At 36.3% G+C, this 267,256-nt stretch overlaps 3 protein-coding genes across 7 annotated transcripts; all 3 read right to left on the reverse strand.

Annotated features, from left to right (window-relative positions):
• Positions 1-14,633: 14,633 nt before the first annotated feature.
• Positions 14,634-22,603, reverse strand: LOC150105868 (uncharacterized). Its single transcript, XM_090394378.1, has 2 exons — positions 21,451-22,603; positions 14,634-15,215 (listed from the first exon to the last, which is right to left on the reverse strand). The coding sequence occupies exons 1-2, from the start codon at positions 22,150-22,152 to the stop codon at positions 14,898-14,900; spliced, it is 1,020 nt and encodes a 339-aa protein (XP_090250504.1). The 5' UTR covers positions 22,153-22,603; the 3' UTR covers positions 14,634-14,897.
• Positions 22,604-42,760: 20,157 nt separating this feature from the next.
• Positions 42,761-57,362, reverse strand: LOC150105869 (uncharacterized). Of its 3 annotated transcripts, none has more exons than XM_090394377.1 (2): positions 47,382-48,344; positions 42,761-43,351 (listed from the first exon to the last, which is right to left on the reverse strand). In XM_090394377.1, exons 1-2 carry the CDS (start codon positions 48,093-48,095, stop codon positions 43,025-43,027), a joined length of 1,041 nt encoding a protein of 346 aa, XP_090250503.1. In that variant the 5' UTR covers positions 48,096-48,344; the 3' UTR covers positions 42,761-43,024. The 3 variants fall into 3 exon arrangements, 1 of the variants encoding a protein (XP_090250503.1); XR_016548458.1 differs by lacking the exon at positions 47,382-48,344 and adding an exon at positions 57,203-57,362 and having other exon boundaries at positions 43,212-43,351; XR_016548457.1 differs by lacking the exon at positions 47,382-48,344 and adding an exon at positions 57,196-57,362 and having other exon boundaries at positions 43,214-43,351.
• A 31,817-nt stretch (positions 57,363-89,179) lies between these two features.
• LOC150105870 (CD151 antigen-like) lies at positions 89,180-222,841 on the reverse strand. Of its 3 annotated transcripts, XR_016548459.1 has the most exons (6): positions 222,739-222,841; positions 202,167-202,241; positions 179,540-179,644; positions 160,094-160,282; positions 158,733-158,804; positions 92,191-92,212 (listed from the first exon to the last, which is right to left on the reverse strand). XR_016548459.1 is itself a non-coding variant. In XM_090394380.1 (5 exons), the coding sequence occupies exons 1-5, from the start codon at positions 222,820-222,822 to the stop codon at positions 92,192-92,194; spliced, it is 474 nt and encodes a 157-aa protein (XP_090250506.1). In that variant the 5' UTR covers positions 222,823-222,841; the 3' UTR covers positions 89,180-92,191. The 3 variants fall into 3 exon arrangements, 2 of the variants coding, with proteins under 2 accessions (XP_090250506.1, XP_090250505.1); XM_090394380.1 differs by lacking the exon at positions 158,733-158,804 and having other exon boundaries at positions 89,180-92,212; XM_090394379.1 differs by lacking the exons at positions 92,191-92,212; positions 158,733-158,804 and adding an exon at positions 146,019-146,654.
• Between the last annotated feature and the right edge of the window lie 44,415 nt (positions 222,842-267,256).

The following is a 267,256-nucleotide window of genomic DNA, read 5'->3' on the forward strand; positions in this document are numbered from 1 at the left end:
TTTAAAACATTCCATAAGATTTTACAATGACTATCACAATCGTTTGAATAAATTGGAAGATCATCCTATAAACATGACTCCATTTCCCAACATATCTGATAACACAAAATTTCATTAAAGATTGAAATGACATGGCAGAATTTCTGGCACCTTCCTGCAATCTACATAGCTGATATTTCTGCCATCTAGTAGTAATTGCAAAGCATTTTCTGTCTTCTTTCTTCGAAGATCAGAAATTAATCAGAATTTAAATCAAGTTTTATAAAATATTGTGCGCCTTCCAAACATATCCATAATTCCGCAGGCTTACACAGGTAGTAATCAATAGTCTTTTTAATCTTATTGATTGATCTCAAGTCTAAGACAAACCTTAGGCTTCTATTTCGTTTTTCAATTAAGATGAATGGGCTATTCCATTTAGAATTTGACTTCTCAATTATTCCTGCCTTTTCTTATTCTTGAAGTAGTTTCTGAAAACACTCCATATATTTCAGTGGAGTCTGGTATTAGCTAATGTAAATAAGAGATTGAGTAAAAATCTGTACTGAGTGTTCTACTGCGTTAGTGCAAGATATAGAAACAACATCCTCTATGAAAACACCAGAGAAAAATCCAAAGGCAGATTTGAAGAATTTTAGAATTCTTTTCCGTTCTTTACAAGTTGCTAATTTCGTTGAATTCTACACTAAGTTTTCTTTTATTTCCTCCATGTTTTCTCTCAGATCTTTCTTTCGAGTTCTCAATATTAAATACTTGCCATTATCGTTAGTGTGTTTAAAAACTTCAGGAGACCGCTGTAATTTTCGTTTGTAACCTGATGTCCTGTTTGGACAGGACATCAGGTTACAAACGAAACTTTTTGTAAAAGTTTCGTTTGTACAAAAGTTTCTTGTTGGTACAGTGTCCACACAAGGACACTGTACCAACAAGAAAATTACATGCAAAAGAATGACGGTTCAGAAACTCAATTCCAAATATTACTTGTATATTTGGATTAGAAGATTCTGTGAAAATTATTAATGGATGACAAATCTTCAAAGGAAAACAAGAAATTGAAACAAAAACATTGATTTGCTTATCTTGCTGAAATTTGATTTAAATATACCCTTCAGCTTAATCGGATAACTTTAAACTGAAATGTCAGTTGGAATTAGAGTTTTAATTGTGTTAAACTATAAGAAAGGAGTGAAATGTATGCACCTCGGTGAAGTAATATTTCACAAGCCACATTTTCAATAAATTCTTGTAGATCTGTCAAAGGATTATCTCCATTAGCATAAGGATCTAATGATATATAAACTCTTTCTTTTAGGGTTCGAGCTGCCTTTAGCTTTAGCCATTCCTAATGAGTAGTTTTCCATTTCTGTCCTAGCCAATATTATATTGGAATAATATTTATTTTCAAAATTTCCTTTATTTTCAGATTTCTTATGTTGAAAGCAGAATTTATCCCTAACACGTCTTTAACAAAACGACCAAGTTTATTGCATTTAAACCATTTTGGAATATATCTCCTTTGAGATGTTTTATTCGTGTCAATAACATTAGATTTACAAGAGGAAGATTGATTACCTGCAGGATTGTTGGACATTGTTAAATCCGATATCATCTTAAACATTAGTATCTGTCACTTCACTATTGGTCTCTGCTGTCTTTCTATTTCTTCACTAAGAAATGTTTCCATTCCTATGTTTTTCCCAAATCATGTGATTGTACCTTGGAATGAGATTCTGGTGTTGTTTGTGGAATGAAATATATATTGTTAACTTTTTTGTATTTTTTTTTTCAAATTATGTTTTAGGCCATGCCTAAACTGATTAAAGAGCAACCATTCTAAATGCGATCCCTCTGTGGATGAAAGATTAAATTTATGAGCACTGCTTCAAAGTCTGTGGTACTACTCTTAATAATGAGTCTATTTTAGTGATAAACTGTTCACTGATAAACTTTCCAAATTGAAAATTCTGATTTCTGTATTAGCAAACTTTTAAATATTGCATAACTCTCAGTGTCTCTCAATAAAGGGAATGCGCTTAAAATCGTTTGGCTTTACTCAATAATTTATTACAAAGTATAATGAACAAATGGAATTCTGACCATTTTAATAAATCAGTAATTTTTTTTCGTATTTAAAAAATGTTTCTAGGCTTTCATGACTATCATCTGAGAATGCATGTATCACAAAGTTTAAATTAACTAACTTAAAAAAAATTCTTCATCTTTAATTGAAGAAATGCATGATGTACTGAAGCTAATGAGACGAAACTTGAATAACAGCAGCTTTGGTGTGACCTAAGGGAGAGGGCAAAGGATATTTGAATACCTTACTTTGTTACAAGACAAATATGGGAACATAGTCCAGTAGGACGTTTTTGAAATAGCCGTTTAAACTTGAGTTGAAATGAAAGAGAAAATGGAATCCTAAGCACAGGAATGTACGCGCGGTTAGCCTAGTGGCTTTGCGAAGCGCAAAGATAGATCTTTTCCACGATTCCTACTCTGAAGTGTGTGTGACTTGTTGCTTTTCAGAAAATGATCTTTATAATAGAACGAGATTTCAATTTTGTTGACTTTCCTCCCGTGATATTCGTAAAGAGAAATCTCTTCATTTATTGCCGAATTCTAGTTGATTCTAATTAATACATCAACAAAAAACACTTTCCAAAATGTATCGAGTGTGCACATAAAGTGACATTTTGTAACTTGATGCTGAAAATTTTTCTCTTATCAATTCCCTTATCGAAGTAACGGCCAAGTTATTTATAAACAGGTCTAGTTCCTTTCTGTGAATTGTCAAGGTTGCCATAAGCAGATCACGTGTTTTTATAGAAGGTGCTATTGAGCTACACTACGCTCTGAATGCATCACGTTTTGATGAACATAGATATGAGTAGATGCCCTAACAAGAAGGTCGAGGTAGTCGGTGAATCTGCTTCATATTCAGACACAGAAACATTCTGGAAGGATTTAAGGGGAATATACGCAGGTCAAATTACGAATGAGAAGTGTTGATCTGATTTATCGCTGGCATTGAAAGAATTTGATTATTTAAAAAATAAAATTATGTTCTATATATCAGTAAGCAATATTCCTTTATTATGGTTGGGACTATCTGTCAGCGAAAAATATATTGGGACCGATTCTTCTGGTTCCCCAAAACTAATTCAGATTGATATATGGCTGCTCGTTTACTTTCACCTGAAAGTGTGCATGAAGAGGACGTAGTTTTGTTAGAATTATACTGTATTCTTCCTGAAAATATTCTTAAGTCATAGAAGTCGTCTCTTATGATTAATTACCAGATAATATTAGTTTCAGTTTAAACGAATAAGGATTTTGTTCAGACGTGTTTGGTAGTTGAAGTTTCCTTAGCGTTAATTATTTTTCTTGGTTTAGGATTACAAGATGTACTTTTTTATTTTTTATTTTATCAAGATGTATTTTTTATTTTTTATTTAATTAATTTATTTATTTGGCATGCAGAAAATGAAATAATAGATTATTACTGTCTATTAATTTATGCACAGACAACCACGTTGAATACTAAGACGTTTTATATACACATATAATAAAATACGAATACGATTATGTTAATTGAACTCAGTAGCGCACCCAGGGAGGGCGTCAAGGGCCCCTGCCCCCCCCCACCAAAAAAAAAAAAAAAAGAAAAAGGAAAAAACACTAGAAAATTGTCCAAAAATCTTTTTCTAATTAAAATTCATTTTTTTTTTATTTATGTTATGTCGTGTCTTCCATTTCTATACTACTGATGAATTAGCGATTTATCAAATATGTCCCCACCCCAACAATAAATCCTGAGTGCGTTATTGATTGGTCATAAGTAGTGATGAGCTATGGAAATTTTAACAAAGGGCTCGCATCGTCGAGCAGAAAAAAAAAAAGGGCGAAAGGTAAAAATAGCGTATGTGCTTATTTTATTTTCAAACTTGGGCGCATTCGTTATAGAGGAGTTGAAACAATAATTCCAAATAATTCCAAATAATCTGAATAGACTAATTTTTGTTAAGTTACCGTATGAGTTTATCGCTTAATATGTTTCAAAAAAAATTTTTTTTTGTAAAAATAAAAAAATAAACAAGTAGAACATGGGGCTTGCAAATTTGAGAAAAATTTAACAAAGGGCTCGCGCGAGCCCCTTATAGCTCACTACTGGTCATAAGGAATAAATACTGGACACGGTGAACTGTATTTTGAATTACTATTGTCTCATTATCTTCCTAGCGTTAGTAGATTTTTCATCCACCAAACACAGTAAAGGCTAGATTCATTTATATTTCTATTACTGACAGAATGGTGGAAGTATTCTGTCTATCACTTATTCCTTTGTTTCTTAGTACTGTCGTTACTGCTTCCACCTGCAAAGTTACAAAGAAAATACCGAACTTCAGGAATTATCCGGATACATTTTTTTTTGTTCCTAATTTTAACATAAATAGGTATTCAGCGATGTTAATATAACTTTAATATCTGCTATTTATTGTGGAAATGTTGAGGTCATAAAATGTTCGAATACCGTTTATTGTGTGCTAGTTACTTCCTTATGCGAATATTAAAATACTGCGTTGTGGTTAACACAATTTTGCAAAAAAAAAAAAAAAAAAAACGATAAAGTTATGCATACATGTCATTACTAAACAAGAACTTTTAAATACTCCCCTAAAATTTATTTTATGGAAAAATAAGACCTGTCCATTATTTATTTTCTAATGTTAGTTTTGACACCCATCGGCACTACTTTTCAATGCGCCTTTATTCATTAAGTATAATAACACAGTATTAAGTACGATATGTTCAACATAATATTTAATAATGTGTATTATTGTAGTGCTATTAAAATGAAATATTTGAACAGTTACAGATCGAAAGCGAAGTATTGTGTTAAATTAATTACAGTACTATAAATTAAAAGATAACGCAAGCATACTTTGAAGTGCTTGGTGATCAAAGAATTACTAACAAAATAACAAGCTTTTCGAACTATGATCGACCTGCATTTATTTCAAACCGCACCTTTTTCTACACCAGTTTGGAAAATAGCTTGCAAAATGTTACCTTGTATAATTGAACGATGTATTTTATATCTAATTGCTGAAGTAATGATAAAGTAAATAGCTGTTTCCGAAATGAATTTCCAAAGTATCAATTTTATTGCTCGTTCCATGACTCATCTCCCACTGACAATTTTCCTCCAAATCAATCTGTTATCTATCAAGACACCAGTATTCTCATCTTATATTTCGATCCTTCAAGACACTTCTTGTATCAGCCCACCTAGTTCTTGCTCTTCCACTAGACCTTTTGACTTCCATATCGGCAATCAAACCCCTGTTTTGCTAAACTTTTCCTCTTCCATTCTGTTTAAGTGAAGAATCTGAGATCAGCTCAGCTAACACATTCCTGAATGCTAATTATCGTAAGTTCTTTCCTAATACCGCCATTTATGCCACCTGTTTAGTCCCTAGTTTATTTTTTTTTTCAGAATTCATGTCTGTGGTCTTCAGTCTTTGACCAAGTGCTTTCCTTCCACTCGTGATATAAGTTAAGCCTGATTTGATATCCGTCTTGTATACTTCTAGTTTAGAGTTTTGACTAATTTCTCTATTTCAGAAAAATTATTGAGTTTTACCATTTTTCCAAATGTGTTCGTTATGTTAGACTAGAATCAATTGCAACACCAAAGTAAGAAAGATTACTTTCATGGATCTTGTTGCAGAAGTTTACTTTTAGTTTTCTATGAATCTCGTTGTTATTTAGGTGGAAAGCAGAGAAAAAAAAAACAGTTTTGCTGGGGTTAGGAAATAGACCCCCCAGCATTCAAAGTAATTTTTTAGTAAGCTCAGATCTTTGCTCAGTTTTCCCTCAAGGCCTTGGAAAGTACTGTCTTGTGTGACAATAGCTATGTCATCAACATAGATAAACTTTCAGTTAGCTGTTGGAGGAGTACTGCTTGTATAAAGCTGGGGCGAGGGCTGATCATTATTGCAATCCATCCTGCTGTAAGATAAATGTTTTTTTGTTTTTTGTGAATTCAGATGAACCTTTATTTTCCAACTGGAGACCATGTTTTTTGGCAGTTGATTATTTTTGCTGCTTTATACAACAAACCTTTCTTCTATACGGTGTCATAAACTGATGCTAGGTCTACGAAAGCAGTGGCTGTTTTTTAACTCTTCTGGCATCCAACTTCTATGTGGGTTATGAGAACTGAGATCTGGTCACAACAGCTTCTGCCAGGTTTTAATGCAGCCTCTTCACTGTTTAAGATGTAATATAATACAGTAAAATGATTGCACGGTTGACGGTAGCAAATTAAAACCAATCACATTATGTTAGACATCGCCGTGTTTTTAATATTCTGGTCCATTCTCTGTCGCTTTAGCCTAAATAGTATTGCAAATGAAAAAAGCTCAAATTCTGGACGGATATGCGCACTTAAACTTCTTTTCTTATTCCAAGATCATTATAAATTGCTATAGGACAGCAATACGAAATTACGAAATTTCATAAAATGGCTTCTTGAAAGCCAATAAATAAACATAAATGAAGTTTCAAAACTCTTCGAAGTCATTATCTTATAAAGTAAGAAATGGAGAGAATTTGATACAGAGCTTTGTGATCTGTATTCATACGAATTAAACTCAAATTTCTCTAGAAGATACATAGGAATAAGTACCCTATGTATCTTCTAGTATTTGAGATATTTTGAAACTATTAGGACACTTCAAGAATCAGATATAACAGGACTGACCAAATTTCATGTCACAATGAGCCCACATACAAGAATTTGAAAAGACCTGAAAACACCATCACGTTTTTTTTTATTTGGATAATCGTAACCAATGATTTCAAAAATTGATAAGTATATATATTTCAAATACATTTATTTTCTACAGAGGCACTGAAATAATTATGAATAATTGCTCTTCAATGGTCTAATTGCCTAATCTCTCTGATGCGGCATATGGAGGAAATCCTTTTCAGGCACAAAAGTAATGAACTTAAATCCCTTTTCATTAAACACAGTCAAAGCAACATTATACTCATACAGGTAATACCTAAATATACGCTCATGAGCTAAAATATTATGACTATCCACTAGCAGCGTGTTGATCTTCCTTTGGCCAAGATAACGTACATCCATCTCGGCATTGACTCATCTTTACTTCAGACTTCGCTCCGTATTTCAGAATACCAAAGTACTTCGTTCCGTATCTGACTTCCGAGATAGAGAGGTTGGATAACTCTTAATCCCCCTCAGATAAAAAAAATTCCTAAAATAAGGATTAACCAACCCATTCCTAACGATGATTTCGCTTTCGAACGCCTACACGGTGAAGTGTGAGTCTACGCGTGAGCACAAATCATCAACAATAAAGTTATTAAGCACACTTTCTTTACATGGATCTCACAGGTATGTTTCATATACTTAATATTCACCTCCCTCCATTGCATTTTGGGTATTCTACAGTGGTATATACATCCCCGAATTCTCTATTCAAAATAGACCTAAATATTATACTCTTAATAAAGATTTTAAAATATAAAATAATTTAAATAACATATTTACCAAACCTATGGGGGGCGGAATATAAAAGTAAAATGAGAATGGAAAAGAGAAGTGGGGGGGGATTGCATTGAGAGGCATACAAAATCAAATTTTAGTTTAAAAAAATTTAAAGAATAATATTTGTAATAATATCAAAGATAGTCAGTGTACAAGAGAAGTGAAGCGATTATAAAGCTTGATAAAAAAATGTAAATATTCATCCGAAATTAATGACAAAAACAACTTGAAAAAGTGACAGTTTTGGATTGTCATTCCTTCTCATTTTTTCCCTAATAAATGGTGATAAAACCAGAACTGAGAGATTTCTGTCAAGGGAAATTATACAAACTATTCAAAATCAAAGAAAGCAAATTTAGTAGAATTTACAAAGCCTAAAAAATACGCTGAAATAACATATAAACTTGAAAATATGAGTACTGAAACATTATTAATGTACTTTGCTAGGGATCTGAGTGTCGATGAATGAATAAAAGGATTTAACCCAAATTCTGAAAACAGTACGGATTTTCCATCTGACTCCCGTTAAACTGATCATTTTAATATTATATTACATAATTATATCTCTGTGATATAAATATGTAATTGTTAATAGTATAAACCTCTCTCTCTTCACGAGAGCTGATGTAATAATAATAATAATAATAATAATAATAATAATAATAATAATAAAATATCAAAGTTAACTTACTTTCTGATTAATTTTTATTTCAAGTTCTCATTCTAAAAAAATGTATCTGGAATTCCACCAAGGACGACACAATCTTTATAAAGACGATTCAAATTTGAACTATGAAATTCGAAGGTGGCGGTTTGATAGTATAGACCTGTTTTTCGGGATTTCGCCTCGGACCTCTGTTTGTAGCATCGCGAACACCGAACTCAGAGAGGTACGTGAACATTCTGGACAATGCGATGGTGCCTACTTTGTGTAGGTAGCATCGCATTGTCCAGAATGCATTTCTACGGAATTGACCATTGTGTCATTTCAGCAAGACCCTGTGTCATTAGACTGCTACTGTAGCTGCATGGTTTCTGGACATAAACATCACCACACTTGACTAGCCTCGACAAAGTCCTGATCTCAACCTCATTCAATAATTTTCGATTAACTGGATCGTTGGATGAAGTCAAGGGTCATCTGCTCCACAACAGTCTAGGACCTCATTATATGCCTACTGGAAGAATGGTCCAAAATTCCCTCTGGTGGAAAGTATGCCCGGTAGAATTGCTGCAGTCGTCACAGCGATAGGAGGTCCTACATCCTATTAACGCGGCTGCTATGTTATGCTGTTTGTTCTTTACACTATGGTGTCCGTTGACATTAAAAATAATTTTTTTGAAACATTGGTTTAAGCATCACAAGCTTGCATTTATTGTCTAATGTTGAATAAGTTAAATGGATTAAATTTATTATTATTTTTTGTTAAAATCACGTTAGAGCCAAAGTAAGGAGAAATTTATATTTAATACTTCCTTCAAATGATGAGTCTTGCGTTCTATCTGGGAGGGGGGGGGGAGTAAAACCAAGGTCTTTTCCAGTCGAATGACAAATGTCTTCACATCCTTGTGACTGCATCCATATGTAGAACTCATTTGCTATAATTAAAAGTAGTGTTTCCATAATGCAGTGGGAAGACCGAGGTAATATTTATGCTTTGGTTGGTAATCAGATCTGAGTTAGAAGATTTGATCCAGAGATTATAGAGATCTACTCTTAGAAATTCGCGGTTTTATCTTGCAAAGCAGACAAAAAGACCTGTGCTCATTCGGGAGATGTTGCTGTCAGGGATGCAATTAACACTCAAAACCCCCGAATTATTTTCAAAAGACGAAGAATAAAAAATTGCTTAAGTCCTGGGTTTTGGTATTATCTGAATAAATATGTGTATTGTGTGAAAAAGTGTTACGAAGGTCCTATCTATAAAAGCGATCTTGAAGACTGTTCGCTCATTCAAAATCGTGGTTTCTCACATAAAATAAATTCTAACATCGGAAATAATTCTACAGTAAAATACTAAAAAAAAAAAAAAAAATTATATACGATTTAAGTTTTTGTTGTAAATCTAATAACTGAAATGCTAAAATATTTTTCTCACTTATATTAAAAGTAAACTTTGTTATGTGAAAGAACGCTGAAAGGAAGGAAAAACTAATATTGTACGCTGCTTGGAAAGAAGCCAACGGACACCATAGTGTGAAGAACAAACAGCCATGGCATCCACCATACTAACTGCAGCAATCCTAAGAGCATACTTTCACAAGAACATGATAACGATCAATGAGAATTTTTCTTCCTGTAGGCATGTAAGGAGGTCCTGGAATTTGTCGCGGTCGTCTCTTGACCTCACCTGATGCTCCATTTCATCCTACAGATGTTCAACAGGGTTGAGTGAGGGCTTGTAGAGGCCAGCCAAGTGTGGTAACATTCATGTCCACAAACCGCGCAGTTACAGCAGCGGCCTTATGATACGGTATATTGTCTTGCTAAAAAAGACAATAATCAGTTCTGTAAAAACGCCACACAATAGGAAGCATTACATTGTCCAGAATCTTTAGAGTCCTCTCAGAGTTCAATGTTCGCGATAACACAAGCAGAGGTCCCGAGACAAAGTAAGTCGGAAAAATCAGGACCATACAATCACACTGCCTCCTTCGAATTTCAGTTACGCATTCTGGTAAGAGACGTTAACAGGGCATCCTCCACACCCACAACCGTTCATTAGTTCGGTAGAGAATGCCGCGTGATTTCTAACTTCATAACACAACTTTCCAAGCTTCTCCGTCCCATCTACATGCTCTTTGTTCCACTGAAGACAATGCAGCATGTTGGTTTGTGTAATGTGTTCCTTGCATATTGCGGTCCTACTATGGAAACCCATGTTGTGAGCCTAGATTCTGAATGCTTCTGTTCAAATTCGTGTTCCAGTCGATGTCCAGAATTTTGCATTCAACGTGTCCGCAGACGAATGGAGGTCACGTTCGGTGAGTCTTCCACTGCGGATAGCATTTACAGTTGACTCCTGCACTTCAACCTCAACATGGTATCACTGATCTCTGACCTGAAATCGCCTAATGTGTCAACAATTTGCCGAACAGATAGGCCTGCAAAGTTGCACTGACTTGGGAGCATCATATTCTCTGAATTTATACTGGCTACAAACACGTGATTCTTTACATGCCACGATACACCTTGCTCATGAGGGGGGGGGGGAATGTCCGTTGACTTCTTTCCAAGCAGTGCATATGTCATACAACCACTGATTATATAAGGTTAGTTGAGTAATGAATGAACCTACTCATAAAAATATACACCAGGCGCTACACTTTGATGTGTTGGTATATTTATGTGCCTTCTTTTTCGAAATAATAATAATAATATTTTTGTTGATTTCTAAAATATTTACACATATACAATAATCATCCTGAGTATAAACTTAGACAATAAACTTATAATTTTACAAAATTCAGCACTAAGTGTTGCATATATGATGCATTTTCTACATTGGTTTCCGATTTTAAATATTTAATAATACATATTTGCATCTATATTATGTATTTACAACACATGTTCTTCTAATATTAAAAATGAAAATTATACATATGATTATTATTATTATTATTTTGACAATGACAAGGTTCATATAGAGTATTTCATCATCTCTCATCTCATCCGATTGGTAACGGGTTGAGTCCACTAAGAATAAAGGTTTTCCAATTATCGCGAACTTTAGCCATCTCAATCATGACTCTATAGCTGGGTAGATGTGAATGTTTTTCCAGCAACTTTATCCAAGTACTTCTTGGTCTGCCTCTAGGTCTTTTTCTTCCGATATAACCATTCAGAGCTAAATATGGGGGGTCTATGAGGAGCCATTCTCTGAATATGACCAAACCATCTCAGTTGATGCTTAATGATTGTGTCTATTATATTATCTGGGAAGTCTAAATCTGTTCTGACTTGATCATTAGTCTTGTGTTGCATCCAGTGGGTGTTATTAATTTTTATGAGGCATTTCATTTCAAATGCTTGAAGTTTCTTGATTGGTTGTTGAGTTAATAAAAGCTTCTGAAGCATAAGTAGTCGTTGGGATAATAATTGTTTTATATAATTTTAATTTTAGACTCGTTGGGATTTTTTTATTTTTCCATATTTTGTTTAGTTTATTCATGTTGGTCCAACCTAGGTTTAGCCTGTGATTTACTGTTTCCATATTATTGAGGTTACTAGATATAAGACTGCCAAGATAAACATATTTATTAAGTTGTTCCAGCAGGTGATTTTCAAGATTTATAGAAATATTTTCTTCTTCTCTACTTATCTTCATTATTTTTGTTTTATGAAGATTTATTTTCATACCATAAGTTTTACAAGAGTCATTTAAAATATTAAGTTTTTTTCTAGCTGTGGTTTAGAATCTGCTAAAATAATGATATCAACCGCGTATTTTATGTGATTAATGTTGGTACCATTGATTTTTACACCTGGCTATGGTTTTGCAGACTTCTTCTAGGAAGAGGATAAAGAGTTGAGGTGAGAGAGGGCATCCCTGCATTATACCTTTCTCGACTCTGAAATTCTCGGTTTTAATGTTGTTTGTTTTAACAAAAGCTTTGGTGTCTACATAATAATTTGTAATGAATGTTAAAATATCAGAATCCATTTTTACGTTTTTTAGGACAGTAGTCAATTTGTTTCTATTAACTGAATCAAAGGCTTGCTTAAAATCTATAAAACAACAGTATATGGGCAGGTTGTATTCCCAATATTTTTCTGCTACATTATTAATGGTGCAGATATGGTCTATAGTGGATCTATGTGGCCTGAATCCTGCTTGGTTTTCCTCTATGATTTTTTCTGTAAGCACCCGTGTTCTCTTTTGTATAATTCTAATGAGTAGTTTATAACTATGACTCATGAGTGTTATGGGTCTATAATTTTCACATATTCTTTTGTCTCCTTTTTGTGAATTGGTATAATAATTCCTGTTTTCCAGTCAGTTGGAATTACTCCAGTATTAAGAATTTGATAAAATAAATTCATTAAGAAATTAATGGCTTCTTTGCCACCATATTTCCATAGTTCTATAGATATTCATCTTTACCCGTAGCTTTTGAAAGTTTCATTGGGTTTATTGCATTTATAATTTCTGCTGAGGTTATGGGTGGTGCCTTTTCATATATCATCTTTTCTGTTATACTTTCCTCCTCCTGTTCTTTTTGAAATAATGTTTGATAGTAGTCCAAATTATTTTAATATTTTGTATTGACCCAGTTTCTAGATTGTTTTTATCTTTCATTGTTAATGGTTTATCTTTATAGATCTTAGTTAGTTCTTTGGTAATTGTGTATACCGTTGTATTATCATTTCTTTTATTAGCTTCTTCTCAGAGTTTTGTTTTTTCCTCCAACCAGTTGTTTTTGGCAGATGTACACATTTTATCAATTTTGTTTTTAAGATTCTTATAATGTTGTTTATTTTCTTCTGTATTTTTTATATTTAATATATGCTTTGCTGTTCTTTTTTCTTCTAAAGAGTTAGAATTTCAAGGGTTATCCATTCATGATTTGGTCTTGATGTTGTACCAAGTATGTTTCTTGCAGTACTTGTAACAATTTTTTTACCTTGATTCCATGTATTTTCTATATTGTTATAGGATAATCTTCTAAACTAATTTCCTATTAGTGTCTGATAATTATCTTGCATAGATTTCTCTTTCAGTTTTGACAGGTCCATTTGTTGATAGGAGCTCGTGATTTACGATACTTGAATTTTAATTTTTGCTGCTAGCAGTTCGCGGTCAGTGTCGAAGTCTGGAGTTTTTAAAGTTCTAACATTTTGCACCTGATGATTTCCAATTGCGTTTGATTAGAATGTAATCAATACAGTTCTTTGTTGTACCATATGATGAGGTCCATGTGTATTTGTGGGAAGGTCTATGGAAAAAAAGGGTGCAACAGATAAATAGATTATTTGCTTTACAAAATTCTAAAATTCTTTCACCTCTTTCATTTCTGTTATGAACTCCGAACCTGCCCATAACATCCTCCATGCCTGGGGTGAACTGCCCAATCTTGGCATTAAAATATCCCATCACTATTAGATCTTGCAACTTATCATAAAAGGTATCGATTTCTTCATCTTCATGTGACTGGTCGGGCGCGTAGATTTGAATTATTGTGAAGTGAACATTTTCCCCTTACCTTTTAATCCGATTGCGATCATTCTTGGGTCATGTGGTTCTAGGCCATGACTGCATTTTGTAGACTATTATTCACACAACGGCGACTCCTTCTCTATGTATATTGTCCTCTCTGCCCGAGTAGAATAGTTTTCCTGAATTTAGATTTATAACTCCTTCTGCTATCCAATGGGTTTCAGCCAAACCTAAAATGTCCCATTTAATCCTAGGAAGTTTTTTTTTTCCATCAAATTTATTTTCCCAAGTTTTAACAGTGTCGTCGTTATATTTAAGGTTAAGAGATGCGAAATTCTATTGGCAGACAACATACTAAACTTCTCAACTGCTCCCTGTGATCTAGGATCAGTCGCGTCGGTTTCCTCGGACGCAGTAACATTCTCTTGACACAGTGGAGACTCCTGATTCATAGGGTTGAATGGCAGAATAATGCAGCCGGCTTGCCACTCCTCTGCTGCATCCTTTGGTTCACGACTCCTTATTCTTTATTCGGAGCAACCCGTTGGGGTTTCCCTCATTCGCCACCCGAGGGACGCGCCTGGTAGGAGTCAGGTCTCCCCTAGGAGAGAGTATTTACATGTATATATATACAATGAGACATTTGTATTCTTGCGTTCTTGTAGTCATGCGTTCTTTCTGAACAATTTCCTATTAAGCCGAAAGAAAACTTCCTTGGGTATCTATCTACCTTCCTTGCCAAGAATTCATGTTTAATCACTCAGGGACAGAATAGGATTTTAAATTTTCATCTATAAAGAGACTAAACCATTCATTTAGCGTAAAATAATAGCTTTTTTTATTTCATTCTTTCTTCTATGAAAAAAAAAGAAAAAGAAAGAGACCAAATGTAAATGAAAAATTATTTTAATAAATCATCAATACAAAATGCGTAATATTAGTTAACATTGAATTTTAATTAGCAGATATACTAGTACAGTAGATGGCTAAAATAATTCCTTCATGATTTTTTTTCATATCCCAAGCTGAACTTTTAAGAATAAAACTTGATAGCAGTAAAGATATCTCTGGAATGTTTTTCTACTTCCTTTGCTAGTAAAGCAAACAACATTCCCAAAATATTCTTAAAGTGAAAAAGTGAAACTCAAAATTTATTAAAAATCTTTTTTCATTTTCCGAAAAAATCCAACAGTCGAGGTGATTTCGGTTTGTGGATTGATACCATACTTATTAAACAGGCTGCTTTCGAATACTTCTTTAGTTTCTTGATCATTTCGGAATTGATATTTATACTGATTATACGGCATTGGTAGAATAGTCTGCAAGGAGGCTTTGTCGATGTCATCACAGTAGGCATTAGCTGTTTCCACAAGTAAGTCTGAGAAGTAAACTTCATAATATTTCTCAGCAGGAGCTCCGCGGTTTTCCAAAAGGAATACAACAGATCCAACTTTCATACAACAGAAGATTTCCTACAAAATGAATAAACATTTATACTACATCAAAGGCTGTCATCACACACACACACACACACACACACACACACACACACACACACACACACACACACACACACACACACACACACACACACACACACACACACACACACACACACACACACACACACACACACACACACACACACACACACACACACACACACACACACACACACACACACACACACACACACACACACACACACACACACACACACACACACACACACACACACACACACACACACACACACACACACACACACACACACACACACACACACACACACACACACACACACACACACACACACACACACACACACACACACACACACACACACACACACACACACACACACACACACACACACACACACACACACACACACACACACACACACACACACACACACACACACACACACACACACACACACACACACACACACACACACACACACACACACACACACACACACACACACACACACACACACACACACACACACACACACACACACACACACACACACACACACACACACACACACACACACACACACACACACACACACACACACACACACACACACACACACACACACACACACACACACACACACACACACACACACACACACACACACACACACACACACACACACACACACACACACACACACACACACACACACACACACACACACACACACACACACACACACACACACACACACACACACACACACACACACACACACACACACACACACACACACACACACACACACACACACACACACACACACACACACACACACACACACACACACACACACACACACACACACACACACACACACACACACACACACACACACACACACACACACACACACACACACACACACACACACACACACACACACACACACACACACACACACACACACACACACACACACACACACACACACACACACACACACACACACACACACACACACACACACACACACACACACACACACACACACACACACACACACACACACACACACACACACACACACACACACACACACACACACACACACACACACACACACACACACACACACACACACACACACACACACACACACACACACACACACACACACACACACACACACACACACACACACACACACACACACACACACACACACACACACACACACACACACACACACACACACACACACACACACACACACACACACACACACACACACACACACACACACACACACACACACACACACACACACACACACACACACACACACACACACACACACACACACACACACACACACACACACACACACACACACACACACACACACACACACACACACACACACACACACACACACACACACACACACACACACACACACACACACACACACACACACACACACACACACACACACACACACACACACACACACACACACACACACACACACACACACACACACACACACACACACACACACACACACACACACACACACACACACACACACACACACACACACACACACACACACACACACACACACACACACACACACACACACACACACACACACACACACACACACACACACACACACACACACACACACACACACACACACACACACACACACACACACACACACACACACACACACACACACACACACACACACACACACACACACACACACACACACACACACACACACACACACACACACACACACACACACACACACACACACACACACACACACACACACACACACACACACACACACACACACACACACACACACACACACACACACACACACACACACACACACACACACACACACACACACACACACACACACACACACACACACACACACACACACACACACACACACACACACACACACACACACACACACACACACACACACACACACACACACACACACACACACACACACACACACACACACACACACACACACACACACACACACACACACACACACACACACACACACACACACACACACACACACACACACACACACACACACACACACACACACACACACACACACACACACACACACACACACACACACACACACACACACACACACACACACACACACACACACACACACACACACACACACACACACACACACACACACACACACACACACACACACACACACACACACACACACACACACACACACACACACACACACACACACACACACACACACACACACACACACACACACACACACACACACACACACACACACACACACACACACACACACACACACACACACACACACACACACACACACACACACACACACACACACACACACACACACACACACACACACACACACACACACACACACACACACACACACACACACACACACACACACACACACACACACACACACACACACACACACACACACACACACACACACACACACACACACACACACACACACACACACACACACACACACACACACACACACACACACACACACACACACACACACACACACACACACACACACACACACACACACACACACACACACACACACACACACACACACACACACACACACACACACACACACACACACACACACACACACACACACACACACACACACACACACACACACACACACACACACACACACACACACACACACACACACACACACACACACACACACACACACACACACACACACACACACACACACACACACACACACACACACACACACACACACACACACACACACACACACACACACACACACACACACACACACACACACACACACACACACACACACACACACACACACACACACACACACACACACACACAATAAGAACAGTGCAGTTTACTACTTAATTGAATATTTCGTATTGGGTAATTTTTCATTTTATAGATCTGTTATAAAAACATTTCCAATATTCTCATGGAAATTTAAGTACTCTCTGTATGTGTTCATGTTGGCTTCGTTTGATTAAGAGAGGTAAACCATTAAAGATTTTTGAAATTTTTGAATACATATATATATACAGGGTGTTCGGGATAAATTTGACAGTTTCGTAAGGAAAAAGAAAATCTTCTTTGTATCTATTAAATTTAATGAATTGACAAAAAAACATTACAGGCAGAGTTAATTACAATACTATCAACAAGATTTACTCAAAATAACCACCATTAGCATCGATCACAGCTTCAATTCTGCTTCGGAACCTCGAACAAGCTGATGCTACAGTCTCCCTGGGAAGGGCCGCAAAAACTGTTTTAATTTTATCCATTAACTGGGCTTTTGTATTACTGGAAGTGCGATTGGTGTCTTTTTCAACTGCGCCCCATACAAAATAATCCATGGGGTTAAGGTCTGGGGAGTTTCGAGGCCAAACATTTGGACTGGTGAAGTCGTAGAAATTTTCAGACAACCATTTTTGACTTTTCCCAGAGGTGTGGCAAGGGGCCGAATCCTGCTGCCATACATACGGCCTACCATTGGCTACCCTTGTTATCCAGGGCTTGACTACAGTTAGCAACTCCACGAACAAAGCCCGAATTCCAATGCCAGGGTTCTTCAACACCTGTTCCTGCAGATTTGCGAGGAATTCTGCTGTACGAACGCAATCAGATCGTCTGCTAGGGATCTTTCTTCTTGCTACATCCTCGTAGTCACCATTGCAAGTCTCTAGTTCATGCCTGATTGTTTTTACTGTATTCAGGGAGCATTGGGCAGCAGTCGTAATATCCTTATTTTGATGGCGGGCACGAATCATCATGATACAAGTTATTCTCTTCCATGATTCAGGTGGGTTCCAGCTATCCATCCTTTCTGACATCTTGTATATGAATGAAGAAGGGTCCAAACTTTTAAATGAAGAGAAGTGTGTGTTAATACATGTAACTTACGGAAAAATATAATTAATTATAAATATGTCAAATTTATCCCGAACACCCTGTATATATATATTGTATGTGTGTATTATTTCTTTTTGAGCTGTTGGATTCCAGAGACTCTGGAATCCAACGAGTTGAGGTCTCGCCAGACAGAAAAATATTATACCATGTTTTCCTGTCTAGCCATTTTTATCTATAAGGTGGGGCACCTTCTGGCTGCTTGCATATGAGATATATATGATTTCTGCATTACTTCAACCTTGTTATCTCTCCCGAGTCTGATTACAATGTACACTTTTTATTAGAAAATTACTTAATTTAATTACTACTTTCATACATTTTCGTATACTCTTTCAGATTTTTTTAAAAATATTTGAATTAACAATGTCATTATTCAAATTAAACTTGAACTAGATGTTGAAAATCGTAGCAAGATACCAAACAGAGCTTCATTGTTGCAGTGCGCTGTATAAGTTCTGTAATAGTTTTATTCATGAATGTGTGTTTTCTATATGCTACCCATACTTGGTTTTAGATGAGACCTTGGATTTTATTACACTGAGTAGGACATTTGTATAACTTGCTGGTTTCTTTAAATCTGCGTACCTAACTATGAATTCAATGTATTGATGTCAGTAAAATACAGACTTCATATAGGATGGTCTAATATGAATAAATTAAGCAAAATATGGAAAATAACAGATTTTCAAAAAACGTGAAACTAAAATATATAAAACCATCTTTATACCTATGTCAACATATGGAGCTGGGACATGGATATTCAATCAGAAAGAAATACAAAAAATCAGACCATTCGACATGAAAAGCTTAAGACTTAGTAAAATAAATAAAACTCACAGATCAAAATACAAAACAAATTAAACTATACAAAAGATATCATAGATATACTTCTTAAACGACAATTGAGATAGTTTGGATACCTCCAGAGAATACCCTAAGAGATTACTAAACTATAGCCTTGAAAGAAATCATTAGAGGTGAACCAAAAAAATAACTTGGCTACAGTCTTTGAAGGAAAGATCACAATTCTCAAGCTTCAGAGAGATCACAGACACGGCCAGAGATAAAGTTAGATGCAAATATTTCTTCATCCGGGCACTGAACCCGTCAGTTGATGGATGATATAGAAAAGGAAATGACCAGGAGTGTAAAAAAGAATAATAAAGTAATAATAACTTCTGTATTTTCGATATTTGTTACGCTGTACAGACGGGTCGATCTGGAGAAATCCTCCAACAGGGAACAACGGACACATAAATCAGCAATGGCATTTCACAAGACCAGAGAAAAACATCAAGTGAATTGGGAACTGACAAAACTGCTAAATATATAATTCAAAAATTATTTGCGTAGATTTAAAGAATCGAGCGAAATAATACGATGTCCTACTCAATGTAATAAAAACAAAGGTCGGATATGAAATCGGTTATGGACTAAAACACTTGCATATTAATGAATTAGCAATGACAGAACTCTGCAACAATGAGCCACCCGTCTACCACTCACCACGAAATTAAAAAATAGAATAATAACAAAATCCATATCTGTTTTGTTATTATTCTATTTTTTAATCTGAAAAAGTATAAGAAAATGCATGAAGGTTGTAATTAAATTAAGTTGTAGATGTATAGTTTTATTTTGCCTCATTTCGTAACTAAAATGGCTCGACCACAGTGAAAATGACAACAGTTATCAAGGAGTTCTCAAATACTTTTAATTTTTGTCAATTCATTTTTGTAAGCTTCAATGAAATCCCTTCAGCCAGAATTCTGAAATAATTTGAACAAAAGGAATCGAAAAGACGATTATACATCAAAAGAAATTCCATGCCTCAGTGATGTATATGTTAAAACTGCTCTAGGTTCGATTTTGAGATAACGAATCTATAAAAGGGCACCTTTTATAAAAAATGTTCTGTAAAATGGGTAAACACGATTACAAAAATTGCTTACGCATTTTGTGTGTTTCAAATGAAGTGCGAAATCAAATAGAATGAAGTTGATTATTAAAAGTAATGTTTACTACTACTACTCTCTCTCTCTCAGTAACGAAGATAACAAAAATGCAATAATCACCTTAAAATTAATAACACAAACAGATGAAATGGAATATGAATTCCATTTAATATGAAATGAATATAAAATAAAATACCTCTAGAGCTGGCACAAATTCCCCCTGCCATATGTGGTTGGAGAAACATTTCACTCCCAAAATCACATCCGCATCTTGAACACTTTTAGTGACGTCTTCAGACCACTTTACAAGCAGGTCACCTTGGTAAAAATGGAGAATTGGTGCATTGGAGAGCTGTAAGTCATCCCGCATTACCTGAGTTAAAGAACGTTTAAAAGTATTTTTCCAAGCGCCCATCTTATCCACCCCAGTGATGTGAATTGCCTTCAGTTTGGCCAACTTATTATCAGATCCATTCAGTGCTTGTAAAAACCCAATCACATCGCACCCCGGACCTACTCCAAGGGAACAGATTTTTAATTCCTCTTTCGACTCAATATCTGCGAGCCATTGCTGAAAAAGAATGCCTTCCCTTGTATTCAGACAATCGGTTATAGTATACTCAATGGAGCATAAATGGATGGCTGCGTAGTATGCCATATAAGCACACCGACTTATAGCACTGTCGAATCCGTAATCATGGATAACATCTTGTTGTAAATGTGCGGGATTATAACTACTTTTTATTAATCGCAATTCCTCGTCAATTTTATGTCGTTCTTCGGTAATATTCTCTTCCCTAAGTTCGGTCTCTATTAGACCACTCAAAGTCGACACTGCTTTTGTTACCATCGGAGTGTCGAGAATAAACTCTGGCGTCAACATCTTCTTATTCGCCATAATAAAAAAATAAATTCTCAAGATTTACCTGAATATCACTGCAGTAACAGCGGTGACTTAACGGAGATATTGCGTATCAAAGGCAGGTGGGAGCTGCTTGTGCCAGTCTCCTTCCGTCACTATTCGAGTAGATGCACTGACGGCCAATGAAATCCACCTTCGGTGTTCAGTCGGTCGCCCCACTGCACTTACACTTCTGTATCACCGGGACAAGTTATTGTTCGTTTTATTTGTGTCCTTGAGGTCACGTGTTTTGTATGGCCACTTCATTTCCTGCTTTGTGCTCACTCGTCAGTTACGTTGAGTGAATACTAACTTTTTAAAAATTTAAAAAACCTGCAGTCTCAGCAATATTATCTTAACCCTCTTCCTATTGTTCATTTACAGATAACATCAGAGCCGCTGCCACGTCGTCAAACTGACAGTTGCGTACAAATATGACTCAACGACATCGTGCATCTTCAAAGTCAAGTGCAATTCCCAAGGCGAGAGTTATCAAGGTGAACCGTCAACGTATGTGTAGTGAAGGGCGCAGTTCGAGAGATTTGAATCTCTCAACTTGTAGCCACTTTACGTCATAGCAATGTACCTGATCCATCCTACAAAAAATATGTAGTGTCATCTAGCGTCAACTGATGGAATTTCATTGGTGTTAATTTATTAATTTATTATTATTATTTTTTATTTTTTGTCAACCAAGGACAAAAAATAAATCAGGAATTATCAACGATTTACATTATAAGTTATCGTGCATACGGGATTTTTACAAAGGGGAAAGGTGCCCGAATACTTTGGAAAATAAAATAAAAAGCAAATGTATAGAATAGGTGATACCTTAGTTAACGAATCTGGATTTATTAAGTATAGTTTTAATTATCATTACAATCGTAATAATAAAATATTTTATAATAATCACTGATAAAAAAAAGGTTGTAAAATTATAACAGATATGCAGTTTAATTATGACGTTGGAGCTAACCCTGCACACTCCAGACAAAAATGGAAATTTTTCAAGACACTTTAGGCCTCCGAGAAGCAGAATGATGGTCTCACTGGGGAGAAAATGAGAAAAACTATACAGAATATTCAAAATCAAATAAAACGAGTTTAATGGAATTTATAGAAACTAAAAAAAAAAAAAAAAACCTTGAAAGAATAACTAAACTTTAAAAATAGTTAACTTGAAAATATGAGTATTGAAACATTAATGCACTTCTAAAGATGTAGTTTTAATAGTTATTGAAAATTAAAGAAAGATGAATGTTCAAACGGTGTACATGACAATATAATGAAAGTAAGATTCTAAACAATTTGACCATTTTTCTCTTTTTCACTCACTCTCTGATGTATCAAATAATGAAGAACTTAATAAATTAGATATTATAGAAGCACGTTAATACTAATGAAGAAATAGCTAATAATTAAAGCCCTAATGAAATGGTGATTCTTATTTCATTGATAAGCTTTGCTCTGTTTATAGAATTTTTATAAACTTGATAATTCTTACCAAAAATAAGAATTAGATTATTAGATATATGAAGAGCCAAAGGCTTCAATTCGGCGACATATAACTTGTTTAAGTTAAGGGATATTACATCCCATGTAGTTGAAGGAATTGAAGCCTTTGGCTCTTCATATATCTAATAATTTATTAGGACACCTCATGGCAAAACTCGTAGAAGGGTTGTAAGTTCTGTTCGCTACAAACTTGATATTAACTAGGTCTGCCTACTCACTGATGAGACCTCAATAAAGGTTGAAACCGGTCTGGGTAGTGACCCTCTCATAATGTCGAACAATAATACAGCTCCTAGGAGCTAAGTTCACATTATGGGTAAATATCAAGAATAGTGATCGGAGCTTGCTCCACCTTTGACACGAGTTGCCTCAGCTTGCACTACCTTTAGGGTCAGTTGCTGCAGTATCCAGGTATTTGCTTACGCTTGGAATCGCCGAACTTTATATATAGTTTCTACTATATTCGGCATGAAACTCTTTGAGTTTCTTATTCGGCATGAAACTCTTTGAGTTTCTTATTCGACTAAGAAACTACATGGGATGTAATATCCCTTAACTTAAATAAGAATTAGATATTAAAAACTATGAAAGTAAATCATGTTCAGATATAAAAATTCCTAAACTTCATGATGATGGCACAGCTTGTTCAGTTACAGAAACCACAGATTTCGTTTTGCATTTATAATTTTAAATGTTCCTATCTTTTAAGGAGTCCGCGCGGTTAGCCTAGTGGCTTTGCGCTTCGCAATCATATGGCTGGGCAAGGAGCGTCCTAGGTTCGATTCCCGTCGGAGACGTGAGGAGCTGAAGGATCTTCCTCAGCCATAGCCAAGTTAGCCGGTCTTGGGCGCGGGCAGTAGGGTTTTTTCCGCCAGTTTATCTGGTGTTTTTCATCCCGCAAGCAGGCAAAATTACCAAAGAAAATTCAAGATAAAATTATATTGATAAATGATGAATTAATAAATTGATAAATGATGCAAATAAGTTTAAATTAAAATAATAATAATGAGACATTATGGAGTTTCACAATGGAATTTAATAAGCCAATGCTTGTATAGGATACACAGTTTTGAAAGCAACATCAATGTAAATTGACAAATTACCGATGAAAAGAATAATTTAAGTATTTTCATGAGATCAAATGGCATTCAGTAACAATACAAAATGGAAATCATACTCATTGAAAAATAATTTTAGTAAGTCTATTTTAGAGTAAATGATCCTCCAGTTAAGTTTGTAATTCAATCAGCAACATGTGGATTCCTAACTCTTTCAGATTAAAGTAATAAAATTGATTTATATAAGTGAACTATATACATTATTATGATTTAGCAAATAATAATAATAATAATAAACTAGAAATATTCATTTTCCAGTTCATTATTATGTACTTAATGGTACAGTGGTACTTAATACAGTTCTACTCCTGCTCATTTGTCTGGAAGCTTAATAAAAATGATCAATTAATCCAATTTTTTAAGATATACAGCAGCATTTACATCTGCATAGAGGTGTCTAATTCAGTAAACATCAACAACACATGAATTTATTATTAAAGATGTAAATTATAATGTTTTCTCTTCTAGTGGTTATCTGTGTGAAGAAATACAAATACCCAAACAAGATGCTTCTTCAGATGGAGATGGTAAAATAACATTAGGTAATACTGAAAATTTTCTTGTATGATCAGAAATGCATATTTGTTAACTTTTACTGAATGAAGTTGAATGGCGTTCGCTAGTTCATCAGAATAATAGTGATATCAATTTCACTCAAGATTAATCAACATCAAAAGATACTAATATGTTTTACTATACTTACACATCAGAATCGGCAAATAATTTTTAATATTTCATGGAGTAGAAGACCAAACACTAGAAACTAGAGAGAATGACAGTCTTTTAGTTCGAATAAAACCAAATGATGAAAGTTTCACTAAATGATGGACACTAACAAAAATAATGATGAAATTGAATTTGAAAATTTGTTTTTTAAGACAGTTATTAGGATCTTTTACCAGTCAAAAATTAAATCAAAGATTGATGTTAGGTTTGTCTTCTAGAGAAATGTCAACAACGAATGAATTTACATGGAACAAAACTGATTCAAACGATATGACAGAACACAGGTTGAGTACAACAGCATCTCTCTCTAAATCCTTCAGTAGATATCAGGCGGAACAACAACTGTAAATACAACAGATGAATTTGGAAGAATTCTAAATTCATCTATTGCGTGAGGAAAACCCCAGTTTAATGGGGTTTTCCTCCCGCAAGCAGGCAAACTAGCCTTGAGAACATAACGCTTCTACATACATAGGATACACCGGGAGGCATAGGACCAACCTCACGGCGCGGCTTAATAAGTGCCCTCGTTCAGCCATATTGTGGTAGGCGCCGTCGCCTAGCAAGTGCGGAAAGAAATTTTTCCAAGATAAAACTGATTAAAAATTATTTGCGAACAGCAATGACCCAACAAAGATTGGTGGGTCTAGCAACTATATTGACAGAGACGGACATAGCTTATAATTTAAATTTAGAACAACTTATAAACAGTTTCATTGTGCGATATCCCCGTAAAGCAAACATTTAATTATTATTATTATGTAATCGTTTTGCATTAATGTTTCTCTTGTAATAAAAACAAAATATCAATTGGAGATTTTCTTATATTCTTGTCTTATATCATCAAGGGCGATATTTAATTGTTTGCCTCAGGGGGAGATCTAGTCTGGCTACGGCCCTGCCCAAGGTACTTCGTGCAACACGGTTGCGGGCACTTGTGATTCTCAAGGGCAACCCAGTGAACCCCTTACTCCACTTGTGGATTCCATTCTTCAAGCAAAGAACGTAAGGGCTCCGGGAACATACAGTACATTAATTGGTGTGGATGTCCTATTGCTAATGTTAGATGTTGTCCAGGTGGTCGGACATGGTGTCCTCCTGGTACAACGTGTTTCATGACATTCTGGTGTCGCCGTTAAAAGATCGGACATCGACTGTCAGCAAAGAAGGATTATTTTAAATATTTGACTACATTCATACAGTTTTAATAATTTTAATAAATTATAAAAATTAATTTTGTAACTAAATTGAAAAAATAAGAAAATGAATTGTTCTGTTTTCTGAAACAAATACAAACTTTATAATTTAGTTCATTTAATTGAACACCATTATTAAAATTAAATATAAAAATATGAAAGACAGTTGATTTCATTAATTTTTATGGCTTTTATATCTATCGGTTGCAATTTATAAGTAAAACTCTTTTAGTTTTATACGACCCAAATATGCACATCAGGTCGACATGTTGATATAATATATAATATAATATGTTGATATAATATATAATATATAATAGGATATAATATATAATATATAATATAATATGTTGATATAATATATAATAGGATATAATATATAATATAATCTTCTTCTTCTCTTCCGTCTAAGACGGGTTGAGTCTTCTCTTGAGCAGGATCTTCCAGTCTTCTCTATTCCTTGCTGTTCGAAAAAGTTCTTTATATGTTCTGCATCCCGAGATGTTCTTTATTAATTTCAGCCAGGTAATTCTTGGTCTTCCAGGTCTTCTTTTTTCAGTTGGAAAAATATTGATTAGGACGTTAGGAAGTCTGTCTGCGTCCATGCGTACAGTGTGTCCAAACCATCTCAGTTGTTGTATTCTAATTTTTCTATTATTGTCTTTTTATACAATAGTTCTTGTCTGACTGTGATGTTTGTTTTCTTTTCTATCCAACTTGTTCTATTTATTTTTCTTAAGCATTTCATTTCAAATGCCAGCAGTTTTTTCTCCTCTCTTTTTTTAACTGTCTACGCTTCTGCTCCATAGATGACTGTTGGTATAATTATTGCTTCATATAATTTGATTTTGGCTTGTTTAGATATCTTGTTTGTTTTCCAGATTTTCTGTAATTTTCCCATGGTGGTCCATCCTATCGCTATTCTGTGTTTGATTGTTTTGAGTTCATCTATTGTTTCTGTTAATTTTGATCCAAGGTATATGAAGTTGTCTACTTGTTCTATTTGATCTCCGTTTAGGGTGGCTGAGATGCTAGTTTTGTTCCTCCCTACTTTCATCACTTTTGTCTTTTGTATATTTATTGTCATGTCACATGTTTTGCAGGTTTCGTTTAGCTTGTTGATCAGCTTTTGTAGTTCATTTGGGGTTCTTGCAAGAAGGACGAGATCATCTGCATATTTGATATTATTTATGTTTAAACCATTGACATTGATTCTAGGCTCATTGTCTATTGCTTTCTTTACAACTTCTTCTAGATATATGTTGAATAGGCATGGGCATCCTTGCATTACTACTTTTTGGATCTCTATGGGTTCTGTTGTGAATGTGTCCTTTTTAATTATTGCATTTGTCTTAGAGTAATATTTTATCAGAAACTGCATTATATATTTGTCTATTGCTTTTTCTAGTTGAACTTTAAGAAGGATTTCTCTGTTCATGCTATTGAAAGCTTGTTTAAAGTCCACAAAACAACAATATAGTTCTTTATTGTCTTCCCAGCTGAGCTCTGCTAGTTGGTGCAATGTGAAAATTTGGTCTGTTGTTGAATAGTTTCCTCGGAAACCAGCTTGTTCTATGCCTATCATTTCTTCGTAGGTGTTATTTAATCTATTTTGTATAATTCTTATGAATATTTTATAGGTGTGAGAGAGTAAATTGATTGGTCTGTAATTTCTGCAGTCTCTTTTGTCTCCTTTCTTGTATATTGGGATGATCTTTCCAGTTCTCCAGTCATCTGGGATCTCTCCGGTTTGTAGTATTTTATTGAATAGGGTTGTTAAATATTCTATTGATATACTGCCTCCATATGACCACAGTTCAGTAGGGATAGTATCAATGCCTGGTGCTTTATTATTTTTCATCTGTTTTATTGCGTATCTAACTTCTTCTTGTAAAATTTTTGGGTGATCATTATTTTCTTCTATTGTTGGCATTGTAGTTTTGTTTCCTTGGCGAAAGATAGTCTTAAAATGGTTTGACCAGATTTTTCTTATATGTTCAATATTCCCGGTTTCAGTCATCTTGTTGTTTATCATTGTTACTGCTTTTTCTGAGAATTCCTTTGTAATTTCTCTTACAGTATCATGGAAGACTTTTAGGTTGTTTTGTTGGTATGCTTCTTGGCATTTCTTAGCTTTTTCTTCTAACTATTTTTCTTTGGCTTTTTTGCATAGGTTGTCAACTTTATTTTTTAGTGCTCTGTATTTTTCTCTATTCTCTTCATTGTTTTGTTGGTTTACAAGTATCTTGGCCTCTCTTTTCTCTTCTATGGTAACTATGATTTCTTGGGTTATCCACTATTTGTTTATTTTGGGTTTGGAACCTAGAGTGTCTTTTGCGATTGATAACACTGTTTCTTTTCCTTCTTCCCAGTATTTTCCGCTGTTCTGTAAGATGGAGGGTTTTAATTTCAAGCACATCTGTTCTAAAAATCGGCTTCTGCTTAAGCTATCTTTTAGGTTGATGTTTTCTTCTTTTCTGATATTATTTTTGCTGTTGAATTTTATCTTTACTTTGGCAGTTAATATTTCGTGGTCAGTGTCAAAATCAAAACTTCTTAATGTTCGTACATTATTTACTGATCTTTTCCATTGTTTGTTTATGATGGATATAGTCTATGCAGTTCTTTATATTACCATCTGGGGATGTCTATGTATATTTATTATTAGGGCGTTGATAGAACAATGTGTTTGTAATCATTAGATCGTTTGCTTTACAGAAGTGGAGTAATTGTTCTCCTCTGTCGTTAAGCTCTCCGTATCCAAATTTCCCCATCACATCTTTTTTGTCTCCTGTGAACTGTCCTATTTTAGCATTAAAATCTCCAATCACTATCATGAGTTCTCTATTTTTGGGATTATCTATTTCCTGTTGTAGTTCTTCATAGAAATATTCTATTTCTTCCTCTGAATGGTTACTGTCTGGTGCATATATTTGGATTATTTTAATTGTTTGACCTTTTTCTTTTGCTTGAAGTTTGGCTGTTATTATTCTAGGAGAAACTGGGTTTATTTCAATTACTGAGTGTGTAAGTTTCTTTTCAATTAGCAATGCAACTCCTTCTCTGTGTATGTTATCTTTTCTTCCTGAGAAGTACAGTCTTCCTTCTGGTAAATCCATGAATCCATCTCCTCACTAATGTGTCTCTGATAGACCTAAAATACTCCATTTCAGTCTTTTTCAATTTTCCTGGACTAATTGTAATTTTCCAGGTCGGTATAATGATCTTATGTTGAGGGTGGCTACATGTTTCACATCCTTGGCTGACCACAATGCTGATTTCTCACCTACTCTATGTGGTCATTGAGTAGGCGCGTCGGTTGTCCCGTACGCAGTAGCACTATCTCGGTTTGTAGACTTTCTCCTGCTCATGAAAGTTACTGGCATAATAATGTAGCCAGCTTGCCATGCCTCTGCTACATCCTTTGGTCCGCGGCTCTTTATTCTTTATTCAGAGCAACCCATTTGGGTTTCCCCCATCCGCCACCCGGGGGACGCGCCTGGTAGGAGTGTGGTCTCCCCCAAGTATAATATAATATATATAATATACAGGGTGTTCGGGATAAATTTGACATATTTATAATTAATTATATTTTTCCGTAAGTTACATGTATTAACACACACTTCTCTTCATTTAAAAGTTTGGACCCTTCTTCATTCATATACAAGAAGTCAGAAAGGATGGATAGCTGGAACCCACCTGAATCATGGAAGAGAATAACTTGTATCATGATGATTCGTGCCCGCCATCAAAATAAGGATATTACGACTGCTGCCCAATGCTCCCTGAATACAGTAAAAACAATCAGGCATGAACTAGAGACTTGCAATGGTGACTACGAGGATGTAGCAAGAAGAAAGATCCCTAGCAGACGATCTGATTGCGTTCGTACAGCAGAATTCCTCGCAAATCTGCAGGAACAGGTGTTGAAGAACCCTGGCATTGGAATTCGGGCTTTGTTCGTGGAGTTGCTAACTGTAGTCAAGCCCTGGATAACAAGGGTAGCCAATGGTAGGCCGTATGTATGGCAGCAGGATTCGGCCCCTTGCCACACCTCTGGGAAAAGTCAAAAATGGTTGTCTGAAAATTTCTACGACTTCACCAGTCCAAATGTTTGGCCTCGAAACTCCCCAGACCTTAACCCCATGGATTATTTTGTATGGGGCGCAGTTGAAAAAGACACCAATCGCACTTCCAGTAATACAAAAGCCCAGTTAATGGATAAAATTAAAACAGTTTTTGCGGCCCTTCCCAGGGAGACTGTAGCATCAGCTTGTTCGAGGTTCCGAAGCAGAATTGAAGCTGTGATCGATGCTAATGGTGGTTATTTTGAGTAAATCTTGTTGATAGTATTGTAATTAACTCTGCCTGTAATGTTTTTTTGTCAATTCATTAAATTTAATAGATACAAAGAAGATTTTCTTTTTCCTTACGAAACTGTCAAATTTATCCCGAACACCCTGTATAATAGGATAGGATATGTAATACGAATGTACAAAAAATGTATATTTATATTCATTTTGCAGGAATTTTTGAGTACTTTTTATAAGGAATATACACAAAATGAATATTCGTTTTGAAATATTTCCGAGTTATTTCTTACGTATTAATTGACGAATACTGAAGTACGTGAACATTAATTATATGAAAAGTTCCAGTTATTAGAAATCATGAATAATTTGCATGTATTTATAGAACGAGATACATTCCAGCATTTCCACAATTTCAATATGTAGTTTGTGTTGAATTAGTTTATTATTATAATTGTTGATGCTATTCGAATCGTCCAGATGCTTTTTCAATTTGACTTTATTTTCTCTCTTCTTTTTTTTTTTTTTTTAATTTTAGGTGGAGTAAAAGTTTTTGTCCACTCGATGATGATGCAATTATTTTATTATAAAACAATCATGACGAGTGGGACAAGCTGTTTTTAATAACCTATTCAACTAATATAAAAGGGTTGCGATAGAAGCCAATTGTACAGTTTTTTGAAAGCTGTTCGAGGTAATTTCTATTCTGTCATAAAATAAAAACGCATCTTTATACTGTTCTTCAATGCTGCATTTTAATTCTGAGTTAGCCATTTATACTAAAAATAGAATATTATCAAACAATACACTTTGTTGTTTTTCGTATGACTACAATACAAGAAAATTGCATCCAAATATGTCCACACCTCGGGGAGTCCTGGTCCATTATACTTGGAGGGTAATGGACGGCAATGTTGTAGTCAATGACGTTCTAATTGAGGCTCGGCTATTGCTGTTACCCTCTTGCCATGATCAGAGCTTTAATAGCTCAATAACACCTTATCCCTACACTGTCCTCTACAGATAACGGGGAAGATGAAAATCATTCCTGCTTCGCCCCTTTAAGCCAGTCCTTATAAGGATAAGGATGTCCACACCTCGATGGCGGTAATGCCAACGTGGCATGAAGTTTAAGTTTCCACGAATTGAATTGTTTCAAGAGAAGCTCAAATGTGGACTATTAAATGACAATTAAATTTAACATAAAATGGAATAAAAATAAGCGCAAAAACTACTCATAATTCGCTACATATATATTTATGTGGTCTATGTAAAATAAACCAAATTTCAGAAATTTATAAAACCGTGGGTATAGGTCTGATCAAAGTTTCCCTAGGAAGCAGTCAAATATCATCAGGGGCGCGCCGACACGGTGTGCAATGTGTGCGACGCACACAGGCGCCAGGATAGTCAAGGTGGCAAAGAAGAGGAAATACTTAAAAAAAAAAAAAAGTTTTTTTTTAAAGTGATTTTTTATTGGGCGGAGGGAGATAGGGGCGCCAACTAAAGTTTTGCACACAGACGCCGGACACTACTGGAGCGCCCCCTGAATATCATTAAAATCCTCAGTGCATGACTAAGCAAAGTGGTTTATACTATCGTATACATTTCATTCGTGACCGTTTTCGGATAACTCCTTTCTATGAAGTATTTTTTAAAATACTTCGTCTTTTAAAACAAATTTCTGGATATTATATTTATATTTAAAATATAAATCGTATGTTTACGAATTCAAGAAATAAAATTATATAAGTTATAAGAATTTTACACACCATATTACATACGCAATTTGAAATTTGAAATTTGACAAAATTTCATTGAATTACTTAATTTGAAAATAAGTTATTTCATGGATAATTTAGAAATATTAATTGTATTGAACTTCCATAATATCTAGTACATTCTTTATGGGGAGAACCAGAAAACTAGATACTAATGTATTAAGTAAATTATTTTATAAATGCAGTACTTCAATATATTATAGAGTAGATGATAATTTAATGAATGATATTTATTGAGTTATATGTATTATATGTCTATAATAAAATTACTGTTCCATTAACAGTAAAGAGTTCTTTCGCAACACTTGTATTAACCTAGTTTAGCAAACAATCTAACTGGAACTACTCACTACTGAACTACTTGAACAATTGAGTCATGAGTTGCCGACGTTAAAACGCTACTAAACAAGTTTCAGTTTTCTGTGACGTCAGGCGTATTCATGATGAAAATAGAGACAACTCCAGCAGTCACGTTCTTTAGAGCTGTTCTTGACCATGAAATATTTAGAGAAGTTATCACGAGATGGCAGCACTGAAAATACAATGTCCGTAACCTGGAAAGCGTCGTGTCTTTTGGCAAATTACCAAGAATCTATAAGTTCAGTAATTTTATAAATATAAAAATTGCACTTACTTTTGAAGATTCTATTTACACAGTAAAAAAATGCTGCTGTTGGTTGGGAAATGACCGCAATTTATTTCATATTTCAGATATTATAGAAACAACCTGGGGTCTTTAGTTGAAAACTTCCCTAAAATACAAAGGTAGGGGAGGTAAAACAGGAAGTCGAGACGCTGGTTGGCTACATTAGATCCTGATAAGCGGCATTTGTTGTTCGGTTTCCGAAGGAATGGTGGCAGCCTGCTGGTGAGAACAGCGCCCATGAAAATATCTGTAGAGCAAAAGCTATCAAATAAACGTGAGGAATGCACGGTACTGTCATTGGAAAAGCTATGGGTAGGATGCGAGGTTAGTAATAGTAAGTCATTTATGAATAGGAGAAAGAGTGTCAGAGGATTTACAGAGCCCTGAGGTATTTTGGTAAAGATGAGGAAAGAACCCAGAATAAAGCCATTCACCATGACACACACACACACAGGGAAAACCGAAGATGACATCGGAAGTCCATTTGTAAATGGTGAACGCAAGACCAAAAATATGTTAGTTTGTCGAGTAAGCTTTTATTCCAGGAAAGGTTTTCTGGCACAAAGGCTTACTTTGGATTTCCAAACTTGGATCAATAGATGACGATATATCGGCAAGGAGATGGACTATGGAAAGACAGCAGAATCGGTACTAATAGTTAATAATTGACTGGTCTGCTTCCAGGTAATGTTCAGAATCAGATAACTGAGTTATGTGTGAGAAATGTATAAATATGAATAGGGCGAAGTGGCACCCGAAGGCCCTAGCAAGGACTACAAGCTTTACTGCAATTTGAACAGGAGGCAAAGCTTCTACGCTTCAAACGTTAAGAAATCGCGATAATATAACAGCGATCTCTACTAAAGTTTTGTAGATCTGGGAAAGCGAAAATCTTTTCAAAATGCTGCAATTAAATGGGATAAATGAAATATTATAAAGAACGACACATTTTATATTTAAGTTGCAAGTTAGCAGTTAGAATTGAAGGGTATACGAGTACAGGGAAATGATTTGATATAAATGAAGTGTAACACAAAGGCACACTATTTGTACTCTTATATAAAGATAAATGTCAGTCTTATTTATAAAGAATTAGAGGGAAGGAATAATGATAAAATTGACATTAGCAGTTTTATATAAATTTGATAAAATTAATTAAATTATGAGCAATTTTAATTAATTTAAATTTCTATATATTTTAGATTGTTATGAATATTTCGTATGTGGAAAACATTGCATTTGTTCATTTGTCCCAGCTTTTTCATTTCCTATACTGAGAACCTAGATCTGTTGTATATAGCATAACTTACCCATCTCCGTACGTAACTGTAAAATCAGAGAAACAGGACAGCCATTGCAAGTATCGAAGAAAATAGTGCGTTTTGTTATTGTTTACTGTATGCTTTCTGTTCTCTTTACTGTATTTCTTACTTTTAGTAAAATGGCGTAAACCTTATTTTAGCATCACCAAATACCTATTTATGTTACAATTAGAAGCAAAAAAACTTACTCGGATAATTCCTGCATTTCGGTATTTTCTTCTTACTACTTCAGACCACGGTTCTACGAGCAAAATAATGTCACTTGTTTCGTCTATACCTTCAAGAATAGGTGAGATAAATTCGCCTTCATGCAAAGAACTCACAGCATCGTCATCTGCTAAAGAAGGAGGGGGGGATCCCTTCTGAAATTGATGGGTGGGAAAGTAACGGTTACGTTGTTCTGACCCAATATCGCCTGCACTTTTCTTAAAGCGACGGTATTTTCCCAATTACGTAGATCGCTGACTACTTTAATATCAAAAACGATGTTTTCTAAATGTAAGCGTCCTGTACAGTTGTCAAGTTCTGTACTTGATATTCCTCACCTCGTTGTTCAGATTGTTCAATGTATTTTCGGTTACTTTTTTTCACAACATTCATTGAAATAAAACGAGCGTCCGCTCTTTTCAACCACATCCGCCGTACAGATTTCCCATATTTTTTACCACAGTAGTGAACAAATTAATTTGAACACTCACATTAGAAATAACAATTTCCTAATCCTCTGTTCCTAATAAGTTCGTTAATTCGCTTACGTATGGACTCTGTCAACACAGAACACATTTTTCTTATTTGTGCATCTCGAAGCCATATACTTTTATAATGGATCGTATTAGATTACCCTTTGTGTCACAGTTTAATTTTCTGAGTCTCTTTTTCACTATGACCTACAAATGTTCTGTTGGGTTATATCAGGAGAGTTGCCTGCCTACTGAAGCAAGTAGATATTGTGCTTTCTAAATCTGTGAGATACTCTTTTCTCCAATATTTTTATGTATTGGTCACTTTTCATCATACCGTCAACAGGCACAAGTGATCCTGGACCGTAATGTGTAAAACTTCCTTTTAGCGGGGTGTTTAGGAGCTTGTCATATTCTCAAATGGATCTCATCGGAGAAATCACATTCTTCCACTTCTCAAGAATCCAATCTTTGTATATACCTTTGCACACTAGAGCTTTATTTCTGCAAAGCCATGGTCAACAGTAGTTTCTTTTTCTTTTTTGGTCTGGGGGCAGTCCTCCCTGCCTCCAACACTCTTCCACAGACTGTCATGTCAGAAATATTAATCTCGTTAGCTGCCAAGTTTCTATTTAAGTCTACAGCAAACAAACTTGGATTCATCTTGCTTTTCCTAATTAGTAAACGTAAGTGTAGTTTTACTTTTTCGCCCACATGTTCCTTTTCTGTCAGCAGAAAAGGTACGTGTCTCCCTAAGCCTCATTAAAATCACATTAACAGTATCCAAACCAACACCAGGCTCGTTAGCAATTTGCCTTTGAGTCATGGATGATTACTGAGAAAAAGTACATATTTTTGAACGCTTTCTTGGAGATGTATCAGTTTTATAGCTACACAAAACGTTATTCACTACAAATGTCAACTTATTTACACTATTAAAAACACACAACACTATTAATAAACATCATAGAGACAGTAAAAACACGCAGAACTCGACCAAAATAGTGAGCTAAAACCAAAATAGAAAATAATAAACCGAAACCAAAACTATTGTGTAGTGAAATAAAAACTAAACCTAACCCTGCCGAAAATTCAGCTTGATCGGATTAATTTATTCGCTACTGCATATAATTAACTTTAGACAACATGGAAATCGAGTACTAAACTAACGGACGATGACCTCAAACTGCAGCGAGCATATACAAAAATTCAATTTTTTTTTTTTTTTTTATAAAAACTCCAGTCAGAATTTTTCTACTTGAAAACATGCGATTTCTTCAGTTTCTATTTCTAAATGCAAGACAGATTATATGGTTAATTTACTTTGCATATCTTGACTCTTACTAGAACTCTCTACAGCATGCCACATTTCGTATAAACAGATTTTTACTTTATCTGAACTGTAAAGGTCACCATTAACAGCTATTAATATATACATAAAGTTGTTACCAAACCTCACACATAACATACTCAGATCGACGCACCTTTCAAGGCCAAGTACAGGCAACTGTATAGTACACAGATTGTTTTTTTTTCCCCCGCTCAGCTTAAGAAATAAGTGATGCAAACGCCATGTGTTGTCAGACATTCACCTACTCCGAAGAAGAGTTGAATAGAATAAATGCGAAAGTAGGTCAAGTTACTCTAATATCCATGCCAGTGGCGCACTCAGGATTTAATCTTGGAAGGGGCCGAGCGCTCAGGATGTAACCTTTGGGGGGGGGGGGGGGACGAATTGTGTAGACGATTTGCGAATGCACACTACGCATCGCATACGACCTATGACTGAACATCTGCAGTGATCGCTAATTCATAAGTAGTATAGAAATAGAAGACACGACACAACATAAATAAAAAAAATGAATTTTAATCAGGAAAAGATTTGGGGAAAATTTTCTAGTGTTTTTTCCTTTTCTTTGGGGGGTGCCCGGGCAACTTGTCCCCCCCCCCCTTTGGGTGCGCCACTGATCCATGCCACAATAATTTCTTCATTTTTGAGCCATTCTTCAGTTCTCTTTATTGATTAGATTACCAAATGAAGCTGGTATGACCTCCTATATATATTTTGCTTTGCAATAGTTTTAAGCCCTATCAATAAGTTTACTTAACACGTCTTGGACGACGGTGCTGCCATATTTTCTTTATTACAAAAAGGAAGGATTGAATTGTGTTCTGATTTTTTGCTTAGCAAAGCCCAAGGAATTCTACTCTAAAAATATAAATAAAAATTATTACATACAAAAATATTCAGGTAAAATACAATAATCAGCTCTCACATTTCTTTGGAAAAAATTAATATTTTGACAAACGATAAATACAGCATCATCTCAGCAGGTGATAATACATCTTGGCTTATTTTGAATATCTACATGGGAATTTTGCACCATTCTTCCTGTAGGCATGTAGTGATGGACTGTTGTGAGAGAAGACGTCCATTGACCTCACCCGACACTCCAGTTTATCCCACAGATGTTCAATAGGTTGAGAGCACGGCTTATGCACTGTGCATTGTATTGGTGAAAGAGATAATGATGAGTTCCGTAGAAACGCCATAAAGTAGGAAGCATGATTTGTCCCGATTGTTTAGATACCTCTTGGAGTTCAGTGTTCGTGGTGCCACAAACCAGGAAACACAAGGATCATACCGTCACTTACAAATTTCATAGTTGAGGTTACGAACTTTGGTAAGAGACGTTAATCGGGTCTCCACACCCATTCATCTGCTCGGTTTAGGGTGTAGCGTGATTCGTCCCTCCATAACACAGCTTTCCACGTTCCACTGCATAAGCTCTTTGCACCGCTGAAGCGATGCTGCCAGTTGGTTCGGGTAATGTGAAGCTTGCATATTGCGGTCCACCATGGAAACTCATATTATGAGTCTCGGTTCTGAATGACTTTGTGCAAATTCGTGTTCCAGTCGATGCCCGGAATTCTGCATTCAACGTGTCGAAGAATGTCGGTTTTTACATATTTTCCTTCGTAGCATCCTACGGTCACGTTCGGTGAGTGTGGTGAGTGGTCCGCTGCGAATAGCAGCACTTGCAGTTGACTCCCTTTGCTTCCCAGTGCCCTAACGAGGGCGTGGCGAAAGAGGCACCCGTCACGGGCGCAACTAGGTTTGGGGCTCAAAAGGTAAAAAAATATAAATAAATAAATATATATAAAAGTCCGCTATTTTATATATTTTTTTTAAATTTCGGCAATACGCCGCTTTAAACACAAATTCTGTAACTCATTTTGATGGGGTTAATAGTAAGTATTTAACATATCGCATTTAGTAAAATTTAACTTGTTTCATTTAAATTTTTCAAAATTTTTGGGTTGGGGGGGGGGGGGGAGTGCAAGTTAGACACTTGCCAAGGCGCTTCATATCCTCGTTACTGTACTGTTGCTCCCATCTCAGTATGACTGGTTGCTGACGTGGGATGGTCTAATTTGTCAACAATTTGCCGAACATAAAGGCCTGCAACAAAGCTTCAATGCCTCTTTCAAACTCCGTCAGTTCCCTTCTTGCAGCCATTTTTCACTCTGACACTGATGAACTGTCTTGGGAGCATCATATTCCTCCAATTTATACCGACTACATACACGTGTCTCATTACATGGCATGATGCATCTTGCCTATCGGGGTGTCCGTAACTTTTTCCACGCAGTGTATATGCCATACAACTGCCGATTATATAAGATTAGTGGAGTAATGAATGAGACTACTCATAAAAATATACACCAGTCGCTACACTCTGAAATGCATAATCAGGGACTTCGATGCGTTGCTATAAACATTTATGTGCCTTCTTTTTCAAAATAATAATAAAAAAACAAACAAAAAAAATAAATAAATACCATAAAACGTTTTCTTTCATCGTTTGATAAATACACAAAATGTAAAACTTTAAATTTACTAATTCTGATGTTTTCAAAGAAAATTTATTCAGATTTTTTATTAGTAAATTCATTAATGTTTAGATTGAGCAGACGAAAAGTAGGACACAATAAAATGATTCTATAGGCTTAAAGAAAAGAAGAGTGAACACTTAAAAAATGGCATGACATTCAAAGGGATTCTTGAATTACAGTCTCATATGATGAAAGAGAAAACTAAAAATGAATTCTAAGCGTGGATAGAAACATACACAATAACCATCAATTAAAATAATTTTATCTTTTCGAATTCCAAAGTAGGACCTTTCTTTGTAAATAAGTTCATTTTAAATTATTTTCATAAATTCACACTAAGTATTTATAAAACATACTTTAATATAATTAGATACAAACTACATATTGCATTATCCACGTTATTATATTGATAGGTGCAACTCGTTACCATGGTGACAATTCGCATAGTGGTTGCTGCATTTATTCCAGTGCTCTGAATAATTTCTGCTGTCTTCAAGGCACTCTTGCAAGACAACTGCTGGCACTTTGTGATTGCCAGGAAAACCGACTCAAGTAATCACTTCTTTTTTTGGATTCTGCATCTAAAGTATCAAATGTGATGTTTCTAGGAAGTACAACAACTGGTGCGATGTTCCATTTCAGATGACAATTGTTGTCTTGGAGGTTTGACATGTTGTCCTGGTACAAGCTGCTTTTCGACATTTTGGTGTAGTAGCTGAGAGACCACAGAGACCGTTCTTTTGGTTCGCATGAGAAAATTTGCGCTTTCAATGACCGTTGTTTTGGTAAAACTAAGTGCCTTTTTTGTAACGGTTCTTATAAATAAATACAGAAAATATGAACCATGAATTGAATACATTTAATTTTAATTTGCAGAAATACAGAGCATTACTCCTCCTTGATTTTGTTCTAGTTTACAGACTAATAGAAAAATAAAATGAACGATAAATGAACTCCAGAATATTCCTTCCAGAATTAGCTTATTAAATAAATAAATAAATAATAATAAAGAGAACACAGAAGGTAGTTTTGTTGCATTTCAATATAAAGAAGTCTGTCTGTTTAAATTGGACAAAATATTTTTGGAATTTTCAATGAAATCTGAAGTCACATCTTCAAATTTTTCTGTTGCGTTTTTCATGCAAAAGCTTTATTCCTTATTAATAGCAATACACCTTTTTATATAAAATATTATTAATACATGTTCTCATTATTATCTTATTCTACACGAAGAATTAATAAGATATTATATCCTTCCAACATCCCTGATCTCTTTATTTCAGAAACCATTATGATCAGCATGCAAAATTTCATAGAAATCACTCTAGCAGAATGGAACCCCTTTGGACACTATAAGGAAATGTGGAATACTCATATCTTGATGATGATGATATCACTGCAGGGTTATATACCAATTTGTACGCTGTTTCGCTTTGGTTTGTTCCTCTGTTGAACGTTCCTAATAATCTTTCCTTATACACCAGTATTATTTGGAACGTTCAACAGATTTTGACCTGAACATCAAGGAATTACTTCCTTCTTCACACAGCATGAATTGTGCGTTCCAGAGGCTGCAACGGATTCTATTTTTTACTTAAACAAACTCCAAAGCAACCGGAGCAGTGAAAGATCATGTCAGGTTCCATATTGGAATGTTCAGTATGTATCATCACCGAAGAGTTTGGATTTGGTTTAAATTATACCAAGAGCCATGAGGGAAAGCGTGTATTCGTCTGGTGGGTTTGCCTATTATAATAAACAATTTCCAGGAATGAAAATAACACTTCCAAGGTTTATAAGACCCGTTCATCTTCACTTAAGAAGACTTAGAAAGGTTCATTGTAAACTTAGGATTCGAACCAAGATGCTTTCCAACCTATGGGAAAATATCATGACTTTCATCCTTCCGACTAGTGCGACAAAGACTCCTTTCACAGCAAAAAGAAAGAATTTTGTTACGAATGTTTGAATCTTTCTTTTGTTTTTAATGATCATCATTAACAAATTCCTGATATGTACCCTCACGAGTATATATCAAAAGTACAGAATAATCATGATAGTATTACATGAAAAATTTGCACCATTACAAACTTCCGATCGACAATTTTCCTCCAAATTAATATGTTATCTGTCAACATTTCAATTTTATTAACTGATCAAATTTACACAATTTTTAATAGAGTCATTGAGGTAAAAATGTTCATCTACTGTCCTGAATATCTAATTTCCATATCTAAGTTATTATAAGCTTAGTTAGAAAGACCTGAGTTCGAATCTAGTATAGGAGACGAAGTATCTTTATAAGTGCTTTCCAAATGTTAATTTTGCTGACTTGGCTTGGCTGAATCTGACTTAAACAGTGCAATGTTTGATCTCTAGAGCAGAGATGCTGCTGGATTTTATCTATTAGCCTCTACCTGGTACTAATTAGGATATTAAAAACTTGGTAAATGTATAACCTAAATATCAGATTTTATTTCATTCCATCTAATCAGATGTATTGATCTGTAAAAAGTTTGAAGAAAACATTTTTGGTTCAACAGTCTGATTGATTTTATTATTTTATAAATTTTATTATTTCAGATATTGCAATTTCAATAAAATTCGCCCTGTATGAGAAGAGTACACATTAAACCTGATACGCTATAAGAATGAATGGCGTCCTTATATTCAGATCGCTATTACAAAATGCATATTTTTTTATTATTCTCGTTGATTTTTTTTTCCAAACTTGCCATTTATGTAGTTAGGATGCATTTGAGACAAAACAGCGACAAAAATAATCAACATTTATAGAAAGTACTTATCCCATAAGGACCTTTCAATATCCTTAGGGGTACGCGTACTACATTTTGGGAAACACTGGCTTATAATAATTATTATTATTATTTGACACCTCCAGGGAGTCCAAGGACTCATCGAGGGATGGCACCTGCCCTACAACTCCATCTCCACTATCCAATCACCAACTGATCGCAACGCCATCTACCGCCGAACACTGTGTATTTCCACAGTCAATCACAAACATCCATGATGCAGCCCTTTGGCTGGTGAGAGGATACGCTAACCACTCGGCCAACCTGGCCGAAAAAATTTACCGCCCATCCTTAGCCGAACGTGATTCGAACACGAAACCTTCCGATCTGGACTCAAACGCGCTACCATTGCGCCCCCGGCCCGTTCAATACAGACAAAGAAATTAAGGTTATGGCACAAGTGTGTTCTTTCTAAACACTGAAAGAAAATTTGCTTGGGTATCTAAATTCCTTGCCGGGAATTCATGTTTAATCACTCAGCGACAAAAGAGAATTTTAAATTTTCGTCTATAAAGAGAATAAATCACACGTTTAGCGTAAATAATTCTTATTATTTCATTCCTTCCTCTATGAAATAAACAAAAAGAAAGAGACCAAATGCAAGTGAAAATTATTTTATTCAGTGAAAAATTATTTTAATAACTCATCAATACAAAATACTTAATATTAGTTAACATTGAATTTTAATTAGCAGATGTACAATACATCGCTAGAATAATTCATTTTTTTTTTCATATCCCAAGCTAAAATTTTCAGAATAAAACTTGATAGTAGTGAAGATATCTCTGCCATTTTTTCAACTTCCTTTGTTAGTAAAGCAAAGAACATTCCCAAAATATTCTTAAAGTGAACTCAAGATTTCTTAACGATCTGTTTTCATTTTGCGAAAAAATCCTACAGTCGAGGTGATTTCGGTTTGAGGATTAACACGACACTGATTATACATGCTTTCACATGCTTCCTTAATTTCTTCATCATCATTTTGGAATTTATATTTATACTGATTATACGGCATTGGTAGCATAGTCTGCACGCAGGTTTTGTTGATGTCATCATGGTAAGCATTAGCGTATTTCACAAGCAAGTCTGAGAAGTATTCTATATCGGGGTTGTCATAGCTAAGGGTCGGAGCTCCGCGGTTTTCCAAAAGGAATACAACAGATCCCACTTTCATATAGCAGAAGATTGTCTGAAAAATGAATAAACATTTATACATCAAAGACTGTCATTGCACAGAGTTTACTACTTAATTGAATATTTCGTTCGTATTGGATAATTTTCCATTTTATACACCTGTTATAAAAACATTTCCAATATTCTCATGGAAATTGAAGTACTCTTCTGTATGTGCTCATGTTGGCTTCGTTTCAGATTAAGAGAGGTAAACCATTAAAGATTTTTGAAATCAAATATATATATATATATATATATATATATATACATACATACTGTTTGTGTATTATATTTTTGAGCTGTTGGGATTAAATATTTTAAGTCCGCTTTTCTGCGTAATATATTTTTTAATGCTTACTTATCGATTATCAGACTTTAGGAAAATGTAGTATACTATAAATGCATTATCTACCAATAATTGTCCGGACACCACTGTTATTTGAAGTTATGGAATATTCCAGGTTTGTTAATAACATAAAAATCGGTGTACAAATAGTAGGAAGCAGTATTTCGGCGTAGCAGTGGAATATAGATGGGTATGGCAACACGACGTAAACTCAATGAACTCCAAGAGAGAGGTGTCATGGTGGGCTGTCAAATTGGTGGCATGTCCATACCATTTGCCGCTCAACTGGAGCATCCAAAATCAATGGTTGGAAATGCGATTAATAAATGGAGACGTTCTAGTATCACTAGTGCAGGAAAACAACCAGGACGGCCTCCAAAAATGACTGAGAGGGACAGGAGGGTGGCACGCAAAAACCGACACAGACCATCCGTGATGAATTTTAGAGCACAGTGCCACATGATGAGCACTAATACCGTACGAAAAGAACTATATTTATTGGGTTTCCATGAACGTGCAGCAGCACACAAGCTGAATATCACAACAACGAATAAGGTAGCTTGTCTGGTCTGTGAACTGGACAATTGACCAGTGGAAAACGGTACTCTGGAGCGATGAATCAGGGTTCACCTCTTTCCAGTCTGATGGCAAGGTGTGGGTGTCAGCCTGGTGAACGCTTGTAACCACAGTATGTTGTGCTTACAGTAAAGTTTGTTGCTGGAGGCGTAATGGTATGGGATGCATTGAGCTGGTTTGCAGTGGGACCACTGGTTGTTGTCCGTGGTTCCATGTAGGCAGCCCAGTACCTTGATAATCTACTTCTGCCTACACTGTGGAGTTTTTATGGAATGGATCCGTGTTACTATCAAGAAGATAATACTTCATGGCCCAAAGCTGCAGCTGTTATGGAATGGAATGAAGAGATGTGTGTTAAACGACTGCCTTGATCTGCGCAAAGTTTTGAGGCCTGACCTCAATCCCTGGTATCAATTATAAATTGCTGGTGTCCGGACAATTATTGGTAGATAGTGCATGTAACTGTCTAATTAGTAAGATAAAATATATTTAGTAATGCTAAATTTATCTACTTGACAGGCTCACAATAGTGAGTACGGACAATGATGACCTCGATGAGCCCACCTGCATCGATTCTTGATATAGTTAATAAAACCAATGGAGTTTATATAAACACCCAATATTTATTCTTAGATTTTTACGTAGTGGCAGAATTAAAATTATTCAGGCCGGTGAGGATGACCATGGAAGATTTCTGGTACTCCATCTGATCTTTCAGAATACCTTCGGTTCTACAATTTCATCTTGTTAATTTTTAACGTGATTTTTAAAACTGCAGTCAGAGACTCCGGAGTCCAACGAAGTGAGATCTCACCAGACAGAAAACATGATACATGGTTTTCTATCTGGCGAGTACTACGTACAATTTTTAATAAAAATTGATTAATTTAATTACTAATGTCATACATTTTCGTTTACATTTTCAGATAAAAAAAAAATGATATTTACATGAAGATATTTGAATTAACAATGTCATTATTCAAATTAAACGTGAACTAGATGTTTGAAATTGTAGCGAGATGTCAAACCCGAGGTTCATTGTTGCAGTGTGTTGTATAAGTTCTGTAATAGCTTAATTCATGAATATGTGTTTTCTATGTGCTACCCATACTTGATTTTAGATGAGACCTTGGATTTTATTACACTAAGTAGGACATCGTATCACTTGCTCGTTTCTTTAAATCTTCGTACCTAACTACTGAATTCGATGTATGTATGAATGTCAGTAAAATACAGACTTAATAAAGGATGGTCTAATATATATAAATTAAGCAAAATATGGAAAAATAACAGCATTTCAAAAAACCTCAAACTAAAAGTCTATAAAACCATCATTATACCTAAGTAATCATACGGAGCTGGGATATGGAAACTCAATCAGAAAGAAATATAAAAAAATCAGACCATTCGACATGAAAAGTTTAAATAAAATAAGTAAAACTCACTGGTCAAAACACAAAACGAATGAGAAAGTCAAACACAAATCAAACTATACAGAAGATATCATAGATATGCATATACTTCTTAAAAGAACAATTTAGATAGTTCAGACACTTCCAGAGAATGTACCCTCAGCGATTACTAAACTATAGCCTTGAACGAAATCATTGGAGGTAAACCAAAATTAGAACTTGGTTACAGTCTTTGAAGGAAAGATCACAATTATCAAACCCCAGAGAGATCACAGACACGGCCAGAGATAAAGATAGATGGCAAATGTTTCTTCATAGGGGGACTCAACCCGTCAGTTGAGGGGTGATATAGAAAAAGAAATGACCAGGCGTGTACAAAAAAAAAAAGAATAATAAAGTAATAAATAACTTCCGTACTTTCGGCATTTGTTACGCTGTACAGACAGGTCGATCTGGAGAAATCCTCCAACAGGGTGTATGAACAACGGACACATAAATCAGCAATGGCATTTCACAAGACCAGAGAAAAACATCAAGTGAATTGGGAACTGACAAAACTGCTAAATATATAATTCAAAAATTATTTCCGTAGATTTAAAGAAGCGAGCGAAATGATACGATGTCCTGCTCAATGTAATAAAAACAAAGGTCGGATATGAAATCAGTTATGGACTAAAACACTTGCATATTAATGAATTAGGCAGCGACAGAACTTATACATCACTCTTCAACAATGAGTCACCCGTCTACCATCTCGCAACGAAATTCAGCATTTGTTTAACTGAACAATGACAGTTGTTAAATCACTCTGTTTTGTTATTATTCTATTTTTTAATCTGCAAATGTATGAAAGTAGTAATTAAATGAACATTTTTTTGCTAATAAACTGCATGTGCTACTGGCCACTCACAAAAACATGACATCGAGCTTAGACCACATGAATTCCTTTAATTGTTGACATCTCCATTATTTTCTGGCGAACTATCTTAAAAACTTACATTACGAAAATAATTTTATGTAGTGATGACAATTTTTGTAAAAATCCGATGAACGTATCAAAATTTGTAACGCATTTATATCGTCCAGTTTTTGAGTCGACGGGCCATAAATTGCATACCGTACTGTCTTTATAAAGTGTGTAGTATTGTAGTAGCCTACTCTCTGCGTATGGCATAGTGTTGTACTGTAGATATATAATTTTAGTTTGCCTAATTTTGTAAATAAAATGGTTCGACCACAGTCAAAATGAAACGACAGCCATCAAGGAACTCTCAAATACTTCTAATCGTTTTGTCAATTCAAATTTTGTAAGCATTCAAAATTTCAATAAAATCCCTTCAGCCAGAATTCTGAAATAATTTGAAGAAAAGAAATCGAATAGCCGTTTACACATCTAAAGAAATTCCATGCCTGATGTACATGTTAAAACTGCTCTAGGCTAGATTTTGAGATAACGAATGTTGTTCCTATGCTATAAAAGGGCATTTTTTGAAATAAATATTTTTTAAAATGAGTAAGCACGATTACAAAAATTGCTTACGATTCTCGTGTTTCAAATGAAGTGGGAAATGAAATAGAACGAAAGTTGATTATAAAAGTTATCTCTCTCTCAGTAACGAAGATAATAAATTAGGCAATAATAATAACAAAAACAGTTTGAATGGAATGTGAATTCCATTCAATATGAAATAAATATAAAAGACAACACTTACTTTTAGAGCTGGCACAAATTCCCCCTTCCATATGTGGCTGGAGAAACATTTCACTCCCAAAATCACATCCGCATCTTGAACACTTTTAGTGACGTCTTCAGACCATTTTGCAAGCAGGTCGCATTGGTAAAAATGGAGAATTGGTGCATTGGAGAGCTGTAAGTCATCCCGTATTACCTGAGTTAAAGAACGTTTAAAAGTATTTTCCCAAGCGCCCATCTTATCCACCCCAGTGATGTGAATTGCCTTCAGTTTGGCCAACTTATTATCAGATCCATTCAGTGCTTGTAAAAACCCAATCACATCGCACCCCGGACCTACTCCAAGGGAACAGATTTTTAATTCCTCTTTGGACTCAATATCTGCGAACCATTGCTGAAAAAGAATGCCTTTACTTGAATTCAAACGATCGGCTACTATAGTATACTGCACGGAACATAAATGAATGGTTGCGTAATATGCCATATAAGCACACCGACTTATGGCACTGTCGAATCCGTAATCATGGATAACATCTTGTTGTAAATGTGCGGGATTATAACTACTTTTGATTAATGCCAATTCCTCGCCAATTCTATTTCGTTCTTCGGTAATATTCTCTTCCCTAAGTTCGGTCTCTATTAGGCCACTCAAAGTCGACACTGCTTTCGTTACCATCGGAGCACCCAGATCAAACACCGGCGTGTAAGTGTCTATTCTGTCTTCATCCGCCATAATAAAAACAGAAATTCTCAAGCCTTACTTGAATATCACCCACAGGAACAGTTGTGATACTTTGTATCAGAACACGGAGATACTTTGTATCAAAACACGGAGATACTTTGTATCAAAACACGGAGATACTTTGTATCAAAAACAGGTTGAAGCTACTTGAACAACTTTCTTTCCGTTACTCTTCTATCCGATGCACTGACTGTCAATGAACTTCTACCTTCGGTGACGAGCAGCTTTACTAGTTATACAAGTCCGTCTACCTTCGGTGCTGAGCAGCTGTACTATAAGTCAGACGTATCTTAAAAACGTCCGACTGGCGTCGTCCACCTACACTGGTGTATCAAACACCAGTGTAGGTGTATCCCAGACAAGTTATTCGTTGTTTTCATTTGTGTTCTTGAGGTCGTATGTTTTGTCCGTCACTTCCTTTTTCATTACTTCGCTGTTTTTCTCACTCGTCTGAAGTCATCAGTTTGGTTGAGTATTAAATCAGATTATAAGGATTTCGTGTTAATTAAAAAAAAAAAAATAGAAACATGATGTGAAGACTCTTCCTAATCAACTTAGCGACATTTTGCCATAATAATATTCACAACCATCAGTTTCTTTTTTTTTTAATCTCCCACGGAATAAATATTTGCAAACGATAAGTATAAAATTCATAAAAAGAATTCTTCTTTATCAGCAGAATACACAACTAGAGTTAAGAAATAAGCAGAAACTGTAAACATTCGGCTTCAGCAGTAGCATCGAGGATACTACTGAAGATGCTTTCGCACTGTATTAGGATACTGTTCCTAATAAAGTGGTCCTGAGAGTAGATTACAGTATTTATGTTTGCTGGGTTAGTCGAGTCATAAATAAAATAGGAAATATACTTGGTTGGAAGTAGACTCGTTTTGATACAGGAGAGTTATTACTGTACACGTTTTTATAATTTAAAAAATCTGTGTCAACATCGTGATACAATTTTGATTTTATTTTATTGATTTGTATATTTTGTATATGTATAGCCAACAGCGGAGTTGGAAAACATGGATGCACCACTGATATTCTTATTTATTATAAAAATAAAATTTAAAAAGTGAAAGAAGTGTTCTTAGTAAAAATTGTAGTAAAGAATATTAATAAAGTAAAAATATGCTAAAAACAATATGTATTGCTCAATATCTCATCCTAGAATTACAATTCTTATTCTCCACTGACCGGCATGCTTATGAGGTGAATTCCCTCTATTTGTAATTCCAGTGCTATTGAGAAGAAAATTATTTTTGGCTTGTCGACTTTTTTTTTAAAGATAAATTTTTAGAAAGTATGGTACACTTAATTTTGTTTTCCATTTAAAAAACCCAATCACCCACATTTTAAACGCACAAAGAAAATTAAGCAAGAAATTAGAACTTAGGACGCTAATGAGTTGGATAGTGCTGCCCTCTCTGTGTCACAATGTGAACTGCACCTCAATGCCAAATTACTCGAAAGCTGTATTATTATTATTGTTGTTGTCGTTGTTGTCATTATTATTATTATTATTATTATTATTATATAATGTTATGAAGATAATTAAATGTTTAAATAATTTTAATTATTTAATATAATTAATTATATATCACCATCGTCAATTCTTGGTATATATATATATATATACCCTGAAAGAGGTGTACAAACTACTATGACGTGTTAATTTATTACGTTTTTTATTTTTTATGTTTATGTAGATCCCACCCACGAAAGATTTTGTTAAACGTGTAAAACATTCGCCGTGTGAGTGGGGCATTTTATTTTATTTTATTAATGTTATACTTTTATTTAATTTTTACATAGTCCAGAATCCTGGAACATTTTTAAGTTTTCAGGCTTCCAATAAGCGGGGCTACGAAATTAATCTCTTCATTAAAACATTCACAAACGTCCATACCCACGAAGGGATTCGAACCCTGAAGCAATGTGAACTGCACTAGCCTGTGATAACTTCCTGACATTCCATGTCAAGAAGTCTAATACATAGCTAATCCTATGTACTCGTACATTTATTTTTTCAAATTAATCTGTCAAGACTAACTCCGCCTGTAGTATTCGATGGATGGATTAAGTAGCTCATCGATATTGTTGCCGGTCCCAAGGCCGGATAAAGGAGGAGGGTTTGGCAATGGGCTAACAACCCATTCCTAGAAAAAAATACTTTGTTGAGAAGGCTAAACAATATGAACCAGGACTGACTCTACGGAAATGACGTATGCAAAGGAAAAGGTTAACGAGAAATATAAAATTCAGAACATGGAACATCAACACGTTATTACAGGCTGGTAAAATGCAAAATGTAGCAGAAGAATTACTGAAGTATGGTATGGATATCATAGCCATACAGGAAATAAGATGGAAAAGACAAGGGGTAGTTAATGAAAAAAGATTATAAGTTATACTTTAGTCGTCCTATAAAACAAGGAGAACATGGAGTTGATTTTATTATAACCAAAAAAGTCTACAAATCAGTATTAGGATTCACACCAAGAAATGAGAGAATGTGTAAAATATGCATTAAAGGTAAAATTCGTAACATTCCATGTATAAATATTTATGCTCCGATTGAAAATATTATTGAACAATTTATGATGATTTACAAAAAGGATGTGAAGGCATACCAAAAATGATGCTATGATTGTATTAGGAGATTTTAATGCTAAATTAGGGAAGGAAGATATGTATAAAGAGGTGTTTGGAAGATATAGCCCACATGAATAAACTAGTGATAATGGTAATAGAGTTGCTCAGTTTACAACAACTAATAAATTAAGAGTAATGAGTACAAATTTTCTACATAAAAAGATATATTTAGGAACATGGATTATTCCAGCTACTAATGTGTGTGTGTAATCAGATAGATACTGTTTTCATTTCTAAAAGATAGGAAACATCGATTATTGATGTAAGAGCATTTAGAGGTGTAAACTGCAACTCTGCCCACATGTTGGTTGGTGCAAAATTGAGACAAAGCATATCAGTAATAAATAGAGGAAAAGCAGAAAGAATTGAGAAATGGAATACTGAAGCTATTACAAATAAAGGGACTATTAAATTATACAAAGAAAAAAAAAAGAAGACACTGAAGAATTTGAGATTCGAAATAATATAGAAGATAAATGGAAGATAATCAAAATAACAATTATAAATGCAGCGGAAGAAATAACAAGGAAGCATAAAAGTATCAAAAAGGAATGGTTCCATGATGAATGCAGGAAAGCAATAGAAATGACTAATAGAGAAAAATAGAAAGAAAAGAAAAAGGAAGAAAATAAAATATGCGATCAAAAGAAAAAAAAAGATGAAGAGGAAAATAGAGTTAATAGGTGCATATAATAAAAACAAAGAAATAAGAAAACATTATAAAGAAATTAATTCCCTAGTACAAAATTTTAAACCTCAAATAATAAGATACAGGAATACAGAAGGGGAAAATAATAACTGAAAACGAAGAAGTAATGAAGAAATGGAAAGAGTATTTTGAAGAATTGTTATGAGAAGAAGAAATTAACGATGATGAAGATAAAGGTAGGAATTGGAATGAATTTGGAATAAATGAAGAAAAAGGCAAAAGAACCAACTGATGAAGAAGTAGTTAAAATTATAAAACAGATAATAAAACTGTAAAGCGCTTGGTATAGATGGAATAACAGGGGAGCTCATCAAGAATGCTGAAAACCATTATGGAGAAAAATCTGGCAATTAATAATTGAAATAAGGAATGAAGAAAATCACCAGACGAATCGAAAATAGGGAAAATAGGAGTGATTCAACCAATATATAAAAAAGAGATAAACTGAATTGTAGTAGTTATAGAGGAATCACATTGCTAAATGTAACATATAAAATTTTATCAAGTTTAATAAATAGCAGATTAGAACCATATACCGAAGAACTTTTAAGGAGATTACCAAAGTTTTGGTAATCCGGTTTCAGAACAACGAGATCTACCACTGATAATATATTTATGTAAAGGAATATACATGAAAAATGTATGGAATATAATATAGAATTATATAATTTATATACTGATTTTAAACAGGCTTTTCATAAAATAAATAAACAAAAAAAGTTTATTATCTTAATAGATTGGGAATCCCACAAAAATTGGTCTAAGGCAAGGGTTAACATACGAGGTGAGTTAACTGAAGCATTGGCTGCAAGTTTGTTTAATTTGACACTTGAATATATAAGAAAACTCGATATAAAAGACTATATTAATAATAGCTCTGTACTGATTTGTGTATATGCAGATGATATTGCAAAAATAATAGTATCAAAAAAGATTTATAATGTAAGTTTGAAGAATTAGATTTAAATGCAAGAGAAGTTCGTTTACAAATTAATGAAAAAAAACAACAACGAAAGATGAGATTAGTTGTGCATCCTTATAAGGACTGGCTTAAAGGGGCGAAGCAAGAATGCTTTTCATCTTCCCCGTTATCTGTTGAGGACAGTGTAGGGATATGGTGTTATTGAGCGATTAAAGCTCTGATCATGGCAGGAGGGTAACAGCAATAGCCATGCCTCAGTTAAAACTTCATTGGCTACAGCATTGCCATCCATTACCCTCCAAGGGTATTAATAACCGCATCGATTTCGTAAAATTGAAGGCTAGATATGTCATGTGGGAAATAAAGTGGTGTTAGACGATATATTTATTCTATTTTTGAATAACACGTACCATTTAAATCGCATTTTTTTCACGTTCTGTTATTCTAACATACATTATCATTTAGATATTTGAAATATAAGTGAAAACATACGATATGTAGAAAAAATTGATCGAAATCAGACAAGAAAATAAAAGATAAAAGGATATTAAATAATTTCTAATCAAGCATGCGTAATTTTCAAATGCAGTTAACATTGTGAAAAAGAGAGGGCAGCACTATGCAATAATCAATTACCACGCATACACTGTAGCTAAGTTTAAAAGCTTTAAACGTTAAAAAAATATTAATATTTCTGAGACAAGAACAAAACAAAAATTCTTGGGAACTTCAGATCAAATATATCTTTAAAAATAAAATCCTCACAAATTTTCTGAAATTCTTTCTTGATCACCACCAATTATGAAAGAAATATTTTAAAAGATATTTGAATATATATATATTCAAAGTGAGTGAAAACTGTCATACTTAATAATATCAAGATCTGAAGATATTCAGAAGCGTTCAGTAAATCTTACGTATGAATATTTTGTCGTAATTAGGAATGTTAGAAATAATCATTGTTAGAAATAACGGTTTCTCAGATGTGATGAGATCTTTGCAATTAATATAGAAAAGAAAAGTGTGCTCGTGTATTTGTGTGTCTGTCCGTGTAGATGATATATAACATGCGATGTGTACTAAATATCTGAGACGATAAAGTTCAGCTAAACTAATCAATTCTAGATGGCGTTGTGTGTACCTGGAAAATTAAGTTGCAGGAGACGGTTAGATACGTGTAGTGGAGAAGAGTAAAGTGCCCTCCGGTGATGAGTCCTTGAAAGTATTACGCAATAATTGTAATAATTAATATGACTATTTCACCGGGAAAATGTACGAAAACAACATGTTTTATGCCCATAAACAATGACAGTCTCTCTCTCTCTCTCTCTTTCAACTCACTTTAAACAACCAATGATTGTCCATTTCCAATTTATTCTGAAATTACCTCGTAGAATTTTAAGCAAACACTAACAAAACTCAACAGTTTGTTAACAAAAAAAAAAAAAAATATTGGAATGAAAATATCAACTGATTAAACAAAAATCAGAACTTTTAAAAGGCTGTCTCCAGTCAGTAGTAAAATCGATATTGGAAAAAAAAATTAGAACAAATTAACCGCTTCAAATACCTTGGATGTGCTATACCATAAGAAGCAGGGATTGCTATAAAAATTTCAAACGTCCTAAAGATAACAGGGATGATCGATAATAACATATAAGAATAAGAGTTTATAAAGTTTTGGCAAGACCTTTTCTACTGTACGGAAGTGAATTATGAAACATAAAAATTGCAGGAAAAAAAAAAAAAAAAAAAAGAGTGAAACCGGAGAAATAAAATTCCTATAAAACAGCAGGTTATATTATCTGGGACAGAAAAAATCGTAGAAATTCGTAAAGACTAAAAATAGAACCAGAACTGGACAAAAATATACGAAGATCGAAAGAAGTGGATTGAAAATATTGAAAGAATGGACAGTTGAACACTATTCAAAAAAAAAAAAAAAAAAAAAAAAAGATACTTCGATGCTAACGAGTTGGAGGACGTAAAAGAAAGGGAAAACCAAGTAAACAGAATAACAACAGAACACTGGCCCTAAATCCCTGAAAGGATGATATTATATCGGAAGCAACTCGTTATCTCACTATGGTCCACATTCAAAAATTTCGTGTAAATTATTTTTTAATTGTTAAAAGGAACGTTTTGTAGTGCCCTTATAGTGCAGACACGAGAAGAAACAACAATTACTCTTTGCATGGAAAGAGACCTGAGGTTCTCAAAAGGCTGAAAAGCTCACGTTCATTTGAATAACCCACATAGAAGACTTTTCAACTAAAGGTGGCAAACTGGCTGGAAAACCAAACATAGTTAGCATCGTAACCTTAACTATTTTGGATGTCATTTCAATTAATCCGAACAAAGGGATTGATTATTACATTTTATAGAAGAGGTGGAACTCGTATGGGCAGTATAGTGACTCGTGTGGTTTTTGTTATAATTAGCTGCTGACAGACATAAACGGATTTAAATAATGCCAGAAGAAAATGCGATTTTGAGAATACAGTGAATATAGGCTTATAATGAATTAAAACAGTTTGGGGACTTAATTTAACTTATTTTTACCAGAACAATAGTTGAAATGCAGGCGCATAAAACTGAGTAAAAATGCTCCAATAATATTTGTTTAAAAAAAATACATTAGGCATCAACGGACATCTTACATGTGAGGCAGATCAAAGACTCTGGAGGATGTGTATTAAGGAGGGATGCGGATATAAGAAACAGATGGAAAACATACTTTGAAGGGCTTATGAATGAAGAAAATGTGAGGACTCACAGAGAAGATGGGCAGCCCTTATGAGGGGATGGTGCAGAACATTAGTAGAGTGGAAGTGGAGGCCATAAAGAGGATGAGGAATGGAAAATCGGTGGGCCCCGAGAGGATTCCAGTGGAGGCATGGAAGGTATTGGGGGAAGAGGGAATTGACCTGCTGTGGGACCTGTTCAAAAAAGTTTGTCAACAGGATAATATACCCGACGAATGGAGGGAAAGTACTCTTGTCCCCCATCTACAAGGATAAAGGGGATGCACAAGACTAAGAATTACAGAGGAATAAAGTTGATGTCCCACACAATGAAAATCCTAGAAAGCGTACTTGATGGAAGACTGAGGAAGGAGGTGGAGATTGCAAAGGGGCAATTTGGCTTCATGCCTGGTCGATCGACGACAGATGCTATCTTTGGGTTACGGCAGATGACGGAAACGATTCGAGAGAAACAACGGGAGCTACATCTGGTGTTTATTGATCTGGAGAAAGCGTATGATAGAGTGCTAAGGCAAAAAGTTCTGAAGTTGTCTGAGGGAGAAGATATCGGAGAAATATGTCAGACTGGTGCTGGAGATGTACAGAAATGTGAAGACAAGAGTTCGGACCTGCCTGGGAGAAAGTTTTCAAGTGACAGTTGGCTTGCATCAAGGGTCAGCATTAAGTCCATTCCTGTTTAATATTGTGATGGAGGTGGTGATGGAAGAAGTGAGAGAAACGACGCACGTTGGACTATGTCGTATGCAGATGACATCGTGCTATGTGCAGAATCAAGAGAAGAAATGGCAGCTAAACTGGAGAGTACTGGAAGAGAGAGGTATGAGGCTGAGCAGAAGCAAGACAGAGTATATGTGTTGCGAAGTGGATGGCAGCCAGGAGACAGATCTGGAGCTGGAAGGAAATATCATCAGGAAGGCGAGGGACTTTAGATACTTAGGTTCAACAGTGGAAGAGGATGGAGACGCTGAGAAGGAAGTGAGATGCATGATACAAGCTACAAGCGGGATGGAGGAATTGGAGAAAGTGAGAGATGGCTGGAGTGCTATGCGATAAGAAGATGCCGATCAATCTAAAAGGCAAAATCTACAAGACCGTAGCAACCAGCTATGACGTATGCTATGGAAACTGTGTTCCTGAGAAAAAATAACATCAGCTGGATGGAGGTAGCGGAGATGAGAATGCTTAGGTGGTTGTGCGGTGTGACCAGAAAGGATCTTCTGAGAAATGACTATATAAGAGGGAACGGCGGTGAAAGTTACGAACTTAGGAGTAAAGATACAGGAGGCAAGATTGAGATGGTTTGGGCATGTGATGTGGAGGGAGGACGAATATGTGGAAAGAAATGTCATGCAAATGGATGTGCAAGGGAGGAGGAAGTGCGGGCGGCCAAAGAAGAGATGGAAGAAGCTGGTCGAGGAAGACTTGAGGATGAAGAACTTGGATGTGGTTACATCCCAAGACAGGATAACGTGGAAGAGACTTAATACAAACAGCTACCCCACTTAAGTGGGACAAGCTGCAGAAGAAGAAGAAGAAGAAGAAATAATTTGTTTGAAAAGTTAAATATTATTTGTTTGGAGAGTTCTGAAATGTGTTACGTGACAATAAAAATGTCACGTAACACATTTCACAATTCCAAATCGTAAATTTATTTCTTGCATTTATTTTGCTAGTAGAATTAAAAAAGAACCAGTATAATCTAGAAATGGATCTTAATTTTTGTTATTTTCTTTTTTTAAAATCAACGTACATTTAATGTGACTACCGACAACTTTGACAAGAATTTAATCAACAAATTTTGAATTCAAGTATTAACTCTCAGACACAACTCCGATTAAAGATTGAGTAACTGAAAGCTGATTTTCTTAGTCGATTTCTTAGAAGATCATATGATTGAAAAAATTTCCTCGCTTCGTGGAGAAAAGAAAGAATCGTCTGCAATTTAGAGCAAATAAAAAAAGCTGATTGATGTGTGATGTTTCTTTAATCTGAATACTGAACATGATGAAATTTAAGTAAATAAAGAAATTAAGAACTTACGGCTCACCCGTTTCGAGTTGTTCAGTCGTCTTCGGAGAGACAGAAAAGAAAGAGAGAGAGGAGGAGGAGAGAAAAGTGGGGGAGCATAACGAGCATACTTCTTATGTAGACGCTAACAAAATATGTGGACATTTTTGTGTGCGTCTGCACATGCGTATTAACTAACAAATTACGATAATTTCTTTATGCATCTCCCATTTATGATGGTCTGTTGCCTTTTACAGGGACAAGATATTTCGAACGATTTTTAGCCAACTAATGAAAAAAAGATTCCCCATTTCTATGTTCAGTGCTTTTTACAAATTGAATCGTTCGAATTATCGTTCACGTGCTTGAAATTTTCCAACATGGAATAATTTCCATGCTGGAAATCCCGTGTCGATGTGCATCCAAGCAGGGAAGCGGCGAAAAGCAAGGGATAAAAAATGAAAGAAACTTTAACCCCGCTCTCCGTGTAGGCGTAAAGCGCGCGTCATATAGTTTCTTAAGAATATTTTCTGTAAACAGGGTTGGAAATGACTGTATTAGACGACATCAATACTGATAGAGTCTGTCTGAAAAGGAGACTCTCCTGTTGGCATTGTGCCAAGAGCAAAAGTTACAACAGAAAGAACGTATCAAATTTTCATGCAGCAACTATGGATGAATATTAAATCTAAAAGTGTGTATTTTGTCTATAAATTTGGGAACAGGTTTTTTTTTTTTTTTTGGATTACTGAACAGTGCTATTTTGTGCCTACAATAATATTTTAATTAGTACTGAGTAAATTTTAACATCATCATCACTATCATGAGATGCTTTACTTAAAAAAGTTTTGATCAGGATTCAGTTAGTGCAAATTTAGTATCATTAAAAAAATCACATGAAAATAATTACATGAATGATGAGTAGAACTTTCGCTGTAAAAAAAAATAATAATGAGAAGAAGAAGAAGATCATTGGTCAGATTATTAACCGTAAATCTATTAATATCTGAATATTAATCGTTGATCAGATTACTAGTAATTGATTATGTGATTATAAATATCACTGTTATTGTGCAAAAATTGGAAATAATTTCTCCTATTTTCTTCCTGTTATTTTTGGTTCTTTTTACGATGGTTTCAAAAATAAGTAAAAATTAAATATACCTTCTAATACATTTTATTCTCCGAATGAAATAAAAAGGGACTCTTTTAGTCTTATCTGTTTAGGAAAATGACAGACGACCAAACACTCTTCGATATCAGGGCAAACCGAGTGCATTTCTACTGGAGTACTGCACGAGATGTTATGAAACAGCACACAACTACCGCTATCTCGTATTCCTAATCCTAACCAGCAATATTATTAATATGTACACTAGTGTCCAAACCCTAAGGAAGAACACCATTTCTGAAGATTACAACTGCAAATTCAGACGAATCAGCTTTCAGCTTGTGGCAATTTGTATAACTAACGATTACGAGTAGAAAGCAGATACACATTCAAATTTTCGAATAACGCGCGAAGGGATCACGTGATAGCACTCACAGGATAAATGGCAAAAGGTTGCCTTAAGCGAGTTGTGTTTGAAGGAAGCTCTTTGAAGGAATAAATTTGTATTACAAACGTGTGGATGTCTTGTAATTTCAAAGACATCACAGATGATTTCACGCAGGGAAGAATTATTGAAAAGCTTGAAGAAGGCCGCAGAATTACTGATACTGCCAGAGAGTTTGGAATCTCACATAGTGTTGTATTCTGGCTCTGGGCGGCATTTCAAAACCAATGAAATGGGTTCCCGACGTTTGCTAAGTGGACGCCCTCGCTCTGCTACGGAGCATGAAGACAGATCCTTAGTAATAACAGCAAAAAGTAATTAACGCACCACGGCAGGTCAGCTCGCAAGTCGGCTCCATTCACGGATATCTAGACAAACTGTGGCAACACATCTGCGATAAGTAGGCATAAAGGCCTGAAGGTCTGTAGTGTGCATCCCTTTATCCACAGCTCACCGTAGAGCACGTTTTCAGTGGTGTAGTATCCACATTTATTTAATTTTATAGTATATAACATTAAAATATAGGTCATTATAAAAGACCTTTCCACATATGTCACTCTCTTTTCTCAGAAATCAAGACTGACCCTTCCACCAGCCCCATCCATCTCCAGCCGGGAAGTGAAAGAGACCAGATCCACTCACCTCATAGCGGGCAACAAAAAACAACTGATTTTTGTTGCCTGACATTAATGCATTGCGTAATTATTCTCCTTTCGATCTAGATATGCTTTCTAACATTCTACGAGAAGTGGATGGGTGTTGATTTATGTTATTGTTGGCCAACTGTGGCTACTGCATTCGATTCTGCATTTTATAGGAGTGCAGAAAAGAGTTATGCCTGAAACAGAAGCCTTTTTTTTCTCTAAGAGGTTATTAAGTTTATCACGGTGGATTTGGCGATGTGGAAAATATTATGTAGTTATTAAGGATACTTATATACGCTATTGACTGCTCCTATAAAGCAATCAAACATTGAATCATAAAAATTGGACAAGAAGGCTAATGTACTCTACAGATGAGAGTTGTTTTAGTCTTTACTCCGATCCTAGATGACACTTGATCTGGTGTGAAAGTGGTGCTGCGTATCATTGAATTTTCTTGAAAGGGTGCGGCGTGCTGGGGTCATGATGTGGCGAGGCTTTATGCTTAATGAACGCACAGAATTACAAAAAGCTGGAAAAAGGACTATGACTGGTGAACGATATTTCAACGAAGTTATTCAACATCATGTTCGATTGGTGCTGTAAGCAAAGAATTCATGTTTATGGATGGCAATGCCAACCCACATCGTACACGAATACTTGAGGATATTAATCGAATCAAGTGGCCAGAAGGCTCCCCAGATCTCAACCCCTTCGAACACGTTTGGGACACAATAGGAGAGACGCATTGCTGCTCGAAATTCCTCTCCAGAAAACAAACAAGGTCTTATCCTTCCTCTGAAGGAGGAGGAGGAGGAGTGGGTCAGTTTGCCTTGAGAACTCCTGAATCATTTCGTTGTAAGCATGGTAAGACGTTATGAGAACAGCATCGCAGTTCCGGGTGGACATATTCCATAATGAAATGTCTCTCGGCATAGTTTTATGTAAGTACTTGCATTAATCCTTAACTACGTCTTTTAGGAAATTTTTAACTTTTACCGAAAGCGTAATTCATTCTAATTTGCATGAAAGTTATAATACATTTTTTGTGTAATACAATTTACTAGTAAGCTGACAATAAATTTCCGTCCACATTTAGCTGTAGCCATGAAAATGTTTTCATGTAAAGGTAAAACTTGTACTCTGTCCTTAGCTTTTTGGATACTAGTATAAATTGCTTGCGTTCTGCGATCATTTTTAGAAGTTCTTCGAGGAAGTAAAATGCTGCTTGCTGCGTAAAAGACCCTACAAAAGAAAACGTTCCTTTATTCAGAGACTTGAGCCTCGGTAGCTAAGTCAGTATAGACGAAGCCCTTTGGTCCGAAAGACCTGGGTTCGAATAAAGGGTCTCTTTCGACTAAAGATGAGTGAATCGGTCTCATACGGAGGATGAGGGTTTTTTCCCGGTAACTTGGTTTTTTTTTATCCCTGAAAACAGATGGTGCCGTGAATACAAACAACTACTGTCATAAATTCTTACGGTACGGCAAGGAAAGCAATGGGAAACCACCTTGCTTCATAATCATCTCCCCAGTATAGAAAGTAGCACATTGCTACTCTACCAACCATAAGATTGAAGGGAAAATACACACATTCAGAGACTATACTGAAATTTGTAAGTCATTCTTTGCCGATGTAGCATCATCGAAGTTGGCATGTGGTTACGCAGGTCTCCAAGTGAAAACGAAAATATTCATCCGTTTAAGTATATAAGCTAACTGAAGATGGAGGTAACTCGGGATCTAGAACAAATATATATATTTTTCTTTTCTTTCCTATTCTCGATGTAACAGCGTAAATCTGTCCAAAGCAACCAAATTCTCAAATTCATTCTAGCAATTATGTTTTTCATTATCACTGAAAAAAGAAAAAAAAGAAAGAAAGAAAGAAAGAAATTCCCATAAGCTGCATTGGAAAGAAATGAATGAAAAGTGGGAATCTCTAAAGAGAGAAATAAATAGAGCTGAAAAAAAAAAACGTTGGAAAGAATAAAATATACAATATAAGTGATGGATCACCAGAGAAATATCACCACTAGTGACAAAAAGAAGAAGCACAAAATGGAAAAAAAAAAGGAATATAGAAAATATAGAAACAGGATGAACAGAGAAGCTAAAGAAAAATAGATTGAACAAACGTGCAAGGCAGTCGATATAAATATATGTAGAAGTCACACTGAAGGGGCATATAACGATATACAGAAACAGTTCAGAGAAAAGATAAAGACACTGAGTACGATGAAGAGTAAGAATGGAAAAGTGCTAACTGAAGATGATGAAATAACGCAAAGATTGGTGCAATACACTGAATAACTTTACAGAGGAGAGAAAATAGATAAATGGCACTTCTAAGAAGATAAGAAAGGACCACTTCTTTTAGAGTCAGAATTTGATAAGGCTCTTGAAGAACTGAAACAGTCTTCAAGAGCACCAGGAATTGACCAAATCCTAGGAGAAATATTACAAGCGACGAAACAAAATGTGAACTATATACAAATAAAATTTTCAGTCGTATATATATAACTGGAGAAATCCCAACAGATTTTAAGAAAAGCATTTATGTTAGCAATTCCAAAAGAAAAAAAAAAAGCTAGAGCACAAGTATGCGAAGATACGGAATGTTAACCTCTTACCCCACATTCTTAAAATCCTAACTAGAATTATCTATTGCCGTATTGAAAGAAAAATATAAGGTCATTTTCCTGATGATCAATTTGGCTTCAGAAGGAATAGAAGAACAAGAGAAGCTATTAACCATACTCATAGCATTCATCGATATAGAAAAAATTTTTGACAACATTGACTGGAATATTTAATGTTCAAAGTCCTGAAAAACCTGAAGGTAGATTCCAATGGCAGAATAATAATTTATCAACTACATAAAAATCAAACTGCAGTCATAAGAAACCAAGAGAAAGAAGCTAAAATAAGAAAGGGCGTTAGAAAAGGATGTAGACTCTCACCATTACTTTGTCGTATTTACATCAAAGATGCTCCGAAGGAATTCAAAGAAAAAATCAATAGTGGAATAAAGATCAGTGGCAGGCTTTAAAATACAGTAACATTTGTAGACAACATAGCCTAATTGCAGAAAATGAAAACGATCTACAAGAATCACTTGCAGAGATGAGTAAACTCCTGAATGAAAGATGCAAAAAAAGTCATGAAAGATATTCGGGATGGAGAGCAAATCATAAATATCACAATAGACTGGAAAAGGCTATTGCGAGTAAAATAATTTCCTACCTAGGAAGCCTAATAGCATGAGATGGGAGAAATGGAAGAGATGTGAGAACAAGAATAGCACAAGCAGAAAAGGCATTTAACAATAAAAAAATACTTAACGTCAAAGAGTATGTCGTTGAGAACAAAGAAGGCACTTGATTAAAAGTTTGGAATGTGGCCCTCTACGGATCAGAGACACTGACTCTCCAAAAAAGGATCAATGCTGCTAACATTCGGGATGTAGTGTTGGGCAGAGGTATTAAGAAAGGCTGAAGGGGGAAAAAAAAGAAACCTAATACATACGTAAGAAAAAAAAAAGGAGAAATGACATAATAAGACCTATTAAGAAATTCAGAGCGGACTACAGATTTGATTGAGGAAATAATGGAGGGGACCTGGTAGGGGGGAGGAGATCAAGAACACAGTACATGAGTGACATCAAAAATGGACGAAGCCAGCAAACAGTCAAACTAATAGCACAAGACAGAAGACCACTATCAACAGCTCACGCGACCTACCAACCAATAGGTTGAAAAGAGAGAAGCAGAAGCATCTCAGGATACTGCTTAATATCAATCTTGTAAAATTAGAATTGCAAATATTTAATATTATTCACGCTTATTTCGAGATTCACTGTTTTACATGTCAATGATTTAATTCAATAGTGAGAAAAACTGTTGAGAAATAAAATAATAATAATATTTAATAAATAACGTTAAAATATTATGCCGTTACTGTAGTAGATATACCGGCCACTAAATTAGAAACGTTTATTTAATACCGTGGTTCCGTGTAGGCTTGCGACTGCAAATACCGATCCTCCTCAATTCCCTGTACATACTCGTAGTTCGGTGAGATTATGGATCGGGCACAGCTTCGGTAAATGTTTCGGTCAATTGCTGCGCAAAGAAAGTTCTGTTTGTCCCTACAAGCATTTTCAGACGATGGAGATCTCGTTCCTGACCACAGTTACGCCTCTTGGACAAGCAATGTGGGTTTTTTTTTTCTCACGGATTAAACACCCAGGATATCTCACCTTTTGAGAAACCAGTCAGCTCTGCTATTTGCAAAATAGTGGCGCTAGAACAAACGGGCACACGCGATAAGTCTTTTATCGAACTCCGAAAGATCCTTCGTTTTTTCCGATTGGGATCAACACCGTTGACGATGACTGACCAGCAGCGTTCTTAAAAGTTGCCTACAACACGAGGTGACGCACGCAACGAAGTATTTTGCATATGCGCGCTACGTAAGTGACGGATCCGCATATCTGCATAAAGATATATGAATAAACTGTGTATTCTCTTTTCGCGAGAAAGAGGAATATCAGACGTTGATGGATTTCATATACATCACCTGTATGTTATCGATAATCAAGTTGAGCCTTTGCGTATTGGACTATTTGCTGTTTCATTAAGCATACATTTGTCGAACTGTGAGTGAGAAGAGTCGGGCAGCATTATTAACAAGACGATAGTGACGTTGTTGAAGATTACAGTTTACGTGTTGCACCATATTCATGGAACCTTATTATTTATGGTTACGAATTATAGGCTTAATCTCGACAAATTAAATTTTAGAAAGGCCATATGGTATTTTCACATCATGCTAAAGTACTACCTGAAATATAAATCCTGAGTGCACTACAAGGATTCGAAAATGTTTGCAAGTTACAAATAGCAAACGAAAATAGAATTTCTAAACAATATATTCAAAATTATAATAACAGTACTATATACTACTGTCCTAAATGTTGTTCAGCTATTTAGATGAAAGAGGATGATTTGACTTTCACCAATGTCAAAAAAGAGCATGATAAAGTAATCCAAAATCGCAAAGACATTAATTGCAATTTTAAGAGGCACACGAAAGGGCCACTATTTGATATTGACAAATCGAAGACATCGAATAACTTCATTATCCTGTAGTTGCTGCTATCCTATTCCTAATTATAATGATAAACGATGAGCTAACATGAAAGTAATGATGGACAACCAAAACGCTTGAGAACGGGTCTTCATATTGCCGCGAAGTCGTCGAGATTAGGGAAGCGAACAATACGGAGGTGATAGGTGGACTTGGAAGTGTGACGTGGACAACTCTATGTTAAGGAATTGTAAAAATCAGTACTTTAAAAATGGACAAGGTAATGGCTGCTTATCGGGATTCAGTGATACAAGAAAGAGCTTGTTTGACCTTTTCGACAAAGATGACATCATTACTGAATATCGTAAAGCAGCAGATTTTACCTAGAACTATATTTCCTACTACTGGAAAGCAATCAGTGTTTTAAAGAGGACTGCTGTAAATATGAAACGTTACAAAACAACTTAAACCGTTTTCAACAACCTAAGAGTCTCCAATTATACAAATGAAGATTCACACAACGAAAAATAATAATAGTGGCGGCAAAAAGACATCCCTTTCCTTGTTTCAGTGCAGGGTTTCGATTCAAAAATTCTCATCCATGCCAGAATTTAGAGTATGATTTTTATCGCGCTTAGTATGCAAGCTGGATATGCATATTAAATTGATATCAAAACCTTTTTTTAAACCACTCAATTAAAGAAAATGCCTTCATTAATCCGCAAATTATCGACGAAAAACCAAACTTGAAACAAATTTAACCTATGCAATTAGTCTAATTTATTCAGCTCTCTCTGGATCGTGCATCGTCACTATTCCAAACGCTGGACTGTTCGAGGAAGTCCTTATCCTTAGTACTTTAGACGTGTTTGTTAAAAACATTTTGAGACTGTGGGTCCCTACATTAAAAAAAAAAAAATTCTGTTCCGCGGAACTCCCATAAAAATTTTCATAATAAATCATCGGAAAGGAGATTATGGCGAGGAAGAGTTTACCTGAAAAATATTTTAATCGGGAAAAAAAAAAGATACCTAAGATTACAAATAATAAAGTAACACAGCTGTTCCGTAAATATGTCAATTTAATAAAAAATATTCACTCACTAAATGCACAAATCTTAATGAGAAATATGAACTTGCATCGAATTACAATAATTATCAATGTTTGATGTACTGTATGGTGAAGATACTCTAGTAGGCATCAAATTCAAATTTCAATGTTTATTTATGGTTGCATAGATTATTGAGAATCCACTTTCGCATCAGGACTGAAGGAAAACGGAGTGGGATCCCAAATGCCATTTCACTTAAAGGCAGTTACTCGCTATTAATTTTTATCCAAAATTTATCAAGTGATAAAAGAATCTTCAGTTTTTTCAACTGTTATTATGTCTGACGAAAGCTCTGCCAATATATGCGAGCGACTAGTACTTATGATATCCAGCGAATATATTTCAACTTTTTTCTTCTATTTCTTATAAGTGCCAAATACCCTCTTCTGTGTTCCCTAGAGATAAATTACGAGGGTGGTCGGAAAAGTTCTCGATCTCGACCATAAATAGCAACACTATCGGCAATATGATTTTTTTTTCTAAGTTGGTACATCTGTCGTAAGCATCCAGGTGAAATTGCAAGTCATTCTATCAAGCAGTTTCTTTTATACAGCTGTCTGAAGCAAAAGCGTTGCCTGTATCCCTTGAAATCGATAAAATTGAGTATCGTGTGGTTATAAAATTCTTTGTAAAGGAAGGTTGAACGCCAAAAGAAATTCATTCGAAGTTCATAAAAGTTTATGGGCACTTTTCTCCTTCGTTTTCGACAATTAAGAAATCGGCTGTTCAAATTTAAACGTGGCCGTACCAGCCTTGAAGGTGATCTACGTGAAGGACATCCAAAAAGTGTAACAACACAAAATTGATCAAGTGCACGATATGGTATTGAATGACGGGCGAGTTAAAGTGCGTGAAATTGCTGAGACTATAGGCATTTCAAAAGAACGTGTAGGATATATTTTGCATGAACAATTGCTGAAAAAGCTTTGCACAAGATGGGTGCCGCGCTTGCTCACAGCAGATCAAAAACACTCGTACGGAAATCTCTGAACGGTGTTTGGAGCGTTTTAACAATAATAAAACTGAATTTGTGCATCGATTTATTACTATGGATGAGACTTGGATTCACCATTACACACCAGAATCCAAAGAGCAGTCAAACACAGTGGACAGAAGCCGGTTGTTCAGCGCCAAAGAAGACAAAGTCGGTTCCATCAGCAGGAAAGATCATGGCATCGGTATTTTGGAATGCTAAAGGCATTTTGCTTATTAATTATCTTGAAAACGGTAAAACAATAACTGGGGGGGGGGGTACTATTCCGATCTTTTAACCAGACTAGACGAAAAAATTCGTGAGAAAAGACCTGGTTTGCAGAAGAAAAAAAATCATCTTAGTCAGGACAATGCACCTGCCCACAAAAGCGTTTTGGCAATGGGAAAATTAAGGGATCTGCATATGAATTGTTGGAACATCCACCCTACTCCCCAGATTTGGCTCCCACTGGCGTCTGTCTGTTCCCAAAACTAAAACTGTTCCTCGCTGGTCAGCGTTTTTCTTCAAATCAAGAGGTGATTGCAGCTGTAGAGGAGTTATTTTACAGATCTTACTGAGAACCACTACAGGGACGGGATAATGGCGCTGGAGCATCGCTGGAATAAATGTATTAGTCTTAAGGGAGATTATGTTGAAAAATAAAAATAATTTTGAAATTATAAATTCGTTTTTCATTGTTAGACCGGGAACCTTTCAGACCACCGTCGTAAATTCGTTCAAATTCGCTGGATAATATAATTTCGTGTTCCAACATATGTTTTTCAAGAACTGTACAAAGTCACATTTTTGCTTGATAGCAATATGTGACTTTGTACAGTTTATTATTTCATTAATGTCAAGATTGTTTTGATTTTGTATGGTATCTATAATGTTAAGTTCTAATTTCTGAGAGATGTTAAGTTCTAACTTCTGGAGATATTAAAGCAAACACATCATTGCAAACTTGACTATTTTAAAGCAGACCAAATGTACTCTGAAACAGCGTTATTCTATGTCGACTTTAATCAAAACTACCCCCCCCCCCCACTACGCCTTTCCAGAATTCTAGATAGAACTCCGAAGTACGTCGTAACTTTCATTGTTGAACTAAATATTTTTTTTATTCTGTGTAATACTTTTAACTTCAGAAATTTTATTAAATTTCCATTGCGCATTTGTTTTTTCGACTGAGCAATTTGTGTCTAGTTACACGTTAGAATAAAGGCATCTTCTATTATGTATTATTGTCTGTGATAGATTATAAAAAATAACCGATGTGTCTTCACTGTAAATGCGATATTCTTCCTTGTTTTGGGAGCTTTGCTTCTCATTAATGTGCATATGTTTAGGTGGGTGAGTCTGTTTACTGTAATGAAACGTAGTTTTGGATCAATGTTAGCACTATGTGTACACAGGCGACCATATGGAGCCTCCATAACTATTAGCTAACGATGTTCTTTGGCCTGTGAAAACTTCAGTTCAAATTCCACCTTGGTTTCGAAAAACTTGAAAAGCTGAGCATCGAAGTCGAAGTAGGTGAAGAATTAAATGTAAATAAAATGAAATCAAAGCTTAAGCCAATCTCACAAATGTTGTCATTACTGTCGGGTTAGTCTACCGAGTGGTTAGCATATTCGCTCTCCCACGATACGAGTTCGAATCCGACGTGGGCATGGATGTTTGTGATTGTCTTCAGATAGGGGATAAATTTTCATCGCCCGCAGTAAGACCACTGTCTCTTTTACTGGTGTGACTTGAAAAAGTTTCAAGTTTGGGCTCCAAAGTAGGGTTGTTTCTGGTTTATGAATAAATAAATAAGATATAAAAATTCATAAAAAGTAGTAAAAATCCCTAGCTCACTCACTATACTAATGTACTATTACAGGTTTTCTCATTACATTTTCTGCAATATTTTATACTTTTTTTTATACATAACAGTTTAATTGTTATTTTGTTTTAAATCGGGGAAAAAAATGAACTTTCCTATAAAATTTACGATTGAGGTTTAGCCCTAAATGAACAATATTAATCCAGCCTTATGTTGACCGATCGCCCAAAAATACAGAAAAAAAATGCAGCCCAATTTCAGATTATTAGTGCTGCCATGAAAGAGAACTGTTGCATAATTTATGAGGAACCATATTTGGTTCCAGAACCATAAATGGTTGAATGCTATCCTTTTCCGAAAAATCTAGTTACTCAAGAACATTCCCATAATATTGTCACTGTAGTGCGGATACTTATCTGCAGAATTTTATTATTTTTTTAATTCACTGTTTCATGTCCATTTGAAATCATAAACAAGCGGGCTATTTTTTTTATCTTTTCCAATTTTAAGAAGGCGAAGAACTGTTTGTCAATTTCTTGGTCGTTCCACAAACAGGAAATGGTTAAACTGTGTTTGTGTTATTTGGATTACGACGAAAACGTCATTGTTTATTTACACACGAGTATCGGTATGACCTTCGACTTCACGTAGCCTATATTCCTTTCGCCATCTCAAGCCCGATATTTTTATATACAAGAATGTAGTGTCGATACGTTATTGCATTCTTGCTTAAGTTCGTTTTTTTAAGGCTATCCTTCCTAATTTCCTGATGAACAAAATACAATTACTACGTCCAATAATCCCATGAGCGGAGAACTACTGCCATACTTCAAGTGAGAGTCTGTATCGAATGACAAACGTGACAAGGGCAACCATGAATAAGTTAAAAGCAATCAAGTCTACTACGGTGATGCGCCATTGCAAAAGCTATCACGCTAGGAACAAATACTTTTAGCAAATTAACAATATCAGACAAGGCCTAACATCAGCTGTCATCAATATATGTTGGTTGGCGCACATAGATGCAGTAAATCACAGGGGTTGTAAATTTTTTTAATTAAGCCTGCGCACACAATTTCACAATCGCGTTCGAATGGATATATTAATACTTTTTTATATGCAAGAGGTACAAAATAGAAAAATATTTTTTTTTTTTTTTGCACTGACGAAACAGACGAAGCTTAACTTCATCATTATGATATACAGAAGAAATATAAACACCGAATCATAATATTCTAAAGAAAGATTACTTTTGCAAAATATACAAAATAAAATCTAGTTACTCAAGATGTTACTCATAATAAATAAAAAATACGCATACATTTTGCATCCTCGATGAGTCTTTGATTCTAAGGTGTTTTATAATGATATTAACTCAGATCTAACGACTTTTGCTAAAATGTTATACGCAACTACATACAACAATGACGCCCTCTGGCAGTTTCAATAAAGAAACGTTCAAGATATAATATTCAAAATAATAATAAGTTTATTTATATATGTAAATATCTATTTTGCTGCATTAATTTAGCGCAAGAAATCCGCCAACTTTTTATGATATCTCAGAAACAAAACAATATTTGTTTAAAGAATAAAGACTGAGGCTGGCTAAAATTTAAATATAGGAGTTGAAAAAACTATTAAGAGAAATATCTCTAAGTTCATTTAACATATTCTCACTAATTTATTGCAAGCATATTTGACTTCTCATAAATAAAAAATAACATTTATCCATATGTAGAACAGCTTCCCGAAAAGGAAGATGTTTTTAAGTTGCTCGGAAACTCCCATCGTCAAATAATTTCTCACGTGAGTACGTTCCTTGAATATGACGTCACAAATTACCCTCTGCAAACTGTCCATTACTGGAGAACTTGTAGTGTCCATTTAGTTCGACGTGACAGTCTGAAGCTCATCCTGCTGTGACGTGCAGTAGGTGGTTTCTCCTTCGCATGTGGCCACTTAAACTCTCTTCAGGTTCCTTAAATTTCAGCTGTTAACTAATCGGCTTTCGAGGAATCGCCAAAACTTCATTGGCGTCTGACTCTCCGCCCATATCCGGTTGCGGGGATACAAGAATTGTTTTTAAGGAGGGGATCGTGATGCAGTGATGTTATACTGTCTTTAAGCATCGCGCTGAGAAGACGATTACAAAACCTGTTGCTTTCTGGAGGTGAAAATATCATAAAAAAGAAGCGAAGGAGAAATTAGTGTTGTGTGACACGTTGAAACCGAATCGAGACTGCTAGGATTCTTAAATTAAAGTAAGTAAGGATTTTTTTTATTCTTCACAATCTGAAGCAATGAAAATTGTTCAAGTTCGTTTATTTTTGATTTCGCTACAAATAGTTTATAAGCAAATTCTTGTAACAGTTGCGAAAGTACAAAATGGCCTGTACATTATGAAAATTCATATCATGCACGTTGCATTTTCCCATGATAATTGTTTTATTATGGCAGAAAGAGATGTTTGTAAAAGCTTTACCAATTATTCAGCACTTAATATCATAACGTGAATTAATGCACTGATGAAATTGAAATACTTTTTCCTGGTGGACAAAGCAATAAAGTAATAAAGCTTGAAATGACATGTCTGTGGCAGTAATTCTCTACGCATACTATTTTTAATTATTTTTCGATTGTTTCCTACATACATTAGCTGGTGTGTGTGTGTGTGTGTGTGTGTGTGTGTGTGTGTGTGTGTGTGTGTGTGTGTGTGTGTGTGTGTGTGTGTGTGTGTGTGTTATTATCATCCATCAACTACTTTAAAAAATTAACCAGAAAGTAATGTAAACGTCACACAGATAAACTGAATGTCAAGAACGGTAAAACGTAAATTACAATTATGAAATGGTTAAATACTGTTGTACTGCTTTTTTCCCGCTAACTCAAAGAATTCTTTTCCAAGAAACAGATATACCGAAAATTAATTTGGAATACTTTATTTTCCACAGAATTAATTATTGATACTTTGTTTTCAATCACAGAGTTGTTCTGGAATCAAATAATTCGTATTAATATCAGGATCAATCCAAATTCTACTACGGCACATCATCACCCATGTTATTTGGGGCTTGGCTGATAACTACATTTGATAAAGGGACGGTATAAAGTCCGATTGCGTATTGCCTGATCCAGGCATGATGTCAACACTTTAGCTGATTGGTAAAATATAAATTTATGAAAGCAACTGAAGGGAGAAATGAAACAGACATAAAGAATTCGGACGATGTTGGTTTTCCTTGCATCAAATACCCTTCTTCTAGAGCTGTGATTTCCAAACTAGATGCTGCAACCTAAATGCACTAAAAGTATCTCACACTTCTGATACAACGTTAAGAAAACTCCCGTTCAAATAAATGATAAGCTTTTGGCACATTTTAATGTAGCTGCTCGATATCATGTCTGGATAACAATAGGCAAATCATGCATCATATACGATATTATTGTATATCTTTGTGCTGCCTAGCGCAGAGGATACAAACATCACTTCCACTGAGCTGAAGTTCAAGTCTGGTTGCTGACTAGAGTAACCTTTTCTAAGTCTATTCGACTGGTTCCCGAGTTAGTCGATCACTGGCACGTGCAAGTGTTTTTTTTTTTCTCTCCGAAACTCGGGTTTCTCGTCCCGTAAACTCAAAAAAATCGACCATAGAACCTATACTATTTCAGACAATAACATATCCTGTTAATATCAAGGAGCATGAGATGCCAGCATTTGTTTGCTAGTCCCTTCATCGGTTGCTGCTTATAATTACTTACAGTTTTGAGCCAGCTATCTCTGATTGGCTACCGGTGGAGATTGAACTGCCCACTCAGTCTACAAAAAGTGAGATAGGGCTAAAACGGCATGCATATTTTTTCTAGGATTCATCATAATCTATCAACTTTTTTGACATTTTAAAACACAGACTTGGAATTTCATAAAACGATTTTTTTTTCGGTTGAAACTCTGTTATGAATATCAGCAGTATGCTTCGACTTTTGTAATTTTGATATGTTGACTAAACCCCTTAAAGATACTATGTAGCGGAGAGATGTCACTGATTACTTATTATACTAGTTTACGTAAATCTGGTTAATCACTGGTCACTAAATACTGAGTTTATTGTATGCAACATTCCTAAGTAAATATATCTCAATATCCCTTGGTCACCTTCAGTTGAAATTTTAGATGACACTTCTGGAAACATTCCGTTATAATCATTGATAAACAGACTCGTCTATTTCTGCCAGTTCCTCTACCAAAATAAGAGACAACAAGAGAGACTTTTTTTCTCCCAAAAACCGTTTCCCGAGTTATTCGATCTTTGGCACCTTTCGCCGGGAAACTCGATTTTTTAATCCCCAGCGACTCAAAAAATCCATAGAATTCACACCATTCCGAACAATCACATAATACGCAAGGACCATGAGATTACGACTGTCATCTGCCGTACGCTTTACACCAGATGCTTATGAAAATCATTGACAGCCTTAGGCCAGTTGTTATTGACGACTAAGGAAACTGCTTGCCTATCAGGCTTCAAAAAGTTAGTTAATACTCAACAGCCTCTCCTACTCCCTTTGGGGAATAAAAGACGTTCGTGGATTTATTTATTTATTTTACTAAGATAAAAAAAGAGAGGGAGGGTTCATTTTCATTCGGCTATATTTTTTTTCTTTTAAATACTAAGCATATAAGTTACATTGGAACAGAACATTTTCACTCACCAAAACTAGTTAAGTCAGATTTTCCGTTCAATTAACATCAACTTTATTTCAATCCTTGACTTTCGTTTCACACCAATGTCTATGTATCTTGTAAATAACAAATCCGCTTCTTTTCTTCCTAAATATCTGCGTTGAAGGTCATTTATTTCCTTTCCCACCCAACACCATTTCTTCATATAATGTTTATTAAAATAGAAAGAAGAAAAAAATTTCTATTATATCCTAATCACTGTGCTATTGAATTATGCTTCTTTGTAAGTCTCTTTGCTCACCTTCTGCTTCTAATAAATTCATTTTTACCAGCAAATGGCATCGTTATACTTCATACTTTTCGAGAAAGCGTCTCGACGGAAAGCCGAGCATCCTTGTACTGAGATAAGACCCTCCGAACAATCTTAATAAAGTACATCGCTGTATAGGAGGTATGTATACGGGACAGGCTCAACATTTAGTTGACTTATTAATAGGTTGCTCAACACTTCTGGTTCGCTTTTGAAATATACGATGCAAATATACAATGTCAATATAAATCGACCTATGTGTATAAGCTTGGTATTGATTTCTTGTAACTACACGCTGTAGTAGTCTTGTGAGCATTGAGGATTAACCGTCTGCATAATAAACCAAGAGAACTAGTCCCAAAACTTGCATTATGATAATTAACAGTTTTCGGTTTCATTTCGATGGTCGAATAAGTTAGCTATCTATTCTGAATATCAGGATAGTCAGATAACCCATTAGACCATAGAGGAACGAAAGTTTCATATTTTTTAAAATGGATATTTTTGCTTTTTAATAAAATTGAAGAAACACTCAAAATATATGCTTAGTTATGTTTTAATCATCTATTTTTTAAATTGCTTTTAATTATCACTGTTTTCCAAAATGTTTTAAAAAACTATTTTTAATGAAACACTGATTTTTAACAAATGCTATGTTTAGTATTACTTCAAGTTTTGTGACTGTTTTATTTTTATTATATATATATAATTAGCAAAATAATTTTGCTAATTATTAATCTTGTTCAAAATTAAGAGAGAAGACAAGAGAAAAGGGTATAATAGAAAACATATGTTGGATTTTTTTTGGGGGGGGGAGGTAGGAGGACCGAGAAGTAAGGTATGAATACCAAAGCCATGATTTTTCTATACTGTACTTTCTTTTCTTCAAGGCAACAATGCCGTATAACCGGAACTAAATAATTGTAAACTGTATTTCACTTATATAGGTATATAGGCAACTCATATAGGTCATTATGACCTCTCCACTTCTTCTGCCTTGGTGTCACTACTTCTGGGTCTGCCTCCCACTGACGAGACCTCAATGGGGGTCGAAACCAGTCTGGGTGGTGGCCCTTACCTTAATACATAACATTATACATGTCCGCAAGGAGATGTGTTTTGCATTATGGGAGATACTGAGACGGGGAGTGATGAGATCTTGATCCACCTTTGCTACGAATTGCCAACAGATGCACCACCTTTCCTCAGTCCTGAAGATATTTTCAGGCGCAAACTTTGTTTGCCCGCACTTGGATAAAGGATTAAACTAAATTTATTATAGTCTAACCAAGTGCATAATAAACTTCCAACATCTTTCTCTAAATCCAAAGTAATTTAATAATAAGGTGGTACACCGGTTGGCAACTCATATAGGGAAATATGACTTCTCCATTGTTCCTGCCTTTTTTGGTGTCACCACTTCTGGGTCTGCCTCTACTGACGAGACCTCAATAAAGGTCGAAGCCAGTGCGGGCTTGGCTCTGAAAGGCTCTGCTTGGGGGACAGGATTTTACCTGTCTCTGAGTGGGGCCACCACCACTGAGATTATGGCTCTGCTTGGTGGTGGGGTGAGCCTGCCACTGGGTAGAGCCAATGCTGAGAAGTTCTTCTCGAGGATGGGGTGAGTCTGTCACTGAGTGGAACAACGCTGAGTTGGGCGATCTTCGATGGTAGCCTTCCCTTAATGCATAGCATTATTCATGTCCACAAGGAGATGTGCTTTGCATTATGGGAGATACTGAGACAAGGCGTGATGAGAGCTTGGTCCACCTTTGCTACGAGTTGCCAACAGATGCACCACCTTTTCTCAGTCCTGAAGATATTTCCAGGCGCAAACTTTGTTTGCTCACACTTGGATAAAGGAGTAAACTAAATTTATTATTGTATTTCACTTATCTGCGTGAATGTAAAATTAAAATGTTTCGAACCGAATGAACAAACAAAAATTAAACAAATTAAATGAAATTAAACAAAAAAATATATATATATATAAAATGACAAACTGAAAAAAAAAAAAAAAAAACAGCGCAAATGATTTCAGTCGTGAAATTACTATAATACATATAATAATATGTAAACACTTTTAAGTATTTAAATATCAAATATTTATTTTATTTTATTTATTTATTTTTCGTTCTCGTTGACTAAGTATTTGGCTTGGATGAATTTCTTCGCCAGGTGTGAAGCCACGCACACCTAAATAATATTAACTGAACCAGAATAGTTGCCAACAATGGTATTTTTTCAGAATAATGTTGCAGGATTTTTAATGTTTCTTTGAATATTTTCTTCTGTATATTTACACCCAACGAAATCCTTGATAAAAGGATGGAAGTACACGTGTCACAAAGCTAATTAGAATTGTTATTTATATTTTTGGGAGAAGGGGGTGGCGTTGATCACTTGCATAAATCTACTATCCAATGTCTTACAGTCTAGAGTGTTTGAGTAATGATATATAGGTAGTCCTCGACTTACGACGGCAATAATTATTAGTAAAAATTCTCTAATTTAACTTTGCCACCAGCATATACATAAAGTAATGGGATATATAGATACATATATCACATTACTTTTGTATACGCATTGCAGCCGCCATTAGTCGAAAAGCAAAGCTGATCATCAATACGCAATAACCGCTGCTTCTAACTTATCACAGCCTTTGGCAGGTTAGTTGCTAATCAACAGTCGAAGTGTTGGTTTCTCTCGTTGCAATTTTTCTCGTAGCCTATTTGACAATTTAATGAACCAACAACAAGAAGATAAATACAGCTAGCATACATTTAACGCCAGTAAACGTGGGTTTCAAAAGCTGATTTAACTTACATAACATACGAATAACGGGAGAAGCTGCTAGTTCCGATTTTGAAACTGCGAAATTTTCAAGAAAAACCTGAAGAAAAAAAAAAATCTGAAATAAACACATATCAAAAATGGTGATTTTTGATATGTGGTTATGTATATTTTTTACTTAATTTTTTTTTCTTAATTTTGTATTTATATATTTATATGTATACGTGCTAATAAATAATTCATAAATGTTTATGTAAGTTTATACATTTTAACCGTTTTAAGTTAAATAGAAACCTAATTTATGAAAATATTACCACAGAAATCAAACAAATCAAGAATTAACAAAAGTCCTCGACTTACATCAGAATCAACTTACGACGGAGATGTTGGAAGGAACATAACCCCGTCGTAAGTCGAGGACTACCTGTACTTCTATACAGTTCAACGAAGAAGCAGTTGTTAATTAACACGACGTTCGAAGATCGTGTATTATGTTTATTAATAACGTGTGTTCTTCTTGCCATTTGTCTGCTTTGCGTGATAAAAAACTCGAGTTTCGTGAACTTTTAATTTATTCCCTTTGCAAAAGATCATGTAAGTGTACTCGCATGCCGTTATTATAAACCCTAAAATGTCATTTATGTTTCTAGTGAATAATATTTATTCTTTTATTTCTTCATCCCGATAAAGAGGTTTGGAGTTTTACTGTTAAAAAGTGTGTGGGCACAGCTTCCGGTGTTTCCTGTAGAGAGTGCTCGAAGATCTAAAGGATTCTAGCGGAAACCCAACCATGCCTCTCCTTCTAGATTACGACACTAACACTTACTGACAATAAATAAACAAAATTAAAGATAATGGCAGCATATACAGTGCAGTACTTTCAGACATAAATAAAATGGACATTATGAATATATTTTAATAGAACCTTGTATCACAAGTAAATGGTAGACGGTCTTTAAAAAGAAATAAATGATGAAATCCTAAATTTCTCTATAATATCCAGATCTGAAGAAAATTTTAGGTTTCTCTCTTTTTTTTTTTAAGCTAACTTATACCACTAGCGATTCTTGACACATATATATTGCATCTACTGCCTCCTGACCATTCAAAGGAATCTTGATACCTTTTTGCACTCAATATCTAGTAACCCACACAAATCTCAAATTGGCCATTTGTTCTCGCATTTGATGCACAAAAATTTCCCCCATCTCTCCTAGACTATACTTTTTTCATAGAAATTGTACCATCGTCTTTTTTCTAGAGACATTTCAAGGACACTGTTCTAATAGTAGCCTGCAAATGATACTATTGATTGTCACCCATTGATTGTCCATGGTTCTCTTTCATTTCATCTACTTATTTCCACCCGAGCAAATTTCTTCACCTAGTGTTCCACATTGCTTTTCCAAACATTTCAAAAAGACATAAACGGGGCGTCCTCTTAACAACTTTTTCCACACGTCACTAACGTGCCATTTTGAAACCTCTCATGTGGGTAGTTAATATAAAAATACATATAAAACTTTTCGCTGTTGTTTTATTTGACGACGTTATCATTCCAAGTTTTTGTTTTTTCCATGGAATAATGATTGTACTTGCGTATACCTGGTGGAAAAAGGAATAATTGCATGGTTCTTATTTATTTCTTATGCAAACACAAGTGGTACAGTAGTACGTAAGTGGTACAACATGATTTACAACAAATTAGGATACATTACAATGAGATCAGCTTAAATTTGGTAGGTAAATTATAGGAAAATAATAATTAAATATGAAAAAAAAGGAAACTATACATAACTTATATACAATAAAAATGATCAGATGTTCCTTTAGTATCTTGCACAATCAACTGCTCTTTCTGTGCAGGATATAAGGTCCTCTTTTGTGCAAGATGAAGTAAGAAAGGGACAAGAAAGAAGGTGTTCCTTGGACCGGTTTTTCCACACTCACAACTGTCTGGACCAGTGAGGTAGCCCCATTTGATGAGGTTTTGTTCGCAGAGTCCTATCGTTCGCAGTCTGTTGAGGCTTTTCCAAGTATTCCAGTACAAGTGGGCACCACGTGGAAGATGTTCGGCTATTAGAATACCAGTATTATTTTCAGGGTATAGTGCAAGCCACTTTTGAAGTCTCGTCTCTGGGAAGTTTTTAGGTGGTTCAACAGTTGCTAGGAAGCTAAATCGAGATCTTAGTCTTTAGGGCTCTGTGGTCTGGCCGAATAGTGGGTGGCATTCATCATCCGTTTGTCTGCTTCTTTCATCAGCTGAGAATGCAGATCTTCGAACTGAAGCGGATGCAATGCCAGCCGAAGTATGCAAGTGTTTTAGTGGTGTTGGTTTCAGGCATCCTGTAATTAAGCGGCAGCTTTCATTCAATGCTGGATCACGTTTTTCAGCATGGCAGGATCTGGACCACACCGGGCAGTCATATTCAGCAGAAGAATAGCAAAGGGCCAAGGCAGAAAAACTTAGTGTGCTCGGGTATGCACCCCATTTGGAGGATGTAAGCTTCCGTAGTATATTTTTTCTTGCATTCATTTTTGCCTTTGTTTTTTCTATGCGGGTTTTATATGAGAGGGTGCGATCGAGAGCCACACCAAGGTAGATTGGGTTCCAGGAATGTTCTATCTTAGAGCCTTCCCAAGATATCTATAGCTTCCTGTTGGCTTCCTTATTGTTAAGGTGGAAAGGCCACCTTAACAATAAGGAAGAAAAACCAAACCCCTCGAAAATCCTTCTGGGTTTTCGAGGGATTTGGTTTTAGTTTTTTGCTGGTATAGTATGTGGTTAGACTATTTAAGGCAAGTGATAGAGAGTTTCAATGGACTTGACATTTTTTTGATTGAGTAGCTATGGCATGGAATTCAGCATAGATAAAATTTCTAGTTCCTGGAAAGATGGGGAGATCATTGACGTAATGTTGAAAAGTAATGGTGATAACACACCTCCCTGGGGGAGGCCATTTTTTTTTTTTTGGAGGTGCTAGTGGCTCTTCCTACCTCCAAGGTCCACGTAAAAGCGACTGTTTTCCAAGAGTGACTGGATCAGGAGGACAAGGCGATAGTGTCTAGTTATTCTGTATATTTTATTTCTGAGTGTGAGATGGTTTATGGTATCATATGCTGCAATTAGGTCTAGAAAGACTCTCCTGTGGCTAGTTTTTGCTCATAACCATTTTATATATATTGAGTGAGGTTGAGAATTTCTGATGTGCAGGATTTGCCTGGTCTAAAGCCAGTTTGCCCAGCAATAAGGGTTCGATTAGGGGATGTAGCCTATTGAAAATTAATCGTTCATAGAGTTTAAAGAGGTTGCTGAGTAGTGATATAGGTCTGTAATTTTTTGCTTCTGTTGGAGTTTTCTCTGGTTTCAGAAAGGCCACCACTTTGGCATGCCTCCAGATAGTTGGTATCCTTAGAGTTCTGGGGCAAGCGTTGTATAGGTTTCAATAACCACTCTTTAATCTGTTCATTACAGACATCATCAAGGCTTGCAGATTTTCTAGGTTTTAATAGGTTTATGGCAGCGTTGAGTTCAGCGATGGTGAAATCTGAATTAATCACATTTTGTTCCTCAGTTGAGGTTCTAAGTATCTTCTTTTTGGTGTGGTTTTTAGGGAATGTTCCATTCAGCAGCAGAAGGTGGGCAATTTGGTTAGCTGGTACCTGCGGATGCTCATATGGCTTAGTGAAATCCTTCCTGATTCTGTTGATAAAGTTCCATTGCATGGTTCTGATGTTAGCAGATTAAGAATGATGCGACGTTATGTTTCCATGGCAACAATAAGTGCTAGGTGGCCGAACATATATATATATCGTCAATAAATGATGTTCGACATATGCAATTTCATAGCGCAGTGCGCACTTAGTATATTCATAAAAAAATTGTAAAAAAGAACGAAGAAATGGTTGATGAAGTATGCCTTTTACATGTTTGTTTACTTGACAGTGACTACACTAATTCCAATTCACTTAATTTTTTGCGATTGGTCAGGAGAGAGAGAGAGAGAGAGAGAGAGAGAGAGAGAGAGAGAGAGAGAGAGGATTGGAGGTTCTTTCCAATCTTTCATAATCTCCTGACTATATTTTAGCAGCTTTCGAGACGTTGAAATGCATTGCCGAGAATTTTCTTCTTCTCCTTTTTACGAACTTTCACCTCCGTGTAATTATCCCCCCCCCCCACCTCCATGGGAGTAACTTAGGGCCGGGTTGCTCCACATTGGAGTACAGAAATATTTTTAATTTCTTTATAACCCGTGGAAGAATTTGCTTCGTTTATTTTATTTTAGTTTTTATTTTTTTTCCTTTCTTTTTTTTTTGTTGTTAACAAGTAGTAACTGAGTGACTGACGTCATTAAGAGGTGTGGCTTTCTGTGAGACCCATGTATAAGGAAGTCGTACATCAGATACTGTATTACGAAATCATTTACTCAGTTAGCTCCATACACTCTGCACGTCCACATCGTACTCTACCAGAGAAACTAGATTTGAACACATTTTATGCATACAATGATTAATATACCTAATCAATGTTGTTATTATTATCATCTTCATCGTCAGACATAAACTACATTTATCACAGTGTTGTTTTCTTTGATCGTCATATCCATAGTAATCTGTGTTCGTTTTTCACTCCCATTTTTCATGTTCAATTTTCATAAAATTTCACTTTGATTTGCGCAAAAAAGGACATCGACATTCGCGATTCTGAAATTTGTCGCTAACACCGTCGTAATTTAATAATGGATGTATAACGGTTAATTCATAAATAAACGATATGTTTCGAACAGTTCATTATTCCACTTTCCAACAGGAGGTTGTGGATCGCCATTCTGATTAATAAATGCCTAAAGGAGTTTGAAAACATTCGATGTTTGGAACTTTATAGAGGTTCACTGGATTGTTTAACTGTTAGCTCGCCCACAGTATTAATGTACTATAGTTTACAATCGTCAGCGGATGAAATTCATATTAAAAGAAATCTTAGGTAAGGTGAGTGTAGTTTTGGGACAATCTTGCTAGTACCACAATGCTAGTCAGCCAGAAGAAAGACCTTTATAGGTTCGATTCTAGTAGTCCGCTAATGGACTTTTTCTAAGTCATTTTTTCATCAATTTCTGGCACAGGTAAGCAGAATTGTTTCCCTTCCTCAAACAAGGTTTAACTATGGATCTCAGAAAAAAAAGAGCCATTTCAAACAAAAATCAAGTGTTACGATTTAGAATCACGAGGTGGCAGTAGTTGCTCCTATGCTCTCTCTCTGATCTCTGACATAAAGCAGCCCTGAACTCAGGCGTTCGCGATCACTAAGGGCGAAGGGATATCTGTTTCCCATTGATTCTAAAAGTCAGTTAGGTCTGCATTTACGCTTTTTGGCGAACAAAAATGGGTTGGGTAATTTTTTAACGTTACCAAGAAAACTAAGCAAAAAAGAATCAACGTATCATAGTAACCCAAACCTTTTTTTTTTATTATTATCACATGGTATTATTACACCAGATCATAGAGGTCAAGTTCATGTATTTTACACAGCACCTTTTCTGGGTTACTATAGAGTTCACATTTGGAAATATTCATACATTTTATCAAATGTATTGGTGATGCTTCCTCGATGTTACAGATTTTGCAGGTGGGGAAGACTTTTATGCCATTGCTAAACTTGATTGTATGGCCGGTCTTGAGGCGAGAGATCATGGTAGTGGCACTGCGATTAAACTTGGAGTTGATGGTAGCTCCTGAATTTTCTGCTGAGTACCAATTGAGTTATGTCCTGAAGAATTGTTCTTTTTATGTTTTCATTTTGGATGGTTTTAAAAAGATCGAAATCTGTGGTATCACTTGATGTTGCGGCCATTTTTGGTACTTCATCTGCAGTTTCATTCCCCTTTAATCCCACGTGGGATGGGATCCATTGGAAGATTATTTCGGAATCCGTATGTAGTTTGTTTAAGTTTTTTGCTATGTCTCTAAGTATTTCTTGATGGCAGTGTAGCAGTTCTTAATAGCTTGAAGGGCTGCTGAGGAATCTGTGAAAAATATAAACTCCTTCGGGTTTTGTTTGTCCAAATATTGCAGTGCTATGTTAATGGCTACTAATTCTGCATGGTATGAGTTGCATTCAGTACTGTTAGTTGTTTTTAGTTCTATATTATGAGAGCCATAGATGAGTACGCCACTCCCAGAATTGCCATGTGGATTTTTGGAGCCACCTGTGTAGATCTCTATTGAGTCAGGTCCATATTCCATTATTTTTGAAAGGGCTAATGATCTCAAGATTTCAGGATATTCTAGGCTTTTTTTTCCTCATGTTTTTTTTTTCTATTTCAGAGTTGATAACTATATTTTTCCTGTCTTGATTTGGAGGAAATGCTGGGTAGTCTGCAATTTTATTTGGACAATCCAAGGGAATCTTATTTTCTATTATTTCATGCATTGTTGGTTTTTTCTTTATTGTGTTTGTGTTCACTTGTTCTATGATGTTCAAGGTTGGCTCTTTTTTCTACAAATTTGTTAAGATTTTCTTGCCACCTAATTTTAAAGGAACAAGGTTGGATTCGAATTAAGCTATTTTTCCAGGAGTTGTATTCCTTAGTCCACATATGATTTTAGCTGCATTTTTCTGAATTTTTATAAGCTTCTCTAAAGTGGTTTGTGATGTTTGCATCCAGATTGGCAAAGCATATTTTTATGGGATGGATAGAGGTATATGTGACGTTTAAGGTTTTAGCATCGGCTCCCCACTCTTTAGCTATTTTAGTCTTCTTTTTGCTCTGACTGCAACCTTATTGATATGTTTATTGAAACTTAGCGGTGGATCCAGAGTAACTCCAAGGTATTTTGGGTTTTCATTAAATGTAATTAGTTGACTGTTTAGCTTAATCTTTGGTCTTCACTTTATGAGGTGGTTATTAATAGTAAAAACACAGATTTCTGATTTAGTAGGGTTAATTTTAATTTTTTGGTTTTCACAGTATGTAGCTAAACTTTCAATGGCTTTGTTTAAGTGACCTTCCGCTGTTTCTATGTTGTTGTTGTTGTGAGCTGAGAATAGGACCAAATCATCAGCAAACATAGCTATCTTTGTTTCTTTATTTATATTTTTATCTAAGTAATTTAAGTAGATGGAAAAAAGGAGAAGGCTCAAAATGCTACCTTGAGGGAGTCTCTGTCTTGTTTTCACTTTCTTGGAAAAGGTATTATTTATTCTAACTCGAATTGTTCTATATCTTAGGAAGTCATAGATTTAGTTAAGAACTTTCCCTTCTATTCCAATATGACAAAGTTTGGAAAAGAGTTTCTGCCTCCACACCTTGTCAAAGGCATTGCTAAAATCCATAAAAGCTGTGATGGTGGATTTGATAGGTTTGGTCTGGAAGTTATCTTGAATTGTCTGGTTTAAGTAGAAAAGTTGATTAGTTATTGAGTGATTTCTTCTAAAGGCAGCCTGAAAATATGGTAGTATTCTATTTTTGTTTAGATAATAATTCAAACGTTGGAGTATCATTTTTTCCATTAATTTGCCTGGAATTGAAGTCAGTGAAATTGATCTAGAACTTCCTGGTTGGTCTTGCAGTTTGTTAGCTTTAAGATTGGTATGATTGTGGCTATCTTCCAATCTTTCGGAACTTTTCCTTGTTTTAGGCTATTGTTGTATAGGCGAAGTAGCCGATGCAGGGTTAGGGAAGGAAGATGTTTGATTATAATTCCTTGTATGTTATCTGGTCCACATGATTTATTTATATCTAGTCTCTGCAAGGCATCTCTCAATTCAGATATTGTAAATGGATCCCAGAATAGTTTATTTTTATATTTTGGGGAGTTTGCAGCAGTTTTCTGCTGTCGAGCCAAAAACGAAACAACGTATCATAGTAACCCAAACATAGATATTGCGAATGTTGACGTAAAAAAATTAAATTAAACATATTATTTAAATTAAGGGGATATTAAATCCCACAGCCTTTTGGCTCTTTTTTTCAGTTAAATTAAACGGTTTATTAAAAATGTAAATTAATTTTTTAACGTTCTTTTGTTTTTAAGTAATTTGACTAAGATTTTCTATGTACGTAGTTGTGTAGCGTTAATACTTAACCTATCTGGGGGCAAATGTCTATCTATCTGTGTTATACTCAAAAAAGAATAACAGAAGGTTGAATTGATTTGATTCATTGATTTGAAATAAGAACTGGAATGCGATCAAACAGTTAATCACTACTAGAAAAATGGAATTTAGATAAATTGTGTTTGGGGGGGGGGGAATTGATATGATCAAAGAAGCATGTGCAACCAGTAAATGAGTGAATGATAAGCAAAAGGAATGTCAAAGATATGCTAACAGAATGCCAAAGGATAAAATGAATTAGAAATAGAAAAGTAGCAACGAAATTTCAAAAGAACAGTTGGATAACTAAGGAAACGATGGAAAGATGCATTGCAATGAACCTTGTCAAGGAATCCAAGGCAAAATAGAAGAAGGAGAAGAACGAATTCATACATAATTGCTACTAATGCTATCTGGCAATACCGCCTCTTTTTTGAAACAACAGTTATTTCGTGCCGACACTCTTTATGTTAAACCATTCTTCGTGGACGTTCGTCCACGAAGAATGGTTTAGTAGCCTTGAAGGGAAAAAAAGCGATTTTTTTCATGTTAAGGAAAATTCAATCGAAAATCATAAGTTGTATTTTTTTTTAGTTTTTTTTTTTTTTTTTGGTAAATCTGGCTTCTCTGGTAACAAACTACGCTAAATTGATTTGAAAGGTACCTGTTCCTTACATTCTACGAAAACTTCGTATAAAAGCAAATTTAAGGACTCCTGTGAAATTTTGGTCAACCATCCTAATTAGAAAGTAATGATGGCCTAAAAAATTCCCAAAAATATGGATGGCATACACTTATCCCACATAATTTATGTTTCACGTTCTTCAACCAACCCTCACTTTAGGACTTTAAGCAATTATTTCAATTCTTCTTTCATGCATTGGTTACCATCAATACTGTTTCTCTTCTAATTTATTTGTGAGTAATATCTTGCCTTTTGTTCTAATTTATATATTAATAATCTCTAGCCAAACAGATAACAAGACTCTAAATTTGTGTAGACTTTTTTTTTTCCAGCGGAGGTCAGGCCAGTGGTGTTAAGGATGGACCAATTTAGTGTGACTTTAGCTTACTAGACGTCATGTAATATACCTTTACACCTTGTATATAATCCAGGTGATTAACTTCATATGAAGGCCGAAATGTCTAGTGATTATTTTGGTTTATATTAAATTGAAGTTATGTTGAAGTTATTACTCTAATACGGCAGTCATCTCCATAATTTACTATAATGAATAACCATGTAACTATGAAAGAAAACGTCGGCTAATTTTAACCTATTGAAGTAATAACTAGCCAGTTATTTGTTTATGTTCTTCTGAAAAACCAGATATAGCGATTGATTTTCCGATTTTAGTGTATCTGAATTTGTTCTTCTCAAAGGCAAAAGAGAAACAGACACTCACAGGACATATTCATGTCTGATCGAATCTCATATGATGTTTATAATGTTTCAGATATGTTTTGCACAGACTTCGGAAACCTTGAATCAAGACCGGGTTTTCTAGATGGATGAGAACGTCAACCATCGATATGAACAACATATTGGCATCAATAAATAAATAAATAATAAAGCAAAAAAAACACATTTCTTTTATGACACGACGACGTGTTACATGGTTGCAAAAAGTAATAAGAATTTTCGTAAAAGGTTCGCCAAACAAAAAATAATTTCTATGCAAAGAGCTTGTTCTCGGAATAACAAAACAACGAAATATTAATATCTAATAATGTCATATATGCTAATTATGAGAAACAGCAAAGTTCGTTGCATTTTATGGCTCTGTGGGTAGTTACATGCTTGACGTCCTTCTTTCAAAATGAAGCAGGTCCTCGATAAGAGCAATACTTCGAATTGGAGAAGTGATACATTAGTGACCACTTGAAGTGGCGCTTGCATCGTCTACGCTAGGCCCCCATAAGTTAGACTTAAGTTTAAGTCTAGTCGCCGACTAGAGGAAAACTTTTTCTAAGCCTTTCTTCGACCGGTTCTTCAGTTAGTCGATCTCTGGCAGAGCAAGCGGTTTTTTTTTTTTCTCTCCCAGAAACTCGGGTTTTTCGTCCCGTAACTTCAAGAAAAACGATCGTAGAACCTACAGTATTTCAAACAATAACACATCCTGTTACGGTTAGGTACCAAGAGATGGCAGCACTTGTTTTCCCGTTTCTTCATCGGTGGCCACCTATAATTAGCGATAGTCACGGGCCAGTTATCACTGATTGTCTACCGGTGGAGATTGAACTGCCCACTCAGTTTCCAAAAAGCTAGATAGGGTTAAAAGATCTCACCTACTCAACATAAGAGAAAGGCGTTAGCTGATTTCTTTTTCATAATAAGATTCGTCACTCGTACTAGAATGAGTTAAGGAAGTGGACAGTTTTAAAGTTGTACGAATTTTAACAAAAAAAAAAAAAACGTTTCAGTGGAAAAGCAATAACAGCAAGCAAATATCTGCAAAGTACATTGATTTGAACATTTTTTTATGATAATGTTGAAATCTATAGCAGCATGATACTATGGGTAAAGTGACGGTTAATTAGATAATCTTGGTACGTGCTCTATAGATCAAACATGGGATGTTCATCAAGCCACTTCTGGCCTCCGATAAGCAGATTGGTTTTAATGACACATCTGGACATGTAAGCAAAGTATATTATGGCTTTTTTTGTATATTTTCATCAAAGATTTGTTGTTTTCTTTTTTGTGATGATATACTATTGCTCGAAATTAGCCGGTTTTATTTCCAGTTATAAGTTCTGCATATATGCAAATAACACTGAAGTCATTTTTATAAATAATAAAAAATATATTTCATTGTATAAAAAATTAATTACTTGTTTGAATAAATATTCAAATATACACTTTGATGATCGTAGAATTATGGAGTCTGTTTAAATTAATAGTGGCATTTCTGACTTTTTTATGTTATTTTTCTCGCCATTTATCAAATCCATAAAGCAGAGTAAGTGAAATATGATTTAGAAAATTTTCGTGTGTTTATGTGTGTGTATGTAGCTATTCTCTTCATCTTATTAAATTTGAAATATTTAATATAACTCTAAATATAAAACATTTCATGGAATATTGGTTATTCTGCAAGAGCCTGAAGCACAGTTCTTAATATTATTACAACAGCAAGGAGACTGTGCTTAGATTATCTCACGGGAACTGCCAATCTTAACTTAAACTCAGTGATGTGTGGCAAGATGACACTGTAATGTATTTAGGGATCAATACTAAGGATATTGGCTTTATTATTTTTTTAAAAGAAATGCCATTTATTTAATGTCTCTTGGTTCCTTTATTACTCCACACATGCTGAAATTTTATGTACTTGTAATCCGTGAACTTCAATATTTGGGAACTTCTTTGGGAATAATTCCATCTGTGGCACAGCATTTAATTCAAGACAAGAAATTATATTCTTCTTTTAACCTTTCAACCGAGAGTAATCAAACAAAGTTTGCGTGTGTAGCTTAGTCGTGAAGATCCATCTAGGCTATTTGTTTATAGAAGCTGCTGACTTCATAAGTTGCCTCAGCATCCCATAATGCAAACTTCCTCCATGCTATGCAACATATATTGCATGTTGCATAGCATGGAGACATCAAGTAATAATAATAATAATAATAATAATATTTTTGACAAAGTTTATTATCCTCTTCATATATAGAAAATATTTACAAATATACAATTGAAGTATTACTATTACATTTTTGTTCACTACAAATATTCAGTATTTAATGTTAAGTGAATATCTTATTTAAATACATAAATATAATAACTAATAATGTATTTTCCATTTTTTCATACATATTTACAATTATTCATTTTATGTGTTAAGAGAAAGATATTTTTCATATTAACGATATTGGTTGTGGAATAATTTTTTTTAGATAAATATACATAATTTTTTTCCCAGCATTTTGTCATTTACATTTATATTTTCATCTGCAGTTCAATTAATTCTCAAATTATATTCATAGTTCAGCAGGGAATGCTGAATGGATTCATTTCACTTTATTACAGTGCTATTTTTAAATTGAAAATAATATTAATAATATTTTTTTATTAATAATAACACTGTAATTTACGTTTTTTTCACATACATATTTACAATTATTAATATAATATGCTAAGAGTGATCTCTTTCAGTTTGACAATATTGGTTATGGATTAAATTTGTATAAATATATATACTAGTTTTTTTCTACATTTTATCTGTTACATTTATATTTCAAAATTAACAACAAATAATAATAATAGTAATAATATTTTTTTAAATTTATTACATTACATACATTTGTTACAGTTCTTACATACATTAGATTACATATGATACTTACATTACATACTTTGGTTCACATGTGATACGTACATTACATACATTGGTTTTCATGTGATACGTACTTCACATGAATTTGGTTACATATGTTAAATACTTTTTTTTTTTGTCTTGGATGAGATGTAATTTCTCAGCTTTCATCCTCGAAGCTTATTTGTAAGCTTATCTGAGGATGACACCAGTTGGTTTTTATTTATTATTATTATTTTTTTTTTGCTGTGTTGGGAAGCTACGAAATCTATGATTGAGAAATTCGCGCCAGAAATAAATGCCTCAGATAAATTACATATATAGATACAGTAATAATTATATATGCACGATTAACAATTATATAACAGATACTTGCAAGTTAATAATATTCTTAAATAATGTTTTTTTATTGTCTCAGATAAATTGCATACATAGATACTGTATAATCATATATATATATATAACACATTACAATTGTGAATAACAGATACTTGCAAGTTAATAATATTCTTAAATAATGTTTTTTTTTTTGTCTCAGATAAATTGCATACATAGATACTGTATAATCATATATATATATATAACACATTACAATTGTGAATAACAGATACTTGCAAGTTAATAATATTCTTAAATAATGTTTTTTTTTTGTCTCAGATAAATTGCATACATAGATACTGTATAATCATATATATATATATAACACATTACAATTGTGAATAACAGATACTTGCAAGTTAATAATTTTCTTCCTCGAAGCTTAGCAGAGCTTATCTGAGGAAGATAATAGATAATAGATGGCGGTAGTTTTCATGGTTATGTTCCTATACTGGGTGCAAGCCAGGTGTTGATTTTACTGTTTGTTGGTACGTGCTTGGAAGACTTCGACTGCTATTACAGTTTAACTTTCTTTTTTTTTTTTTTTTTTGCAAATAGGGTTGGATTTAGACATGGTGTATTTGTTTCTTTGTGTTCTTGTAGTGATGGTTTTTGAGAGGAGGTTTGTCATAGGTTTGTGTGTGTGTGGTGGGGGGAGAAACAGGAATTGCTCTAATTTTCATTCTCTCTATAATATTTATGTAGCGCCTGTTTCAGCTCTCTGTATGTTCCAGGTTTCTGTTGTCGAACGGCAGTTTGTTTATCATGTCAGGTACATACAGTAGACGTTTCGGGTGGATTTGCCGTAGTGATTGTTGTACTTATATGTTATGTAGTTTGTTGACTGTGGTCTTGTTATTTGATATGTTGCTCTGGTTACTCTATATGTTGGGCTGTAGTAATGTTTTAACATGACTGTGCAGTGGCGTAAGTGTTTCACCTTAAATATTTTGTGTTTTGTCCGTGCTTCCTGCATAAGAGTGGGTTGTTCCCAGAATATCAGTTTTACCATTTTATCTTGCAACCATTGTAGCCTGTTAAGTCTGTAGTCTGCGCAGAATGCGTATGATGTGATTGCATATCTTAAAATGTTTTCACATAATGCTTTATAGATTAGTATTTTTATGTGGGTTGGGGCAATGTTTTTTAATCTGTATAGTTTGCTTGCTATTATCCTAAGCTTGGTATGTAGGTAGTTTGTATGGCTATTCCAACTTTGATCAGCATCGAAGTGAAGTCCGAGATAGCGTGCTGTTTTCACATGGGTGATGGTTGTGGTTTGAGGTTCTGCGCTTTGTGTATAGGAGGATAAATGTCGGATAGTGAGATATTTAGTTTCTGTGGGCAGGGTTTGGGGGTTTTTGAATACCATTAGCTTTGTTTTCCCAGGGTTTATATATATATATATACCGTTTTCGGTTAACCAGTTAATGAAATGATTTGATTGATGTCGTATTGCATATTTGTGTAAGCGATATTTGCACTGTTGTGAATGGATACTATGGCCGTGTCGTCTGCGTACTGGAAGATTTTACTTTTTAGGGGAGTTGGCTTATGTCGTGTGTGTATATGTTAAATAGAATGGGAGGTAGGACAGCTCCTTGCGGTACTCCACAGGTTACATGTACCTCTTTGCTGTATGCTGATCCTATACGTGTGATGTGCTTTCTGTTTTTAATGTATGCTTTAAACCACTGGAGTAGACGACCTCCAATTCCGATATGCGTTAGTTTCGTTAACAAGGTTTTGTGTGTTAGTGTGTCAAATGCTTTTGTTAGGTTAATGAATACCACTAATGTTATTCTGTTTTTATCCAAAGCAGCGTTTATTAGGTCTGTGAAATCTTTCCGGAGTGTTGCTGTTTCTTTATTTTTTTGAAAGCCATATTGTGTTTTCGGTATGATTTGAAATTTTTCAACGTATGTGGAGAGTTTGTGATGCACGATGCGCTCCATAATTTGGTTTGATTACACACAACGTGGCGATGGGTCTGTAATTACTTATTATGTTTCTTTTTCCATGTTTGTGTATGGGTGTGATTAATGCAGTCTTTAGTGTTTCAGGTATGTGTCCCGTTTCGAAGATTTTATTTAACAGTTTTTGTATAACTGGAAGTAGGTTGGTTGAGTGTTTCTTGATGTCTTTTGGTGTGATTCCGTCTATCCCCGGTGCTTTGTTAGGGTTAATTTGTTGAATTGCCAGTGATAGTTCTTTTGTTACTGTGGGGAACCACATCGACTGGATTGCTCGTGGACCTTGTAGAGAATGTTCGTTTGTGTGAGGAAAGGTTGTTTCTTGTAGCTTTTGGACAGAGTTCACGAAGTGCTGATTAAAGTTGTTTGCCAACTGTTTGAGGGATTTGGGGTCGCAGGCAAAGCTGTGTTTTATTGTTTCTGAGGCAGTGGTTCTGTGTATATTGTCCAGCATTTCATTAATCAGGTGCCAGGTTTCCTTTATGTCATTCTGAGCTGTTGTTAATTTGTTGCTGTGATAGTTTCTTTTTGCCGTTCTAATCTGGGTTGTTAGGAGATTCCGTTTTCTTTTGTATTCAGCTTTTAAAGCGATATTGTTCGGCGACTGTTTCCATAGGGCATCTTTTCTTTGTATATCTGTTAGTATGTTGTCTGTTATCCATGGATTTTGTTTCGTTTGGGGGCGTATTTTTATTTTTGTTAATGCTTTGTTATATATTTTGTTAATGCTTTGTTATATATTTTGTTAATGCTTTGTTATATATTTTGTTAATGCTTTGTTATATATTTTGTTAAATATTATATAATAATATAATATTAATAATATGTCGCTATCAACTGCATGCTCATTGTTATGAGAGTGCAGGTTTAAGCATGTTAAGCCATGACTAATCAGTTTGCTGTGGTGCACCCATAAAGATAAAAGCGTGTTGATTTGTAGCAATTTTTACAAATTCTAAAAATACATAGCAATGCATTCATTTTGAATTTTCTTTTAAAGTTGAACGGCAAGTGAAACATGATTTATCAAATTACAACAGATGAGTATATTGCTATGATAAGTACAAATCTTTGAATGATTATTCAAGTTAAATATGTTATTATGAGAACTTCTAGTTGTTCATATATTTCTTCTATCTTGTACTCGTCAATGTTGCTTGTTAGCATGTGATTTACTGGAATTGCTCTTAAGGTTGCTATCAGTGACCGGTTTATAATTCACATCGACATTGACAGTCCAATTAAAATGAGTGTATCTCATAATAGTAGCATTTTCATTACTCACATCTTGGATTGGTTCACCTGAATGGAGAAACAAAACATACATCGTTCAAAGGAAGGTTAACTTCGATTCTTCTGATGAAAGTTTCCTTGAATTTTTTTTTTAATCTTAAAGATTTAAAACTTATTGTACGGGTTAACACAGAATGAAAATTCTAGTATATTAAGTATTAAATATATATATATATATATATCCCTATATATTTCCCTAACGGACAATAGTTTGATATGGGCATGACTCCACTCCACAAATTTCTTGCAAAGAACTCGACTACCACAGCAGTCGATATGATCTTGCACGACGGTTACAAATACTCTTTTTTTTTTATCTCAACTCCTCAACTCTCTCTCTCTCTCTCTCTCTATATATATATATATATATGGTAAGGAAGTCACTGAATCAGTCGATATAGTGGAGTTGCTGAGCGCGCACTTTGCAAAAGTATATCATCCAGGTGGTGACATTGAAAAAATGAAGGAACCATTAGTTTATACGGGAATTGTGATGAATGAAGTGGAGGTGAATAGTCTATTACAGAACCTTAATGGATGTCAATTTAATGTGACAAAATGTAAGGTTATGCATTTGGGGTGAAAAGATTAGCAGCAGTATACCACATTGGTGGAACTGTACTCCAGGAGATTGAGGAGGCCAGGGACTTGGGAGTGTTCATGGATAGGGAGATGAAGTTTAGGGGGCACATTGCAAAAGTAGCTAAATCAGCTCATCAACTCACTTGGTTGTTGAAAAATACCTTGACGAGCAGAGACAAGCAAGTTATTGTACCTCTGTACCGAGCCTTGATAAGACCTCATCTCGACTACCGTGCCCAGATTTGGTCACCTCGGTTCCTTCTTGATGGGGGAGGAGGTGGAGAGGATCCAGAGGCGAGTGACTAAGATGATAACAGGTCTATGGAATGAACCATATGAGAACAGGTTGAAGATTTGTGGGTTGCAGAAACTGGTTGATAGGCGGAAGAGGGGAGATATGATTGAGACATTCAAGTTGCTGAAGGGTTTCTATAGGATTAATTCAGAGGATATTTTTGAGAACAGGACTGGTGGCGGGAGAACTAGGGGACACCTATGGAAGCTGGGCAAGAGTGTGGTTAGCAGGGGTGTTAGAGCTGGGTTCTTTACTTTTAGAGTGGTAAATGAGTGGAATAAGCTGTCAGAGTCTGTTGTGGGTGCTACGACGGTGAGTGAATTCAAGACAAGGTACGATAGATACTGTGAGAATGTCGTATAGTTGTGTGGACATGATGTTTAGGGCCTCCCTCGATGAGACTAAGGACCCCCTGGAGTCGCCCGAAATAATAATAATAATAATAATAATAATAATATTATTATTATTATTATTCCAGAAACTATAAAAAAAGTGAAAATTGATTAACTTAAGTATAAAGAGCTAATAAGCTTCATTTCGGCAATGAAAACATTACTTAAATTAAGGGGATATTAAATCCCGCATAGTTTTAAAACCGAATAAGAAACTCAAAGATCGGAATCAGAGAGTTTCTTGCCGAATATAGTAAAACTATAAATATCGGCGACACTAGCGTTAGCCAAAGCAAGTGATCCTAGTACGTAGTACAATACCGGCGCAACTCGTTGCAAAGGTGGAGGAAGTTCAGATCGCTATTCTTAGGTATTTTCCATAATGTAAAAACACATTTCCTAGGAAATGTATGCTGTTATTACATTATGGAGGGAGGCCACTACCCAGACCGGTTTCAGCCTTTTTTGAGGCTTCATCAGTGAGTAGCTAGACCATTAGGTCTAGCTACTCACTGATGAGTTCTAGAATTTGCTCTTATATTCTTGCTCCGTCTTTCAAAGCATACTTTAAATCATATGCCGGATTCAGTCCCTCCCACACACACAAAAAAGGACAAAACATTAATATCAGTAGCTTTCTGCTGATAATCTTATAGTTCTTTAAATTGAATAAGATCCAATGTATGTAACTACTCCAACACATGCAGAATTGATGGTTTTACATTATATCTGCAGCCGTATGCATTTGCATGAAACTACAAGTATAAGTTCAGTTACTGTAGTTGCGAACAAAGCGGATCAGAAGAGAAATTCTCTCTCTCTCTCTTTCTCGCTCGTCTCGTCTCGTCTAGACCTTTCTAGTAAGCCTTTAACGCATAAACTACATGTTAAACTTCAAATCGTGCCACCTGTTAATTAAGGATCTAACTTCAGTCTCCCATAAAGTTTAATTATGAAAGAAAAGATATCTTTGAAAGCATTCAAAGACATCTTTAAACGCTTCAATGTTCGGACTTCTAATAAGACACGATTATATTTCAGGAGCAACTTAGAGCGCTAAACGGCTTTAATTTTGCTTTTAACACACTTTTGATGTGTTAAACTTTATCCTTTACGTGAAACCGCTGTTAGTCTGGTTGGCCAAATGGATACATTATCCACTTGGCCAACTTCGCAGAGAGTTCGAAATCTACCATACGCGTGGATGTCCTTTAGGATTTAGGAAAGAGATGAATTTCATTTCCTGGTATGATTTCAATATATATATATTGAAATCATAATTTTACTGACTAGGAACACCGAGATAAGGTAATTTAAAAACTTTAATTAAAACACAACTAGTTTCTTCGGAACGCCGACTTCTTCAGGTGTATAAATTATTACAAAAACTGGAAAAAAATAGCAAGACAAAACATAGACTTCTCATATAAACAAGTTAGTTAGGAATAACAACAGTCAAATTTGAACTGGCGTCCGCGTGGCAGGTCTAGCGTGAAGCGTTAGTGAGTGGCAACTATCTCGAGAGCGCCAGAACTGAATCACTGCGCTGTGTGAGTCAGGTAAGCTATAGCTTAGATTACTGTTCATGTGTGAGGGATCCAGAAATATTTCTTTTGATTCTAAGATGCGTCTTTCTAGTTCGTCAGCCCATTTATGGATATTATTGGTAAGATTCCAATCTATCTGGTGTTGACGCTCTTCTAAATTAGAGTTGGCAGAGAAAAGGACATGACTAGAGAGGGCGCTTGCACGTGTTCTTTTGTAAGATATATCACGTTGATGCTCTTCGAGACGTAATGAGACAGACTTATCGGTTTGCCCATAATATGGTTTTCCGCAACTGCAGATGATTTTATAAACTCCTGGGAACTGAAGTTGGTTGTGTTTTGGTTTGAGTTGACTCAGGTAAGAACGAAGTTTTGGTAGGGTAGTGAAGTAATTTCTAATGTTAAATTTCTTCATAATTTTCGCCACATTGGTGATAGAGAACTTACGAACGGAAAATTTCACAAAAATAGGCGAAAATTATGGATATAGCCATCCTGCAAAATGTTAAATTTCAATAAATTTTAAGAACATTAAACGAGCTGTCATCAGATCATGATCCAGTGCTATTACAGCGTGGAACTCAACATAACCTGTCTCCCCCGCACACTCATTCATATCCTGGGAAAAATTAGCAAAAGCACTCTCATAGTTCATTGGTCCTGTTTCTCCTATAAAGTCAAAGCAAGAAATTGAAACAGCAGTCAAAATTTTTACTCAGAAAATTAATGCAGCCATAACGGCAGTTACCTCTTTGGTTACCTCTTACACAACTCGCTCTACAACAAATCGGTTACCGGAGGATATTATGATCCTGATCAGAGATAAAAATAGAGCTAGAAAAAGATTTCACAACACTCGCGCGCCTCAAGACAAAAGAATCCTTAACAGATTAAATGGAGCTGTGAGAGACGTCCTCAAAACCCACAGGGATCGGCTGTGGGAGGATAAGTTGGCTTCCTTCTCACCTGCGGATCACTCTATTTGGGGACTCTTGAGTAATGTCAGAAACACAAACAAATCCCCCCACCATCTACAATCGGACCTGGACTGGTACACACGAATGCAGAGAAGGCAGAAACCATTGCAAAAAATTTAAAAAGGCAGTGGCGACCTGCTTATGAACACTTAAATTTCAACCACTTGTATAAAATTCATCGTCATGTGAGACATGTACTAAAACTTCCTGATGCCTGTACGAATCAAATCGTCCCCACTTCACTAGCAGAAATCTACGAGATCATTAAGAACGTTAACAACAAAAAAAGCTCCTTGTCCAGATGGCATCACCAATAAAGTCATTACACTACTACCTTGCAGAGCACCTTACCAACATAATCAACGCGATTATTCGATTCCGATATTTCCCTTCCCCGTGGAAAACTGATTATATTCATAAACCAGGCAAAGATCCACATCTACCGCAAAATTAGCCATTAGTCTGATTTCAAACCTGGGAAAGATTGCCGAAAGAGTCATCCTCACCAGACTCCAATCCATAGTAAATAAGCTGAATATCCTCCCAAATGAACAATTTTGATTCCGTCAACATCACAGCACCACTCAACAGATCCATAGACTAACTGAATATATTACCACAGGCTACAATTGGCATCAACTTACCAAAGCTGTCTTTCTGGATATGGTCAAGGTCTTCGATAAGGTGTGGCATTATGGTCTGCTCCACAAGCTTATCGCCTTTCCCATCCCGCTACAGATGGTACAGTTGATCCAATCATACCTCAGCAACAGATTTATGCAGGTCAAGATAAACGGAACTATATCTACCAAGCACCCTATTATGGCTGGTGTTCTGCAAGGATCTTTACTGACCCTAATTCTGTTCTCGATATTTATGGCAGGTATTCCACACAATGCAATGTCATCTAATCTTGGCCCTCTACGCTGATGACACAGCGATAATAAATAGATCTCTTCGCCAACACCTAGTCACCAAAAAACTCCAAGAAAATCTACAAATGCTAGAAAAATGGTTCTCCAATTGGAGATCACAAGTAAACTCCTTGAAGATCATAGCCGTACTCTTCTCCAGAAGAACAGTATCTCCTACAATGGACATCTTTCTTTTTAACACCAAACTTCCTTGGAAAACAGAAGTCATATACCTTGGTGTACTGCTGGACAAAAGACTAACCTTCAACCTCCACGTCAAGGACTCATGTGCAAAGGCATCAAAACCCATCGCCAGCTCTATCCCCCTAATAAACAGAAACAGTAAATTACTCACCAGAATCAAAATCATCAGTTTGTTACTCTACAAACTGATGATTCGTCCTATAATCACATATGCTGCGCCAGCATGGAACCATACGCTGATACCAATATCCTCAAACTGCAGCGAGTACAAAACAAGTGCCTTCGTATGATTCTGAACGCTCCATGGTTTGTCAGAGATGTTCGACTTCATCGGGACACCGATATCCCTTATATCTACTCTTTCCTTCAGTCTCTTGCAGCAAATATTTCCTAAAAACGTCTACACATCCCAATCTACTGGTGCAACAAGCTGCTGACTATGATGAAACGGATCTGTACAAACACAAAAGACCCAAAGCCATCCTGATTTCAAGAAATTATGTATAATTCCCTTGTCCTCTCAGGGCGAGCATATTACTCATAAACGTTTTCATTCACTGTATCCATTCAGACAGCGGGGAATATAAAAAACATCTTACTTCACCCTTGGCGTCAGTAAAGTTGAAGTTAGTGTCACTTCTGGATGAAATCACAGCTAGTTTCGAAATTCAGCGATCTCTAGAAAAGGCAGGGAGGGATTATTTTTTCCTTACCGGTAACTGGGCTTTACAATTCCACATCTTCGACCGTAGAAATTACACTATTTCAGACAACAATGTGTCCTGCTCTACGATCGTGAGATGGCCGCAGTTCTTTGACGTACTCTCTCACTGATTCTTTGAAGATTACCAAATAACCCTAACTCGACCACTAGGAAGAGAGAAATCAGTTGTCTGCTGATTTTCAAAAGTTAGAGGTCAAAGAGTTCTGCCTACTTATGAGTGAGATTATTAATTTAAGGAGTCACCGTAGCTCAGTCGACATAGACGATTCTCTTTGGTTGAAAAGATCTCGGTTCGAATGCGAAATATCTTGTTGCCTAAAGGTGAGTTAGCCGGTTATCCCTGATAAAAAGTTTTCCATTGTAAAGAGATATACAGAGGTCAGAAAACCACACACGTCAGCTTATATAGAAGACTATGCAGACAGGTTAACCACACATTAGGTATTTTTATGAAGATAACTCGGCTGTGACCAGCCATTCAAACGAACACGGAATGAGAAGATGGCAACGATGTATTTATAGACAATTCAGTACTCAATTGATCTCTATTAAAGTTATTAATTTCATCATTAGATATTTCTTTCACATTAATATGTTATATTACCAGCGAAATGTCGTCAAGCATATTTTACATTATATGCAAATATAAAATTGACCTTAATTTTAAGATGACTTTTGGAAAATAATAGTAGAACTGAATCCTAATATATATCATTCAAAAATAAGGTGGAAGATGGTGTGAAAATAAATTAGTTTACTCTCATTTTAGTTGCGTTTCCCAAACTGGTATACATCTGTTACACCAGCAAGCATGTTACAATTAAAACTAGTGTGGATGGGCGAATTGACGTGAAATTTGATATTTGGAATCCACATAAAAATTTGCTAAGGAGTCGTGTTAATTTAAATTCCATTTATTCTTTAGCTCTGTTCTGGATAAAGAGAATTTAATAAATTTTGATCATATGGATAAAAAATAAACCTAATGAGGTGCCTGTGTAGGCTTATAGTAAAGCACATAGTACCATAACGCTAGACTGTCAGAAGACAGTCCATTATAGAACACACGCAATTGGCAGCCACATTACACGATGCAGATGATCAAAATTTATTAAATTCTCTTTATCTTTATATTCTCTTTATAGACATTCGCAATCGTACTTGAGCCATTTTTGACTGCTGCTCTATCAAAGCATTAATTAGGTTTCAAATAAGCCAAGTTGCTTGCCCGTATAACACGCAAGAGAAGACGGGAATGGGATTTCAATGTTACGTTAAACTAAATTAGACTAAACTATTATTTATATCAAATAGTCTGATTCAATCTAAAACAAAAGTTTCTAAATGGTAGAAATTAGTAACTGGCTTCTGTCTGAAAACAATTTATTTTACTATTACTACTATTATTATTATGTGACACTTCCAGGGAGTCCAAAGACTCATCGAGGGAGAGCGAGGACTTTTTTCGATGAAAAAGTACTTATAAATACGTGAAATGTTAAAATTATGTCAAAAAAGACAACAAACACAACAGTAATAAACTAATATGCACAGTGCAGCAGTCAAAAATGGCTCAAGTACGATTGCGAATGTCTCACTACATCAGAAAGTATACAAACAGCATCTTGATGATCACCTGCAGCAAATTTCATACTTGTTAGACCTATATTGATGTTCGTTCCTACACTTTTCTGCATCATCAATAATTTCGCCATTCCCTTTCTTACCAAATATGGTAGACGACGATGCTATTTATTGACCTATTTATTTATTATATTTCAAGAATTTTAATTGAAAACATTTTAACACTTATTCTTAATTTTCACGGAGAAAAAAATTCAGAATTTTTCGTGGAGCAACTTCGTTTGGCAGTATGCCACTGATGAAATCTATAAAATGAATATTTAATATGTATATTGCATTAAATAATATATCATTTGCATGAATGAATACATTCCACGCATTTGTTATGAACTATTTTGGAGTTCTGTTTTTAAACCTTCGGAAAGAAGTTCAAAATAAAACAAAGAGTCGTTTGTTTTGTATTTTCTAGGAGTGATGTTCATATTCATATTTGGATAATGATTATTTCTTATTTATTAAATGATTTAAATAAAGAATTTATTTACTATGAATATTATTTGTTATTTTCAGGATGATGAAGACTTTTCTATTCATCTTCAACTTGTATCTGTTTTTTCTGTCGAGCTGTGTAGGGAGACCAGCCTCGTCTCGCTTCGAACATATTTATAACTTGTTAGACCGTATGCGTAATCCACAAGAAAGTGAGTCCAGAATACCATCCCAAGTACCATCAGACACTCCCAACTTGCTGAATGAATTGCAAAGTGGACATAAATCATCAAACGCTATTTTTAATCTGGACAAGCGATACAAAGATGGCTTCAATCATCTGCGCATGAGACCGTTATGGTTCTCACGACCGTTTTATTCAAGTGGTGGATATTCTACTCGTTCGGACCTTGATGACACAAGAGGTAGGAGGAAATTTCCCGAGGTGGACTCCCGCGGATTTGATGAAGACATTTTTGACGAAGGATTCGGAGAATGGGAACCCATGAAGCGTTGGTGATGAACATAACAAATGCAATTAGCGAAGTCCTTCGTTCAAAAGGGGAAAAAAAAAAAAAAAGTGCTTTCTGGAGACCTCTCACAGTGAGACTGATTAACTTTGACGACATAACCGACGTTAATTAAATCCATAAAACTTATAGCGTATTTCATTTTAATATCATGTTATCTCACTTCCCTGTAAGCACAAATAATACTTATGTATGCTTTTATTATTAACGGAATAGTATTTTTTAAATACGAACATTTCTTCAGCATAGCTCATTTTCATCTGTCTGTAAAAGAAACGTAAAATTAGTTCCTGTTGCCAAAATGCATTTTTATAATGAGAAAAGCCTTAAAGATGATGTCAGTAATGAAAAAATGCTTCTCTGTTGTACGTTTCAGCTTTTGAATATGAAATAAAATTTCAATTTTCCTGTTTCTTGCAATACAATGTTGACTATGCATCAAGTATGATGCGAACATACAGCACATTAATGCAATTCAGTCCAAAAGGAACATTTTCGATATTTTTTTTAGTTGTTTTCTGAATTAGCCGATCTTTGAAGCAACTGAAACAGTGTACTCTTATATTAAATACTAGGGGAGCTCCGTCCCCCTGACGCCTACGGCGCCCAACTCCCCCTGAGTTCCGGACTGGTAGGCCGGTTCTCCTTGAATTCTGATGATCGAATTTTGAAAACTAAAAAGGGGGTTCCTCCCCCCACTGGCGCCCCCCCCGGTAGACCGGTTCTCCTTGAATTCAGATGACTCGAAAGGGGGGGGGTCCGCCCCAACCCCCTGAGTTCCGGACTGGTAGGCCTGTTCTTGAATTCTAATGACTCGAATTTTGAAGACTTGACACTCAGGGTAGCCCTGAGTTTCAAAACGTTTCAAAAAACGTGACACAAAAACCTTACAAAAAAAAAGGCTTATCATTTTATATTATAGAGTAGATAAAATTAGAATATAGGAGACGTTACGGAAATGTTCTCGGATTGACTACAAGAGGGGTGCATATGACTGGCAGTGCCACTTACCCGGACAATATGTTATATTGCTACCTTATGAGTTAATACCGTTTCGCCCATAACAAAAACAGCAGAGTTTTGCCAATTTAGAAATGTGAAAGAGCAAATACTTTGTAATATATTCATTTCTGTTTTAAGCTATGTAAAACAGCTTTAGAAATTAATGTTGGAAAAAAAATTCAGTAGGAAACGTCTCGTACCATCCCCCAAAGAAAGCTAGTTGGAACCAATCAAACATCAAAAGCATGACGGCTGTTTCTACTGTACAGTTGCACAGGGTGGCTATAATAGTAAACTTCCTCTATTCAGAGCCTTGTGTAACTAGATCTAACAATCGGAATCTTATCAAATTTGGTAAGGAGACTGATCAAGACATTGAAAGAAAGATTCCGCGAAAAAAAAAAAAATCGAAACTCGCTGATAGGAGGAATATGGCGCGTTGTATTATGTATAAAAAAAAAAAGAAAAGAAAAGAGTTAAAATGGACAAACAAATGAATAACAAATAAACCGAAATGAAAGATTATATTTATGTTTTGCACTTATAATAACACAGCAATAAAACACGGTAATTATATAGTAATTACGGTAAAAGTTAGGTTGTGACAACACTTGTCTTGAGCTTTTCGGGAACCACTGAGGCTCTTTTGCTGTAGACTACACAACCGCGACTGTCTCGAGGATACGGTGGTTGGCTCTATGCCTCCCGGTGTGTCCTATGTCTGTAGCCGAGTTCACGGGACCAGTTTGCTTGTTTTGAGGGGGTTAAAAACCCGAGTTTCCGGAAGAAAAACCCTCCACTTCCGTATGAGGCCGGATAATTCACCTTGAGTCGAAAGAGACCAGATAAAGGTTCCTCACGTAATGGTCTTTCCGACCAAAGGGCTTCGTTTATACTGACAGAGCTACGGAGGCTCCAAGTGACAACACTAACTAGAGCGTAAGTGTTGTCACAAATCTGTTGCACCACATTGAAAACTGGTTCAATGTGGCTACCATTCGTTTTGGATCAGAAATTGCATCCTGTACACAGCAGAACGTAACATGGCTGAAGAAATGTTCATCACAGTACGTGATACGCTGTTCTCTAAGGCTGCCAAGTTTGAGACACCACCTCGATATAATTTAGCATTCAGGTAACCCACAACCAAAAATCGCATGAAGTAATATCAGAGGAGCGAGGTGGTCATGCAACTGGAAAGAAGCGAATAATCACTTTCCTCTGTGAAGTGAGGTCGTAGAAGCTGCTGTACCGGTCATGCAACGTGGGGGAGGGTGCTCCATCTTGCATAAAAATGGTCATGTCCAGACATCGTCCTTGCTGAAGTTGCAGAATGATGAAACTGTGAAGCCACATCAAATGGTACTTTTCGGTAAATATAATGGGTGTTCCCAGGCCGGCCTGGTTGGCTGATTGGTCAGCGTGTCCGCTCTCCAGCCAAGAGGCTGCGGGTTCGAATCCCGCCGTGGACATGAATGTTTGTGATTGTTCTACAAACTTTGTGCGGAAATGGAATCTGCGACCCTCCCACTTATTCTAGCCGAAAACATCATTGCCAAAACCATCTGGATTACGGCAGTGACTATACGACCTCTAGGGACGTCAAATGTGAATTTTTTTTTTTCTCTAGAGCGCATGGGAAGATTCGGAAGCCAAAATCCGACAATTTTAGTATTTACAGTCCCGTTCAGATAAAAATGCGCCCAACAGAATTTTCCAAGTCCATGTATCGCTCACTTCCAATCTGACCAGAAAAGTCATAGCAAATGTCAGTGGGTAATCATAATCATCGTGCAGCAGCTGCTGTACGCCACTGATCTTGTATGAATAAAATGTAATAATTTTGCGCAAGACTTCCCATACTGTGGAATAAGGCATATTCATTTTTCTCTGTACATTATAGTTTTTATGATACCAGCAAAACAGGTGTTCAACTTTGTTTCATGAAATTTGCGCTACAACAGCGCCATATTTCCTCTATCGGCGACTTTTAGAACTTTTTTTCTAGCGGAATCCTTCTTCCCATATCTTGATTAGTCTCCTTACCAAATTTGGTGGCATTCCCATTGTTAGATCGAGCTATACAATATTGAATAGGGGAAGTTGAATTATGGCCTCCCTGTATATCAGGAATTCCTATGTCAAAATTATATCAGACGAAAGCAGGCGTTATTACGCGTTTAAGGAAGATGTTCTTTGCACTAGACAAGAAAGGTACCGCCCATCCACCCATAGACAGAAAGCTGGTTATTTCAACATGACCAGTGTAACAGCTGTAAGCAAGGCTGTAGTATAATCACATCCTTCACAGAGGATGTGATACCACAGACCTGACTCTGTGATTCATTCTGAAAAGATGGAGGTTGTAAGAGTTCACAGAAATCCGTTCAAATAATAAATGCAAATGACATTTTGTCTTTGGCAGGAGGACGATAAAAGAAATGCTGAAATGATTGTTTTCCTGCAATGAAAATTAACGAATTTCAAGTTAAATTATTAAAAACATTATTAATTATATGAAGAGCCAAAGGCTTCAATTCGGCGACATATAAACTTATTTGGTAAGGGATATACATCCCATATTGTTTCATAGCCGAATAAGAAACTCAAAGTTTCATGCTGAATATAGTAAATATATAAAGTTCGGCGAGTCCAAGAGTAAGCAAATACCTGGATAGTGTTACAACTGACCCTTTAGGGAGTGCAACACTGAGGCAACTCATGGTAAGGGTGGAGCAAGCTCCGATCATTATTCTTGATATTTCCCCATAATGTGAAACCCAGCTCCTAGGAGCTGTATTACGTTCTACATTATGAGTGAGAGAAGGTCACTACCCAGACCGGTTTCAACCTTTATTGAGGTCTATTCGGCTATATAACAATATGGGATGTATATCCCTTACCTTAAATAAGTTTATATGTCGCCGAATTGAAGCCTTTGGCTCTTCATATAATTAATAATTTATTAGGATAAGTTCTTGGCAATTCTCATAGTAGGGTATATGTAAGTTCTGTTTGCTACAAACTTGGCATTTCTAGGTCTACCTACTCACTGATGGGAGGTGGATGCTAGATATAGAGAGGCTCTGTTTGGGATAGGTTTTCGCCTGTCTCTGAGTAGGGCCACCGCTGAGATTATGGCTCTGGCTGGTGGTGGTGGGGTGAGCCTGCCACTGGGTAGAGCCAACGCTGAGTTCTTCTCGGTGACGGAGTGAGTCTGTCACTGAGTGGAACAACGCTGAGTTGGACGGTCTTTCGGCCACTATTGAGTGGTCTAGGGATCGTCCTAATTTTTAGAGAGGTCTTTACTTAAATACACCTCAATAAAGGTTGAAACCGGTCTGGGTAGTGACCTTCTCTCACTCATAATGTAGAACGTAATACAGTGACGTAATACTTCTCGGTGACGGAGTGAGTCTGTCACTGAGTGGAACAACGCTGAGTTGGACGGTCTTTCGGCCACTATTGAGTGGTCTAGGGATCGTCCTAATTTTTAGAGAGGTCTTTACTTAAATACACCTCAATAAAGGTTGAAACCGGTCTGGGTAGTGACCTTCTCTCACTCATAATGTAGAACGTAATACAGCTCCTAGGAGCTGGGTTTCACATTATGGGGAAATATCAAAAATAGTGATCGGAGCTTGCTCCACCCTTACCATGAGTTGCCTCGGTTTTGCACTCCCTAAAGGGTCAGTTGTAACACTATCTAGGTATTTGCTTATGCTTGGACTCGCCGAACTTTATATATTTACTATATTAGGCATGAAACTCTTTGAATTTCTTATTCGGCTATGAAACAATATGGGATGTATATCCCTTACCTTAAATAAATTAAAAACATATTAATGGAACATTCGCCGGATAGTTTGGTGGTACTGTTGCAAGCAGTCTATATCCCGCTGGTACTTTCAAACATACTGTTCGAGTCGGTTAATATAACGGACTCGCTGATATCGCGGATGACGTTGCTGGATGATCAGGCAAATCCCAATTACAAATAGGAATAGCATTTACAATTGTACGATTTATTATTATTATTATTCGTGCCTCCAAGGAGTCCGAAGAGTCATCGCTGGAGGACACCTACAACTGTCTCAATCACTACACCGAATCATCTCCATCGACGCCATCTACCGCCCACCTCCACCACTACCACAAGTAGTATTTTTTGTCTGTAAATTGCGTATGTTCTGAAGGGCCGATTTGTCTGTATGCGGGATGAAAAACCCGAGTTTCCGGGAGGAAAAACCCTGCTACTTCCGTATGAGATCGGCTAACTCACCTTCGATTGAAATCGTCCAGATAAAGATTCCTCCCGTCGCGACGAAAATCGAACTTAGGCCTATTCCAATCGAAGGGCGTAATGTACCATTGTTCTTCCAATTGCGCTACGGAGGCGCTAGACAAAGAAAAATGCTATTTATGAACGGAAGATGGCGTTGTGTGTTGTAGTTGGAGGATTAAGTAGGGGAGACGTGAGATGAGTGTAGTAGAGTAATGTGTCAAGTAATAATACAAGTAATCTTTTTAATCATGATGATGATGAAGTCATTAAATCATTTTCCCCTTCAGTTCAAGCTTAATTGGAAAATCCCTTCGGCCAAAGTCCGAAAATAACTTGCATACATAGGTACGGACAATGCTTAAGCATTTCGCAAATTTGCTTCAAGCTTCGATGGAAACACAACAGTTTCTGGTTTATCTGCGGTTATCGAACAAATGATTACTGAATGATATCAGTGCTATTACTAAATGTGATAATTCATACTAATTAATTAAGATGTTAACCAGTATGATTTTTGATTAGTAGTTTCTTCTGGTAGCAAAAATTGGAATAATAAGTTAATTTTCATATAACATTGATCATTAACTTATTCTAACTATTAAACGATTGTGTTACGAGATGAAGAATTAAAATTATTAATTTAACAGACCAGAAGAAATCTAGTTTGAAATGTTTTGAAAAACAGTCAAGATTATAAACAACTCAGCAATGACTACTTTTTCCACTCAGTGCTAAATCTGGGATGGTCTGTAACATAGCACTCAATATGAACGAATCTAAAGGAAGATACTTTTTCTTCAGGGAAGGTTTTACGCACAAGCTACAGCTTAGGGGAACTCTCTCAGTACAGGTAACCTAAAATGTACTGAGCAGTGGGACCTCTTAAAAGTTATAGCTTAGAAGCCACAACGACCTTAAATTATCTGAACTCAAAGAATGAGTTAGCTTTGAACTCATTCACTAACAAAACATACACAAATGATTTTGGTAATCAAGTGGAATGAATGGATTGCCAATCTACAAACAAAAAAATGTAGACCTCTTGCCATTGCCAACTACATTCTCACTCGATTTCCAAGGATAACTAATCTCTCCTACACAAACACGATTTCTTTCTACACTAGTTACTGTATTGAAAATTTTCGCTTGTATCAATTCTATAAAATACTTTAAGTAACTTATCTACGATGTTTTCACTTTTTTGTCTACCAAATAATTTCTGTAATCAACAAATATTTAATCTATCTTCTGGATTCTCGCTCTCTCTTTATTATCTTATCCCCAAGAAAACCAGGTGACCATACCTATGCACCATAGTCCAGATGAGGATGTATGAAAGCCTTATAAAGATTGACCTTGATCTTTGATTACTGATTAAAGAACAGGACTGCTTGTCAGTGTGTTCTACAACAACCAGTTAATTAACCCTATGAGTTATTTTAGCCACTTTTACAAGCCCTCTGAACGTTAACTCACAATCCAACAACACCTCCAAATTCTTCCTCAAAACTGAATGTTGCCATCACTAGATTTCTCCGTCTCTGTCACAGATTGCACTAGCGTAAAGTGTTCATCCAGCTGTTTTTAGGTCTTTCAACACAATCATCCGCTGTGCTCAGGGTCTGTTTAACTGGTCATTCACTCTCCAAATTAAGAAACAGGTTTTACAGTTCCTCATCATGTCTTCGTTCATAAGTCCTGTATTCTGATTGTAACATGACCCAAATTTTTTTCAGTACTTTTCATTCTAGTGTGATGATGTTTTCTCTTGTCTCTCTTTCTTAATATCTGTCATAGAGAGCTTAAAGAGCAGTTTTCTGGATTTTCTTAATATGCCAGATCCATTATGAGTTGTGATTGTTCATGATGATTCCAAGATAGTCAAAACTATCCACCTGCTCATGCTCAAAGATATAATTATCAACTGAACCGGATCAGTCCTAATGGATCGCTGAAACACATATATGTAGTATTTTTCCTGCTTTATGGCAAGATTCATAGGCTTATTGCCTTTAAATTAGATGTAGTTTGTATAATATCCTAATGACTCTTCAGGAATAAGATGTGCTTTTCATTCTCCTTTGTTATCCCATTTAGGTCTCCAATCTCATTTCCAATGCTACATTGAACAGGGTAAAACTAGAAGAATGTAACTGTAGAAAACATACTTTGCTAATAATGACAATTACATAGATATATATAAATATGACTCATTGCATCCCATAGTGCGTTTTGATGCATATACTGTCATACACTTGATTATAGTCCACAAATGCTATATATATTTTATCAAATTCACCGTTTTTCTAACAATTTTTGGAGTATGAAAATATGATCAGTTGTAGATAGTATGTTGTAGCTAGCGTCCATAAGATTGATAATTTTTTAGTTACTGGTAATCGTGAAAGGTGGGATGATATCTTATTTTCTATGGTTGTATTCTGCATCATATATTGCATTCCAAATGGGTTCTCATCTTTTTTTGCCATATTAGCTTGATGAGTTCATAAATCCCAGTTGTTAAGGATGGATGTGTTCCTTCAAATTTGTTTTCACCAGCTGCCTTATTCATTTCAAATTACTTCCTAATTTCTAGCCTCCTTTCCTGTAGCTTACACCCCAAAATGTGTAACATTACATTTGCCACATTCTACTTTACCCATGCTGTTGATCTACTTAAATCTTCCTGCAAGATCTCTACATCTTTTGCATCATCAGCAAAACAAACTCGTATCTCCTCGTATCATTAGTGTGCAAATTAAATACTGTCGCACACATAGTAGAACAGCTCTCACTCTATATACAGGGTGATCAAAATTAAAATATCCCTGTTTAAAGCCGGCGATCCAAATGCTGCGAAACTTTACAGGAATACATTGTGCGTCATGCGGAAGCGATAGAGAACAAAAGTTCCAAAATTCACCACCAGGAGCGTTCTGCAAGTGTGATATGCAAATTATATTTGTATATTACCCAAATCGGCAGACGCGAGGAGAGTTTGAAAAGATGGACACGGATTTTTCCCATCATTCTGGTTGTTAATAACATCTACAGTGATGGCACTGATCTTTCCCAACATGCTTTACTCCTAAAGTTGTACTACCTAAATAACTACAATGCTGTTGCAACACTCTGTGAATTTCGTCACCTTAATAAATGTCGACGAGTTTCACTATCTCCATGTGCTCTGCACATAATGATAAGTCGTTCTGAAGAAACGGGAGCGTTGGGAATAAGACCTGGCAGAGGTCGCAAACCAATCAGTTCATAACAAATGTTGCTACTGCCGTTGTGGAGAAGTTAAAAGCGTTGGTTCCTGCAGTACACGTGTTGTATCAAGACACATGGATGTGCCTTACACAATTGCCTGAAAAATTCTATGGAAGATTCTGCATTTCTACCCATTCAAGATAACCCTGACACAGGAGTTGCGCCTGCGAGACTTTGAAAGGAGACTGACATTCGCTTTAACATTCCTTGATCGATTGAGTAGGACGCTGAGTGGCCGTGGATGATTTTGTAGGGAGACGAGACTCACTTTCACCTGGACGGAGCTGTGAATACCCACAACTACCAGGTATGGGCTACGCAAAACCCGCATGCAATCCAACTAATTTCTTTGCATTCACCCAAGGTTACTGTCTGGTGCTACAGCTTTGTTTATCATTGAACTAGTCTTCTTTGCGGACATTCGTCAGTCGGGTCCTGTGACGTGCTTAATTACTCCCAATAGTTATCGTGATATGATAAACAATTTTATTGTTCCACAGCGACAGCAGCGCTTGTGCATAGATTCAATCATTTTCATGCAGGGTAGGATTCCCCCCCCCCCCTCCACACATCAGTTTGACCCATACAGGAGGTTCTTTGAGAATTTCAGGAAAGCTAGAGTGATCATCAGTGCATTTCCCACTGCATAGTCTCCTTGTTCACCTGATTTGTTCTCCTGTGACTTCTGAATCTGGGGATTTCTCAAAGGATGTATCGTCCTGATAACTTGCCAGTGCTGAAAGATGGCATGTGCGCAACGTCAATCCCGACCAGCTGCGCTCCTGCCGTTGAACACGCTGTGCAAAGTATTCAGTTTGTGGCATACCGGGAAGTACAGCATATTGAACAGTACAACCCGTGAATGTATAATAGAAGTGAATAAAAATGTGTTATTTATATTTGTGTTCGCTTTTCTTCTCCTTACACACACAGAAAAATTATTACATCATAATCGTCACTGATGGTGAATTTTGGAACTCCCCCCCCCCCCCCGCTCAGATATCGCTTCCGCATGATGCAAAATATATTCCTGCAAAGTTTCGCAGCCTTTGCATCATTGCAGATGATTTTAATGATGTGGGTGGCGCTCCACAAGGCTTTAGACAGGGAAACTTTAATTTTGATCACCCTATATATAGACAGAGACACACACACACATACTATACAGTATTTTAAAAATACTATATATATATATATATATATATATATATATATATATATATATCATATATTTTTGAAATAGATTAAATTACTATAATCTGAGAGATAAAAAAATAATAACATTATTTTAATTTAAGCAAACTGTAGAACTAGTTTCGTCTTATTTATAAGACTTCTTCAGGAGCATAACACGAGGGAGCTACCAGCAAACATTGCGATGGGAGGGGGGGGGGGAATCTATACATTAAAGTGTTAACGTTTGAAGCTGTTCATGTATCTCTTCATTGTTAGGCGTGCGCAGGGTTCAAGGTCTAGTGAACGTCAAAGTTGGATATCAGCACAATAACAATGAGAGATTATAACTGAGGTCAGTGTTGAGATGTGCTGGATGGAGGATGATTTCTTTAGATTCTCCAATTTTTCTTTCCAGTTCATCATTACATCGAAAGATATTTTCCGATTTGTCTCATATGACTGGATGAATGATAGCTTTAAATTTCTTCAAAGGACGAAAACTCTATTTTCGTCCTTTGCAGAATTCAGGAAGTGGTTCAACAGGCCATTTGCTATGGTTCTATCATATGTAATATGATATGTTCCTTTTATGTTCCTCTAGACGAATTTCGATGGATTTTTCCGATGACCAAAATAAAGCATGTTGCAGTTGCGCCAAATACTGTAAACGCCGGGATATTTCGGGTTGTTACGTTTTTGCTTGGGCGTACTAAGCAAGGAACGGAGTTTAAGTAGAGTAGTGAAAGAAGTCCGGATGTTATATTTTTTAAGAATTTTGGCTACCTGTTTTGGCTAACGGAACTGATATGGTACAGATATGTAGTCTTTTCACTCACATATGACCGGTGGCATAGCCAAAAACTTTTGCCGCCTGGGGCGGTCCCTGAGTTTGTCGTCCTTCTAATACACACCAAAAATACTACAAAAAGTCAAAACGACGTTTAGGGAAATAACAGAAAAGCAAGAAAAATGTTATTTTTCTTGCTTTTCTGTTAGCAATAGCGATGGCATTTGCGAAGATTATTTCATAGTAATGTAGGAAATTCTTAATCAATTTTATTTAGAAAAACTCCTCTCACAACTAGCAACACTTACAGCAATTGTGAGGAAAATTCGCAGTAGTATTACAATATTTGGAACTGAGTTCTCGAGATTGTATTTTAGAATGAACTGCAAAAGTTCAAAAAGGTTCAAAGTGCTGTCCCACTCCCTCCGCATTCCACTGCATATGGCAGAATCAGAGCAAGTGCTCTGTCGAACCACTTTTTTAATGATTTTTTAAAATATTTCTAATTGTCTACACACACACACACAAAATGGTGGTCTGAAAAGTCATCGGCCTAACAATGAAAACACGAATTTATAATTTCAAAATTATTTTTATTTTTCAACATAATCTCTCTTAAGACACATTTATTCCAGCGATGTTCCAGCGCCATTATCCCGTCCCTGTAGTGGTTCTCAGTAAGATCTGCAAAATACCCCTCTACAGCTGCAATCACCTATTCATTCGAAGAAAAACGCTGACCAGTGAGGAAGAGTTTTAGTTTTGGGAAAAGATAGAAGTCAGAGGGAACCCAATCTGGAGAATAAGGTGGATGTTCCAACAATTCATAGTGCAGATCCCTTAATTTTCCCATTGCCAAAACACCTTTGTGGGCAGGTGCATTGTCCTGATGAAAGATGATTTTTTTCTTCTGCAAACTGGGTCTTTTCTCACGAATTCTAATCTGGTTAAAAGATCGGAATAATATTATTTCCCGGTTATTGTTTTACCCTTTTCAAGATAATTAATAAACAAAATGCCTTCAGCATTCAAAAACATCGATGTCATATTTCCTGCTGATGGAACCGACTTTGGAGCTGAACAACCGGCTTCTGACCACTGTTTGGATTCTTGTGTGCAATGGTGAATCCAAGTTTCATCCATTGTAATAAATCGACGCATAAAATCACTTTTATTGTTGTTAAAACGTTCCAAGCACTGTCCAGAGATTTTCATGCGGGTGCGTTTTTGATCTGCTGTGAGCAAGCAAGGAGCATCTTGCGCAAAGCTTTTTCATTTGCAATTCTTCATGCAAAATATTTCCCGCACTTTGACTCGCCGGTCAATCAATACCCTACCGTGCACTTGATCAATGATTTCTGGTGTTGTTACACTTTTTGGACGTCCTTCACGTGGATCATCTTCTAGGCTGGTACGGCCACGTTTAAACGCGGCAGTCCATTTCTTGATTGTCGAAAACGAATGAGAAGAATGCCCATAAACTTTTATGAACTTCTTTTGGCGTTAAATCTTCTTTTACAAAGAATTTTATAACCGCACAATACTCAATTTTATTCATTTCAAGGGATACAGACAACACTTTTGCTTCAGACAGCTGTGTATATATATATATATATATATATATATATATATATATATAAAAGAACTATTTGAATGACTTGCAATTTCACATGGATGCTTATGACAGATGTACCAACTTATAAAAAACAGGAAGCAGACAGTGTTGCCATCTATGGTCAAGGCCAAGAACTTTTCAGACCACCCATGAATATTTAATTAAAATTTATAATGTAGAACACAGGAATAAGTTAATATTTATTTACTTAGTAACATGATGTTTCTCTCTCTCACACACATGTGTGAAAGAGAAACTTCTCTATATATATTATCATCACATATATAGTCTTTTAAATCAAATGTAAACAAGTTCCTCCTTTCCCAACCTACTACCCATATATGGTAGTGGGTTGGGAAAGGTATAGTAAAACCTAATGTACCATAGGTTGATCAACCATCCTCTCATGTATGAGCCCAACAGAAAATGTCAGAACCAATGTTTCTTAGAAACCTAATTCATGCTGTGATTGGGCAGTTCATCTTACTTTCATAGTATATTACTGGAATTAATTGCATGTATCCTCCAAGCTACACTGCCTGTTTTACAGGGAAAAAAACAAAAAACAGAATTTCCAGGGTGAAAACCCTGCTGCTATCTCTGTATAAGACCTGCTACTCATATTCAACTGAAAAGCCTTGATAAGGTTTTGCATCCTAAATGGGATTCAAACCCAGGTCTTTCGAACCAAAGACATTGTTGAAATTGAGTGACCTACAGAGACTCTTGTCTAGTACTAGTGGTTGATGGTAGATTGGCATTGGTGTAGTTGCGGTTCATTGTAGTTGGTGAATTGAGTGGTGCAGACAGAGAGTTATTGAGTGGGTACCCCTCCCTCAATGAATCATTGGACTCCCTGGATGTCATGTAATAATAATAATAATAATATAATTAATAAAATTATATTGATTCTCCTCAAGCATCAGTAACTTCAAAAATGCACTTTATTACAGATTCACTTTTTTGTTTACTCATTTGTTCCTTATGCATTATGAAATTAAATTAATGTTTATTAGTGGTTTCAACAACAACATTGATTTTGTTTCTTTCTTAATGCGGCATACTTCATAAAGCAACTTTAATTGCTTAGCATGAATGTCCCAGAATATAAAAATCACTTAAATGAGAAAATCACCTGTAGATCAAAGATATGCATGATAGACAGTATGTACTATTTTTCACTTTCAGCTCATATTTGTTCTTGTATTCGTTTTATGTTTATGTTTGGATAACTAATATAAGGATTGTAAACTTGGTTGAATGATATGCTATCAGAACTAGAAATGGTAGGATAAGAATTTTCCTGAAAGGATAGGAAGATGAAGAGAGGAGCAGAAGTATTGTTAATGAAAGCAGAGAAATTTAGTTAATCAAAAGTGGAAGTAGAAATTAGTAGTATGTGTGAAAATTGTGAAGTTGAAATCAACAGAATACTATATCTAACAGGATGTTGTTGTAGGCCAGGAAATGTGGAGAGCAGAGCACTGATTGTGAAATGTTGAGACAAATTAATTGGGCAAATAAAAGAAAGGTGATCCTAATGGGAGATTTTAATTACAGGAATGTGGACTAGAAAGAAGAGACAGCGTATGGTAACAAGGAGAATGAATTTGTTGTTGGCACTGTTGATACCTCGATGTAATCGAGGTATCAACAGTGCCACCTGTCGGTGAGAGTGATAATGAGGCATTGGTTTGGATGGTCTAGTCCATTGAGTTGAAGAATCTACTTTTGGGAAACTGTCCCCCAAAACTGGAGAGAGTCCCTTAAAAGTAAAATTAAATAGAAAAATCCTATATGATCTATAATTATTCAACCCCCCAATCTCCTTCAGGACAGACCACTCACTTCATCTTTCCTATCTTCTTCTCTCTTAAGGCCATAGCTTCATAAGAGACTGTCAACCCTGCCACAAGAGCAACAGACCTGTTCTTGTAAGAGTTGATTACAACCTGAAAAACATGCAGACAATGTCAGTACTCAAGAAACAAGATGGCAAGCAATTAAGGTACAAGTGATAGCTAGAGTGGTGGAAAGATACTTAAACCGCTCTAATTATTACCGTAATGAATACAACCTTCTCTGGTTTTGGTGGACGAAAGTCCAATACCACTAACAAGAAGGCACTAATTACATAATTAGTAAAACAAAGATCTGGTATTCAAACAAGTTGGTTTGGATGGTAGTAAAACAAGGAAAGATGTTATCAAGAAGGTATATATATATATATATATATATATATATATATATATGGAAAGGAGGAAAACGAAGGCCACAGGAAATTTGCAGCAAGTGCGGTATTTGAATGCAGAGTTTCAACGACAAGCCAGAAGAGACAAGGAAAAATACTTTAACCAGGAATGCCAACAAATAGAAGACCAAAACAGGAAAGGAAAAACAAGAGATCTTTTCAAAAAGATCAGGAAAGTTTAGTGCCAAGGTGACAATTTTGAAAAGTAAACACAAAGGATATTTTACAGAAGCTGCAGACATCAAAGAAAAATGGAAAGAGTATACAGAAGCCTTTTTACAGAAAGGACTCCAAAATCACAAAGAAATTTGAAGAGCAGGATTATACACAGGAGCCAGTAGCACTGGAGAGTGAAGTGAGGGGGGGGGGCACTGCAACAGCTATCCAGTAAGAAAGCACCAGGAGGGGATGGAATACCTATTGAGTTGGTCAAAGCCCTGGGAGAAGAGGCAGTTAAAATTTAACAGCTCTATGTCAGTGAATTTGGATCACTGCAACAAACTTCCCTGTAGGGAATGGAAAAAAATCACTTTATATACCTTTATTGAAGAAAGGCAATGCAAGAGTGTGCGAAAATTACAGAACTGTAGCACTGATTTCTCATGCAAGTAAAGTCTTACTTAAGATCATTCAGAAAAGACTGGGGCCATTCATGAAGAAAGAAATGCCAGATGAACAGCAGGATTTCAAAAAGGCAGAGGAACAAGAGATCAGATCGCCAATGTGAGATGGATAATAGAAAGAGCACAGGAATATCAAAAGAATATCTACCTTTGTTTCCTTGACTATTGTAAGGCTTTTGACTCTGTAGATTGTGTGAAACTGCAGAATGTGTTAAGAACAATGGGAGTACCAGAGAACTTCGTTATCCTTCTGAGGAATCTTTATTATGAACAAGAAGCTACTGTCCGAAAAGATCTTGTAGAAATTGAATATTTCACAATAGGTAAAGGGGTGTGAGGAGGATGTATTTTATCTCCATACCTGTTTAACTTGTAGAGCAAATAAATTTTAAGAATGGCAGGGCTGGAGGAGTCTTCATTTGGAATTAAAATTGGTGGAAGAAATATTAATAATTTGAGGTATGCAGAATTGCAGATGATACCACCTTGCTAGCAGAATGCAAAGAAGATTTGGAAGAACTTATTATGAAAGTTAAAAAAGAAAGTGCTAAATATGGCCTTAAACTTAATCTCAAAAAAGACAAAAGTTATGGCAACATGTGAACTTAAGGATTTTGAAGTAGATGGGGAGAATAATGGAAGTGGTTAACAATTTTGTGCTCCTAGAATCCTGAATTGATAAAGATGGGTATTGTACTGAAGAAGTTAGAAGATGATTATTACTCAGAAAGAAAGCAATGACAAATTTAAGCAAGATCTTTAAAGATAAAGATATTAGCCTCGAAACAAAAATCAGAATCGTGAAAGTAATGGTGTTCCCTGTGGTACTCTATGGATGTTAAAGTTGGACCCTGAGAAACAATGAAAGAAGGAAGATCGATGTATTTGAATTATGGGTTTGGAGATGCTTATTAAGAATACCATGGACTGCAAAGCAAACCAATAAATCAGTGATAGACAGAATAAAGCCAGATTGCTCCCTTGAAGCTATGATCATCAAGCAAAAATTGTCATGCTTTGGACATATTATACGAGCAAATAACACTCTGGAGAAGATGATGGTGCTTGCTAAAGTTGATGGAAGTAGGAAAAGAGGAAGACCAAGAATTAGATGCATAGATGGGGTTAAAGTAGCAACTGGAATGTGCCTGGAAATTCTGAAAGATATGATGAGTGACAGATCTGAATGGAGAGTGTATGTTCATAGAATTACCAGGAGTCGAATACGACTTGATGGAATATAACAACAACAAATATATATGGAGCTATAAGGTGGATGATTATGAGAAGCTCCATAGTCAACTAGCATTAATACACTGAGTTAATGAATTGTGCAGAAAAGATGTTGACAGTACATGGGAAATGATAAGGTAGTATCTAACATAAGCAATGCATAACTGCATACCAAGAATTAAGTGAATAGAGTAAGAGCAAGATGGGCGAACAGTGAAATCAAGCAAGCAGTGTGTCAAAAAAAGTTACGAGACAGTTTGTAGTGAACAGATGCATGAGAATATAAATTGCAGGCTTTGATTCTTGTCGATAGTTCTGATAGCAAAGTAATCCTAGCAAATGATATTGGCATTATTTAATGAAAATTTTGTCAATGTACATCATACTGGAGTGAATGATGCTGTGCAGTGTGTAGAAGGGAGGAAAGTATTAGGAGAATTAAAGGTGAAAGCATCAGAGGTATATCAAGAGTTGCTTGTGTTAAATGTTAATAAAGCTGTGGGAATGGATGACATATCACCATGGATTTTTATAGAATGCAAAATAGTTAGCCATGCCCCTCACCTAGTTATTTAAGTAGTCATGTGGGGAAGGTTCCTAAGGAATTGAAAGAAGACAAAATAGTACCTCTCCACAAGCATGGTTCTAGGACAGGAATTTCCAATTATAGACCACCAGGGTATTGGAGAAATAAGATTCTCTATGATGGTCAGCATGGGTTTGTAAAGGGTAGGTCTTGTTTTAGCAATCTGCATACATTTCATGATAAGGGAGATTTGTATACAGTAATTTTCTTGGACTTGCAAAGGCATTTGACAGATTACCACATGACATTGGTATGCATAAGCTGCAGAAGATGGAATTGGATAACAGATTGGTTAGATGGAATGAAGATTGGCATCTGGTATCTTTCAGATATTCCAGAAAAGAAAGGTGACCAGTGGCATGCATAAGGATTCTGTTCTTGGGTGCCTACTGCTTAACTAATTCATTAATGATACGTCATGTGGATTGAATGGGATTTTCAAATGTTTGCTGATGATGCAAAGTTAGATAGAATTACCAGGAGTACTGCTGATGATGTTAAATCTCTACAGGAAGATCTGAATAGACTTAACTTGGTCAGATGAGGGGAGTTCTAGTTTTAATATTAATAAATGCAAGGTGCTACACTTTGGGGTACAAAGATATGAGGCTATGTATTGTATTGGTGGATCAGTACTTCAGGAAATTGATGAGATTCAGGATCTTGAGGTGATAGCAGACTGTAGACTAAAGTTCCGAGGGCACATTGCAACTGTTGCAAAGACTGCACATAGTACTGCTCCTAAGATATAAAGTAAATTGGCAAGTAGGGATAAGAAGGTGTTGGTGCCTCTACATAAAGCATTGGCCTGACCATACATGGACTATTGTGCTCAAATTTGATCAATTAGTTTTCATTGTCATGTGGAAACACTAGAGAGGATTTGAAGATGAATGACCAAAGTGATATCAGGATTCTGGTGTTGGTTATGCAGCAGATAGAAGGAAAAGAGAAGATATGACAGAGACATTCAAGTTAGTTAAGGGATTCTATCAAATTAATACAGAAGGAATTATAAAAAGCGTGGACATTAAGAGGGGAAGAACAAGAGGCCATCCCTGGAAGTTATATAAAGGTGTAGTGAAGAAGGGTATGAGGAGTAAATTTTTTACATGGAGATTTGTTGGTAAGTTGAATGCATTGCCAGAGTGCATTGCAAATGCAGGGAGTATAAATAACTTTGAAGTTCATTATGATAGATGTTACTGGTTACATGATTCGCCTGCTGATTCCATGGAGTTACTGTAATAATAATTTGTTTTGTTTTAACACTAACCAATCTAGCTACACTGCATCTGATAGTAGAAAGTGATCATGTACTCTTAACCTGGGAGACTGCCAGACATGCAGAATTTTCTATTAAGAAGGGATATATCTGGAATTACAGAGCAGGTGATTGTGTGACAAACTGAGGAGTCAGCTTTCGCCAGAACGATGGCATAAAAATTTGGAGGGGAGAGATGGTGGTGCATGGGAGGTGGTCAAGGAATGTTTAAAGAAATCTGAATGCATACCTGAAGTCAGAAGGATAAATTAGAGGTAGGAGTTAGATGGATGAGCAGCATCATTAATCAGGAATTGCACACAGAGAAAAGGCTGTGGAGAGATTATAAAGAAAAACGTGATCAGCATACCCATGAGCAGTATCAGATGTTATTGACAAAAGTAGCAAATTATAGGCCAATCAGCATCTCAGGCAAGAAGGGTGACTGGTATGGTAAGGAAGGCTACAGCTAATTATGAGAGAAAAGCAACAGAACAATACAACACAGTTGAATCACTGAAGGAGCATTTTGCAGGAATATACCATCTAGGTGGTGACATTGCAATGCCAGATGTAACAATGACTGATAGGAGAACAGAGGTTGAAGAAATGGAAGAGAGATTAAAATATTGCAGAACCCCAATATGAATGGAGCCATAGGATTACAGGTATATTGGCCTATGTATTACAAGAATGTGTAAGGGAATTATCAGCCTCCTCTGACCAAGTTGTTTAACCTCCCTACCAGCCGAGGTGGATGAAATAGTGAGACTAAATTGCACTTCTTATCCATGTTATTCAGGTGTTACAGAATCTTATTCAGATTTAGCTGGAAGTCTATAGACATCATGGCAGGTTGTGAGGTTAATTTCAGCCTCAAAGGAAGGTGCCAATGGAATGGAAAGAGGGTAAAATCATTCCATTGCATAAAGAAGGCTCCAAGACAAAAGTAGCAAATTATATGCCAATCAGCATCTCAGGAGTGGTGGTTAAGGTACTGGAGAAATTGGTGAAAGAATTCAAGACTGAGTGGATAGGAATATGATACTGTATAATGGAAAATGTGGTTTTGCAAATCAGATTACTTAGTCTTGCCTTAGTAATCAGTTTACCTTTTAAAATCAAGTGACAATGGAGTTGGATAAGGGAAATGTATACTTGGTGATATTGCTACACTTTGCAAAAGCATTTGACAAGATTTCACATAGAACTCTATTGCATAAACTGAAACAAATGGGGCTGGATATGAAACTGGTGATTTTGGTTAGAGGATGAATGATGGACAGATATCAAAGAGTGGTTTATGGAGGAGTTGAGTCTGGGAGAAGGCAAGTGACCAGTGGTGTACCACAGGGCCTAGTACTTGGTCCTCTGTTGTTTAATTTGTGTAATAATGATGTAGGAAATGATTTGACGGGAATTATTTAGTTGTTTGCTGATGATGCTAAACTGGGAAGAGCAATAGTAAATGAAGGTGATGCAGAGATCCTGCAGTAAGACTTAGACTAGAGATAAATGGCTACCAGTTTAATGTGGCCAAGTGTAAACATAGTTGTTGAAGAACATACTAACAAGCAGGGATAGAGGTTAATGTTCACCTATATAATGCGGCTTTAGTAAAGCCACATCTGGACTACTGTACACAGATCTTGACTCCCAGATTCTGTGTGAATGAAGAAGTGGAGGAGAGGATCAAGAGGCAAGTGACAAACATTGTGGCAGGTTTCTGGAATGCTCCCTATGATAATAGATTGATGGTCTGCAGACTTCAAAAATTAGCTGACAGGCAAGAAAGAGGAGACATAACAGAAGCTAAGTTATTAAAGGGATTTTATAAGATTGACACTGAAGACTTTTTTTCAGTACATGGCAAGTAGGGAGAAAACAAGGGATCTCTGGTGGAAGTTGCACAAGAGTGTGGTTAGGGTGTTAGGACTAGATTTTTTGCTTGGAGGATGGTGAATGGGCGAAATGGGTTACCGGTTGTGGGTGTTTCATTAGTGAATGAGTTTAAGGAGAGGTATAATAGGTATTGTGTGAATAATGGATCTCCCATGACAAGTCCTCTGACTCCATGGAGATATCTGTATAAAAATAAAAATAATAATTTGTTCTTTTGATACTATTTCTTCCATTTTTAATAATAACTCAATAAGATATGCCCAGTTATTCTCAGTTCACGTAATTGATTTTATTTTGTGAATTCTCATATGGAAGTGACAGGGTTTTCCTCTCAGAAACTTGAGTTTTTCCATAATGCAAAACAGGCAAACAAGCCAGAAGAACAAATACAATTAACAAACAAGTCATAGGTTTCGCAGACTTAGTTGCTTCAGACATGACTCTAAATAACATCTTTTGCAAATCAAGTGTAAATTGTAAGATATATAAGCCATTTAATTTAACAAAAATATTGTGGTATATATATTGTAATCTGAATATATGGTAATTACTGTATTTGATATGTTTACCTTTCCAGATGTTTTAATAGATTATTATAATGATTTCTGAAGGGAGGATGATTAGAGCTTTTAGATACTAAGAGTAAGCAAGCAAGACAGCTAGTAGTCGTAAGAGGAACAAAGTATTTGGTTGTTTAGAAGGAGAATGTGTAAATGGATATCAGGAGACTATTGAATACATTAAACAATAGTAGGATGGTAGCAGAGGTGGTCAGTGTGTAGCATGGGTATGATAGCAATGAGCTGAGATAGTAAGTAAAGATCATGAATGATATGTTTGACAAAGCTTTGCAAGAAGAAAGGAGTTGAGTTTGTGGGATGAATGGAATGGTACAAGAATAATGGACTGAATTTGAATGTATATGATGAGGGTCAACTTGAGAAACTGTTGCTGGAGGGGAGAGAGAGAGAGAGAAATGACAAAGATGGCAAGTGATCTGAAGAAGTGACAGATGGTGTGGAAGAGCAAAAGAATAAGATAGGACAGAGAGAGAGAGACTGAGGAATTTCTTGCAAATGGATTAATAGAGTAGGAAGAGAATGGGAGAAAAAGTGAAAGACAGACAGGAAAATGGAAGGCTATGAATAGGAAGACCAAAGTTACCATGAAAGTTACTATTCATAGTAACTTTCATGGTAACTTTGGTCTCTTTACATGTAGTAGTTAACAGACAATACACACTAAATATTTGAATCTCACAGCCAGTTGAAAGGATGAAAAAACTGGAGTTTCTTGCAGGGAAACCCTGACACTTTGGTATGAGAACAGCTAACTCATCTTCAGCTGAAAAGGCCCTTATTAAGATTCTCTGCAAATTATATGGGATTTTAATCCAGCTCTTTTCGACCAAAAGGCACTGACAATACTGACTGCGTTATGAGGACTGCATGCATTTAGGTAGTTAACAAAGGAATGGAATCACTGGAGATATAAAGGAGTAACATTTTAATATAGGAAAATGCATGGGGATAGGTGGTTATATAGTGGAAGAGCCAAGGTCAGGTGTGGAGAAGTCAGGTGGCATGAGTAGGACTGGATATAGACAGAAATGAATATAATTGTTTATGAATACCAGATTCAGAAATAAGAGAGATGAAAGTATTGCATTGATAAAGTTTATTTGCCCAAAAAGTCATTGGAATAAGTAAAGTATTATTGGATTAGAATGATACTTGGTGAAAATAGAGATTTGGTGTCATGATGTTTTTATGAAGAGCAAAAAGGGAGTTGGGGGGGGGGGCTGTTGATGACAGTTTTGCCTGTGCAAGGGGAAACTAGTGGTAGTTGTTTTGAGGCAGTAAGGTGCAAGATGGAGGTGGACAGGATGATATATTTAGTTGAAATGTTGCTACAGGCTTGAAAATATAGAGGAAAATTGAGTGCAAATAAGAAAAGGTTGATGAGATGATCACTGCAGGAAGTTTTAATTGTGATAATATAGACTGAGATGCAGAGATGGTATCTGAGGGAAATCATATTTTAGCAATCTACTTACATATCATAAACAAAGTAACAAGGCAGTGGACAAGGAGGGGCGGGATACTTATATTATTATTAATATTATTATTATTATTACATGACACCTCCAGGGAGTCCAAAGACTCATCGAGGGAAGGCACCTACTCTATGTTTCGACCACTCAATCCACCAACGAACAGCAACTACACCAATTCCATCTACCGCTCACCACCACCAATTAGTATTTTCACAGACAATCACAAACATCCACGCCCACGAAAGGATTCGAACCCACAGCCTTTTGGCTGGAGAGCGAGTATGCTAACCACTTGGCCAGCCCAGCAAACAGAGTGGAGTATTTACATTTTACACAAGCCTTTGCTACATTATTACATGAGAATTTAGTAATTAAATTGATACAGATAGGGATTACACAATAGATTAGTTGGATAAAAGACCAGCTACCTAATATGGTATCAGCAAGCTGTGCATAGAAGAACAGTGTCATGGATAAAGAAAATCATCAGTGGAGTGCTGCAGGATTATTTCAATTTAACATGCATGTTATTAGGAGGTTATGATCAAACTAATCGAGGAGTTGTGTACTAAAAATGCAGAACTAACATATGAAAATGTTATTATTATTAACATTTGACCTCTATGGAGTCAGAGACTCGTCGTGAGAGGTACTCACACAGTATTGCACACAATGCTCATCCAACCTGCTTTAAACTGATTCAATGTGTCTACACCCACAACACACTCAGGCAATGCATTCCACTCACCAATTACTCTCCATGCAAAGAACTTACTCCTCACTCCTCTGTTAACACCCTCCTTATACAGTTCCAGTAATGGCCTCTTGTTCTACTCCCCTCTCTCCCATTCTATGAATAATCTCTTCCATGTCAACCCGATAACAACCCCCTGACTAGCTTATGTCTCAATCATACCCCCCACTCTCCGTTCCTCCTATTCACAACACTCCGCAACTTACATTCTCTCAATCTGTCCTCGTACTCCACACAAATCTCACCACAGTTTGGTGAGATTTGCTTACCAAATCTCAAAACTTTACACTTTGCAACATTGAACTGACAGTTCACTTACTTGTCCATTCATGCAATCTATTTCAAGTACTTTTGTAAGGCAATAACATCCACTCGACTCTGCATTGCTCTCCCCAGTTTTGCATAATCTGTAAACAGCTGGATATCACTAATTAAACCCAATCCAATATCATTAACATACAAATTGAACAGCAATGGCCCCAAAACTGACCCCTGCAGCACACTGCTAGTGACCTTTCTCTTTCAGGATACCGCACCTTCCATATACAACTTTCTGATACCTATCCAACAGCCAGTCACTGACCCAACTCAGAAGTCTGTTATCCAATCCCATCTGTTTCAATTTATTTAAGAGCTTGTCGTGTGGCAGTCTATCAAAGGCCTTTGAAAAATCCAAGTACATCACTGTATATATTCATCTTCCTGTCCAAGGTGACCACCTTGTTATAGTACATAAACTAGTGAAACATGATCTTCCCTTAACAAGCCCATGCTGATAACCATAGAGAATACTGCTGTTATCAACCCATTTCTGTATCCTTCTTCTCACTAATCTCTCCAGGACCTTCACCGCAACTCCAGATATACAGACTGGCCTATAATTTGAAGCCACAGCCTTATCATCACCTGTATGCAGTGGAACAGTTGTACTCTCCTTTCATTCCCTTGGAACCTGTAGTGTTGCAAGACTCTTATTAACCCTGTAGAGGTCACGGTCTAAAAAATTGCAGCTTATAATATTAAAAATCGCGTGTATCCGAGAGACAATCATTATTAGTATATGCTGAGATGCGATAAAACTTTAAAAAAAAAAAACACCGCAAATATAATATATGATGGTTTATTTATTTTCAGTTACAATCTAGAAATTATTGAAGAAAGAAACAAAACTAAACCAATACTATGCTGACATTGGAGTTTGCGGTATCTCTCAGATACAATTTACTATCAAATACCACTTTCACTTTCAACTCTGTCATTCTCATCATCAGACTAGAGTAACATTCACTGAATCTCTTCAACATCTGATGGATTATCCAATCGATATATTTTTCCAGCCATTTTCAATGGTAAATTAAAAATAAAAATAAAAAAAACTATACCAATACTATACTGACATCAGAATTCGCAATATCTCTCAGGTACAATTTACTATCAAATATCAAACCTTTACATAACACATGTTAAACTAAACTGATGGCATAAACAGTGCAGAATATCACTCGTAATATATGTATGCACAGCTAATCATGACCTCCAAGCTATAACTAGATATGTGTAACAATATTTATATTAAAACAAATTGTTTGTATCTGTCAGATCAGCTGTGACCTCAGCAGGGTTAAACAGGCATGCCAATTCCCTTAAGATGCATGGTGATATGTCATCAATCCTATTGCCTTATTGACCTCAAGGTTATTTATTTCCTCAAACACCTCCTGCTCACTCACAATTAAGCGATCCCCCTCTACACTTAATTCCCTCATGTTTCCACCCTGATCAGGATGAAACACCCTTATAAATTGATTACTGAATACCTCAACAATGTCTTCTGCAGCAGTTACCATTCTGCCACTTCCATCCCTCAACTTCATCTTACCATGATCATTCTTCCTTCTGCTTGCCACATATCTAAAAATCTCTCTAGGGATTTTCGTTGCCTGATTTGCCAATTTCTGCTCATACTCTACTTCTGTTTTCATTACTAACTGAGTCACTCTCCTGGCTTGTTCTTTATATGCTTCATGTGACTGATTAATACCATTATTCATCTTGTACTTCCTCCAAAGTACTTTCTTTTTCCAGATTTCATGCTTAAGCTCCACATTCATCCATTTTACACCTACCTTATTCAGCCTTTTGCCCTTCAGAATACATTCGAACATTGATGCTGTTATGTATTTCTTCGTCGGTTCCCGTGCGGCATTTATTTCCTTACTGCTCAACTCTCTTTCCATGTTACAGTTCCAAGCTGTCTCCTAAGCTTGTCATAATCACCAGCCTTATAATTCCACATATATCCTTTCCTCACAAGCGTCTGCATATGACTAGCCACAACACAGGTGATTACTTCCTGATCACTTTCACCAACTGGAGGAAAGTGTGAAATGCTTCTTGCAATTACATCCTCTGATGAAATGATCAGTTCTAGAACTCTCGATAATTGTGCCCTCCTTTACATGCTGCCTGAGATATCTCTCAAGAGCTCAAGAAATTCATTTTCCTTATTCCCAAATGCAGTCTCTTCATTCCAATCTATACTGCCATAATTAAAATCACCCATAATAATTACCCTTCCTTTGTTCATTAATCCAAGTTGTTTATACATTTCTTTATCACCACCTTCCACATTCCCAGGCCTATAACATCCATCTAAATGTCTTACTCTTAACGTCCACATTACACCACACTGCTTCATAACCATTGCCACTATTTCCTCCTTTCATGTCTACCTTATGTGGACTTAATTCCCCTGGTATCATCAGCAGCACTCCCCCCCCTCCTTTCTTGCCTTTTTATCCTCGCGAAAAAACTGTACCCTTTCATTTCTATTCCTGTTACGATATCATTTTCAATCAACTATATTTCATTTATTTCGATGATTTTGGGGCAAATATACTCAATCACTGAAACCATATCATCACCTTTATTTCTGATACTTCTATTATTTGTAAACAAACACAGTAGTTCATTTTTAGGTCTGTAGCAGTCCTATCCAAGCCTTGCGTTGGTTGCAATTTCCCCACTACACTTACCCAATCACCTTTATCACCACTCATCACATACATCTGCTCAGTCTCAACTTCTCCACCCACATCGCAATATACTCTATTTTCATATACACATTCACTGCCACTTTCAACATCCACTCTTCCTGTTCACCCAAGCTCCCCCTGTTTCCCTGTTCCTCTTGTATTCCTATTCTCTCTTCCTATCTCACACTACTTCTGTTTACAATGTCAAGCACTTCTATCTCTCCAGTACCACTGTCCAGATTTTTCCTTTCATCTCTTTCTTTTGATCTTTGGCACGCATCACACACACACACTGTACTTCCATACATTATACGTTCATCCAGCAACATTTTCTCCAGTACACTCACTCCAAAGCCATTTAAATGCAACCAATCACACCTTATAATTTCATTCTTCCCTCAAACACATGCCATCCATTTTCACACAGCTCCGCTAGCATACCATTCATGATTTTGGCTCTCCGTCGCAGCTCATCATCATCATACTTGGGCAACACACTACTGAAAAAGCTCAAATGAACAAAATGAAATGGGAAGTTAATAAAATTCAGCAGTGCTCCAGGTTGAACAATACCGACATTAATGGTTTACCAGAAGCTCGTAATGAAAATATGCAATACCATAACTGAAAAATTGATTAATCTACTTGGAATTAAAAGGGAAGATATTGTGTATGCTCACAGAATACCCACCAGCAGAAAAACAGGTATCAAACCAGTTGTATCCAGTTAGTGAGTAAGAATATTAAAAGTAAATGGATGGTGGAGGCAAGAAAACTCAACTAGATTACAGCTCAACAGTTTGATGAACAGTTAAAACCAGTGCCCATCTATATAATCAACCACTTGACCAAACTAAATAACCAACTTTTTTATGAAGCAAAACAAATGAGAGCAAGTGGTGCAGTCAAGTATGTATGGGTAAGAGGCAGTAAATTGTTCATGAGAAAGGACAACAACACAAAAGCAATACAAACAGAAACACCCGACAATCTCAACAAACGCAGTCAAAGAAGGCAGTAAAATCTAAATGCCACTTATAACTGGAACAATGATGAACTAAATGGACTTAAGAGAGCAGGTGAATAACTTAGATCTTGGTGCAATTCTCAACTGTAAAAAACTATATAATTTAACCTCTGTAAAAAAGTTTTTTAATACTACTTCAAATTCACCCAAGAACGGCAACTTATATCATTTTTAAGTACACTGTTGTACTTAACAATATGAACAACCACATTACAAACTATGATAGTTGTGATTTTGATCCTACAGAAAAACTTATATCATGTAAATATTAGGTTGTTAAGGTCAAATTTTGATAATTTAATGTTATGTTACTTTTCTCAGAAATCGAACTACATATAGATGTACTAGTCTTATGTGAAATATGGATCAAACAACTTGAAACTGATCGTTATTCTCTCATTAATTCCAACACATATTATGACTGTCGTCATTACCGTCGACAGGGTGTAGCATACAGGGGGCATGGCTTAATAAGGGTGCTTGTTCAGCCATATTGCGGTAGACACTGTCACTACGCTAGCAATTAGTGTAGCAAGTGTGGAAGGGAGTTTTTCCAAGCTCAAACTGATTAAAAATTATTTGCAAACAGCAATGACCCAAGAGAGATTGGTTGGTCTAGCAACTATATCGATAAAGGATATAGCTTATAATTTTTTTTGAACAGTTTTATTGTGCAATATCCCCATAGAGCAAACATTTAATGAATATTATTATGCAATCATTTGCATTAATGTTTCTCTTGTAATAAAAACAAAATAGCAATTGGAGATTTTCTTATATTTTTGTCTTATAATCCATCAGGGCGATATTTAATTGTTTGCATTAGGGCATGATCTAATCTGGCGACCGCCCTGACTGTCGTAATTATAATTGTTCAGGTGGATTAGTTCTGTATGCTAAGAAAAATACTTTTAATTTTCATAAACTGGAATCAAATATGCACAATGCTGAAACTGTGATGATTTATGACACAGTAATGAATATACTTATATTTGCTATATACCGTACACATGATGGCCCAGTTGATATATTTCCTATCAGAGCTAAATAATGTCCTAAAGACCTTAAAACACAACAATGCCATACTAGTGGTGGATATAAATTTGGATTTATATAAGAATAATAGCAAAATTGAAGAATATAAAAATATATTATCTACAGAGGGGTTTCTTGCATACATTATATATTTGTATGAAACGAAATGGTCTATGAGGTTTCCTCTGCAATCTATTTTAGCAAAATAACACATCATCACTCTACACTGTTGAATCTATCATTATCTAATAGCATTGATATGAGCTGTGCAGGTAGGCATGAAAAATTTGAAATTGGTACCAATTATAATAAATTTGAGAATAACATAAAAAAATTATCAACTGCCCCTCAAAATGATCTATTAGTTTCAAATCAGTTACATGAGGAATTTATCAAAATGATCAAATTTCGATGTCCTGTCTGCATATATCAAAATATCATAAAAGAGTTACTGTGATAAAGGATGTTTACACACGCTGAATAATAGATGAACTAAAAAAATACGACAAGGATGAAAGAAAAACTCTATTATAAGCATAGGAAGAATCCCTGCAATCTGATGTTTGAATGAAACTATAATTCACTAAACACTTAGAGGAAAAAATAAAGAACGCAAAAGAACATTATTTCTTAATGAAATTTCTTTTTTGTATCAATGATAAAAGTAAAGACTTCAGGTTGGTTAGCATGATAATTGTCACTACAAAGCAGAAAACATGTGAATTCCCAGAGGGCAATGATGTCACTGTTGTACTTAACAATATGAACAACCACATTACAAACTATGGTAGTTGTGATTTTGATCCTACAGAGAGAATAAAGTATGTGAGTCATTTCCGTGGATTAAGAATTCCATATATCTACATGCACTAAATGAAGATGAGGTAAAGAGTGTAGTAATCAGATTAAAAAAGGGGAAGAAAATAAGGAGATGTGACCATATAAATCTCAAAAAACTAAATATTATCATTAAATATAAGTTAAAGTTCTTTACACGTATCATTAATAAATCTTTTGAACACGGGGAATTTACAGAACACTTAATGATTGTTTCAGTTATTCTGCTACTTAAAGGAGATAACAGAAATGAAATCAGAAATTACAGACCAATACCTATACCATTCACAGCATCAAGGATTACTAAAATCCTATGTAAAAATTATTAATAGCTCTCTAAATATCTTTTTATGTATCTAATCAATAGGGTTTAGATCCGGACTCAATACTTAAAAAGTGCTATCGGAGTTCCATAAAACAGTTTACAGTAGAATAAATAAAGTAATATACACAGCAACCGTTTTTATTGATATACAGGGTGTTCGGGATAAATTTGACAGTTTCGTAAGGAAAAAGAAAATCTTCTTTGTATCTATTAAATTTAATGAATTGACAAAAAAACATTACAGGCAGAGTTAATTACAATACTATCAACAAGATTTACTCAAAATAACCACCATTAGCATCGATCACAGCTTCAATTCTGCTTCGGAACCTCGAACAAGCTGATGCTACAGTCTCCCTGGGAAGGGCCGCAAAAACTGTTTTAATTTTATCCATTAACTGGGCTTTTGTATTACTGGAAGTGCGATTGGTGTCTTTTTCAACTGCGCCCCATACAAAATAATCCATGGGGTTAAGGTCTGAGGAGTTTGGAGGCCAAACATTTGGACTGGTGAAGTCGTAGAAATTTTCAGACAACCATTTTTGACTTTTCCCAGAGGTGTGGCAAGGGGCCGAATCCTGCTGCCATACATACGGCCTACCATTGGCTACCCTTGTTATCCAGGGCTTGACTACAGTTAGCAACTCCACGAACAAAGCCCGAATTCCAATGCCAGGGTTCTTCAACACCTGTTCCTGCAGATTTGCGAGGAATTCTGCTGTACGAACGCAATCAGATCGTCTGCTAGGGATCTTTCTTCTTGCTACATCCTCGTAGTCACCATTGCAAGTCTCTAGTTCATGCCTGATTGTTTTTACTGTATTCAGGGAGCATTGGGCAGCAGTCGTAATATCCTTATTTTGATGGCGGGCACGAATCATCATGATACAAGTTATTCTCTTCCATGATTCAGGTGGGTTCCAGCTATCCATCCTTTCTGACATCTTGTATATGAATGAAGAAGGGTCCAAACTTTTAAATGAAGAGAAGTGTGTGTTAATACATGTAACTTACGGAAAAATATAATTAATTATAAATATGTCAAATTTATCCCGAACACCCTGTATATATAATATATATATATTATCAAAGGCTTTCAACTGTGTTCATCATGACCTACTACAGTAACCACTACTGAAAATGTCTAGATACTGCATTAGAGGAGTTACTAAAGACTGGTCCAATCCTATCTGAATAATAGAAAACAATATACCAGCTATGGCCCATTCAATGGTGCAACCAAAACAGTAAAATATGGAGTCTGCAAAGTTCGGTGCTAGGACCCATCCCATTCATATTTTAATATATATTAATGATCTATGTAAATAAAAACGTTTTGGCAAAATGATACAATTGGCTGATAATATGGCATTAGTATACACTGAAACGACCCTTGAGATCTAGAAAATCAGATAAACCATGATATATTGAAACTAAATAAGTGGTTTTGCAATAATACTCTTAAAATTAATACTCACAAAATGAGATATAGGTACTTCACGTTAACAGATAAGCTAAAGAGCCTCCATAGCTCAGCTGGTACAGACAAAGTTCTTTGATTGGAAAGACCTGGGTTCAATTCCCATCTATGACATATCTGGTCTTTTCAACTAAAAGCGAGTTAGCCAGTCTCATAAGTATTTAGAATGCAAACAACCAGTCCGGTGAATACACACGGATTACAGTCATAAATACTTACGACAATATGTGGAAGAGATAAGGTCCTCACCACATGTCGTTATGCCTGTAGTCAACCATGAGTCACATCATGGTAGCCAACCTCCTAGATAGGATATGACACATGAATGGGAGATTACAATATAACCATAAAATGGCATGAAATGAAGTGCAGTGATATCCAAAACTGTAACTGTAGCTTAATCAAAAAAACAAAATCAGTCAAGTATTTGGACCTTCATATTGATAACAATCTGAAATGGATCTCCCACATCACATTATTAACAAATAACTTGAGATTTGTAATTGACAGAATATATTATGTTAAAATATTTGTAAATGCAGCATTCTTAAGATGCTTATACTGTTCTTGGGTAAATTCCTCACTGCAATATGGTATTACTTGTTGAGATGGAGATTACTGCAACAATCTGCTTCCTTTGATAGGAATATGAATACAAATAGCCATTGCTGACTTCATGCATTCAACCAGCAATCTGTTTGCCATTCATAATATTTTGTCATTACAGAAACTATCTTTATTGTTGAATATTATATGTAAGAAAGAATGTTGTAAGTTTTTCAGTATATAATGTAGACTATGGTTTACTTTGTGGCCGGAACTTGCTGGTAGTACCAGTGGCGGATTTGGGCACAGGCGGAGGAGGGGGGGGGCTGCTCGGGCCCCGCAAGGCTAGGGCCCCTGGCCCGTACTATATATTTTTTTTGGTAAAAATTGGAAAAACTAATATTCCATTTTGTTTCAATTTTTGTCTCAATTCCTGGAACTACTGTCTGTACTGCTGTTTAATTATAACTATATAATAAAATAAATTCTATTTTCATTTTTGTTTTCCAAATCGACCGCTTCAAATAAAGGCAGTATAAACGGTTAAGGAACCAATGAAATTCTTGTAACCTTCAGTATCCTTTATCCTTTGTTGTTGTAATTGTAATTATAAAATAATTGTTTTGAATATATATGCATATTTAATATTTTAGCCATGAAACAAACATAACTGTCCAGGGAAGAAAGAAGAAAAATTATCGCTCTCTCAAAAAAACTCCTTGGAGGTTTTTTTGACTTAATCTAAATTTCAGAGCAATGAAGATCGTCAACCAACACGTGATGAATGAGACGAAAAAGAAGAAGATAGTCTAAAAAATGATAACATAATAGAAAACGCTGAACGAAATGGAGAAAATTTTGCTAACGAAGAAGAAGGTGCCAAATATGACGAAATAACCGAAATGTTGAACTTGAACGAGATGTGCAAGAGACAGAGGAAAATGCCAAAGAAGAAAAAGAACAAGGCGCTGATGCAGATCAAGATAAACAACCAGACTCCGATAATTTTCCAAAAGATATCGCTTTATGGCCGTGCAAAATATCAGAGAAAATGGTAAATTACTCTATGAATAATAACCGTGCAATATCGGAGACATAACATCTTTAAAAGTTTAATATAATGACAGAAATCAGACGTACTACAGAAATATTTCAAGTGTTCATTTTTACTGTGAAAAAGCAAATGGAACAAAAGAATATCGAGAATGGCTTATTTTTTTAGAAAGTAACAAAATGATTTACTGCTATGTTTGCAAACTTTTTACACGTTCTATTACTAAATTTAGTACAGGATACAATGATTGGAAAAATCTTAAATGCGCATTGAAAGCACATGAATGCTCTAAAGAACATAATTCCTCAATGTTGATTTTAAAAAAAAGATTGTCAATAACTGGATGTATTGATTTTCATTTGATTAATCAGATTAATATTCACCAAAAATATTGGCGAGATGTTTAAAAAAATTGTAGCCACAGTAAAATTTTTAGCAAATTTGGGTTAAGGATTTCGGGGGCACAGAGAAGACAAAAGGTGGTGTTAACAAAAGAGGAAATTTTATAACTTGTATAGAATATTTATCACAGTTTGATGAGTTTATTAAAAACCATTTAACAAGATATGATAATATCGGAAGCGGGAAGGTTAATTACTTATCTCATATGACATGTGATGAATTTATTGCTTTAATGGGGACTGAAGTAAAGGAGAAATTAATTTTGGAAGTTAGAGAAGCTCTGTATTATTCGTTGATCGTCGATTCCACACCCGATGTGAGCCATATAGACCAGTTAACTTTTATATTGAGATATGTAAATAGTAAAGGAGATATGCTGGAATGGTTTTTTGGTTTTCTGCAATTAAATAACCATTACACAAAAAATTTAGAGGAACTCGTTTTTAACAATTTAAATGCTCTATCTTTAGATATAAAAAATTGTCGTGGCCAAACATACGACAATGCAACAAATATAATGGTCTACAAGTAAGAATTAAGATGTTGAATGAATCAGCAATTTTCATTCCATGTTCCACTCACACACTTAACATTATTGGAAACTCTGCTGCAGAAGCTTGTTCAAAAGGCTGTTTATTATTTCGATTTCGTACAGAATGTACATAATTTTTTTTATAAATCTATGAAACAATGGAACTTACTTACAGACAATTTTGCCGATACAAATTCCAAACATATTAAAAGAATCAGCGACACAAGATGGTCATCATGAACTGATGACGTATCTGCTTTGCGATTTAAATTATAAACATATTAATACTGTTCTTATTAAAATAGGCGAAAATGAACTTGAAAAACCAGATAATATATTGCAAGCCAAAACATTGTCAAAATATTTTGATAAATACGAAATTGCAGTGTTAACAATATTATGGGATAGATTATTGCAAAGAATAAATAACACAAGTCGTTCGCTTCAAGAAGTTCAAACACATTTTTTGCAATATGTAAAGCTTTTAAAATCTTTGCATAATTTTATAATGGATGTACTAAATGATTTTGAAACCACAGAACAACAAGCAAATCTATTAACTGATGAAACAAATTATGAAATAAACCAGATAAAGAAACAAAAAAGACATTTTGATGAATTAAATACAGCATCAAATAACACGAACGAGACAATTCTAACAGGTCGCAAATTGTTCATCGTAGAAACACATATATGATTTGTGATAGATTAAGTACCGAAATTTCCACCAAATTTAATATGTATTCTAACGTGTTAAGTCATTTTCAATTATTTTTGATCAAGATATGAGTAAAGACGACATAAACGCTTGCATTTCTAAATTGGGAAATATATATAAGAATGACATTGAAATTAGCTATTTCGATAACGAAGTACATCATTTCTTAAAATCAGTTGAGTTCGAGGTTATATCGTAGTGTGTAGTGTTCGTGCAAGCTCCTGATAAGATAAGTATTATTTTCAGTTATCGTTGATAAAATTAGTTAATATTGCGTAGTTTTGTTTGCCTTGCGTATTTTAGTGCGTCTGTTTGTGTGATTTTGGTGTGTATAACTTATTATTTGATAAAACACGTTGCAATAATTATGGCACCTGTACAAAGGAAAATGGCGGCCAATAATGATGGTTCGCCATCGTTATCAAAGAACAGTAGTATAAAAGAAATGAGTCAGTGTACTAGCTGTGAAATGTATGCTTTACGGAGTGCAGTCAGAGTGTGGATAGATGATAATAAAGGATTGAATATGTGTAGAAAATGTAGGGAGAATGAGGAATTGAAGTGTATTTCGGATCGTGAGTGTGATATTTTTGTCAACCTTCAGAATGAAGAAAATAGCGATATGACAAGAAACGGCAAGGTTGTACATGAGAATTATGAGAGTGTAAATGTAGAAAGTGTGAATGATAGTATTAATGGTTTCTCAGAGAATAAAAAAGATGAGATAGATGCATTGAATGAGATTGCGTTGTTGAATGGTGCGATAGAAAGGGCAAAACAGCAGCTAGAGTGCATGAACAAAAGTCGACTGAATGAACCAACCAATAATAAAAGGTATGACAGGAAAAATAGGCTTATGAATGTGAACATGAACAAAATGAAGGATAGAGTGCTGTATGGAGACTCATTAGTACGAGGTGTGTTAGTAGAGGATTTGACAAAATCGTACCAACCTGGTGCGACCATAAAGGATGTAACTGAGTCTATTAGAGAGCAAAAGGAAAGGGTGAAAGAAATGATTGTTGTGCCGGGTACGAATGATTTGAAAGGAGATAAAATGGAAATGATAGAAGACCTGAATGAATTGTTTGAGGTAGCAAAAGAAAAGAGTGAGAGAGTTAGAACGATTAGTCTTTTGCCAGGGTATGACAGTGAAATGTTTAAAAGGAGGGCCATAATTGCGAATGACTTTATGCGTGGGTTATGTATGACGAGTGGTGTGGAATTTGTGGACGTGTGGAGTGAGTTTGATGGGCGAAAGGATCTATATAAGATGGATGGCTTGCATTTGAATGGTTACGGTGTAAGAAGACTTCAGAAAGTGTTGCTGAATGTAGTGGATGTGCAAATTCAGGGAAACTAGATTCGTTAAGGGGGGGGGGGGAGTAGATATACAGTCCTTAGGGAGGAAGTTGAATGTATGAATGAATATAATATGCTAGAGCAAATAAGGACAACAAACCAGAGTGGGATAGTTAATATAAGGCATCAAGGTAGGGTTGGGGCTAATGGGGGATGGGGGTCTTAAATTCATGTACACTAATACTAGGAGTATTAGGAACAAGAAGGAAGAGTTTTTGGCCATGGTTGGCACTTCCAGACCACAGGTTATTGGTATTAGTGAAACATGGCTGACTGTAGATGATATAGCTAGTGGGATTGAATGTGATGGGTATAGTGTGTTCAGGAATGACAGAGAGAATAAAATGGGGGAGGAGTATTGTTGATGATAGCTGATGAGCTACAGCCAAGGAGAATAGAAGTTGAATTGCAGGATAGAGAAAAGAGCACATTTGAGGCCATTTGGTGTGAAATTGTGGCTAGCAGAACTAAATATACAATTGGATGTTGCTATAGACCAGGTGATGGAAAAGATGGTGGTGACAGTATGCATAAGCAAATAGAAGAAATGAGTGGAAGGAGGGTGATTATTATGGTAGATTTAAACTATGGTTGCATTGATTGGAGGGAGGAGAGGACACATTGGAGGAAGGAATTGGATTTTATGCGGTTATTAAGGGATAACTATCTGCAACAGCATGTAATGGAAAATACTAGGGGTCAGAGAGTGCTTGACCTAGTAATTACATCTGAGGATTTGGCTGTAACAAATATGACCACATTGCCACCAATCAGTGAGAGTGATCATAGGGTCTTGACTTGGGAGGTGGCTAAAGGTGTAGAATTTTCAATTAAGAGAGGGTACATGTGGAATTATCGGGCTGGAAAGTATGACAAGCTTAGGAGTTTGATTGGCTCAGTGCCATGGCATGTACAACTGCAAGGACTAGAAGTTGATAGTGCATGGGAGGTGGTTAAGAAGTGCTTGCATGAAGCAATGGCTGACTGTATACCTAGAGTCCGAATAATAAATCAAGTAGGGGTTAAATGGATGAATAACACCATTAAGCTTGAGCTGCAAAAAAAGAAACAACTATGGAGGAAATTTAAGGAGAAAGGTGACCGGCAGGCACATGAACGGTATAAAGCGTAGGCCAGAAGGGTGACGAGTGTGGTAAGAAAAGCAAAAAAGGATTACGAAAGAACATTGGCCATGCAGGCTAAAGAGAATCCTAAACAGTTATTTAGATATGTAGCAAGTAAAAGGAAAAATGTCCATGGCAGAATGATTTTAAAGAATGTCGATGGTAGGGAGGTAACTGAATCAGCTGAGATAGCTGAGTTAGTGAGTGAGCACTTTGCAAGAATATATCATCCAGGTGGTGACATTGCAGAAACGAATAAACCAGTAGATTATACGGGAATTATGGTGAATGAAGTGGAGGTGAGTAGTCTATTGCATAACCTCAATGTCAATACATCTGTGGGGTTGGATGGTATACCAGCTCGTGTAGTACGAGAAGCAGCTAATGAATTGTCAGTACCCTTGACCATTTTGTTTAATTTGAGTCTCGGGTCTGGGTTAGTCCCGAGCGGGTGGAAAGAGGGGAAAAATAGTTCCACTGCATAAAGGTGGTTCCAAGACCGCTGTTGTAAATTACCGACCGATTAGCATATCAGGAATCATTGTCAAGGTCTTAGAGAAATTAGTCAAGAAAAGAATACAGGATTGGATAGATGAAAATGGGATATTGTATGGGGGACAACATGGTTTTGTGAAGGGTAGATCATGCCTCAGTAACTTGCTCACGTTTTATAACAAAGTGACAGCTGAACTGGATAGGAGTAATGGGTTTACAGTGATACTACTGGACCTTGCCAAGGCCTTTGACAGGATACCACATGGAACCCTAATCAGTAAACTGGAGCAGATGGGGATAGATATAGGGTTGGTAAGATGGATAGGAGGGTGGTTGAAGGAGAGATACCAGAGAGTGGTTTATTCAGGAGTGGAGTCAAAAAGACGTCTTGGGACTAGTGGAGTGCCGCAGGGCTCTGTTCTTGGACCACTGCTTTTCAATTTGTTCATCAATGATATTGGAAAGGATGTGAGAGGAAGTGTTCACTTGTTTCCTGACGATGCAAAGTTGGGTAGAGCAATTGTGAGTGCACAGGATGTCAAAATTTTACAGGATGATTTGGATAGTTTGGAGGACTGAGCTAGGAAAAATGGATGTCAGTTTAATGTGGCAAAGTGTAAGGTTATGCACTTTGGGGTGAAAAGAATAGCAGCAGTATATCGCATAGGTGGAACCGTACTCCAGGAGATTGATGAGGCTAGGGATTTGGGAGTGCTGGTGGATAGGGAATTGAAGTTTAGGGGGCACATTGCAAAAGTAACTAAAACAGCTCACCAAATCACTTGGCTTATGAAAAATACTTTAACATGCAGAGAGAAGCAAGTTGTTGTTCCTCTGTATCGAGCCTTGATAAGACCCCATCTGGACTTCTGTGCGCAGTTATGGGCACCAGGGTTTCTTCGTGATGGGGAGGAAGTGGAGAGGGTCCAGAGACGAGTGACCAAGATGATAGCAGGTCTGTGGAATGAACCTTATGAGAATAGGTTGAGGATTTGTGGGTTGCAGAGATTGGACGATAGGTGAAGGAGGGGTGATATGATTGAGACATTCAAATTACTGAAGGGTTTTATAAGATTGATCCAGAAGATATTTTTGAAAATATGACTGGTGGTGGTTGACAAGGGTGTTAGAGCTAGGTTTTTTACTTGGAGAGTGGTGAATGAGTGGAATAAGCTTCCAGAGTCTGTTGTGACTGCTACGACCATGAATGAGTTCAAGGCAGGATATGATAGATACTGTGTGAATGTTGAATAGTTGTTCCAGACATGATGTTAGGGTCTCCCTCGATAAGTCTGTCGACTCCTTGGAGTTTCCCGGAACAATAATAATAATAATAATAAAAAAATACATAAAAGAAGAAAAAATCACATGTCCATATCAAATGTACAAAATAATCATTAACGGATTGCAATCAACTTTTCCAAATGTAGAAACAATACTAAATTTTTTTTTTAACAATGCCTATTTGTAATGCTTCTGCAGAAAGATCTTTTTCTGTCCTTAAGTGTGTCAAGAATTATTTAAGAAATTCATTGGAGCAAGATCGACTATCAAATTTGTCACTGATGTTTATTGAAAATTCTGTATTACAATAATTAGAATTTGATTTATTAATTGACAAATTTGCTGCTGCAAAAAGTAGAAAAGTGCCAGTATAATTTCATAAAATACTTATGTACAAAATACAGACTGTACCTGAATGTGATTATAATATTATCAAATTGTTCCTATTATAGGAACAATTCGAACAATTAGGCTGCTTGGAAGGATAAAAGAGAATAGTGTGACAGGAAGGGCAGACAGTATGTTGCCTAGGTATGACTGTGGTGAAATGAGGCAGAGAGCAAGGATTATGAATGATATGCTGGCTGAAATGTGTGGGGAAATTGGGGTACAGTTTGTTAATGTGTGGAATGAGTTTCAGGGACGAAGTGAGCTGCATGGGAGCGATGGACTACATTTGAGTGGTTATGGTGTGAGTCGCTTGGAGAGCTGCTGCTGAAAGGTAGAGAAGTGAATAGAGAGAATGAATCATATAGAGAGGAGAGTGATGTGGAAGAGCAGGAGAGTAAGACAGGGAGATGGATATGAATGGGGAAGTGAGTGGTATGAGTATACAAAATGAGAGAATGGGTGTGCAAGAGGAGCAGGGAAGTGGGAAGGCTCAGGGTAGACAGGGGTACACAGCGTGAGAAAGGTGGATGCTCCAAGAGGAGGTGAGAGCATGCATAGGCAGGAAAGGAATGGGATGACCAGGGATCAAGAGGAAACAGTTGGAATTGAAAAGTGTTCTAAAATGAAGAAGTGGAAAGGGAAATGGCCCCAGTTGAGCATGGAGAGATCACATCAAGTGAGTGGCATCAGTGGAACGCTGTAGATCCAAAAATGAGCTGTTGTGTTTGTATTCAAATACTAGAAGTATAAGAAACAAGGCAGATGAAATGGTTGCACTAATTGCGTCTGTTCACCCAAAGATTGTCGGAATAAGTGAGACATGGTTGGAAGAGGATGACATCCTGACAGGAATAGAGATGGAAGGGTATGGTGTGTTTCATGAGGATAGAAGGGGTAAAAAGGGAGGGAGGAGTGCTATTGATGATAGAAAAAGAGTTATGTCCATACAAAGTAGAGATGCAAGAAGGAAATAGTGCCAGTGGTTTTCAGGCAGTAAGGTGTGAGATAGAGGTGAATGGAATCACTTGGTGGGATGTTGTTATAGACCAGGTAATGTGGATGGTGGTGATAGTGAAATGTATAGTCAAATTAGCCAAGAAAATAAGAAAATGGTGATTTTAATTATGGCAATATAGACTGGAATGATGAGATAGCAACTGGAAGTAACGAAAATTAGTTTCTTGAGTTTTTGAGGGATAACTACCTCAGACAGTATGTAACAGAGGGCACACAAGGATTAAGGGTCTTGGATTTGGACATCTCATCAGAGGATGTAATTATAAATGAGGTGAGAGTGACCATGAGGTGATTACCTGGGTGGTTGTCTGCAGTGCGAGGATACCTGTGAGAAAAGGGTATATGTGGAACTACAAGGGGGATGATTATGAAGAGCTCAGGAGCGTGGAATGAGAAGTTAGCTGGAAAAGAGATCAATGCAGCTTGGGGGATTTTCAAAAACTATCTAGTAGATGCAATGTCTAAATGTATTCCAAGGGTGAGAAGGTTAAATAAGGTAGGTGTGAGATGGATGATTAAAGAGATTAAGCATGCAATACAGAGAAAAAGGACATTGTGGAGGCAGCATGAGAGAAGTGGAAATAACCAATTTCATGAGGTCTACAAAGACCAGGCAAGGAGGGTGAGAGTAGCAAAAGAAAGGTATGAACAGCAGTTAGCTAATGCAGCCAAAAAGAATCCTAGGGAGTTCTTTCGATATGTAGCCAGCAAAAGAAAGAATGATTATGGAAGGATGACATTGATAGGAGAAAATGGTATAAAGACAGCTGTTGCAGAATGTGTGGTGGAGATACTTAATGAGCAGTTCATAAAGATCTTTCAATCTTGTGAATGTGACTTCATGGAGAGATTGAGAGTAGTTGATGATGGGAAGGAGGAGAGACTGACTGTAAGTGAGCAAAAGGTGTTTGGGGAGTTGAGTAAACTAGATGTAAATAAGGCTGTGGGACTTGATAATATATCACCGCGTATTCTGAAGGAATGTACCAGGGAGTTGACACCTGCCTTAACATATTTTTTTAATACGAGTCTTGCACTTGATCAAGTTCCTAAGGAGTGGAAGGAGGGCAAGATTGTGCCACTTCATAAAGGAGACGATCGAACTCAAGCATCAAACTATAGGCATGTGTCAGGTGTTGTGGTTAAGTTGTTGGAGAGGCTTGTGAGAACTAGGATCCACAGTTGCGTTGACAACAATGGTATTATCTTTGATGGACAACATGGATTTGCTAAAGGGAGGTCATGTTTTAGTAATCTACTTATTACAAAAAAGTGACTGCTTGGATTTCGCAAAGGCTTTTGATAAAGTACCTCATGATAAGTTGACAGTCAAACTAGAGCAGATGGGGTTGGATATTAGATTAGTGCATTGGATTGGAGACTGGCTATCTGATAGGTATCAACAAGTTGTGTATGGGGGTGCGATATCCAGGAAAAGGAAAGTCATTGCATCTATTTTAGGGCCATTACTGTTTAACTTGTATATTAATGATATTAGCAAAGATTTGGATGGAGATATTCAGTTGATTGCAGATGATGCAAAGTTGGGACGAACCATAAAGAGTAGTGAGGATGTTGTGGCCTTACAAGAAGACTTGAATAAATTGAGTGACTGAGGATGGAAATAGGGATGAGAGTTCAATGTTGCAAAATGTAAGGTTTTAAAATTTGGAAAACAAAGATGGGATGCATAATTTATGCTTGGTGAGAATATATTGTTGGAGGTAGAGGAAATAAGAGATCTGGGGGTGATAGTGGATAAGGATCTAAAATTTAGGGGACACATCACCAAAATTGTGAAGACAACAAAAAGGCTTCAAGGAATAATGCAGGGGACACTTACATGTAGAAGTAGGGAGATTCTTGTTCCATTGTATAAGGCTTTGATTAGGCCACACATGGACTATTGTGCCCAGATTTGGTCACCGGGTTTTCAGAAGGATGAAGAGATGTTGGAAAGGGTCCAAAGGCAACTAACTAAGGTAGTTTCTGACCTCTGGAATGTCGAGTATGAGGAAAGATTAAGAAGATGTAATTTGCAGAGTCTGGTGGACAGGAGGAAGAGGGGACATATGATAGAAACCTACAAGTTGGTAAGGGATTGTTATAGGATCAATGGTGGAGAAGTTCTACAGAGAATAGTGGGAGATCAGGGGAGAACCAGAGGTCATCCCTGGAAACTGTATAAAGAGGGTGTGAGTAAGGGGGTGAGAGGCAAGTTTTTTTCATGCAGAGTTGTGAACAATTATTATTATTATTATTATTATTATTCAGGCCTCCAAGGAGTCAAAAGACTCATCGAGGGGAGGTCCCCCCCTGAGAAACACAAAGTTTATCATACCACTCTTTAAAGTCACTGACCGTTCTCGCTCCCACCACTCCATCAGGCAATGCATTCCACGGCTCAACCACCCTCCACACAAAGAAACCACTCCTTACCCTCTTGCTCACAGTTTCCTTTCGTAACTTCCAGGGATGGCCTCTTGTCATCACTCCTTCCCACTGATCAACCAAGCGAAAGAACTCCCCAGTGTCAACCCTGTAACCACCTCTCAACAGTTTAAAAGTCTCAATCATATCACCTCTCCTTCTTCTATCCATCAAACTCTGCAGTCCACATTCTCTCAGCCGATCCTCATAACTATCCTTGTACAGTCCTGAAACCATCTTTGTATCCTTTCCACAGTTAATTTATCCCCTTCAAATCCTGGGGACCAAATCTGAGAACAATAGTCCAAGTGTGGTCTGATCAGAGACTTATACAACGGAATGATAACCCTCTTATCTTTGCAGGTCAGTGTCCTTCTCATAATAGCAGCAATCCTCTGCGTTACCTTCACCACCTTTGCAATATGTCCCCTAAACTTCAGGTTTCTATCAATCATCAACCCCAGATCTCTTGTCTCCCCTACTTCCTCCAGTATAACTCCTCCCATAGAGTATGCAGCATCCCATCGATGTTTCCCAAACCTCAAGACCTTACATTTTGCTGCATTAAACTGACACCCCCATTCATTTGCCCATCTATCTAGCTTATTTAAATCCTCTTGCAGGGCTACCACATCTGCGCTATTACTAATAATCCTTCCCAGCTTCGCATCATCCGCAAACAACTGAATATCCCCCTGCAATCCACTGGCTATGTCATTGATATAAAGGTTAAACAATATAGGTCCTAGTATTGAGCCCTGTGGGACCCCACTTGTAACCCTCTGCCTCCTGGAAACTGCTCCACCATACACAACTCTCTGATACCTATCAGACAGCCAATCCTGAATCCAGTTGACCAATCTGACATCCAGACCCATGTGCTGCAACTTAAATATCAGCTTATCATGTGGCACCCTGTCAAATGCCTTCGCCAAGTCTAAGAAAATTGCAGTATATGCCTTTCCCTCATCTAATGCTCTTGTAACTTTATCATAAAAGGCTAGCATATTGCTAAAACAAGAGCGTCCTTTCACAAATCCATGTTGATTCTCACAGATAACATTACCCTCATCTGCCCAATGCTGTACACGGTCCCTCACTACTTTCTCCAAGATCTTAACAACTACTGATGACACACAGACTGGCCTATAATTAGACACTTCCAGTCTGTTACCACCCTTATGCAATGGCACTATCTTACCTTCCTTCCATTCCCTGGGCACCTTTGCCAAAGCCAGACTTTCATTGTAAAGCCAAGTTAAAGGTATTGTCAATTCGCTAGCACATTTTCTCAAAACTCGTGGCGAAATACCATCCAGTCCCACAGCTTTACTGACATCCAGAGTACTCAGTATCTGAAACACACTCTCCTCTTGTACCTCCAGACCTCGTACCAGTCCTATCCTTCTAGCATTAAAACTAACTCCTCTAGGATGAAATACTCCAATAAAGTGTTCATTGAACAATTCCACTATGTCCTCTGCATCAGTCACTCTATTCCCATTTTTATCCCACAATATCATTCTTCCACAGTCATTTCTCCTCCTACTGGCCACATAGCTAAAAAATTCCCTAGGATTTTCTTTGGATCTTAGGGCCAATCTCCTCTCATATTCCAGTTTCGCTTTCCTTACCACACAAGTCACTCTTCTGGCCTGTGTCTTATATTCTTCACCCATCCTCTCTTCACCTGTCTCCTTATATCTCTTCCATAGCCTCTTTTTCGCATGCAGTTCCTGTTTAATGTTGTTTGTCATCCACTTTACTCCAAATTGCGCCCTCTTCTTCACTCGTGGTATACAACTTACCATTGCTGATAACAAATATTCTTTCACAATTTCCCACGCACTGGTGATATCCTGGCCGTCCAATTCCTCCCTCCATGAAACTTCCCGAAGTTGACGTCTAAGACTATTATAATCACCTGCCTTATAATTCCACATAAGTTCCCGTCTCTTTGATACTCCTGCATGTCTATTCATTTTCCATGTCAACACCATATGGTCACTCTCTCCAACTGGTGGGAGAGATGTCAACTCAGTTATTATCAACTCTTCTGATGCTATAACCAAATCCAAAATTTTTGAACCTCTTGTTCCCTCTGTTACATGTTGCCTAAGACATTTGTCCCTCAAGAATTCTAGAAATTCCATTCCCCTATTGTTACATGCATCTTCCTCTCTCCAATTTATACTACTGAAGTTAAAATCTCCCATAACAATCATTCTTCTTTCACTTGCCAAACTTAGCTGTCTAAACATCTCCTGGTCCCCATCCTCTGTGCTCCTGGGTCTGTAGCAACACCCCACTAAATATCCTGTCTTGCCTACCTCTACCTCACACCATATGCTCTCAAAATCATTTGTCTCACTTCCTTCCAAATTCTCCACTCTTAGAGGACATAGGTCATCACTTATCATAAGCAGCACCCCACCACCACGCTTTCCCCTCCTATCCTGACGAAAAATGCTATACCCAGCGACTTCTATTCCTGTTTTTATATTCCCTTCTGTCAACCACGTCTCAGTGATTGCAATAATTTTTGGCCAGGCTTGCCTGAGAGTGTGGTGTCTGCAAGGAGTTTGAGTGTGTTTAAGACACGGTATGATGAGATTGTGTGTGTGTGTGTGTGTGTGTGTGTGTGTGTGTGTGTGTGTGTGTGTGTGTGTGTGTGTGTGTGAGATAAAAGGACCTCCCAGATAAGTCTTTGACTCCATGAGGTCTTGGGGTAATAATAATAATAATATGTAATATACAATTAAAGTTACCTACCTATTTTCATATTTATATGTATACAAAACATTTTATAATTTTTGTTGTGAAGTAATTATTATATATGTATGTTCATGCATTGTGCAATTATACATAAATTATTTTTAAAAAAATTTTAAATTAATTGTTTGTAACTTAATAATTTAAAGGGCCCTGAAAATCGCAAACGCCTCAAGCCCCTTAATGCCTAAATCTGCCACTGGGTAGTACCCAAGGGAAACAAAGAAATTTTTCATAAGTCCTTTGAATACAAGCAGCTACAATAAATTCCCAAATGAAATACAATCACAACCTCAAAATATGCTTTCAGAAAAAGATTAAGATACTGCCTCATGGAACTAAATAATGTTGATCTTTATTTTAAATGTATATTATAAGAGATCACTATAACATACATGTCTAATTATGATTCTAATAAATTACAAAAATCATATTATTATTATTTGACACCTCCAGGGAGTCGAAAGATTCATCGAGGGAGGGCACCTGCTCTACAACTCTGTAGAGCAGGTGCCCTTCCTCGCTCACTAACTGACCACAACTACACCAATGCCATCTACCACCGACCACCAGCACTAATATTTCCACAGACAATCACAAACATCCATGCCCATGGCGGGATTCGAACCCACAGCCTTTTGGCTGGAGAGCAGATATGCTAATATGCGAGTCCTCATAGATACAGTCACTGATTTTGCAATGATTGTATGCAAATTTAACTTTCTAGTAACCAGTTAAAATATTGTAAAAACTCACTAACTTATTTTAAACATTCATATAGTTTATGAAAGCTATCTGAAAATGTATTTTACCCTATTTGCATATATAAGAAAAATATTTTTATTTGATTATAACAAATAATCAGCCCAAAATAAATGTAAAAACCAACAGAAAATGTTGATAGTATATTTATAATTATTATGTATATGTGATGAGAATAATAAGCTTTGTCATTACCAGAGCCATAATAAGGGTATGGCGAAAGAGGCACCCACCACGGGTGCAAAACGTAGAAAATAAAAATAAATAAATAGATATAAAAGTCTGCTATATTTTATATTGCATTTTTAAATTTCGGAAATACACCACTTTAGACAGAAAAATTCTGCAACTCATTTTGATGGGGTTAATAGTAAGTATTTAACATATTAATCATGTTAATCAGAAAATATTTTAAACAATTTAAAATTTTAAACTAGGCGGTGCTTCAGAAATGTCTTGTTATTAGTGTCATACAAAGGTTTTTTTTTATTTACTCAGTCTAAGACTCCACTTTGAAACATACTATATTAAAGTTATCAAGAAATAACAGACTATTCTTGCGATATTAATAAAACAGTTGTTATCAATGCTTATTATCAAAGTTACATATACATGAAACTAGCACTGTTTTTATTATATGTCAGTAAAAGCTACTGAAGTGATCCCATGAGACAGCTAATAATTATATAACCAATGACCTGAATTACTGCACATACAAATGATGATGACCTCAATGCATATAGAAAAACTTGTAAATGCTTAAGTATTGGAGACAAACAACCCTGTAAATATAATAGCAATGAAATTAATTAATCATAAGCCACAAATTAAAAACAGATTACTACAGAAATATGCAAAACTTGTTAAGTTTCAAGGGAGAAGAAAACTTTTCACTGCAAATATTACTTTTTTTTTACTTCAAATGACAACAGACATAATAAAAGATTACAGAGTGATATCAAAATTATCACCTCATCATGTTTTGTCATCAAGTTGACATAACTTCATGTTATTTCAAAATATATATTATTAGTAGTAGTAGTATGAATTGCACTCTACACAGAGTTGGCAGACTCATTGCGGGAGGTACATTCAACTGACAACATATTTATTATACCGAATCTTAAAATCCTCAACATGCCTTGCATTAACAACACATTCTGGTAATGCAATACATTCGCTAACAATTCTCCATGTAAAAAAACCCACTCCTCACATCCCTCTTCACCACACTCTTACATAACTTCCAGCAATGGCCTCTGGTTTTTCCACTCTCACCTATTCTTTTTATAATCCAATCTGGATTAATCTCATAAAATTCTCTCAATAACTTAAATGTCTCTATCACATCACCTCTCTTCCTCCTTTCCACCAAACTCTGCAATCCACATTTCATCAACCTCTCTCTCCACAGCAAGCATTCCAAAGTCCTGATATTGTCATAGTCACTCGTCTTTAGACCTGCTCCAATGTTTCCACATCACACTGAAAACCAGGTGACCAAACCGAGCACAACAGTCCAGTCTGACCAGTGCTTTATACAGTGGCACAACTACTTCCTTATCCCTACATGTTAGAGTACTTCTTATCATAGCAGCACAACGTGAAGCCTTTTGTAACACTAGCAATATGCCCTCTAAACTTCAGTCTACTGTCAATCATCACTCCCAATTCTCTAATTGCATCCACTTCCTGAGAGTATGGCACCATTGATATAGTATGCAGTCATATATTTCTGCACTCCAAAATGCAATACCTTGCACTTATTGATATTAAAACTATAACCCCCACTCTTTTGTCCAAGTACAAAGTCTATTCAAATCTTCCTGAAGGGAATTAACATCAGCAGTGCTATTTATAATTCTCCCCAAGCAGCAGGAGCCCAAGAACAGAACCCAGGGGCACATGACTGGTTAAACTCTTTTTTTTTAGAGATACTGAGTATTGTACACAACCTGCTGGTATCATCCAGAGAGCTGATTTCCAATCCATGTAACCAATATACTATCTATTTCCATCCTCTAGCCATGTACACCAATTTATTATGTGGGAATCTGTCAAATGCTTTTGCAAAGTCCAAGAATGTTTTTTTTTTTTTTTTTTGTGATGGGGTGGGGGATATCCTTTATCCAAGTGTAAGCAAACAAAAATGTGAAGCCATTAGCCTCTATATACAAGTAGCCCAATCATCAGTCATGAAGTTATTTCACATGCAAACTTTAATTACTTACACTTGGATAAAGGATAAACCAAAAATATAATTTCTTGGCATCTTTAATTTATAGCATAACCAAGCGAAAAAACTTTCAACATCTATCTCTAATCCAGAGTAGTTTATTAATAAGGTGTGGCACCTTTTGACAACTTCTATATGGAAATATTACTTCTGCATTACTTCAACCTTCATATAACTTCTGGTTCTGACTCCCACTGATGAGATTGCAATAAAGGTCAAAACCAGTCTGGGTAGCGGCTCTTCCCATAATGCATAGCATTATACATGTCTGTAAGGATATGTGTGTTACATTATCGGATACCAAGGCAATTGGTGTGACGTCATTAGCCCCTCTATACAAGTACCCCAGTTGTGTAGTTACTTCACCGTGTTAATACACCATGATACTTTTGGACATTACTCAGGCTTTTGACAGAATACAGCATGGCAGACTGCTGCATAAATTGGAGAAAATGGGTTTGGGTTATAGTATATTAGCATGGATAAAAGAATGGCTGAGTGACAGATATCAAAAAGTGGTATATGGGGGAGTCTGCAAGATTTAAGGTAACTAGTGGTGTACCACAAAGATCAGTGCTTGGACCACTGTTATTCAATCTGTACATTAATGATATTGGGAAGGATTTGATAAGCAACATACAGCTGTTTGCTGATGATGCAAAGATAGGTAGGATAATCAGGAATGCTGTTGATATGCAATATACTTGCAGAATGATTTGAATAGGCTGGAATTGTGGGCATTGGAAAATGGGTGTCAGTTCAATATCAGTAAATGTAAAGTCATTCACTTCGGTGTGATTAGATATCCAATGTCGTATTATATTGGTGGAATTAGGCTAGAAAAAACTGATGAGGGTAGGGAACTTAGAGTGTTCATAGACAGGAAGTTGAAGTTCAAGGGTCAGGTGGCAAAGATTGCAAATACAGCTCAAAAGATAATCGCAATGCTGAAACGAACATTCACATGTAAAGATAAGGATGTCATTTTGCCTCTTTACAAGGCCTTGATAAGACCTCACTTGGACTATTGTGTGCAGGTCTGGTCCCCTGGTTTCCGTTGTGATTCTGATATATTGGAGAGAATACAAAGGAGAGTTCATACAGGATTTCAATCGAAATTTTTCAATTTATGTGGAGGGTGGGGAAAGGACAGGAGGGGGCATCCTTGAAAGCTGAGAATGGAGGCTGCTAAGAAGGTGGGTGAGAACTAGATTTTTCTCTCAGAGGGTGGTGATTGATAGGAATGGATTTACATTGGATGTTGTGAGTAAAAGCGGTGTGAATGAATTCAAGAATAAGTATGATAGCTGGTGTGTGTGTGTGTGTGTGTGTGTATAGTATGTGGCCTCCCTCAATGAGTCTCTGACTCCCTGGAGATCTCTCTTAATAATAATAATAAACCACACAGTCACAGCAGCAGCAGCTTTATGACATGGTGCATTGTCTTGGTCTTGGTGAAAGAGACAATGATCAGTTCTGTAGAAATACAACAAAGTAGGAATCACACTGCATTCCAGAATGTTCAGATACCTCTCAGAGTTCAATCTTCAAGACACCACAAACAGAAGTCCGAGCCTAAAACAGAAAAAACGGGACCATACTATCACACCACCATATGTATATCAAGCATGGTGGGTTGTCCACTGCAGGTAGCACTTGCAGATGGCTCCCTGCACTTCCATCTCAGTATGATATCGCTGATTGCTGAAATGGAATGGCCAATTTGTCAACAATTTGCTGAACAAATAGGTCTGCAACATGTAATCCTATCACATCCTATCAGTTTCTTTCTCATAGCCATTTCACCTGGACACAGTTGCACTGACTTGGGAGCATTATATTCATCCAATTTATATTGTCTACAAACACATAATTCGTTACAAGACACAAACCATCTTGTCCTTAGGTTGTCCATTAATTCTTTCCAAGCAGGGCGTGTGTGTATATTTTTTTTATATGCTCCCATCACCCAAAAAAGGTTTTTGAAGCCTATAATACATCTCTGAGAGGACTAAGGATTTTTTTTTTTCTATTTTTATTAATTTTATATATTTTTCTGTATTTTCATTTCACTTTTTTTGCATAGTCTTGAAACTCTACTCTAGACATGGAACTTTTCAAGCCACTTCAGATCTCTAATAAGCAAGGCAGTAGGCTCATACCATGCAATGAAATTCATCTCCACCTAAAGACAATCACAGACATCCATGTCCATGGTGGGAGTTGAACCTGAAACCTCAATCTCTTAGCTGAAGAGCAGATGTGTGCTAAACCACTCAGCCAGCCAGGTCAGCAAATCTTCATTATGGAGACTGCACCGATTATTGAGGGAGAGGAAGACTTCGAAAAAATTAACATAACAAATAAATACACAAACTAAAAAATATGGTCTTGTATTAAATTCCAAAAAACTAAAGTTATTATAGCAAACACAGTGCAGCAATTATCCTATACTTAGAGAAAGAGACATCTTAAGTAGAAAGAGACATCTTAAGATCAAAATTGGGAAAAACTGCAGGAATTCACAATATTCCAACAGAGCTATGTAAGAAGGGGAGAACCTATTGTTAGTGCATTCCACAAAATTTGCCAACAGATATGGAACACTCAGATCTGGTCAAAAGTGCAACAGTTTTAGAACAATTAGTCTCATCAGCTGCTCAAGCAAGATATTTTTGGACATCTTACTTTTGCATATTGAAGCAAAAATGGAATTCAATTTTTAAGACTTCTAGGCTGGATTTGGAAAGAACAGGAGTACTACTGGCCATATATAAATAATAAATTACAGATATTAAAGATTATACTGACCATATATTTACACTACATATCACTGGAGAAAAATATGAAGAACATAATAAAGTAATGTGCCATAGTTTTATTAATCTACAGAATGCCTTTGATTCTATTTGCGATGATGCCCTTTGGAAAATTCTGCAACATTACGGAATCAACAACAAATAATATGACTGATGAATCCTGTACTCGTTTTCTGAAATGATGGTTGAAATCAAAGGAAATTATAGCATTCCCTTTCCAATGGAGCATGGAGTGAGACAGGGGCAAATTGTCACCAATATTGTTTTAACTGCTTTCTTGAATAAATGGCAAGTGAAACCCTGGAGAACTGTGATAATGGAGTGATAGTAGGAGGAAGAAGAATAAACCATCTAAAGTTTGCTGATGATATTGATCTTCTAGTGGAAAACAAATAAATCAGATCGTCAGGCAATTACCATAGAATTAGCTTATGCTCTCAAAAAAAATATGACTTAACCATAAGTACCCAATAATCAAAAATAATGACAAATATCTATTTCTGACCAAGAAGGAAGTATTGTAGCAGAAACTGAAAAAATCCTGCTTGAGGATACACACATAGAAAAAAAACTGATCAATTTAAATACCTAGGAAATATCTTTAATAAGGATGTCAAATCAAGACAGGATATTAGAACAAAAATTACAAAAGCAACAACAGCACTCCAAAAACTAAAACCACTAAGGCAGATAACAAACTTACAATTACCAACAGATTATGCCTTATTGACATACTAGTTAATTCAGTACTTTTATATGGAAGTGAAACTTGGACCCTCTAAAACAAGACGAAAAGAGGTTGTTGGCATTCGAAATGAGGTGCTATAGACAACTCCTAAAGATATCATACATTGATCATATTACAAGTAAGACAAAGAATCAGTTCTTTTGCCAGTCCAAGAGATAACTAAGATTTGAAGGAAACAACTTACGATGGGGTGGGGTCTGGAAAGTTCTCATAAACACCTGCAACAAAAATGATAAGTTTGAGGAAGGAAGAGACAAGAGGCACTTAGGAAAATACAGAAATTGCAGCATATATCTTTCTGACATTAAAAGAAACAATGGGGAGGAGAAAAAAGGTAAGAATGATCAAGTTTTTATATATGCTACTCTTCTCTATAGGGCATAAATATGGGCAAAAAATAAAGGAAGATATTGGGACTGGTATATTTTGAGATGTGGGCACAGAAAAGCTAGGGTACATTGCAAGTCTAAAAGAAATTATTTATTGGTGAAAATATGGTAGTTATTTGGAACATGTAGAACAAAACAATTTTAATGAATGACAGGGCAGATGAAATAGTTGAATTACTGAATGAACACTTTTGCAAAAGCGTATCATACATATTGCAGTAAGAGATGTGACAAGGGCTGATATCAAAAACAGAAGTAGATAAAGCAGAGGTGTATTCATATTATTATTATTATTATTATTATTAAACAAGACCTCATGGAGTCAAAGACTCATCTAGGAGGTCCTTTTATCTCACACACACATCTCATCATACCGGGTCTTAAACACATTCAAACTCCTTGCAGACACCACACTCTCAGGCAAGGCATTCCAATCATTCACAACTCTGCACGAAAAAAACCTGTCTCTCACTCCCCTACTCACACCCTCTTTATACAGTTTCCAGGCATGACCTCTGGTTCTCCCCTGATCTCCCACTATTCTCTGTAGAACTTCTCCACCATTGATCCTATAACAACCCCTTACCAACTTGTAGGTCTCTATCATATCTCCCCTCTTCCTTCTCTCCACTAGACTCTGCAAATTACATCTTTTCAATCTTTCCTCATACTCGACATTCCAGAGGTCAGAAACTACCTTAGTCAGTCGCCTTTGGACCCTTTCCAACATCTCTTCATCCTTCTGAAAACCAGGTGACCAAATCTGGGCACAATAGTCCATGTATGGCCTAATCAAAGCCTTATACAATGGAACAAGAATCTCCCTACTTCTACACGTCAGTGTCCTCCTCATCATTCCCAGAAGTCTTTGTGTTGTCTTCACAATTTTGGCGATGTGTCCCCTAAATTTTAGATCCTTATCCACTATCACTCCCAGATCTCTTATTTCCTCTACTTCCAACAATATATTCTCACCAAGCATAAATTCTGCATCCCATCTTTGTTTTCCAAATTTTAAAACCTTACATTTTGCAACATTGAACTCACATCCCCATTTGCTTGCCCAATCACTCAATTTATTCAAGTCTTCTTGCAAGGCCACAACATCTTCGCTACTCTTTATGGTTCGTCCCAACTTTGCATCATCTGCAAACAACTGAATATCTCCATCCAAATCTTTGCCAATATCATTAATATACAAGTTAAATAGTAATGGCCCTAAAACAGATCCCTGAGGCACTCCACTAGTGACTTTCCTTTTCCTGGATATTGCACCCCCATACACAACTTGTTGATACCTATCAGATAGCCAGTCTCCAATCCAATGCACTAATCTAATATCCAACCCCATCTGCTCTAGTTTGACTGTCAACTTATCATGAGGTACTCTATCAAAAGCTTTTGCAAAATCCAAATATATTACTGTGTATCCTTCTCCTCTGTCCAAGGAAGCAGTCACTTTATTGTAATAAGTAAGTAGATTACTAAAACACGACCTCCCTTTAGCAAATCCATGCTGTCCATCAAAGATTATACCATTGTTGTCAACCCAACTCTGGATCCTAGTTCTCACAAGCTTCTCCAACAACTTAACCACAACACCTGATATGAATGAATATCCATAGCCATATTCATATCATAACCATGATATGAATATGGCTATGGGGTTAGGTGGAATATCAACTTGCATATTACAGAAATGTGCTAGGGAACTTGCAGTGCCTTTGACAAGATTGTTTGAGTGTCAGCTAGTTGAGTCCCAAGAGAGTGGAAGGAGGGGAAAATAGTTCAGTTGCATTAAAGGAGGTACCAAGATAGAAAGTAGAAAATTAACAATGGATCAGCATCTTAGGAGTTGTGGTCAAAATATTAGAGAAGATAGTTAAAAGCAAAATTCAGGAATTGGTAGATAGAAATCAGATACTGTATGCAGGCAGCACGGTTTGTGAAGGGTAGGTCATGACTCAGTAATTTACTCACTTTTCATAACATAATAACTGAGTTGGATAAGGAGAATGGCTACACAATGATACTGCTAGACTTTGAAAAGCATCTTATAGGTTATCACATGGACATATATGGGCATGGATATAAAGCTGGTGGAGTGGATAAATGGGTGGCTTATGGATAGACATGACAGATTAATCGATGAGAAATTGCTAGTCAATGCACCTTCTCATGAAGGAGTTGAGTCCAGGAGAAGGCACGTGACTAGTAATGTGCCACAAGGCTCTGTGCTCAGGCCACTGTTATTTAACTTGTACTGAATATTAATGATATAGGAAATGATATGATGGGAAATATACAGTTATTTGCTGACTACGTAAAACTGAGTAGGGCAATAGTTAATAAGGATTGTGAAGATTTCAGTACAACTTATATAGAGTAACAGAAAGGGAAAAGAAGAATAGCTGTCAGTTTAATGTGGTAAAGTCATGTATTTTGGGATGAAAGGATTACTAGCAGTGTACTACATTGATGGAATTGAAATGCAAGAAATTATCTTGGCTAGAGATCTGGGGATGTTAGTTGACTCTAGGTTAAAGTTCAAAGGCCATAACTGCAAAGTGACTAAAATATCTCATACGATTACTTGGTTATTGAAGAACACACACTAACAAGACAAGAATGTCATCATACTTCACGATATGGCCCCCATCTTCACTACTGTGTGCAGATCTGGTCACCATGGTTCCTTTGAGATGTTGAAGAGGTGGAAAGGATAGATAGAGAAGTGAGTGATCAAGATGGTAGCAGGTCTATGAAATATTCCTTATGAGGATAGATTGAAGATTTGTGAGGTACAGAAATTGTCTGATAAGAGGAATGGAGGGGATATGATAGAGACATATAAGTTCCTTAAAGCAGTGGTTCTTAACCTGGGGGTGTGTGTGCACCCCTGGGGGCATATGAAAGCATTTCCAGGGGTGCAAGAGAAGTTTCTAAATTTTCGATGGAAACTACTGCCTGACTGCCTGTGAGAAACTAGCAAACGCTACGTCGACTTTTGGGACCCCCACTCCTACCCTCTCTACCTTTGCCTTAGTGCATCGCACTTACCAGCACATGCAGTACAATAAGAAACTGGTTGATACGCGCACGTGTTTGCATACTCTAAGTACGAACGTTAACGAGGTGGTTTGACGCAGAAATGAATACTAATTTTCTTTAATTTACCAACATTAATCAGTGACTACAGCCCATACTGGATACGATCAATTGATTATATAAAGGGTTTTCTGCAAATTTTGAAAAATTATAATTATTATTTTATTGATTGTAGTAACCCTCATTATGTCGAAAAAATGCTTATGGAAAGACGATTACGTTGCTTATGGATTCACTTGTACATCAGAAAACGATGGTACGCAACAACCACAATGCGTTTTATGTTGCAAAATATTTTCAAACTCCAATCTTAAACCGTCAAAGTTGTTAGAGCATTTCAACAATCAGCATGGTGGTGAATCTGCAGTACATACTCTTAACATCTTGAAGTCTGAGAAGGCACGATTTGATACCAGCGGTACTATCACAAAATTTGACGTTGTGGCAGTTCAAAAGCCCTTGTTAGAAGCTTCTTATCAAGTGGCATATCTATGTGCTAAGAAAAGAAAAGATCATACAATAGTTGAGGAATTGGTAAAACCATGTGCACTTGAAATTGCAAAAATTGTATTGGGTTCTGAAGCACAAAGGAAAATTCAGCAGACTCCATTATCGAATGATGTGATTCGATTGCACATTTAAGATCTCAGTGTTGATATTTTACTGCAAGTAGTAGAAGATATCAAAGCCAGTTTTCTAAAAGTGAGTATTCAACTGGACGAGCCAACTGATGTTGATAATTGCAGTCAGTTGTTGGTATTTGTGCGATACATTAAGGAAAAAGAAATGTTGGAAGAATTTTTATTTTATGAGCCACTGGAATTGATGACAAAAGGAAATGATGTTTTCAATCATATTAAAAACTTTTTTTTTTGAAATGCACTGATGGTGCCCCTGCAATGTTGGGCAAAAATTCTGGATTTTTTTCATACATCAAGACAGAAATACCGCAAGTTACAATAACGCATTGCATGTTGCACCGTCATGCACTTGCATTGAAAGCTTTGCCAGAGAATTTAAAACAACACTTAACTACTAAATAAGTATATCCGAAAATGAGTGCTTAATCATCGTATCTTTCATGCTTTGTGTGAAGAAATCGGTGCTGTTCATACTGGGCTTCTTTATCACACTGAAGTACGGTGGCTCTCCAAGGGCAGCATGCTAAGCAGAGTTTTTGAATTGAGCGAGGAAATTATATAGTTTCTTACTAACCAAAATTGTGATTTAGTTAAAGCTTTTGAAAAAGAGAAGCAATACTTTGACCAGCCTACTTGGCAGATATATTTAGCCACCTGAATGAATTAAACACATCAATGCAAGGATTTGGTAAGAACATAATAACAGCTAGTGAAAAATTATCTTCATTTATTGAAAAACTAAAAATTTGGAAATGTCAATCGTTCTGGAAAATGAGAAAATAATAATTATACCTGAAATTGCAATACACCTCCAACAATTAAGTGAATCATTTCATGGATACTTTACCATGGGAAATATTAGCAAAGTTCAGAGATGGATACTGAATCCATTTCTATTTGACCCAGATTCGATAGACGACAGCTATTTAATAAAAGACGATCTTATTGAAATACGAGCCAATGCACTTATTCAAATGGAATTTGAAAAACTGGACTTAGAGCAATTCTGGTGTACACGGTTATAACCTATTCCACAGCTGGCAAAAGCAGCATTGCAGACACTTTTACCATTCGTCAACACCTATGTGTGAAATGGGATTTTCATCACTTTTGCACATAAAAACAAAAGCCAGAAATCGCTTAAATGCAAGTGATGACTTACATGTAGCTCTTTCAAAAAAGGAGCCTTGCTTCAAAAGTATTATTATGAATAAACAAGAACAACATAGCCATTAAAAATTGAGATATTGTTTTGTATGTATATGTAAATGTATGTTATCCTTACCATTTCCACTGACTAATATCATCCTTCAATGATCATTCTTTCTTTCTTCTAATAACTACATATCTAAAGAACTCCCTGGGATTTTTTTTTTTTTTTTGGCTTCATTAACAATCCTTGCATGTTCTGCACTTCTCGTGTAACTGATTATTACCATTCATCTTATGCTGCCTCCATAATGCATTCTTACTCCAGACTGCATGCTTATCCTTTTCATTCATCCATTTCACATTCACCTTATTTAACCTTAAGACCCACAGAATACATTTAGATTGACTTCTGCTAGACAGTTCTTGAATAGCACCCAAGCAGCAATGATCTTTCCACCCAACTATTCATTACATGATATAGCTGTAAGCTGCCTCCTGAGCTTTTTAGTCCCACATATGTTTTCCTCACATAGCTAGCTACCACCCAGGTCAACACTTCACTATTACTCTCACCAACTGGATAGAAATTCCATATCTCATTTATAATGATATAATGATATGATAAAATACAAGACCCTTGATCCTTGGATGCCCTCGGTTACATACTGCCTAAGACAGCTGTCCCTCAAAAATTCAAGAGCTTACACTTTGCTCCAAGACGCTACTCCTTATCCCAATCTATGTTATCATATTAAAATCACCCATAATGATCATCTCATCTTTCGTTTTGCATTAGGGTCAATAATCTCTCAAAGCCAAGTAACTTGGCTTATTATAAACTGCTTATGATAAGGGGATTAATCCTATCCTCGTTGTCTGCTATGGCTATAAATCATGTGTGTTCTTTTAGCTGTTTTTTTTTTTTTTTTTTTTTTTTTTTCAGGATGAAAAATCCAAGTTTCCAAGAATGAAAACCCTGCCACCTACATATATGAGACTGGCACCTGCAGCTGAAATGTCCTCTAAATATTTGTATCCAAGATGGAATTCCCAGATCTTTACAACTAAAGGGCTTTATCTACACTAAATGAGCCACAGAGGTTCCATAAAAATCACCTTTTTTCTTATTTGCTAGAACAATTTGCTGTCATTGTCCTCCACATTACCAGGTTTATAGCAACATCCAATTAAATGTTTCATTCTATTCACCTCTACCTCACATTATTGCCTCGAAACCACCGCCACTATCCCCCCCCCCCCCCCCCCCCCACACACACACCATCTTGCATAGGCACAACTCTTTTTCTATTAACAACACATTTTACTTCCTTTTGTTCTGTGCCTTTTCTAGCCATGTTTCACTTATTCTGATAATTTTTTGGGTGAATGAACTTGATCAATGTTTAAAAATCGTAATAGAGAGATATACTGTATTATAATAATATTATAATAAATTATAATATTTATTGTATTTATATTCAATACAAAACATACACAGCGAATATTGCAAAAATCAAATGCATATATTACATTTTTTGCCTCTTACCATTCGGTTCTGAAGACGATGTGGGCTGTTCTGGTAAAATATGAAATACTGTCCTTTTTTTTTTGAGTCTGTTTCTGCTTCTTCTGATTGTTCGCGGGAAATTTTTTTAAAATTTTTTATCCATCTCAGCGTTAAATTTTTTAACGTAGAATAGATCAAATATCACCACTCACCGATACCGGCACACCACAAACTGATAACATGAAATTAGTGAATATTACCTGAATAAGGGAATCCCTGGACCAGGAACATTTTTCTCTTTTGTGACTTTTCTCCCTTTACGGTAATTAAGCCTAATGCGAAACAGACAGCAAAGGCAGGTTATTAAAACGTGCATATGATTGGTGCAGTATTAACAAAAGATCGCGCAACCGAAAGATAAAAGCATAGCTGACAATTGAGTTGAAATACCAACTCTCTTCAACCAAATTCCATATGTGGAACTGCCATAGCATTCATTATATATTACTTAGTTTTAACACTTTTACGAATTTTAACACGTTCGGTTGAATTTTATTGCTGCCTTGGGAAATCGAACTCGCACACATCTAATTAATAACAATAGTTTTTAGTTAGATACTGTGTTTGCCCATGCAACATATGGTTTTGTTTGTCTATACAGCATAGTTTCTGTATGAGGGGACATGTGATTCATTAATTAGTGTGTTTTTATCCCAGTTGTCTCTAATTGCACTATTTGTTGAGAAATATATTACACAGACTCCTCATACCTTATTCACTGGCATAATAAAAGTACTTGTTTTTATTGCCTCTGCAGTATAGTGGCTGTTAGGGAGGGCATGTTGTTTACCACTGCAAGCAAGTTACTATCTCCCCCACATGAACTTGTTTAAGCTTTTTTTGTGTGTGTGAAGTATATGCGAAACTTTTATTGGTAACAGAAAACTAGCTTGGATGATAGTGATAATATAAAATGAATTTTGATATGTATATAAAGTCAATATCGACAGTCCCTGATTACGAACGCATGATGAAAGGGACAGGAAGATTTGGAGCTTCCCTGGAGAGCATTCGAAGTAAATACAATTAACCACTGCTTTGAAATGAAACATATGAATAAGCAATATTTACTAATATTCATTAAGCGCCGAATTTGCACTTAATTGGAAGCAAAGTTTGTGAACCAACACCAATGTGTGAATTTTTCCATTACAATATAAAAAATAACAAAAAAGAAATAATAAATAATAAAAGTTAAATACGTTTCTTTTAAAATAAAAAAATCTACTTAGTCTTAAAACATTTTAAATTTGTTTTCATTATTTCACTGCCCCCAAGGGGGCCGCGGCCCACAGTTTGGGAAGCGCTGTTCTAGAATTTGTATAAAAACATAATAGCTCACTTCTGGGTCTATAACAAGTCCCACTGATACCACCTTTCAGATGTGACTCTTCCAGAACTGAATGGCAATCATTCATATTTCCTGCCCTTCAAACTAGTCTCAAGACAAATAGCACATCTGTTGAATGAGAATACTGAAAACATGGAAAATTTTGCTATTATTATATCATCATATCAGTTCTATAATAGAACAAACTCATTCTAAAAGGAATTTACTTACTTCATGATATACTGCCAGAGGAAAACTTAAATTTGAATAAGGTGGCAATCCTTGATTGCAGGTAAGATTATGAATATCAGCCAAACAGCATGAAAATGGTACTACAGTAGAAATATTATAAGCTCTTTCTTTTTCCCACCATACACTATCGATCCAGTCTGTATAGTTGTAAATTCCACAGCACTCATCCTTTGGGAAAAAATAATATGTAGTATTCACAACAGAAAAAACATGGAAATAACAACAATAAAAAAACATGAAAGAATTAGCAAATGTACTGTCAAATTCTAATTTACTAATTTAGACATTGCTATAGTTTTTACTTTGCAATGGCTAGTAATATAAGATATCTTACATTAGCTACCAAGAAAATTTAAACTAAATGATTGTCAGCCAAATGTCAAAAAAAAAAAAGAAAAGAAAAGAAAAAGAAATCAGCTAACGCCTTTTTGTTCCCATATCATTGCCCGCTAGAAGGGCCAGACGAATGGTTGTGTTTTCAGAGAGCTCCCGAAAGCTAAGTACAATTTTGAGTAAAAATTAGAATATAGGTTAAAATCATAACGTAATATTGCCTAATTTTGGTAGCTTGTTGTGTCTGTGGGATTTTGGTGTGAATTACGTTATTTAATTTAGTATATAATGTTACGTTTCATAGATTTGAATATGACGCCAATGCGACGTAAGATAATGGCGTCCAAAAATACGACGCCATTGTACAAAAACTATAATGTGTGAGAGAGTTTGTCCAATGTGATGTGTGTGGGATGTATGCATTCCCGAATGAGGCTGGAATTTGGATTGAAAGTGATAGTGGTGGGAGAATGTGCAGAAAGTGTAAGCAAAGTGAGGAGTTGAAGTATGTGTCAGGTAGTGAGATAGTTATGGTTGAAGAAAGCCAGAATTGGCAGAATGTGAGTGAAAATAGTGGCTTGATAGAGAATTGCGATGTACAAGATGGCAATGAGAGCGGTGATCTAAGAAAGAGTGAAAGCAACCATAATGAGAGAGAAAATGGTTTAAATGATAAAAATAATGAGGAATTATTTGTAGGAAGTGAGATCGCTAGGTTTCGCGCAGTGATACAAAATGCGCAGCGGCAATTAGAGCAGCTGCAAAACTCTTTCCAGAGTGATTCGGCTAACGTAAAAAAACAGTGCAAGAATGAGAGAGTTTCTGAAATGAAAGAAAGAGTGTTGTATAGTGACTCGTTATTAAGAGGGGTGATAGATGGCAGTGTAACTAAATCGTACTTACCGGGTGCGAAATTTAAGGATGTAAGTGAGAGTATTAGAGTGCAAAAACAGAGGGTGAAAGAATTAATAATTGTGGCGGGTACGAATGAATTGAAAGGTGATAAATTTTTTATGAGAGAGGACTTGAAAGTATTGTTAAAGGCAGCGAAAGAAAAGAGTGACAGAGTTAGAATGGTTAGTCTGTTGCCACGGTATGACAGAGAGGAGTTTAGGAGGAGGGCCATAATCGCAAATGACATTATGCGTAGCTTATGCAGACGGTGTGGTGTGGAATTCGTGGACGTGTGGAATGAGTCTGAAGGGCGAAAGGACTTATACAAGATGGATGGCCTGCATTTGAATGGACTTGGTGTGTGGAGACTGGAAAGAGTGTTGCTGAATGAAGTGAAAAAGGATGTGCAAAACCAGGGAAACTAGAACTACAAAGGAGGGGGGGTAAATGGATATGCAGACATCAGTGAGACAGATGAGTGTAAGAATGTATATAATGTACCCGAGCCAGCACTAAGGACAAAAAATGGGAATGGGTCATTTAGAATAACGTGTCAATAGAGGGGTGGGACTAAGGGATCACTGCATTTCATGTATACTAATGCCAGGAGTATTAGGAACAAGAAGGAAGAATTTTTGGCCTTGATTGGCTCTTCCTGGCCACAGGTTATTGGCATTAGTGAAACATGGCTGACTAAAGAAGATATAGTTAGTGGGATAGAATGTGTAGGTTATAGTGTGTTTAGGAGGGACAGAGAGAATAAAATGGGGGGAGGGGTATTATTGATGATAGCTGATGAACTGCAGCCAAGGAGAATTGAAGTTGTATCGCAGGATAGTGAAAGGAGCTCATTTAAGGCTATTTGGTGTGAGATTGAGACTGGCAGAATAAAATATACAGTTGGGTGCTGCTATAGACCAGGTGATGGAATAGATGGTGGAGATAGTATGCATAGGGAAATTGATGAAATGAGTGGAAGGAGGGTAATTATTATGGGGGATTTCAACTATGGTAACATTGATTGGAAGGAGGAGAGGACACATGTGAGGAAGGAAAAGGATTTTATTCAATTATTAAGGGATAACTATCTGAGACAGCATGTAATTGAAAATACTAGGGGTGTGAGAGTGCTTGACCTGGTAATAGCATCTGAGAATTTGACTGTACTGAATATGACCATGTTGCCACCTATTGGTGAGAGTGATCATAAGGTCTTGACCTGGGAGGTGGCTAAAGGTGTGGAATTTTCGATTAAGACAGGGTATATGTGGAATTACCGTGCTGGCAAGTATGACAAGCTTAGGAGATTGCTTGGATCAGTGCCATGGCATGTACAACTGCAAGGGCTGGACGTCGATAGAGCATGGGAAGTGGTCAAGGAGCATTTACAGGAGATAATGGCTGATTGTATACCTAGGGTCCGAATAGTAAAACAAGTAGGGGTTAAATGGATCAATAACACCATTAAGCTTGAGCTGCAAAAAAAGAAACAACTTTGGAGGGAATTTAAAGAAAGGGGTGACCTGCAGGCACACGAACGGTATAAAGTGCAGGCCAGAAAGGTAACGAGTGTGGTAAAAAAAGCAAAAGCGGATTATGAAAGGAAACTAGCTTTGCAAGCAAAAGAGAATCCAAAACAGTTCTTTCAATATGCTGCAAGCAAGAAAAAAACTATACACAGCAAAATGATTTTAAGGAATGACGATGGTAAGGAGGTCACTAAATCAGTCGATATAGTGGAGTTACTGAGCGCGCACCTTGCAAAAGCATATCATCCAGGTGGTGACATTGAAAAAGTGAAGGAACCATTAGTTTATACAGGAATAGTGATGAATGAAGTGGAGGTGACTAGTTTATTACAGAACCTTAATGTGAACACATCTGTGGGATTGGATGGTATACCGGCACGGATCTTGTGTGAAGCGGCTAAAGAATTATCAATGCCCTTGACCATGTTGTTTAATCTGAGTCTCAGGTCTGGCTTAGTCGCGAAGGTGTGGAAAGAGGGGAAAATAGTTTCACTGCATAAAGGAGGATCCAAGACTACGGTTGCAAATTACCGACCGATCAGCATATCAGGAGTCGTTGTCAAGGGAAAAATACAGGAATGGATTGATGAAAACGCGATACTGTACCGGGGACAGCATGGCTTTGTGAAGGGTAGATCATGCTTCAGTAACTTGCTCAAGTTTTATAACAAGGTGACGGCTCAACTGGATAAGGGAAATGGATTTACAGTGATACTGCTGGACCTGGCAAAGGCGTTTGACAGGATACCACATGGAATACTAATCCGTAAACTACAACATATGGGAATGGATATAGGGTTGGTGAGATGGATAGGTGGTTGGTTGGTTGATGGAGAGATATCAAAGAGTAGTTAATTCAGGAGTAGAGTCCAAAAGACGGCCTGTGACTAGTGGTGTGCCGCAGGGTTCTGTTCTTGGACCACTGCTGTTTAATCTGTTCATTAATGATATAGGGAAGGATCTAAGTGGAACAATTCATTTGTTCGCTGATGATGCAAAGTTGGTTAGGGCAATAGTGAATGCAGAAGATGTCAAAGTCTTGCAGGATGACTTAGATAGATTGGAGTTCTGGGCTAAGGAGAATGGATGTCAATTTAATGTGACAAATTCTAAGGTTATGCATTTTGGGGTGAAAAGATTAGCAGCAGTATACCACATTGGTGGAACTGTACTCCAAGAGATCGATGAGGCCAGGGACTTGGGAGTGTTGGTGGATAAGGAGATGAAGTTTAGGGGGCACACTGCAAAAGTAGCTAAATCAGCTCATCAACTCACTTGGTTGTTGAAAAATACCTTGACGAGCAGAGACAAGCAAGTTATTGTACCTCTGTACCGAGCCTTGATAAGACCTCATCTCGATTACTGTGCCCAGATTTGGTCACCTCGGTTCCTTCTTGATGGGGAGGAGGTGGAAAGGATCCAGAGGCGAGTGACTAAGATGATAACAGGTCTATGGAATGAACCATATGAGAACAGGTTGAAGATTTGTGGGTTGCAGAAACTAGTTGATAGGCAGAGGAGGGGAGATATGATTGAGACATTCAAATTGCTAAAGGGATTCTATAGGATTAATTCAGAGGATATTTTTGAGATCAGGACTGGTGGTGGGAGAACTAGGGGACACCTATGGAAGTTGGGCAAGAGTGTGGTTAGCAGGGGTGTTAGAGCTGGGTTCTTTACTTTTAGAGTGGTAAATGAGTGGAATAAGCTGTCAGAGTCTGTTGTGGGTGCTATGACGGTGAACGAGTTCAAGACAAGGTATGATAGATACTGTGAGAATGTAATCGCATAGTTGTGTGGACATGATGTTTAGGGCCTCCCTCGATGAGTCTAAGGACTCCTGGAATCGCCCGAAATAATAATAATAATAGTAATAATATAGGGAGTAGGCGAGGCCGTTTTAGCCTTATCTAACTTTTGGAGACTGAGTGGGCAGTTCAGTTTCCACTGGTAGCCAATCAGATGGCTGGCCCAAGGCCAACTAATTAATCGGTACACACAAGTGCTGCCATCTCGTGGTCCCTATCCCTAACACAACATTTTTAATGTCTGAAAATAGTATGGGTTCGACAGCCAATTTTCTTGAGTTTACGGATGAAAAAACCCAAATTTCTGGGAGAAAAAAAACCTGCTTGCCTGTGCCAGAGATCGACTAACTTGAAAACCAGTTGAGAAATGGCTTAGAAAATGTTCCTCTAGGGCAAAAGTGACAAGATTCAAATGCCTTTTGTTGTGCGGGCAAGCACCGTACGTACGTACGTAGAGTACAAATGCCACTTCTACTAAGCTACACAGACTGTCAGCCAAATGTTGAATAAAGTAATCAAGCCTATTAGGATTCATGGTCTCTTCTCAGAAGACAAATGTTGGTTTCAGAATGAAATTATCAGTATTTTATAGTTCGTAGTAGTCCTAATAATTTTCAATTGTTTGTGGACACTTTTTTTTTTAAATGGAGAACCCATCTGCTAGCAATTTAGTCAACCTATAGTACACTAGTATTGTGGATGGGCACAGCACTTACACTATACTAATATTTTACAAACAAAATACAATACCAAAATTAATGATAATGTTGAAGGTTGCAGAATTGTTAAAAGCACTATTTCTCAGCTGTAGTTCTCAGTTTAGAACCAAACTTCTATAGAATTTACTAAAAATGAAATAAAGTTCTTGAGCAAAACAAATATTCCTATGACATGACACCCTTCACGGAGTCCCAGGACTCTTTATGGAAAGTCTTTCTATATTATTCAATATTTACTTCACCTAAAAGGTAAACCAAATTGAGTCTTGAGCGAAATCATTAAAAAAAAAGGAGTAACTATTGGGAAGTGATTCCACCAATTTGTAGATGAAATGATTCACTCAACTATCTGGCAGTTTGTACACTTCTGGTATACAAACACAAAAACTTACCTGCAGATTTAAAAATCACATCTCTTATGCTAATCATATAACTCCTTATTACCTTCCTATTTTAAGTCAAAGTTCTTTGGTTAAAACCTTTGCCCTACTATGTTTCCACCTATCTCTCATCCTGATGGAACAATGGCAACATCTCCTAAAGATAAGGCAGAATTCTTGTCCATAGTATTCCCCTCCAACTCTTGTTTAGAGTAAGTTTGAGAGAATCATTTCATCTACAAATTGGTGGAATTACTTCCCAATAGTTACTCTTTTTTTTTTTTAATATCGCTCAAGACTCAATTCAGTTTACCTTTTAGGTGAAATCTACCCCTACTGTTTCATTAACCACTCTCAGTATGATCTTTCAACACAAGGACATCAGAAAAATACACAATAGCCTTGATACTAAAGTCTTCCAGTCCAGATGGTATCCTTTCAGTTGTGCTAGGAACTGAAACAAAATTAACACCCATCCTGTATCACCTTTACCTAATGTTGTGCTCATCTGGCATCTATCCAAAAGCATGGAGGCATTCATACAGTCCTTCCTATATGAATGCCAATCCAAGAAGAGAAACACGATCTGGGTTAGTAGTGGAGTGTTATCAAAAGCGAGGGAGAGTGATGTGCGGTGATGGCTGACTTTTATCTCCCTTTTTAGGAACACAATTGAATAACTGAAGATGTAGCAATGATACAAATATGATTAGCCACCCTATCAGTTTTCTATGAAATAAATGAAATAAAGTTCTTGAGCAAAACAAATATTCCTATGACATGACACCCTTCATGGAGTCCCAGGACTCTTTATGGAATATATATATATGGCTGTGTAGCTCAGTAAAAGTGACGTCTGTGCACTAAGCCAACCAAAGATAGACTTAAATTCAAGTCAAGTTTCTGACAGGAGGAACTTTTTCTAAGCCTTTCTTCGACTGGTTCCCAAGTTAGTCGGTCTCTTGCATGGGCAAGTGGATTTTTCTCCCATAAACTCAGGTTTCTTTGTCACGTAAACTCACACTATATCAGACAATAACATATCCTGTTAGTGTTGAGTACCAAGAGATTACAGCTTGTTTGCCAGTCTCTTCATCAGTTGCCGCTAATAATTAGCAATAGTCTTGGGTCAGCTATTTCTGATTGGCTACTACTGGAGAGTGAACTGCCACAGTCTCCAAAAGCAAGATAGGGTCAAAAGATCTCACTTACTCCCTTATAAGGGAATAAAAGATGTTAGCTGATTTTATATATATAGCTGAACATGGATACAGATGATGACATCAAGCTTCAGAAATCCTATACTGTTGCTACATTGAAAGAGAAAGAAAAAATATTAACATCTATAGAGATTATATTAAATTCAAGTAATTTAAACATAAATCCAAAACTATTAATATTTTGGATTTATTTGGAAAATTTTCAAACATTATTAATATTTTGTTTGCTACAAAGCAATGATTCAACTACTTTACAAGAGAAAGACTGTACCTGTATACAACACACACACACACACATATATATATATACATACATAGACACAAAATTGTTTTAAAGAAAGAATAGTGATTTACTGTATACGTTAACACCATTGATTTGTTGTGCTTCATTCGATGCACACAGACTTTCTTCATAATAAGGCTAACATCAATATGATGGACTGAAATGGACTGTTTAGAACTGGCGAAAGCCTAAGGCTATAAGGCCAATGTATTGTGTCTTAAATGTGGATGTTCTACCTAGTTTGCAGTTTTGTAGGTGAAACCCTTGTCACCTCTGTATGAAACTGGCCATCTCACCTTCAGATGAGAAGCTCTTATAAAGGTTCTTCTCATCCTAAATGGGATTCAAACTCAGGTCTTTCCAACTAAAGGGTAACATAAATATGAACTTGTGTATCCTGTTGCTGCTTTTTTTTTTGTATACAAAGAAAGCAACCTACACACAGTGTATGGTAACTGCCAAGATATCTAATACATGTTAGATATCTGTTAGACATGGAGGAGGGGCGCTAGTGTTGATGTAGCACGTGGCAGTGAATTTGAGCTGTGCTGAAGAAAGTTATTTTTAATTGGTGAATCCGTTTTGCTGCATTTTTGAGTGCTAAATTGTTTCTCTGGAATAAGAGTGCACTTCAGTGGTTGTTTTTTGAAGTTAGTTGTTGTTGCGATATTGTGTATTTTGGTTAATGAGAAGACGGGGTCAGATGCATTACGGTGGAAGACAAGACGAAGCTAAGTTTTCATTACTGTATTTAGTTTTATTTCATTTTATTTAGTGTATTTAATGTTTTGTTTTGCTTGAAATTGTTTGTACTTTTCTTATTTATTTATACTCCCTAATACTTATTTAGCATTTATTTTTGAAAGTAATTAGCGACACTATTTTGAATAATAACGATTACGCTAGTAGCCCCTCGGCAGTAACGAAAGATGGCAGATTCAGCTGCAGTCGCAAATGGCATGTCGCCAAGTCCTCTGCCATTTAAGAACTCTATTATAAGCAAAATAATAAAGGAGTTTGTGGCATGCAGTACTTGCGGCATGTATGCATCTCGGGAATTCGATATCTGGCTTGTGAGAGAGGGAGGGGGTTGTATGTGCGTAAAGTGCAGATGGGAGGAAATAAATGCAGTAGATAGCTCAATAACTGACTTTGTTGTTCCAGGAATGGGAAATGAAAACAGGAAGATGAGTAGTGTGATAAAGAAAAAAAATATGAGTGAGAAAATAATAGTTGATAGTGTAGAAGGCGTGAGTGACTGTGATGGTTTTGTTTGGGAGAGTGAATTTCGATTAAGAATGACTGACCTGCAGAGGGAGATAGAGGAGCTGAAAGAGGAGGTGGAATGTCTTGTGAGAAGTGTGAAAGATGAGATTAGGAGAATGGAAGAGATAAATGCAAGGTAAATCAGAGTAAAGGGGAGAGAGAGAGAATTTTGGAAAGGAGAGAAATTTGGGAATGATAAAAGAGGAGAGAATGAAATTGGATGTGGAAATGGAAACAGTAAGAGAGAGAGGTATGGGAGTGCTAGAAGAGGAGAGAATGGAAACAGTAGGGGAGAGAGAATGTGAGAGAGAGGTATGGGAGTGCTAGAAGAGGAGAGAATGGAAACAGCAGGAGAGACAGAATGTGAGAGAGAGGTATGGGAGTGCTAGAAGAGGAGAAAATAGAAACAGTAGGAAAGAGGGAATGAGAGAGAAGTATGGGAATGAAAGAAGAGGAGAAAATGGAAACAATAGGAGAGAGGGAATGGTAAGAAGCATAATGTATGGGGACTCAATGATCCATGGTGTTCAAGATAGGATGCGTGAGGAGTGGTTGCCAGGAGGAACGATAGAAAGTGTGGATGAGATGATTGTGATGGTGGGAACAAATGACTTGAGTGGTGGCATAAATAGGGCAGCGAGAGATATGAGATGCTTGCCTGAAGTGGTATGAAAGAAGACACAGAGAGGAAAGATAGTGTGTATGTGTTGCCTAGGTATGATAATGAGGAGCTGAGCAGAAGAGCAGTAATATTGAATGATATAATAGCTAGAATGTGTGACAAGAGAGGACTGGAATATGTGGGTGCTTGGAGTGCATTTGAAGACGGAGAGGAATTGTATGCGAGAGACCGCTTACATTTGAATGAAGAAGGACATGGGCATCTGGAGAGATTGCTGTTCTGAACAAGTCAGTGTGTCCCAGGGAGGATGGTAGCAGGGGTGGCCTCTTGTGGGAATGGGTACTTGGGAGAAGGCAGATGACATCAGGTAGAGGGGATAATGCTGGGTATAGAAACAATGGCATTTATATGCTTTATAATAATGCCAGGAGTATCCAGGATAAGGGAGAGGAATTGCTGGTGCAGATAGCATCAGACTGGCCAAAAATTATTGGGATCACTGAGATGTGGTTGACAGAAGAGGATATAATAACAGGAATAGAAGTCGCTGGGTACAGCATTTTTCAGCAGGATAGGAAGGGAAAGCATGGTGGTGGAGTACTGCTTATGATAAGTGATGACCTATGTCCTCTAAGAGTGGAGACTTTGGAAGACAGTGACACGAATGATTTTGAAAGTATATGGTGTGAGGTAGAGTGGGCAAGACAGGAAATTTAGTGGAGTGTTGCTACGAATCCAGGAGCACAGAGGGGTGGGGACCAGGAAATATTTAGACAGTTGAGTTTGACAAGTGCAAGAAGAATGATTGTTATGGGAGATTTTAACTACAGTAGTATAAATTGGGGAGAGGAAGATGCATGTAGCAATAAGGGAATGGAATTTCTAGAATTCTTGAGGGACAAATTTCTTAGGCAACATGTAATACAGGGAACAAGAGGTTCAAGAGTTTTGGATTTGGTTATAGCATTAAAAGAGTTGATAATAACTGAGATGACATCTCTCCCACCAGTTGGAGAGAGCGACCATATGGTTTTGACTTGGAAAATGAATAGACATGCAGGAGTATCAAAGAGACAGGAACATATGTGGAATTTTAAAGCAGGTGATTATAATAGTCTAAGATGTCAACTTGGGGAAGTTTTATGGAGGGAGGTATTGGAAGGCTGGGATATCATTAGTGCATGGGAAATTATGAAAGAATATTTGTTAGTAGCAATGGTAAGTTGTATACCATGAGTGAACAAGAGGACACAATTTGGAGTAAAGTGGATGACGAACAATATTAAACAGGAATTGTATGTGAAAAAGAGGCTTTGGAGGAGATATAAGGAGACAGGTGAAGAGAAGATGCATGAAGAGTATAAGACACAGGCCAAAAGAGTGACTAGTAGTGTAAGGAAGATGAAACTGGAATAAGGAGATTGGCCCTAAGATCCAAAGAAAATCCTAGGGAATTTTTTAGATATGTGGCCAGTAGGAGGAGAAATGATTGTGGAAGAATGATATTATTGGATAAAAATGGGAATAGAGTGACAGATGCAGAGGACACAGTGGAATTGTTCAATGAACACTTTATCGGAGTATGTCATCCTGGAGGAGTCAGTTTTAATGCTAGAGGGACAGGGCAGGTTCAAGGTTTAGAAGTACAGGAGAGTGTGTTTCAAATACTGAGTACTCTGGATGTCAGTAAAGCTGTGGGACTGGATGATATTTCACCATGAGTTTTGAGAGAATGTGCTAGGCAACTGACAGTGCCTTTGACCTGGCTTTTCAATGAAAGTATGGCTGTGGGAAAGGTGCCCATGGAAGGTAAGATAGTGCCATTGCATAAGAGCAGTAACAGACTGGAAGTGTCTAATTATAGGCCAGTTTGTATGTCATCAGTAGTTACTAAGATCTTCAAGAAAGTAGTGAAGGACTGTATACAGGATTGGGCAGATGAGGGTAATGTTATCTGTGAGAGTCAACATGGATTTGTGAAGGGGTGCTCTTGTTTTAGCAATATGCTAGCCTTTTATGATAAAGTTACAAGAGCATTAGATGAGGGAAAGGCATTTGACAGGGTGCCACATAAGCTGATATTTAAGTTGCAGTAAATGGACCTGTATGTCAGACTGGTCAACTGGATTCAGTATTGGCTGTCCGATAGGTATCAGAGAGTTGTGTATGGTGGGGCAGTTTCAAGGAAGCAGAGGGTTACAAGTGGGACCCACAGGGCTCAGTACTGAGACCTATATTGTTTAACCTTTATATCAATGACATTGTCATTGGATTGCAAGGAGATATTCTGTTGTTTGCAGATGATGCAAAGCTGGGAAGGATTATTAGTAATAGTGCAGATGCGGCAGCCCTGCAAGAGGATTTGTATAAGCTAGATAGATGGGTAAATGAATGGGTGATATCGGTTTAATGCAGCAAAATGTAAGGTCTTGAGGTTTGGGAAACATCGATGGGACAGTGCATACTCTATGGGAGGAGTTATACTGGAGGAAGTAGGGGAGACAAGAGATCTGGGGGTTGATGATTGATAGAAACCTGAAATTTAGGGAACATATTGCAAAGGTGGTGAAAGTAACACAGAGGATTGCTGGAATAATGAGAAGGATGCTGACCTGCAGAGATAAAACAGTTATTATTCCGTTGTATAAGACCCTGATCAGACCACACTTGGACTACTGTTCTCAGATTTGGTCCCCAGAATTTGAAGGGGATAAATTAACTGCGGAAAGGATATAAAGGCAGATAACAAAGATGGTTTCAGGACTGTACAATGATAGTTATGAGGATCGGCTGAGGGAATGCGGACTGCAGAGTTTTGTGGATAGAAGAAGAAGAGGTGATATGATTGGGACTTTTAAACTGTTGAAAGGTGGTTACAGGGTTGACACTGTGGATTTTTTTCACTTGGTTGAACAGCAGGAAGGATTGATGACAAGAGGCCATCCCTGGAAGTTATGAAAGGAAACTGTGAGCAAGAGGGTGAGGAGTGGTTTCTTTGCATGGAGGGTGGTTGAACCATGGAATGCATTGCCTGATGGAGTGGTGAGAGCGAGAATGGTCAATGAGTTTAATAAACTGTGTAGAACAAACACCATCTACTGCCCACCTCCACCACCACCACAACTAATATTTTTTGTCTGTAAATTGCAGGTGTTCTGAAGGGCCGATTTGTCTGATAGACTTTGTGTTTCTTGTGTTTCTTAGGTTAGGTGGGAGACCTCCCCTTGATGAGTCTTGCTAGACTTTGTGTTTTTTAGGAAGGACCTCCCACGATGAGTCTTTTGACTCCATGGAGGCCTGAATAATAATAATGTTACAAACTTTTATAGCTGGTGGCTTATTGATTAATCAATGAATGATCAATCAGCAGGGATGAACTGCTGCAAAACCATCTACAACAATTTATTGTAATACATTTTTAAACGTAAAATCATATTTTTTACAAGATTGTCTCTTTTAAGTAGAATATTAAGAAAACGCATATATGACCTATAAGCAAATAAATGCTGTGTGACCAAGAGGCAGGTGTAATCTATTGATATTCCTCTTGAAGGGACAGATATTGTAGGGATGAATAGTTATTACTACTTCTACATAGTTTATTCAATATGAAGCCTTAGTCATTTAAAGGTGTTTCTTCAAAATAAAATTACAACAGAACAGATGGATAGGTGATTGGTATAGATACCATCAAGTTGTTTATAAGGGAAAAATGTCCAAGAAAAGGATATTAATCAGTAGCTTAACAGATGAATATGTGCTTTTTCAACCACTACCATTTAATTTATTTGTTAATGACAGTTCTTTTTGTTCTTTCAGGAGATATCCAGTTTATTGATGAAAGAGTTTTGGAGAGTTACACAAAATGATAATGCTAAGTCCAGTACTTTCAGGAAGATTGAGCAGATGCATGAGTTTTGACATTTTAATGTTTCTGTCAAGTGAATGTATTGCCAGTGTAATGTTAGTTTTGTATGGGTGGAGCTATGCTTCAAGTGGTAAACAAGATTCAGAATAGAGACATTTGATTTTTGTTTTCTTTTTTTTGGGGGGGGGAAGAGAATGCACATTGCAAGAGTTGTTAAAAATCACAGTTTACTGCTGCTGCTTCAGAAAAGCAGTACACTGAATTCTCTTTCAAACAGCTGTAGTATCAAAATAAATTAAAGATGCAAAAAATTTTATTCTTGGTTTAATCCTTTATCCAAGTGTAAGTAATGTTTGCATGTGAAGTAACTTCATGACAAGACAACTCATATATATATATAGGCTAATGACTTCAAATCACTTGCCTTTAGTATCTATCCCATAATGCAAAGCACAAACCAAGAATATAATTTCTTGGCATCTTTAATTTATAATATAACCAAGTGAAAACTTTCAACATAGCTATATTATCACTTACAAGGCTTGATCACATTAGTGTTCAAGTTAGTGTATACAGATTTGATTACCTGTTCAAGAATTATTTATCATCATGATAAATAAAGTCCAGAGTTGAGTAATTATTTACTCAACTCTGGAATTGTGGTTTGGGAATGTAAACTTCAGAACTTAGTGGATAGGCAGAGGAGAGAGTTATATAATAAAGACTTTTAAGTTAGCAAATTAATATAGAAGGGATTATTTATGAAGTGGAGGTGGAGATGGGAAGAATGTAAGGCCATTCCTGAATGAGTTTTTTTATATTTAGAGTAGTGATTGAATGAATGAAAATGAAAAAGATATAAACATAAAAATTGCAAAATATTTAAAAATAACAGGTGCAATTAACTCTATATTTAAACCAAGCCTAGTTCAAAAACAAACCAGACTAATGTATACAATACAATAGCCCCTACCAGTCTTATTGTATGGAAGTGAAATCTTGACAATAAAACAAAAAGACAAAGATTAATAACAGCAGAAATGAAGTTTATGAGAAAAACTGCAAAGTATACTCTATTTGATCACAAAAGAAACAAAGAAATTATGAAAGAATTAAACCAAGAATCAGTAATAGAAAGATTACCAAAACAAGCCTTAAAGTACAAACCATTAGGAAAAAGAAATCCAGGACGTCCTCTTAAACGATTCAGCGATGACTTCGAAGGCTGGAAGGCCACACTAGGCCTAAATCCTTGATATACATCATGATGATGATGATTGAGTGAGTATGTGAGTGGAATTTGTTACCAGAAGGTATGTTGTAAATGAGATCTCCTATAAGTCTACTACAGAGAAAATATTTGATTAATTAAGTTGAATGTAACAAACCTTTTTACTTCTGTCAAGTGAGTTTCTAATAACAAAACTTATTTTTAAACAAATTTTGTATATTCCTCAAGCTATAGAGATATATGAGAGTGAGAGCTACAGCTAAAGAGTTAAATAAAAGACTGCAAAGTTTCTTAGTCTGCCCTGTAGATGGCAGCACTAATCAATCACAAAAGCACAGTAATTATATGAGTTATATATATATATATATATATATATACATATATTATATATATATTTATTTATATATATACACACACACACAGGTATCCCTCTATTAACACAGTTAATTAATCCCTCAATGTTACCATGTCCATGATTGTACCTACATTATTTACTGAAATTTTTTTTTTATCAAAAGAAGTTATCAAGAGTCGTTTGAACAGTTTTAGTTTTTTTCTTATCAGCATAAATTCAACGATAACAAGCAAAATGACTCTCCAGACCTCGGCAAACAAGCAATAAAAAATTAAGAAAAACACTGTAAATATAATACATGATGGTACAAATTAAGTGGATATTGAATCCAACATTATTTCATAGCAGAATATAGAAACTACAAGAGTTTTGTGTCGAATATATAGAAACTAAAGGTTTTGGCGAATGCAAGCATAAGTAACCTTATGGGCAACTCGTAGTACAGGTGGAGTAAGCTCCAGATCACTTTCCTTAGTATTTTCCATAATGCAAAGCACATCTCCTAGAGAAGATGTAAATAAGCCTTTGGCTCTCTCTTTCAGTAATACATGATGGTTTATTTATTTTCAGTTACAATCTAGAAATCATTGAATAAAGAATAAAAAAAAACTAAACCATACTATACTGACATTGGAGGCCGCGGTATCTCTCAGATACAATTTACTGTCAAATATCACAAAGCTTTACATAACATGTGTTAAACCAAACTGACAGCAAAAACCAGTGTCGAATATCACTTGTAACATATGAATGCACAGCTACTTATGACCTCCAATGAATTGTGTAAGAATATTTATATTAAACATTTTGTATGTATCTGTCAGGCCAGCTGCGAGCTCTGCAGGGTTAAAGGAACGTTAATCAAATCTCTTGCCGCATATATCAAGGGATTGCCGCAATTAATTTCACGATGTTAATCAAATCCTGCATTAAGCAAAACTGCGTTAAGCAATGGATACCTGTACACACACACACACACACACACACACACACACACACACACACACACACACATATATAACCTAGTGCGCGGTTAACCTAGTGGCTATGCACTTCACAACTATATGCCTGAGGAAGGAGTGTCCTAATAGATTCCTGTTGGAGACATGAGGAGCTGAAGGATCTTCCTCAGCCATAGCCAAGTTAGCCGGTCTTGGGTGTGGACAGTAGGGTTTTTTCCCCCAGTTTATTCTGAATTTTTTCATCCTGCAAAGCAGGCAAACTGGCCTTGAGAAATCAACACTACGGACATAGGATATGCCGGGGCAATGGGCATGACCACCTTATCCTGTAAACAGCTTGAGGTCTGTTGATTAATAAAAACCAAATGCAAATTCTCAATGTAAATACAGCTGCAGGATTAGATGGGATATGGGCTTTCATTTTACAAGAAGGAGCAAGAGAACTGGCAATGCCCCTGACTAGGCTCCTCTTTAATTTAAGTATCAGCTCTGGAAGAGTTCCAAAGAAGTGGGAAGAAGGCAAACGAATACATTTGTATAAGGAAGGCTCTAAGACTGCAGTTGCAAATTATAGACCAATCAGTATCTCAGTAGTGGTTAAAAGTATTGGAAAGCTGGTTAAAGAAGAATTGGAGGTTCTTAGGATATTGCAGATTCTCAATGTAAATACAGCGACAGGATTAGATGGGATATGAGCTTTCATTTTACAAGAAGGAACAAGGGAACTGACAATGCCCCTGACTAGGCTCTTTAAGTCTCAACTCTGGAAGAGTTCCAAAGAAGTGGAAAGAAGGCAAAATAACACATTTGTATAAGGAAGGCACTAAGACTGCAGTAGCAATATAGACCAATCAGTGTTTAACACAATCAGTGGTTAAAAATACTGGAAAGCTGGTCAAAAGGAGAATTCAGGAATGGGTGAATAAGAATATGATACTTTAATGAGGCCAACATGACTTTGTAAAGGGCCAGTCATGCCTTAGTAATTTACAAATTTCTATAATATAGTGACAACTGAGTTGGATATGATGATTGCATACATGATGATTCTGCAAAGGCATTTGACCACATCGAATTTTGTGGCAAAAGTTAGAACAAATGGGAATGTATATGACATTGGTTATATAGATACATGGTTGGGTGATGAATATATACCAAAAAGAGATGTGGAGGAATCTAGGTGATTAGTGGTGTGCTTCAGGGTTCTGTGCTAGGGCTATTACTGTTTAATTAGTAGATAAGTGATACAGAAAGTATGAAGGGAAATTGTTGAAAGTTATTTTGCACTTGGTTAGACTATAATAAATTTAGTTTAATCCTTTATCCAAGTGTGAGCAAACAAAGTTTGCACCTGAAAATATCTCCGGGACTGAGGAAAGGTAGTGCAACACCAGGCAACTCGGTAGCTTGGTCCACCTTTGCTCCGAGTTGCCTGATGCTGCACTACCTTTCCTCAGTCCTGAAGATATTTTCAGGTGCAAACTTTGTTTACTCACACTTGGATAAAGGATTAAACTAAATTTATTATGAAGTGAAATAGTCAGCTGTTTGCTGATTATGCAAAGTTGGGCATGTGACAATTAATGTGATGTAGGGAGCTTGCAGGATGGTTTAAATATGTTGTCGATATAGACAAAATATAATGGGTATAACAATATCACACTCAGGATTTAATCTTTGGGGGAGGGGGGGGGGCCTGAGTTGAGTAGATGATTTGAGAATACACACTATGCATCACATACGACCCGACCTATGACTGAGCATCTGCAATGATTGCTAATTCATAAGTAGCATAGAAATAGAACACACAACGATACAACACAAATGAGAAAATTATTTTTAATTAGGAAAAGATTTTTGGAAAATTTTTTACTGTTTTTTCCCTTTTTTCTTTGAGAGAGGGGGCACCCCCCCCCTCTGGGCACACCACTGGGGTATAAGTTTAATGTGGAAAAATGTCAAGTTATGCACTTTGTGATAAATAGATTACAAGCTGTGTACTACATTGATGGATCTGTATGCCAGGAAATAGATGAAATTATGGGAGTGGTAATACAACAGAGGGTTGAAGTTTAGAGGACATATGACTAAGAATGGAGTTCATAAGATTATGTGGCTATTGAAAACACACTAACAACTAGAGACATAGAAATTGTTATTCCTCTTTATAAGGCTTTGATAATTATACATCTGATTACTGCAGTTAGTTCTGTTCACCTAGGTTTCTTGGGATGAGGAAGCAGTAAAGATGATCTAGAGGCAAGTAACCAAGATGGTGAGGGATCTGTGGAATGTCCCCTTCAAGGATAGATTGAGGGTTTGGGTTGCAGATACTGTCAACAGGCAAAAAAAAAAAAAAAAAAAAAAAAAAAAGGGGGATATGATAGAAATGTTTTCTTTACTTAAAGGCTTTTATATAATTAATTCAGGGAAAAGTGTTTCAGCACTTGATTAAACTAAAAATGCAGAACAAGAAGTTATCCCTGGAAGTTAACTAGAGTTTAGCAGGGGCATGTGTGTGTGAGGATTAGATTTTTCACTTGGAGAGTGAAATAATTCCACAGCTGCCTACTCACTGATGAGACCTCAATAAAGGTTGAAACTGGTCTGGGTTGTGACCCCCACCCATAATGTATAACATCATACATCTTCTAGGAGATGTGTTTTACATTTATGGGAAATACAAAGGAAAGTGATCGGAACTTAATCCATCTATACCACGAGCTGCCTTGGTGTTGCACCACCACCACCACCACCACCATAAGTCTTGAACCACGTTCAGGCGCAAACTTGACTTACTTGTCTGTTTGCTTACTTGGGAAAAAGAATTAAAAACCAAGGTTATAAAATTACTTGGTATCTTATATAATATATAATATATATTATAATATATATATAAATTATATAAATATATAAATTATAATATATATATATATATACTATTATAATATATAATATATATTATACCCAAGGTGAAAAACCTTTCATTCCACAGATATAGCATTTTCTGCATGTTGTAATATCTCATGGTATATTTTTTTACTTTCATTTTTACATCAAGCCTTACTCTGATGTAAGGTTTGATGTAACCTTACTATGGTAAGGTTATTGCTGTTTGCAGGTTTGTTCTTATGAATTTTTAAATCTCAATCCACCTAATCTTAAATACCATTCTACATTTGGTTTTGGAACCAAAGATTTCCATGAAACTACTTAAAACTATCCTAAAACACTTCCCTTATCTCACAGATACATATAAATCACACTTTTAATGGATTTTCATTCTTCGTTATGCCTTTTCTACAGGTAGTTCAATAGATGCTGTTCTGCCAAACTAACCACCATCATTACCCTCATTACTGTGTAATTATCATTAATTACATTAAGCTGCTTGTCAAGATCGATACACAGTTCAACTTCAAATATACTGAAACAACTTGAAACTGAAATCTTTTCTGAAGAGTTAGCACTTGCTAACGGTTCCAACGGCACCATTTCCCTCTCAATAAGTGATCAGAATCTTCCATCAACATCAAGAATAAAGGTGAAAAATTATTTTTTTTTCCTTTTTCACTTTCATTCTTACTATGACAATAAATAATTGTTGTCTTCAAAATATTATTGTAAATTTTTGTGATAGAATTATAAAAATAAAATACTTTTCCATCTAAATTTCAAATTTTGAGAAGTGAAGATAGATTTGAAATTTAAACTGAAGTTTCAGAAGTTAGATGAAAAAAAAATTAATTGTTAAAGAACTGTCAGATTTGAAGCATGTTATTTAAAAATTTTAAAAACAATAACACAGGTAGGATAGTTTTGTCACTAATTTTACAAAATACAGTTGATCTTAATAAAAAGAAAGAAATATTTAAATTAGTAAAACATATGGGTGTCAGAGTAGGGAGCAATCTCACACTCTTTATAAGTCATTATCACTTCATGAAAGACTTACTCTTTGTTGTAGCTTATCCACTGCATATGTAACACCATGATGTGTTAACTTTCCATATTTATGTTTAATACCCACTGTGACTAATTCTCTTATAATAATGGTAAACTGCAAAGATATAAGAATAATGCAAAAACAAAATAATGATTAAAAGAAATATTCTCAATTAAGAAAACACAAATATATAACATAGATTTTCTATCAATCACTAAATAAGCATAAAACTTTACATATAAACTGTTTTGACAATAAACACAAAAAATCAACCTATGCCACTAGCACTGAGGTGATAATTACAAGTCTTTTATAACTGCACTGGAAGATATAATATGTTTTTATTATTATTATTTCTGATTTCCATGATGGAATCAAGACACATCATAGGAGGTTCATATTAAGAAACACGAAGCCTATCATACAGCTCCTTAAACTGATCTGCTGTTTGCACTTTCATCAGCCTCTCAGGCAATTCGTTCTGTGAGCTCTACCATTCACCATAAAAAAAAAAATTAAAAAAAAAACGCCCTTCTTACTACTTCTATTTGGAATTTCAAGATGCCTCCTTATCCTTGTTCCTTTATCTCATTCTACCACATGAAAATTTTCCCAAGTGTCAAACTGATAAAATATATTTTGACAGCTTAAATGTCACAATCATATCCCTTTTCCTTCATCTTCTTTCACCAAACTCTGTAGTTTAAATGCCTTCCCTTTATTCTCATAATCAATCCTTTCTTTTAAACTTACACGGTGATCCGAATGTATTTTCGAAAATTATGGAGACAACTACCGTGTTTGAATAAAAACTTGAGTTTAATATAACTAAAATCTACATTCGACGTTTCGACCTTTATGTCAAGGTCATCTTCTGGAGCATACAACTATACACAGGAAACAAGCTATACTACAATCAAACTGGTTTGTTAAAGACCGCTACAACAATTGTTGGCCTGACCTCTGGTGAGAAAATCTTTTATTTTTTATTTTTTTATTTTATTTTTTATTTTTTTATTTTATTTTTTATTTTTCTTTTATTTATTTATTTTCTCACCAGAGGTCAGGCCAACAATTGTTGTAGCGGTTGGTCAGTGTCTTTAACAAAGCAGTTTGATTGTTGTATAGCTTGTTTCCTGTGTATAGTTGTATGCTCCAGAAGATGACCTTGACATAAAGGTCGAAACGTCGAATGTAGATTTTAGTTATATTAAACTAAAGTTTTTCTTCAAACATGGTAGTTGTCTCATAATCAATCTTATTCATCCTGATATCATTTTTAGTATCCAACTCTGTAATCACTTCCATGGTTATTTCATCCCCCCCCCCTTAAAATGACACACACCAGATCTGAGTACAGTAATCCAATAAGGTCTGATCAGAGCTTTATACAATGGAATTATCTCTGCTGGTCAATGTCCTATTCAATATTGCAGCAATTCTTTGGACTGTCTTCACAACCTCTGCAATATATCCTTTCACCTTCAAATTTCTATCTCTAATCTCTCCAAGATTCCTTGCTTTCTTCTATTTCTTCCAGTATAACTCCAACATTCTCTAAAATTTTGAAATTTGCTTAAGCTGAATTGAAAAAAGCCTTAAGCTGAATTAAACTGAAATCCCCATTCATTTGTTCAAGGGGATTTGAATAACCTAATATTCCAGTGGAACATCAGCACCTCTTACTAATAAGTCTCCCAAGATTCCCATCATCTGAAAAGTCATGTGACTGCAGGAACATCTTCCTGCAGTCACATGACAAGGTCCCAGTACTGAAAATCATGGAACTCTACTTATAACCTTTCTACTCTACAATACCGCTTCCTCCATATACAACTCTGATATCTATTGGTAAGCTAGTTACCAATCCATTCCACTAACCTGACATACAAACCTACATGTCACAATTTAAATACCAACTTTTCATGATGCAGCACCCTAACAAAATGTCTTTGCAAGAAAAAAAAAATAAAATAAATAACAGTATACGTATACCTTGTCCTCATCCAATGCTCTTGTTACCATCATAAAAGCCAACCAGATTACTACAACTAGAGGGTCTCTTACCAAATCCATTCTGGCCTACATAAATAATACTTTCCTCATCTGTATACAAGTTGTTACCAATTTTTTTAAAATCTTAGCAACCAAATGAAAAAAAAAATTAACTGGCTATAGTTTGATACATGCACTGCACCATCTCCCTTATGCAACTAACACTATCTAACCCTTCTTTCACCCTTCAAGAGCTTGCCACACTGCAAGACTTTATTAAATTCCAAAGCAATTCCCTAGTATATTCCATTACAAAGCATGTAATGGAATATACTAGGGGTTCGAGAGTGCTTGAACTAGTAATTGCATCTGAGAATTTGACTAATGAATATGACCACGTTGCCACCAATTGGTGAGAGTGATCATAAGGTCTTGGAGGTGGGAGGTGGCTAAATGTGTGGAATTCTCAATTAAGAAAGGGTACATGTGGAATTACGAGGCTGGTAAGTATGACAAGCATAAGAGATTGCTTGGTTCAGTGCCATGGCACGTAAAACTGCAAGGGCTGGAGGTTGATAGTGCATGGGAAGCAATAAAGGAGCGTTTCAAGGAGGTAATGGTTGACCGTATACCTAGAATCTGGATGACAAATCAAGTAGGAATTAAATGGATGAATAACACCATTAAGCTTGAGCTGCAAAAAAAAGAAACAACTGTGGAGGGAATTTAAGGAGAAAGGTAACCTGCAGGCCCATGAACAGTATAAAGGGCTGGAGGTTGATAGTGCATGGGAAGCAATAAAGGAGCGTTTCAAGGAGGTAATGGTTGACCGTATACCTAGAATCTGGATGACAAATCAAGTAGGAATTAAATGGATGAATAACACCATTAAGCTTGAGCTGCAAAAAAAAGAAACAACTGTGGAGGGAATTTAAGGAGAAAGGTAACCTGCAGGCCCATGAACAGTATAAAGTATGGGCCAGAAGGGTAAGAAAAGCAAAAGCAGATTATGAAAGGAAATTAGCCAGGCAAGAGAATCCCAAACAGTTTTTTCGATATGCTGCAATTACTGAGCAAGAGTATATCATCCAGGCAGTGATATTGCAGGAAATAAAGGAACCAATAGCTTGGCTCCTTCATTCCTGGTTCCTTTCATTCAATATGGGAATTGAGGTGAATAAAATGAAGATGAATAGTATATTACAAAACCTTAATGTGAATACATCTGGGATTGGATGGTATACCAGCTCGGGTCTTACGTGAAGCAGCTAAAGAATTGTCAGTGTCCTTGACCATTTTGTTTAATTTGAGTCTCGGATCTGGGTTAGTCCCAAGGGGGGAGGGGGGAAGGGAGAAAAAGAGGTCCACTGCATAAAGGAGGTTCCAAGACCACTGTTGCAAATTACCGACTAATTAGCATATCAGGAGTTGTTGTCAAGGTTTTGGAGAAATTAGTCAAGAAAAGAATACAGGATTGGATAGATGAAAATGGGATACTGTATGGGGGGACAACATGGTTTTGTGAAGGGTAGATCATGCCTCAGTAACTTGCTCACGTTTTATAACACAGTGACGGCTGAACTGGATAGGGGTAATGGGTTTACAGTGATGCTACTGGACCTTGCCAAGGCCTTTGACAGGATACCACATGGAACCCTAATCAGTAAACTGGAGCAGATGGGGATAGATATAGGGTTGGTGAGATGGATAGGAGGGTGGTTTATTCAGGAGTGGAGTCTAAAAGACGGCTAGTGGTGTGCCGCAGGGCTCTGTTCTTGGACCACTGCTTTTCAATTTGTTCATCAATGATATAGGAAAGGATTTGAGAGGAAGTGTTCACTTGTTTGCTGATGATGCAAAGTTGGGTAGAGCAATTGTGAGTGCACAGGATGTCAAAATTTTACAGGATGATTTGGATAGTTTGGAGGACTGGGCTAGAAAAAATGAATGTCAATTTAATGTGGCAAAGTGTAAGGTTATGCACTTTGGGGTGAAAAGAATAGCAGCAGTATATTGCATTGGTGGAACCACACTCCAGGAGATTGATGAAGCCAGGGATTTGGGAGTGTTGGTGGATAGGGAATTGAAGTTTAGGGGGCACATTGCAAAAGTGACTAAATCAGCTCATCAAATCACTTGGCTTCTGAAAAATACTTTAACATGCAGAGACAAACAAGTTGTTGTTCCTCTGTATCGAGCCTTGATAAGACCCCATCTGGACTACTGTGCCCAGTTATGGGCACCAGGGTTTCTTCGTGATGGGGAGGAAGTGGAGAGGATCCAGAGACGAGTGACCAAGATGATAGCAGGTCTGTGGAATGAACCTTATGAGAATAGGTTGAAGATTTGTGGGTTGCAGAGATTGGACGATAGGCGAGGAGGGGTGATATGATTGAGACATTCAAATTACTGAAGGGTTTCTATAAGATTGATCCAGAAGATATTTTTGAAAATATGACTGGTGGTGGGAGGACTAGGGGCCATGCATGGAAGCTGGGCAAGAGCATGGTTGACAAGGGTGTTAGAGCTAGGTTTTTTACTTTGAGAGTGGTGAATGAGTGGAATAAGCTTCCAGAGTCTATTGTGGGTGCTACGACCATGAATGAGTTCAAGGCAAGGTATGATAGATACTGTGTCAATGTCAAATAGTTGTTCTTGACATGATGTTAGGGCTTCCCTCAATGAGTCTGTCGACTCCTTGGAGTTGCCCGGAACAATAATAACAATGTATAAGCAAAGGGGCATCTCAAAAATCTAGGTTACCATTCAAGATCACTCTAACCTCAGTGAGTAACCCAAAGGAGCTAATAACTCATATACTCAATTAAACACAGCAGTAGTTCTGGTTGATAAAACCTGCAAAAGCTTCAACTCCATCCAGTAATAGGCAAAATCACCAAGCTTAGCATCAACCCTACAAGCTGCCAGCAAAACTGCTCAAATTCCCAGGGCAAGGCATCCATTGAAGGATCCTAATCAAGGTCATATCAGTAGAGGCTATAACATAAGCAAGCATCTAATGGAATGAGACCACTTCAGCAGCACATCTATAGAAAACTATGGCAGTGGCAACTTACCCAGGAGAGATGCCAAGGTTGAAGTAATGCAGAAGTCACATATTTCCAATATACAAGAAATGAAAAGGTATATCACCTTATTCAAATACTCTGGATTAGAACAAGTTGTTGAGAGTTTTTTTTCCTTGGTTATAAATTAAATTAAATATGCCAAAAAAATTATGTTATTGTTTAAACCTTTATCCATGTGTAACTAAACAAAGTTTGTGCATGAAGTTTCTTCATGACTAGGCTACTTGTATAATGTGAATAACTTCATATTAATTGTTGTTGTAGCCTAGTTGTGAAGATAATTCACAACAAAGCCACTTGTGTATAGTGACTAATGACTTCACATTAATGCCTTTAGTCTGGGTCTGTTTCCTGCTGATGAAACTGCAATAACTGCTCTGGGTAGTGGCCCTTCCCAGAATGCATAGCATTATATACACTCGTGTGCACTTTTCATTATGGGATACTAAGCCAATTAATGTGATGCTGTTAGCAACTACATACAAGTAACTTGGTTGTGAAGATATTTCACGCATAAGCTTTGTTTGTTTATACCTGGATAAAGAATTAAACAAGAATATAATTTCTTGGCATCTTTCATTTAATTTGTAACCAAATGAAAACACTTTCAACAACACATTTTCAATACAATTCTGCAACTGATGCTATCATTTTACTTCCTTAACTTTTTTTTTTTTAAGAAGTCTATATTTTTGGTGGTCTACAGTCATTTAATCAAATGTCTTATTTCTAAGGCAATTCTCAGATCAATAAGTTTAAATTGGTTTGAAGACTGTCTTGTGTATAGCTGCTTAATTGTTTTAACTAATTTCTTTCTTATTACATATAAACTCATTTAGTTGACTTCCTGTCATTAACTTTACTTATTCTGTTGACTTTTTTCATACTTATTTTTCAATATTCTCTGAAAATTTGACCTGCCTAAACAGTTGAAACATTCCCAAACTTTCCAGCGTATGTTCTTAATCTGTCTTTTTATTGTTGATTTTCATCAGATTTCTTACAGCAGTTATTCAATTTAATGAAGGAATCCTTTAGAATTTGACTAGATTCATTTAAGAATATAACATCACCCACATAAAGTAAAGATCTGAGATTGAGTTTACAGGCATTTGATAAATACCACATGAAAGCAGGGATTAAAATGGCTCTGGACCAAATTAAACTGTTCTTCCTGGAAACTTTTCCTTTTTTTTTCTAATTGCATGAATTAATAAATCCTGACATATTTTTTTTTTATTTTTTTTGATCCTGAATTGTTTATCTATCTGAATAGCTATCCAGATTGGAACAATTTATTTGTTCCTCAGAAGATATTTATTTCTATGTCAGAGCAAAACATTTTACTCCAGAAAATGATGCTCCATCCAAAAAAAATCATACATATATCAATACATGTATAAGGGGGACTGGAAAGTAATCAATTTTTTTGAACTACATTTTTAATATAAATTTTATTAAAGAACAAATTAACGTTATTCAATTCTATAATCGCCATCTTTAATTATAACCTTATTCCAATGATCTACTAAGTTTAGAACTCCTTTTTTGAAAAAAGTTTTTTCTTTGGAGGAAAAAAGTGATATCAAACTCCTTTGGACATCATCTTGTGAAAGGAAGGTTTTATTTCTTATGCTGTGTTCTAAGGACCTGAATAAGTGATAGTCACTAGGGGCAGTATATGGAGGATGTGGAAGAAGTTCCCATCCTAACTGCCTAATTTTTTCTTGAGTCATTCTTGCAGAATGTGGTTTTGCATTATCTTGCTGCAAAATTACCCCTTTTTGATTGACAAGCGCAGGACGTTTGATTAGCAATGCTTTATCCCACCAAATGCACAACAGAACCTTTTGTGGAGGAAGTCCATCTTTAGGTGTTGGAATTGGAGTTTGATTTGGAGAAAGCCACTGTTTTTTGCATTTATTATTCTTATACAGCACCCATTTTTCGTCACCAGTTACGACTCGTTCCAAAAAGGAATCATTTTGTTGTCTGGTCAACAATGAATTGCAAATAACCCATCTCTGTGCTTTATTGTTTTATAACAGCTCATGCAGTACCCATACACCCTGTTTAAGAACCTTGCCACTCTTATGTAAGTGCTCTTGGACAGTTGACCATGAGGTCTTCCAGATCGAGGACGATCAGAGAGATCAATATTTTTTTCTGCAAATCTCCTAAACCATTGCTGGCATTTGTTAACCTTCAATACATCTCCATAAGTTGAGCAAATAATTTTGGTAGCCTCGGTAGCATTCTTTCCTTTGTGAAACAAAAACAGCATACAATGACGTAAATGGTGCTCTTCACCTTTAAAGTCTGCCATATTAAAAAAATAATCTAAAATTAAAAAAAAAAAAGATTTTTTAAATAGAAAAGTAATGCTAATATTTAAATAAAAATCAAATTTAATAATTTATGAGTTATTTAAGAAAAAACAATTGGCTAAAAATGACCTATTAAAAATAATTGATTACTTTCCAGTCCCCCTTATATATATGAGGGTGTGTTGAAAAGTTATGATAATTACCATGGAGGAATTGAAGTAAAACCATATAACTTACACATTATTCTACATTATCCCCATGAAGTGTTATACACTTGTTACAACACTGCTGCATCATTTGCAATCCTCTTAGAAAAAATCTTTCCCTTGTTGCAAAAAATAGTTCTCAGTTGCAGATATGACTTCATCATCTGTGGCAAATTTTGTTCCTTTCAAGTGTTTCTTTAAATTTGGGAATAGGAAATAGTCAGATAGAGCCAGGTCTGGTGAATATGGTGGGTGAGGCAAATACTGAAAGCCCAAGTTGTGCATTGTCTGTTAGGTTCAATGAGCAGTGTGAGCAGGTGTGTTGTTCTGCAAAAGCAACATGCCTCTGCTCAGTTTCCAGCTGTAAATAAATTCCTTCAATTCCTTCAGAGCTGTTGAATAAACTGCAGCTGTAACAGTTTCACCTTTCTTGAGGTACTTGGTAAGGATTACACCATCCATAACCCAAAGGACAATGGCAAGAACCTTCCTGCTGACTTTTGGGTTTGGAACTTCTTTGGCCATGGGGAACATTTGTGTCTACACTCCATTGACTGTTGTTTGGTCTCTGGGTCATAGTGATGAAGTCATGTTTCATCAACAGTCACAATACAAGCCAAATATTTGCACCTGATTTCTCAAAATGACCAAAAATCCCTTGAGATGACAACACACGTTTTCTCTTTTTGTCTACATTCAAACATTTGGGGACCACTTTGCAGAGCTTCTGCATGTCCAGATGTTGGCAGATAATGACTCCAACTCATTCCCTGAATATGCCCAGAGTCTTTGCAATGTTTCTGGCTGGCATTCATCTGTCATCAAGTATCATGGCATGCATAGCATCGATGTTTTCAGGTGTGATTGCTGTGGAATGTCTTCCTTAATGGTAATGGCGGCATCTGATGTATCAGGATGCTCATTTTTAAACTTGGCAACCGATCTAACAACTGTTGGATATGCTGGGGAACAGTCTCTTAAGGTTTCACACAAAATTTGGTGAATCTGTTATGGACTTTTCTTGCAGCACAAAAAACTTGATGATGGTCCACACCTCTGTGTCTGAATTTCTTCAGAACCTGTGACGTCTTTTTATATCCTAAAATATCCTTTTTATATAATAAAAGAAAAAAAAACATATTATTACAATTTGATGAAACCATTTAACCCCTGGGCAAGAACAGAGGCATTGTATTTACAAAATTTTCCTAGATTAATCTTTTGACTTTATGGGGTCTTACAGTAATATAATATAATAATAATAGTTTGAGAAGACATTACAAGCTGTGTACAATATTGAAGGAACTAAACTGCAGGAAACAGATGAGTCCAGAGACTTCAATAAATGGGGCAAATGAATGCACTGATTTTGATTAATATTTATTAGAAATAACTGATTTAATTTAAATGTATATATGATATGAAAAACTTACACATTTTCTTGCACACTTAAAGTGTGAAAGATTTACTTTTTCAAGCAAATCACTGTAACTATAACACTGTAGTAGTGGCTCACTTTGATTTCTTCATGACTTGAATGAAAACCAGAAGTGTGTTGAGAAATAAAGCATGCATGGAGTGAAAAGATCCCTACTGCTGTGAGAGAAATGAAATTTTTTGAACTGGAAAGTGGATATTAAGTGGATTATCTTTCATATAGAAAGAAAAATGGTTAAACACATTTTGGTAAATTATGGAGACAACTACTATGTTTGAGTAAAAATTTAGTTTAATATAAACCAAAATCCACATTCGACGTTTCGACCTTTATATCAAGGTCATCTTCTGGAGCATATACACTATATACAGAGAAACAAGCTGCACTACAATTTTAATGGTTTGTTAAAGTTACTGATCAACTGTTACAACAATTATTGGCCTGACCTCTGGTGAAAAAAAAAAAACTTACTACATCAATGCTAGAGTCCTATTATTAATATTATCTATTGGTTGTAAAATTCCAATGGGAGCAAAAAAAAGTCCATGTATATATATATTAACACTATGATTATACATATAAATTTTAGCCAGTTGGTATGGAATGGTTTCCAATACTAGCTGAGGGTTGCCTATAGTCCTGAAGTACTAAATATTAGGTAGGCTGGATGTGTGCCATCCAGATTCTTGGAATTTTCATGCCACTATTATTGTTGATATTTGGGTGGTTTATCAGAATTTCACAGACTTCCTTAAATTTTCTTTCATACCAAGTTTTCATGTGGTGTAAAGAGCAGGTACTTTTCCAGTTGATTTGGTGTAAGGTGTTGAGAGCGTGATCTGAGAGGCCTGCTTCACCAAAATGGTTATATTTAATGTGTCTTATGTGTTCTTTCTTACATATAGAGATTGTACGACCTGTTTCACCAATGTATGGTAAGTTACAGGTGCAGTGGATGCAATATACTCCAGGATGTGCCAATGGGAGGACAAGATCCTTGGAGGAGTTGAATATGTTTTTAAGTTTTGTAGGTGGTTTAAAGATAGCATTGAGGTTATAATGGTGTAGAATGGTGTAGGAAAAATGGTTAAATGTTATCAAATGTTATGTTATGACAAAAGAACAACTGAAGGATATGGCATGTTGAATTTTTAATTACTATTAAAAAATGATTCAGAACCTTAAAGTACATAAAAGGAGGGAAGTGAAGATGATTCAGATATGTTATAACTTTTAGAAAAAACCAGCAACTAGCAAACTGTTTCAGTGATTCTTTAAAAGAGAACTCTGTAGTGTTTGAATTGAGGATTTCAGATCTGCAAGTTTTATTTCAACCTCTCTGGAAATAAAACTTCTATAATGAATTTTTTGGCACCAAAAAAAAGTGTAAATTATGCAAAAAAAAAAAAAAAAAAAAAAATTTGAATGGATTTTTAATGAGGCCAAAAATTAATTCACCACTTGTTCCTGTTTACTCACCTGTCGCAAACAGACAAGTGGATTTCTGGAGACATGCATACAGCATGCATACTACACATATCAGTGTAAATTATGTGTACAATATGTAGAAGAGAGGCTAGTATTAGAACTGGAAATGCAAGAATCAGAGGTGTGACAGGTGTTGACTGGGTTACAAGTTAATAAGGCTGTGAGAATTATTATTATTATTACCTGGGTATCTCAATAGACTCTGAAGAATCGTTACGGGAAACACATGCCAATCTTCACACACACACACACACACACACACACACACACACACACACACACACACACACACACACACACACACACACACACACACACACAATACCCATTATACCTCTTTTTAAATTAAATTCACTGTCAGGGCACTCATAACTAATACTACAATTTATTCCGCTCACCACTCTCCAAGAAAAAATCTTATCTGTATGCCCTTACTAACCACACTCTTACACAAATTCCATGCTTGACCTTCAGTTTTCTCTCTTATTTGCCATGCATTGAAAAATATCCTTCATGTCAATCTTATAGAACTCCTTTACTAACTTATAGGTTTCTATTATGTCCCCAATTTTTACACTTGTCAACTAAACTTTGCAACCTACACACCTTCAAGCTATCCTCATTGGGAGCATACCACCAACTTGTCACCAGCTTGGTCACTCATTACTGGAGCTCTCCACCACCACCACCACATTCCCAAGAAAACTAGATGACCAAATCTGTGAACTTTAGTTAAAATGTGGATAAATCATAAGCTTATAAACAGGGATAATAACCTGCTTCTCTTGACTTGTTAATAGGATTTTTCAACATACAAGTAATCCTTTAAATTAAATGAAAAATGCCAAGAGTTGGCCAAGTGGGTAGTGTATCCGCTCTCCAACCAAAAGGCTGTGAGTTCAGATCCCGCCGTAGGCATGGATGTTTGTGATTGTCTGTCACTAGTCTCTGGACCATCACCAATATCTCCACATCACATGTTCCTTCTTTCTTATTTTGAAAATTCTTCAAGTCTCGCCTTCAGGGAAGACCATGAGAACAAGTAATTTTGTAGACCCATGGATGTTCATAAAAGGGTTATTGTCCTTTGGAGAATGAAGGCGTTGAAGATGGTAAAAATAGGCTTACAGACCACACTGATGTTATGAATTTTAAGGAGGTTGATTATTAGAACTTCACAGGATCCATCTTTAAAATCCAATATTTAAAATAATACACTGCTGCATTAATCTGTCATCGTCACTTATCTGTCCAACTCTCCAGCCTACTTGAGTTCTCCATGGAGTCCAAATACTCATTGCAGAAGGTTTAACACTTATAAACCACAATATCATAACCTTGCTTTGAAAAAAATCAATGTTGGAGCACTCACTGCCCATTCCAGCAACATATTCAACTTGCTCACCGCTTGCCAAGCAAAAAATCTCTTTTTCACCTCTTTACTAACATCACCCTTATACAGCTCTCAGGAATGACCTCCAGTTCTCATATCACTCATTATCGTATGCAATAATTCCTCTGTATCTATTTGATAGGCTCCTCTCACCAAATTATATATGTCTGAATACTATCATCCCTCCTCCTATCTTCCAAGCTCTGAAAAACACATTCCTTCAATCTGTTGTACTTAATATTCCAGAGTCCTGAGACAGTCTTAGTTCTTCGCTTCTGCAACCTCTTCACTGTTTCCCAATACTGATACAGCCAGGTGACAAGATCTTGCACAGAAATCCAAATGAGGCATAATTAGCACCTTATAGAGTGAAACTATCACCTCATTCTTACACATCAGCATTCTTTGCATAATAGCAGCGATGTTTTGGGTAACCCTTACAACTTTCACAATATGTCCCATGAACTTCAGTTCTCTATCTACCAAGATATGTATTTCTTGCTTGGGCATAACTTTACACTTACCAACATTAAAATGATATGCCCCATTCTTCAGCCCAAAGTACCAAACTAATTCAACTCCTCTTACAACAACACATCAGAATATCCTGATATTGCTCTTCCTAATTTAGCATCATCAGCAAACAATTGAATATTTCCTTTCCCACCATGTGATATATAAGTTAAACAGCAGTACTCCTGGAACAGAACAGAACCCTGTTGCACCCACTCGTTATCTTCCTATTTTGGGACCCTGCACCTATCATGCACAATTTGCTGGCTCCTATTAGTCAACTAGTTTTGTAACCAAGCTGCTAAATGACTATCTAACCCCATCCTGCCCAATGTCAACAGTAGTTTATTATGTGGTACTTGATCAAATGCTTTATCAAAATTCAAAAAATTGCTGTATAAGCATCTTCCACTATCCAATACACTAGTCACCTTATTATAAAATGTAACAAGTTACTAAAGCATGACTCTCACCCTAACAATTCCATGATGCTCTCTCGAAAGCTTTCCAATCTCATCAATCCACATTTCTATTCTATCTCTTACCAGCCTTTCTAACACCTTTACCACTACACTTGGCTGGTGGTGGTAAAGGTGGCACTATTTCTCCTTCTGGGAATGTTCATTTTGCTAGACTTCTGCTGAACAACCATATTGAAAAAGTGCTCAATAAGGATTAGATGGGATATCACCACGTGTTAACTCTTTTGCATATCCCATTAATATATGTGGTGTTATCCTATCCACTCCCATAGACTTATTATTACAGGCAACTACAAGGAATCCTTAGACTCATCGAGAGAGAGGCCCTAAACATCAAGAACTATCCAGCATTTGCACAGTATCTATCATACTTTGCTTTGAACTCATTCACAGTCTTCCAGAACAGACTCTGGCAGCTTATTCCACTCATTTACCACTCTCCAAGTAAAAAACCTAGTTCTAATACCCTTGCTAACTACACTCTTGCTCAGTTTCCATGGATGGCTCCTAGTTCCCCAACCACCAAATCTGTTCTGAAAAATTTCCTCTGAATTAATCTTGTAAAAACCCCTCAATAATTTGAATGTCTCAATCATATCACCTCTTTTCTGCCTATCAATCAACCAATTTCTGTAGCCCACAAATCTTCAACCTGTTCTTGTAAGGTTCATTCCATAGTCCAGCTACCATCTTGGTCACGCACCTCTGGATCCTCTCTACCTCCTCCTCCCCATCACCAAGAAACACTGGCACCCAAATCTGTGCACAGTAAATATGGGGTTTTATCAAGGCTCGATAAAGAGGAACAATAACCTGTTTGTCTCCTTGTCAAAGTATTCTTCAGTAACCAAGTAATCTGATGAGCTGATTTAGCCACTTTTGCTATGTGCCCCTAAATTTCAACTCCCTATCCACCAACACTCCCAAGTCTCTGGCTTCGTCCATATGTGTCCTTATACAATGGAACCAGAATCTCCTTATTTCTATAAATCACTGTCTTCCGTATCACTGTCAGAATTCATTGTGCTGTCCTCACAATTTTAGCAATGTAACCAAAGAAGGCATGCCACAGAGTTCTCTTCCAGGATGGCTACTATTTAATTTGTACACTAAGCATTAACGATATAGGAAAGGATCTGAGAGGGAACTATTCAGTTATTTGCTGAGGATGCAAAATTGGGTAGAGCAATTGTTAATACAGATGATGTCAAAATTTTGCAGAATGATTTGAATAGATTGGCAGACTTGGCAAAAGAAAATGGATATCAGTTTAATGTGGCAAAGTGTAAGGTTATGCATTTTGGGATGAGAAGATTACTAGCTGTATACCACATTGATGGAAATGTACTCCAGAAAATTGGGAGTGTTAGTGGATAGGGAGTTAAAGTTCAGTAGCATATAGCAAAAATGGCTAAGCAGTTCATCAATTACTTGGTTAATGAAGAATACCTTGACGAGCAGAGTGCCAGCATTTCTTGGTGATGGGGAGGAGGAGGTAGAGAGTATCCAGAGCAAGTGACCAAGATGATAGCTGGACTATGGAATGAACCTTACGAGAACAGGTTGAAGATTTGTGGGTTACAGAAACTGATTGATAGACGGAAAAGGGATGATATGATGGATACATGCAAATTACTGAGGGTTTTTACAAAATTCATTCAGAGGAAATTTTTCAGAACAGGTGTGTTGGTGGGAGAACTAGGGTCATCCATGGAAACTGAGTAAGAGTGTAGTTAGCAAGTGGGTTAGAACTAGGTTTGTTGCTTGGAGAGTGGTGAACGAGTGGAATAGGTTGCCTGAGTCTGTTCTAGGTGGCAAGACTGTGAATGAGTTCAAAGCAAACTATGAAACTATGATAGATAGTCTGGAAATGTTGGAAAGTTCTTGACACGATGTTTAGAGCCTTCCTCAATGAGTCTAAGGACTCCTTAGAGTAGCCATAACAATAATATTAATAATTTCACAACACCGTCATCCCCATTCCCGTGTGTGCCCACATATCCAACCTATTCTTCTTGTAAAGCCATAACATTTGCTCTACTCCTCATAGTTTGTCCCAACTTTGCATCATCTGCAAACAACTGAATATACCCATTCAAGTCTTTCCTAATATCATTAACATGTAGGTTAAATAGCAATGATCCTAAAACAGATGAATGACTGAAGAACACTACTAGTGACTTTCCTCTTCCAGGATATTGCTCCCCAAAACACAATTTGTTGACATTTATCAGAAAGCCAATCCACAATCCAGTGCACTAGTCTAATATGTAATCCCATTTGATATAGTTTGAGTATCAACTTATGTGAAAATCTATCAAAAGACTTTGCAAAATCTAAGTATATTACTATGTATTCATCTCCCTGTTCCAATGCAGCTGTCACCTTATTGTAGTAAATAAGTAGATTACTAAAACATGACTTCACTTTAACAAATCCATGCTGTCCATCAAACATAATACCACAGTTGTCAACCTAATTCTGGATCCTGGTTCTCACCAACTGCTGCACCTGACAAACAAATTGGCTTATAATCTGATGCTTGAGTTCTGTCACCTCTCTTATGAAGCAGTACAATCTTGCCTCCCTTCTACTCATTTGGAACTTGATCCAATGTAACTCATATTAAACAAATATGTCAAGGCATATGTCAATTCCCTTACACATTCCTTTAAAATACATGGTGATATATTATCAAGTCTCACAGCCTTATTAACATCCAGTTTGCTCAATTCCTCACATACTTCTTGCTCATGCACAGTCAGTTTCTCCTCATCATCCATTGCTCTCAAATTCTCCATGATGTCACATTCACAAAGATGAAAGACCTTTGTGAGCTACTCATTAAATATCTCAACTATATCCTCTGCAGCAGTCGCTCTTATATCATTTTCTCAAATCAATGTTGTCCTACCATAATCATTCTTTTTTTTTTTTTTTGTTTTGTAATTATTCTTACTGGTTACATATTGAAAGAACTTCCTGGGATTTTTTTTTTTTTTTTTTTGTTGGCTTCATTAGCTAACTGCTGCTCATACTGCACTTTTGCCACCCTTACCAACCAAGTCACCCTCCTTGCTTGTTCTTTGTACTCCTCATGGAATTTATTATTACCACTCATCTTTTGTTGCCTCCATAATGCCTTCTTTCTCACCATCTGACTAGATAGGTGGAAATGGTGATTGAGGGAGAGACATGACAGGTGCATATAAGTTACTTAAGGATTTTCACTGGATTGATGCAGAAGAGATTTCTCAATGCATGACAAGAAAATAGAAAACAAAGAATCACTGCCTAGAAGCTGTGTAAGATCTTGTTAATAAGGGTATGAGAACTAGATTTTTTTTGTTTATGAGAGAGTGGTGAATGAGTGGAATGGGTTACTACTTGTGGTCGAGTGCTTACATTAGTCTATGGACTCTATACAGATTCCTATGAAATAACAGTGGTAATAACAAAACATTAAACATAATGAATTATATATTTACTAATTATATATTGGTAAATAACTTCAAAGCTGATTATGAAAGAAAAGAGGCTGGTTGAGCGTGTCTCCCATAATGGATCTGTTCATCTGTTCACTTCACAGAGGATACCAAAATAATAACAATAATAATATCATTCCGCTCACAGAAACAAGCTTGTTGTGATGAATCTTCTATTACAGAAAAGATATAATTATTCAGGCATGGTCTCTGGAGTTTTACAAGACCAAAGACAGCACAGCATTTCTTAATTTATAATTCAATTAAGAAATGCTCTTATATTGTGCTAATCTACCAGATGGCATATCTAAACTTTTTTTTGTCAACTGAAGTGCAGGACATGGAAGATGTCAGTAAAGGGCAAAAACCTTGCCTTAAGACTAGGCCAGCAGTTATTTATTATGAGACATCCAATTAAAAAAAAATGAAAATATAATATAAAGATATAAACAAAAATAAGGGTATCAGAACTATATTTCTTTTGTTCATGAGAGCAGTGAATGAGTGGAATGAGTTACTAGATGTGGTCATGAGTGCTTATATTAGTCTCTGGACTCTGTATAGAGTCCAGAGACTCCTATAAAATAACAATAGTAATAACAAAACATTAAACATAAATAAATCATATATTTACTAATTATATATTAGTAAGCAACTTCAAAGCTCATATGATAAATGTGTGGCGGGCTGAGTGGGCCTCCTTTGGTAACTGTTATTCAATCTTGGTCTGCAGTTATTCAATCTGTACATTAATAATATTGGGAAGGATTTGACAGGCAATATACAGCTATTTGCTGATAATGCAAAGATAGATAGGATAATCAGATTTGATGCTGATATGCAGTACTTACAGGATGATTTGAACAGGCTGGAATTGTGGGGATGGGAAAATGGATGTCAGTTCAATGTCATTAAATGCAAATTAATGCACTTTGGCATTATTAGATATCCAATGGCATATTATATTGGTGGGATTATGCTTGAAGAAACTGCTCAGGCTAGGGATCTTGGAGTGTAAGTTGATGGCAAGTTGAAGTTCAGGGGCCATGAAGTAAAGATTGCAAATACAACTCAAAAGATAATTGCAATGCTGAAACGAACTTTCGCATGTAAAGATAAGGATGTCATTTTGCCTCTTTACAAGGCCTTGATAAGAATTCACTTGAACTATGATGTGGAAGTCTGGTCTCCTGCTTTCCATTGTGATTCTGATACAGCAGAGAGAGTGCAAAAATGATATCAGGATTGTGGAATACTGATTATGAAGACAAATTGAGAATTTGTAGAAAGGATTTCATACAGGATTTCAGTTGATGGAATTTTTCACTTTATGGAAGGTGGGGAAAGGACAAGAAGGCATCCTTGGAAGCTGAGAATGAATGCTGCTGCTAAGAAGGGAGCGAGGGCTAGATTTTTCTCTCATAGGGTAGTGAGTGAACTGGAATGGATTGTCACTGGATGTTGTGTGTGCAAGAAGTGTGAATGAATTCAAGAATAAGCATGATAGCTGGTGCATGTAGTATGTGGTCTCCCTCGATGAGTCTGACTCCCTGGAAGTCCCTCTTAATAATAAATTAAAGCCTTTTGGAGTCACACTTGAATATTTTAAGCCTGAAAATGCTATTTTGACAACAAAATACTATAGTATTAATTAAATCTTTATTCTAGGTGTCTGTCATTTTCTTACTAGGAAACTATGAGATAAATGCAAGTCAGAAACTACAAAACAAAATAGTACAGGGTGGCCATAAAATAACTTTCCCTCTTTGGAGGCATCTGTAGCTAAAACCAATAAACGGAATGAGACCAAATTTTATATTGAGACTTTTGAAGGCATGGGGAGATGATTTCTGCGAAAAAAAGATTTAGTACCAAAAGTCATCGATAGGGGAAATTTTGGCGCTGGTCGGACCGAAAACAAGCAGATAATTACATTAAAGGCATATAAAATGTGTAAGTGACAGCCGCGTCACTCATTCCAGCTGGATATGTGGCGCGTTACAATAATAATAATTAAACTAAAACAACAACTTGTGAACACACAGAAATTAATGCAGTGATTGAATTCACAGGAAATAATGTTTTATTCATCAGAAACATGGTCCCCTGGACCACATACACGATGTTTAACGTGCTGACCTTTCAACAAATTGCATCTGGTATGTGCAACATGCTCTACAGCTGAGCGTAAGGAGTCAGATTGGATGTTCATAACAGTCTATTTTATGTTCTCTTTCAAGACATGCAAGATGGGAATGCCACCAACATACACAACGTAGGACATTGCAAGGTAGGATGCATATTGAGCACAATTCGTCAGTCCTTTGAATAACTTCTTGAACATTCCCAATCACTTTTTAAGTGGAATTGGTGGCGCTGCTGTCGCGTACACATAGTAAAATTTGCATAATCCTTTTTACCTGTGTTTACTGCAAATATTTGACTGCTTTTGGCTCCACCAGCGCCAAAATTTCCCCAATCGGCGACTTTTGGTACTAAATCTTTTCTTCGCAGAAATCATCTCCTCATGCCTTCAAAAGTCTCAATATAAAATTTAGTCTAATTCCATTTATTGGTTTTAGCTACAGATGCTTCCAAAAAGGGAAAGTTATGGCCACCGTGTAGAATAACTTGCAGCAAAAGAACAGAAGATGAAACCAAGCTTAAACCATGCTAAAGAGTGATGCGTATATTCCATTAATTATGAGGCCATACACAGTGTAAACAAAACCCAGCCACTGGGGAAGGCCAATTAGTCTTCTCAGTGCCGGTCCCAAGCCCGGATAAATGGGGAGGGTTGGCATCAGGAAGGGCATCTGGCCATAAAAAAACCATGCCAAAACCAATGATAAAATGTTGGATAACAGAGAAAGGACCACGGCTAGGGCGTCCCCCATAAGCAACATGCAGTTCTGTCGCCCGAGGACTGTGAGAAGTGGGCTAGGGCTACTGAACCAAGGACAGGTTCGGCTAGAGAAGCGAGCCCAACAGAAAGAGAGTGTGTGTGAAGTAAGAATCAGGTCGCTGAATGTGGGTATGATGAATGAGAAGAGTAGGGAGATAGTGGATATGATGAGAAGAAGGAAGCTGAAGATCTTGTGTGTGCAGGAGACAAGGTGGAAGGGCAATAAAGCAGAGGAGCTAGCGGAGGGATATAAACTGTTTTATAGTGGTGTAAATGAGAAGGGAAAAAACGGAGTTGGAATTATCATCGATAAGGAGCTGAAGGGTGGAGTCTGCAAGGTGTGCCGGAAGAATGATCGGATTATGAGCATTAAACTTGAGATGGGAGGAAGTGTGGCTACTATAGTGTGTGGCTACGCCCCACAAGTAGGTGGTGATGAGGAGGAGAAAGGGACATTCTGGAGAGAACTTGACCAAGTAGTAATGGGAATCCCTGATGGTGAGAGAGTGATTGTCGGAGCAGATCTGAATGGCATGTAGGAAGGCGACGAAGCGGTGAAGAAAGGGTACATGGGGGTTGGAGTAGTGGTGAAAGAAATGAAGAAGGTAAAGGAATCAAAGAATATGCTGTGGCATTCGATCTGGCTATAGCTAACACGTGGTTCAAGAAGAGAGTTAGGCATCTGATAACCTATAAGATGCGGGGATAGAATGAGTCAGATTGACTATATTATGTGCGGTAGGAAACAACTGAAGGAGGTGAAAAACTGTAAAGTGATTAATGGAGAAAGTGTAGCGGCACGGCACAGGTTTGTTGCGGTAGACTGTGATATAAAAGGGGGAAAGAAGAATAGACGGAAGTGGCAGATACAGAGGAGAATAAAATGGTGAAAATTGGAAGAGGAAGGCCAAAGGAATAAGTTTAAAGAAAAGGTACTGAAAAAAATGAAGTTACCAGAGGATGTGGAAGAATGGTGGGACGTTAGCAGTCAGAATATTAGAAAAATTGAAGAAGAGGTGCTTGGTATAACATCAGGAAAGGGACCGGCTGAGGATAAGGAGGCATGAGGCAAAGAAAAAATGGGACATGACTGGAACTAGAGCCGACAAGGAGGCATATAGATTAGTGAACAAAAATGCAAAGAGAGCTGTGGCAAGGGCAAAAGCAAGGGCAGTTGATGAGGTTTATGAAGAACTGGAAAGAAACGGTGGTGAAGTTCAGTTGTTGAGAATAGCAAAAGCCAGAGATAAGGCCTTGAAAGACATAACATCAGTCAAGCAGATAAAGGATGCCTCAGGAGTAGTATTACAAGAGGAGGACAAAATCAGAGGAAGATGGAAAGAATATTTCTGTAAACTACTAAATGAGGAGAATCTGAGAGAGAGGTGTGAAGATGGAGAGGAAAATGAGAGACCGGTGCAAGACATAAGTAGAGAGGAAGTGGATTGGGTACTAAGAAAAACGAAGAATGGAAAAGCTGTGGTGGCAGACCAGATACCTGAGGAAGTGTGGAAAAGTTTGGGCAGTGAGGGCATGGATATGTTATGGGATCTGATGAGGAAAATAGCCCAACAGGAAAAGATACCAGATGAATGGAGGAAAAGTATTCGCATCCCAATCTACAAAGGAAGAGGAGATGTTCAAGACTGTGGCAACTATAGAGGGATCAAGCTGATGTCACACACATTGAAGATATGGGAAAGAGTAATTGAAGGAAGGATACGGCAGGAAACGAAAATTGGTGAGGAGCAGTTTGGATTTATGCCAGGAAGAGGGACAACGGATGCGATATTTGCACTAAGGCGATTGATGGAGAAATATAGAGAGATGTAAGTGGAGCTGCACATGGTGTTTATAAACCTGGAAAAGGCATACGACAGAGTGGCCAGGCAGGAGGTATGGAGGTGTATGAGGAAGAAGGGGGGGGTGTCGGAATAGTACGTGAGGTTGGTGAAGGAGATGTATGAGGGAACAGAAACTCAGGTCAGGTCTAGTGTCGGCATGACAGAAGGGTTCCCCATTGTCATAGGGCTACACTAAGGGTCAGCTCTGAGCCCCTACCTCTTTGACCTGGTCATGGATGTACTAGTGGAGGATGTCAAGAAGGAGGCACCATGGAGCATGCTTTGCCGACGACATTGTTCTATGCGAATCATCCCGAGAGAAGCTTTTAAAAATACCCTGGAAGAGTGGAGAAAGGCATTGGAGGAGAGAGGCATGAGAATTAACCAGGTGAAGACTGAATATATGTTAACAGGGAGTGACGAGGATATGGCCATACGACTCCAAGGTGAAAGGCTAATTTCAGGGAAGAAATTCAAGTACCTTGGGTCGGTTGTTGAGAGGAATGGTGACTTGGATGAGGAAATACAGCACTGAATAACATGCGGTTGGATGAATTGGAGGAAGATGAGCGGGGTCTCTGTGTGACAAGAGAGTGAGTTGTAAGAGGAAAGGAAAGCTGTATAAGATGGTGGTGAGGCTGGCAATGCTCCATGGTGCTGAGACGTGGCCTATAACCAAGGCACAGGAGAGGAAGATGGAGATAGCGGAGATGCGGATGTTGAGATGGATGAGTGGTCAGAGGGACGGTTAAGGTGGGACCAATTGGCAAGAAGATACAAGAAAGTAGGCTGAGGTGGTTTGGACATGTAGAGAGGAAGGTGAGGAGTATGTTGGTAAACAAGTGAAGTATATGGAGTTGGAGGGAAGGAGGAAAAGAGGCAGGCCCAAGCTCAGGTGGAGGGATAAGGTGACAGAGGATCTTAGGGAGAAAGGATGGAGTCGAAGGACGCCCTGGACGGAGAACTTGGAAGAGGTAGGTTAAAGATCAGTGTGCCGACCCCGTTTAACATGGGATAAGGCATTGTGAAAGAAGAAGAAGAAGAAGACACAGTATAAACAAATGTTGTACATGATATAACAGAAACAAAAACAAGTAAAGCTAAACCTAATTGCTTACATTTGATATAACAACTCTACTAATAATAATGTGGAAAACGTTTATGCAATGTATTACTATGCCACACAAATTTTTCATTCTTTTGTCTTTTCCACCCCCATCAGTATTTTTTAATGCAACATTCTGAGGTAACTGGATACACAAGAATTGTAGTACATCATTACAGATAATTTATTATTTTTTGTAGTAAATTGGAATGCTCTAATGTGTACTTATCCTTTAACGAGTAGCAATGAATTTACTTGATTGTGGTACTTTTTATATAGAAATTATTCCTATCTACAAAAACTATTTTTACTTTCCAACTAATTAAATTATGCTTGCACAGGAAATAAAATATGTTTTCAACTTACATATGATTCTCTGATTAATGATATAGCTCCAGCCAAAACTTCAAGCAAGAGTGACATAAAAACAGCATATGCAAACTGCAAAAGAAACAATTAAAATATTACCATGTTTCAATGCCTTCCAATAATACATATAGTATATTATAGTGAACCAATTTACCATAAATCAATCTATGATGAATGTTGTATTATTTATTTATTTTATAGACAATGTATCTTATTTATGAGATAATAACCAAAACTGTATTGTCAATTCTGCATCTGGTTGGTGGCCATGCAGTAGTGTCCCAGAGAGAAATCTTATGAAGGTTTCAGTTAGAAAAGGATATATAGTAAATAGTGTAGCAAAGGTTGGTCGATTGGTAGAGCCTCTGCTACTAATGGCTCAGCAAAAAGTTAAGCAAGTTTGAGCACGGTTAGTAGTTGGAAGGGATTCAATCATTTTATGCTGTTGGCACACTCTCCCTTGATGAGTCTTTGGACTCCCTGGAGTTGTCACATAATAATAATAATAATAATAATAATAATAATAATATATTATTTAGAGACCTCTATATCTCTTTAGAGAGCTTAGTGCATGGAGTCACAAGACTCCGTGCATTAATCTTTGAAGAGATTAGTGCCTTTGAAGAGATTATTTTCTTACCACACTCGTTAGCCAGAAGGGTAATGAGTGTGGTAAGAAAAGCAAAAAAAGGATTACAAAAGAACATTAGCCATGCAGGCTAAAGAGAATCCTAAACAGTTTTTTAGATATGTAGCAAGTAAAAGGAAAAATGTACATTGCAGAATGATTTTAAAGAATGCCGATGGTAGGGAGGTAACTGAATCAGTTGATATAGTTGAGTTACTGAGTGAGCACTTTGCAAGTATATATCAACCAGGTGGTGACATTGCAGAAACGAATAAACCAGTAGATTATACGGGAATTGTGTTGAATGAAGTGGAGGTGAGTAGTCTATTGCATAACCTCAATGTGAATACATCTGCGGGATTGGATGGTATACCAGCTCGTGTCGTATGAGAAGCAGCTAAAGAATTGTCAGTACCCTTGACCATTTTGTTTAATTTGAGTCTCGGGTCTGGGTTAGTCCCGAGGGGATGGAAAGAGGGGAAAATAGTTCCACTGCATAAAGGTGGTTCCAAGACTGCTGTTGTAAATTACCGACTGATTAGCATATCAGGAATCGTTGTCAAGGTCTTAGAGAAATTAATCAAGAAAAGAATACAGGATCGGATAGATGAAAATGGGATATTGTATGGGGGACAACATGGTTTTGTGAAGGGTAGATCATGCCTCAGTAACTTGCTCACGTTTTATAACACAGTGATGGCTGAACTGGATAGGGGTAATGGGTTTACAGTGATACTACTTGACCTTGCCAAGGCCTTTGACAGGATACCACATGGAACCCTAATCAGTAAACTGGAGCAGATGGGGGATAGATATAGGGTTGGTGAGATGGATAGGCGGGTGGTTGAAGGAGAGATACCAGAGAGTGGTTTATTCAGGAGTGGAGTCTAAAAGACGGCTTGTGACTAGTGGTGTGCCGCAGGGCTCTGTTCTTGGACCAATGCTTTTCAATTTGTTCATCAATGATATAGGAAAGGATGTGAGAGGAAGTTCACTTGTTTGCTGATGATGCAAAGTTGGGTAGAGCAATTGTGAGTGCACAGGATGTCAAAATTTTTCAGGATGATTTGGATAGTTTGGAGGACTGGGCTAGGAAAAATGGATGTCAATTTAATGTGGCAAAGTGTAAGGTTATGCATTTTGGGGTGAAAAGAATAGCAGCAGTATATCACATTGGTGGAACTGTATTCCAGGAGATTGATGAGGCCAGGGATTTGGGAGTGTTGGTGGATAGGGAATAGAAGTTTAGGGGGCACATTGCAAAAGTGACTAAATCAGCTCATCAAATCACTTGGCTTCTGAAAAATACTTTAACATGCAGAGACAAACAAGTTGTTGTTCCTCTGTATCGAGCCTTGATAAGACCCCATCTGGACTACTGTGCCCAGTTATGGGCACCAGGGTTTCTTTGTGATGGGGAGGAAGTGGAGAGGATCCAGAGATGAGTGAGCAAGATGATAGCAGGTCTGTGGAATGAACCTTATGAGAATAGGTTGAAGATTTGTGGGTTGCAGAGATTGGACGATAGGCGAAGGTGGGGTGATATGATTGAGACATTCAAATTACTGAAGGGTTTCTATAAGATTGATCCAGAAGATATTTTTGAAAATATGACTGGTGGTGGGAGGACTAGGCGCCATGCATGGAAGCTGGGCAAGAGTGTGGTTGACAAGGGTGTTAGAGCTAGTTTTTTACTTGGAGAGTGGTGAATGAGTGGAATAAGCTTCCAGAGTCTGTTGTGGGTGCTACGACCGTGAATGAGTTCAAGGCAAGGTATGATAGATACCGTGTCAATGTCGAATAGTTGTTATTGACATGATGTTAGGGCTTCCCTCGATGAGTCTGTCGACTCCTTGGAGTTGCCCAGAACAATAATAATAATAAGATGGCGATATCTATCAGATCTTACCTTGAACACACAATGTCATACCTGTTCTTCACTTTAAGGAAATAACCTCACATTCTTTTTCCAACCATTGCTCCATGCAATACTTGCTCCACATCTGATAGGCTACCCTCACTAATTTATATGTTTTAATCATACCACCTCTTCATCACCTATATGCCAAGTTCTGCACAGTGCATTTCCCTAAATTGTCCTCATACTCAACTTTCTGCAGCCACAAGATAATCTCAGTCACTTGCTTTGGAACTCTAATGTTTTCTTACCAGCCAGACATCCATATAATCAGATCCGTGCATAGAAATCCAGATGGGGCTCTATCAATGCTTTGTAAGTGGTATTATAATTTCCTTCTCTCCACTCATTATTGTCCGTTGTTGAATTATTATTAAAAGAGACCTGCAAGGAGTAATAAACTCACTCTGGGAGGCCATATTATGTGCACAAGCTGTCATACCTGTTCTTGAATTCATTCACGCATACACAACATTCAACAGCAATCCATTCCAATCACTCACCACTCTATGACAGCATTCATTCTCAACTTCCAGGGACATCCTCAAATCCTTTTCCTACACTCCATAAAATGAAAAATTCCATCTACTGAAATTCTGTATAATCCTTTCAGAAGTTTTTAACTCTCAATCATATCACTCCTCTTTCTCCTGTCATGTTTACATTGTGATCAGAATACATCATGAAAATTATGGAAACAACTATCACGTTATGAACAGAAATTTAAAGAAGCCTGTGAAATTTTGATTAACCACCCTAATCTTAACAATAATGGTGCCATAAAAATCTCAATCATATTGCCATTCCTTACATCATAAGTATTTTTTTGTGTGTGTGTGTGTGTGTGTGTGAACATGTTGCTCTCCAGCTTAATTTAATTTTGTAACCTAACATATAATAATAATAACAGGACTCTAGCTTTGATGTAATAAGTGTTTTTTTTTTTCATCAGAGGTCAGGCCAATAGTTTTAATGGTTGATCAGTAACTTTAGCATACCATGTAGATTGTAGTGCAGCTTATATCTTTGTATATATGTGTATACTCCAGATGACGACGACAACCTTAATGTGATCATCATCATAATGGTCATCTTAATGTTGAAATGAATGTTTATTTTAGTTTATATGAAACTAAAGTTTTATCCTAATGTGGTAGTTGTTTCCATAATTTTCATGATGTAAGAATATAATTTCTTGTCATCTTTAATTTATAGTATAACCAAGTGAAAAAACTTTCAACACCTTAGATTAAGCTCTGCTCACACATTCCTGAATGCCAAGTTCCTTCCTAATATCATTATTTTTAATATGATTCTGAAATTGATGCCATCTGTTCACTCTCCTAATTTTTCTCAAAATTCTCATATCTGTGATCTATAGTCTTTGATCAACTGCTTTATTTTTATCCAACTCACTGATCCATAAGTTAAAATCAGTTTGAACACTGTCTTGTATAATGCTAGTTTAGTGTTGTTGCTAATTTCTCTCTCTCATTCCATATACATTTATTCAACTGACTCTCCACTATACCAGCTTTACTTATTCTGTTGTTAATTTCCATATTAATCTTAATTTCCATTAAGATCCATATTAATCTTAATTGCCGGCCTGGTTGGCCAAGTGGTTAGCGTATCCGCTCTCCATCCAAAAGGCTGCGGGTTCGAATTCCACTGTGGGCATGGATGTTTGTGATTGCCTGTGAAAGCACTAGTATGATAGTCGGCGGTAGATGGCATCGGTGTTAGATGATGAAGGTTGGTGGAGTAGTGAGATGAAGAGTTGTAGAGGTAATGTCCTCCCTTGATTAGTCTTTGGACTCCCTGGAGGTGCGATATAATAATAATAATAATAATAATAATAATATTAATCTTCTATCTTCACTAAAAATGGTGTCTAAATATTATTTAAATTAAGGGGATATTTAATCCTACATAATTTCAAAGCCGAATAAAAAACTCTAAGATAGAAATCAAAGAGTTTCATGCCGAATATAGCAAGCTATAAAAGTTCGGCGAGTCCAAGCATAAGCAAATACCTGGGTAGTACAATACCGGGCAACTAGTAGCAAAGGTGGATAAAGCTAGGATCACAGATCGTAGTTCTGCTGTCTAAATATTTAGCTGACATATTTTACTTGTTCTCTTCTATAGGTTCTCCATTGAGAATGCAGACGAAGTCTTCTATGGTTCTACCTGTTTTCATAGTTTTTGTCTTTTTATTGATATTATTCCATTTAGATAAAGAATCATAAATAAAGAACTGCCAACTTATAGACTATCTATTGTTTGGGATAACATTTTAGTTACCCTATATACCTGAAGTATTTTAAAAAGCTTTTCTCTTGGCACCTTCTCATATGCATTTCCAGATCTACAAAACTTAACTAGAGATTCCTGTTATTTTCCCACAATTACACAACTATTTGTCATAAAGTGAAAATCTGATCATGGCCTCTATTTGGCCTGAACATAGCTTCAACATGTTTCTCTTTCACAACTTTCCTTTGTGTTTTCTCAAGTACACTTGAAGACATTTCACCTGGAACACTTAATAAGGAAATTCCTCTGTAATTCTCATATTCATTTTTATCTCCCTTTTAACAGATGAGAACTATAAGAGCTTTACTCCAATTATCCAGAATTCAGTCTTCAGTACAGGCTGAATTCTGGATGATTGGATTACTCTTCTGAATTACTCCTTAAACACTCCTTGCATTAACAACACATTCTGGTAATGCATTCCATTCACTGACAATTTTCCCATGTAAGAAATCTACTCTCCCTCCTTCTTCACATTTTTACATAACTTTCAAGGATGACCTCTCACCTTCTACTCTTTTTAAAATTCCTCTGGATTAATCTGCTAAAATACTCTTACTAACTTAAATGACTCTATTATATCACCTCTCTTCCTCCTCCTTTCCATCAAACTCTGCAATCCACATTTCTTCAATCTCTCTCTCTATATATAGCCAGCATTCCAAAGTCCTGATATTGCCTTAGTCACTTGCCTCTGGACCTTCTCCAATGTCTCCACATCACACTGAAAACCAGGTGACCAGATCTAAGTGGTCACCTGGTTTTCAGGTGACCACTTAGATACTGGTCAGACTACACAATAATCCTAGTGTAGTCTGACCAGTGCCTTATACAGTGGCATAACCACTTCCTTATTCCTACATGTTAGAGTATGTCTTATCATAGCGGAACTATGATGTGCAGCCTTTGCAACACTAGCAATATGTCCTTTAAACTTCAGTCTACTGTCAATCATCACTCCCAAATCTTTAATTGCATCCATTTCCTGAGTACAGCACCACCAATATAGTACACAGACTTATATTTCTACACTCCAAAATGCAACACCTTGCACTTATTGATATTAAAACTATAACCCCACTCTTTTGTCCAAGTAAAAGTCAATTCAAATCTTCCTGAAGGGAATTAACATCAGCAGTGCTACTTATTATTGTTCCCAACTTTGCATCATCAACAAACAACTGAGGATCCCAAGTCAGTCCACATGATATATCATTTACAAACAAGTTAAACTGCAGGGGACCCAAGTACAGAACCTTAGTGTATACCACTGGTTACTCTCCTTTTTTGAGAATCCAGGTTCTTATTCAATGCATGCTACAGCCTGAAACAGATTTATAAAACTTATCAATTCCAAAGCAGACTGAGATTGGCTAGGAGGAGGATGATCTGTGATACTTTTGTGTTTCCTAGGAGGGACCTCCCACGATGAGTCTTGATAGACTTGTGTTTCCTAGGAAGGACCTCCCGCAATGAGTCTTTTGACTCCTTGGAGGCCTAAATAATAATAATAATACACAGCCTGCTGGTATCATTCAGAGAGTAAATTTCTGATACCAAGTAATCATGTGGTAATGTATCAAATGCTTTTGTAAAGTGTAAGAATATCACTGTATATGATTCTTCTCCCTTATCTGACACACTTGTCACTTTATCATAAAATGAAATTAAATGACTAAAACAGGGCCTACCCTTTACAAATCCATGTTGACCATCATAAAGAATGCTATGTTCATCAACCCAATCCTGTATTCTATTCCTTACCAATCTCTCCAACACCTTGACCACAACTGCAGTTATACAGACTAGCCTATAGGTGGAGAGAGAGACCTGTCTTAGTACCACTCCACAAGCATGTTCTAAGACAGAAGTCTCCAACTATAGGCCAGTCTGTATAACTGCAGTTGTGGTCAAGGTGTTGGAGAGATTGGTAAGGAATAGAATACAGGATTGGGTTGATGGAAGACTTTTATTAAATAACCAGGTGAAGGGCATAGCCAACCGTGGTGCACATTCCTTAAGAATACATGTGATACATCATCCATTCCACAGCCTTACTCACATCTAACCCAACCAACATCTGATACATCTCTGTTTCTTTCATTTCCAATGCTCGTAATACTGGCCTCTCTACTATATATTACATGGCATCATTTATACCAGTATGATAAAATTCTCACAAATTGTTCATTTAGTAATTCTACTATTTTGACTGATTCAGTTATCTCCCCATCATAGGCATTCATTAAAATCATTCTGCCATAAATATTCTTCCTTTTACTTGCAACACATCAAAAGAACTGTTTGGGATTATCACGCTGGTCTGGTTGGTCAAGTGGTTAGTGAATCCACTCTCCAGCCAAAAGTCTACGTGTTCGAATCCTGCCATGGGCATAGATGTTAGTGATTGTCTGTGAAAATACTAATGGTGGTGGTGGTGGTTGGTGGTAGATGGCATCGATATAGTTGCAGTTCGTTGCAGTTGGTGAAGTGAGTGGTCCCCTCCCTTGATGAGTCTTCAGACTCCCTGGAGGTGTCATGTAATAATTATAATAATAATGATATATGCTAATAAAATGCTTGTTCAATAATTCCTCTATATCCATTGCAGCTGTTATTCTGTTGCCATGACTATCCACCATTGTTAATCTGCCATAATTATTCTTCTGTAGAGTAAGAGGGGACCTATTCTACACCTCTGTCACCACCACTTAATTCACCAACTACAACAAACTGCAACTACACCAATGCCATCTATTGCCAACCATCACCCATTAGTCTGTTGCCATGACTATTCACCATTGTTAATCTGCCATAATTATTCTTCTGTAGAGTAGGAGGGCACCTACTCTACACTTTTGTCTCCACCACTCAATTCACCAACTACAACGAACTGCAACTACACCAATGCCATATACCGCCAACCACCACCATTAGGCTGTTAGTCTGTTGCCATGACTATCCACAATTGTTAATCTGCCATAATTACTCTACCACTTGCTTTCCATGTAGCAGAAAAATTCCCTTGAGTTAACTTTGGCCTAACCAGCCAATCTCCTTTCATATTGCACCTTTTCTTTCCTTACCATGCTTGTCACCTTTCTAGCCTGCACTTTATACACTTCATGGATCTGATCACCACAAACTGTCTTGTACGTCCTTCATAACATTTTCTTTTTTTTTTTTTATTATTATTATTATTTGTCACCTCCAGGGAGTCCAAACACTCATCGAGGGAGGGCATCCACTCTACAACTCTCTACCACTCACAATCCACCAACCGAAACGCCATCTAACACCGACCACCACCACTTATTTTCACAGACAATCACAAACATCCATGTCCACAGCGGGATTCGAACCCGCAGCCTTTTGGCTGGGGAGCGGATACACTAACCACTCGGCCAGCCAGGCTGGCCAGCACAGCTTGCTTAATTTCACTGTTCATCCATTTCACTCCTACTCTGTTTACTCATTTAATCTTATAATCACCTGCTTTATACTTCCACATATACCAACCTGTTTATTTCAACTTCACACCACACAGATTCAAAATCTGTGCATGCTACTATCAACTTCCACTATTTGCAGACACAATTCCTCTGCAATTTTCTATGTTCTTGCCAAAGTCCTCCCATGACTTTTGTTTAGCCAGTTTTACATAGTGTTTAGCTTTCTTACATTTGTCTCTGTATTCTCTGAGAGCACAAGCTGTTTGCCAGTAACTTTTGATATGATGTTTTTTTATTTTCTTTCACTGCCTCTTTAACTTCCTGTGTCCACCACGGAGTTCTGATTTTTCTATCCTTTCAAGAAAACTTCATCCCATGCCTCTCTGGCTGAATCAATTTTTTTTTTTTTTTTTCAGGGCTTGGCTGAAATGCGTTACCAGAGGTGGTTGTGAGTGTTTTGTCTGTAAATGAGTTTTTCGAGGAATAATGCTGGATTTTATTTTATTTATTTATTTTTTGATGACAATGAATATTATTTGCTGTGTGCAAACAATTTTATTTTTGTACCTTTTAAGTATTTAAGAGGATGCTTTAATAACCAAAACTCTATGCTCTTCCAAGAAAGGAGTGCATTTTCCCTGTTCGAGAAATATCATTTCTGGAGCTAGTTTCATGCATTTGAAAATAATTTTCTTAATAACTTATTTACTTTTTTTTTTAATTACTTTGCCGGGCTGGTTGGCTGAGAGGTTAGTGTATCCGGTCTCCGGCCAAAAGACTGCAGGTTCGAATCCCACCGTGGGCATGGATGTTTGTGATTGTCTGTGGAAAGACTACTGGTGGTTGGCAGTAGATGCCATTGGTGTAGTTATGGTTAGTGAAGTGGATTGAGTGGTGGAGACAGAGCTGAAGAGCAAGTGTCTGCTCTCGATGAGTCTTTGGACTCCCTGGAGGTGTCAAAATAATAATAATAAAGGACAAAACGAAAAATATAATTTCTTGGCATCTTTAATTTATAGTACTAAACAAGTGGGAGAAAAAAAAGAAGCTTTCAACTTCAAGAGAGCAGTTTAGTTAATTGGTGACTCCTCTATGTTACAGACTATTTTTACCCACTATCCAATAAATGGTCAGTTTCTGCATTGTACCTTTCTGCAGTGCTTGGCAGAATTAGCATCCATTATGTCCCTCCCCCCCATTTCTGATAAACCTACAATAACATAAGCAACAGCCACCCAACATCCTTTTATGGTTGATCTGTTAACTCACTGAACATGCTATGCTTATTCATCTTTCATTCTACCTTCATAAAGAATAATTGTTGAATTCTTCATAAAGAATATCAACAGATTACTTTGCTCTTGATCCCAGCCAGCCAACCCACCCACCAACACAAACAGCATTTTTTTTTTATTTGACTACCACCTAGAAAAAGTTCTGACCCTATGGTAGATTATTGGTAGGTTTTTTTTATTAATTTTTTGTTATATATTTTTAAAATAATCTTTGAGACCAAACATAGTACTTCTTCAGGCCATCTGAGAAGTACCTGGCGCCCAATCCTACCTCTAATAAGATGCACAGGGGTCTGATACTGCACAATGTAACTCAACTCCCACCTGAAGATAATTACTACCATCCATGCCCAGGACTTGAAAAATTTTGTGCTGGCTCTTAAGTGAGATATTTGCTTGATTGGAGTCAAGTAAATTAAAAAAAAAAGTTATAAAAAACTTAGTCCACTACTTTACTATGGACTACAGCCATAACACAACACACACACACACACACACACATGCAAATTAGTTATATATATTTGTGCATTATCTATGAGAAATGAAAAGAAAAAAAAAAAACTCCGACATTATATCAGTGATACATGAACATTTATTTTATTACTGAGAGGAGCATTATTGCATATGATAAATGCGGTCCTATGGATTCAAGAAGTACATGAAAAAATGAAAAAGACTATTATAAGGTCATCATCGAAAGAATTTTGCTTTATGGTGGTGAAGAATAGTCATTAACACAGCACCAGAAACAAAAGGCCATGTATGATAGAAATGGATTGTCTAAAAAGGAGATGTATTTCTAGAATGAAATCATCAGAGAATGGATGTACTTGCTAGATTCTGTGGTAGAAAGATTGGAAGGCAAGACTACATGATACAGTCAGGTCAGAAGAATGCTGGATATGAAATGAAAAAAAAAAAAGGATTTGATTGGTCTCATCTAGGTAAAAAAAAATGCGAGAGACTTCAAATAACTTGAAGAGCAGGAGAACTAGTACAAGCCATGAGGGAAAGGAATTTGGATGACAGCTTGTGGATGGATACAAAAACTTGGTCTGACACCAAATAAGGCAAACACTGATAACTGGAGAAGACTGTAACAAGTTCAATATTGATCATAATAATTTTCACATTTTCAGTTTAATACTGATGGTCTATTTTGAATAACTCATTATTATTATTATAGATGCCTAGAGTCAGAAAACTCATCATGGGATGCCCAGTAGGGTGGGCATTCCATTATTGGGCATAACCATCTATCATATCACTCCTTATACTCAATCACTGTCAGAGCATTCCCACCACTTTTGGCAATCCATTCCAATCATTTACCACTCTCTAAAAAAAAAAAAAAAATCTAGTCCTCACACGTTTACTTACCACACTCTTACACAACTCCTAGTTCTCTCACTACTTGTCATAGATTGAAAAATTTCATTTATATCAATCCTATAGAACCTCTTAGTAATCTATCATGTCCCCTCTTTTCTGCTTATCACCTAAACTTCGCAACCCATACACAACTTCAATCTATCCTTACAAGGAGCACTGTACAGGCCTACCATCCTCTTGATCACTCATCTCTGGATTCTTTCCATGATCTCCTAATCCACTAAGAAACCTAGGTGGAAAAATCTCTACACACTAGTCAAGATATAGTATCATATCATAACCTTATCTTCTTCCTTTCCAGACTTATAGGTGCCAAGTGGCCTTTCTGGACTCAATTCCATCTTTTCAAGGGTCTTCCTTTGCATTATGCAACTCTTTGGGTGGTTATTTAGAATTTGTCTAGGTATTCTACTTCTATTTATTCTTGGTATGTGTTCTTTCCATTTTTCTCTATAGCAAATAAGTGTTTCATTTAGGGAATTTGTAATTCCAAGTTTATTTCTGATTTCACTGCTTTTCATTTAGTCCATTATTGTGACTCCTTCAGTTCTGCGCATATATTTCAATTCGGATGATTTAATTCTTCTTTCATCTGCTTTTTTTTTATTGTCCATATTTCACGACCATAAAGTAAGGTAGGTTTAGCCACTGTATTGTAGATTCTTATTTGTGTTTTTTTTTTGTACCTAATGGGTTTTAAAAAATTTAATTATAATGCCTGTTACTTTTAAAAAATTTGATAGCTTCGGTTCTATATCAGCTTCGTTTTCATATGACATTGTACATCCTTAATATTTGAATGTATTTACTTGCTCTATTATTTTGTTTTTTATTACTATTTTGCTTCTTATTGGATTAGCACCTTTGAAGGCCATAACTTTTGTTTCGTCTGCTGATATTTCCATACCATATGTTTTTGTCAGATTATTTAGACTGCATAATGATTTTTGTAGTTCACCTTCATTGTTTCCAAGGATTATTTGGTCATCAGCAAAAAGTAGAGTAGCTAATCTGTTGTTACGGTTTATCTCGAATCCTCCTTCATTAGTTATCTTCCATTCTTTTATGATTTTATCTATGTATATATTAAACTAGGGAGCTCTGCTCCCTGGTGCCTATGTTGCCCCTCACCTCTGTGTTCCGGACTGTTAGGCCAGTTCTCCTTGAATTCTGATGACTCGAATTTCGAAGTCTTCAAAAGGGGGCCTCCGTCCCCTGGCGCCCAATCCTCCGAGTTCCGGACTGGTAGGCCGGTTCTCCTTGAATTCTGCTGACTCGAATTTTGAAACCTCGAAAGGGGCGTTCCTCCCCCTGCCGCTTTACGGCACCCAACTCCCCCCCCCCCCCCCCAAGTTCCAGACTGGTAGGCTGGTTCTCCTTGAATTCTGAAAAGTCGAAAGGGGGTTCCGTCCCCCTGGCACCCATGCCAGAGGGACAGAACCCCCTTTCGATGGTTCTGCAGTTAAGCACTCAGGGTAGCCCCTGAGTTTCAAAACGTTTCAAATAACTTGACAAAAAACGTGACACAAAAACGTTACATAAAAAGGCTTATCATTTTATATATATAGGGTAGATAAAACCAGTGAGAGAGGAAAACCCTGACAAACTCCATTATTTATTGGTTTCCAGCTTGATGTTAAATTATTGTACTTTACAGATATTTTATTATCTTGATATATATTAAATAAGGCTCTAAAAAGTTGGTTTGGTATTTCATATTCTTCCAGGATTTCCCACAGTTTTTCTCTGATAATTATTATTATTACACCCTCCATGGAATCGACAGACTCATCATGGGAGGTTCATTCAACTTACAACATTCTTATCATACAGAATCTTAAAATCCTTAACACTCTTTTAATCAACAACACATTCTGGTAATGCGTTCCAATCAGTGACAATTCTTCATGTAAAAAATATATTCCTCACACCCCTCTTTACCACACTTTTATATAACTTCCAGGAATGACCTCTGGTTCTTCCCCTCTCACGTTCCACTCTTTTTATAATCCCCTCTGGATTAATCTGATAAAATCCTCTCATAAACTTAATTGTCTCTATTATATCATCTCTCTCCCTCCTATCCACCAATCTCTGCAATCCACATTTCTTCAATCTCATTCTCTCCATAGCCAGCATTCCAAATTCCTGATATTGTCTTGGTCACTCGTCTCTGGACCCTCCCCAATGTCTCCACATCACACTGTTTCAATTAGTAATTTTAATGTAAATGCAGAGTCTATGCAAGACCTGCCTTTTCTGAATCCATTTTGTTCTTCTATTAATTTTGGGTCTACTATACGTTTCAGTTTATATGCTAAGATTTTTTCATATACTTTATGAAATTTTATTACATAGTACCTGTAAGTTGATGCCATGATAATTGTTACAATCAGATTTGTGTTCTTTTTTTGTGGGTATGTTCGTCTTTCCAAATCATATTATAAAAGTTAAGCAACCTGAGTAAGAATTCAAGTCCTGCATATTTGATAAGCTCCAAGTTTATGTTGTTCTTCTCCTGTAGCCTTTACTGTTTTGCTTTGGGTTAATGATTCTGTTAATTCTTCTAGGATGATGTTTTCCAAGTTGTCTGAGATAGGGTGGTTTTCTTCAAAACAGAAAACCACAAAGGGTGGTTTTCTGTTTTGAATGTTTTCATCATACCATAGATCGAATTCTGTCATGTTTCTATTTTAATGCTATTAATGTCTCCTTTTTCTCTAGTTTCAATACTTAGATCTTTAAGGATTTCATATGTGTTAGGTCTTTTGGGTATACAGCCTCTCTCTAATTTTGTTACAAAATTGTTCCATCTGTTTCTGTTTATTCTCCTGCATGCTGCTTTTTCTTTTCCACTTTTTCTTTGTTCCTGCACTTCCTTTTGCAGATTTTGTCATGATATTTAAGTTTGACCATTCTTCTTCTTCTTCTATGTTCTGATTTTCTTTTATATTTATCATCCAGTTCTTTATTTTTTTTTGGTACAAACCTTTAATACTATTGGCGTCTAGAAGTCTAACTTTACAGGATTTAAAATTTCTATTTCCCTTATAGTTTTTTTTGTTTATCATCTTCGTTCCCATTTTATTTTTCCAGTTAAGATTTAATGATCTGATTATATTTCAGATCCTATGTATACTCTTGTATCTATTATCATTTATGACATTTTGATATTGCTGATTATGTAATCAACAATGTTTAATATGTTTAAAGAAGGTGTTCATTATTTTTAGGCTATTGCTTATAGTAAAATCTCTTAATCCATTTCCATTCCTATTACAGTCAAGTTCTCTATAGGTCCTATGTTTGATTTATATGGTTTATTGCATTAAGATTGCCTATTACCAAGATCATTAGGATTGGTCTTATTTAAAATGTTCTGCAGTTGTGTGTAAAAATTTTCTGAGTCCCCCATTTTTCCTTCTTCAGGTGCATAAGTTCCAATCATAACCTTATAAAAAGGGATAATATCTCTGTATCTCTACTTATCAGGTTTTGCTTGGTTAAACTGATAACCATTATCCTTTACCCACATTATCAATTACATCAGTGGGAAACAAATGAATATGCCTCTTAAATTAATCATTATATCATTCATATATAAATTAAACAGTAGTGGCCCTAGTACAGAGTGGAGTCATTCCACTAGTCACCTGCATTCTCCAGGATTCTACTCACACAAATTTAATCTAAACTCATAGGGAGAATTGCGCATACCTGCCACCTATTTTATTAAAAAAGCCAAATAATTTCTTCTGTGCCATTATAAACAAATGTTGAGAAAAAAAAATGTTATCGAGTCTTTGATGATGATTTTGAATAACACTGTTAGGACTGCACATGCATTAATTATATTGGTAGGTTTCTGAATTCAGAATGGTTCCAAAACACTCGCAGACAGGCAGGGCCAGTGATATGACATGGCAGAAACTGAAAAAACAATCAAAAACATTTAGATTGTGCTTTTAAAATCAATAAAAGAAATTATATTTTTAGGGGGAAAATAAAGAAAAAAAAAAAACTGCAATAATTCTCGACTTTCCAAGCTTTCAAACTTTCTGCATATTCCATCATTCGGTACAAGACTACTCCTCTTATATCACATATTTATTCACAAAATGTTACCCCCATTTAACACCACTAATCAAAAGCACATCTCTGATTATCCTCTTACAGAATGTCTACATCTCAGCTCTATAACTTAAAAGCCTTTTTGAAGTCAACATACCAAACATGTGATCATTTCTGGAAATTTAAGTTTTCCGAAATGCTAAACATTTCTCAAGGATCTTCCTCTGTGAAAGTATTTGGTCTATACAGCGTCTTCTCCTTCTGAATCCACCTTAGTCAAAGTTAAGTTGTTTGTCAATGAAGTCCTTTATGAACAAATCTGCCTATTGTCTATTCATCTGGAATAGACAACAAGTTGATTTCCCTATCATTTTTGCACAATGTGCAATCTCATTTCTTAAAAATGGACCCTATTATGTTTTTGGTGAAGTATCTTGGATTTTTAAAATAGAAAATTTCAGAATCTCAGTCAAGGCAAATCACTATATTCTCTACCTCTTTTTAGCATTTCTGCAGTAAACTTATCATATCTTGGTAATTATTATTATTCAGGCCTCCATGGAGTCAAAAAGACTCATTGTTGGAGGTCCTTCCTAGGAAGCACAAAATCTATCATAACACTCCTTGAAGTCACTAACTGTTCTTGCTCTTACACTATCAGGAATGCATTCCACAGTTCAACCACCCTCCATGCAAAGAAACCACTCCTCACCCTCTTGCTCACAACTTCCTTTTGCAACTTCCAGGGATGCCTTCCCCCCCCCCTTGTCATCGCTCCTTCCCACTGTTCCACCAAGGAAAAGAACTTCCCAGTGTCAACCGTGTAATTACCTCTCAACAGTTTAAAAGTCACAATCATATCACCTCTCCTTCTATCTACCAAACTCTGCAGTCCACATTCCCTCAGCCAATCCTCATAACTAATATTGTACAGTCCTGAAACCATATTTGTTATCCACCTCTGTACCCTTTCCACAGTTAATTTATCCTCTTCAAATCCTGGGGACCAAATTTGAAAACAATAATTTAATTGTGGTCTGATCAGTCTTATGCAATGCAATGATAACTCTTATCTCTGCAGGTCAGCATCCTTCTCAATATTGCAGCAATCCTCTGGGTTACCTTCATTACCTTTGCAATATGTTCCCTGAATTTCAGTTTTCTATCAATCATCACCCCAGATCTCTTCCTCCTCCCCCTACTTCCTCAAGTACAGCTCCTCCAATCGAGTATGCAGCCTCCCATCGATGTATCCCAAATTTCAAGACTTTACATGTTGCTGCATTAAACCGACACCCCATTCATTTGCCAATCTGTTTAGTTTATTCAAATCCTCTTGCAGGGCTGCTGCATCTGCACGATTACTAATAACCCTTCCCAGCTTCACATCATCTGCAAATAACTGAATATCCCCCTGCAATCCATTGACAATGTAATTGATATAAAGGTTAAACAATGCAGGTCCCAGTACTAAGCCCTGTGGGACCCCACTCTGCATTTAATCCTTTTAACTACAAAATAAATAACCTTTTGCCTCCTTGATACTGCCCCACCACACACAACTCTCTGATACTTATCAGACAGCCAATCCTGAATCCAGTTGACTAACCCGACATTTAAACCCATGTGCTGGTACTTAAATATCAGCTTATCATGTTGCACCCTGTCAAATGCCTTTGCAAAATCCAAAAAAAAAATGGCAGTATACACCTTTCCCTCATAAACTGCTCTTGTCACTTTATTATAAAAGGCAATCATATTACTAAAGCAAGCAGTGGTGCACCCAGGATTTAATCTTGTGTGTGTGGGGGGGGGGGGAGGAGTTGAATGGATAAAAATATATTTAATGCAGTGAATTTGCATTAAAAATACTTTTATCCATTCAACTAAAATTCGTTAAATTTCATTCATTAAATAAAATTCATTAGGTGATTATAAAAATTTATTTAAAGAATAAAATCCAGTTTTCTTTTCTTTTTACAAAGCTCTTGAATTATTTCAGTCGTGGTTACATTAATTTCCCTGTGTATATATAGCAAAGCCAGTCCGTTCAATTGTGATTGTGTCATGGTATATCTTAAATAGGTTTTTAAAAGGCTTAAGTTAGAAAATGACCTTTCACTGATGCATGTTGTTACCGGAAGCATAGCAAATATTTTTAATAAGTTATAGATGTTAGGATGTATCATTTTGTCACACTTTGAAACTGCATCAACGGCATTTTGGGATGGAGCTATTGCAAACGGTTTTTCAAATTTCTTATACCACAACTTGAATTCGGAGTTCAAAATTGCTCTATTTGTATAAGGCAAATCACCGGCATAAAATTCACACAACTGACGAAAATCTTCCAATGCACTTGCTGTTGGAGCATCTTTTCCATTTGGTAGAAGAGAAAAAACATTTTTCAAAATGTTGCAGTGCCGAGTGAAACAATCCTGAAGTTGAGTCAATATCTGATCAATAAATGGAATGAAAATAATTCTCCTGAAATACTCTTCAACAGAATTATTTCAGTTGCTGGAATATTGGACCTTAATGTTTGTTTTCATGTAGTCCTTGGCTTTTTAATGTCAATATTAAAATTATTGGCTTTTACAAATGCTTCATCATAAATATCTTTAAATGAAGACTCTGGTGTTTCACGAATGGTATTTAATTGAGGTACAACATCATCAACAAAACTGAAGGCAATTAAGAGGTCACTGTCTGATTTTTGCATTATTTTAGACAATGGTAAGGTGTACGCAAATATTTTTACAAGCTAAATAAAGATATTATAAAACCAAATTCACATAGCAAATTATTCAAAAGTTTTGCGTTAAAGGACAAGTCTCTGTCTTCCCAAGAAATGATTGTTTCAAGACTATTAATCATTGCATCATATATTGAAAGTTTATTTTTCACTTGGTTAGACTATAATAAATTCAGTTTAATCCTTTATCCAAGCGTGAGCAAACAAAGTTTGCACCTGAAAGTATCTTCAGGACTGGGGTAAGGTAGTACAACACCAGGCAACTCATTGCAAAGGTGGAGCAAGATAACATCACTCCAATCTCAGTATCTCCCATAATGCAAAACACATCTCCTTTGCAGATATGTATAATGTTATGCATTAAGGGAAGGGGCCATTACCCAGACTAGTTTCGACCTTTATTGAGGTCTCTTCAGTGGGAGCCAGGCCCAAGTGGAGATACCACGCAGAAGCATTAGCAAGGTCATCTCTACCTATAGGAGTTGCAAAACGGTGTGCCACCTTTTTATTAAATTACTCTGGATTTAGAGAATATAATAAATTTAGACTATAATAAATTTAGTCTAACCAAGACTAAATTTATTATGTTGGTAATCCCCCACGTATGTGGGGATTACCAACAGTTGAGAAAAATTGTGCCATTTATAACATAAATCTAAAAGCATGTTTTGAATATAAATGGAAACATAATTAACTTGGAAGTAAACAAGTAAAAGTGTATCATCATCGAACAAAGTTTTAATTTTTATTAAACAAATAAATAACATGATATAATTATTTACTATTTATTTTTAATGAGATGGACGAGCTTCTCGGCATTGCAGAGTTGCTGGAAATCTGGCTCAATTGGTCAACTTCAGTTGAAGATAGGCACACACACACACTAAGACGAATTCTGTATTTTGTTTTTATTTGAAGGAACGATGAAAATCCTTTCTCGCAAAGATAGGTTGTAGGAAACTGCATGATGATTTTCGATGTTTCTTCAGATAATTCGGGAAATTCATTTCTCACTGAAGGCAAGATCCAGAATCGAGCCAAACCACGATCACAGAAATGCATTTTAAGCCCACTGTCACTTGAAAGCTCAATTAGCTGTTCTTTTTTTCGATAACGAAAGGTCGTTCTCGTGACTGCAAGACTGAAATGGATAGTGAACCCACAGAAATTTCTTATAAAAGTGATTCGGAAAATATATTTCCAAATTCTGTTTCAGAGTTTTGAGGTGGACACAAATGCCTTCCTAGTGGTTAAATTCTAAACTAATAAGTTTCGGGGCCCCTATACAAAACAACCAATTGTATTTACCTTTTGAATACTGTCCAGGGAAGCTCCAAACCTCCCCGTCCCTTTCATCACACGTTCATAATCAGGCTACTGTTGATATTGATTTATGTACACATTCAAAACTGTAAACAATTGTTGAATAATAACACAATAATGTAGGCTTAATTACCGTAAAGGGAGAAAAGTCACAAAACAGAAAAATGTTCCTACAAAATAACAATTGTATTTACCTATCAATGAAATCCACTGGTTGAGTGTCCAGCAAGTCAGCAAATCTTTTCTTTCGTTCAGCGTATTAATATTATTGCATTGCAACTAATGGGAATTTTGTGTTTCTGTGGATTCGTTATAGACCTCTTTCTCTTCAGAAACTACACATAAACTGTCATTACAAACTCGTTTTGTATTATCACTGTCATCCAAGCTATTTTTCTGTTTAAAGAAGGTATCAATGTACTTATCCATAATTGAAATACCGTACTTACTCGAATAAAACTCGTACCCCTGATTTTACTTTTTGAAAAAAGAAATTAAAAGTTTTGCATATACCTCGCAAATGAAAAAAAGCTGAAACACATTCAAAGTGGGGTATAGTAATTTGCTCCTGCGGTAACCAACATGCCCTCCCCAATAGTCACTATATTGCAGAGGCAAGAAAAACAAGTACTTTTATTATGTCAGTGAATATATATAGTGAATGTTGTTGTGGCAGTTTCACATATGGAATTCGATTGAAGAGAATTAGCATTTCAAGTCAACTGGCAGCTTGCTTTTATTTTTCAGTCATGCGATTTCCTAAAAATATATAAATGCTGGGATTAACTCATAACACACTTTGTCCAAGTATTACTTAGCACTTCTGAAGATATCTTGAGCCTTGGTTGGAGGAGGAAACCCTTCAACAATAAAAATCAATAAACAACAAACAATTGGTTGAAATGTGGTCACATGGACAACACATGTTCACTTCAAATCTGACAAAACAGCAAGGGAAAGTGGAAGCAATAAAACCGTATTGTTGTTCACTTAATCCCTCTTTCATTACTCGTCATTCTGCCGCTACAAATTAAAATAGTGGCAGAATGTTCATTCCATGAACATTCTGCTGCTATTTTAATTCTGGGCTTGGCCCCCTCCCTGTGTGCGCCACTGAAAGCAAGAGCTCCCCCTTAACAAATCCATGTTGATTCTCACAGATAACATTACCTTCGTCTGCCCAACGATATATATAGTCCCTCACTAATTTTTCTAAGACCTTAACTACTAATGACACACGAACTGGCCTATAATTAGATTCCAGTCTACTACCACCCTTATGCAATGGCACTAGTAACAAATATAACATATCAGATGTATAACTATAATGTGTTTAATTTTTAATTCTTAGTGCTCTGCATTTAATCCTTTTAACCACAAAATAAATAATCAAGAGAAAGGAAACTTTATACTCACACAAGTCAAAATAACACGAGGAAATCTTCTGCTTAAGAAGTATCCCAGTAAACAAACTGATATAATGAAAGAACCAGTGAACATAAGCAAATCTCCACCAGAATCGTATATCATGTATCCAGTCAGCAGTAGTACACGGTCAGTCTTCATTCTTGCCATTACTCCAGTGATATAAAGAATCATTCCTGTTGCCTGTTTGGATAGAGTAAATAACGAGCAATATCATATAATAATATATCAACTATGTATAAAAAGGCTTAAGTATTGGTGATGATTCATAATTACATTTTATGGTATGGTATAAACAACACCAATACTAGTGAAATGACTTCCTAATGGCTCATTATAATCCTCCATTTACAGAAAACCTACTCAAACAGGAAGGTATTTATATAAGCAATCATACCACCACTCTTCCCAACAGCATGGCATCCTCAACACTTACTGAGCCAGGGCTGTTTGTTCAAATGACGTAGCCCTTGAGACTGAGGTCAGGGACTTTTGCAAAATCTTTTAACCAATGGCTACTGACCTCAGTCTCAAGGTCTCAGCAAAACCATTCCCATCCCATACATTAAGGATATATTAGAAAAAATAGCCAAACTTCTGTGCAAAATATGATCTCTTTGTACAGACATAGATCAGTTAATATCTGCCTTTGGATACTTCTTCACACAGAATCAGGAGGAAAATATCTTTATTACATAGAAGTCGTTATAGGTCTGAGAAACTATTTTTAGAAACAGATTCATGTTGAAAGTTCATTTTTCACTTGGTTAGACTATAATAAATTTAGTTTAATCCTTTATCCAAGTGTGAGCACAAAGTATGCACCTGAAAGTATCTTCAGGACTGGGGTAAGGTAGTATAACATCGGACAACTCGTTGCAAAGGTGGAGCAAACTAACATCACTCCTATCTCAGTATCTCCCATAATGCAAAACACATCTCCTTGCGGATATGTATAATGTTATGCATTAAGGGAAGGGCCACTACCCAGACTAGTTTCAACCTTTATTTATTTCGACTGTTTGGCAACTCCTATAGGTAGAGATGACCTTGCTAATGCTTCTGCCTGGTATCTCCACGTGGGCCTGGCTCCCACTGAAAAGACCTCAATAAAGGTCGAAACTAGTCTGGGTAGTGGCCCTTCCCTTAATGCATAACATTATACATATCCACAAGGAGATGTGTTTTGCATTATGGGAGATACTGAGATAGGAGTGATGTTAGCTTGCTCCACCTTTGCAACAAGTTGCCCGATGTTGTACTATCTTACCCCAGTCCTGAAGATACTTTCAGGTGCAAACTTTGTTTGCTCACACTTGGATAAAGGATTAAACTAAATTTATTATTAGAAACAGCTTCAGTTATGAATCACTCTCCTAACCTTAACAAGTATGGGTGCATTAATTTACCAAAGATATGGAAGACCATAATTTTAAGACATAATAGCCTGATTTACTTCTAAATTAATTTTGCAGTTATCCGACCCAAAGAAGGTGCCATATAAGTGCATACAGCAGTTCTGTTGTCAGCTGCATTTAAGTTGTTTTCCTCAATTACACTGTTTAGTGCTGTGTGCACAATTATAATCAAGTATAATGGGGCTCTGATGATGCAAGTTAGAAAATATTCATCATCATCACCCATGGTTCCAATGCCCATTGGTGTCTGATACCTGTTTCACCATCCTTTGCCACTTCTCTCTGTCCACCGCAAGATGGACAGAGAGAAGTTTCCTTTTGCATCATATACCTACTCTCACCTTGGCCATCCTCTACTATTTATACCATCCACTGTACTTCTATTTATACCATCAAGGAATGATCTTTCTGCTATTATTCATCCTGCAGATATGTCCAAAAAAATAATTTTCTTTGAATTTTTTTCTGCATTAGATTTTCTTTGCAGTTCACTTTGCAATACAGTTCATTTGTTCCCTTTTGTACCCATCCAATTCAAGGAATATTTTTACAACATCTTCTTTGAAAAGCCAACATTGGTCACACAGTGAAATATCATCATCATCAAATTCCTGACATTTACCCTCAAGGGGTGTACAGGATATGATACTACTACATGAAAAATTTTCATAATTACACAATTTTCTGCCAAATCAATCTGTTACCAGTCAAAGCTACAACATTGTCAGAACTTATATTTATATATCTATCTTCTAAGGCACTTTTCACCATATCACTCCACCTATATCTGGGTTGGCAGGAAAAAGACCCAGTCTTCCTCTGGGTCTTTTTCCTGCCAACCTAGCAGAGACCACTTGTTTGGCTAATCTTTCCTCGCCCATTCTGTTTAACTGACCATATCACCTGAGATTAGCTGTGCTAATGCATTCCTGGATGCTGACAATGTCAAGTTCTTTCCTAATATCCTCGTTTTTAATATGATATTGCCATTGATGCCATCTGTTCACACCCATAAATTTTTCTCAGAACTCTCATATCTGTGGTCTCTAGTCTTTGGTCAAGTGTTCTACTTCTGATCCAGCTCTCAGATCCATAAGTTAAAATTGGTTTGAAAACTGCTAATTTAGTGTTTTGACTAATTTCTCTCTTATTCCATATAAATTTATTCAGTTAACTTCCTACCATACACCAGCTTTGTTGATTCTGTTGTCTGTTTCCATATTTAATTTACTATCTTCACTAAAAATCGCGCCTAAGTAGCTGAAATGTTTTACCTGTTCTATAGATTCTCCATTCACAATGCAGCTGATATTTTCACTGTTTCTGCCTGTTTTCATTATCTTTGTCTTGTTATTGCTGACCTTCATACCATATCTATCACAACAGTTATTCAATTTAGTCAGGGAATCTTGGAGACTTGCAGCAGATTTATTTAGAAGTATAACATCATCCGCATAAAGCAAGGAGCTGACATTATCATCTCCAATTTTGATATCAGGTTTAATACCACTTCATAATGTAATCCATATAGATAATGAATAACAGAGGGGATAATGTACATCCTTGTCTGACACCAGATTTAACATTAAACCATCTCCCTGTACTTCCTTCAATTCTAACTGCTGACTTACAACTCAAAGAAATACTAAGTATTGCTTGATATAATGATCCACTGACACCATACAACTGTAGCATTTTGAATAGCTTCTCTCTTGGCACCTTGTCATATGCTTTTTCCAGATCTACAAAACTTAAATACAGATCTTTGTTATATTCCCATGACTTTTCAACTATTTGTCTAAAAGTGAATATCTGATCCTGACAGTCTCTATTTAGCCTGAATCCAGCTTGTTACTCACCAAGCTTCTCTTCCACAATCCTTCTCAGTTGTTTCTCAAGTATACTCGCATAAATCTTACCAGGAACACTCAGTAGAGAAATACCTCTGTAATTCTCACAATTAGTTTTATTTCCCTTTTTATATATGGGTACTATGAGACCTCTACTCCAATCATCTGGAATTTGTCCTTCTGTCCAGGTCCTCTAAACTATGCAGTGTAGCCATGTAAAACTTTTATACCTCTATACTTGAGCATTTCTGGTCTAATATCATCTAATCCAGCTGCCGTTCTACATTTCAGACTTTTGATGGCTTTTTCTACTTCAAGCATGGATATGTATTCCTGATTGCATGCCTGGTCAGTGTTTTTTTATCACTGTGCTGTCATCACTGCTAGTTTCATTTAGCAATTTTTCGAAGTAATTACTCCATACTTCAAGGATATCTTTTTCTCCGGTTTTCATATCACCTTTATCATCTCTAATTCCTTTTACAGCACTCTTTCCTCCATTTCTGAGCTTCTTCAACAACCTCCAGAATATCTTGCCACCTTTCTTGATATTTATTTTCTATGTTCTTACCAAAGTCTTATCATCTCCAATTTTGATATCAGGTTTAATACCACTTCATAATGTAATCCATATAGATAATGAATAACAGAGGGGATAATGTACATCCTTGTCTGACACCAGATTTAACATTAAACCATCTCCCTGTACTTCCTTCAATTCTAACTGCTGACTTACAACTCAAAGAAATACTAAGTATTGCTTGATATAATGATCCACTGACACCATACAACTGTAGCATTTTGAATAGCTTCTCTCTTGGCACCTTGTCATATGCTTTTTCCAGATCTACAAAACTTAAATACAGATCTTTGTTATATTCCCATGACTTTTCAACTATTTGTCTAAAAGTGAATATCTGATCCTGACAGTCTCTATTTAGCCTGAATCCAGCTTGTTACTCACCAAGCTTCTCTTCCACAATCCTTCTCAGTTGTTTCTCAAGTATACTCGCATAAATCTTACCAGGAACACTCAGTAGAGAAATACCTCTGTAATTCTCACAATTAGTTTTATTTCCCTTTTTATATATGGGTACTATGAGACCTCTACTCCAATCATCTGGAATTTGTCCTTCTGTCCAGGTCCTCTAAACTATGCAGTGTAGCCATGTAAAACTTTTATACCTCTATACTTGAGCATTTCTGGTCTAATATCATCTAATCCAGCTGCCGTTCTACATTTCAGACTTTTGATGGCTTTTTCTACTTCAAGCATGGATATGTATTCCTGATTGCATGCCTGGTCAGTGTTTTTTTATCACTGTGCTGTCATCACTGCTAGTTTCATTTAGCAATTTTTCGAAGTAATTACTCCATACTTCAAGGATATCTTTTTCTCCGGTTTTCATATCACCTTTATCATCTCTAATTCCTTTTACAGCACTCTTTCCTCCATTTCTGAGCTTCTTCAACAACCTCCAGAATATCTTGCCACCTTTCTTGATATTTATTTTCTATGTTCTTACCAAAGTCTTCCCATAACTTCTGTGTTTAGCTAAACACTGTGTTTCCACAGTGTTTAGCTTTCTTACATTTGTCTCTGTATTCTCTAAGAGCACAAGCTGACTTATTTGCCAGGAACTTTTGATATGCTTTCTTCTTTTCCTTCACTGCCTCTTTAACTTCCTGTGTCCACCTGGGATTTCTGATTTTTCTATCCTTGCAGACAACCTCACCACATGACTCTCTGGCAGAATCAATCAATGTTTTCTTCAGAGCTTGCCACTGAATCTTCAAGGTTTGATTCCTGTTCTCAAACTCTCTAATTTTTTCTTGAATAATGTTTGTATATTTTAGTCTATCTACAGTTCACATCTGAGAGCTGCTCAACTTTTATTCGTTTTAAAACTTTCTTACGTGTTCTTCTTTTCAATATGAAATTCAATTTCATCCTGCTTAAGACTAAATGATGATCACTTCCAATTTCAAATCCTCTGTACATCTAGTGTCCTGCACCAGAGAGAAAACATCACTATCAACAATAATATAGTCAGTGAGACTTTTCTTATTCCTTGCCTCTTCTCTCCATGTGAATTTTTGCACATTTTTATGTTGGAACATGGTGTTAGTAATAACCAGTCCATGTCCTGAGCAGAAATCCAACAAGTATTTGCCATTATTATTAGCTTTGCTCTTTTCTCCAAATATTCCCAAAATATTTTTGTGTTTCTCACAACCATTTCCTACTCTGCTATTTAGATCCCCAACAAGGACGAACTTTTCATTTTTCATTGTGTCAGTTGCTTTTTCTAAAGCCTCGAAAAATTCCTCCACTTCTACCTTAGAAGAACCTTCTGTGGGACCATAGGCACAAATAAGTCTCATTGTCTAGTTCCCCATTCTCGTATTTGCCCACATCACTCTACTTAAAATTGATTGCCATTCAAGAAGATTAGCCTCATATTTAGTGTTGAATACTATGGCTACTCCTTCTTTTCCTTGATTGTCATTGCCTGAATATAACATTTTGTATTTATTGCTCAGAAAGAGCTCACCAGTTTTGGTCTTTTTTGTTTCAGTCACCCCTATGTCGATCTGGTACTTATCTAATTCCTCGGCTAGCTCCATTTCTTTGCCATTCAGGCTTCTTATGTTGATAGTACCGATCTTCAATTCTGGTGATGTTGAGTTGGGGTGTGTTTTAGGATTTGTTCCAGTAGCTGACGTTTTGCTGTTCGCCCTGGTTCCCTGGTGAAAACAACGGGGGCCTTGTTTAACCCAGCCGGCATGAAATTTTGTCATGTTGTACCACTGTTTCTATCTTTTGGTTTAAGCCAATAAGAATACAATTTGGTCGGCTAAATCCCAAATTGCCAGCCCATCCTCGTTCGTTCAGCATCCAGGTAGATACATAGCAGGGTGCACCATGAGAAGGTGAGGATTGGACATCAGGTCAGAAGCCCTGGTCGGTTCTCCACATTCCTTTAAAGGCTTTGTGGAGGTCTCCTCTCAGTTATACAGCTCTGACCCTTAAGCACAGTGAAATATTAGTATGTTTAATAAATATATATTTTTTCTTCTCTTGGTGTTGTTTATACGGAAAACCATTATTATAAATATATACTGTTTTTTTTTTCATGTGATGTATATGTGTGTATGAATGTACCAAGATTATCTGAAAACAGCAAACTAACATGCAGTAGTGTGTAATTATATTATTGTGCTCTGACGAAGCATATGACATAACTAAATACAGGAGAGCAGCTGTAGACTCACTACTGAATGTTTTTTTTCTTTTTAGTTATTTATTTTTTTAAAATACTACTTTAACATATGCAAAGCCACCAGGCCCACAGCAAATCAAAATCGAAGGCAATAAGAGAAAATATAAAACTGGATGATACTACAGATGATGGGGTGCCAGAGATGATGTGGAAAACATACACATTATTAGCAAAAGTGCAAGTTGAGTAATTATTACTGGGGACTTCATTTTGAAGACATAAGTTGGAAGGAGGAAAGATCAAATAGCAGGAAAGAAATGGATTGGGACTTAAGGTATATGAGTTTTAGATCTTGTTATTACAGTCAGAAGACCCGACCATAACTAATTTTTACTGTGAGACCTGGTGGCTACTTTGCCTCCAAATTGGGAGAAGTGATCATGTGATCTTGACTTGGTTGTCAGCCAAACATGCTGAAATTTTAGTTAAGAAAGGGTATGTGGGGAACTATAAAGCAGGTGATTATGATACCCTTAGGAGGCAGCTTGAAAGAGTACCATGGCATAAAGATCTGAAAAGAAAGGATATTCACAGTGCATGGGAGATAGTGAAGTGACATCTGGAAGAAGCAATATCACATTGTTTCTTCCAGATATAGGGAGGATACATCAAGCAGGTATTAGATAGATGAGTAGTATCATTAAGCATGAGCTGCAAAAAAAGAAACTGTTTTGGAGGGTATATAAAGAGAAAGGTGACCAGCATGGTAAGAAAGGCAAAATCAGGCAGAAGGAAATGCGAAAGAGTTTTTTCCATTATGTGGCAAGTAGGAGGAAGAATGACTAAGGATAACTTTAATAAGTGCAGATGACAGAGAGGGAACAGTGGCAAATGAAATGGTTCAGCTATTGAGTGATCATTTTGTAAGGGTATATCATCCAAGTGAAGATATTGCTATGGCAGAGGTGATAGGGACTGATGTGAGAACAGAGGTTGATAAATTGGAAATACTTAAGATACTCCAGACTCTGAATGCAAACACAGCTGTGGGATTGGATGGGATATCAGCTCGCATTTTAAGAGAATGTGCAGGGGAAATGGTGATGCCTTTGACTAGGCTGGTTAATTTAAGTCTCACATCTGGCAAAGTCCCAAGAGAGTGTAAGGAAGGCAAAATAATTCCTTTAAATAAAGTTGAATCTAAGTCTGTAGTAGCAAATTATAGACCAATTAGTATCTCAGGAGTGGTGGTAAAAGTAATGGAAAAGTTGATCAGAAAGGGAATTCAGGAATGGGTGGATAAGAATGTGATACTCTATGAGTTTCAGTATAGCTTTTTGAAGGATAGGTGATGCCTTAGTAATCTATTAAATTTTTAGGGTGACAGCTGAGTAGCTACAGAATGATACTGCTGAATTTTGCAATGTCCAAGATCTGAGGAAGTTTGATTTTTTATGAATGCCGACCACACTTGGTGTAATATCAAACCTTGATTTTTGTTGTACTGAGTCTAACTTCCTCAGATCTTGGACATAACACACGTGAAGCACAGAACGTGATAACAAATAACAATGTTCCAACAAACATTCAGTAATGAATGTTTCAATTTTTTCAGTGTTACAGTTAGAAACATCTAATGGACTATAATTTTAATCTTTGTTAGTTGTGTTTAACTTTTTTTATACACCAATGCCCTTGATGATGTAAGTCATACGACATATGAACCTGTTCGTGTTTTCACGTATCCTGTTCGTATTTAATAAACATGTGGTCTCAATACCAGAATCTATCTCTCGAACTACTGAACCACAGAAACCTTCGCATACATTACGTAGGCCATTTCTCTTTTTGAAATGCTCAAATCACCCAGCACTAGTGTGGAATTCTTCTTTTCCATCATTGGTAGCCCTTTCTTAAAAGGTTGCAAACAGACTTAATGCTTTTGATTTAATAAGGTCAGAGCTTAGTGGGCTCCATTTTTGGTTACAATCTTTGTAAAAACCCATATAGAAAGAAGTCTCTCTAATTCAATCAATGGGGATGATGTTATACTTCTAAATAAATCCGCTACAAGTCTGCAAAATTCTCTGACTAAATTGAATAACTGTTGTAATAGATATGGTATTCAGCAATAAAAAGACAAAGACAAGAAAATAGGCAGAATCATTGAAAATGTCAACTGTGTTGTGAATGGAGAACCTGTGGAACAAGTAAAACATTTCAGCTACTTAGGCACGATTTTTACTGAAGATGGTAAATTAAACATAGAAATAGACAATAGAATCAGCAAAGCTGGTATGGTAGGAAGTCAACTGAATAAATTTATATAGAATAAGAGAGAAAGTAGTCAAAACACTAAATTAGCTATATGCAAGACAGTGTTCAAACCAATTTGAACTTATGGATCTAAGAGCTGGATCAGAAGTAGAACTCTTAATCAAAGACTACAGACTGCAGATATGAGAGTCCTGAGAAAGATTATAGGCATGAACAGATGGCATCAATGGCAATATCATATTAAAAACGAGATATTAGGAAAGAACTTGATATCATCAGCATCCAGGAATGCGTTAGCAGAGCTAATCTCAGGTGGTATGGTCACTTAAACAGAATGGGCGAAGAAAGATTAGCAAAACAAGTGTTCTCTGCCAGGTTGGTAGCAAAATGACCTAGAGGAAGACCAAGATATAGGTGGATTGATACGGTACAAAGTGCCTTAGACAATAGAAATATAAGATCTGATAATGTTGGAGTCTTGACAAGTAACAGACTGATTTGGAGGAAGATTGTAGATAGGAAGTTAGTAATGATATAATTTTTTTCATGTAGTACAATCATATCCTGTACACCCCTTGAGGGTACATGGCAGGAATTTGATGATGATGATAATACTTTAATTTCGAATGGTCTGCATGCATGATAAACTTGAAGCAGCCTTACCTTTCTCTTTGTATTCAGCAGCTTTGCTTAAAATTGCTCTTATATTTGATTCACCCATTTTGTGTTCTTGTCCTATCTTTTGCTCTGGATTTGCCTTGTTCATTTTTCTTTATTATTTCAAATTTTTCTTCCAATGAGATTACTTTTTTGCACTTCCACTTGTTTACTCACTAAATCTTTTACTTGTGATTAAAGGTTGGGAAAATACTTTAAAATAAAAAAAGTAAGGAAAATAACTGCAAAGGAGGCACGAGATATGATCAGCAAAATGCTATGTAATTAGCAGATGATATAAATTTTGGTGGTAAATTTAGAACATAGTATACATGGAAATAGTGTGGTATGCATTAAAAATAACTTTGTAAAATGTTTTAAATTGGTAACCAAATTATTTCATCGTGGCGATTTATTTTTTTTAAATAGTCAACCATAAAAAAATGTATAAATAGAAAAATTTTTTAAATCTGTAACATAGGTGCACTGATCGAATTTTAGAGGTGCATTAATTGCAATTGGGTATAGAAAAAATGATGCAGTAATCAAAAATGCACTAATCAGAGACGCATGAATTGAGGGATTCCTGGATTCCTTTTGAAGAACAGGAGATTGTGGTCTTTGGGGGAATATTTTGTAAGAAAGGCTGTTCCACATAACCAAGGACATGGAATGAAAGATGAATGGGAGTGGCATGTTTGGTGAGACACTAGCTCAAAATGTAAAATCAGTGCAGATGCTGCTTGTGTTACTGAAGGCTTTAGCAGAAATGAGAAGAGACATAACGTGGAAACAGACCATCTATTTAGACAGTAGTTGAAGACAGTCTGTGAGATAATAGTCAATCTTAGCAGAACTGCCCTTTTCTGAACAACATCAGGAATATTTAGAGAGGTTTTGGGTGCACCACCCCATATGTGAAAGTAGTATTCCAAAAGTTGAGCAGATTTGGAATTTATACAGAATAAGCAGCTGAACAGATGAAAAATAATGTTGTGTAAAAATGGATGTTAAATTTTTTTTTGGAAGCCAAGAATGTTATAGAAGTGATGTGTTTCAGCTAGGAAAAGTTAGGAGAAAGGCTCAGCCCAATCTAGTCTGTTAAATCAAGCATTATCAAAGGTAAGAGTAGAACTAAGTTTTTTTTTTCTTTTTTGAAGGAAAAAACATGTTTTGGCATTGAAGCTGACTAGATTGTAATCAACCAATTTAAGGATGTTTTGGAGAGCAGTGTTTAGGACACTTATTGTAGATTATCTTGAAGCTTGAGAAATTTGACTATTGCAAGGTTTGTTAAATGAATAGGATGAGTAGAGACTGCTATCATTAGAGAAACTGTGGATAATGATCAGTGGCAGCTTGTACATAAGCACTGAGACACTGCAGCACCCCCCAAGGAAAAAATGAAAAAATAAAATAAATTTTATTTGTGTTTATAAATAATAACAATACTTACAACATTATATAAATGCAATGCAACATGTTAAAGGTTACAGCTTATGTTTCGACATTAGTTGAATAGTTAATAATTGGAATTGTTCAATTAACACTTTAGAATACAATTATCACGTTCGGTCAGTTGCTGCTAGACTCGCTGATATTCATTTGCACTTGTCACTGCATGTAACAAGTGAATCCAACACTGCTCAACGAGCAGTGTCACTACAGATAAATTGTATGGTTGCACGCATTATTTCTGTGAGATACGAAATTTTTATTATTATATATATTATTAATTTTATTAATAAAATTAATATTATTATTAATAAAATAAAAATATTTCATGTGGTGAAATATTTTTAGTAAATTTTATTTTATTCTGTTAAAATAACATATGATTATTTATTTATTATAGATACAAGGCTGAATTATCAATTGAAAAAAAAAAAAAAAAAAAACATGATTTCGCAAATTACAAATTTTAATGTAAAGGTTATTGAAAAATTTTGTCAAGGCAAAAATAGAAGAATGGATTTTATTTTCAAATAATATTTTTAATAAAGCAAATTTTTTTAATATGTAAATTTACTTATTAATAAATTGGTTACTGATTACAAAAAATTGAATTATTTGTCTTATTTTGTATATGCAGCACCCCCACTTAAAATTTTCACCGGCTGCCACTGATAATGATAAAGGTAAGTGAGACAAAGTCATTTGTGTATTGAAGTTCCTGCAGTTCAGGAAATTGATGAGGCTAGGAATCTGGAAGTTATTGTGGACAGGGAGTTGAAGCTTAGAGGACATATTGCAAAACGTGGCCAAAACAGCACATCAGATTATGTGGTTGTCAAAGAACCTACTGACAAGAAAGAATAAAAAGGTTATTATTCTCCTTTACAGAGCTTAATAAAGTTACATACAGACTGCTGTACACATCCCCTAATTTCCCTTCTCCCCAAGAAGAGGTATGATAGGTAATATTGTGTGAACAACGGTAGGGTGGATTCTTCAAGATGCCTGAGAAATAATAATAAATTATGGAAGAGATCAGGTGAAATAATCAAGCCTTGAGGAATGCCTGCATTAGTAGAAAATCTAGAGAGGGGACTCTCTCCAGTGTCGAGTGTAATGAATGACCTGAAAGAAAACTAGCAAATTCAATTCCAAAGGGGGAGGAGAGACTATATAAGATAGTAATTTCCTGAGAAAACCTCAATACATTTCCAATGTATTTACATTGAGGTGAAAATACATTGGAAATGCTGAGTGCAGCAGCACAGGTTTCTCCAATCCAGTGGCTGATGTAGGTGAAGTGATGTGTTGCAAGTCTTGATTGACAGAATCCACATTGTTAGTCAATTATTAGTAAATGATTAGTTCTCCAGAAGCAGAAGAAGTTCAGTGCTAATGACTTATCTTCTCTGTCAATTCAGACAGTGGTTTGTATATGGGCTTGCTTTCATTGGTGGATACCAGCTGAGCATAATAAAGTGTGGAAATGATAAAGAACAGGTGTGTTAATTCAGAAGCACAGGAGGCATACAATGCAATGTTCCAGGTAAATTAGGATGGGATTTCCCTTGGTCATTTATTCATGCAGGATTTCAATAGGAAGAACAATGCTAGGAGAAGAAAAATGTCAGTTTTATCTTTAGTTGATGTTGAATATGGCCATAGGTGAGGGAGGTGGAAACAACAACAGACAGAAATTGCACCTACCAGCTTTATTAGAGGATCAGAAGATATGACTGCCATTACTGCAGGAGGCAAGTTTATGCATATAATGCTATAGTGTTTGTTTTGGATATAGTGGAAATTCTGAACAGTGTGGAAATGAAAGCTGTTATTCCAACATGGATAATATATGTAGCAAGATCACAACAACAACTATCTAGATTGGAACAGAAAGAGTAGTAGTCTGACCATGGAAAGGAGCAACCTTAGAGATATTCCCACTTGTCACTGTTGTAGTATCAAATGACACGAGGCCATAAATGGTTGAGAAGAGGACATTCTATTAGAGATTTAACTTAGAAAATAAAATTATCATTTGAATATCAAGAGGACTAGTTACCTCAACAGTGTGGAATTTCTTAACCATTCCTTGAATGGAGAGCTGGTTAAAAAAAGATTTGAATTTAAACTAAACATATTTGGTCGTTTTATAATTAAACTACAAACTTATTTAATACTACCATTACAAACAAACTTACATTATAGCCTACCAGTTTCGCCAGCAAACTGTCTGGCTTTTTCAAGGCGTTTACAGAAAGACATAAAACTAGTAGATGCAAATTGAAAGGAACATAAAAACTCTGTAAACCAACTAGTAGCTAAGGTTACACGTTGGCGTGACAGAGAGGACTAATTGTTCTTCTTCATTATCACGCATGCAGGTTTGTTGTAAACGTGTAATGTGATTACTGGCTAGCTGTAGTTCAGATTGATTTAGAGAGAGGATCAGGTTTTTCCATGAACTGTTTAGGATTGCACCCTGATTTCTGTTGAGGTTTCCGGCGGTTATTAACACTATTGTGGCTTCCTTGAATAAAGGATGTCTGTAGTCGTCATCCAGATATGGCATGGAGCTGTTTTGCCACTTTGACATCTTCTGTACATTTGACCTGTACATTTTGCCACTTCTGACATTTCTGTACATCTAACCACATGAGTGGTTAGATGTACAGAAATGATGTGCTAAGCTGGAAGAGATACTTCTGTTGTGGTTTACATCACCAACATGTTTTTTTTGTCTGATTTCTAAACTCTGCGAAGTTTGTCCGATGTAAGCAAGACCACAGGAGCAGGGAATGTAATATACTCCTGGATATTTGTAGAAAGGCACCTTATCTTTCGGGGATCCTAAAACGTGTAACCTTAGCTACAAGTTGGTTTACAACGTTTTTTTATGTTTCTTTCAATTTGCATTTACTAGTTTTTATGTCTTTCCATAAACGCCTTGAAAAGCCAGACAGTTTGCTGGTGAAATTGGTAGGCTATAATGTAAGTTTGTTTGTAACGGCCAGTATTAAATAAGTTTGTATTTTAAAAGATTCAAATGTTAAGTGAATACAAAGTATTATTGAATATTTTGGCTGACAGATTAGACAAACAATTTGCTTACATCACTACTAAAATAAAATTCATCAACTTCTGTTTTCTTCCAGTTTGATCAATGGAATTGGAAAATAGGGAGCCAGCCAAAGTTGTGTGAAGTCGCCAAGGAAGACGACTTAACTGTTGGAACAGTAGGATTGCAGGAAACCAAGCTTCAAGCACAAGAAGTTAGAATGCTTCAAAACTAGGGCAAGAACATCTTAAGGCACAGAAAGTCAAAGAGAGATGATTCAAGATTAATATACTAAAGCATAGGTACCACCCACTGTGAGAGAAGGAATTATACGGTGTAGTTAGGACAGTCAAGGTAGCATGTATGGGACTGGACTTGATGGTCTATCTGGCAGCCAGCCTATGGAACTGTTGACTGCCTGTAGGTTATCCTTCAAATCTCAAGATATTTATTTTCTTGATTCTAGATATCATCCCTTTATTTCAGATTTCAATCTATATTATCTTTATTAAAATTACTCATAATGATCACCTGTTCAGTAGGCTAAATCGCTTTTTTTTGGTATCAAAAGATCATTATATCAATTTCTTATTATATTAAAAAATTGTTATTACTGCAAGCTATTGCAATAATAACAATTTTTTTTATGTGGCTCCCACCAATGAAAGGTTATTGTTTGCCTTTTAAAGGGTTACAGTACCATAGGTAGGCTGTTCTTTTTTCCTGTTTTTATTAATTTTATATATTTTATTATATTTTTATTTATTTTTTACATAATCTGGAAACCCAGCTTTAGAGACCAAAGATGGAACTTTTCCAAGCTGCTTCAGGTCTCTGATATAAGCAGGACAGTGGTTTCACACCAGATAACAAAGTTCATCTCTTACCTAAAGACAATCATAAAACATCCATGCCCACATCATGATTTGAACCCACGGCCTATTAGTTAGCAAGCAGATACACTAACCACATAGCCAACTAGGCAGTAATGATGCTGAACCTTACAGATAAGCTTAGGTGTTGATGGTTATTCATGACTTATTTTTCACGGTATTAACAACACCACAAGCACTTTTATCAACAAAGATGTTTTATTAACGCTTATATTTCGCTGATTTTACATGTGTGTTGTGCTCTGATGATGACTCAGCATCATCAGAGCACAACACACATGTAAACGCGAGTGAGTGAGTGAAACAATATAACTGCCAAAGACAAAAGATCTAAAGTCCTATTTTTGGTGCCCTCTAATGGAAAAAAAAAAAAAACGTTCACAGTTATCCAGGAGTTTTTCTTAGGATAACTGTCTCCCAAATTTTTGGGAAATTAATGCAACCATATTTGTTAAGGTTGGGAGAATTCTTCAAAGCCATTGCTGACTCAAAAAATAATCTTTCAGATCTATAACGACTCCTAAATAGCACATTCGTTTTCCTCCATCTAATCCTGTGTGAAGGAGTGTCCAAAGCGTGGTCTGCCAGTCCGACTTGCCATAGTAATAGTAGTGAATGTATCTTTCATGTTCTTCCAGGTGGATGTTCACTGATCTTCCTGTTTGCCCATAATAGGCCAAGTCACAGTCACATGGAACTTCATACACTCCTGGGTGTGCTAAAGGGTGAAGTTTATCCTTAGGCGAGCGGATCAGAGTTGCCAGCTTGACATGAGGTTTGAAGGTGGTGCGAAGGCCATGTTTCAACAATACTTTGGCTATTTTTTCCGATGTACCTCTGATATAGGGAATAGAAATGGTCATGTTCTATTCTTGTGTATTAGGGGAGGGCAGAGTAATGGGCCTATGTAGTATTTTATCTATTTTGTAGGGATTGTAGCCGTTGGCTAAGAACGTATGGCGCAGGTACTGGAGTTCAGTGGTCAGAGCTGTATCGTTAGAACAAATGGCTCTGGCTCTGTGTGTAAGTGTTTTTAAAATGCCGTACTGTTGGACTGGATGATGATGTGATTGTTTATGTAGGTATCTTCCTGTGTATGTGGGCTTTCTGTAAATAGAAAAAGATAGTGATCCATCTGAAAGGCGGGTGGCTAATGTGTCAAGAAATGGTAAACAGTTATTTGATTCTTTTTCTACTGTGAAGTGAATTTTGGGGTGTTGGCTGTTTAGGTAGGTGACAAAAGCATCCAAAGTGTCTTGTCCATGGGGCCAGATGGCAAACACATCATCTACATAGCGCAACCACACTTGTGGCTTGTACGTAGCTGTGAGTACTTTGTTTTCAAAGTGTTCCATGTAAAAATTTGCTAACGGGGGAGAGAGGGGGGAACCCATAGCAGTACCATTAATCTGTTTGTAGAATTCCCCCCCCCCATGTAAAGTAACCTGTATTCATGGTAAATTGAAATAATTCAAAAATATCTGGGGGAAATTTAGACTTGATTAAATCAAGAGTGCCTATAAGCGTACATTGGTAAATAAGGAGGTGACATCGAAACTAATCATTATGTCTGAGTTTTTTAGGATTAGATTTTTAACCAGTGTTTTGAAATGGATTGAATTTTTTACAAACGTAGAGGAGTTGCCAGTAAGAGGGGCAAGCGACTTAGCTAAATGCCGGGCCAGTTAATATGTGGGACTATCTATACTATCAACTATGGGGCGTAGGGGAATATTAGTTTTGTGGATTTTTGGTAATCCATAAATACGGGGTGTTTTAACATGAATTGGTTTTATTTTCCTGATGATTTCTTTGGGCCATGATGTCACTTTTTTCAGTAATTTTCGGACTTTTTTCTTTTGCGACATTGTAGGGTCTCGATGTATAATTTGATATGTGGAACTGTTTACCATTTCTTGACACATTAGTCACCCGCCTTTCAGATAGATCACTATCTTTTGCTATTTACAGAAAGCCTACACACACAGGAAGATACCTACATAAACAATCACATCATCATCCAGTCCAACAGTATGGCATTTTAAAAACACTTACACACAGAGCCAGAGCCATTTGTTCTAACGATACAGCTCTGACCACTGAACTCCAGTACCTGCGCCATACGTTCTTAGCCAACGGCTACAATCCCTACAAAATAGATAAAATACTACATAGGCCCATTACTCTGCCCTCCCCTAATACACAAGAATAGAACATGACCATTTCTATTCCCTATATCAGAGGTACATCGGAAAAAATAGCCAAAGTATTGTTGAAACATGGCCTTCGCACCACCTTCAAACCTGATGCCAAGCTGGCAACTCTGATCCGCTCACCTAAGGATAAACTTCACCCTTTAGCACACCCAGGAGTGTATGAAGTTCCATGTGACTGTGACTTGGCCTATTATGGGCAAACAGGAAGATCAGTGAACATCCGCCTGGAAGAATATGAAAGATACATTCGCTACTATTACTATGGCAAGTCGGGACTGGCAGACCACGCTTTGGACACTCCTTCACACAGGATTAGATGGAGGAAAACGAATGTGCTATGTAGGAGTCATTATAGATCTGAAAGATTATTTTTTGAGTCAGCAATGGCTTTGAAGAATTCTCCCAACCTTAACAAATATGGTTGCATTAATTTGCCAAACATTTGGGAGACGGTTATCCTAAGAAAAACTCCTGGATAACTGCGAGTTTTTTTTTTTTTTTTTTTTTTTTTTTTCGTTAGAGGGCGCCAAAAATAGGACTTTAGATCTTTTGTCTTTTGCAATTATATTGTTTCACTCACTCACTGTCGCGTTTACATGTGTGTTGTGCTCTGATGATGCTGAGTTGAAAATCAGCAAAATATAAGCGTGAATAAAACATCTTTGTTGATAAAAGTGTTTGTGGTGTTGTTAATACCATGAAAAATAAGTCACGAATGATGCTGAACCTTCTGCTTTCAGTCTGGGTAAGAAAATATCATTACATGAACACATATGTGAATTTGTCAACAAGCATCACCACACAGATCTCCAATTTGAAAGAGCATCATAACTCTAATTTGAATAATTGATAAGCAACAAAATATTTTCATTAAACTGATGTCATTAGAATACAAGTTAAACCAATGGCTCTAAAGTAGAACATGGCACACCCTAGTACTTTCCTCTTCAGGAACACTTTCCCTATACATAACTTACTGATGCCTATCAGATAGCTAATCCCTACCTAACTCAATATGTTATCCTAACATACCACATCACTGAAATATCTAGATATGTCATTATACAGTCTTCTTCTTCCTTGGTTCATTGTACAAATATGGAGGCAACATATCATTCTGAAGGATAGATCTAGCCTTAGTAATTTTTACTCATGCTGTTTAAAGGAGAAAAACACACTGGTGATAATAGTTTATAATAAATTTAGTTTAATCCTTTATCCAAGTGTAAGCAAACAAAGTTTGCACCTGAAGTATCTTCAGGACCGAGGCAACTCGTGGTAAAGGTGAACCAAGCTCTCATCACCCATACATGGGAGATACCAAGACAAGGAGTAATGAGAGCTTGGTCCACCTTTACCACGAGTTGCCTCAGTCCTGAAGATACTTCAGGCACAAACTTTGTTTGCTTACACTTAAATAAAGGATTAAAATAAATTTATTACAGTCTAACCAAGTGAAAAAAACTTCCAACATGATAATAGTTAACTAACTTCATTTAGTTATTAAATTATTAGGCCAATATTTTGCCTTCCTGGAAAAGAAGAAAGCATACTAAAAGTTCCTGCAAATAAGTTGGCAGATGAACTAAAAGAATACAGAGAAAAATTATTATTATTATTCAGGCCTCCATGGAGTCAAGAGACTCATTGTGGGAGGTCCTTCTTAGGAAACACAAAGTTTATCATACCACTCCTTGAACTCATTGACTGTTCTTGCTCTCACCACTCTCTCAGGCAATGCATTCCACGGTTCAATCACCCGCCACGCAAAGAAACCACTTCTCACCCTCTTGCTCACAATGTAAGAGAGCTGAGCTATGTGTAAAAGCAACTAAACAAAAGTCATGGGAAGACTTTGGTAAGAATATAGAAAATAAATATCAGAAAGGTGGCAAAATGTTCTGGACGCTATTGAAGAAACTTAGAAATAGAGGAAAGAGTACTGTAAAAGGAATCAAAGATGACAAAGGTGACATGAAAACTGAAGATAAGGATACACTAGGTGTTAGAGTAATTACTTTGAAAGACTTAAACGAACCAAGCCATGACACAACCATACTATAAAATTTTCAAGAGGAATGCAAAGAGGAGTCATACCAATAACTTGAGGTAGAAAAAGCCAACAAAAACTTGAAATGCAGATGATATTCAGCCACTTGAAATATAGATGATATTCAACCACTTGAAATACAGATGATATTCAACCACTTGAAATACAGATGATATTCAACCACTTGAAATACAGATGATATTCAACCACTTGAAATACAGATGATATTCAACCACTTGAAATACAGATGATATTCAACTACTTGAAATACAGATGATATTCAACCAGAAATGCTTGTATGGAGGCGTAAACGTTTTGCAGTGGCTACACTGCATAATTCAGAGGACCTGGTCAGAAGGGTCAATTCTCAATGATTGGATTAGAGCTCTCATAATACCCATTTATAAAAAAAGGGAATAAAACTGAATGTGAGAATTACATTCAGTTTTATTCCCTTTTTTGGAATGAAATGAATTAAGATTTATGTAAGCATGCTTGAAAAGACGTTGAGAAAGATTGTGGAAGAGAAACTTGGAGAAGAACAAGCTGGATTCAGGTCAAATAGATGTTGTCAATATCAGAGTTTCGCTTTAAGACAAATTGATGAGAAATTGTGGGAATATGACAGGATCTGTACTGAAGTTTTGTAGATTTGGAAAAGCACATAGGCATATGACAAGGTGCCCAGCAAAAAGTTTTTCAAAACATTACAATTATATGGGTTGAATGGAACATTATACAGAGCAATACAGTCTATATTTAAGTTGTCAGTCAGCAGTTCAAATTGAAGGAAATACAGGAAGATGGTTTAATGTTAAATCAGGAGTAAGACAAGGATGCACATTATATCCACTCTTATTGATCACCTATATGGATCACATTATGAAAGAAAGTGCATCAAGCCTGATATTAGAATTGGAAATGTCAAACTTGTTCTTTGCTTTATGCAGATGATGTTGCACTACTAAACACATCTAGTGCAAGTCTCCAGGATTCACTAAATTGAATAACAGTGTAACAAATTTGGCATGAGAATCAGCAATAAAGACCAAAACTATGAAAATAGGCAGGAGCATAGAAAACTAGCTGCATTCTGAATGGAAATCCTATAAAACAAGTAAAATATTTCAGCTATTTAGGCACAATTTTTAGTGAAGATGACAGGTTAAATATGGAAATAGATAACAGAATAAATCAAAGCTGATATGGAAGGTAATCAGCTGAATAAATTTATATTGAATGACAGAGACATTAGCCAAAACACCAAACTAGCAATATATAAGACAGTGCTCAAACCAGTTTTAAGTTATATATCTGAGAATTGAGTAAGAAATAAAGTATTTGATCACAGACTAGAGACCACAGATATGAGGGTTCTGAGAAAAATTAGGGGAATTAACTGATGGCATCAATGGCAGAATTGTATTAAAAATGAAGATATTAGAAAGGAACTTAACATTATTGGAATTCAAGAATGGGTTAGCAGAGTTAATCTAAGGTGGAATGGACACACCTAAATAGAATGGGTGAAGAAAGATTAGCAAAACAGGGTGTTTGATTCCAAGATGGAAGAAAAGAGATCCAGAGGAAGACCAAGATCTAGGTGGGCTGATTCGGTCAGAAGTGCCTTAAAAGCATGGAATATTAGATAAGAAAATATTGGAGTGCTCACAAGTAATAGATTGATTTGGAGGAAAATTGTTCATAGGAAATTAATGATAATGTAAACTTAATCATGCATTACTGGTATAGTATATATACTGTAAATTCATTGAGGGTTCATAGTAAGAAATTGATGATGGTAAAGATGATGATATTTTGCTTTGTTAACCAAGGTATTTTCAGGGATACAAAGATATGCACTCTACTCATGCAAAGAGACACACCAAAAAGGTAAATGAGGACAAAGTGTAAAAAAGGAGAAAGTCCTAGCTAGTGCCCTCTATGGGTGTAGTGCAGGGTCTTAATCATTCTACTGAAGATTTCGAGATAATCACCTCCTAGATAATCCTAGTAAGATGAGTTATTATCATGAGAATAGCTAGATTTGGTTAATTTAAATTTGGTGAATGATGTGATACAGTGATGAATATCAGGAACAGTCTTTCAGATTTGTATCTGCTTCCACTGGATCAGGTGATTTGTGTTAATGGCTTGGTTTGCCAAGCCACAGCAGCTGTAGTATGGATAATACTCATGTTAGTTGTTTTTCTTCTTTATCCAAAGTATGTCAATTTACAAGAGCAAAGAATATATAGACACCATTATGAAGTATTTGGAGTTTCTGTACTTGAAAACTGACATATTTTGGAAAAATAGGAAGAACAGCTAAGTCCTAGCTAGCACCCTCTATCGGTGCAGTGATAGAATCTTGCCAGTTCTGTTGAAAGTCACTTGCCTACAGCTATTCTGGGATGACAGAATCCAACTGGGAGAGGGGACCCTCCCTGTTTATACACACGCAGATACAAATCTGAAAGACTGTTTTCCTGGAATTCATCAGAGCACTGCAAAATTCACCAAATTTAAATAAATGTGGCTGCTCCATCATACCCAAAATCTGAAAGACAATCACCTTGTGACCTTCAGCAGTAAGAGCGAAATTCCACATCACACAAGTATAGAGGGTAGTTGATGCACCTGAATAAATCTATGATCCACACTGAATACAGTCTCTACTCAAGAATATTCAAAGAGTCATTTGAAATGACAAAACACCTTAACAGTGCAACAAGAAACAATTTCTCCACATTCTCAAAGCTGCATCACATGTGTAGTGGAATAATACATTCAATTCTATTCCCAACAGCATGCTATCCTGAGGCAATCATTTCTTTGTGGCAATAATTCCTGAGCAGACCATGCAAGATTTCGTGCAATGAATGGCATGAAATCTTCTCCCTTATTATTTGTAAATTAAAACATAGAAACTTATTTATGACATCTATTAGTCACCTAAACCAATAGCAATTCAATGGTATTGGTTTATAAAAATATTTATAAAATAAAAATTAACTTACCATATATAACACATTAAAGAATGCTACACAATTTAAAATAACAGTTGAGCCTGATCCTCGACGGAAATAAATAACTCTCTGCAGTGACCCTATAATAACATAGAGGAAAAACCATATTTTTGATTAATTTGTATAACAACAAACTCTACTTATTATAATTATTAATTATTATTATTATTAGCATCAGACCTCCAAGAGGTCAAAAGGTTCACTGGAAGAAGCCCATATTCTCATGCAAAAGATCATCAAACTGTCTTTAAAATCATTATTAATTTCTAGGAGTTAGGAGCTCTTAACTCCCCTTGTTCACATTCCTTATACAGCTTCCAAGGATGACCTCCAACTCATGCCTTTCTCTACTGCAGCATTTCTCAAACTTTTCCTATGACGGAACATTTCACAAATCCTGAAATTTTAACAGAACACCTTGGTTAGAGTCGAGTATCATCAGTCTCATATTCAATGTAAAGCAAAGTGCGCACCTTCACTGCAGCAGGCTGTATTGCATCACAAAAATGCAACAGCACACACTACAGGCATGCTGGGCCGCAGCGCATTGCATTGACTTTGACTGCACATTTCCTAGAAGAGATACCTCTGTACTTCACTTGTGCTCAGAGGTGCCGACAGCCACGGGCAGCTAAATCAAGGCCAGCGCATGCTGGCCTTGATTTAGCTGCCCGTGGTAATGTGGTAATCACTAGGCTGTAGTCAGTCATACTTACAGAATTGTTCATATGGCTGACTACAGCCTAGTGATTACCTCATGGTCACTCTCACCAAATGGATGAAGATATGGCACTCCATTCACAATCACATCCTCTGATGATATGATTAGATCTAAGGTTCTTGATCCACTTGTACTGTTACATATTGTCTAAAATTGTTGTCCTGAAAACTCAAGAAATTCATTTTTCTTAATGTTATCTCGTCATTTCCATTCAGTATTACCATAAGACCAGTGAAGTCAGTACAGGCAGATGCCTAATCCTTGAAAAGAAGAAGAAATCATTCATAATTATAATGATTGCCCTTCTCTTGCTCAATAAGCCAATTTTCCCATACATGTCTTTTGTCTATTATTGCCAAGAGACTTTATGGAGTCCACTAAATGAGGAAAAGTCAAGATTAATCTTAAATGTGACTAACGAACTTTACCTTGAAACAAATTAGCATTTTTGATTACATTGCATTGTTACAATGCCAGTTAAACCTTAGCCTCACAAAAGTGAGGCTAAGTGAGGCTCTCTCACTGAACAACACTTTGCTTCAGACATCTAATTCAAACTTCATTCAGGTGCAAGTTTCATATACAGCTCTCCTAAATCACATTTTTTCTTTATTAACTTATAAACCAAACCTTGCAATATACCACGATAATAATAATACCAGTAACAGCTAATGTGAGTCAGGTAAGGTGCATAATAGGGCTAAAAAGATGCTTGATTGCCATATGCAAAAAATATAATTGCAAATTTAGCCAGCCTGGCTGGCCAAGTGGTTAGCGTGTCCGCTCTCCAGTCAAGAGGCTGCAGGTTTGAATCCCGCTGTGGGCATGGATGTTTGTGATTGTCTGTGAAAAAAATAGTGGTGGCGGTCGGCAGTAGATGGCATTGGTGTAGTTGCGGTCAATTGGTGGATTGTGAGTGGTGGAAGCAGAGTTGTAGAGTAGATGCCCTCCCTCAATGAGTCTTTGCACTCCCTGGAGGTGACAAAGAATAATAATAAATGTTCAGTGCATAAATATCAAAATGATTTATATGTGAAGGATCCTTGCACCTGAATGAAGTTTGAATTAGGTGTCTGAAGCAAAGTGTTGTTCAGTGAGAGATTAAAACTATTCAGAGAAAGTAAATCTGTTGTGTGTGTGTGGGGGGGGGGATTGTAGGTGATAAATATGAATGATGTAATTTCTCAGGTTCTCAAATTTGAATGTGGCAGTCATTAAAAGAGATGCAAGGGAGCTGTGAGCCAAAGGGATGGGAGAGAGGAGATATTACAATTCAGATGTACTCATGGCGAGGGCTGGACCGACAGTGCAATATATGCATTTGCACGGGAGGGCCATCGCCAGATTAGATTGTGCCCTGAGGCAAAGAATTAAATATCGCCCCTGATGGATTATAAGACAAAAATATAAGAAAATCTCCAGTTGCTATTTTCTTTTTATTACAAAAGCAACATTAATACAAAATGATTACATAATAATATTAATTAAATGTTTGCTCTACGGGGATATTGCACAATAAAACTGTTTATAAGTTCTTCTAAATTTAAATTATAAGCTATGTCTGCCTCTATCGATATAGTTGCTAGATCAACCAATCTTTCTTAGGTCACTGCTGTTCGCAAATAATTTTTAATCAGTTTAGGCTTGGAAAATCTTCTTTCGGCACTTGATACACTAATAGGAATTGTTAGCGTAGTGACAGTGCCTACCGCAATATGGCTGAATGAGTGCCCTTATTAAGCCCTGCCATGAGGTAAGCTGCCTCTATGCTACACTCTGTCGACGGTACTGTGCATGAGGCAGCAAGTTTTTTTGGGGCAGCAAAATTGGCATAAACTATACAAAAAATAAGGGAGAAGGGGTGGCAAAATTCCTAGAGGTGGCCCTGCTGATGGTAGGGGGATCAGAAACAAAGATGAGAAGTTTTTGAGATCAGTTAACTTGGCTTGGCCAAAAATTATAAGTATCAGTGAAAATTAACTGACAGAGAAGGGTGTAATTACAGGGATAAAATATAAGATATACCATATTTTTAGAAGGGATAAAATTATTGTACACCCACAGTTCATAGAACGGGGCTGGCAATGTGCCAAGAATGGTCAATTCATGCTGAAGGGGAGAAAGAAATAAAGGATGTACACATTGGTTGCCAATATGTGAAATCATGTGCTTTATATATAAAATTTTCAACTGTTGTACAAGCAAAATAGTTATCACTTTAAGAACTAGAATTTTCATAAAAGAAAAGCTAATTTTCTGATGTATAGTAATAAACACTCATCCCACGGGCATTGATTACCCAAATATTTAAATGGATTCTCCTTCTTCTGACATGTGCAGAAGTGTCGAAGGGTCTTGCATCTCTGGGCATACAGTAACAAGATGGGTGGAAAGAGAACTACTGATAATAATAATAACAGAAAAACTTCTCTTTAATCTGCAACTAACAAAAGTATAAGAAAAACAGGAAGGTAGGAGCATGGTCATGATTTTGAGGCTATCTGGAGTGAGATAGAGACCAAAAGAACAAACTGATATAATTAGCTGCTGCTATAGGACAGATGCCCAAAGAAAGACACACATGGCATGAATCAGAAAATTAGCTCAGTGAACACATGATAAAGAATTATTATGGAGGACTTCAACTATAGCTATAAACTGGAAGAAGGAAATGATACTTGAGGAGGGGAGGAAATGGAAATTTTACAGATATTGAAGAGCAATGATTAACTAAAACTGCATGTGGTGAAGTGTGCTGGGGGGGGGGGGACTAAGAGTGTTAGATCTGGTAATATTATCAGACAACCACAGTTTTATCCAAGTGGGGGTGCATCATCATTATGCAGTCTTCATCAGAGAGAGTGAGAATCTTCACCTAGGAACATGTAGAGTTTCAGTTGGGAGTAAGAAGGGGATTCATGTAAAATGGCAGTGATCAGGTTAGGAGAGGCAAAATTAGCTGGACCGGCCAAAGGATATCTCAAAATCTCAATGAGTTCTTTTGCAATGTGGCACATAAGAAGAAGAAAGAGAAGAATAATTTGAACACAGATAGTAGGAAGATGATATAAGCAAAAAAAGTAGTTGAATTACAATGATCAATTTGTGAGGATGAAGATAATGCATGAAAGGACTGATAAGGCAAAAGAAAGAGATGAACTGGAAAATGCTTTGGACATTACAAAATCTCTGTGGAAATAAAAGCACAGAATTAGATGGTGGTATCAGTCTGTACATTATGAGAAACTGCAAGAGAATTGGCAGTTTCTCCAAACCAGGCCGTTTAATTTAGATCTCAGCAATGGCAGAGTCTCAAGAGACCTGTCCCCCTAAAATCCATTATTTTGCATTTGGTTATTTTCCATATAATTTGCCTGTAATCCAAATATACTGAAGACCCACTTATAGGCTCTCCATATCAGAGCAGTTTATTATTGCTTCTTGTCACACCTTTCCAATAGCATTCATAAACAAACTTAACAGTAACATCACAAGAGCCCTCTGATACATTGTCAATCGCGCTCAATCTCTTTGACCCTGCTTCTCTATACACTTTCTAATGCAGTGTCAATAAGTCGCCCGCTTAACCACGCCTCAAGTTTATTTCATTTTCCTATCTGGTACAGTTTATATACTTACATTCTATAAGAAATCTTTCCAATGCAAATCTATTTCCCTTATACAACTTAATCGTAAAAATGACTACAAATTACTAAGGCAGGAATCGTCCCTTTACAAAACCATATGAAGAGTTTCATAAGGATTTGAAAGAAAATATAAACATGCAGTGATAAACGCTACGTGAGGCACGGAGCTGAGCTTCTTTGCCAACTTCTACTAACGAAAACCCTTTTAGATTCACACTTAATCCTCTTTTTCAGAGTGTCTCGGTTTGATACTCTGATGTTCTAATATATATATTTATACACAGTAATGTCGTAAATAGCTGAGATACTGAACTATTTGCTCATATCGAAAGCATATTTAATATTTCAAAAAATGAATTGTATAATTAAAAGCAGCTACATTTTAAAAAGAAATGGTTAAAGCATCATACATACCCGGTAATTCATCGCTCAATCGATTTGCTTTCTGCATTTTGAAACACGTAAGTTATACGAAAAATTGACAAAACACACACACAACTAGCAGCGTTCACACCTTACCGCTCAAACTTACAAACGACGCATTTTCTATGGAGATGTTTACTATATTTTAATGACTTTTGGAATTATACCGATTAATAGAAGACTTGTAAACAAAACAAAAAAAAAGTTATTTTTTTTATTATCGCAAAATAAGCTTATAAGGCCAACATAAATTTTACTGGTTAATAATCTGGGAGAAAAACGTCATTATTTTTATTATGTCAGAAATAATTTTTATGATGCCAAATGAAAAGGGGCAATAGTAGCCCTGCCTGATCAGATTATATCTAGACCACATGTTCCGTTCTGATCACAATGATTTGAAAGGGATGAGAAAACGTAGGAGAAAGTATAGAGGCGGATGACAAAAATGAATTTTGGATTGTTGAACATTGACTCTGCATTTTAACTGTTCATATTTACAATCCTCACACTCTTAACCTGTCTTCATACTCAATATTCCAAAGTCCTGAGGCAGTGTTAGTTATTCTCCTCTGCACAGATTGGTAGATATATTGGGAAATATTATTAGACGTCCATGCTATTCTGATATATTTATCGGGTGGACAAGGAGATGATTGTTAAAAGGTAAAACAAGAGAAAATGACGAGGATAACAGTTATCCCTGGAAATTGCAGAAGTGATGAATTCAAATTTCTCTAACAAATTGACATTTGTTAAAGATACCAAAGCAATTTATAAGCTAAGTTTTAATCCTTTTTCCCAAGTAAGCAAACACACAAATAAGTCAAGTTTGCGCCTGAACATAGTTCAAGTCTGAGGCAACTCGAGGTAAAGGTGGGTCTGACTCCCACTGCCAAGACCTCAATAAAGGTCGAAATCGGTCTGGATAGTGGTCCTTGCCTTTAATGCATAGCATCATACATCTCCACAAGGGGACGTGCTTTGCATTAGGGGTAAATACTAAGGAAAGTGATCGGAGCTTACTCCACCTTTACCACGAGTTGCCTCAGACTTGAACTATGTTCAGGCGCAAACTTGACTAACTTGTCTGCTTGCTTACTTGGGAAAAAGGATTAAAACCTAGCTTATAAAATTGTTTGGTATCTTTAACATAGTATATACCCAAGTTAAAAAACTTTCTACAAATTGACATTTGTTAGAGAGATTTTAATGTGGATGTCGCCTCAGCGTTGCTAAGTGCAAAGTTATGCACTTAGGGTCTAGAAGATGGAATAAGGTTTGCATCAGGTGGTGGAGATGGCGATGGATCTGGGAATCTTGGTGGCTAGGGAACTGACGACACATCGCAAAAGTTAGTAAAGATTATTGTCGCAGAAATGTGAAGAACCCAGATGATAAGTACGGTACAGATAAAGAGGTGATAGTTCCACTATAAAGCAGCAATTAGGCTATATTTAGATTTGTATGCACCGATCTGGTTATCTGGTTATATGAGAGTGCAGAGGAGAATAACTAAAACTGCCTCAGGACTTTGGAATATTGAGTATGAAGACAGGTTAAGAGTGTGAGGATTGTAAATATGGACAGATAAAACGCAGAGTCAATGCCAGTATCTCTTTTCCGGAACGGAACTAGTTTTTTTTTTTTTTTTTTAATTTTTTGTAATAAATGCATTTCTACTTTTTGCTTATATTACATTTTTTTTTTATTTTATTTTTCATAAAATGAAATTAAGGTTGGTTTTAAACGGTCATCATTGAATTTTGTTTTGAAAAGAATGCAGTATATATTTATATCATTTATAATGCTATACAATGTGTTATTTAATAAGAAGGTGCTCCAAATACGTAAATATTTGATATACAAAAAATAGAGCTGTTCTGGTTTGAACACTAAGCAATTGGCGTGGCGGGAGTGCCAGGGGGGGGGGAGGATTAAAAGTCGATTTCCTTGCCTAAGATAGAACAGAAAATTCTTGAATTTTTCTGTAACCTACAACATGAATTTTTACTTAAAATTCATTACATTACAAATTCGGGCCGGTCTTGGATTTTCAGGCCTTGATAATTTCGAAAATTTACCAGGCCAAGGACAGATCACACAGATTTTTTTTTTTTTTTTTTTTTCTAGGAACACTAGGCAGCAATGCCAAATGTACTTTTTTTTTTTTTCCCAAAATGAAAAAAAGAAAGTAATTCCTATGGTTCACTTTTATTAAAAAATTATGTTCAAAATGACTTTAAAATAAAAGTGCAATTTTTTTTTTTTTTGGTCTTCGGTACCATGTCTTAGCACTGATCTTATATAAGATTATTTATTCTTATTCCAGCAAACCACCATGAAGTTCATAGACTCATCATGCGAGATCTACTCAGTAACACATCATTCCTAATTCTACACTTATTCACGTTCCCAGTCGCCAGAAAACATAGTAATAGTATTACTTCTAAACCTCCACGTAGTCCGAAGCCCAACAGGTCACAATAACTATCGTACCCTGCCTTGCAGACATTTAGCGTTGGAGCACTCAGCATCCACTCCGGCACAATTCCACATATTCCACTCATTCACCACTCGCCATGCAAAAAATCTCATTTTCTTTACCTTATTTATATATAACCTTTGTACAGTTTCCAGGGATAACCTCTCGTTCTTCCATCACCCTGTTATCCTGTGCAATAATTGCCCTGTATTTCTCTAGTAGGTTCCTTTCACAAATCTCAATCACATCAACTCTCTTCCTTATCAACCAGGCTCCGCAAACCACATTCCCTTAACAAACTTAATGTGCCACTCACTTGTTACTAGAATGTTGACTGTCTCTACGAGGGAGTAACAGAAAGTAATTTGATAATTTTTCCTGCTCTGGTTCATCACTCGGAATTCAGATAATGTAATCAAGTTAATATTTGTTACTTAATCTCTTCTCGTTTTGGCTCGCTTATAATGTCTGTTATAAGCGAGCCAAAACGAGAAGAGATTAAATAACAAATATTAACTTGATTACATTATCTGAATTCCGAGTGATGAACCAGAGCAGGAAAAATTATCAAATTCCTTTCTGTTTAATCAAATATCAACAGCAGAAATACGATCCCGGCTACGCTGTTCGTCAAGAACACGGTTTAAGTAACTGTGATCCCGACAACATCGGAAAGATCGAAATCATAATATCGGGATCACAGTTACTTAAACCGTGTCCTTGACTATACTCTTGATGAACAGCGTAGCCGGGATTATATTTCTGCTCTTGATATTTGATTTAGAGTCAATGACATTTTTATTTTCATATTTGAATACTTTTAAACGCCTTTTGATATTATCAATATCTCTTTCCTCTTCAACTGCAAACATTCTAAGATATCTAAAATGTGAATATAAATTTTTCAACTTTACACACACACACACACACATACTCTGAAGCACTGGCGCACACAGGGAGGAGACCAAGGGCCCATGCCCCCCCCCCCAAAAAAAAGAAAAAATAAAACACTAGAAAAGTTTCCAAAAAAAACTTTTCCAAATTAAAATTATTATTATAATTTTTTTAAATTTATGCTGTGTCGTATCTTCTATTTCTATGTTACTTATGAATTAGCGGTCACATAAGGTGGGAATACCCTATAGTGCTCAGGAATTCTGGCTGCTGTGGACGCAAGGCGAACGAAGTAGTGCTCGGACGCTACTTCGTTTATCCGAGGAGATCACGGGTATCATTTATTGGCGATCACTTCAGATGCTCAGTCATAGCTCGTGTGCAATGCGCAGTGTGTATTCTCAAATCGTCTATTCAACCCCCCCCCCCCCCAAGATTAAATCTCGAGTGCTCGGCCCACTGCAAGATTAAATCCTGAGTGCGCCACTGCACTCAAGTATAGTCTTGCCCCAATAAGTTGGGGCAGGTCTATATTTCAGAGAAACTTAACTTGCACATATCCCAATAACGTGTGACTCGCTTTTAGTCCCGACAACACTTTTCATCCATCTAAGTATGCATATACTAGCCTGTAATAATATGAGTCCAATATTTTAGACCATTCTTTCTCCAACGTTACCACCAATACAGGTACAGATACTTGGCCAGCGCCCTACTTTTTTATTTCCTTCCAAATGTATTTTCTTAGCGTTGAGAATAGGATTATACATGTCGGTTAAGTTTTTCTACATCATACTCGGTGCACTCAGCAGCACACTGAGCCTTGGTAGCTGAACCCGAAATGAAAACATCCTTTGTTGGTTTATACACATCTTGAAATCGAGGCATCTTAAGTGAAGGCCAATTAGCTAATTCTCATGACAAGGTTTCTCACTTGAAGAGTCGAGTTTTTATTTACTTATTTTTTTAAATCTCAAAAACCTTAGTTTTGCATCCTTAGTTTCTTAGGCCGTAATTCCAAACAATCTAACATTAGAAGTTTATCTCTTAACTTTATGTAATAGTAGTAGTATAGGTCACGTGAGCTGACAAGAATATACGTGTCATTATCAATACGTTTCATTAACATCAGTATTTTCATGTTTCGTGTGTGCGTGCGTGCGTGTGTGTGTGTGTAAAATTTTCCCCCGTTTTCTCAAAAATTTTAAGCTATCCAAACCACATTGCTTTCATTCGATATAATACAATAAAACCTTGTCTAAGCATTCAAGCCTAAGTTTTTTCAATCCAAGGAGAGGTAATTATTCAGATCGCACCGCTCAAGTTTATCTGTAGAAATTATTATTGCATTTCTAAGATGATTTAGAGAAAAACTGTTGAAATCATCTTTATACTCGTATGTGTTGCCAGAGACGTAACCGTCATACCACAAAACTCCACAATATGGAGTCTAAAAACATCAAGAAAATCCTACTTAAGTTTTAAGGGTTCAGTTTGAAAATAACTTCACGCTACTGTTTGGACTTGTGGTCAGGAGCATAGCGATATATAACAATTAGACTTACCATTCCAGTATTAATGAATGCAAAATTTTCTATCAGGTCTACATGTCAAGTTATTGTAATATGGATATACGTAAAATGTTATTTCAATTTTCAAAATATATCAAGGGTTGTCCTAATAATAATAATAATAATAATAATAATAATAATAATAGCAACAACAACATGGTGATTTAACACCTTGTTTATTAGGGGCCTGAAGTTGGGTGAGGGAATGAGGGGTTTGGACTCTAGGTTTGACTATGGCCACTAACCTGATTGCTAAGTGGATTTATCCACCCGATACCGTATCGGGTGGATAAATTCACCAGATACTAGGATGGTATACCTTTACGTTTTTTCTGTATTGTCCATAAAAATAATAAAATACAATACACCTGCGCGTATACTGTCTTGATTGTAAATGAATTACCCGAATGTCAAATTTATAGTTGGAGTTCTCGATGAGATATGTTCACTCTATCCCAATGTAGGTTATAAACCGACGATGCGATGACGATTTTCATTATTAGGATCTTTACATCTCTAGTAGTCCAATGTTCAGTAAGACCTCTGCATCTCCTTACATACGTCCATCTGGCCTAGTTCAACTTGTATGTTAATAACTAATAAATCTTTACAGCTCAGTCGGAATTGCCCTTCGAATGGAAAATCCTATGTTGGAATCTCATCTACGATTCAAAGAACTATTAGAAAAGTTATTATTATTATTATTATTATTTGACACTTTCAGGGAGTCTAAAGACACATCGAGGGATGACACCTGCTCTACAACTCTGTCTCCACCACTCAATCCACCAACTGACGGCAACATCACCAACGCCATCTACCACCGACCACCATCACTAGTATTTCCACAGACAATCACAAACATCCATGCCCACGGCATGATTCGAACCCACAGCCTGCCTTTTGGCTGGAGAGCGGATACGCTGACCACTCGGCCAGCCAGGCTGGCAGGATATGGAAGGATTTTTTTTCTCTCGGAAAATCTCGGGATTTTCATCCTGCAAAAAAAGATAGTATATATATATGGCCTGATAGTCTTATTGCTTCGACTGTAATTCAAAACAACAACTTATAAAAACTTTCCTTTTTCCCCCAACACACACACACACACACACACACACACACACACACACACACACACACACACACACACACACACACACAGCTCGATATATTTTAATTAAATTTAGCATTTTCGATTTTCACACTTGTTTGATTCGTACTGTGCTTTTAGTTCATCTCAACAGATATAACTCACGGTTTGTCTCAGTTTGTAAGAATGCCTGGAAAATTGAAGTTGGATCTGATTTCATGTTGTGTGTTTCCCATTTAAAAAATAAAAATAAATCAAATAAAAAAAAATATGACTAGATTAAATCCATAATACACATTATGTATTATTTATTTGCTTCTTTATTAATGCATACAAACAATGTCTAATAGATAAACTACAAACAACAACAAAATAGAAAGACAAAAAAAAAAAATAGTTTGGTGAATATGAAAATATTAAATATTTTTATTTGTATATAATAATTTATGTTTTACATAATTTCGTGTTGTTATTATTATTATAACATATCACATAGAATTCTTTTTTCTTTTTCTTTTTTTTTTTTTTCTTAAGTTAACTGGAGATCGCATTCGCAGTACCTCTACACTGAATGGAGCTGCTCAGCTTACTAGATTATTTAATTTTGTAGAGGCCTTCAATCTTCTGTCATGCATTACCATCTACTTAGTTTCCTCAGGAATGTTTTTGATAAAGTTGTTGCATGTACTTGCTGCCTAGATCTATGATCGTCTTCATCGTTTTAATTGCTCAGCACAAAATTTCCTTTAAAATATGAAGGAACAAACTCATTCTCCTAAGCTTAACATCCCAATTTCTTGAAATATGCCTATAATATATATTAAGAGAATAAAAACTGAAATGAATTTATAAGGAGTGAACATGAATTTTAACACTTCCCCTTCTTAATCCCAAATATCAGTAGGGTAGTAGAATGACGGTAATCATTTCGTGCGCAACCTCATTTCGAGTCACGAACGGTACTAAAATAATTTGTATAAAACTTTTGGCATTGGCTTTCAAAGCCCGAAAAGGGGAATAAAAAGAAGAAAAAAGTCATAAATTACGACGCGCCATCATGATCAGTAATGCTCTCTCCAACATGATACTGTTCTTTCTCTCAGGTAGGTTTTGAAGGACAAATCAGAACTTGCGTGTCTGTTTATATTGTTGAGGTAATCTCAGAAAATAGCAGTGTGCTTACAGAGATACATGCAAACTCTTTGTATACTAATGTGTTTCAGCTCTTTTGTAAGTGTGTCTATTAGCACTACTTTATCTCTGTACACATAGATAGATAGAATGGATCTCTACGAAATTTGATATTGAGTAATTTCAGTGATCAGTAAACTACTATGGTTATCGATTGAATTCAGTTTTGTCCAAAATGGACACTTGAACCAAACACATTCACGAAAATGACTGTTTTAGTCACTGTTGAAAACGTTCTAGAAATCTGGCGATGCCATTGTTTATTATTTTGGCTTATTTCAATATAGCCAATGTTTTGAGATAAAATCTTAGGTTTAGGGTTAGATTCGATTTTGCAGTTCGGTTTTATTCGATGTAAAGAAATTAAGTATTATTTAATCAGTGTCACGTCTCTTTCCAATTTTTGTTCACTTTAAAAACGTTGGAACTTGGCTGTTTTGAAATTACGGCCCAAATAAACAAGACAATGAATAATGTATGTTCACTCCGTGTGTTTTTCTGGTTGGCTTGCGGATGAAAAACCAAAGTTTCCGAAGTCCACCCACTGTACAAAATGTACTATAGGTTTGCAAATAACCTTTCGTAGGTGGTAGCAACATAAAAAAATAATAAGCAAGCTTCGAAGATCCTCACAGAATACCAGGAGGAACCTAACCAATTTCTTTCTTTCTTTCCTTCTATCCATTTTTCTTTCCTTTTTGGTGAAAAAGGTTTAATTCAGTATGTTTCTTTATTTTTTGCATTTATTCGTTTATTTAATGTCCTTTCTTTTGTAAACTGTTCTCGATCTAACTTGGGGAATTGTTTTTTCGGTTTTATCTTGAACATATTCAAAGAATAATCTGATCAATTAAAAGTAAGGAACATAATACCTTCTTCTCATATTTCTTATTCTTCATTATTGATTTTTGGTGTTATTAAAGTACACGCTAGCGCATGTAAAATCGATGAAAACTAAGCGATTTGTCGAAGACTACTCGTAAATTATAGGCATGGCGTTTGCATCTGTAATAGAACCTCGTTCTCCAAGTTCACTGTCTGGCACTAGTGTTTACTCTCGGAATCTGATTAGTAACTGTACAAATATCCAAATGTGAAGGTTACTAAATTATAATTTATATATTTATTTTTACCCTGACCTCCGTTCACTTCCACTCTCCCAAATCCGAATTCATTTTCGTATCTCAGCTTCCTTGGCTATCAGTTCTGAATGGTAATTTACTACTTGCACACCCATTAGTTTATTTTCCTAGGACTAAATGCGACCGACTGTATTCTTATGATCCACATATGCATTTGCAGTTAAACCTTTTATTACTTAAGCTTTGTTGATTTCAGCTTTCAGTTTAATTATGGTAGGTCATTGCACAATATAAAAAAACAACCTTTTTTGTTGTTGTCTAAAAGCATCTGAACATTAATTCTGTTTTCTTTGGCTATCGTAATTACTTTACCCACTTTGTTTATTGTAAAGATATTCTTTTAACATAGCTTAAATGATAATAAAATTCTCGAATTATATAATCATAAAAGGTTTCTTTATTTATAGAGAGGTATCCACTGGCAGTTATTGTGCAATACTTGGATTCCGATATTAGAAAATCAAGGCGACGGTATACACTGACTGACAGTTCATACTGATGTTTAAGACTGTCTCAGCGCCTAAACATCTGGCATTACTCATGAGAAAGCAACTATCTGACATCAAAATAATTACATGGAATTAAAGGGGTGGGGGGGAGAAAGAATAATTAGAGTAATCCAGTTATTTTGCCTGTCTTGTTGGTCGAGTGGTTAGCATATTAGCTCTACTAACCAACTGATTGTAGGTTCGAATCCTTCTGTTAGAATAGATGTTTGTGAATGTCATTAGGTAGGAGATGGATTTCATTACCCAGTATGAGACTACAGACCCGCTTATTGGAGGCCTGAAGTGGCTAGAAAAAGTTCCATGTTTAGTTTCTTAGAGCGGGGGTTTCCGGACATGGTAAAAATAAATAAAAAATACAAAAAATAAAATCAATAAAAATATAAAAGGGGAGCCAGTAAAATTTGAAAATCACTGCCTATAAATATATTAAACATGCTTAATTTCAATTAAAATCTTTAGTCTTCTAAGTCCAAGGTTTGTAGATTCCCAATATACAAATATTATCTTCCCTAAAAAAAAAATATAATAAAATAAAAAAAAATAAAAACTTCTTTTTGAATTGTCTAATTGTCTAATGTATCGGAAAAGATAGATTTTATGAAGTAAAGCGGAAAAATGCTTGCTTGCTGTACTCATTGATATGATGGACTGTAATATATAGTTATGAAAAGTGCGAGCGAAGTAGCAAAGAGAGTTGAAACCGCGATGCATGAGAAAAGCCATTCGTGATGTCGTCCAAGCGAAGTCGAGCATTCCTTACTGAAATAATGACTTTCGTATAGTAGCCAGAAGGGAATTCGATGAGCTTTCTTTATGCTTATCCGATTACTTGATATAGAATGAGTATGGTTTAAATTGCATGTACAATGATAAACCCACTGGCTGCTTATTTCTTTGATACATAATCGGATATTAAATTTTATTTGAGATTTAGTTTGTATATGAATTCCAGCAAAATTGGATCGATATGTTTGCATAACCTTTAAGCTTTTTTCATAATAGATTGATACTTTAAATTTGTAAGCTGGATAAATTTGTAAGTCTGTCATTTGGTAATGCTGATGCAGTTTGATTGGAAAGACGCGGGTTCGAATCTTGCTTAGGAGCAAATAAAACCCTACGTGATTTTTTTTTCTTCTCATTTTTGAAGGAAGGTGAGTCGGTCCCACATAGGAGCGCAAACTTGTATGTACCCCTCCCGGAAACCAGCCTAAGATTACACACAATTGATAGCCATAGCGTACTATGCAGAGAGAGAGAGAGAGAGAGAGAGAGAGAGAGAGAGAGTTAATCAGAATATCAGAACATTAATTAAGTTTATCTGAAAACTAAGTTACTTGACAGAGTATTTGCTTCTAGCTTGAAATCCTAATCCCAAGTATCGAATTCCCACAAGATAAACACTTGCAGCAAAGCTAATTAAATAAGAACGTGAGGAACTTTAGAGAACAAATGCTTATTGGAACTTCCAAGAACAGAGGAAATATTTCCGGATAATGAAATGGTAGATAATAAGTTATAAAAATAAAAAAGAATAGGAACGGGTAAAATAGAGAATATTCTAAAGCAAAATCTTAAAAGAGAGGACGAAAAATCCGAATTAAATTTAATAGACAAAAGTTTGAGAATTGTGGAATAACAAGGGGAAGACAAAGACAATCAGAGATAAATTGAGAAGATAAAAGACTACGGATGCGAAGAGTATCAGCTGTAATTGCCACTGAGCTGCCATGATAAATGCAACAAAGTCGACAAAGAGAATCAAGTTAATTGCTAAATGCTACACATCAGGACATAATGAGAGAGAGAGAGAGAGAGAGAGAGAGAGAGAGAGAGAGAGAGAGAGAGAGAGAGAGAGAGAGAGAGAGAGAGAGAGAGAGATGAGAAAAGCAGAGAATCAAACCGCTAATTGAAGAGAGTGGCGAATACTAAGTAACGCATCTAGTTAGCGAATTTGCACGATTAAATCTGCACTGGTTTGCGCAATACCAGGCGATTGTGAAGGAGAAAAGACCGTATACAGCATACAAAAGACATAAAACGATAGCAATACGCAATTGCGCCTTGTGTGACGGAGATACTAATTCATAATAGGAATGAGCTAATAACGTGATTGAATAGAACAGGTTTCTAGAAAATGAGGCACGCATTTGTAACGAAAAAGACAACGATAATTAATAGATCTCAATTAATGATGTGAAGTAGATATCAACACTCAGATTTTGAATCGAATAAAAAGCCATGAATATTTGAAGGCATCGATTTTATAAGTGTAACGTTATTAATCAGTCATAAATGACAAAACTTGCACATTAATTTTTATGTTTCGTGATTATTTTTAATTGCATTTCTGCGTAATGAATTCTAAATATTAGTAATTTTTATGAGAATCAATTATAAGATTCCCCATCCATATAATTTCATTCTGTCTATATTCAATAAAAGACAGCATTCGAAAACTGCTTTCGAACTACAAAAATGAGATTACTTACAAAAATTAATAAATAAATAAATAATAACATTAAAAATAAAACTAAAACCCTCAGAGATCGAATCGAAATCCAGACCACAAGATCTAATTTGAAATAAGTCCTTTATAAGGAATGGCTTAAAGGGGCGAAGCAAGAATGCATTTCATCTTCCCCGTTATCTGTAGAGGACAGTGTAGGGATAAGGTGTTATTGAGCTATTAAAGCTCTGATCATGGCAGGAGGGTAACAGCAATAGCCTAGCCTCAGTTAGAACTTCCGGTCGATTCTTTATTCTCCTCCTTTGAAATAAGTAATTTAATAGAGTAGAATAATACTGTATAATTATGACTTCGTAAAAGGTGTTAATTTAAACCTTTAAACTGAGGCATAAATGAGGTCTAAGGCTTTTAATACCGTATTATCTTTATTTACTCTATTAATTGCATGGTCAATGTATGATAGACGAAAAGAATAGCTAAGTGACAGCAACATACCGGTATGCACTCTGCTATTTTGCATCTTAAATTGGGTTCGAGGCTATATCGTGAAAGCAAATTTGGAGTAAAGAGCAAAGCTAATAATAATGGCAAATATCTGTTGGATTTCTGCTCAGGACATGGACTGGTTATTACTAACACCATGTTCCGACATAAAAATATGCACTAATTCACACGGAGAGAAGAGGCAAGGAATAAGAAAAGTCTCATTGACTATGTTATTGTTGATAGTGATGTTTTCTCCCTGGTGCAAGGCACCAGAGTGTAAAGAGGATTTGAAATTGGAAGTGATCACTATTTAGTCTTGAGCAGAATAAAATTGAATTTCATATTGAAAAGAATAACATGTAAGAAAGTTTTAAAGCGAATAAAAGTTGATCAGCTCTCAGATGTGAACTGTAGACTGAAATACACAAATATTATTGAAGAAAAAATGAAAGTTTGAGAACAGAAATGAAACCTTAGAGATTCAGTGGCAAACTCTGAAGAAAACATTGATTGATTCTGCCAGAGAGGCATGTAGTGAGGTTGTCTGCAAGGATAAAAAAATCAGAACTCCCTGGTGGACACAGGAAGTTAAAGAGGCAGTGAAGGAAAAGAAGAAAGCATATCAAAAGTTCCTGGCAAATAAGTCAGCTTGTGCTCTTAGAGAATACAGAGACAAATGCAAGAATGCTAAACACTGTGTTAAACTAGCTAAACAAAAGTCATGGGAGGACTTTGGCAAGAATATAGAAAATAAATATCAAGAAGGTGGCAAATATTCTGGAGGTTGTTGAAGTAGCTTAGGAATGGAGGAAAGAGTGCTGTAAAAGGAGTTAGAGATGATAAAGGTGACATGAAAACGGGAGAAAAAGATAACCTTGAAGTATGGAGTAATTACTTTGAAAAACTGCTAAATGAAACAAGCAGTGATGACAGCACAGTGGTAAAAAACACTGACCAGGCATGCAGTCAGGAATACATATCCATTCCTGAAGAAGAAGCCATCAAAGGCTTGAAATGTGGAAAGGAAGCAGGAGTAGGTGATATTTGACCAGAAATGCTGAAGTATGGTGGGATAAGAGTCTTGCAGTAGCTGCACTGCATAGTTCAAAAGCCTGGACAGAGGGACGAATTCCCGATGATTGGAGTAGAGCTCTCATAGTACCCATATATAAAAAGGGAAATAAAACTGAATGTCAGAATTACAGAGGTATTTCCCTACTGAGTGTTCCTGGCAAGATCTATCCAAGTCTACTTGAGAAACGGTTGAGAAGAATTGTGGAAGAAAAGCTTGGTGAAGAACAAGCTGGATTCAGGCCAAACAGAGGCTGTCAGGATCAGATCTTCACTTTACGACAAATAGTCGAGAAAGCATGGGAATATAACAGCGATCTGTAAATCTTAAGTTTATCTGTATATCTTAAGATCTGTATATTTTCCAAATCGACAAAACTTAAGATATCTTAAGTTTTGTCGATTTGGAAAAATCATAAGACAAGGTGCCAAGAGAGAAGCTATTCAATACGCTACAGTTATATGGTGTCAATGGGACATTATATCAAGCAATACTTAGTCTTTATTTGAGTTGACAGTCAGCAGTTAGAATTAAAGGAAGTACAGGAAGATGGTTTAATGTTAAATCTGGTGTGACACAAGGATGTACATTATCCCCTCTGTTATTCATTATCTATATGGATCACATTATGAAGGAAAGTGGTGTTAAACATGATATCAAAATTGGAGATGTTAATGTCAGCTCTTTGCTTTATGCGGATGATGTTTTACTTCTAAATAAATCCGCTACAAGTCTGCAAGATTCTCTGACTAAATTGAATAGCTGTTGTAATAGATATGGTATGAAGGTCAGCAATAAAAAGACAAGGACGATGAAAATAGGGAGAATCATTGAAAATGTCAACTGTGTTGTGAATGGAGAACCTGTGGAACAAGTGAAACATTTCAGCTACTTAAGCACGATTTTTAGTGAAGATGGTAAATTAAATATAGAAATAGACAACAGAGTCAGCAAAGCTGGTATGGTAGGAAGTCAATTGAATAAATTCATATGGAATAAGAGAGAAATTAGTCGGAACACTAAATTAGCTGTATACAAGACAGTGTTCAAACCAGTTTTAACTTATGGATCTGAGAGCCGGGTCAGAAGTAAAACACTTGACCAAAGACTAGAGACCGCAGATATGAGAGTCCTGTGAAAGATTAGAGGCGTGAACAGATGGCATCAATGGCAATATATTAAGAACGAGGATATTAGGAAAGAACTTGACATTGTCAACATCCAGGAATGCGTTAGCGGAGCTAATCTCAGGTGGTATGGTCACTTAAACAGAATGGGCGAAGAAAGATTAGCAAAAGAAGTGTTCTCTGTTACAAAATACGGTACAAAATGCCTTAGACGATAGAAATATAAGATATGATAAGGTTGGAGTCTTGACAAGTAATAGACTGATTTGGAGGAAAATTGTAGATAGGAAGTTAGTAATGATGTAATTTTTTCATGTAGTACTCTCATATCCTGTACACCCCTTGAGGGTACATGGCAGGAATTTGATGATGATGATGAAAAAATTGTTTATTATCGATAAAATTATACGGTTCGGTATGATTCAAAATTACTTTAAAATAAAATCCATTATCATAACCCCAATAATGTTCTGAAATAAAAACTATAAGAAATGTTAAGTCTTTAATTGTAATGTCCAAATATTTAAAGAGACGGCGTTAAACACGATAAGCACTACGAACACTGCTACTGGCGCAAACTGCATATAAACAACAGTGGAACTGCGCGACGGGCAGTGCCCCCATTACACATTTCGCATTTCACTATAACGTGCATATATTTGCGCGAGTAGCAATATGACACTGTGGTAAACACAGTGCTGCTAGCGTCCTTCGCCCTCCTAAGTGCTACAAGATGGATTGTTATTATTTTTTGTTTAAAATAAGAGAATTGTATAAGATTGTTGATGATAAAATTAAATATTACAAGCAAATATAAATAAATTAATAAATATATTTATATATCGAGAAAAATTGGGGGTGCTGCAGTTCCGCAGTGCCTATGCACGAGCCGCCCCTGGTCCCAGTACTGAACTCGATGGAACCCGAAACCCGAATGGTGCTTTCAATCTTACTGATACTCTATCTCCATACAGCATCAGCATGGAGATACAGTATCTCCATACTGATATAACTCGTACCAGACTCTACAATGCAATTTATATTATTATTAATATTTATTATAAAAAAAGCAGCAATAATCCTGCTCAAAATCTTACCAACTGTAGAAATAGTTGATGCCTCCATTTCATTACCACCACCATCGTTATAACTCGGTGATTGGTTCCAGAAAATAAATGTTGGAGAATATTTTCGTGAAAACCTTTTTTTTTTTTTCAATGATTTATGCAGTTTAGTATAAGTAATAAATAAGCAATTTTGCATCACAAAGGAAATACTGTAATTATAGAAGATAAATGTATCAGAGAAATCGGCTCTGTTAAGAAGGAGGGGGTAGGGTGGATGTCGCATCGGGCTAAATCTGGGCAATAAATAATGTGCGAAACAAACAACAATAGTCCTACAGTTTGTGTTACAAGTGCTTCTGAGAAAAAAAAAACAGAAAAAAAGGAACGAGATCATTCACCTAGTGCAGAGACTAATATCTCTGTTGTGGCACTCATAGCAGTATGATTAAGTAAATGCACTGAAGCAATAAATCTTGCTGTCCGCTCTTTATGTTAAGAAGTTATCCAATCTTTAGTGATTAGTTATATGATAAGGATAAAATTGATAAGCGCAACGCTGCCTTAGTAATCAATTAAGTGATGCAATCTATCCATTCTTTCTGAAATTGTTTTTCACCATCAGTCATTTACAAAATCCAAAAACAAAAATACCGACGAAAAATATCAAATCTTAAAGTTCTTAAAAAAAGAACTGGGAGATGGACTGAGTCATTGACTCTTTATCCCGTCATAAAAAAAAATTCTAAATTATAATGTTCTATCAAATGTAATTAAATGGTGTATTAACATATTCTAAACAATAATGGAATTTAAAAAAATAATCATATTATATTTTAAAAATTTAATTAATAAATTAAATACTATTTTATTTTATAACAATTATATATTTATTCCTTTTTCTATTTATAGATATATAAATTTATTTTACTTGTTTGTTATTCATTGGAATTATATTATAATTATTAAAATATATTTATTGTTTATCGCAATCATTAAACTAGTTTAACATATTAATTTATATGTAATTTTCAAAATACACTGAGTGGCCACTTTTAGGCACATCTCCCCAGTTTCCTAAATGGCGGAGATATTCTTAATAAAGTGGCCACTTAATGTATGTAGTCCCTGTGGAAATAGCATTTGCTCTCATAGCACTAAACTGCCACACGAAAGCGTTATAGGTTTAGTGCTACTTGCCGACAAGCAGAGGAGCTTTTTTATTTATTTATTTAAATTTAAGTCTATGAGAACATACAGTAACGTTCTTCAGCATACTTTGTTGCTCAAAGTTAGGTTGCTAGGCAGTGTCGTATGAAATGAACTGAATATTAGCTTCTAAGTGTTTCTACTTTAGCTGAAGATAATTTCTGACGGACTAATAATGAGATTAAAGTACTACAAGGTCAAGTCGTTTTTAATTAGTAAGGAATGCAAATTTTGTCTATGATGTAACGCATGATTTCACTGCGCAAGTATTAGTTATATCACTAGAGGAAACTAATTTATGCATGGAGGGCATGGTTTGAAAACTTGCTCTGCTGGAAAGTAAGTTTCTCTGCAATGTGCTTATAAAATTTCTACGTTTTTAAACAACTGAATAGAGGAGGAGAAATACATCAGTTTCACCCCCCCCCCAAAATTACTTTTTTCTTTTACTTGCAAGAAAGAGAGAGAGAGAAAAAAACAACTTTTGATAATTTAAAATGAATGTAACTTTATGCATAGCACTTTTAAGGTTCATTTGTATAGTTTATTATCTTTCTTTTATAAATACCGATTTAATTTATACTGCACTGCTTCGTTTAATTGGTAAAAGAAATATGCGGGCTTTGATAATTTGAAATGAATGTAAAACCTCATTGATGCTAGTTTTAATTAAATTAATAAAATTTATTATATTTCTCTTAGAAATAATAATGCAATTTATGTTTTACTGAAATTTATAATAATGTATTAAAACAGTTTGAATTTATTAAATAAATAAAATAATTTTAAAACACCTTTTTTATTTATTTATAAAATAGCAACAAATAAAACCTTTCAGAGGTGAAATTCCCTGGATATAGGTGGAGGAGTTAATCGACCGTGAGATGCGGTGTTTGATTTTATATGAGATGCCCATATAGGGTAACGGATGGCAATGCTGAACCAATGAAGTTTAACTGAGGTCGGCTGTTGCTGTTATCCTGGGTTAATGAGTTCGCTCTCTTAGGGTTGCCCTAAGGGAGCACTTTGAGTCTCCGGGGAAAGTGTTCTCCGGCACGGCCCGCTGAGGGGTACTTGCCGGTGAATTATTTTCCTCGGAATATGAGCGGTTCTGCTCGGTACTCGAGTTTCACTGAGTAGAACCAACGCTGAGATTTGGACGGTCTTTCGCCCACGAATGAGTGGCCTAGAGATCGTCCGATCCGATATTTTTGAGATATCACCTTTACTTACACATACGGTGTTTGATTTTATATGAGATGCCCATATAGGGTAACG

This window comes from Typopeltis vanoorti, chromosome 6 (assembly GCF_054136105.1).
Source record: "Typopeltis vanoorti isolate ZY-2024b chromosome 6, IOZ_Tvanoo_1.0, whole genome shotgun sequence".
Lineage (NCBI taxonomy): Eukaryota > Metazoa > Arthropoda > Arachnida > Uropygi > Thelyphonidae > Typopeltis > Typopeltis vanoorti.

Excerpts from the sequence above, each read along its gene's own strand:
- LOC150105870 (XM_090394379.1), bottom strand. The coding sequence starts at position 222,822 with ATGTTCACTGGTTCTTTCATTATATCAGTTTGTTTACTGGGATACTTC. Across the intron at positions 179,645-202,166 it reads CATTAATCAGAGAATCATAT|TTTACCATTATTATAAGAGA; the intron begins GTAAGTTGAAAA and ends ATATCTTTGCAG. Across the intron at positions 146,655-160,093 it reads CTCTGGCAGTATATCATGAA|GGTTGTTTGTCTCCAATACT; the intron begins GTAAGTAAATTC and ends TTATATTTACAG.
- LOC150105868 (XM_090394378.1), bottom strand. The coding sequence starts at position 22,152 with ATGGCGAATAAGAAGATGTTGACGCCAGAGTTTATTCTCGACACTCCG. Across the intron at positions 15,216-21,450 it reads AATTTGTGCCAGCTCTAGAG|GAAATCTTCTGTTGTATGAA; the intron begins GTATTTTATTTT and ends TTCATTTTGTAG.
- LOC150105869 (XM_090394377.1), bottom strand. The coding sequence starts at position 48,095 with ATGGCGGATGAAGACAGAATAGACACTTACACGCCGGTGTTTGATCTG. Across the intron at positions 43,352-47,381 it reads AATTTGTGCCAGCTCTAAAA|ACAATCTTCTGCTATATGAA; the intron begins GTAAGTGTTGTC and ends TTCATTTTTCAG.